At 31.6% G+C, this 240,561-nt stretch overlaps 6 protein-coding genes across 19 annotated transcripts; 4 read left to right on the forward strand and 2 right to left on the reverse strand.

The window, feature by feature from the left end:
• Nucleotides 1–9,484: 9,484 nt before the first annotated feature.
• Nucleotides 9,485–24,219, forward strand: LOC132754699 (uncharacterized; the record flags this gene model as incomplete). The annotated part of the gene is given in 10 exon segments (XM_060745364.1): nucleotides 9,485–9,547; nucleotides 11,562–11,820; nucleotides 12,194–12,253; nucleotides 13,006–13,120; nucleotides 13,581–13,664; nucleotides 14,289–14,396; nucleotides 19,110–19,323; nucleotides 19,873–20,018; nucleotides 21,138–21,281; nucleotides 21,689–24,219. Coding segments are annotated over 10 exon segments (1,367 nt in total), but the record flags the coding sequence as incomplete, so codon positions are not given.
• Nucleotides 24,220–26,977: 2,758 nt separating this feature from the next.
• On the reverse strand, nucleotides 26,978–105,096 carry LOC132754700 (acetyl-CoA carboxylase-like). 8 transcript variants are annotated; one of them, XM_060745365.1, is made up of 50 exons: nucleotides 105,048–105,096; nucleotides 91,926–92,172; nucleotides 90,718–90,735; nucleotides 82,484–82,610; nucleotides 80,604–80,742; nucleotides 79,893–80,002; nucleotides 79,429–79,510; nucleotides 78,669–78,845; nucleotides 77,823–77,965; nucleotides 76,449–76,658; nucleotides 75,838–76,011; nucleotides 75,207–75,368; nucleotides 73,574–73,737; nucleotides 72,796–73,050; nucleotides 72,173–72,254; nucleotides 71,481–71,692; nucleotides 70,666–70,794; nucleotides 69,879–69,969; nucleotides 69,326–69,541; nucleotides 68,606–68,826; nucleotides 68,129–68,217; nucleotides 67,392–67,516; nucleotides 66,321–66,548; nucleotides 64,847–64,936; nucleotides 64,342–64,460; nucleotides 62,683–62,853; nucleotides 61,855–61,972; nucleotides 59,730–59,858; nucleotides 59,385–59,441; nucleotides 59,098–59,139; nucleotides 57,370–57,507; nucleotides 55,794–55,964; nucleotides 55,240–55,311; nucleotides 54,694–54,785; nucleotides 49,516–49,621; nucleotides 48,989–49,144; nucleotides 48,346–48,507; nucleotides 47,841–47,972; nucleotides 46,457–46,594; nucleotides 45,814–46,032; nucleotides 45,128–45,238; nucleotides 42,681–42,824; nucleotides 35,756–35,973; nucleotides 34,789–34,885; nucleotides 34,182–34,317; nucleotides 33,696–33,873; nucleotides 32,980–33,247; nucleotides 31,890–32,060; nucleotides 30,853–30,986; nucleotides 26,978–30,252 (listed from the first exon to the last, which is right to left on the reverse strand). In XM_060745365.1, the coding sequence occupies exons 1-50, from the start codon at nucleotides 105,079–105,081 to the stop codon at nucleotides 30,138–30,140; spliced, it is 7,119 nt and encodes a 2,372-aa protein (XP_060601348.1). In that variant the 5' UTR covers nucleotides 105,082–105,096; the 3' UTR covers nucleotides 26,978–30,137. The 8 variants fall into 8 exon arrangements, with proteins under 8 accessions (XP_060601348.1, XP_060601350.1, XP_060601351.1 ...); XM_060745367.1 differs by lacking the exon at nucleotides 105,048–105,096 and adding an exon at nucleotides 99,011–99,167; XM_060745368.1 differs by lacking the exon at nucleotides 105,048–105,096 and adding an exon at nucleotides 92,876–92,980.
• LOC132754702 (toll-like receptor 7) lies at nucleotides 38,780–42,668 on the forward strand. The gene has a single exon (XM_060745374.1). The coding sequence runs from the start codon at nucleotides 39,625–39,627 to the stop codon at nucleotides 42,433–42,435; it is 2,811 nt and encodes a 936-aa protein (XP_060601357.1). The 5' UTR covers nucleotides 38,780–39,624; the 3' UTR covers nucleotides 42,436–42,668.
• LOC132754703 (spermatogenesis-associated serine-rich protein 1-like) lies at nucleotides 87,718–133,799 on the forward strand. 7 transcript variants are annotated; one of them, XM_060745376.1, is made up of 9 exons: nucleotides 87,718–87,859; nucleotides 107,892–108,039; nucleotides 117,990–118,102; nucleotides 119,202–119,234; nucleotides 125,503–125,652; nucleotides 126,238–126,361; nucleotides 128,638–128,712; nucleotides 130,474–130,542; nucleotides 132,805–133,799. In XM_060745376.1, the coding sequence occupies exons 1-9, from the start codon at nucleotides 87,844–87,846 to the stop codon at nucleotides 132,926–132,928; spliced, it is 852 nt and encodes a 283-aa protein (XP_060601359.1). In that variant the 5' UTR covers nucleotides 87,718–87,843; the 3' UTR covers nucleotides 132,929–133,799. The 7 variants fall into 7 exon arrangements, with proteins under 7 accessions (XP_060601359.1, XP_060601358.1, XP_060601361.1 ...); XM_060745375.1 differs by lacking the exon at nucleotides 87,718–87,859 and adding an exon at nucleotides 99,293–99,453; XM_060745378.1 differs by lacking the exons at nucleotides 87,718–87,859; nucleotides 128,638–128,712 and adding exons at nucleotides 99,293–99,453; nucleotides 129,209–129,223.
• Nucleotides 133,800–137,396: 3,597 nt separating this feature from the next.
• Nucleotides 137,397–209,460, reverse strand: LOC132754704 (synaptotagmin-12-like). Its single transcript, XM_060745383.1, has 8 exons — nucleotides 209,289–209,460; nucleotides 208,651–208,804; nucleotides 208,238–208,373; nucleotides 146,737–146,866; nucleotides 146,053–146,265; nucleotides 143,948–144,068; nucleotides 142,609–142,742; nucleotides 137,397–139,362 (listed from the first exon to the last, which is right to left on the reverse strand). Exons 1-8 carry the CDS (start codon nucleotides 209,454–209,456, stop codon nucleotides 139,192–139,194), a joined length of 1,227 nt encoding a protein of 408 aa, XP_060601366.1. The 5' UTR covers nucleotides 209,457–209,460; the 3' UTR covers nucleotides 137,397–139,191.
• LOC132754705 (uncharacterized) lies at nucleotides 139,385–142,519 on the forward strand. Its single transcript, XM_060745384.1, has 2 exons — nucleotides 139,385–140,223; nucleotides 140,905–142,519. The coding sequence occupies exons 1-2, from the start codon at nucleotides 140,166–140,168 to the stop codon at nucleotides 141,750–141,752; spliced, it is 906 nt and encodes a 301-aa protein (XP_060601367.1). The 5' UTR covers nucleotides 139,385–140,165; the 3' UTR covers nucleotides 141,753–142,519.
• Nucleotides 209,461–240,561: the final 31,101 nt, after the last annotated feature.

Raw genomic sequence — 240,561 nt, forward strand, 5'->3', positions numbered from 1 at the left:
TCGAAAAAGGGGCATAATTCTGTCAAAATGCTTAATAGAGTTACCTCCTGCTGTCTACAGGTTGGGGTCATGATGTTGAACAAGTGTGCAAAGTTTCAAAGCCATATGTCTATGGACTTTGAAAATATTTGAACTATTACAAAAACTTTAATGTAAATTCTAAGTCGAAAAAAGGGGCATAATTCTGTCAAAATGCTTGATAGAGTTACCTCCTCCTGTCTACAGGTTGGGGTCATGATGGTGAACAAGTGTGCAAAGTTTCAAAGCCATATGTCAATGGACTTTGAAAATATTTGAACTATTACAAAAACTTTAACGTAAATTCTAAGTCGAAAAAGGGGCATAATTCTGTCAAAATACTTGATAGAGTTACCTCCTCCTGTCTACAGGTTGGGGTCATGATGGTGAACAGGTGTGCAAAGTTTCAAAGCCATATGTCAATGGACTTTGAAAATATTTGAACTATTACAAAAACTTTAACGTAAATTCTAAGTCGAAAAAGGGGCATAATTCTGTCAAAATACTTGATAGAGTTACCTCCTGCTGTCTACAGGTTGGGGTCATGATGGTGAACAAGTGTGCAAAGTTTCAAAGCCATATGTCAATGGACTTTGAAAATATTTGAACTATTACAAAAACTTTAACGTAAATTCTAAGTCGAAAAAGGGGCATAATTCTGTCAAAATGCTTGATAGAGTTACCTCCTCCTGTCTACAGGTTGGGGTCATGATGGTGAACAAGTGTGCAAAGTTTCAAAGCCATATGTCAATGGACTTTGAAAATATTTGAACTATTACAAAAACTTTAACATAAGTGGTTACGCCGACGCCGACGCCGACGCCGACGCTCGGGTGACTGCAATAGCTCTACTTATTCTTATCGAATAGTCGAGCTAAAAACCGCGGGCGCATCACGTAGCCTGGCCAGAATCACATTTTATAACAACAACCATCAACAATAACTTCTACTCAACACATTACTAACTACAGGGGGTACAGGGATAACGTACATAAAGATTTTTTTATAAATCGCGAGTATATCAAAAAAAAAACGCGGGCGCATCACGTAGCCTGGCCAGATTCACATTTTATAACAAGCATTAACAATAACTTCAACTCAACACATAACTAAGTACTTGAATAACATATATAAAGATTTTTTATAAATCGTGAGTATATCAAAAAACCGCGGGCGCATCACGTAGCCTGGCCAGAATCACATTTTACAACAAGAACTTCTACTCAACACATTTCTAACTAAAGGGATAACATACATAAAGATTTTTTATAAATCGTGAGTATATAAAAAAAACAAACGCGGGCGCATCACGTAGCCTGGCCAGAATCACATTTTATAACAACAACCATCAACAATAACTTCAACTCTACACATTACTAACTACAGGGATAACATACATAAAGATTTTTTATAAATCACGAGTATATAAAAAACCGCGGGCACATCACGTAGTCTGGCCAGAATCACATTTTATAACAACCACCATCAACAATAACTTCAACTCAACACATAACCAACTACAGGGGGTACAGGGATAACTTACATAAAGATTTTTTATAAATCGCGAGTATATCAACAAAACCGCGGGCGCATCACGTAGTCTGACCAAAACAAAACCATCAACGTTAACTTCAACTCAACGCATAACTAACTGCAGGGGGTACAAGGATAATTTACATAAAGACTTTTTTTATAAATCGCGAGTATATCAACAAAACCGCGGGCGCATCACGTAGTCTGGCCAAATCACATTTTATAACAACAACCATCAACAATAACTTCAACTCAACACATCACTTACTACAGGGGGTACAGGGATAACTTACATAAAGATTTTTTTTATAAATCGCGAGTATATCAACAAAACCGCGGGCGCATCACGTAGTCTGACCAAAAACAACCATCAACGTTAACTTCAACTCAACACATAACTAACTGCAGGGGGTACAAGGATAATTTACATAAAGACTTTTTTTTATAAATCGCGAGTATATCAACAAAACCGCGGGCGCATCACGTAGTCTGGCCAAATCACATTTTACAACAACAACCATCAACAATAACTTCAACTCAACACATCACTTACTACAGGGGGTACAGGGATAACTTACATAAAGATTTTTTTATAAATCGCTAGTATATCAACAATACCGCGGGCGCATCACGTAGTCTGGCCAAATCTCATTTTATAACAACAACCATCAACAGTAACTTTAACTCAATACATCACTTACTACGGGGGGTACAGGGATAACTTACATAAAGATTTTTTTATAAATCGTGAGTATATCAACAAAACCGCGGGCGCTTCACGTAGTCTGACCAAATCGCATTTTATAACAACCACCATCAACAATAACTTCAACTCAACACATAACTAACTGCAAGGGGTACAAGGATAATTTACATAAAGACTTTTTTTATAAATCGCGAGTATATCAACAAAACCGCGGGCGCATCACGTAGTCTGGCCAAATCACATTTTACAACAACAACCATCAACAATAACTTCAACTCAACACATCACTTACTACAGGGGGTACAGGGATAACTTACATAAAGATTTTTTTTATAAATCGCGAGTATATCAACAAAACCGCGGACGCATCAAGTAGTCTGACCAAATCACATTTTATTACAGAACCATCAACAATAACTTCAACTCAACACATTACTAACTACAGGGGGTACAGGGATAACTTACATAAAGATTTTTTTTTATAAATCGCGAGTATATCAACAAAACCGCGGGCGCATCACGTAGTCTGACCAAATCTCATTTTATAACAACAACCATCAACAGTAACTTTAACTCAATACATCACTTACTACAGGGGGTACAGGGATAACTTACATAAAGATTTTTTTATAAATCGAGAGTATATCAAAAAACCGCGGGCGCATCACGTAGCCTGGCCAGAATCTCAATTTATAACAACAACCATCAACAATAACTTCAACTCAACACATAACTAACTGCAGGGGGTACAAGGATAATTTACATAAAGACTTTTTTTATAAATCGCGAGTATATCAACAAAACCGCGGGTGCATCACGTAGTCTGGCCAAATCACATTTTACAACAACAACCATCAACAATAACTTCAACTCAACACATCACTTACTACAGGGGGTACAGGGATAACTTACATAAAGATTTATTTTATAAATCGCGAGTATATCAACAAAACCGCGGGCGCATCACGTAGCCTGACCAAATCACATTTTATTACAACAACCATCAACAATAACTTCAACTCAACACATCACTTACTACAGGGGGTACAGGGATAACTTACATAAAGATTTTTTTATAAATCGCGAGTATATCAACAAAACCGCGGGCGCGTCACGTAGTCTGACCAAATCTCATTTTATAACAACAACCATCAACAGTAACTTTAACTCAATACATCACTTACTACAGGGGGTACAGGGATAACTTACATAAAGATTCTTTTTATAAATCGAGAGTATATCAACAAAACCGCGGGCGCATCACGTAGTCTGGCCAAATCACATTTTATTACAACAACCATCAACAATAACTTCAACTCAACACATAACTAACTGCAGGGGGTACATGGATAATTTACATTAAGACTTTTTTTTATAAATCGCGAGTATATCAACAAAACCGCGGGCGCATCACGTAGTCTGGCCAAATCACATTTTACAACAACAACCATCAACAATAACTTCAACTCAACACATCACTTACTACATGGGGTACAGGGATAACTACATAAAGATTTTTTTTTATAAATCGCGAATATATCAACAAAACCGCGGGCGCATCACGTAGTCTGACCAAATCTCATTTTATAACAACAACCATCAACAGTAACTTTAACTCAATACATCACTTACTACAGGGGGTACAGGGATAACTTACATAAAGATTTTTTTTATAAATCGCGAGTATATCAACAAAACCGCGGGCGCATCACGTAGTCTGGCCAAATCACATTTTATTACAACAACCATCAACAATAACTTCAACTCAACACATAACTAACTGCAGGGGGTACAAGGATAATTTACATAAAGACTTTTTTTATAAATCGCGAGTATATCAACAAAACCGCGGGCGCATCACGTAGTCTGGCCAAATCACATTTTACAACAACAACCATCAACAATAACTTCAAGTCAACACATCACTTACTACTGGGGGTACAGGGATAACTTACATAAAGATTTATTTTATAAATCGCGAGTATATCAACAAAACCGCGGGCGCATCACGTAGTCTGACCAAATCACATTTTATTATAACAACCATCAACAATAACTTCAACTCAACACATCACTGATACTAAAGGGGGTACAGGGATAACTTACATAAAGATATTTTATAAATCGCGAGTATATCAACAAAACCGCGGTCGCATCACGTAGTCTGGCCAAATCACATTTTATAAGAACCATCAACAATAACTTCAACTCAACTCATAACTAACTACAGGGATAACATACATATTTAAATATATTTTATAAAGCGCGAGTACATAAAAAATAGCATACATCAAGAACAATATAAACGATCAAATACAAAAGTTGTAAAATATCATCACACTTACTCTATTCACAAAGAACGTCTACTCGCGCGAGTTTCCCACCAAAAATGACCTGTTAGCTCAAATGATCACATGGTCTGTAATCTGTGAAGCGGGAAAATTCGGCATATTCCGCCGTGCTTCTCAAATCTGACCTTTTCATTATTGAAATATTGTTCGAGACATTTGAATATTCAATGACATTTTATCGGCAATCATCGGAATCCGGCATAACGGTATCGATTCAAATATGATCGAGAATGGGAAATCTTAATTTATAAGTACACAGGGGTGGCAGGATAAAGCCATATACGAAAACGCACCAACAGGAAAAACATTTGAAAGATAATATATGGCCTGTTAGAGTAGTGGTTAAGGTCCTTGTTTCGCATGTTTCAAATCCCACAACGGGTGAAACTTTTATTAGGCCTTTGAATTAAATTATTGTATTTTTGTTTTACTTTTTAATGTATTTATTTTTTTATATTTATAATTTATTAATAATCATTATTTTATATATTTTTCCATGTATTTCATTTACGAGAATGATATAGCTTATAATGTATGGTGGCTGATTTGGAACACTTTGCGCGTTGCGTTGTCGACACACAACCTATATCGTTATCGCCTTTTCGTCGCACTGACGTCTTGTCGCTTGGCTTATAAGCCAATCCTTTGATTTGAGCGACATCGCGACAACACGCCACACGACAACGCGGCGTTTGGCGTGCTTCGCTAGCTACAAGACAGCGCACAAAAACGTTCCAAATCAGCCACCATAGAAATCAACTTTATTTCTCAACGGGAATGATTTGGAGTGCGGGTAACTGATGCCTGCACTCCAGTTAACTTACTGTGCAAATCTTTTGTAGAACATGGTCAAAGGAAATGCTCTTTATGTAATCAAACTGATATTGCCGATGAATTCCACTATATGTTAAAATGCCCTTTCTTCTGTTTTAGTAGGAGAAGCCTAATTCCAAGTAAATATTTCAATCGACCGAACACACTAAAATTCAAAGAACTGATGCAGTCAATGTGGCGCCGTTAAATGTCGCAACGCCGCTAAATGTCGCACTTGCCGCTAAATGTCGCACCATTGCCGCTAAATATCGCAAAATCATTTGCCGTTAAATGTCGCAATGTTAACGTTAAATGTCGCACGAATTTCCCTTACCGTTAAATGTCGCAACACTACCGTTAAATGTCGCAAGATTGAACTCAAGTTTTATTGTTGTATCAAATTAATTAAATCTGCCTACTCAAGACGAATTTTGTCTGTTTGAAAGCGAGTGAATTTATTATATATGGAACTGCGTTTCAATTTTGGCGACGATAATACTCATCTTGTTAATAATGTATATTGTTTTGCGTTAGATTTTAGCTGAACTTATGCAAGTAAATATTGATAATTATACAATTGTATACTTTTTGTATGAAACTGCAAAATTGGCATTGTTCTGTAAATAGTTTTGTATAATCATGTCTGTAAAATTGGCAGAAGAGATAGCCTAACGGTCTGGCTGCCTGAGGTGGCAGTTTGATGGCCTTGTTGACTGAGGAGGCAAATTGTCTCGCAGTCGAAAGAGGAAGCCTAAATAGGAGTTTGCCTAACGCCCTGGAAGCCTAACGTTGGCAGCCTAGTATCATGAGGAGACCGCCTAACATCTATACATCCTATCGATGTCAGCTTTGCAACCTTAAGTTGGCAATCTAACAGCCTAAAGTCGGCAGCCTAGTAGCTTAAAGTTAGTGACTTATATTATAAATATGGAAACAATTTAAAATACAGTAAAATCACTACGAAAGGTCTTGCAAAAGCACATACAAATGCATGATTATGGAAAAAACGCCTTTACCTTAAGGGCGCTGAACTTTGCAGTCTAATAACCTAAAGCTGGCAGTCTAGGAGCCTGGCAGCCTAAAATTGGTGCCATGTTATAAAAAATGGAACGATCAAAATAATAAAATGGCATGTTGGATTTTTCCTAAAATCTACTCGTACAAATGGCTTCATAATTTACACATTTATTAATCAATACAATATACTTGATCCTGGCAAGTTACATAATTATTGGATAAATTTTTATCAAATTATTGCCATTTTCAGCAGTTTGATAATGAATATCGTGAACCTAAACCTGATTTTTTCTTTAAACGTCCTTTAAAATGTATACTCAGTCTAACTGACTAAAAAGAAATAATTTCCGTAGAATACTGTAGAATTTAAGATATTGTGTCCGTCTATGGCGTTGTACACATAATACCCGTAACAGTTGCCAATGATACGCAACGACGTCATGTTCCAAAACGGACTTTGATGGTAAACATTGAGGTCATGTGTACAAAAGATGGCTAAAACTATTGGAAAAAAAATCAACGGAATCTAGTCTGAAATGTGGTCAACTTTTTACTTGCCAATTTTTAAGACGCTTCTCGAAAGTTCGCAAAGTAATAAGTCAGTGATTGGTATGGTGGCTGATTTGTGCCATTCGGGTTTTCGCCCCGCGACACCGCCAAGCGAAAAGTCGTGAAGTAACAAGTTAAAACGGCGGGATCGCATGACGAAAACACGCTAATTAGCGAGGGCGAGGGGCGAAGTTTAATAAATAAAACTTCGCCCCGAGGGGGCGCGGGACGAGACTTTATAAATAAAACGGCGGGGGCGCGGAGCGAAAACACGCTTATTAGCGCCACCGCTAATTCGCATGTTTTCGCTCCACGCCCCCCCGCGATTTAAACTTGTTAATTATCGACTTTTCGCTTGGCAGGATCGCAGGACGAAAAAACGCTAATTAGCGGGGGCGCGCGGCGAAGTTTTATTTATTAAACTTTGTCCCGCGCCCTCGCTAATTAGCGTGTTTTCGCTCCGCGTCCCCGCCATTTTAACTTGTTAATTTTCGACTTTTCGCTTTGCGGGGTCGCGGGGCGAAAACACGAATGGCACAAATCAGCCACCATAGATTGGTGATAAAAGTCAGTTATGAAAGTTGTGTTGCAGATGTTGTTTATGTAAAAAATTGGTGCTTGTTGTGTTGCCGATGATACCGTTTATTTAAGTCATTAACAGAAGTTGTGTTGCAGATAGCGAACATTTAATCATTTATGTAAGTTCTGTTGAAAAAATATTGTTTACAAAGCTTTTTTGAAGCTATTGAATACTTAAGTCATTGATGAATATTGTGCCGCAAATTTTGTTTACTTAAGTCATCGAAGGAAGTTGTGTTGCAGATATTTTACTTGAGTTTCAAATTAATGTTGTTTTGCAGTTATTTTTCTTAAGTCACTGATGAATATTGTTTTGCAGATATTTTACTTAAGTAACTGATAAATGTTGTTTTGCAGGTATTTTACTTAGATCTATGTCACTGATTATTGTTGGGTTACATATGTTGTTTTGTTTAGTCATTAAAAATGTTGTGTTGCAGATCATATTTGTAGTGAAAGTCATTAAAAAGTACATGTAGATCTACTGAGAACTCACTGAAACAAATTGAAATAAAAAAAAGAAATAACATAAAATACCATATGCAATCTGATATACGGTCTCTGTTTCTAACATTCTGTGGTTGTCTTTATTTCACATATTTTATGTTAAACTGAAATATTATATATTTGTAAAAGTATGTGCATGCTTTATAAGTATACTCTGTTATTATGGTTATAAATCTTTTTTTATCAAAGGAACAAAAATTGAACTTTTGAAATAACATATCAAATGTCTAACGATTTTAAAAAGTCGGAAAAAAGGGAAATCACTCGAAAACAATAAAAACATTTGTCTCATAACTTCAGCAGTATTCAATTCCAACAATATATCAGAGAGCTACTGATTTTATACATTCACGACCTCCCATTGAATTTACAGAGAAGTCAAAAGCGGTCAAAATACCTCTCGTTACATATATTTTCATTTGAAAATGTAACGCTGTCATACCTACTTAGATAAATGAAGCACCATGAGCACACTTGCAGCATCATGCGCACACTTGCAGCACCATGCGCACACTTGCAGCACCAGACAAATAGAATGAAAAATGTCGCGCTACACTTATTTACTCTTTGACTGATCAATACTATATACCCGAAGTTGTTGGTAGTCATAACAAATTAATATAATTTCAAATTGTACCAATGGCTTTTAGATCTATAAAAATATGTAAAATGAAACATTTTTATCAACTTAATTGTATGCTGTTTTCGCCATATATAGATCTAAGCCTATTAGTTTGCACTTTACTCTCTCGAAGAAAATTCTCTTAAGCTGAGGAAATACTGCAAGTTCCAACAGTAGCCAGATCGATCTACGGTTTTGATTTCTACAGAAATTTTAAATAGATCTAAGCCTATTAGTTTGCACTTTACTCTCTCGAAGAAAATTCTCTTAAGCTGAGGAAATAAACACACATACTGCAACAGTAGCCAGATCGATCTACGGTTTTGATTTCTACAGAAATTTTAAAAATCACCATAGATCTAGATCTAAACTGGGACAGACCTGGGACATACGGTAAGATATATCCCAGGACAGACGATAACTTCTGTCCTAGATCTAGATCTAGATCTACCTTGATTATTCCAAATTTTCGCGCACAATAAAAGCACCGGAAGTCGCACACCTGATTGAAGCGAAGCATCAATGTGCTAAAGATGTGCGTTGGGTAGGCGTGAGATAAGGATACGGCTTTTCTTAAGCACATGGTAATTTTAAATTTTAAGCAAATCCCGCGCTTTTTTGGTGCGATTTGCGCATGCGTAATTGAACTTCCTCTTAATAAACATTCGTACACATACGTTTTCGTCGCAGTGATGGATGTTGGAACCTTGAACTGTTCTTTCGTCAGCGAAGATAAGGTTGTTTGCAATGGAACAACGTATAGTCTACCAGAAACTGAAAGCAAATTAAATATTCACGATAAATCGTTTTGGATATATCTAGCTATTTACGTTGCTCTTGTGCTTGCAGCAGGTTCGTCCTCAAAATTTGTCGTATTGATACAGCAAAATAATTTTGATATTCCAACATTTAACACAGTTAAACGAGATTTCGAAGTTTGTTTAACTAATTATTGCAATACTGTATTGAACATTCTTCTCAGGGATAAAGAATAATTTTTGTCTGAGATTTAATGAAATTGGAACATGTAAATTTTATTAGTATCTAATTTCTCTTGCATTGATTGATATTAATTAATATCAACAGTCTGGCCACTATTAAATAGTTACATAATATGAAATTAGGCAAAGCCTATGAACGGGGAAGTCGTTAAAAAAATCCTTTCATTCTTTCCGTTTTAAAGGTGTCATACGATATTACATACACCGCTTCCGTTTTCACTCGGAACACTCGACGATTATTACTAATCCGAAAAGTTGAGATTTGTTCCGTTATCGGAATACCCCGCCTATTATCATTGACATACATTGTAAATGGCGGCGCCCGACTAGAACTGACACTGAAAATTTCATTGATAGGTATAGAATTCTATATATATTTTAATTGTTTTTTATTTGATTTCTTTTAAATATTCACATGAACTGAAGTCTATAGCCGGGCAAGCCAAAGCCCAGTCCCGCTTCGCAGGCCCGGTCTTTGACTTCCCCGTATTAGTACAGGCAACTGGATTCAGCCCATTTGACCAGTTCAGAGCAAGACTTTGTGCTGTCAGATCATGGCTTGCACTGTTACCTATTCAGTCACTCACTCACGGTGCATGTTTTGAAATTTTCCCTTAAAAATGGTGAATGGTTTGAAAGTTAGTATGGTCACAAATTAAGTTTGAACTTTAAACAAGCAGTAATTCAATTGCCACACCTCCAGATTTGTAAATGACAAAAAGGTATCTTGATATGAAACTTGTATTTGACAATGATTTTTGTTTTCAATTTTCAAAACAACATGTGGCTTCCTGAAGGGGAAAATATAGCAGGATAAAACAGAAATAGGGGCAAACCAGAATTCAAAATCCAAAAATTGAGAATAGAATTTACCTGCACATTTCATAAAATTTTCAATTTCAATTCAATTTAACATGCATGGTACCTAGCTGAAGCTATCTTTAGGACAACTTTCGGTCTTTCAGTGAATTAAATTTATCAACAAGCTTATACAAGTCTGCTGTTGTTAAAATATGGTTCTGGTGAAGAATGTTCACAGTGGCATTATAGGGAAAATATACCTATTTTAAGCTAAGGGGAAACAGCCTTTATTTGGGTGTTAAATATAGAGAGAAAAAAAAAATGTTTGACTTGAGTGGATCAGAATCTCAATGTGTGATACATCAGATCCAATACTCAATGAGAGTACTTTCAAATGACCTTATTTTAATTTATACTGTAGTAACTTTGTACTAAAGTGTTCCATAATGCCATTGCCAGCCCCATCATTTTGGATCACGCTTGTATACAATACATATTATTTTCTTTCTGTAACATGGTATTAAATGGACTCCACTGAGGTTTTTTGACATGATGGGACTGAAAATATTTTTTTCCAGATAACTGTACCATTTGATGTAGGTATAGACCACAAATCTTTGTGCAAACTTTCAGATCATTCAGGCACTTCGTTTTTCCATAATAATTATTCAAATTGTAAAGAAATGACCCAAAATGAAAAGCGTTTAAACCCTTTTCACTTAAATTAGGCTAAGAAAAGCATTAAACTACGATTTTCGATTTATTTTGAAGTATATTTCTTAACTAACTTTGCATATATTTCTGTTTAAAGCGCCCCAGTTTATTTATGTAAGAAATTCTAATGTTATGTTTTTAGGCTTTTAAACCTCAGTGGTGTCCCTTTAATACATGTGATTCTGTTGAAGGTTTGATAAAACCGAAACCGGTAGAAAATAAATGGCATTGATGTGTTGTATTTCTCCATTTTCCTCTTATTTTGATGTAGTACATGAGTTAAATAAAGTAAAATATCTACTTATATATTTGATGTCTGTATAGTATACATGTATAATCATCTAATACAGGGCTGATGTCTGGTTTGACAATGGGACTTCTTTCACTGGACATGATGACATTGAAAGTACTTAAAGATGGCGGAACACCTAGTGAGAAAAAACATGCTCAAAGGATTATTCCAATTGTTAAACGGCACCATTTATTGTTGGTTACCTTGTTGCTAGGCAATGCAGCAGCTGTGGAAGCCATGCCAATATTTCTGGACCGAATATCTGACCCAGTGACAGCCATCCTGGTCTCTGTTACAGCAGTTCTAATTTTTGGGGAGTAGGTATATTGTTTGATTTGTGACCAATGATTTCTTTAAACTGTAATGTTCTATTAATGTAGTGTGTAACAAATGTAAAATCCTATTTATGGTGATAACTTGTTCTTCAGGTTCTGTTCGACATATAAAACCTCTACAGTTAAATGTTTTACCTTTCTTATGAGTAAGGCTTACTGTACATATTTAAACTTTTTATGAACATATTTTTAGAAAATGCTACAATACAGTGGTTGTTTTTTCAGAGCAATACAACTTTCGTTGTTCAGTACATTTTACTTCTACAGTTTAAGGTTTTGTTACTTTGCCTTTTGACAGTTTTTTTATGAGTATTAATTAGAAAAAGCTAACATTTTGTTATCTTTTTTTTTCCAGAGTGATACCACAGGCAATTTGTACAAGATTTGGTTTGGCCATAGGATCATCTCTAGCACCGTAAGTCTTTACTCCTATGCAGGTTTTTTTGTGTGTATTTTTTTTTTACAAAAGTTAAAATCCTTAAGCTTTTTGAAGCCAAAATGATAGGAAAGTGATATTTAAAATATTTAAGTTGAATATAGTTGAATTTAAGGTTTCATAAAAAATCAAGATGGAAGTTAAAATGAAATTTAATCTAAAACATGGTCAACCCTTGATTTACTGAGCAAGTGATAAAGTTTTTTTAAGGGCAATTTTAGACTGGTAGATGTACATTTTCACGATGCTTGAACTAAAAGTGATTAGCATGTGTCACCAGTATAGAGGCAGACCAGCTAGCACATCTGTGCCATTAACCAGGCTCTTAACTGTTGGTTGCTCATTTGAGCCGTGCCATGACAAAACCAACATAATGGGTTTTGCCACCAGCATGGATCCAGACGAGTCTGCGCATCCACGCAGTCTGATCAGGATCCATGCTGTGAGCTATCAGTTCCTCTACTTGTTATAGGGTTTGTAAGCGAACAGCATGGATCCTGATCAGACTGCGCGGATGCGCAGGCTGGTCTGGATCCATGCTGGTCGCAAACCCATTATGTTGTTTTTGTCGTGACGTGGCTCATTTTTTTTTTGTATTTGATATTGTACATGTAATCCCATTAAGTGGACTGTTCCAAATTTAAAACAGGGCAAGTTCATTACAAAAATTCAGCAGGTTCAAGCTTTATATAAAGTTAGATTATAAACATTTGTGTATATCTTAATTTCAGATTGGTATATTTATTAATGGGTCTATTTTTCGTGATTGCCTGGCCATTGTCAAAGCTTCTAGACTGTATGCTGGGTAAAGACCATGATACTTTCTACAGAAGAGCTCAACTCAAGGTATAAACATCTCACTTAAAATATTACTATCATTATATAAACTTGACCATCTAGCTGATACATTACTTATAGTGTGGTCTCACCATGTATCTCTCTTTTTAATTACAGTGTACAAAGTACTAAGGGAAGTAATAAGAATAGCTTTTTGATACTAATTATAGATTAGCTAAATGTTTACTAGATGCACCATTTTTCTAAAATGACACTACTTTATGAAGTATTTACATTAAGATAGAGCTAGAATTTTTATGATAATCAAGTTTGTTACGTAAAGAAGTAAATAGATATCTTTACATTCAATGCATCCAGAGAAAGTAATGTTGATGACTTGCAAATCTAGTATATATGTTTTATGTGTTGATTGTATGTAAAGTGGATGTGTTTGTTTTATGTGTGTTGGTTGAATGTAAAGTGGATTTGTATGTTTTATGTGTATATGTAATGTTATTATATATTTAAGGTATTGGTTGACCTACACGGGGATCCAGGTGAACATTTAGCACACCCAGAGTCTCTGTCCAAAGATGAAGTTATGATAATTAAGGTGAGATAGTAAAATATTAGCATATCAATATCTTGTTATATCTTCTATTTTTATAGGCTGCTACAATTAGCTCTCTATTGTCATATAATTCTGTTTGGTTGTTTGGTTTTACGACACACCAACACAGTATAGGTCATATGGACCAAAACAGAAAATATTTTGGCTTACTTAAGGTGTTACAAACTTCAAAGCAACACTAAGGTTTAAAACCACCTCACCTGCTGGAGCTAAAAGATTCATAGATTCCAGTTATTGGAATCCATTTACTCACCTTTTATGATCATGCAGGAATATACATTGGCTGCAATTCTAATGCCTCAACCATTAAAGGCAACCCCTCTGCTACAAGGGGCCTATTGCCATACAAGTTTACTGTATTGTAACCACTTAAACTCTATTTATTCAAATGTATCGAAAAAATGTAGCCATTGATATATAAACATAAAATTTATCAAAATAATGTAGCATTGATAATATTAACACAAAGTGTATAACTATATATTGTAGCATTGATTTATAAACACATTGAATATCAAAATCATGTTGTTAATCATTCTTCAAGTAGTCATTGTTGACATACTAGATATTTCAAAGATTATGTTTAGTATTTTTGTTAATTAAAAGGGGGCACTGGACATGAAGAGTAAAACAGCAAAAGATGCGATGGTACCCATTGATTGTGTTTACATGTTGGATATCAATAGAAACCTTGATAATGAGACAATGTCTGAGGTGAGATTATTATAGTTTTATTAAGTGACTAGATTATCTTCATCTTATACTCTTGATGTACTTCTATTTTTCCGAAGGTTGGCTGTAGTACTCTTATTCAAAATATTGATTTTTATGCCCCCACAAAGTGGGAGCATATAGCGTTGCACTTGTCCGTCCGTCTGTCCTTCCGTCCGTCCGTCCATCCGTATGTCCGTCCGTACGTCTGTCCGTCTGTATGTCCCGAAATCTTGTGAACGCAACTCCTCTTAAACCGGATGGCAGATTTTGCTTAAACTTACAGGGATGAACAACCTTAATGTGTAGATGGTTGTAAAGGAAGGAATTTTCGCTGCGACCAAATTTAACAGAATTATGGCCCTTTGTTGATTTTTTCAGTATATACTATGTAAAAATTTTGTGAACGCAACTCCTCTTAAACCGGATGGCAGATTTTGCTTAAACTTACAGGGATGAACAACCTTAATGTGTAGATGGTTGTAAAGGAAGGAATTTTCGCTGCGACCAAATTTAACAGAATTATGGCCCTTTGTTGATTTTTTCACTATATACTATGTAAAAATTTTGTGAACGCAACTCCTCTTAAACCGGATGGCAGATTTTGCTTAAACTTCCAGGGAAGAACAACCTTAATGTGTAGATGGTAGTAAAGGAAGGAATTTTTTGCTGCGACCAAATTTAACAGAATTATGGCCCTTTGTTGATTTTTTCACTATGTACCATATAGAAATTTTGTGAACACAACTCCTCTTAAACCGGATGGCAGATTTTGCTTAAACTTCCAGGGATGAACAACCTTAATGTGTAGATGGTAGTAAAGGAAGAAATTTTTACTGCGACCAAATTTAACAGAATTATGGCCCTTTGTTGATTTTTTTCACTATATACTATGTAGAAATTTTGTGAACGCAACTCCTCTTTAACCGGATGGCAGATTTTGCTTAAACTTCCAGGGATGAACAACCTTAATGTGTAGACAGTTTTAAAGGAAGGAATTTTTGCCCTAACCAAACTTTACAGAATTATGGCCCTTTGTTATCCCCCGCCGATGGAATCAGGAGGGGGATATAGTTTTGGCGTTGTCCGTCCGTCTGTCTGTCTGAGCCAACATTTGATTATTATGAGCTTCATTCCGTAGTTAAATAAAGAACATAAACTCATAAAATTGAAATTAAGAGCTATTTTTTTGCTTTTATGAGCTTATTTTGCTTATGGACGTTGGTCCAGGTGGTGTTTATGAGCTCATTTGCCCCATAAACATCAAATTTTGGTACGTCCGTCCATCCGTCCGTACGAATTTCGTTTCCGGAGTAGTTCTCTGCAACTACTGGCTGGAATTCAACAAAACTTTATGGGAATCATCAATATCAAGAGGAGATGCGCATATCGTCGGCTTGTTCCGGTCCGACCCTTTAACTCAGAGTTATGGCCCTTGATTAGTGATGTAGTATGCATATAGAGTAAAAATGGTTTCCGGAGTAGTTCTCTGCAACTACTGGCTGGATTTCAACGAAACTTTATGGGAATCATCAATATCAAGAGGAGATGCGCATATCGTTGGCTTGTTCCGGTCAGTTACTTTAACTCAGAGTTATGGCACTTGATTAGTTATGTAGTATGCATATAGAGTAAAAATCAATCGTTTCCACACTACTTCTCTGCAACTACTGGCTGGAATTCAACGAAACTTTATGGGAATCATCAATATCAAGAGGAGATGGGCATATCGTTGGCTTGTTCCGGTCAGACACTTTAACTCAGAGTTATGGCCCTTGATTAGTTATGCAGTATGCATATGGAGTAAAAATCATTTCTGCGCTACTTCTCTGCAACTACTGGCTGGAATTCAATGAAACTTTATGGGAACCTTCAATACCAAGAGGAGATGCGCATATCGTCGGCTTGTTCCGGTCAGACACTTTAACTCAGAGTTATGGCCCTTGATTAGTTATGCAATATGCATATGGAGTAAAAATCATTTCTGGAGTAGTTCTCTGCAACTACTGGCTGGAATTCAACGAAACTTTATGGGAATCATCAATATCAAGAGGAGATGCGCATATGGTCGGCTTGTTCCGGTCAGACCCTTTAACTCAGAGTTATGGCCCTTGATTTGTTATGTAGTATGCATATAGAGTAAAAATCGTTTCTGCACTACTTCTCTGCAACTACTGGCTGGAATTCAACGAAACTTTATGGGAACCTTCAATACCAAGAGGAGATGCGCATATCGTCGGCTTGTTCCGGTCAGACACTTTAACTCAGAGTTATGGCCCTTGATTAGTTATGCAGTATCCATATAGAAAAATATTTGTTTCCTCGCTACTTCTCTGCTACTACTGGCTGGAATTCAATGAAACTTTATGGGATACTAAGAGGAGATATGCATATAGTCGCCTTGTTCCAGTGAGATACTTATAACTCAGATTTATGGCTCTTGATTAGTTATGTTTCTCATTGGCATTTCCAGATTTTACTATTTAACACAAAGTTATGGCTCTGTTATTGCCCTGAATATTTATCAAGTTCAAAGAATATTACTGTTTATGCCATGATTAATATATAAATAAAGCCTTATGTCTTCAGTTGTTGTGTTAATAATAACCAGTACTCGGCGGGGGATATAAATTCAACAAATTTGCTTGTTGATTTTTAGTTTTCAACTTGTGGCACATGTAGTCTAAAAAATATTTGACCTAGAGTCATAAGATTGACAGAACAGTGGCGTGTGGGGGCATCAGTGTCCTATGGACACAATTCTAGTTTTTTCAGAAAAACACTTCAATATTTATTTGACTGGTATAAAAATTTGTAAACTGGTTTGTCTACCAGTATTTGTTTGTCTGTGTCTCTTTCAAATGCTCTTTTGTGCATAATTTCAAGCATAAACCTGCACATGAGTAGAACTACCAAACTTCTGTAAGCTGAATGGTTACCTTCCGCATATGAAAGATTAAAAAAGTCTCTGACACTGACATTTTCCCACAGCAGTGAAGGGCAAGTGATTTGAAGTCAGCAATCTTAACCACTGTGCCGCACCTGGAGTCTTTCTCCACCATTGAAGCTAATATTACTTCTACAGTATCAGTGTGACTTAAGGTGTCAAGTGGCAGCTACAAGAAGTTGCCCTGTACTTCAGTGTTGTTATATTTTTCTGGTCCATCGGGATCATTGATTCCAGCACTTACAAGTGTACCAGTCAAGATGATGCTAGGGGGCGTGAGGGATGTTGCACTTATTCATTAATTCTTCATGTACAGACTCAATCAAACTGAGTTTGCAATTTTCATGCTATTTGTTAATGCTTCCTTAGGTGCACCCTTCCAGATTTCTTTTTAAACCCTACAAATCATACAATTAAAGTAAAATGTACTTGACTAGGCCAAAAAAAATCTTATCATTTTGCCTGTAGTAGCTTTTTTTATTTCATTAAGATAAATCCTTGTGTTGTTTTTTTGTATTATTTAAGATTTATTTGTTGCAGTTTGAAGGAATTAATTCATGAAAAGAGTTATTTTCCTCAATTAGTGGCTGATTCAATTAAAAATGAGAGAAAATATATCTGTATTCTTCCTAGAACTTTTGATTCATTTCATTCTTCAAGTATGACATGTTTTAATTATAACTTTTACATATGTTGCATCTGTTTTAACTTGCACAAAATTTAATATTTAATAAATTATAAGAGTGTCTTGAAGAAAATTACCTAGAGTTTTATATTACTCAGAGTTTTGAAATATTAACTTTATCTCTGATATTAAATTCTGCAGATTGACTGAAACATAATATTTTTAATTCATATTAGAATGCTAAAGGCAGTTTTTATATAGTTAAGAGAAATAAACATGATATTTTGTGATGATTTATGAATATTATGCAAAAACAAAAATTGTCACGAAATATGTGAAAGTGGAAATATTTGTGAGGCAAATTAAATTTTAATGTCAACAAGTTAACTTCTATTTCTTAAAGGAATGTTCTGATGCTCTATGGTTGAAGTCTTTTTATTTGTTCTTTGTTTCATTTGAAAGATAATTAAATTTAATTATACCAGTCCAAATCCCTTGCATCTGATTGATTGATTTTGGTAGCGTATTTGAAGTTAACCAATGAGTGACCTTGATTGTAGACTGGTTGTCAATTTGCCATGTATGAATTTAAACCTGTGTTGGGGAAACAATTTTGATCATTTGAAAGTTTATAAAAGTAAAATAAACTGCTGTTGTTATTGATGTTGGTATCATTATCATTAATTTTATGATATGAATGTTTTGTATTTACTGCCAAAGCGTCTTTTTTGTCTTCGAAAATTAAAGAATACATAATAAATATATAAAAAAATATATAAAAACATAGATTGTTGAATATTTTCTTGTTTGATACTCAAGGACTTGATAAATATAAACATAGTTTAGATGTTTGAAGATTTGTGTGAGTATCACTTTTAAGCAGTAAGAAACCAGGTTGCAAGAGATAGGGATCTTCAGATGTTCAGATGAACATTACATTGTACTTTCAGCTTAGATTAGCCATGCACAAAACTCCTAGTTAGGGCAACTGCCACTCACATGCTTTATGTTCATTTATGTTGTAGAATTTATGAGTCTAAAATTTGAAAGGTTACATATGTTGTTCTAGAAAATATACATAAGGTTTTAATAGATGCTTGTTATAGAACTCTTATTCATGTAGTTTTTAACATTTTATTTATAGATTCTTGAGCAGTCCCACTCTAGGATACCTGTATATGATGGTAGTCGAGACAATATTGTGGGTCTACTGCTGGTGAAAACACTTATTAAATTAGACCCAGATGATGCCACGCCCATCAGGTCACTTGTAGAGAATGGAAATGCAAGACAAGTATTACATACTAGCATGGATAAACCATTGTTTGATCTTCTAAATGAATTCCAGGAAGGCAGAGGTATGATTTGTTTTAGTTATTATTACACTGAATTTTGTGATAATCATATTTGATAGCACAACATTTTTATGCTAAATCCTAAAGGCTGGGTTTGGGGGAATCATTGTGGTAAATATGATTAATTGATGTTACCGGAAACTCAACAAATGTGGGGTTTTCCCATCTTATCCAGAGGTACATAGTTTGTTATAGATTTACATTAAACTACTGTTTACAAAAGAGTGATCAACATGTTGCACTTTTTATGAATTTATTTACCTAGTTGTAACTGATAAAGTTCGATTGAAATTTACAAAGTATCTCTGTTCGTGAAAATATTTAAAAAGAAAACTATTGATGAGTACATGAACTGTTTTAATAGAATTTGAAGAAAACAATAATCAGAGATGTGTTTCCCTGCTCATTTTGTGTAATGAATCTGTCCTGTTTTATATATACAATAATCCTTATGTTGTTTTTAAGCCATCATTTAAAGATCAGACTTGCTGATATTTAGTGTTGATTCAAGATTTTTAGTGTTTTGATTTTGAAGCTTATATTTATATAAAGGTCATCTAGCTGTGGTGCATCAGTATAGAGGACATGAAGTGTCATCAGAGAGACAGTCTAGTGTCCTAGATGATGACCCCCACACACCATTACTTCAAAATAATAGGCTAGAAGATGATGATACTCTATTGGATATAAGACCACAGGTAGATAATTTCTGGATATAACACTACAGGTAGATAATTTCTGGATATAACACTACAGGTAGATAATTTCTGGATATAAGAGCACAGGTAGATAATTTCTGGATATAAGACCACATGTAGATAATTCTGTATATAAGATAACATGTAGATAATTTCTGGATATAAGATCACATATAGATAATTTCTGGATATAAAATCACATGTTGATAATTTCTGAATATAAGATCACATGTAGATAATTTCTGGATATAAGACCACATGTAGATAATTTATGGATATAAGAGCACATGTAGATAATTTCTGGATATAAGATCACATGTAGATAATTTCTGAATATAAGACCACAGGTAGATTATTTCTGGATATAAGACCACATGTAGATAATTTCTGGATATAAGACCACATGTAGATAATTCTGGATATAAGATCACATGTAGATAATTTCTGGATATAAGATCACATGTAGATAATTTCTGGATATAAGATCACATGTTGATAATTTCTGGATATAAGACCACATGTAGATAATTTCTGGATATAAGATCACATGTAGATAATTTCTGGATATAAGAGCACATGTAGATAATTTCTGGATATAAGAGCACAGGTAGATAATTTCTGGATATAAGACAACAGTTAAATAATTTCTGGATATAAGAGCACAGGTTGATAATTTCTCGATGTAAGAGCACAGGTAGATAATTTCTGGATGTATGACCAGATGTAGATAATTTCTGGATATAAGATCACATGTAGATAATTTCTTGATATAAGACCACAAGAAGAAAAATTCTGGATATAAGACCACATATAGATAATTTCTTTGTATAAGACCACAAGAAGATTTTTTTGGATAAAAGACAACAGGTAGATAATTTTTGGATAAAAGACCACAGGTAGATAATTTCTGGATATAAGATGACAAGTAGATAATTTCTTGGTTTAAAGACCACAGGTAGATAATCTTCTAAACTTTCTGGTTCATGATCTACTATCCAGCATGAGATGTTTAACCAATATACATTAATTTTCAGTAGATTTTTTTTTCTGTTTAAAGTTTCATGAAGTATATACGTGTATTATTATATTTTAAATTGCTGACATATAATAATGTTACAGACTGTGGGTATAATAACACTGGAAGATGTGCTAGAAGAATTAATACAGGAAGAGATCATTGATGAGACGGATGTCTTTGTGGACATTAAACGTCAGATACAGGTGGCGCGTGCAAAGGCAGCTCGAGGTGACACAGTTCCTAAGGTTAGACTTACTTGTGCCTACGGTGAATAATGTTACAGGTCATATGTTAGAGTTTTAGATACAGTGCCACCAGGGTTTAACATAACACTGTTATGAATCATTGAACTAATTTTTCATACTTAACTTTTAGAGGTTTGCACACACTTCATTTGAGATGTGTGAAGTTAAATGGTTTGCTTCAAGTACATGTACATGTGTATATTGCTTACTTATGATAATCATAATACATTTAGTTTAAAGATTAAGAAGGTGTTTCTATAAGCTTCTAGCTTTCTACACAAGCAAATAAACCAAATTCTTTTTAATGAAATTGATATTATTAATGTAAGAATGTTGTATAAACTTTTTTTTTCATTTTACTGAACTTAAAATTATCTTATCGGTTAACTTTATTTTACCTTTCACAGCAGAGAACAACAAAGTTTAGACGGAGTGCCTCCCACCCCCCAGTGAGTAGACAGGCACAGGGTGTGGCACCTGTCCCGGACCTGGTCACCATTAACAAGAGTACTGATGATCAATTTGGGCTTCTTGTTGACACAGATACGGACAACCTACTTCAACATGAAGTGCTGACATGATTATAACATGGCCATATCGTTACCTAAGTGCAGTAATGGGTTAAGTCCTTCTAAATTTGATAGGAGTTAACTAGTTATTGCACTAAGGTGACGAAATGTCTTAAATCTGTACTGAAATCCAGCCTACTGCACTAGATTTTTGTATCAATAGAATGTCTGTAGTAAGACCATTATATTAACATTGAAGCATTGAGACATCTTCGAACGTAGTGTGACTAATTACACTAGTTTGTTATTTTTGGACATACTGCCACTGCTCAGGGTATCAGCTTTACTTGTATCCCTTGTGCTGGGGATTATTCAACACATGTACAGTTATTATTGAAAATTAAAAAAAAGTGTTAAATTTAAATGAATTATATGCCTTTGAACAGAAATTTTACATTTAAAAGCAATATCAACAGTGAATACAAATTGGTGCATATGTAATTTCACTGATGTTTCGAATATAGGTAACTAGACTTGTGAAGCAAACTTTTGAGCAATATTTACTAGAGCTTTAGCTTTGTTGCTTATTTTAAGACATACTGATCTCTGCTTATCAACTTCTATATTCTGCTATTGTTTCCTTTATTTAATCAAGAAACTAAATGTTTTATACAATAAAAGTTTTTGTACAAGTTTGTTATTTTACAGGACAGCGATTTTAAAGTGTATTTAGTTGATAATGATAAATAATGTGAAAAATTGTTAAATTTAAGATAGAATGTATAATGATAATTTGTAAAATTGATAACTGATGAAATGCTTGATATATATAGACAATCATTAAAAACAGCAGTTACTTTTTATAACCTTTATGAATCACATTACATGTTATAACCAGTAGTATATAAATAATACATAGGTTTGTGAGTAACAGTAAAAATGTTATCTTTTGAAAATACTGTTACACGAGGCGTTAGCTGATATATGATATATATATATATGTATAAATCATTTGGGTGGTACAAGTTACTCAGTATGAATCATTAGGATATATATGTGGTAAAAGTTACCCAGTATGAATCATTAGGATATATATGTAGTACAAGATACCCGATATGAATCATTAGGATATATGTATGTGGTACAAGTTAACCTTTATGAATCATAAGGGTATATAAGTTGTACAAGTTACCTTGTATGAATCATTAGGATATATAAGAGGTGTAGTTCCCTTGTATAAATCATTAGGATATATAAGTGGTACAAGTTACCCTGTATGAATCATTAGGATCTAAAAGTGATATAAGCTAACCCTGCATGAATCATTACCATATGTAAGTGGCAAAAGTTCCCCGGTATGAATCATTGGGTTAAATAAGTGGTACAAATTGCCCTGTATGAATCATTAATAATTATAATTGTCATTAAGGATTATTTTTTATCTGGTCATTCTAATTTCATCTCTTATAAAATGAGTTCATAGTAACTGTCTTTGCATCTTTAAGTGACAGCCATAGATCAACAGGTTTTTTAGTAAATGAAGAATTTATCATTCGAAAAATTTGTTTGTCTCTCTCACATACAATATTGAGTTCAGTCAAGTAAAATCTTTATTCATTTTTGTTCATCACGATGAAATTGAATTGGCAACTACTGTAGAAAAAATATTTTCTTGAAATTTGTATTCTGAAACTGCCATATTGTTTATAACATATTCACATAAACCAATACAAACATGTATATTTATATTTGTCAGCTCTCATGTTTACCATTTATTCTGTTAAGGGACTTAATTATTAGAATAAAACAGCAATATGTTCATTTGTATTATGTGACTTGCGCACAAAGTGTTTATTTATCTATTTTCTTATCTTATTATGTAATTAATTTATTTTGACATTTTCAAATGTCTACAGTACATATTGATGATAATGTAACATTTAGAGTCATTTATATTTTTGATATATGTTTATATTCTTAGAAAATTGTATGCATATACATTTTGTTCTTAATGAGTAACTTATCAAGAAAACCGATTGAAATGTGTTCTTTTAACAAATTACTGCAATGTTATGATACATGTATATGGAGTTATCCGTTTTGGAATTGAACATCATTCTGTTGTAAATTTGACTTTATTTAATATTTATTTATACATGTACTAAAATTTATCATTATTTTTGGTGCCAGGCATACATTCTATGACAAGGTTTTTGGAAAAATTATCTTCAGTTTTTTTATTTGTACATTTCTTACTAAATTAAATTATTATAATACACATATTATGTACAAGTTTGTGCGATCTTAGACATTTTATAGTCTGTTTTTGTAAACAGGTGCTTGTTGCTCCATTTTCTGTATTCTTTTTCTGATTTCATCTATTAGACTGTGATATCTCATATTTAAATTTATGCTTGTTAAATATATATCTTCATCTATCTACATTTGCTGTGCATTAACATATGATCATTATATGAATGCTTTATGAAGACATTAAAACTAGATTTAAAATTTGGAGTTGTAGTTTATATAATGTTTTGCAACTTTTCCCTTCTATTTTTAACTATTACCTCACAATACCAAAATTGAGCCGTGTCATGGCAAAACCAACATAATGGCTTTGCGACCAGCATGGATCCAGACCAGCCTGTAATAGAGTTTGTAAGCTAACAGCATGGATCCTGATCAGACTGCGGGGATGCGCAGGCTGGTCTGGATCCATGCTGGTCGCAAACACATTATGTTGGTTTTGTTGTGACGCGGCTCAAATGAAGTTATCTATGGTTAAGTTCAATCCAGAAGAACAGTGACTGAGTGGTTAGGGTGTCACTACCAAAGAATTGTGGGTTTTGAGCCGTACATTGGTCATGTCCATGTTACCCTCTCTTACTAACATGTTTAGTTTGTAAAAGAAAGATGCAAATGCATCAGAAAAGAACTTGCTATCACTGTGTTTCAAACTTTGTTTTAAACGAAAGTAACAACATGCCAATTGGCAATTGCCTGATGCTGTGTTTCTTTAATAAAGGTTTATCCGCCTGTTAAAGCACAACAAGTAGCTTTCACTATAAAGTACATAACCTGGACATGTCACCAGTCAGGTCCTTATCCCTTAGATTTAAGGTTAAAGATTGAAGTAATGAGCCATGTGCTTCTCAATGATGTTCATGTACCAAGGGCAATGAGTGAGATAGCCTGATACAGTTGTCTAAGGTTGTATTCAAAGTTGTGTAGGTATGCACTCAACTGTAACTCGCAGGTCTCTTGCGGCTTTTTTGTGGCTTGAGCTTTACGCTTTATATTGTCATCCAAACTATAGTTATGGCTATTCTACAATGAAATTAGGCAAATGGTTTCATGACGTTCAGCTCTAAGAATGGTGCTTTTTATGAAAATTTGCAGCTATATACAGATAGAAGAAATCGCTGATCCAAAAGTCCATCATGCCATAAGGGCCTCCCTTGGACATTTTTCCTCGGCTAGAGCTTTGTGCCCTCTGGGACATACAAACACTTTGTCTCGTGCCATAACATGTCCATAAAAATGAACCTTCAAACTGGCTAATTCTTAAAGGAATCAGATAAATGATTTACAGCCTCCGTGGTCGAGAGGTTATGGTCGATTACTACTGATCCAGTTACCTCTCTGGCATGGGTTCGATCCCCGGGAGATGCTTTGGTAGTTTAGCACGGAGGAAGGTAGTCTAGTACTGGTGTAACTCTCCAGGAACGATGGTTAGGAAACTACCCGCCTATATGACTGAAATACTGTTGGGAAAAGGCGTAAAATGAAACAAACAAACAAGATGAATGATTTTGTAACAGTGGGCTTGAGAAAATAGTGCTTTTTACGAAAATTCGAAAAACTATTTTAAACAGAAAAACCATTCTAAAAATCAACCATGCCAAAGTTATGAGTCTTGGGTATTGAGCAAAGAATTTTCAATGTTCACAAAAGAGCCTTATTTCATTCATGCAAAGAGGTACAGGCCTTTGGCAGTGACCTCCAATCATAATACCCCAACACATGTGCATCATTAAATTTAAGTTTTGAAGATTGATGTTGCAAGCAAACCTTTAACAATTTTCTAAGTTCACAAAGGGTCAATATTTTATCAAAATCCATGCCAAGAGTTATGGGCCTTGGATAGTGACCACCATTTATGATCCATAAAGCATATTCTTAGTTTCAAGTGAAAACCTTTAGTAGTTTTGAAAAGTGACGTTCACAAGGCTCATAATGCAGTCAAAATGGGCATTACACTGCAACCTCTAATTTTGATCCTTAAGTTCAAGTGAACACTGTCAGTAGTTTTGAATATTGATGTTGCATGTAAAAAAGTTAACAAAGGGCCACAATTCAGTCAAAATCTCTGTCAGTTATTTGCCTTGGATAGGGGCCTCCAATTATGATCACAGACATGCAAAACTTTAACAAATAATTTTTGTAAGCTCCTAACGGTCTATAATTCTCTCAAATTTCATGCTATGGTTACCTGATCTTGGATGATGTCAAATTATGATAGGTAAGCAAGATTGCCCCCACTATTCTTCTTAAAGTTGAGCTCAAAATTAAGTATTCAATAAACCTATAATTGGAAATGAGAAATGTGGTCAATCTGTATTATTTCAGGCCTGAAACCATTTGTAAATGTTTTGTCTATCATTTCTGTTTTAGACGAGTCTGGCCGCATGGTTGACTTCAAACCACTTGGCCGTCACCCTGTGATTTCGAATCCTGCCAGGAAATTTGGATTCTTTCAGGTGAAGAAGCTATCCTGCTAGCTTAAGTAATGTTGATGGGTTTACTTGGTTGCACGTTTGTACCTAAAATATCGCAAGGAGGGACACCTGATGTCTTCCTCCACCAGTAAAGCTGGAAAGTCCCCATATGACCATTACAGTTGTGATGTGACGTAAAACCCAACAAAAATATAAAATAAGGAGTAAATATAACAAGAACAAGTTTTGATTAACTTCTTTTAATTGCCTTCATGCTTTATCTGAACACAATATCTTTACATGTATTATAATCTACAAAAATAATATACTAAAATGTAAAAGTACAAAATTAATAGACAAATATATATATATTAATATACTTGATGTAAACAATGAAATGTCTATTAATTAAATATCACAATGAAAGCTAATATACTAACAAATGATGACATTTTTGCTTCTGTAAAAAAAACGAAAAAAAAAAAAAAGACAAATAATTGAATATTCAAATATCTATTATTTTGATGCTAAATTAGTATAATAATTTAAATCCTATGTTACCAGTATTTATTACATGTATAAAGTCAGTATATGAAATAAAGGTATAAGTGTGCACAGAAGTTTGAACATGTAAAACAATATCTAAATTATTTTTGTTTCATCAGGTGGTTAGTAACCAGTTGTGGGTAAGTACAAATTTGATCTCATCAAGGTGACCTTGAACTTGCTAATATGAGAAATTAATTTTTCATTTAACAACTATGATGACACAAGTTTTCTATTCCAATATGTTGTATTGCTTAAAATGATTGTGTAAAATTATTTTCCACAAGTCTGCAAGGTTGAGTGGGAAAACAACTTTATACAGTCAACAAAAGCCATCAAATCTATCAGAATTACACACGAGTTAATTCTTTCCTTATCAATGCACTTTTTGATAAAATTTGTACAGGAGATCTGAATAAAACTGGAAAGAAAAGATTTTCCTATGAATTGATATGTTGTAATGAATATAAATTCAATATACATTCGAGATATAGTAACTCCAGCAATGCATAGTGTAAAATATGGAAAATTCATTACAGATGCATGGACATATACATATATTTTAGTAACTGAAAATGACAGGGTTTTTTTTTCATCATAATAAATATACATAATTCATATTCAATACTGATTGATAGAAAGTGAACAAGTGATAATTAACAATCATCATCAAGGTAATCATTACAAAAGAAGAAAATAAATAATTCATAACATATCAATAATTACAAATGAACCATGTAATAACAAAAAACAAAGTTGAGCCAATCAAATATCACAACAAAATATTGTAACGAATATATATAATGCTAGGGTTTCAAGCTAAAGTGTCATTTACTAAATGAATATAAAAAAAGGAGAAAAAAGGGGGTACAATTAATTATATTGTATCATGTAAAATTAAGATTAATAAAAAAAATACAGTAATGATAAAAATTGATCCCTCAAAATACAGGTAGTTAGGCAATAAAAAAAAATATTTCAAATTTCAAACCTACTACCTCCTTCAAACCAAATCATAATTATATGAAATTACTGTTTTGAATAAATTTATATAGTTTTAGACAATAGTCTCAAATATATTAAAAAATATTTAGATACCAATTTAGAAGCATTTTTTTGTAGGACCATTGTTAATGATAGTCCATTACTTAATTATTTCTGAAGCCAGTGCTACAGAAATTATACCAGGTGATTATATCAAAATGATGATACAGGTATGTCAAATGTATGTAACAGAAAAAAAATGATCCAGAAACAAAGCCCTGAGAGCTGAATGATGGACTTCACATGTATACTGTATGAAATGTGTAATTAACATTAGAACTTCACATAAATGAAGGTCTTTTGGTCTACAACACTTAAGCCAGTAAAAATACCTAAACTAACCTACAAGACAAAGGCATTCCTAATGCGATCTCACAGTCTGGACAAATTAACTAATTAACAATATAACATATTGTACCCCTATTCAAAATAATGTGTTAATACGCAGAATATCTTTTGTAACATTCTGAACCCAAACACAAATACTTTGTAATGTATTTTAGACATCAAATTAATGACTATGCATTTGATCATCTCTCTTCCCTCTCTTTTACCTACCCCCCTCCCACCACCTTCTATAGTTACATAAATCTAAAATCATGACAATTACCTGAAGCTACAATCCGATTACAGTATTTATGATTATATAAATAACAGACTAGCTAAAGTTACAACCATCGCTTAAATCTAACAAATATTTAATCACTGAAAGAAATTCAATAATTTTTTCTAAGCAACAAAAAAAATCAATTTTTACTTCAGATTATTATTATAAGATAAAGGCTGATCTATCAGTATTACATTAACAACAAAATTGGCATATATTATAACAATAAATACTTACAAAATTCTATAATGTAATGTAATGTAATAATTTTTTTCGTCAAAAGCACTCATTTTTTTCATCAAAAGCACTGAAACTTTTTTCAGCACTATTGCATTATTTTGGCAATAAATATTATGCAGTGACTGACTACCCTGATAGTACATTGCTCAACATGGCAGCTTTTTTCTTAAAAACAATAAAAAAAATTGTTATAGAAGTAAATCATGGTAATGGAATATGGTCTTAACATGTTAAAACTATGATTTGTTATAGTTAACAGTGGTCATTTTTTTTTCTAAATGTGTGCTTTACTGTTTGGTTTTAATAACACAGATACTGTCAATGTCACATATTGCTATCATTGACAATGATGCTAATGTATTTTGCAAATAAAGACACCTACATGCATCAATACACATTATTTCAGGCATAAGTGTGCACATTCATTTAATCAATAATCTTCCTTTAGTAAGTTGGAAAGCTCCCTCAATTAAACAACTTGGCTAAATTTGAACCCAAAGAGCTAAATTTGAACCCAAAGTAACAAAATGTAAGTGAAGTCAGATCCATGACGTTCACCACCATGGTCAACCAATAAATACATGTTTGTTGGTTAGTGATTTAAACATTAAACAAAGTAAAACTGACTACAGTACAGAAAACACAAAACATGTCCAGGTTACGGAAACAATAAATTTGTTCATATATCTTTATTAAACAAGAGTATATAAAATATTTCATAGCAAACACTGTGATCAGACATGCAGACATGATACACTTTTTCCCCCTTAATCAATTCTTAATTTAAACAAATACCCAAATCTTATAATATTTGGCACTGATTTGAGACATAGTAACAAATTATGGATAGCCCCCCTTACATGATTCTTCTAAGTAAATTTAACCACCTACTTAAACATATTCTGAATAAACAATCATTCTACTAGCACTTTAGGTATCACACATTTCACATGTACTCTTCTAGTGATTTAATAAATGCTTTGATCTTTTTGTATATTTAACAATCTGTCATACGAGTCACATGATCAGCTTTAAAAGAGCACATGACCAATACACATGTCAATTGATAAATTTCTGTTGCTTTTTTCTCCCATCATCGCATAATTTCAAGTCACTCATGTAAAATCTCACAATCTATTCAGTTAAAGTCATGTGACCACTTTAAGTGTGTCACATGTCACTATTGTCACTATGATTCCATACTTGCTAGAATTCTAGACACCTCTGACCTCTGTCCTGGGGTCATATGTTGTGTTATATGTACTATAGAATCCATGGCAACATCGGGATTATTTTCTATCAACCTGAAAATTTAATGAAATTTAATGAAAAGTATATTAAAAATCATTATTATTTTTATAAAATGAAAGACTCTCCCTTATATATATTCAGTCTATTTAACCTACATATACGTGTATCAATATGCATAGAACATAAATCTAGTTTACTTAATATTCACTCATAGTTTCAAAGATATAAAGTATTATAAAGGGCCAGTGTTGAACCCAAATCTTTCTACATGTACAACCCAATTTAATACTTGCTCCAATGCATATCATAGTAAGGTTCTCAATCACATGAGCACACAAAGAAATAAAACCATATAACAAGCATATTTTATAAACCAAACATTAGTAACTTTTCTCTAGTATTAGTACAGTTATTTGTACAATATGTTCTTTACTTTTCAGCCAGTTTATTTACATACATACACGTAGCTATACTTTATTATGAATTTCAAACAGTCCATTATTTATAAAATCTCATTATTAACGATCTTTATTTCAATAGCAAACAGTATTAAGTAACATCAGACTGTGTGGTTGAACAAACTGGCTTGATTTAATGCTGATGGCAGAGGTAAACCAATATTTACAGCAACAACACAGAAAAAGAACACCTACCCTCTGACTTGATTGAGAACATGTTCCCTCTTTAAACATCTTAGATTTTCAGAAATAAGACTTTTACTATTGTTTTCATCTAATTGTTCCGACAACCATTCTACCACAACCTTGTCTTCTTCCCATTGGTATGACTGAAAAATAAATAACATTTTTACTAATTCTTTGTTATCGTGGGAGACAACAATTGTATTTTTATGTCAGTTTTTGATTTGTAACTATGGTTCAACCTCAGTTTAACAATAGACAGTGTTCAGTAAAAACATCAGCTAGCAGTTCCCCAGTAAGTGCTCCATATCTTTGCATTAGTTTTATTCTGTCCTGGACAATGATGGTTGTCATTTCTATATAAATTATTACAACTAAATATTTTTTTTCACCTTTACCATGTCTTAAATGGACTTGTCCACAATCAATTTGGACAAAACCATTGATCATTTAGGAAAAATTTCAAAAAAATCTACTAAATGAATAGCCAACAGTGTAGACCATTATCTGACGGTTTATTTTGGGTTGCACTAGTTGCATGGGTAGATTCACTTGCCATCAGCATGCTAAAAAGAAAACCATGTGCAGCACCCAGGAATCAACCTGCTGTTCACAAACCTAATGATGTCTGTAAAGAGCTAACTGAACAGGTAACTTGATTATGTACAAGTAATTGTAAGTAAAAAGCTTTGTTACTTCTCACAGTGACTGTACATATAATCTGGAGTCAAAGTAACATCTGAGTGGCAACATGGCTGACGTAAGACTAGTAATCTATGGATTACTGGCCACTTGGGTTCAAACCCCCATCAGGGACAAGTTGCTGTTTCTGTGAGCAAAAAACTTTGCACTCATGTTACTTTGTACTGGTTGGTTACAGGAACAGATTCAGTGTGTGAGTGTTGCAGTAAGCTAATAGCTTCTTACACAATAAAACTTAAATAAGTGTAAACTTAAGTAACATCAGATTTGAGAGTGTTTCAATAAGCTTATAGCTTCCAACACAATCAAACTACAATAAATAAGTATAACATAAAGTAACATCTTACATTTACAGTTCCTTTCTCCTCAGCAAACCATCTACTCATCATTGAACCAATCTCTCTGTCAGTTTTGTTTTCTGTTAATTGTCGTATTTTCTTCTTTAGATCTTCCTCTAGTAATCTGCGTCTAATTCTCCAGTAGAAAAATTCCCTGCTTTTCTTCCATTCTAGAACACCCTATTAAAGCAAATACTTGCAATAAATTACAGAAATATCCTATATTGTATCAATTATAATTAATTCAGACAGCTGTTATGTGTTAATTGAACAGTGATAGATAGAAATATATCACACAGAAACATAGCTTTTACAGACATTTATTTATGTCATCAATTTTTATGATATGTTTCAATATCCTTCAAATTACCATCAATTTAGTAAGAGTTAACCATTGCTGTATTTTTTTCAAAGTACTACAGTCTAGCCTTTAGTTGATAAACAGAGGATATTAAAATTTGAGCCATGTCACAACAAAACCAACATAATGGGTTTGCGACCAGCATGGATCCAGACCAGCCTGCGCATCCTCGCAGTCTGATCAGGATCCATGCTGTTCGCTATCAGTTTCTCTACTTGTTATAGGGTTTGTAAGCGAACAGCATGGATCCTGATCAGACTGCGCGGATGCGCAGGCTGGTCTGGATCCATGCTGGTCGCAAACCCATTATGTTGGTTTTGTCGTGACGCGGCTCAAATGAGTGTAGATTCAATTATACTGAATTTATTGAACAAGTTCAATGAAATTTTATTCTTCAAGGCTCTGGTGAGCATAATATATCTTTATTCGAGTTCAAAAAATTTAGTAATAAAACCTACATGAATATAATATTCTATTTATTACATACCCAAAATATAGACTGTTTAAAGTGAAAAAAAAATCAATTATCATTGATGTTCCTATAGTGTTACACTACCTTTTAGCAGGTTTTTATGCTATGTTTGTATAGTGCAATTGCTGTCAAGTCAAAATATAATGCATGGCCGTGCAATACCATTTTTATGTTGTCGCAAAAGCGGCATTGTATGTGATAAAACATCATATAATACATGTACTTTCTCATCATTCATAATCATATCAGAAATCATTCAGACTTACTGAGATCACTTCTACAGCTTCCATACGACCTGGCGTATCGTGAAGGTCAGCAAAATGAACTGCCACCTGGTGATACATTGGCAGCAATAAATCTTCACGTTTTTTCAGTTCCTCCGCAAGTTTTTTACTCTCTTCTGCCGTGATCGTAGGGTTCGCCATTTTCTCCACCAGTTGACGACATTTTTGATCTACACGCCACATGGTTTTCTGTTGATCTCTCTTACGATATTTAATCTCTACAGTTCCCTCTGGCTCTAATACACCTCCCCTATAAAACATTAGCAAACCAAATATATATAACATATGACAGTATTTATCTTCAAAATTTGACTATCTGCTACCACATAGTTTTTTACCAAAAGTCTGGTATAGAAGGGTATGCATTATAATCAATTTTACAATAATTTAGTTAGAATTTATGTTTTTTTATTGGAGTTGGCAATATATGTAAAAATTTCAGGTTCTTGGTATGTAATTAATACTGTCCTACAAACAAACTGTTTTATGAAATTTGACATGTACCAGAAGGCTTATCCAAGCATGTTGTAATTAAATTGCTAGCCCAAAGAAATATACATGTCTTTGGGGACATGAAGCATTTAAATTTTCCTTATATAAGCCAGAGAATGAATATAACTGAAAATGATGTAAATTAACCATAATTTTTTTTTGTACATCAATGTAACCAAAAGCAAATTGAGAAAACTCACTATTACCTGCTAAGTTGGTCTGCAAACATTTCCATATGACTTGGATTTATAGTTGGATCAACAACAACCCATGCTCCGCCCCTAAGTTCAGCGTATGGTGGTATATAGATCATGATTGGTTGTTTATATTCACATAGGGCGTCAACAATATACGCCCCAAACTTCAATACTTGGTCATACATGTCTACAATCAAATTAAAAGACCAATTTATTCACATAAACTTTTATATCTATACAGTATATTATATGATTAACATGTCAGTCATGTAATGAATGATACCTGAACATTTCAAATTAAACTCATATCCCACTCAAATCATGTAATGAAATTGTCTTGCTCATCCATCTTGTGTTTTTGGGCTTCCAATATCAAAATTTAGCCTATGCAAATATAGTCTTAAGTTGGATTACAAGAATTCATAGCAATTAAACACGGATTTTCATTTTTATTCACTCTGTTATAACTTGTTATATAACCGATGGCTTATATACCTTTCATTCCGCCAGAGAAACCTCTCCAGTTAGCAAAGATCATAAGTGGAAGCTCTTCTTTATTGAAGTCCATTATAGCCTGGGCTGTCTTAAAGGCGGAGTCAGGGAACCATACCTGACCTGCTTGTTGAATAAGCTTAAAGATATAAAATACTTACAGTTAAATATATTGTACCTGTATATTTTTCTTTTCTTATTGATATTTAAATATCATTTTATATATATCTAATTGGCATACCTTGTTGATGATGCATCAAATAAACATATTAAAAGCAGCAGGACTTCAAAATGAATGTAGACTACTAAATATAACATGCTCAATCAGAACCATTCCGACACATTTTTTATTCCATACTGAATGTTTTTTAGGTGCAATTCCAAGTATCAGATACCTGACATTACAAATTTCAAGAAACAATTTTCAATGAATTTACCTTTTTTTATTCTTTCTGAATTTGTATTGGTGCCTTGTTTCAAAGTAATATTGCAGATAACCAGGGAAGGGAAGTAAAAACAAACTTTACATTGTATTGTTGGTTGTGTCCCTTTAGCAACCAATATTAAACAGAGATTCTGATAAATATGAGAAATGTATTACTAGACTTACCTTGGCTTCAGAATCAAAATTAGCGGGATCTGCAGGTATAGAAACTTCTACAGTTCTTGTTTCCACGGATACTACTCCCAAAGGTACACCACCTAGCCTGAAATAACACCATATATAAAGTCCGTAAATAGTTTCTACAAACCTACATTATTTTTTGCAAACATCTTTACAGCCCTACATTTAATACGCGCTATCTTGTAAAATTAACAGCACAGAAATGTCTATGACAATTTCATTAAAGTATGAGTTTAAAATGCATATTGCCATGTTCCAAAGAAAATTTTCAATCTTTTATATCTGAAGCTATATTTGCTATCATTAAACATTACTAGCTATTTCTAGAAGAGAAAAATATCCTAATCTACTTGCCAGCTTCATTACCTTACAATTATTGTTTCTTGTTGTTAGATTTTACATTACACTGACAATATAAATGTGAAATGATGACATTTTAGCTGTACTGAAGTAGCAAGAACTCCAGTACACCTCCTTATGTATTATTTCAGAAACTAACAGTAACCCTGGAGGACCCGTCAACCTTCTGAAAGGTAGCAAGATAGCTCTCCTGCATATCTCTGTTGAGATTCAATGGCTAGCAGTGAATGGCAGAAGTTTTGAAGTCAGCAACCTCAATCACTTAGTCATGGAGGACCCTTCAAATAATGAATATTAGAGGCGGCATGGCCAAGTGGTTAACCCATCAGACTAGTAGCCTAATGATCTCTAGCCGCATGGGATCAACCCCCTCAAGGGCAAGTCATTGTTTTCTTGAGCAAGAAACTTTACACTCATTGCTCAGTACTACAGTTGGTAGTTGGTTCAGGAACGGATCGAAAGTGTAAAAGCTTATAGCTTCCTACACAATCAAACTAAAATAAATTCTGTATAAAAACCATATAATTATTATAGAGTTTCTAGCAACTAAAATGCTGAGCAAAGGTAAGAAATCACTGAATTATTCACAAACCTAGCCCTTCCAACTACTACAGTCTGTGCCCATGGTTGTAAAATTTCATTAAAGGAATCCTTGTCGAAGAAACCGGTCTGCCATTCTGATTTGTTGTCTGGGTTTGGTCGACCTGCAAGCATCCAGCGGGGATCATATGGTGTCTTTGAAGGAACAAAGTCTATACTTCTACCAATCGGATCATTGACAGGCAACACTGGTAGTGGTCCCCCATGAACCTACAAAAAAATAAATATCATTTATTAATACATTCAGTAATTTTATATACCTGTTTAAGCTGGATGAACAAAAATGATCATAACTATTTTATAATTTCTCTTTGTTGTAATGCTGGAAATTATGACGTAAAACCCAACCCCATAAAAGGACCACTGATATTTTGTAAGCTGGTTTGATAGGCTGCTCTTGTGAAAGAATCCAAAGTCCTTGGTTGGATTCAAACCCAAAGAGGTGAGGGGCAGTGGTCTGAAGTGAATGACCATAACAACTAGGCCATGAACACCCCTAACTATCCTTCTGTATGCTAGTTCAATAACTTCCAATAATATTATAATTCACTGTCCATTACAAACTTAAAAGGGGAGGGCAAGTCAAGAACAGTAACTCTTGCATGACTTAAATAACATACAATGAAGTATGAAAACTAATTAAGTTTTTTTTAGCATACCAAGGTAGTAACACAGCTTCAGTCTCATTGTATGTTAGATTTCTTTTTATGTCATAATCTTAGCCTGATAACACAATAAGGCTAAACTTTCTACAAACAAAACTTGAATATATATATTTCCTAACTTTCATCAATTTCTTTTTAGAAGTTTTTAAGGAAGATAATTTTTTTTTATGAGATTGTTCTATTTTTATCATATGATTCAGACATTAGGTATTACATCATATGTCAACAGATTTGCTGTTTCCCTTATCTTCATGACAACCCATCCTGTCTCATGAAATTTAATCTAAGCCAAACAAACAGGCAAATTTTAATCTAAATGTTATGTAATGGGATAGGCATTGAAAAATTAAACTTTGTAGATTTGAAATAGAAGATAGAAATACAGTCAAATTTTTATTAAGCAACTGTGCAAGGGAAGCACATAAAATGGTTGCTTATTTATAAATTAACAGTCTCTTAAGACAAAGTCATAGCCTGAGAAAAATGTCCAAATTTATTTATAATATCTTTCCTTTGAAAAGTAGTTTTTCAATTCCATTTTTGTAAATGTATATCTATATCTCTTTGATCATCTCAAAAGGTACTAAAATTAAAACAAAAATGATCTTGTAATATTTATTGACAAAACAGTTTTGATCCATTTTTGGCCTCATTCTATACTGGTGTATTTATTGACAAAGCAGCTAGATTTTTTTTTGCCTCATATTATTGTCTTAGTACTTAAAAAATTATGTAACCAAAAGTTTAGAATACTATAAACCTTAATGAATTAATAAATATCAACTTATGTCAGGGTATTATTTAATAAACTCAAGTCACTCTCGGCTTCTTTAGAGAGTTTTTATAATACCTATTAATTTTTAATTAAACAACAATGAAGCTTACACAAATCTTCCATACATAACATATAAAAATACAGTAAACATTTGAACAAGAGCCATGTCAACATGGCCATCCCCCGCCGAATGTGTTTGCTCATTGGAAGAATGTATATGTAGTAGAGCGGAATAATTCCATTTTAAGAGGTCTTTTGGTAATGAAAACTGATGGCTATAGTGATTACAGATTTTAAACCTATGTGAATACTGATGGCTGAAAATAACAAAGGGCAATTACTGAAAAATAATGCAGGGTAGGTTATCATTCTTGTGTGCTGCATCCCTCCTCAGTAAAATCTATCCACCTATGAAGTTTCAAGTTGATACCTCAAATACTTTTTGAGAAAAAAATTGAATTGAAAAAATTAAGTATGAAAAGAACAAAGGGCAATAACTCAAAAATTATAAAAGGTAGAGTTATCATTCTTGTGCACTGCACACCTCCTGAGTGAGATCTATGCACCTATGAAGTTTCATGTTAATATCTCATAGGCTTTTGGAGTTATGCTCTGGACAAAAATCAATTTTGAAAAATAACAAAGGGCAATAACTCAAAAATTATGAAAGGTAGAGTTATCATTCTTGTGCACTGCACACCTCCTGAGTGAGATCTATGCACCTATGAAGTTTCATGTTAATATCTCATAGGCTTTTGGAGTTATGCTCTGGACAAAAATCAATTTTGAAAAATAACAAAGGGCAATAACTCAAAAATCATGCAAGGTAGAGTTATCATTCTTGTGCACTGCACTCCTCCTCAATGAGGTCTATCCACCTATGAAGTTTCAAGTTGATAACTCAAATACTTTTAGAGATATGCTCCGGACAAAAATGTCGGACGGAAGGACGGACGGAAGGACGGAAGGTCGGACGGACGGAGACTATTTCTATATCCTCCGCCGAAATTTTTCGGCGGGGGATAAAAATATATTGTAGCAGAACAGAACAGAACGGATAATGTAGCATCAGAGTAATAAGCTGATTTCCTTGGTAATTGATGATTAGTTTTTATAACTTATTCCAATTCAAAAGACATCCAAGTAATTTTTTTTTAGTACATACATTCTCATGATGAGGTATCAAAACTTTTATATAACTAGTATCCTCATAAAATGAAGAAGCAAGTTTTTAGAATGAAGATTTGAGATAATCGTAGTGTATTTTAAGCCCCACAAGGTGATCATACCCTACTTACACCTTACAGTTTCACCTTCATCCTGGTACCTAATACTGATAACAACTTGTTTCATTCATACATTAACAAAATATCAACATACGGGTACAACAGTACAACGTCAAGTGTGATAGTTTTACTTGATTACAGTAATTACCTGAGAAAAAAACTACACATTAAATAAAACTTTGTGGATAAAAAAAAAAAATTTTTTTTTTTTTGTGAAATAGATAAAATTCAAGTTATATATGAACACACTTGAAAATTATGGTTACTATTAAATATCTATAGTGATAGACACGAGTCAAATCAATAAAGGTAGAAAGTAAAAAAGAAAGTTAAGAAGTAAAAAGAATGGAATATTAAAATTGAAAAAGTATGTGAATAAAATAAAAACTGAGGAATAAAAAAAATATGTACTGATTATAACAGAACTTTATGAATAGAAGGAAAAGAAAATCCAGAAAGCTTTTAACTGGAAATTAAATAAATAAATTGAAAAGTGTTTAAGACTTAAATGAAAAAAAAACAACTGAAAATGAAGTAGAAAATATATTGAAATGGAAATTAAAGTTTATATTCAATTGTTTATATTGTCAGTATTAATGTATTTGACACATGGATTAGACAGTCACCATTACAAATGTAATCTGTTTGATTTACAGGATGATTATAAACATATCAATGTGTCTAACCCATTACAGAGGGAAATTCAGCTAGTAATACCAGACAAGAGGGAATGCTGGGTAAACATGCTCGACATGTACAACAAATATATCATCACATTGAAGGTCAAACTGTTACTAAAAGAAAACACTAGGGTACTGATTTTAGTAAAATTATCTTGTGTGTTCCCGATCATCCTCCATTTCCAAGATTTCAATGTCTCAGATAATTATAGCAAAGGACTGGATCTATATCTGCAATTTCACAAGTGTTCTTTATTCATAAAGGAGGTCGATGTTTTTCTTACTATTGGAAGGATAATTTTGTTAGATTTTATAAGAAGTTCTATGATAACAGAGCTTGGAACAGAATGTAAGTTTGCCTCTGACTTACAGGAGATCAATCTACAGGTAACTTGTGATGACACTATTACACTAGACTTATCATTCTGGGAGCATGCACCGAGACATTTCCCGAGATGGCTGTACTTAAAATTATAGGTTGTGATAATAGATATCAAAGTATAAACGCAAGCAGTGTGCGAGAAAAATTTCCTAGGCTTGTTAATCTTGTCTTAAACTTTGTACAAATTGATCAACCAATTTATTTTCCATGGTATAACATGTATAAAGCTACACAATCTCGCAATAGAAACTGGGAAGATATTCTAAAAGCAAGTTTTGATTCGTATGATGACATATATTTCTACAACTTCTTTCCAGAAAACTCTTTTATATTAATCAACTGTAGGCTAGAAATTGGCTCTTTATTCCTGGAAGGCTTCATTTTTACCCTGGGACTAACAGAGATGGGTCTAACTGTAATTCAGCCCAACTTTCTGCAAAACGTAACCTTAAAACAAACTTTAAATCTGTCTAAAAATAGATTAGAAATGATTCCTGCCAGCCTGCTAGTAAATCAACATATGTTACAGGTACTGTATCTTCAGCAAAATGAGATAACATCAATATCAAAATCTATGTTCTCTGGGCTCAAGAGTGTTACATACATCAATTTATCTGGTAACAAAATTAAAGAAATAGTAGGAACTCCTTTTTCTACACTGAAACATCTTAAATACATTCTTTTGCAAAATAACTCATTAGTGGACATACCTTCTGATATGTTCCATGATCAGACCAATTCATTAAAAATATTAGAATTAAATTTAAACCCTGGAATAACAGAAATCCCTGTTTGGCCAATTTATGCTACAAATCTTAAAGCAATGGATTTAAAGGATTGCAACATTACTGGGATGAGTATAATACGACTTCTAGATCGTTTACAGGAGCTCGATATCAAAGAAAAACTTGTTGATGCTGCAATAGACACACCGGATTTACCTTTAGGTAGCAGTACAGCAATTTATCTAAACTACAATAAGATCGAGACCATTCCAACAAATAAAATGTCAACTACGCGACTGATGAAACTGAAGAATTTTTTAAAAAATTTTGCAATAAATTTTAGTGGTAATCCATTTACATGTAATTGTGACACCTCCGTGATTGAACAAATAGTTCAAGGTTTTGATGACACTGATTCGCTACTTCTCGACAACATGGATGGCTGGATTTGTCAAAAGCCCTCGGAATTTCGAGGACGATATATGTGGACAATCAAAAACCATGAGAAATATTGTCCTATAAATAATCCATTCTGTCCGGACTTATGCTCATGTTTTAAAAGATATCGTCAAGAAACAATAATTATAGATTGTCGTGACACTGTTTTAGAACAGATGCCTACACACCTGCCAAGCTCTCAACTTGAATTGTGGTTTCCAAATTCAAATATCTCAGAAATCGGTTTATTACCCTACCTAGAAAATATAACTGTTTTAAATTTAGAAAACAACAAACTGCAAGTCATCTGGCCTTCCATCTTGAACAAATTTAAGGGTCTGAAGATTTTGAAACTTAGGTCAAATCATCTTGTATCTCTTCCATTTCAAGTAAGATCACTAACTCTATCCAAATTGACATTATCAGAAAATCTATATGTGTGTGACTGCACAAACAGCTGGATGAAGGCTTGGATACTACAGGATGAAGGCAGTATTCTCGACTGGGCAAATATTAAATGTCTCGATATAAACAGCAACTTAAAACAGCTTATTGCAGTTCCTGACTCAGAATTTATCTGCAAGGGGGACAACTCTTTCAGTGTTATAGAACATGTCTTTCTACCATCTATTATAACAGGATCAATTTTGTTTGTTTTTGTAACTGTGTTATTATTAGTTTATTTCCAAAGATTTAACCTTAAGGTTCAACTGTTCATTCATTTCAATATTCATCCATTCGACAACAAGATAGACAAAGAAGAATGTCATGTTTACAATGCTGTTTTAATATACACACAAAGTGACCTTGAACTCAAGGTCAAAATAGAAAACCACCTTTCACACAGAGGTTATAAAGTTGCTGACATGTATAAAGATTCCATAGTAGGATATACCTATATTGAAAATATTGAGCAGTTAATACGAAAATCTAATAAAATTCTTCTTCTCATATCAACAGATAATGTGCACCATGACATCATTCAAGCATCTTGGAATATAGGCTATGATAAAATAATGTCTACAGCTCTGACAAGAATGATTATCGTAGCTGATAAAGCTATTAAAAAAGAACCAAACACAGACATTAACTTGTTGCATTTTCTTAACAGTCGTAACTTCATAGACAGAAAAACTAAACTGCTACCTCAAAAGGTGGAATATCTGATGGCAAAGACTAAAGCTGGCATATGTGTACCACCACATATTGAAATGAATCACCGTTGCTATAGTAACAGATTAGACAACAGTGACACACATTCTGATAAAGTAATTATTTCATATCCAGACAAACATCATTGTTATGTGCAAAATGAAATTATTCCTTTCCTGTCAGAACACTATGTACCAGTAAAACTATTAGACATGGAGTTTACGCCGGGGGCTGACATTCGTGACGAGCTTCCCACCATTCTAGAGACATCCTGTCATCTGATTTTCATTTTATCGAGCGAAACTCTCGATGATGAAGTTCAAATGTATATTTTGTCACAAGCTTTAACTAGGACACAACTGGAGAATCACAATTTTCTGATTGTTTGTACATCAGGACCGATTCATTTGGAACATTTGTCAAATGACTTGTTGAGATACATAGAAAACTATGTAACGATAAGTGTGAATGACTTGAGATTTAAAGAACGTATTTTACAGTCTATTTGTATTATCAATGATAGGGTCAGTGTTGATGAAGATCAAGTTGAAAATGATCCACTTTTGTAAAGTATATAATAATATTATTGTATACACATGTACACTTTATACTGCAAATCACTCATTTTTGTGAGCTTATAGCATGTTACTTCCAACTTCTTCTCATGAAGTAAAGGTGTACAAAACTAATCCACTGCCTACTGAACTAATTGGCCGTATTTCCAAGGTTCTTAAAACTAATACACTTTATATACCAATCACTTTGTGAACTTCCAGTTCAATTGAGAAATGTAATATTTTAAAATGTAACTTACTGCAGGGACATAGGCCAATGTCTCTAGCACTTTACAGATGCCACCAAAATCATCCGGGGCAGTACAGTGTGATACACCATTATTGTGCATGATTTGTATACCTCCCAGCTGATTGTTACTTGTATACACCTCACGTCCCAACACCTGAAATAATCATACATTGTTACTTGTATACACCTCACGTCCCAACACCTGAAATAATCATACATTGTTACTTGTATACACCTCACGTCCCAACACCTGAAATATCATACATTGTTACTTGTATATACCTCACGTCCCAACACCTGAAATAATCATACATTGTTACTTGTATATACCTCACGTCCCAACACCTGAAATAATCATACATTGTATCCATCAAACCATGTCTCTTACTGAATAATTCAATTGTACAATTACATAATTATACACAATATAATAAATATTATACTTATCAATACACAATAAAAGAATGGTTGGATCAAATGAAATGAAAAACAGGTGTTGATATTCATTTTTTTTTTTTGCTATCAGGGGTTAAGATTAATAAATAGGTAAATGGCTACAGTTTCATGTAAAGTATTCACAAATAATATTTCATTTAGTCAGCTTAATAAATCTCCCCTAAAAATTTACAATACCTTTAACCCTTATAATAAAATTGACACACTTTTAATTAATTTTTACTGATTTCTGCTGTGTTTTGTCATGCATTCTCATTCAAAACATCATCATATTATTATATCACAATATTTAAGTATAAACATAACTTTGCAAATTTTCTGTAACATTGTCATTTTTTATCACAAAAATGTGCAAATGTTATTGTGCCTGTAGCATTCATGTTCATTTTATCTATGGTTGTATTTTTTGCTGAAATATTCTTTCATTTTTATATATACTGTTCACACTCAGTCAAATAAACTTTGTTAGAATATCATTGCATGTAATTTGTCACCAATCTACTGAAAAGCATGTATACCCGTACATAGTGTATATACCATGTCTTTTACCTGATCTTTTGATTATGTTTATATTTTAGCATGCAATGATTTAATGTCTGTATGTTTACTTATTGTATTTAAAATACTGTTCTTGCCATTGTAAAATAGACAAATTTGCTGGTTGTTAATTAAAACTAAAACTGACAGCAAATACTCTGTTCTAAAAGGTTAAAACATTCCATATATTGTTTCCTAATGCTAGGCACTTGCTCCTGCTTTCTTAAAGGCCCATTTAGCCTAAAAATGGTAATATTTTCATTTTTCAAAAGCTTTTCTTTTTTGATGCCCAGTTACAGCTCCCAAAATGTTACTCATTGGCCATATACCCGAGCCGTCTTTATATTCCTTTTCATTTAATGCAGTTATAATGATTTAGAATATTGTATTGAAATCAAAACACCGCTTTTAAGCAACTAAAACGTTCTAAATCCATAATTACAACATTATAAAATACATATTTTCCCTTTCTATAGAAAGAAACAAGAGGGCCATGATGGCCCTGAAAATCGCTCACCTGTATATAGGCCCCTGGGCCAAGGCCAATTTTAAACCAGGGGCTTTTTATTTGAACAAACATGGTAGACACCCATTAGAAGATGTTTCATGATGAATATATAAGCTCTTGCTCTTTGGGGTTTTTATAAGAAGATTTTTAAGTTTTTACTATATACATATAGGGAAAAACAATGACCCCCTCCCCCAATAGGAGGGGCCAATTTCGATCCCAGGGCTTTTATTTGAACAAACTTGGCAGACACTCACTAGAAGATATTTCATGCTTTGTATCTAAACTCTAGCTCTTTGGGTTTTTTTATAAAAAGATTTTTTAAATTTTTACTATACACATATAAGGAAATTCAATGACCCCCGGGACAGTGCCCATTTTAACCTAAGGGCCTTATTTGAACAAACTTGGTAAATGCCCATTAGAAGATGTTTCATGCTAAATATCTTAGCTCTAGCTCTTTGGGATTTTTAAAAGAAGATTTTTCAAAGTTTTTACTATATACATAAAGAGAAAAACAATGACCCCTGGGGCAAGGCTAATTTTTACCCCAGGCCTTTTATTTGAACAAACTTGGTAGACACCCACTAGAAGAAGTTTCATGGTTAATATCTAAGCTCTAGCTATTTTGTTTTTTTTAAAGGGGATTTTTTATGTTTTTACTATATATAAATAAGGAAAATCAATGACCTCGGGGGCCGGCCAATTTTGACCCCAGGGTATTTATTTGAACAAACTTGGTAGACACTGACTAGATGATGAATTAAATTCTTTGAACAATTTGGATGAAATTGGCTTAGCTGTCATTTAAAGTAAAAGTTTACGGACGGACACCGGACGTAAAGCGATCACAAAAGCTAACCATGTCACTTTGTGACAGGTGAGCTAAAATATATTGATTTCCCGCGCATAATGTGCCTTTAAATAAAAAGACAACACACAAGAGACATATTTACCTTGTTAAGAGCACCAGCTCCTGTGAGGATGATATGGGAGTTTTCCACCTGAACAATTCTCTGACCAAGTCTGACGAGATATGCTCCTATACCTATAGCTCTACAGGTTACCTGTATAACAAAAAATTAATAATTAAAAATACAAAAACAAAACCAGCAATCTATAGTCTGCTTAGTTACGAGCTCATTTTCTTCTCATTTTTAACTTGAATACCTAAAGAGAGTAACAGTAACATTTAAAAAGAATAATAAGATTTGAAAAGAATAAGTGGACTTCTGGCTACTCTAAAACTATAAATCTCATTCATTTTAATATCTAAGTGTAGGTTTTAATAAAGCAACATTTTATAGCAACATCATCTCAACTTGTGTTATAATTCATTGAGTTAATCCGAGTATGTGGAGTGTGATCTTGATCTATACTGCAAAATCATAATTATTCATTGGACACTAATTTTCATGGATAGGTCAATCTATGAATTTAAGATCCAATGAAATTTCATTTTGTCTGCTGTTAAATTATTTTGCATCACATTATTTACATTTTATCCTTTGGCATTTACATTTTATCCTTTGGCAAACATAAACAGTACATGAATTTAAGAAGGCATGAAAATGGCATTTATGATAAACTTTTAATCACTTTTGGTTTAGAAGGTAAAGGGTTAAAATCTTAGAAAACCAACCAGATTAATAGTGACAATATCTTTATAGGCTTTAGATGATTCTCCAGCTATCATTCCTGAACCACGAAGATTCTCTACCCCAAGTCCTTCCTCCTTGCCGATAATATCTGTGATCTTATAACGTGACTCGCCCTGATCCTCAATTAAGGTCGCCCGCACTGAGTTAGATGCCGATACTTTCTTAAAGTCATCAGGTCTCAGGTACAAATACTTAAATCCCTAAAATATACAACAATTTCTTTTGGTTTAAACATATTTATTTAAGCTTGATTGCAAAACAAGTTCTTGCAACTTATATAAATCACTTCTGAGTCCACTTCCTGGAACCAACCAGTACTGGTGTCATATGAAGAAATATGATCGTGACCTGATAAGGGCTCGAAGCCATGATACCAGGGTTGAGAAGCAGACACCTTAAGACCCGGAACAAAATGTCTTAAACAATAAAAGTATGTCATATGCAAATATTTCTAACAAGTTCATATTTCAATCTGGACAAAAACATTCATCTTTTTTTAGAATGAAATTTCAAAATATATACCACTCTACCACTGCCCTTCTCATTAATTTTATTGTTAGAAAACTTAGCTATCTTCTTGAATTATATTACATGTGTTATATAGCACAGGTGAGCTTACAATACCTTATCTGGATCTTTTGGATCTTGCCAGGCCACTCTAAATAAATGCTTCACTTCCTCTGCCAGTCCAATCCTTGCTCCACTGTTGGCCGAGATATACACACGAGGTAAACCTTTAGCTCTTGCCAGCTCCGATACTTTCTGGAAATAATAAATTATCAAGTACCTTTAACATATAATAACCCTATAGCATGTTCATACTCACTGCTAATTAAATTAAAACTTGTTTCTCACATTACTTATTTCATTTATTTAAAAAGTTGCTATTAATTTTTCAATACATTGCTTCAGAATTTTTACTTTAACATGACTTTATATAATTATTTGAAACAGAAATTATAGTATCTATATTTTTATTTAAATAAAACCCTGGAATTTCTGTATGCAAGCTGGATAATTTCCTTACAGGAAACAAACATGACTCTAGCCCACAGTGGTATGGGACAAGTGGTTTGAAGTTTGCCCCAATATAAATCAGGTATCAAACTTCATACAATCTACTCCACTTATAACGAGATCGGTTTTAACGAGATACCGCTTACAACGTACATTCTACTGTGTCCCGGCCTTTTTCCTCCTATTTTCCTTTCATTTTTTATCGTTTATAACGAGATCGGTTTTAGCGAGATATCGGTTACAACGTACATAATTTAGCCGTCCCATGCGTATTTTTCAGAATTTTAACGAGGTCACTTCGTTTGCACTTCGTCTGCATCAGTTTGTCACCTTGAGAAAAACAATGATGACCAATAATAAAGGTCAATTAAAGAAGAAATTATTGACGCGGGACGAGATAATTGGTCGAGCAATCAGCAATCAAATGTGTCAGCCTTGTTTTGTCAGCGCTCCGGGCTAAATTGTCATAACTGAGTGATTAGCACAAAGGAAGCGGCTAATTTCTTGCGGTGTTATTCGGTGTTCGTGAGAAATGCACTGTGTGACTTTTGAAAACGAATTTTAAAATGTACATATTAATAAAAAAAACACACGCGGTTAGACGTAGGTTGTGTTTTCTTGTTTTGTTTAATTTCTATGATAGCTAGATATATTTATATACATGTATATTTAAATAAAACAAAAACTTCTGATTGCAAAGAGTTACCTCCCATTATATACTCTTCAAAAAGGATGCACGCGAAAGCGAAAGTAGAAATAAATGATGCTCGACGGTGTCGGATTTCTCAATTTGTTCTGTCCCGGTTATAACGAGACCCGGTTATAACGAGGAATCATCCGAAGTCCCAACGATCTCGTTGTATCCGGAGTGCACTGTATTTAAAGGACAGCTATACCAGTGTACTAGACAAATACATGGTACTGTGAGAGAGATGGGTACATCTGTCTTGTATTAAAAAATAAAGTAAAAATATTTTATAAGAACAATTACCTTAAACAGTAAGTCTTCAAGGAAGCCAAACGATCCTATTCTAAATGTGATGTCATTAGCGATCACTATGATGCCTCGTCCTTTTGGGAATTCTGGTGATTTTAACGTCATATGCCAGGCAACCATTCCAATCTGAAAATTAACAAAAGATTAATACCAATTTTGAATTTTTTTAAAACTGACAAATGTATTTATTTATAAACATAAACACCAACAATTTGACATTTTATCATTTCTAAGCTCCCAGAAATTTGTCGGTGGAGAATAAAGTTGTTCTCCTTGTATCCTCTTTAGTTTTTCCTTAAATGAGCCGCAACAAGTAGAGAAACTGATAGCGAACACCATGGATCCTGATCAGACTGCGCAGATACGCAGGCTGGTCTGGATCCTTGCTGGTCGCAAACCCATTATGTTGGTTTTGTCATGAAGCGGCTCAAATACTCTTGTTGGTTCTTATATTGTTTTAGTTGTAAAAATAATGTCAGGAAAAGAAATCCTAATTTACCTCATTTTCACCTGGCAGTCTATTTTGTTCATGTATGTGACCATCTCTACCACTTTTATCTACAGCAAGGACAATTTCCTTGTATGTTATACAATCTTCTGGTATCACATCTTCTGTTAAACCATACTGATCTGCATACGCCTTCCATAACTTCTTCAATGCCTGATAGAGAATAAATTATTTCAAAATTTCAGTCATCAATTTTCATAAATTTTATTTCTGAGGGTAAGGAAAAACAGAAGGCCAAAACTGATTAGAAGAAAAAACAAACAGGGAAGAAGGACAAACAAAATTTCATCCAAAGAAATTATATAGATTCTGGAGGCCTTCAATTATCATATAAAATGTTTTGACCTTCATCTCTTTGCTAGGAAACTACTTCGTTTTGTTGTTTTTCAAGTCATACCAACAATGAGTGCAGTTTTTCTGGGCTGAGGAAGACCTCAGGTGCCCCTTCATACACTGTTTAAGGCATAAGCAGGCAACTGAATATAAACTTCAATTAGCTAGCTGAATAGCTTCCTTACAATGAAAGAGTCCAAAAATCCCTGCAGTGATTAAAGCAATGTGGCCATGCATGTCACATACAGAAATTATAATTCAAAATTTTAAAACACAATTTTGTTAATGAACACAACTATACCTGTTTGAACATTTCTGGAAAGTCATACACATAGGTAGTACCATTGGACTGAGCTTGGTAACGTTTCAGCTGTAGATGATCTTTTGTAACATAAGCAGACGACACTAGAAGTCCGTCTGCTGGTCCCTTCTTAGAACCATAAGCTTGCAACATGATCTATGGTGGAAACATTTTACAGTAAGTTAGTCTTGGAAACAGTTTATTAAACACTGTATTTGTTTTTTTTTATGAAAAATAAAGTACTTTAAGATGCTGGATACAAAAGTGAAATTTCATGAAACACTTTGTCAGCTTTCATTTATTAAAAGGAAATAAATTCATAATTTTTTTTATGTATCAAATATATTTGACAGTTGAGGTTCTCAAATGAAAATAATGATATCTTTTAGTTACTCAATTTAATATTTTCAACTAAAATGTTCAAGGACAGGTTTGCCTATTTCTTAGGTGACATAGGTAAGTCACCACTGCTGCTTGGATACATAGAATTAAAATAAGGCTATTTATAGAATGTACAATGAACTTACAAGGCCAGTTCTTGGATCTGTGACCTCTCTGTAAAGGTTAATACTGAGGTAGTAACCACTCTCATTGGTCAGGTATAGACGTATTGGGAAACTCTGACCTCCAACCCTAAAACACAGAAAAACAATGAAGGAAATGATATAAATCTTATTTTGTATGTAACAGAAATCAACTAATTTAATGTCTTGAAATAAGCTAAAGGTAAAATTGTTGAAACAAGATACTACATGTAGTTGGAAGTTTTTGCTCTCACAGCATATCCTATGTTTGTTGAGGTACATATGGGAGATCGTTTTGGCGAATGTGTGGCCTCGTTAAATAAAGCCTTTTTTATTATTATTACTATTATTATGGCCTTAGGTTTAAATACCTGCCTCAGTTTTCTTATCATTAAAGCTTAAGCCTGTGTAAATACATAACTAAACATTTTCCAGGAGGACAAGGCCTGTTCAATGACAGTAAAGATTTTAATGTAGAATTTAATAAAAAAGAAAGCATTTAATGAAGACCATTATAGAAGAAGCATTAAAAATTTATCTTTCTTTAACTACTATATAATGCATATAGCCAGAATCTCATCAATAAAAGTTCTCCACTAATATATACATAATATAAATAATAATATAAATTATAATATATAAATTCAGCAAAATGGTATAATTTCCTTACACACCCATTAAATACTATTGTTGCTGACTAGCCAATACCCAAATCAATTTGAGCATCAAATCACATCACATCACAGAATGTAAGTAAAAACTTCACTTCTACACTAGCATTAACATCCTTGTTCTATCACTAGCCAAAAATTGTTACTTTTTTACATATGACATTTTATCTTTATTAAATGAATAATTGAAATTTAACATTAGACTTTGGTGTTCATACACCCAAGCTAGACCTTGGTGTCCATACAAACCATTTATAACTATTAAAACAAACATTTTTACTCTATATTTTCCTTTTTTCTATTCCTGTTGTTACACGGTGACCCACTACATTAGCACACAATAGTTAATTAATACATGTATTGAAAAATGTTATTTAATGCTTAGCCTGCTAGTGGCAACAAATTCTATCCATATGACCAGTGCAGAAATAGAACAGCCGACACATCCATGCCACAGCACTGTTTACATTCACTCAGTAAAATTTTTGAAATATATCCTAAATATGATATATGTTTTTATCCAAATTGAAATATGTACAAGTCCATTTAACATACCATATTTATAGCATGGTAAGTGTTAATTTTTATACTTATTTATTATATTACATGTATAATCACACATAGTATGTACTACATAAAATGTCAGCAAACTACATGTCATAGGTAAACATGTTTAGCATTCATTGTCACAGCAAAAAATACACAATCATTTATGTTATAATCACATTAATTAAAAACAAGAACCGGTTGAACCGGGTGATGCTCCCCGAGAAGGTTCTGGACACAGGAAAGTGTAAAAAAAATGAACAAAGGGCAATAATTCCAAAATTAGACCAGGCTTTGTTTAGGTTCTTTAAGCATTGCAGTTCTATCCAATTATATCTAGCTACCTACAAAGTTTCATGTTGATATCTCTAATAGTTTTAAAGTAATGTCCAGGACAAAAGTCAAAAAGAAAAAATAAACAAAGGGCAATTACTTCAAAATAAGGCAAGGCAGAGTAATGATTCTTAAGCACTGCACTTCCACCCAATGAGACCTATCTATCTACAAAGTTTCATGTTGATATCTCTTATAATTTTAGAGTAATGTCCCAGACAAAGTTCAAAGTGTCAAAATGAACAAAGGGCAATAACTCCAAAAGTAGGCAAGACAGTGTTACAGTTCTTGTGCACTGCAAACTTACTCAATGAGATCTATCTACCTACAAAGTTTCATGTTGATATCTCTTATACATTAAGAGTTATGTCCCGGACAAGTTCAAAGTGTAAAAATAAACAAAGGGGGATAATTCAAAAATTAGGCAAGGCAGAGTTAAGGTTCTTGTTCACTGCACACCTACTCAATGAGATCTATCTACCTTCAAAGTTTCATGTTGATACCTCTTATACTTTTAGAGTTATGTCCCAGACAAATTTCAAAGTGTAAAATAAACAAAGGGGGATAATTCAAAAATTAGGCAAGGCAGAGTTACGGTTCTTGTGCACTGCACACCTACTCAATGAGATCTATCTACCTACAAAGTTTCATGTTGATATCTCTTATACATTAAGAGTTATGTCCCAGACAAATTTCAAAGTGTAAAATAAACAAAGGGGGGTAATTCAAAAATTAGGCAAGGCAGAGTTACGGTTCTTGCTCACTGCACACCTACTCAATGAGATCTATCTAACTACAAAGTTTCATGTTGATACCTCTTATACTTTTCGAGTTATGTCCCAGACAAATTTCAAAGTGTAAAATAAACAAAGGGGGATAATTCAAAAATTAGGCAAGGCAGAGTTACGGTTCTTGTGCACTGCACACCTACTCAATGAGATCTATCTACCTACAAAGTTTCATGTTGATACCTCTTATACTTTTAGAGTTATGTCCCAGACAAAGTTCAAAGTGTAAAATAAACAAAGGGGGATAATTCAATAATTAGACAAGGCAGAGTTACGGTTCTTGTGCACTGCACTTTTACTCAATGAGATCTATCTACCTACAAAGTTTCATGTTGATATCTCTTATACATTAAGAGTTATGTCCCGGACAAATTTCAAAGTGTAAAATAAACAAAGGGGGGTAATTCAAAAATTAGGCAAGGCAGAGTTACGGTTCTTTCTACTCAATGAGATCTATCTACCTACAAAGTTTCATGTTGATACCTCTTATACTTTTAGAGTTATGTCCCGGACAAAGTTCAAAGTGTAAAATAAACAAAGGGGGATAATTCAAAAATTAGGCAAGGCAGAGTTACGGTTCTTGTGCACTGCACTTCTACTCAATGAGATCTATCTACCCACAAAGTTTCATGTTGATACCTCTTATACTGTTAGAGTTATGTCCCGGACAAAGTTCAAAGTGTAAAAATAAACAAAGGGGAATAATTCAAAAATTAGGCAAGGCAGAGTTACGGTTCTTGTGCACTGCACACCTACTCAATGAGATCTATCTACCTACAAAGTTTCATGTTGATACCTCTTGTTGTTTCAAAGTTATGTCCCGGACAAGAAAAGGGGACGGACGGACGGACGGAAAGACGGACGGACGGACGGACAAGGCGGCGACTATATGCTCCCCCGAAATTTTTTCGGGGAGCATAAAAATGTAGCTTATTAAACAAGAACCGGTTGAACCCGTTCATGCTCCCCAAGTAGGTTTTGGACACAGAAAAGTATAGCTCTTGAAGTGCCAGAGTTATGTCCCTGACAAAAAGTCAAGTGTTAAAACTATTAGATTACCAAACTTCTCCCAGACTAATATTACTTAATTTTCTTTCACATGGAACTTTACTATGGTCTCATATATTGATGCTTGATATCTTTAATGCATAAAACTGTGGTTAACTTCTATACTTGTAAATTGCTGTATATAACATAACATTAATTTCCATAACATTTACTTGTAATAAAAAAATAGCTGAAAGGTTACAAATTGAAACCAAAAGTAACCAAGGATGGCAGCAAATAAATTGATGTACAAATAACTATTCAACCTTTACTACCTGAATACTTTGGTACGAAAAATAAATTTAGGTTTTGCAATCCTAAAAACAGTTTAAAAAAATATGGGAATTATATCCGAGTATGTGTTATAACACATGATGTAATAGCCCACAGTTGACTGCAACACTGATTTCAATATCTATTACAATCTGAGTCTATAAATTATGAATATGTGCCGAATCAGAGAGGAGGTCGTCATGACCCCTTCTGGTAAAAAATCCTAAAACTTTTTAATATTAAAGTACAAAGGAAAATTGTACTTAAATTCAAAACTGCAGGTTATATTTGAATAACTACTTTTTTATGAATAAATATAAGTAACTATTGACAAATTAAAGAACATTTTGATGACTTAAGCATATGCAATTCTTTTTTCTTTAATAGTCCAAAGTCCAGGTTAGCCTTTCTTTATGTAAACAATCAAAAATGAAACAATTCATTTTAAGCTGCGATTCTTTTTTCTTAAAATCTACTTTTATGAAAGTCATACCCAATGCATATAAATTAATGAATTAAATTTATTGATCATCTGTAAATTACAGACTGTTTGTGAAGCAGACAAAAACCAAGACCTTTTAAATAGTAAATTTAGTTCAATAAGTAACATCAGTGTTACATTCAACCCATTAAATCATAATCAAACATTTGATACAATTTTAAATAAGCTTTATTACCCATCCTTGCTCCTATATTCTAACGGATTTCTGAAAATTTTGCAACATGTCTGGTGAGATGTGACATCATTGAACATAAATATATTTGCTTTGTTGAATTTTTTTGTTAAGTTAACACTCAAACTTTAACTTTAATGGTGTCTGTTACAGACAAGAACAAGAGTTTAATGATTTTTGAAAATACATCTTTAAACATTTTTCACAAAATATAATTGTCACAAATGCTCAGTCTCATAAATTCATTATAGTGAGAATTTACAATAAAATCCTCCCCAATCCATGAAGACCAAATGGCCAATACTCACTTTCTTTTTTTTTTTTATCTGACCTTTGACCTCTAAATGTGACCTTTAACCTTGGCCACAGGGACTGAATTTTATGCTCATAAGGTTGAACATTTGTGCTAGGATATATACAGTCCCTCATTGCATGTGCAAGTTTTAAGAAATTTATTCCAAGTGTGACCTTGCCTTTGACCTACAGACCTGTGTTCAACACTCTCGTTTCAACACTTGTGTTGAGTAATACTAGAATCTCTATATACATGCAGAGGATATGCTCTGGACAAAATTTTCATATTCAAGCATCTCTGTTGACCTTAACCTTGCATTTATTGAACTTAAATTATGCTGGCAATACTTAGTATTATGATTATGAACATTTATGATATAAAACCTAAATTCAAGACACATTTTTTTAAATCAGACTTTTGATCTCTATGTGTGTTTATATTTTGTCCTGGAGCATTATTTAGGTATTCTTATCTTAACTGGAATAGGTTTTTGATGCAATTTTTTACTAACACTAACAATAAAATGTAAGGGAGATAACAAGACGGACACATACCTGATAGAGAATTTCAGTTCAGCTCCTAGAACTCGCAATTTTAGCAGACGTAGGCCGTACCTCATCACCATGTTGTGAACAGTCTCCTCAAGCTAGGAAGAAAAATTATAATTATTGTATCTACAACCACAATATTTTTCCTACTTATTTAGTGAAAATGAATTTGACCCACTTTGAAATCAAATAAGCTTGATCTCAAAAATACAAATCTCTAGACATAGTATGCCACTGTGAAATTATAAGATTGTTTACTTGTTTTATGTTTTAGCATGATATAAGTAGAGGTATTTCATCAACCCAATGATAATTATTCTCTCATTGCTGATTCAAAGATTGTGTGGGATAATGCTGTCACTTGCAGAGAAATGGATAATTACTGACCAGTTATTTAAGAAAAAAAACTATTATGTCCAGAGAGGGTTGAGATAGATATGACCAAAAATGTGTTGAAATCAGAATAAAATCCAAGCAAATGAACAAATATTAAGTTCGTTTCTTTTTGAAAATTTGTTGACCCATAAACAGGCATTCAGTCTTATAACATACCTTTCCAGGTTCAGCCAGTGTTAGTGTGGGTACAAAGTTCAGGAAAATATGGTTGCAATCAGTCTTAGAAGCCTGAAAGTAAAATAAATATTGAATTTGGCATACCGTCAACTTAATGAAGCTATCAACATAACATCAATAGTGTTAGCAACTAGGTTCAGCAATGAATAATCTTGAAGTTAGTATCAAAGTATGTTCATTCATACCATAAATAGACACATGTAACAGTTAATATATTTTTCTAATTTTGACTTTTTTTCAGGGTTGTCTGCTAATTTATAAATTTTCATTGTTTTTTTCTAGATGGGAAAATAAATTTCATATCTGTGCTATATTTCATGGTCATTTATTATTGACAAAAATAATTTATAAAGAACAAATGAATAAATGAATGAATGAATGAATGAATGAATGAATGAATGAATGAATGAATGAATGAATGAATGAATGAATGAATGAATGTATAAACAAACATTCAATGCAAATCTCAGGTGTAAAAATTTTACTTTGATAATCAAGCAAAATATTATTACTAAAACAGTATAACCTCTTACCATTGGGTGACTAAATGCAACTTCTAGTGAGTCCATAGCTTCAAGAAGAGTTTTCTCCCCTTCATTATGCAGATATTCAAATGATGCTTCCTTGGTGACCAGGTCAGAGTGACGAATTATACATCGTACAAATAGACGGTAGTCTGATACTTCCTTTCCCTTTGCTACTTGCTGTAAAATAGAAATACATGTAAAACAGGTCACAGTGGTTTTTCTTATATATTGATTTGCTGATTCATTCAGCTAATTCAAAATTAAATTTAAAATCATTAAAAACAAATTCAATATACCACATATTTTGCTGATAGGAAAAAAAAGTAATGATATATGAAACCCACTTAACAACTAAATACAACATCTTTGTCCTTTACTTCAACAAACCAGTTTTATCTACACAATATTACAAGTTTCATCTTTAAGACAGAATTCTTATTTAGAAGAATCGTTAATAAGAAAGTTTTTAAATCCATCAATATCAAAGCAAAATCCTGACACATGACATAATCATACATGTGACAAATGAAATGGGCCAAATCTGGATTTTCAGCTGGATTTTGAGGCTCAAAACTGGATTTTTTTATCGACTTGAATTTCAAAGCGTGTTTGGCACATTTGTTTCAAAGAATCTATATTACACTCAAAATCATTAAATGGTTATACTTTTTATGATTTTTTGTGGATCAATATTAATTTATTTCACCAAAAAATAAATGAATAGATAAATAAATAAGTGTAGTCATACAGGCTATTTCAAAACAGTCACATTTTCACATTTCATTATTTTCAGTTTGAAGAATTATATCTGTCTTTTCAGTCATTCAATAATTGTCTACAAGCTATTTGAAAACGTACAACAACTATTCATGAACATAAGACTCTGACAGTTAAATAACGTAACATAAGTAGAAGACTCAAAATAAATACAAGAATCGTTCCGTTAATTAAATCCACATTTTTGCCTGGATGATTGTGTAATTCCTAAACAAAACAAAAAAATTACCCACTCACTAAAAATAGGTTAATTAGACATCTCGAACAGGTTTTTGAATGATCCACTTTAAATGATTCTGCTCACCTTTTATCTTTATCAGCGCGGCACTAATCAAAGAAAATCAAAGGTTGAGCCGAATTCATACATGTAAATTTACAGTAGTTTTGATGACGTAGCGTGTAATACCTACTGCCAAATTACAAAAGAGGTCAATTGATTGACACACGACATGTGATAAGTTAAACATGTGAGAATAACTTTGGGTATAGGATTGTTTATTACGTCACCTTGCTGTCAATTAGTGACTCAACATTTAATGCGCTATAATTTAGGATATGGACAGATAACAATCAATGCCCGCAGGCACGGTTTAGATTTTAGATACAGGTGCTGTGTTTGATTTTTTTTTTTTTTTTTTTTCTAAATATCGGGAATTCAAGCTGTAATATCGGGAATCGGGATCAGTGTTGAAATATGGGATTTTTTTAAATCCCGCCGGGATGTCACATGTATGCATAATTTTCACTGAACAAAAACATAATATCCCACAATTCAAGTTTCACAGATATACAATAAATGACTTACCTTTGCTTTACCGAGGTACACATGCATTCTATAATTAGCGGTTGGGATAGTCTCTAAATCAAAGTTCCTCATTCTGTTAATCTCTAACTGGAAAGCAAGACCTGGTTCTAGATGTCTGTAAATACGGTCCTCGTTAAACTGTAAAATACATCACAATAGACATGATAGATAAAATAGTATACAAATGAAAATAACACTATCACAGTAAAAATAACACTATCACAGTAAATATAATTATTAACAAAAAAATTTCTTGTATGTAGAACAACTATTAAAAACAAATCATATCGCCCAAGAGGTGGTGGGTTTTTATTGCAATTTACTGCATTACCAAAAGAAACATTGCCATTATAAAGTTTACTGTTTGTAGCTCTTTCAAACCCATTTCTTAAGTTAAACAGACCGGGCAAAAGTATAAAAATTCAAGATGGCCACCAAAAATGACAAAATACCATTTTTTTCTTGACTTTTTACTTTAAAACTTTGTACTATATAGTTTTAATTGCAAACTATCAGATTAATATTTTTACTGGTGGCATATGCACATCGTTTTGCATCTAGCATTAACTCTTCAAATTATCAATGTTAATTATCTACAAACAACAACATTTTGATATTTGAGTAACTGTGTGTTTTATTTGTACAGTGGAGCCTTGCTAATCCGAACCCTTCTAATCCGGAATCCTTTCTTATCCGAACGAAGTGTCCGGTCCCGATTTTATTCGTTCTATTTTCAATAGTAAAAAACCTTTCGGATCCGGAACCTGTCTACTCCGAATTCCGGACGATTTTTTCAATTTTTGTTCTTATTTTACTCTAAAATGTACCTCTCGGATCCGAACAGATTTTGCCAAATGTCACACCTTCATTCAAAATAACAAATAATCGCACATCTTGCAGGTGTAAACATACACCAAACTGATGTGTTATTTCACTTGATTGGGTGAAACGTATGATCTGCGAAGGTGTGAAAAATACACTTAGATTGCCTTCATATCTTCTATAATTGCTTAATTGATAGTTTTTCGCCACCTTCAATAAAATTTTTGATATAATGCAATAAAAATATCTTTGAATCCTTTGTAATGGATTCAATGATACGTGATTAAGCAATGAAAATTAATAGAAACTGTCAGTGAATTCGGATAGTCGCTGAATCGGATAAGAGTAAACAACAATTCACAAATGCTGGTACGAATATTTAATTATGTCTCCGCCTCATGTTTTACATCGTAGGTTAACTGACCCTTGAGGACATAATATTTTTTTGCTTATTTATTTATTTTCATTTCTTTATTTTTGTATTCACATGTATTAGAATGAACGATAAGAGACTGCAAAAATAAAATATCTAAATTGCAATTTCAAATGCATTCCCGTTTTCTTTCCCTAAACTATTTTGCAAATACATGTAACATGAAAAAACATGTAAAAGAACCTTCTAATTCGGAAACCTTTCTAATCCGGAAACCTTTCTAATCCGAACTTTTCTTCTGGTCCGGACGAGTTCGGATTAGACAGGTTCCACTGTATCACAAAAGCTTAGCTCATTCTGAATACAACTAGAAATGTGCTATGATAGGACACAAATGCCCCAACATTCCCCCTTTTAGATAGCCTGAGTGTGGGACAGACAAACAAGAACAAATATAAATGTCCCTCATTTCCCAAGTGAGAGGAAGAAGCATAAAATAATGAATCAAGTATACATAACAAAGGAATACAAACCTTAAACTTGGCTCTGAATGTGAAATACTTTGGCAATATTTTCTGCAAGAAAGAACATAACACTTAATTATAGATGAATAAAGAATACAGAAATTTTATAAAAACTTTAAGCTTGACAATGATGTTTTAAATGACTTTTTGTTCTATGTGCTTAAATATACATAAACATTGTACGTCTATTTTATTGACTTATTTTATACTATAAGAACATATATCACTTTTTAACATATACATATATTTGTTTGTTCAGTAATTGTAACATTGAATAAATAAGCCTAGAGACTTACCTTTCTTAAAACAACAAAAGTTATTCTTCTAATGCCTCTCTCAGCCATTGTATGATTCTGAAATAGAAAACTGATATCAGAAATTTTTCAACTTTCATCTGACAACAAATATACTAATAAAATTCTATCAAAATTCTGTCAATCTAAATACTATCCCTTTCTTTAGTAACAAACAATTTTGTTTTAGTAACAGGCAAATCAAGTGACTATCTGAAGAATTCATGCTTCAATCATACAAATTATCAAATTCTTTAAGTGAGCAAAGCCACTTGTATTCTTGGAAAAACAGAGATAGTAATTATTATAAACTTTGTTTATAGATTATATATACAAAGTCTGACATACCTTTTCCTTACAGAAAGCAGAAAACTGAGCGGACAAAGTTTCATCATCAGTTGTAACAGTGGTTTGTATGGCAATATTTATAATATGGATAGGTTCATTATCTGCCCCAGCATCTGATACAGTCACACTCTGTAAACATATGATACCTAGTTAATATATACCTTAATCACATATATACAGGGCTCGCGCTGGCAGGAGCCAATGAGCAAATTGGCTACAAAATTATTAAATTGGCTCAAGAAAATCATGATTGGCTCCAACTAACGAAAAGTATAACTTTTGGAATATCCAATCTAAATTAAGCATTTGCTATTTTAAGAATGGAAAAGTACACATTTGGTTTTCCATTTACAACTTCCGCTTTACCGCTTCTTATCACAAAACACTGCGACACAGTCTGCTTTTTGTGGGGTCATTGACTGGTCTATATTTGTTACTTCCCTTCCAAATAAAATATCGTTATAAACAGTAACACAGTCTAATACACTGACCCTCATGGTATGTTTACATGTTTATCAGCTGATAAATTATGACACTAATTGGTGTGAATTGTTGAATGAGCACTGGATAATTGGTCTTTATATTCGATATGAAACAATAACTAGCGGCATCTTAAAATTATCGCCAATCATATCAACAGCTTGGTTATGAAATGGACGCCTTTACGGTAAGTTTGCAATCATATAATTTTATTGTGGTTGATAAAAAGATCAAAGGAATTATAGAATAGAAGTTGTTTTTTTTTAAATTGCAAATTAAATATGACCTAATAATGGCTCCAAAAAAGTATAAATTTGACAAAGAGTATATTTGACAATTAGTATTCCTGAAAAAAAAATTGACCTTACTTTGTACATAACCTCTATGATGATGGAGCATTCATTTACAAATGGCATACATGGCTGTGAAATGTTTATGGAAAATTCAAGAAGCATACAACACATTTTTAGGAAACTTATGCTAATTACTTTACTCTTATAATGAATATTTGGCTTTTTTCCTGAATTATGTTTAGTTTAGACCTTTTCAATATTCTTTTCTTCATTAATACATGTAATTATTCTTCTTACTCTCAAATGTTTCTGTTTTTATAATTTCAGATACAGATAGTCCTCAAACCAAATCTTTGGCATTAACCAAGCAAGCTGAAACAGCACATTGGAATGTGGTTCTGATGTCACTGTCATGCCACTAACTTAGATTTTATGAAAACATTGCTGACCAAATTAGCCTGGAAAATGTTTTTCTTATAGCTACTGAGCTGCAAGCTTTTATGATCAGTTTTAAAGTGATTAAAATGTAGCTACCAAAATAAAGTTGGATATACATGTAGTTTATGTTTTTTTTCTCTAAATATCTCATGCCTTTTAAAGGTGTTCCATATATGAACTAATGCTATAAATTAGTCTGACAACTGAATTCTGGTTATTTGACAGTACCATTGCCTTCTTGAAAATAAAATACAGGCACGCAATTTTTGCCGCGAAAAATTGGCTCAAAGAAAAAATCTGCCAGTGCTAGCCCTGTATATAACATATATATTAGTAAAATCTGTCACATTCAATAATTTCTGACACAAGCTGACAAACGAATTGAAACATTGATGTTCCATAAGCTAGCTCCCTAGTTTCCTTACAACAAATAATCTATGCCTTGAATTGGTGAGGGACAAATAATTAAGCATATTATATTTCTATAATGCTCATGTAGAACTAGCTTTACACAGCAATTTACATTTTTGTATTAACATCATTATGTCTTATTCGATTATCCTAAGAATTTTAATTTATTACACAAAACTTCATACTTGACTGTCTTCTAAATTAACTGAGGGAGGACACTGAAAATTAAGAATTATTTACTTGAATTTACAAGGACAATTCAATTAACCTACAAAACTAAATCAAAATAGAAATATTTTCATTTACCATTTGTCATTTACAAGCATTTCCAGCCTTTATCAATGATCAACATCGCTTTAACTTAAGGAACAGTTCTCTCAAAGTATTTATAATGGCAGCATTGAAACTTGTTTGCAGAACAAGTTACGACAATTTGACACTGAAATTTTTTTTCACAATCTTTCCTTATACAGAGTATTAATGTAACTTTAAGATTTACTAACCTGTACGGATATGGTGTCCTCCTTGCCCGGTTCAAACCCAAAACCGTCCTCAATATCTATCGGACTGTCAGGTAAATCTTCCTCCATTACAAACACATCCATTATAGAATCAAAATACCTGGAGTTAACACAGAGCTAATATCATTGTATATGTAGCTTAATATTGTACAATCTAAAATAACCTCTTTTTAATAATTTTTACATAATCTCCATTTTAATGTAAGTTGACCCTATTTGTATCCAGTATACTACTGAAAGTTATAAATGAAGTAATATACACAAAATTAATGCACTATATTAATAAGCAAACTGAGGTTAAGTATCATCTAGTAACAAGAATATTTTTCATCTTATTTACACCTTCTTTTTAGATATATCCTTTTGCTGACTAGATATTGTAAACTTCCAATGTATTTTCGTAGAACAATTCTCCAATAGGAATTTACTACTGAAGAAGCATCTTTAATTTTTCATTTCATGTATAGAAATCCTACCCTTTTATGGAACAAAAATAAACAAAACTGAGACAGAAAGACAGGAAGCAAATACTTGGTACTATGATAATGAGTGATACAGGTATAACCACCTCATATACAGTGAAAAGTTTTAACTCTATTATATATCATTAGATAAAATAGAGAAAATATGAATCCCTAAAGAAAGCCCAACATGTCAATTTTGAAAATTTTGCAGGCTCGGTTTCATTGAGCCTCTTCATGGACGGTTCTGGAAAATGCAAGTTATCGTCCACGCCCCCTAGCACCGACTTGTGCAGAATTCAACATAAAATGGTAAAGTTATGAATTTAGAAACATCCGCAAATCATACTTTGTAAATTCATCAAAAGATGAGAAGGCGGCCATCACTCCCATCCTCGAGGCTACCGGAGGTTCGTCAAGTTGATCAATATGATTATCATCATAATTCTCCACGCTGCTCTCCGAACTATCTATACTTGCCATACTGTGATTCCTCGAGTCAAAACGTGTCACCATCATTCTATAACATTAAAATACAAGGTGAGTTTGCTTTGCCTCTCAAATACATAACATCAACTTAGTGCAGTATCAGGTTAACATCCATATAATTTGCTAGGAGTTAACCTATTATTGCACTAAGATGACAATATAACAATTAACATGCAAAAATATCCCTAAATGTTAAGGTGACCTATTTATCCAATGGGCAGGGATTTCTTCTTTGTATTGTTATTTCTATCTATATGTATGTAAACACTTCACTATAATAAATAATTTACTATTCTTGATTTTTATAGAAAGTTTACCTGATTAATTGCAAAGATTTAACTCAGACTGATATATTTATCAATCTATGTCATTGTCCAAACTACAATGCAGTTGATATGCTTAAGAACAAACTGGGCATGTGCACTATGTCCATACAGAGACATCAAATCATTGATCATTCAGTCAGGGATGCAATATGGAATAATAGTGCATTTATTATAAGAGATTTAAACAAGAGCACCCCTAGGTGGAGCATTATATGCCCAAAAGTGGTTGTTGTTTTTTTAGTAAGGATGAAGCATTTGTAAGACGTCAAATGGGAATAAAATAAAGTATTACCTCTTTCAAATAGCAATCCTCCTATGAAGTTTGAATATTGTGGGCTAAATGGAACTTAAGTTATGCTCTTGAAACTGTTTTCAGTTTTTAGGTAATAGTGACCTTGAATTTTGACCTTGGGACCCCAAAATCAATAGGGGTGTTCTACCCAATATGGACACTCATCCTATGAAGTTTGAATATTGTGGGCCAAATGGAACTCAAGTTATGCTCTAGAAACTGTTTTCAGTTTTAAGGTAATAGTGACAACCTTGTGACCCCAAAATCAATAGGGGTCTTCTACCCAATATGGACAATCATCCTATGAAGTTTGAATATTGTGGGCCAAATGGAACTTAAGTTATGCTGCGGAAACCAAATTGCTAACGGACGGACGGACGGACAGACAGACATTCTAACAGGAGAGTAATAATGAGGCTACTTTATTGTTCTCTCTATTGTTCTTTTTAGCCACACAAAAGAAAATAGCCACATAAAAGCATTATGGAATGAATGACATCAAAGAGAAAGAAAAGTTACCTATTGTCCCTCTAGCCACATAATTACTGTCCTGTGAGTGCGGACAGACAGACAGACACAAGGGGGTATAACATAATATGCCCCAAATTCTTTCGGGCATATAAAAATAGTTCATATAATAAACTGACTATAGTAGCTGCTATCAACAATGGTTATATGACAACCGGTGAAGAAAAAACATTTGGAAAACTTTCAGTCAATTCAAAATCCTGTTTTGAAAATTGTACATTTGGAAATGGTTATCACTGATATCAAGTAAAAATGACATAGCTGGCTTTCAAAACTGTTAAATCAATTTGATATACAGAACAATTATATTATAAAAAAGGTTTATATTTCATATATAGTTATCAGAGAGTTTTTATGTCATAACTAGACAAACCTGTTAGGATGAGATCTAGGTAGAACAAATCTGAATTCCACAACACATACACCCTCATGTAGATGTCTATGTACTAGACAATTCAACTCATACGCTATATAAGCCCTCCTGATGTATACCTGTCCAAATAAAATACAACTATTGTAAAAAAAAAATAATAATGAAAAAAATAATAACATGAATACATATAACCATGATATATTTAAAGATTCTAAAGTTTATATCATGTTATATTTATTAACAGAACCGGTGTTAAATAGCCAATAAGCACAGCAAAATCATGAGGAGTGTTAGAATTTACAATATCAATGATTTTCTTGCTAAAGTGATGTCTTGAAGTCATTTTTTTATTTCTATCATTTCTAATCAAATTCATACTTTCTGTTGCTAACAAAATTCAAAATATTTATTCATTTCAAGTGAAATTAAATCTTTTCATTTCTAATCAAGTCCAACCATTTTATATCTATCCAAATTCATTGTTTTTATTTATAACACAATTTACCTCTAAGGCTGCGACTCTGACTAAAGCATTGTTGTGAAAGAAGAATTCTTGTAATACATCATATATAGCTGACTCAGAATTGATCAATTTCTGAAAATATATAGAATAGTAATATATAGTTTGAAAGACAATAAAATTGAGTTAAGATCAAAAGTCAATTTTCAGTGATGTAATTCAGAATAATAGAACACTTATGCCATTTTCATTTTGGATCACTGATTCCAGCGCACTGAGTTTTGATTTAAGCTGTTCCATGATGGCATGAAGGAAGATGAATTATTCCATTAACCCTAATAATCATACTTTCAGGGCAAAATATATATTTGTATATAAAAATATTCACCTGCAGACTTTCAGGGCAGAATATATACAGGTATATAACGAAACTTTTACCTGCAGACTTTCTGGGCACAATATATACTGGTATATAACGAAACTTTTACCTGCAGACTTTCTTGGCAGAATATATACTGGTATATAATGAAACTTTTACCTGCAGACTTTCTGGGCAGAATATATACTGGTATATAACGAAACTTTTACCTGCAGACTTTCAGGGCAGAATATATACTGGTATATAACTAAACTTTTACCTGCAGACTTTCAGGGCAGAATATATACAGGTATATAACGAAACTTTTACCTGCAGACTTTCTGGGCAGAATATATACTTATAATATACTTATATTTATTGATAAATTACGTATGTTTTTCATTTTTTCCAGAGTTTTTTAACTTCTCCGTTGTTTTTCCTTGTCTCCAGCACGAAAACCGTATTAGTGAAGATGTTTTCTGTTGTGCATTTTTCCATTTGAAATAAACAAACTACATCTAATTGTTACGATTAATTTAATTGCTGATCAAGTTCAAGGTCAATTCAATGCAGTCTAAATGTCAACAAGCGAAGCATATACACCATCTCAGTAGGGGCGGAGCGGTGCATTGTTTATCCGATATTATTGGATAATACACGTCACGGGTATACTTAACTTCATTTGCATACGCAAATACGGTTTGGGAAATAGAATTTTTCACACGTTTATTTGTTGTGTTTTGATTGTTGACACTTGTGACATTACGAGGTGGCGTTCTCTAAAAACACAACAGTATAACTAAACTTTTACCTGCAGACTTTCAGGGCAGAATATATACAGGTATATAATGAAACTTTTACCTGCAGACTTTCTGGGCAGAATATATACTGGTATATAACGAAACTTTTACCTGCAGACTTTCTGGGCAGAATATATACTGGTATATAATGAAACATTTACCTGCAGACTTTCTAGGCAGAATATATACTGGTATATAACGAAACTTTTACCTGCAGACTTTCAGGGCAGAATATATACTGGTATATAACGAAACATTTACCTGCAGACTTTCAGGGCAGAATATATACTGGTATATAATGAAACTTTTACCTGCAGACTTTCAGGGCAGAATATATACCGGTATATAATGAAACATTTACCTGCAGACTTTCAGGGCAGAAATCATGGCCGTACATATCTACAGCTGACAAGAAGATATTCTCCATTTGATTATGTCGGAGCTCATATGGTGGTTGATGGGCAGCTATCAGTATCTGACGAGCTTTCAGGGCAACTTTAGCATTCAGGGTACGGTTTAAGTTTGTTAGCTCTGTCAGGATACACGTGAGATCATCTGTTAGGTTCATATCCTTGCCACATAACTGTTCCTGTAAGAAATATTTCCTTTAAATTATTAACTGAAATATCTAAGTACGTCTGCAACTATGACAGAACATTTTCATTTCAAATGGAGAGAAGTTAGAAACAAAATTTTACCAAGAATTCAATCATCACATGTATGAAAATATATATTATTTAGTGACAATGTCTTTTTCTATTTTACATAATAACCTTATGCAGAATAACAATTTAACTATTATTTATTGGTACTAAATAATATTTACTTGTTGATAAAGACCATACAATACATTATACATAGAACTAATGAGGAAATGCTCTTGCTTTAGATCAGATCAACTGCATAAAATATAAGATCCTTTAACACTCTTGAGAAAGCTGTCTCAACACTTGAGACTTATGTTTCCGAGACTGACCAGGCCAGCCAGCAAATTTTCACTTTCTGAAATAACTATACTGTTGGCTGTTACACTGATGATATCTGATAGTTCCAACTCAAAATTAGGAATATATATATTTTTTTAGTTTGTTTTAATGTCATACCAACAAAAAAAAGGTCATATGGCGACTTTCCAGCTTTACTGGTGGAGGAAGACCTCAGGTGCCCTTCTGTACATTATTTCAGGCACTAACAGGAACCCGAGTAGAACCACCAACATTCCGTAAGCAAGCTGGATAGATTTCTTACGTGAAGAATCCAAAGACCCTGGCACAGTTTGAACCTACAGTGGTGAGAGGCAAGTGGTTTAAAGTCAACAACTTTTATTTTTTACATAAATTATACAAGGCAAAAGATTTAAACATCTCTTACAAACATAACAATGCCTCACCTTTTTCAAAACCTCATTCATATTGAATATAGAACAACTTACAATCAGCATTATAATGACATTGTTTTTCTTGGCAACAGCGAGACTAGAGAATATATTGCCAGTAACCACACCTATATCATCCTTATTTCTCTCTATCAGCTGGGCTATACATTTATCATAGCTGCCTGAAATTATATATAAACATTAGTTAATGTCAAGTTTAAAAAAATGTTTACTTTTACATGGCTTTAAGTTTACTTCAAAAATACATGGAAAATATTTACAATACAAATGGTTTTAGAATTTAAAGGGACTCCACTTGACAACATCAGACTGGAATTTCATATCTGAGATTTGTGTACAATTTGATAAAATTCCAGACCAATAGCTTGTGTACAAAAGAAATCAGATCATTCATTCACTTCATTTTGCCAAAACAATCATCAAAACAATCATGTTAATAGTGGAAAATGACCCAGAACGAAAACTCAAATTAGGCTAAGAATTGTACCAAAAATGTAAATTTCTACTTTTATTGAGAGTATATTTTTTTATTACCTTATACTTATTTTTCAATTTAACACACCCAAGCCAGCCTATGTAAAATATTTCAAATCTTAAAGCTTTAGGCTTTTGGACCCAAGCTGAGTTCCTTTCAGCCACAAAAAAAAAAGAAATGTCCTATAAGGTTCCTATATTCTACTTTTATTCACTCATCGGACAGAAAGTGTGACACACAGATATGGGCAAATCTACATCTATCTATATGCCCTCCCACCAACAGATAAAGAACTGACCATTCTGGAACTGTATTTCCACTTTAAGATACTGCCTCAGTAAATCTTGTATGACTGTTTTCATGTGACCTCTAACACCATTCCTGTAACTGTAACAACAATACTTATATCAGTGATCTTGTTCACCATATATGACCTTTAATTTCAAGAGATCTTTCAACAATATTAACATTTTTATAATAATGTGACAACATTCTAGCTTTACAGTGATATTTGCTCTCATACTTAGGTTCAGGAATTTCATTACAGCCACATATTTCTTTCACACGAGTGTTTAATTTAAAAAAAAAATATTTATGATATAGAAATCTCCATGTAGAAATTGCATCAAATATGTCTCTACATTATCAGCATTGTGCATTATTTATTACAAAGTTTAAAAAAAACTTAATGATTAAAAAAAACATAGATACTGTATAAATACAGCACATCTTATGAAGATATACATCATTCCCAGAATATTACAAGTAAATTTACCTCTGCACAAGTTCTACAATTCCCTGAGTATTCATAAAGAAGACATCTCTTTCAGCCCGACGTGTCAGTGTCGCAGCATGACCATCTATTACATTGGCAATTTGTTGACTTGGAAACTGACTCAATACTGACGTCAAGTTACTAGCATAGGATGACAGTAACTTTCTTATAGCTTTTTCAACTCTTGATGGAATACGTCCCGAAGTCACCGCTATCATTTCCTATACATATAAAGACATTTTCTTTTTGAGAAATTTTTAAAATGTACAATAAAAGCAAAGCAAATTGATACTTTTATCAACACAGTCTTCAGGGGAAGTGAATTAACCATTCCTTTTAATTCATGAAAATTTACTTATTTTACCACATTGGTAAATAATTTAAGATCAATATTCTCAAATCTAAAATTACTAGCACTTATTTGCTTAATTTCATTTTGAAAATAAGTGGCTATGCTTTGTATACTTTTACCTTGCACCAATAAGGAAAAGGTCATATGTTAACTTTCAAGGTAAATGTATATGGATGTGGATGTTAGGCGCCCTTGCAGAATTATTTTGTGTTTGTGCCTTGTTCAAGGAACACATTTGAGAAGAACCATGATACTTTAAAGCTAGCTTACTCACAAAACTGAATTCAACATCCTTGTTGGAATTCCAATAAACAAACAGTGAATAGAAACACTGCATTCAGATATAGCTACAACAAAGTAACTTTTACCTGTAGTTCCAGCAAGGGTAGAGATGGATCTTTGAGACATTTGATCAGACTTTCTACAACAGTTTTCAGTTTCTCTGTGAAGTATGGCTCTGGTAACACATATCCTGCTAGTATATTCTCCAACTCATCAAGATTCCTCTTGTAAATCTGATGAAGCTTCATACCATGTGCTGGTGGATTCTCAGAACTTGGTAATTTGTTTGTACATGGTTTTGCCTATATATTGAAAAAAATCCATTTTATTTTTTATATATTTTATATTTATATTTTATATTTTTCAAAACATGAGTGTCAAGAATTTAAAGCAAGATTTACTATGTTAAGAAATATTTTGTGATTCTAGTTAACATTGTTATGCAAACTTTTTGGAAAAGGTAAACAAAATTACTCACAAATGAAAAAAAAAAAATCTTCTGGATTTCTTTCCTCTTCTATTTTCAGTAATCATGTTAAAGAAACTTTAATTTGTGATATATGTATTCAAATGTCAATTTGTGAACAAACTCATCATTTTGACACATATTGCCTTTAAAAAAAAGAATGTATTTTTTACCTGTACAACTCTGGTGGGATCGTCTAATACCAGGTTAGCCACAATGGTTCCTGAATCTAGAACCGCACCAGGCCTCTTCAAATAGTGAACACTGAAATGACAAGTTTGTTTGTTTGTTTCATTTTACGCCTTTTCCCAACAGTATTTCAGTCATATAGGCGGGTAGTTTCCTAACCATCGTTCCTGGAGAGTTACACCAGTACTAGACTACCTTCCTTCGCACTAAACTACCAAAGCATCTCCAGGGGATCGAACCCATGCCAGAGAGGTGGATAAGAAGTCATCGACTCCAACCCCTCGACCACAAGGCGGTTTAGTGTAAGTATCAAGGCTATTGTGAATTCAAATTTTAGCTAAATTTTAGTTTATGCAACATATGTATGCAGCATGTCTAATTGTCTAAAGCAAGCATTTTACTGTCCGCTGATCAATTTTATAATTTTGATATCCCTCAAACACAAAAGACAGTTAAAAAATACAGGACAAATAATTCAAATTATATATTGAAGGAAATATTCAATTAAAATAATAAGTAGCAATTCAAGAATATTGAATCTCTTCTGACAGGATTTCTTTTTTGAAAGAATTTAATTAACCAATTGTTTTAATGTTTTCAAATTTTGATAACTTAAAAGAGAAATACAAAATATGTACCCTGGACTCTGGAATTTCTTTCCAACCACATTAATATTCTTACAAACACTAGAAATTCATTTACCTATAGAATCAAGATTAAGATTTATTTAATATTTTTGTTTGTAAAATTTACAGGGAACAGTATACTAACCAGCCATTTTCTGTGACACGTAATTCCATCACCATCTTCATCACTTCTATCTCAGCATACACATCTCCACTAAACACATGTCCTCCATCCTCTACTACATAATTGATCAACTTACCAGCTGATGGTGACCTAATAAATACATGATATTATACATATTAGATACATGTTGTTTGTCTTTTGTTTATCTCACATCTGAATATTACTTTGCATGGCTTTACTCAACATTAAACTCTTAAAAATCCTATGATAATTTCTGATCTTCACAGGCAGTGATGAGGCATCAGGTGTCCTTCTTTGTATTGCCTCATATAGAAAAATGAACCTTGGTAAAGCCAGCCATCAAACTTTTTGTAATCAAAATTAAGATGAAATGCCACCTCACAAAAATGTATAACTCTTTTTATATAACTCAGTATGAAATTAGGCAGGCAAAGTAAAGTAACTATGGGGTTATATTTTTTTTTCTAGAAAGATGATGACATCAGTCAGCCAGGCTTCTGTTAGTGAAAGTTTGCGAGTCATTTACTCCTTTATTACATTTTGACTTCCAGAATAAAATGCTTTTCCTTCTTTACCTATGTAAAGTGATTTCCATTGTCAGACATTTTGCAGTCTCTGATTTCCAAAGTTTGTAACTTAATGGAAGCCCTGCAGTTATATTAAAACTTTGTTTTACAATTCATTTCAATAGTGTAGCTAATATCCAAAAATGGTTTGTACAACAGTTTTCATCGCCTACTTCAGATGTTCAGTACAAATGTATATCAATTATGATAATGATTGCATACTGTTAAAAAAAAATCCACAAGACATACCTCAACACTGTTGGATCATTCTCTTTCTGTAGAACACAAGTCTGATTATCTATGGTAATTCTGTATGTGCTCACTTGCTCCTTCATGTATGTTGTATAACTTGATCCATCTATAGACAATAACAAACCCCCATCACTTAATCTGTGTGCCTCTAACTCCAGGGTGGAATCATTCATTGATAGGAAATATCTTATTGGTCCAGTTTTCACAACCTGTTGAAATATGAAACTTAAAACATTCAAAAATTACAAACAGTAATATTATAGAACATATTTAAGGACCGATAAACTGATCAGTTTGTAAAATCACAAGATCTCTCAATACATGCTTTGATATTTATTTTTTTCTTGTTTGTTCTTATGGTGTTTCTTGACATTTAAAAAAAACAATATGGTTGAACATACATTTTATCTACTTTTATGGTGGATAATGGACACCCTTCTTCCCCAGAATTTGTCTTTGCTTGTAAAAATACTACCATTTTTTTCAATTTCAGGACAATTAATGGAAAAAGGCATTATAACTTAGCAACAAAGACTTTTCGAAATATCAAGATTTTCTTTACCTGACAATCTCATATTTTAATAACTACTATTTTAGCAGAAATATGTAAGCAAATAAGTTTTACATAGCCTTATTTCTAAAAGGTCAATGAATTTAAGTGTGTTAATTGGTAAAACAAAACAACTTACCTCTAGAGAGAATTTGACTCCTTCATATATAAACTCAACTTCAACAATATTCTTCAAAGAATTGGCAGGCAGAATTTGTCCCCTATAAAAAACAAAGACAAAACCTTTGATTTTGGGTGTAAAACACATATATCATCTAAGTGGAAACATTTTCAAAAGCTGATACTAAATTTAATAGTATTTGACTGCTTTACAATGAAATTTTTCATTACCAAACAGCAGTGCTATCATAATAATTTATATATTGATATACAACTGAAAAGTGGCATTTAAAACAAATTCAGACATCCAAAACATTTTCAGAGTCACTTGTCCTGCAGGACAAGTAGCTTCTTAATCCAATGTTTAGGCAACATTTTTCTACTCCTCCTGCTTCGAGTTCTCTTAAATTCTACGCGTAATTACGAGACAAGTGGAATTCTTGATCTCTGAAATTCTTACTTCTTAGTCAACATACAGAGAAAAAGCAAGCAGCTCTACCTTACAATTCTTCTACTTGGCTATTCCTGTAGATAATAAACAAATAACAAATACAATATAAGATAAACAAATAACAAATACAATATAAGAAAAAAAAAACAACTCCTGCTGAGAGATAGCAAGTAAAAGAACTTATTATTTACCTATTAAGAGAAGCCTGGAAGTCATGGAAACCAGACTGTATCATGTGATCAGCGATATGTAGAGCACCACACATCACTCCTAACATCATGTCCGGTTTCTCCGCTTGTACCCGGTCTGCTATCAACTTATCTAACCAGCTTGTTGTTATCTTGTTTGACTGGAATTCCTCAGTCTCCAGTAGTTTTGTTAGATACTCTACAGTTGTACGGAAATCTCCTCGAATTGATAACTCTTTCAGGGCAATTACCATATTTCTGAAAAAGTAAGTAATATAATGTATGAAGAAAAAAAACTTTAAAAAAAAACACAACAAAAACAAACAAAACATAAATTGCACTGCATGACTGTGATCTTAGGCTATCTCTTAAACTTACATAGTCATTGTATGCTCTGAAGTCACATTTCTTTTTAAATAACACCAGCAACAAATTTTTTCTGTAAATATGACGCTTTTACTAAATCTGTCTGTTTTGACATAAGAAAGAAAGAAACAACATATATTTAAAACTCTTGTAGATCAAAACTAATATTAACCATAAATTTTAGCCTAATAAATTTCAATCCTATAAAGAACAAACCAAAATAAACCATATATTTAAATCCAAGCAAGAAAATAACAAAATGAACTATATATCAAAATACTATCGCAAACAAACCAATAAAGTTTTGAGGCAGCTCTCAGAACCTAATTTTTATGTTAAATAACATATTTCAATGCTATATTCATCAAACTGACATAGTAACGCATTGATCACATATTAATTATAACAATCTTACTCTCGGGCATCTTCACGGTCCTCGCCCCAGGAGAAACAATGACCAAACTGCGAGTCAGCAAACTCATGTAGTCCTCCAGATGCTGCCACACTGAAATATCCCCATACATTCTTACTACTACGGAAGTTCAACTCCTGAACTGTACCAGAACTTGGTTTGAATCCCTGTCAAAGTATATGTATCAATTAAATTGTCTATAAACTCAACTCAAGAAAACATAAATCATTTTACAATTAAGATAAAGCTGTAAGTATCAGATATCAATGTACATGTATTTAACATTAATATAGGGTTAACGCACGTTTTTCTGTGTTATAACATCAGAGTCCCGGTGGGGGGGGCTTAACAGTTCCGAGGGACTCTCAGTTTAAAAAACCCCCAAAAAAACTCTTGGCAATTAAAATTTTAAAAAGAAATTTAGTATAGTTTAACAAAAAAACAAAATTAAAATTCTGGTGCGGTATTTTAATTTATTTTTACGTATCTTCATTTTTTCGGGGCCCAACTTAAAACCAAAACCGAACAAATTTTTTTAAAATTTTAAATTTTTACAAACTGGCCTTTGGAGATTTAAACCCAAAAAAAAAACCGTTTAATTAAAATTACTAACCTTAAACCCAAGAAAAAAATAATGACCCTCAGAAATTCTTAATGATTTCAAAAAAGAAAAAACCTTAAGAAAATCAGAATCTTTTTTTTCTTTTTAAAAAAGTTTTAACAAAATTCAAACTAAAAATGAAATTAATTTTTTTCTAAAGAAATTTAAAGAAGATTTTTAAAATAAACATAAAATAAAAATTTTTTAAATTAAAATTTTGGAAAATGACCCGAGTTTTTAAGAAAAAACGATGTTTTTTAAAAAAAACAAGGGTTTTCTTGTAAATTTGTTAAATTTAAACTTGGGGCCCCTTTCTTGAAATTAAAAAAAGATTGCACCGATTTTTCTATGCTTTTTTTTCCGATAAGGTACTTTAAATATCAACTGTAACTCAAATCATATAAAATTTTCAAATTTTAACAAAAGGGCATTTGCCCCGCCCCTTTGGGGAAACAAGGCCCAAATCGGTCAAAAATTTTTGTGTTTTTTTTTACTGGGCCCCCTGTATGTAAACGAATTGGTTTTAACCAACTAAAAAAACGGGGAAGAGTTAAACAACAAGTTTTTCCATTAAACATGGGCAAAAAAAGGAAAAATAAGCCGATTTTATGCTATAAAAGGTGAAATAGAACTATTCAAAGCTACTTAACCTACTGTTTTATCTTGTAAACAATACATCCCGTAAGCACTTGTACAGTTTTGATATTATTAATTAACATATTGTTGCTGCTAAAACGCACAGATATGTATAGCATTTATCTAAACTTGATTTAGCTTCCTGGAACAAAACAGTGCTGCTTTCATGTGAGGAAACATGGCCTTGACACAAGCAGGGCTCCAACCCAAGATTCCTTGGCTGTAAGGCAGACACCTTAACCACTACTACACAGCATAGGTTCAAGACTGAATTCTCATAACGCTTTACTGTTTGAAGTCAAAATTATAAAATATAGAATAGTTATGAGGTAAATTGTTTAGCACATTTCTTGTCTTTAATAATGTAAACTATTTCACAATGTCAATATTACTATTCACCTCATCAGGATTTTCACTGGTGATTCTAGCTGCTATAACATGACCTTTAGGTTGTGGTTGTAACTTAGGTTTATCAAAGTCAATGAGAGAACCACCTGCTGCACTCTCACAATACAGGCATCGGATATCCTTCATACAGTATAGGGGTAAACCCATAGCTATCTGAAAATACATATACAACAAATTCATTTTCCCTCTGAATATCAAATTTCAATAATATTACTTGTCTTTTTGTTCATGTAATCAAGTATCATGTACTTCTAAATAGCAACAATGTTAAATTGATCATTTAATCTTAAACTTTATTTCAACCAAACTATCAGAATTTCAATATAAAACATGTAAAATCTGACTACAATATAAGATACATGTATATTTTTTTTAAAACTCTTTTTTAAAACTACACACACTATATTTTTAAATCTCACATGCTATGTTTTGGTCAATTCCTCATGTACTATTAATTTACATGTCAATCAATCAACCAACACAATCAATCAATCAATCAACCAATAACTGTTTCATTTGATTTCCTATCTATTCCTTCAACCTTTACCTTAAAAAATCTCTTTACAAATAAATTTGAATGACACACAAAGCAACAAGAATTGTTGTAAAATGAGATCGTTACCTGTAACTGTAGAGCAGGTAGGTTGACATCTGCCACCATTTCTGTACACGGATGTTCCACCTGTAGTCTGGGGTTTAACTCGAGGAAGTAGAATGTTCCATCATCAGCATTATAGAGATATTCTACTGTTCCAGCACTGATATAACCCACCATCTTAGCTAGTTTTACTGCTGCCTGAAATAATGTGTCATGTGAAACATCAGCAAAGAGACTTTCTAATAGAAAACCTGCATTGTATGTTTTCTATCATTTAATAAGAGTTAATCAAAAATTATAAGCACATTGTGACTTAAGCCATTAGAATTATGTCAATTTTTTAAAAATAATAGTGTTCCTGAGAAAATTTTTAGTCAAACATTGTGCAAAACAGAGCAACCTGTCAATGATGTTGAAAATCAGACTCTTGGAGAAAATACAAAAATTGTTGTTGTTTTTGCAGAGTGTTTAATCCATTAAATTCAATATTTTTCAGCATGATATCTTCAATAAAGGTATTCCAAAAATATATTCCAAGCCAATAAACATTAGATTTGATTAATTGTCAATATAGGCATCTCATCTTGAAAATCTAAAGAAATCTTTAAAACTAACCAAGAACACTATATATATACCTCCTCCATTTTTCTAAATGTTTCAGATGAGGCTATAGACGTGGGAGCTTCTTCAATAATTTTCTGATGACGTCTCTGTATAGAACAATCACGTCCAAACAATGAGATAGCGTTACCATAGCAATCTGCTATCAGCTGTACCTCCAAGTGACGAGCTGCCTGCGCCATCTTCATTACAAACACCGGTGAACCAGGTACCTCTGTTTGAACCTGTAATATTTAGTGACAAAATTATAATTCTGTCTACATTCCTCCAATTTAAACAAGTTGCAGTTTGTTACCAAACAGTTACCTAACTTACCTTCAGCAAATGTTTTTATCGATATCGGTAATAAATATGATTGTTTGTTGACAACTATCAAGGTTTTACCATGAAAAGCTGTCATTCTGTTCATTTTCAAGCTCATTTCCAGACAAAATTAAGCACTTTTTGAGAAATTTACCCCCCTTTAACCCTTTTTTTAATTTTAACATTTTAAAAAACCCTTTTTAAGAACATTTTAATTTAAAGAAAATTTTTTTATCCTTAACAAGTTTTGTATTTCTTTTCTTTTAAAAATTTTAATTTTTTTTTATTAATTTTCATTGTTTGGAAACACAGGCGCTTAAAAATCATGGTTTCCCCGTTACAAAAGCACAATCTGAACTTAACCATGCTTATTTTTCATGCACTCAAAACTGGCACTTTTTCCTAAAATATTAAAAACATCGTTGCGACAAACATTTGGGTTTTAAAAAGGGAAAAATGACTTTATAAACAAATTAAAAGGTATAAAATTTGCCCGCATTTCAAATTTTATTTAAAATTTAAATGCTAAGGCAAAATACCTTTTCTTTTCCCAGTATATAAACAGACAGAAAACACTTTAATTTTAACAGACCTTATAAGTTAAAATACTCCTTCAAATAATTAAAGGGGCTCATACTGAGCTTTTTCCATAAAGGGACAGGAAATAATTTTTTGAGAGAAATGTTCCATTTGTTGCAGGTCTAGACCAATAAATTATGCAGGTCTAGACCAATAAATTAAGTGCAAAATTTCAGACCAACTGCTCACTCCATTTTTCCAAAATAATTATTCTAAATGCAGAAAATGACCCAAAAACAGAAGTGTTGCAACACTTTTCACTCAAATTGGGCTAAAATTAGAACAAAATAGGACTTTCAACTTGTTTCCGAGTATATTTCATAATTGTTGTTTGCACATCTTCATGCTGATATTTTTAAGTATTTCGAATATATATTTTTACGTTTTAGGATCTCTGTGGAGTTTCTTTAAATAATGAATACAAGAGGCAGATCAAAGATCAAAACAGGACCTATTTATTATCATACAAATGTAGAGGGTGATGGAGTGTTAAACAGCACTCTCACCTGTCTGAAAAGGTTAGGGAACTCTGTAGCATTTGTAGCTTTCCTTATACCTTTACCACCTCCGCCCTCCGAGGCCTTGATCATCACAGGATACCCTATCTCATTAGCTACTCTAATACCATCATCAACATCAAATACACAACCTAAATATAGGAAAAACCATCAATTAAACACTAACATTTATCAGTGAAATATATTTATTATCACTCACTGTACAATCTCATTTAAATCATATCCTAACAGTTGCTCCACTACCCTTCGCTAAGAGTAACAGAGCAAAAATGATGATCTTATTTAATGAAATTGCTTATTGTATATCCAGAGATCGAAAATTCCACTTGACCACTAGTAATTACGAGTAGAATTTAAGAGAACACAATGCAGGACAAGTAGAAAAATGTTGCCTGCACATTGGATTTATAAGCTACTCGTCATGTAGAATGAAAGACTCTGAAAATAATTCTCATACATGTGAACTCTCCGACTTTAAGCGGGAGACTCTCTCTTTCTGCAACCATATTTTCAAAGATTTTTCATAAAATAAGGGGTATTTTCACAAGTTGTATGAATTTTCAATGCCTGATATCTTGGTATTTCCTTTTATCAAAATGCATACCGGTAATAGTCACAGGTGACACTTTCTTCAAAAGCAAAAGTCAAACATATACTACCATGTAAGAGATATGTACGATTTCATTCTTCCATGTAACATAAAATGCATTTCAGTACTTAATATATCTTTTATTAAGTCTTAGTGAACTCAAAATGTCATAAAAAATGTGCTTTCACTGTAAGAATGATTCTTAAGACTATATGTGTATAAACAGTGCATCTTAACTGCCTTACCTTTCTTATAGATATCTTGTGGGACGGTAAATTGTTTGCCTCTAGCCTGCTCTCCCTCTGACCACTGAATCTCTAAACCTGAACCACTCCATGGCAATGTGGGTACCCCAGCTGTCTGGGCAAGTATTGATGATGCGATCTTATCACCCAAAGCCCACATAGCTCCCTCTGGTGGGCCTAAATTAAGGAAAAAATATTATTGCTTGATGTGTTGTTTGGTTTATACAGAATTTATTTCAGTTTGATTCTGTAGGAAGCTATAAGCTTATAGACACACTTTCGAATCCGTTCCTGGAACCAACCAGTTTTTAGCAATAAGTGTAAAGTTTCTTGTTAAAGGAAACAAAATATTGCCCCTGACAGGGTTTGAACTCATGTGGACAGCACTTATTAGTAGTATTAGTCATACAAGTATGACGTGTTAACCACTGGACCATGCTGCCACTTGGTGTGTAGCTGTGATCAAGGTAAGACAAGCTGCTTTACTGAACATTCACATTATCATTAAACAGTAGATAATGAAAAATAAGTTTTCCCATTAATATACAAATGGCAAAGGAAAAATTTTTATAATATTTTTCTATATCTATGTTGTTCAATTTTCTATCAGCCAATATATTAAATCTTTTATAAGACCTCTAATCTTACTGGTATTTAAGATCTAAATGTTGGAAAGATAAAAATTTGTATCAAAGCTACCTTTCAGACTGCATATTAATTATATGCCAATGATGTACATGTACAATGTTTAGCAACCTACCTATAAACACAATACCATTTTTGTGTAGAAGTTCTGGAAGTTTTGGGTTCTCAGAGGCATGTCCCCATCCAGCCCATACAGCCTGAAACAAATTACATGTATACAATTCTTAACACAGTATATTGTTACTAGAAAAAAATATGCACAACTTTTATGCCTAACTTTACAAAATGTAAGTCATAATTGCCATATGATAAGCAGGTTACGAATTTAAACATGCATGTACAAGATCAGCTCCTCCCATATTGAAGCTGTCCAATCACGGTTGGCTTTTCTGTTATATACTAGAAATGATTTTTTTTTCATCTATAAAGAGACATTATATTTGGAACATCAAGTGTTTTGTCCCTTAAATATTAGCTATATGAATTTTTTTAAATTTATTATTCAGTACAATACTGAAGTAAAATAATATTTCAATACTCTATATACACTCACTTTAACACACTAAAATTGTGACCTACCTGAACTTGTGTTCTTTTAGCAATGTCAAGAATAAGTTCAACATTAGCATAGTTGTTATTGTTAGTCCCACCAGGTACAGGTACATATTGATCTGCCATCCTGATGTACTCTTAAACAAAAATAATTATTTATGCATTTTAAACACAACATTTTTAACACTAAACAGTCTGTTTTTGTATTAAATACAGAACACTAGACTAAAGATAAAAGGAAAAGTTTTAACCCAAGGCAAAGTTAGTAAATGTGAGAGAAGAAAATGCCTCGCTATAACAAACATTTTTTTGCTTCTGATTTTGTTAAGCTCATAGCCATTCAATATTTTTTTATTCAAAAATTGAGTTGTCCTTACTAATATGTTTCATGTATTATATCAGTAAAGCTGTTATCATGATAAGATATTTAAGACAAAGCCTGTCATGTAAGGCTTTTCTGCTAGTAAGACAGCAGCCAAAGATAGGCTGCTATTCTAAAACATAGAGCAGAAAATTTCATGCACACTTTGACAAAACGTAACATCAAAACTTTTATTTCCTTATCACAAAATGGCAATCTATATTTTTCCCATAAATGAAATACCAAAAATCCACTCTCCTCTATTTACCCACACCACTACTGCCTTAATTTGGGCTTTGGTTCATTTCCGGAACTTGCATATCATGTATAATACATATCATTCTGGATATATAGAATTACGCAAATTATTCTCATACCTGCATTTGCTTTAAGATCTTCCGGTGTAACCATGACAACAAATCTGATGGCCCTCTCTGACCGGAACATCTCGTATGCCCATCTTCTCACTGATCTGATACATTTTACAGCCGCAATACCATTATTCGCTATCAAAACCTGTCAATAAAAATACACAAAATTAATAACTCACATTTTTTTAATGATATAAAATCAGGTACATAATCTAGATGAAGCATCATAAGCAAGCAAAGGTTACATCAACACAGCTTTAAGGGATTATCAACTTCTTCAATAAATTTAAATGAAGTAACAGAATGTAAATGGCTTTTTCTCTAAACAATTAGCACATTTTTTCTTCTTCTTTTCTTCCTTTTTAAATCTTTAATGAACAAAACAGAACATATCTTTATTAACTCAAGTTACATAAGAAACACAGTGGTATATCTTTGTAAATTAATACATAATATGTTTACATATCCCGGTAGATCTACAATATTATTTTAGGTTTTCATAAAGGGGAAAACTTGAGAGATGGAAAAAGCTTGATGCTTGTTTCAACTTCAATGACAACATTGGACCAAAATGTGCAGTATTGCTTGTGCCAGTTTCATTTAAAGTTAAACTATGAACAGATCTTTGTTAGATTTTAAATAAAACATAGAAATATATGAATAAAGTTTAACTTTTTAGCCTACTTATTCTGCAATCTTTGCTTCACTGGTTTGTACAGTGATGAATTAAAACCTGTCCATTTTTAAAGCTTGAGGGGACATCAGATTCAAAGTAATATAAATATTATACTAGCAGACAGCAGAAAATAAAGCTGGGAGATACCATAAGGTTATGTAGGTTGGTCAGGCTCAGTACTGCCAAGTTAGGGCATATTCAAGTTATTGTTACAACTAGCAATCAAATGGTTTATCTATAATCTACTGACTTTATGTTACGTCACGAACTGTGTAAGGGTACATTATCAATTTAAAGGGATATCAGGATAAAAATGAGCCGCGTCACAACAAAACCAACATACTGCGTTTGTGCAGTCTGATCAGGATCCATGCTGTTCGCTTACAAACCCTATAACAAGTAGAGAAACTGATAGCGAACAGCATGGATCCTGATCAGACTGCGCCGATGCGCAGGCTGGTCTGGATCCATGCTGGTCGCAAACCCATTATGTTGGTTTTGTCGTGACGCGGCTCAAATTAAAAGTTAAACAACCATCAATATCTGGCCTGGTCAGACTGCATGGATGTGCACATTGGCCTGGCTCTATACTGGTGGCAAAGGCTAATCATCTTTTGGTTCCAGAAGTTCAGACAATAAGTTTTTAATTGAATTTTCATCTACAGTCTTTCTTTAAAGTGCAGTTTTATTAATGATTTGATTTCTGGTAGTTACTTAAAAGTTTATGGGAAAATCTACTTCAAATTTAATAAGGAAAAAATCTGGAGACAATTTGATCCCTCAGAAGCATTCATCACAACAAAATTACAATGAAAAGACAAAAAAACATACCAATATTATCATAGCATGAATATAAATGATTAAGCTATGCATAAAAACAATCATGTTTCAATTCATATATAACATGTATAAAAACATTATAGTACAAGTAAGTCTATTACAATACCATTTCTATAAATAGAACAGTATCATAAACTAGATAATAACCTTTGTATTGTAAAGATCAATATTGTAATATATATAATATGCTTTATCGTGTGCCACTTTTTGTCACTGTAATAATATCTTTGCACTTAAAAGTAAATACAAAGAAAAATGTCATAAATTCTAGCATTTTCCCACACCATCGTCATAATAAAACCATCCTATCATTTAAATAAATAAGCAATATACATGTATACCTCAAATATATAATATTACAAAATTGTACCTTTTTAATGACAGTACTTTTACTACCACCATATGTCTGCACCAACTCCTCGGGCGTGGCCACACAGAATTCTTTCGGTATTGACTGTCTCTTCCCACGAATATCAAAACTACCCGACATTGAATGTCTGATGTAAAATAAAAAAAATAAAAATGTAAGACTTTAAATAATGTTTATGATAAAATGTACATATCAGTTAGTAATTTTATGTCCTGTTTGTCATGAACATAAGATTAGTTAAAACCTTGACCCCTATGTTCAGTTTTCATGCTCTGTAGATGATGATTTAAGTAGAACACTGACCTGACCATTGGAATTCCTTGTATAAATACAGATTACAGAATATGTTAGTTCCTCATGGTATTGTAAACTATTGTGAACAACATTGTCTATTGTATTGTAAACTATTGTGAACTATATCGTATTGTAAATTATTGTGAACTATGTCATACTATAAACTATTGTGAACTATATCGTATTGTCAACTATTGTGAACTGTATTTTATTATAAATTATTGTGAACTATATTGTTTTGTAATCTTATGTGAACTATATTGTATTGTAAATTATTATGATCTATATTGTATTATAATCTATTGTGAACTACATCATATTGTAAACTACTGTGAACTATATTGTATTTTACACTATTGTGAACTATATCATATTGTAATTTATTGTGAACTATATCGTATTGTAAAATATTGTGAACTGTACTATATTGTAAATTATTGTGAACTATATTGTTTTATAATTTATTGTGAACTATATCATATTGTAAACTATTGTGAACTATATTGTTTTGCAAACTATTGTGAACTATATCGTACTGTAACTATTGTGAACTTTATCCTACTGTAAACTACTGCAAATTGTTTAATTATTGTGAACTACAGTCGAACTTCGTTCGCTCGAACTCGGAGGGCCTGTGCAAATTTGTTCGAAAGATCGGTAGTTCGAGCCAACCGAGGTCGAACTATTATTACGTTGATCATATGCCTAAAGGTTTATATCATACATTGGTCGAATGATAAATACGTAAATATAATTGTTTGTTAGTACATTTGTTCGTCGAATATGTTACATTTAGAATTATTATCCCAGTGTTTTCAATTAAGTATTAACTGTATGTTGTGTTAATCTATATTCATGCATCTTGTAATTGGTTGAGTTCGATTGGGCAATCAGACCAAACTTGTTGAACAATGTTCAAAATATATTTATATGTTTATAATGGGATTTTTTTTAATTTTAAAAAATAAATTAATGAAATATTTAAGAAAAAGTTTTACAGCACCATTTATTTGTAGTCATTTACTTAAATAAACACACGTACAAGTATCATTCTATTAATACATAACACTATTACAATTCATGTTACATGAACTACGGTTGTAATTAAAGCCGTCCGGATAAACGTCATTCTTTATCGACTTTTGCATATTTCACTTATTTCACAAGTTCCTTCCTTCTTATTGTTACCATAAATGGCAAATAAACAATATTATTGTAACAAACAATTCGGTTACAACACCTCTTATTTTTTATCAATTAACCTTAATTGCCTTTGTCATAATCACAAGGTGTTAAAAAGATGTGTCGCCGACTGTCATTTATTTAGGACATGTCGACTTGTCTTTTTGTGTTCGACCAAAAAGGTGTGATTTTCACTATATATATCTGCCGAAGGGACCAGAGATCAGGTTCGAGAGTTCGAGCAAAGAGGTTCGAGCGATCTGAGGTAGAACAATATATATTATATAGGAATTTTGCCGGGACTTGGCGATGAGTTCGAGCAAGGGAGGTATTTGAGCGATCCGAGTTCGAGTGAACGAAGTTTAACTGTATATAGTATTGTAAACTAATGTGAACTATATCCTATTGTCAACTTATGTAAACTATAACTATCTTTTTATCTAGTATTGAAACTTAGAAATATATTGTAGCATCCATTGAAAAGTAAATATCATTAATAAAGGAATGATACAAAGAGTATTGTCATAGATTTTGTAGGTGTCCAAATTTTAATACTATACATTATGTATTTATATATAATTTCCAAATTAAGATCATACTTAAAACATTATTATACATGTACAGTAAAATTTAAGAACAAAAATAAAAGAAATTTCTTTTAATATCTGTCATTGAACAAAACTAGAACTGCCACTATCATGGCGTGAATACCCCCGCATACCACTTTGTCAGAATCAACAGTGGCCATTTAGAACTCAAGGACAACCTCCCTGCCAAATCTTAGGTTACTAAGCCAGTGCATTGCTAAGTTATGTATTCTACATGCTTCAAATGTGAAAATGTCAAAATCAATACACTCTGGACAGGCATTCTGAAGCAATTGAGGGGAAAAGCTTTATTTTGACAAGGTCCCTGTGACCTTGACCTTTGACCCAGTGACCTCAAAATCAATACGGATCATTTACTAATCATGACTAACCTCCATGCCAAATATGAAGACTGTGGGTCATAGGAACCTTAAGTTATTGGGCGGACAAGCTTTTTGAAGTCAAGGCACCTGTGACCTTGACCTTTGACCTCAAAATCAATAGGGGTCATCTACTAATCATGACTAACCTCCATGCCAAATATGAAGACTGTGGGTCAAAGGAATCTTAAGTTATTGGGCGGACAAGCTTTTTGAAGTCAAGGCCTCTGTGGCCTTGACCTTTGACCTGGTGACCTCAAAATCGATAGGGGTCATCTTCTAATCACGACTAACCTCCATGCCAAATATGAAGACTGTGGGTCATAGGAATCTTAAGTTATTGGGCGGACAAGCTTTTTGAAGTCAAGGCCCCTGTGACCTTGACCTTTGACCCCAAAATCAATAGGGGTCATCTACTCATCACGACTAACCTCCATGCCAAATATGAAGACTGTGGGTCATAGGAATCTTAAGTTATTGGGCGGAAAAGCTTTTTGATGTCAAGGCCCCTGTGACCTTGACCTTTAACCTGGTGACCTCAAAATAAGTAGGGGTCATCTACTTATCATGACTAACCACCATGCCAAATATAGAGACTGTGGGTCAAAGTAATCTTAAGTTGTTGGACGGACAAGGTTTAATTTAGTCAAGGCGCCTATGACATTGGCCTTTGATCCAGTGACCTTAAAATCAATAGGGTTCATCTACTAATCATGACTAACTTCCATGCCAAATATGAAGAATGAGGGTGAAAGGAATCTTAAGTTATTGGGCGGACAACTTTTTTGAAGTCAAATCCCTGTGACCTTGACCTTTGACCCAGTGACCTCAAAATCAATAGGGATCATTTACCAATCATGACTAACCTCCATGCCAAATATGAAGACTGTGGGTCAAAGGAATCTTAAGTTATTGGGCGGATAAGCTTTTTGAAGTCAAGGCCCCTGTGACCTTGACCTTTGACCTGGTGACCAATCAATAGGGGTCATCTACTTATCATGACTAACCTCCATGCCAAATATGAAGACTGTGGGTCAAAGGAATCTTAAGTTATTGGGCGGACAAGCTTTTTGAAGTCAAGGCCCCTGTGACCTTGACCTTTGACCTGGTGACCTCAAAATCAATGGGGGTCATCTACTAATCACGACTAACCTCCATGCCAAATATGAAGACTGTGGGTCAAAGGAATCTTTAGTTATTGGGCGGACAAGAAAAAACCGCCGGACGGCCAGACGGCCGGACGGACAATCTGATTCCAGTATACCCCCCTTACAACTTTGTTGTGCGGGGGTATAAAAAAGTGAAATTTATTTAAAATTGCATCATATTTAAATATTTATATCAATGGTTACCTGAGAAGTTAACAAAAAACAACTAGGATAGGTTTATTTCATTCATAGATCTGTATACAGTACAGTGAAAGATAATTCAAACTTTATCAAAAGGAAAACATTAAGTTTTTTTGCACATTCATGATTCAAATATGGTGAGTACAGAATCTTGTTAGGGCCACCTTAAATTTTGGTGACACATAATAGTTATCACATTTTCAGTGGGGGCAGACAGACCCACATTATTATAGTAGCAATTTAAACTGATGTCTTTGTTTTAATACTGTAATTATTATCTTGGTTTCTTTTTAAAACACATGTTTTTTTTTTTTAATTTTTGCATTTATTTCAGCAGACTACATTTATATCATCACGTGTACACCATAAACATTGCATATATAGAATTTAATCTAAATATTAAGAACAATTTAAGCAAAATGGTAACTAGAGTATATATAAAATAATTTGTTTGAAATTAATAGCATTTTTCAATGAAAATAAAATGGTAAAGAGCAAAAAAAATAAGAATTTAGCTAAAATACAAAAAAAATATAAATCAAAGAAAAAAATAAACTTACTCATTATCCATTTAGTAAAATTTAATCATTAAAACATTTATTGATCAAATTGATTCATTCCAATTCACTTTAAATTATTATTTTATATCATGAAAACATATTTAGTATTTTTTTATTTTAAAATTACAGTCATGACACGCAAGAGCAAGGTGATGTGTAAAATCTAAATGATTTCTTTTTTTTCTTGTTATCTAATGTTGTTAAGAAATTATCTAGAATAACTGTAGTAGTATGGTCAATTACTTCCTGGTTTAATTGGTTTAAATGCCACTTCAACCTGCAATACTTACATCGGAAATCAGCATTTTAATAAGGAAATGCATTTAAACCAAAAATATGTATACATGGACAGTAAACTGCTGAATTTGAGTATTTTCAATATAAAATTGTGTTTGTTAGGTAAAGATTTACAACATAAATTCAGCAAGGTTATAGCTGATAGTCAGTAGCTTATTTTTTCTATACATATAAATTTACCAGTGTATGCATTTTTCCCAACATCTTTCTTCAACAGTTTAATTATATACACAAAAATATATCAAGAGGCCTAGCAGATATTTCGCTAACACACACACTAGGAAAAAATATTGTTAACCTATCCAAAGTAAAAAAAAAGAACATAATTATCATGAAATCTTTGAAAAGTAGCCAATTCTATCTAAAGCAAATGCAGTATCAAAAATTAAAAAACATACATTTTCCCATCCATGTTCATGTGCTATCCACTCCATAAAATACACTGTGAGCAAGGTTTAAATGAAATTTTACACCGATTTATATTTTTCCTATGTATACACAATAACATATATGTGCTGGGCATCATCTATATAACTAAACAAGTCAAGCATTGATTTATAAATACGGTAGTTACAGCACTTTACAGTAGCCTAGAGTAAAAGCTGATGAGTGAAATGGATGCCTTAAAATAGAAAATTGTATTTGTGTCCTGGATAATTTACAGAAAACTTAGCCTTGGATCTTGATGTATAAACTGTACTGTAAACTCATATGATAAGAGGTAACGGTATGTATGTTAAATATTTCACTACGGAAATACTTTAATATAATTTGTTAATCAAGGGAGACAACTTAATGGTATGAAATGACATAAAGTCATGCATTTATCATCTTTTCTTCATGCATTGCAGTATAACAAGGGAGACAACTGATTGGTAAACAAGATAAAATTATATTATACATGCATTTGTTATCTACCCTGATTATTAAATATGTAAGCTGATTATAATAGAATCATGCAACGGCGATGACAGTTAAATCCAATCTGATCATACTAAATTGACCTACCCTTAATAGTGGAAAATGTGCTTCTTGCAAACTATGTATACTTTCTTGAACATGATTTCATTCCCATATAAATAACACCTGATGCTATGGTACTTTACATGAAATGGCACAAAAGTCTCATTGTCATTAGATGCCGCTTGCAAGCGGCGTCTAGTAGATATGCATTTGTCCATACAGCAATGGGGAAAATTTTAGACTTGATTTTGTGTATTTTTTTTCCACAAAATCACAGTTTTTAAAATTTTCTAATACAAATAGCTTTTTATGATGTACAACATGTCACAGCTGAGCTTTAAGGGATTAGAATAAACGTTTAACTGAAGTGATAGTGCCATGTTTGAATATCATATTCTTTTTATCATTATCTAATTTTATCTACATAATAAATATTGTGCCAATGTCAGCTAGTCTATTGTCGATCGTTCTAAAGAGAGGTGATAACTGAGGCAGTGTCACTTACTTCATTTGCTTCGCCTCTGTTGAAGTTTGGCTCCGCCTTAAATTGTCATATTAAATTTGATATTATGCTCCATATGCTAGCATTTAGTCTTCATTGATGGGGTAGAAGGACAACTTTGATCAATATCACTTGTCAAATCATTAAATTACAAGCCTACAAGCCTAAACCACTATCAGAGGCAGTTCTCACTGTACAACAAACCGGTTACGCTACGGCCTGTAAGGAGAGATCACTGCAGAACAGTTTGTCTTCAAAATCATTCGACATTATTGTCTTGAATTTCTTTTAAGTATACCAATCATTTCAATTTTATTTGTTATCCAATTTATTTTGATTCGACAAGACGTTTCAATCTTTGTCGCAACAGACAAACATTTAAGAATTTCAGACCTGGGATTATTTTGTGAATTTAGGATTAGGTTCTACTTTTTCACAAAAATATGCAACTTAATTATTAAACAACAAGCACATACCAATAACATGGAGAAAAAATTGATTTGTGCTTCGGATATTCAAGTGTAACAGAGAACAATTTTCAATGCTGATTGACTGTTCACATCATTTGGCGGCATCTGTGATGTGCAGCATCAACATTTAACTTGTATCATTCTGATGTTTTAAAATTTGATAATTACACCATATCTATCAAAATGTTGAACTCTGTTTAAGTTGATACTGGGAGACATGGACAGTTGAATGTTTTTATCACTATAGTCCATGAACAAGTTTAATCAAAATTAGACCGAGTCTGCAACATTTTCAATTTTACTGTGTTGGGTGTCTTCTAAGGTTTCCACTTTTTCAATATGTTGCCAAAAATAAGTATTAAATATACTATTTTTTATGCAAAGTAATAGTTATGTATCTTCTTAACAAGTTTGACTTTAATTGTCCGGTGTACAGGAAATAAAATGTAAAACTCAATAGCATTGACAACATCAATGGCAGACTTTGCAAAAATTATTTTCACACAAACAAAGCTAAAAAATGATATGCATCAGTAGAAATAAGTAAAATAAACATAAGAATTCCAATACTAAAAACAACCTTTTTTAATATCCAAGATGTATCTCTTAAACTCAAAAGAAAGAGATTGAAAAAAAAATGAAGAAAATATTTCTGTTCAATAAAAAATGCATTTCAAGCTATCATTTTCGCTGATATAGCCTCTCTTTGTTATCTGTCAAGGTCATCTTTAGTGCTCTGATTTAAATGTCATTTCTCTACTGTATATACTTAAGCATCAGTCAATTGTTACCAGCAACCCTAACACCCTGTGGCAGTGCCAGGAACAGTGGGCGAAACAAAAGAGTCCAATTTACCTAAGTCTGTTTGTCTTGCACTGAGCAGGGTGGACATAGAGCTTTAATTTTTGCACCAAATCAATAGAATTATGTCAAACACATTGTTTGTTGAAATTTAATGGGTATTCTACCATTTGACTATGACAATTAACAAGATTCTGATGATGAAAAAAGTCAAATTCCCCTCTTATCATTGGAGTTTGGGCAGGGGGTGGGGGGGAGCTTGGGATACATTTGACTGTTGCATTTATATCTATAGTCTATAATATAAGTTTATTTCAAAGTGATATTATTATTATCATAATTTAAATCATGAAGCCAATTTGATTCCCTTATCCATTTAATATTCTTCAGCTGAAATCATGTAACAAAAATTTCAACAATGTTTTTATAAACTGTGATACTAGCATTAAACCTACAAAACAACCTAAACCCCATGAAAGTTGATTGGTGTAATTGAGCAATTAACCTGAGTGTACCTTTAGACGTGCATCCAAACAAAATTTTGCCATCGACTTTTTCATCAAATATTTAAAACTTTGAAAACCTTAAATTGGTGAATGTATTAAGAAAGTATTCACAATAAAATATAGTGTGACCCAACAAAAAACACAAAAAAACAACATTTTGTTTATTTCAAATTAAATTACACATAATGACAATACACTATAGCCATGCCTTATCAAGCTTGTAAAAAAAGCAGCAAACAGTAAATGAAAAAGCTATTTTACTTGAAACAAACACAATCTGCTTAGCATCATAATATAATCATACACAACTCTGACCTACAAATAAACAAGGGCCATAACTCACCTGTGTCCAGATATATTCCTTTGAGGAAAGCAAATGAAAAATGTTTTCAGACAAAATTTAATACTTTTTAAGAGCAAGTAAAATCCATTATAGCTAAATCTGCATTTTATAAAAATTTTGAGTCTTCATTATTTGTATAATTTTTCTTGAACTCTTAATTTGTAACTTCATTAATTCTTTATGTCAAATTTTAGGATTTGACCCATGTACATGTACATATATAACTGAAACAATAAAACTAATATCATAATATATAAACATGTATTTTGCAACCACATCAAACTGCCAATTTTTTTTTTACATTTAAAAATTTCTCACACCAAAAAATAAATAAATAAATAAAAAAAATATAATATATTAACAGATGTATATGTTTTCAGATAAAGTCAAAATAAGTATATTGCAGACATGTATGGATTATTGGGCAACATGCAAATTTCGCACAAGAAGCAGTAATTGGTACATGAAATACATATACAAAATTTAAGCTCCAGCCTCTAAAAGGCTGATAAAGGTTTGTAACATTGATTCATTAGCTCACAAATATTTAATGTACCATAAGCATTCATCTGTAAAGCTGTCCAATATGTCATATTATAAATATAAAGTTTGGATCTAGTTGAAGAAATAGGGAGAAAAAAATCCCAAACAGTAACATAATCTGTTTAACAAGAAGTATTATATTATATTGAGGAAAGGAAAGAAAAAAATATGTGCATGTATTTTGGTGAAGCTTAAATACATAAAAGAATGAAAAGTGCAAACTAATATTATAATTCATAATGTATTTCAAGATTTGAAATAACTTGGCTGGAAAAAGCATCAATTTTTTTTTCATCCATTTAATTTCTATTGACAACAAATAACTTTATTTTTACTTTTAGAAGCATTCAAGCTTGCAATAATCTCTTCATTAAATTTTACAAGACACAAAATTTAATGTTCTTCTTTAATCAATTATGTGCCTTCATAAATATAAATTTTACATTATCTCCCTTTACAAAAGTATTTTATTATCTCCCTTTACATAAGGCATTTTAAAGTTCATACAAAATTTATTGACATACAAGTCATGTACTAAGTTTCAAACCATCTTACTATCAGATGTTTCAGAATTCAACCATCAAAGCTAATAAGTGGTGCTTTTTTTAAAAAATGAAATTGCTACTACTTTTAAACTAACAGAGTGACTTAAAAGTTTCATTTACCTTAACATTGTTCTTGGGCTCATAGATAACTCTGCTCCTGGTTGTAGCTGGACATTTCTGGTGGGTGATGTTACATTTATTGAGATGGGTGTGGTCTTACTCGGTACAGGGATAGCAGCACTGGCTGCAGGGGTCTTCCCCAGGGAGCTGGAACTCCCCTTCTTGTATTCACCTTCCTCTGAGATAGAATCATCATCACCAAGTACAAACTTTACGTCTTTCTTACCCGACATTTCGTCAAGAAAATCTGTAAAATAATGAATAAATAAAAATACCAAAATATGATTTGATGCATGACAAACGGCTGTCACAAACATTTACTTAAATATAAAGTACATGACTTATATTTATCATTTCACAAACATGTTTCAAACTTTCATAATTTGAGTAAAAAAGGTTTTAACCCATGACCTGTTAGCTGGAACCAACAGTGATTAACCTTTGCCACCACTGTAAGAGCCAGGCCAGCTTGCAGATTTTGTGCAGTCTGACCAGGCTCTACAATGTTAACTACCTACATTAAAGTTTCATCATGATGACCACAAAATTGATAATGGACAGTCCCTATTATGACAGCTGGTCAATCCATTTAAAAAATTCAGCAGGTAAAGGGTTAAAACGAGAAATCCTCCAAATTGAAAGTTACAAAATTCCTCTTTGAAATAGTTATATGTGATGAAATGCATTTTTATATTTAGTTAAATTAAAGTAGAAAGTTTTAAGCATTGTTTTAAAATTCCTCTTTGAAATAAGACACCCTCATGCCAAAAGCTAAGATGTCAGATATTTGAAGTAACCCTTGTCACTCAATCTACATTATATGTCAAAACAACTCAATCCGAAGTCTAACTCTAAGTTAACACCTTAATCCAAAGAACCTTTAAACAAGAAAGAAACATAGAAAGTTTTCCAACAAAAAATAATTAAATCTAGTTATTTTATGACCATACCTTCATATGTTAATTCCTACTGTATGTATATTTTGAAGTTTTTACAAATTGAGACTTTGGGTATGCTACAAAATATCACAACAATATCATGACCTGACATTGACCTTACAATACCACTATCAGTTATATAACAACCCTAGATTTAGTGTAAGATTTTTCCTATCAGTTTATGAGTTTAATAAAGTAGGTTAAATCATGGTAACTTATTTTTAAAGTTTTTTTAAGACTCAAAAATTAATTTTGATTATATAACATGCTTTTACAATGACCACTGTGCAAATTAATTGAGAGAATCTGATGATTTTTAAAGTTAATCTTGTCAGTTACACTAACTACATGTACCAAAAAAGCATAAAAATCTTTTCTTTTTTTGCAAACTTGATCAGTACTTTTAAGGTGTTTTATTTTTCTGTTAAGATCTAGCAAAGGACTACCCCTTAACTAGTAAGGCTTTAATACCAAAACACTGACTAAATGCTCTTAGAATGATGTCTTTGGTATGAAAATAACTTGAATGGTCTACTTTTTGGTGGTCAGACAATCAATGTCATGGTCACAATTAAGTGCTTAAAATACAAACACTTTTGCTATACAGCCTTGATTTACTGACTAGTGGCTTTCGTATTTGATGGATAGATACCTTTTATGTTGTTTTCTTTAACTTTGGCTTTAGTTAGAGGTCATATGGGCAAGGTCATTAGTGCTTAAAATAGATTGCTAAATAGATCAGTGTTTTTTTTCTTTATATTACTACTACCCTAAAACGGTACTATTCCCAATAGAAATAGACATTAAAATTCCCAATTTCCAATTTTTAAATTCCCAAAATGGCTGTTCAAAATGCCCACAACGCCAAGTGATTTTTCTAAAATCATTTAAATCCAACATATTCATATAAATCACCACTCAATAGTTCTATCTGGACAGTAGAAGCTGTTAGCTATCTTTATTCATGATGACTAATCTTATTTGTAGCTGAAAAAATGCATTAAAAAAATTCCCAATTTAAGTCAAAATAACGCATTTTTTCCCAATCAGTCTGGTACCGGCACTATTCCCAAAGTAGAGGAAAAAAACGCTGTAGATGCTTACACAGCCTTTATCTATTGACAAATGTTTTCCATATTTGGTACAGACTTATTATTCGTTACAGTTGTCAAGGTCAGTGATACTGAAAATATATTGTTACATTTCATCAGAGACATAATACAGAGGGATAAGAAGCTTTTAAATAGCTTTTTCCTGTCTAGACCCACAATGCGCGAGATTCATTGGCCCTTTAAGTTGGTTGATTTCCGCCATCTTGTTTTACAGAACAGAAGTGTTTACATTTTTTTCATTACCAATAATAATTTACATCGCCCTAATCTTTAAGCTTTTAAATATTTTTTTTATTCTTTTTTTCTTAATTTGTTCACAGCAACACGTAAAATCAAATGCAATACTTTTTCTTGATTTTTAAAAGAGATATTTTTTTTTTAAATTTTAAATCTGCTAATTATTCATCAACATCTGTAAAAATGAGAATTGAATCACAGCAAGTAAACTATAGTTTCAATACACTGGACCAAGTAGTCTTCCTACAGTCATGTGATTCAAATAAACATCACTCTTTTTTCTTTAAGGGAATATAGTTAATTATATGTCATCAGAAAGATGATAATACATACATTTCATAGGTTATAAGATAATTGATGCAAGTTTATTCTGGTGTACTAAAGTGGCGATGAGTGATTGGTAAATGAAATTGGTCACTATATAGCACTAGATTCTTTATGGTATGGCTGGTGAATTATAAAAAAAAAATTCCCAAAGATATTTTGACAATGAAAATGATTAAAAAAAAACAATTGTATGTCAGCAGTGATTTTTCATCTTTTATAACATAGCCCTATAAAAGGCCCTCTTCCCAAACGGAATTTTCTTTAAAATCATGCAGTTTTCCCAAAAATCTGAACTTCACCAGCCTTTGTACTCCCCAAATTAGCAATTCTAGTGAAATTTTTTCCCAAAATCAAGAGGCTAAGGCCTCTTTCCAATTAAGTGAGAAAAACCAATGGACATGTATTTCACTCATTAATAAATTTGTAAAATCATCTGCATTCCTATAATGGCAACTAAGCTATCATATTGATGCATAGTCAATGTGTTACCCCTGGACCACAGGGAAGTTATAAAAAACATCCTTACTTTATTTTTCTGAAAGTGTAAAAAACAAATGTTCACCACCATTTAGGTGGCATTTAATTCTAGATCACAATAATCTGAAGCTTTACGGAAATAGCTGAGCAATTTTCCTTGATCAAAATGATATTCAGCCACGTAATTTGTAATTGTGTATTTATTGACAATTCTATAAGCCAAAGATTCTTTTGAATTTTTGAATGTGTTACAATTTGTTGGATGCTTGTAACACAATAAAAATATCTCTTCCTTTCACATTGCTAGTTTTAAGCTGTTTTGAAAACTACTTTTTGTTGTTAGGATTGTCGGGAAGCGCTGTTCCAGATATTGAATGTCTGCATTGTATTTCCTGATCTGTGATCAGATAAAACAAAAATGCAAGTACTGTAATACTATGATGGTGAGTCAAAATCTTCAAATTATTAGCTTTAGATAACAAACTTCCAGCAGTTAAAACTTGCTACAAAATTCAAGATATATAAACAAACAGTATGTCAGTATATGGGATTATAACTTATTTTAATTAACTGTGTAAAAACAAAAATAATTGACTGTATAAAAACAAATTAAGAAAAATCAGTGTTGCATCTAGGCCACGCGATTTGCGCATATATTTTGCCGATCGCGCATTTTAAAGAAGTCATCTTCTTCTTCTTCTCATTCAGCGCTACAATCTCAGGCCGCCCACATCGATGAAGGTTGCAGTCTTCTGCAGTTCCTCCATTGCGCCGTGTAGTTTCGTTTGTATCCCGGTCTCCACTGGCCACACCGCTCTTCTCTGTTGTTCCAGGAGAGGACATTGTTGTAGGAGATGTTCAGCTGTTTGGTTGTCACGTCCACAGGAGCACTTGGGAGAGGCAGCTAGTTTTATTTTGTACATATGTGCGTTCAGCCTGTTATGACCTGTGCGGAGCCTAAAGATAGTTACTTGCTCCTTCCTGTCCAGGTAGTGGTAGTCATCCTTGTTTGACTGGCACCTCATTGCTGCTTTGATTGTTGTTGTCTTCTCCTTGTAGCTGATGTGGTTCATGGGCTGATCACCTTCCGATCCTAGCTTTCTGTCCCTTCTACCATTGGTATGTTGGATGTAGATGCCAGCTCCCCAATCTTTTATAGCTGCTGTAGCTGAGCCATCTGTATAGATATGAGTCCATGACTCTTGGGGGTACTCATCAGCTATCATTGCGAGTGTGAGTGCTTTTTTGGTGACATCATCTTTGGTACTTGAATGGAGTAGTGGCACAGTCATATTAATATGGGTGTTGGACAGTTCTTGAATCCATAGGGTTGGCAGGTCCGATTTATCAAGTGGTATAATAGATGGACCAAGTTTTTCAGCATAAGTTCTAGTCAGTTTCTTGGCCTCGTGTACAAAGCTATCTCTGCGCAGACGATTCTTTGTCAGCCCTTGTAACTTTTGTGTCATTCGGTGTTCTGGCAGGAACTCATATTTGCTGGCTTGTACAAGTGTTTTGGCATCTCTTCTATGACTGAGTGGTGGCATTGTGGTAAGGTTCTTCATAGCCTTGATTGGAGTGGATTCTATTGCTCCTGTTTTTACACGTAATAATTGGTTTTGGACCTTGTCGAGCACATTCTAGTCTGTCTTTGACATAGTTATCCAAGCTGAGGATCCATATTCTAGATGGGGCCTAATTATGCCTTGGTATACTGTCTTTAGTATTTCCTCATTTGCTCCCCAGTTGGTGCCTGCCAGTTTCCGGAGTATAGCTAGCTTTTTCCGGGCCTTGGTTTCAGCATGTACTACATGCTATCAATCTATTTCGCTCATCGGCCATACTGGTTAAGTAAAGCGTTTTACAGATTGATTCCAATTTTTTGAACGGAAAAATATATTCGAACACACTGACGGTGCATGGGCAATTATTTCGTTGAAAAAATATTCCGTTAGAAACATCTGGACTCATTTAAACGCTTGCATTTGAATTAGCTGAACACACTGACAGTGCATGGGCAATTATTTCGCTGAAAAAATATTCCGTTAAAAACTTCTGGACTCATTTAAACCCTTGCAATTGAATTAGCCAATCAGATTTCGCGCACCGTATGGCGGCCATTTGTATATTGGCTGTAAAATGAGAGGATTTAATCATGACTTTTCGGATGTGACCAGGGCCAAAACACCTTTTTTGGGGAAGGGGCCTTAGCCTTTTACTTGGGGAAAATAAGCGCGATTTTCGCATATTTGGGGGAAAATTGGGCTGTTTCATAATCGTCAAGAAAGGGATATATAACATTAATATGGAAAAATAATTAAACAACATAGACTCTCTTATAACTAAAAAAAAACAATTTTATTCATTGATTCTTGCTTTATAATAACATTTCCCTATTCTTTCTTGATTTAAACTCATCCACCAGAGCGTTCTCTGATCTCTCGGACTCCGTTTTATCAACAATGACAACATCATCAACAGCACAGACACTTGGGGTTTGGAGCTCAAAACGCCTTTAAAATCCAAATAAAATGCATATTTGTCTATCCCAGCACATGTACTGATCATATATATAAAAAAAACTTAATATAAGCCGTTTTGAAAAAAAAATCATATTTCAACATCTATTTTGAGCTCCAAACCCCTAGTGTCTGTGATCAACAGTGGTTGAAGAAGTACACTTCTCTATCTCAATGACTTTAGATCTATTGGTATCTGAAGGTGTATCTGATACTTTACTTGATTCACTTACGTTTTTCTTTTGAAAAAAAGCCGTGATATTTTTGGAATTTTTGGAATCGGACAATTGAATTTTTTTGTGTAATGTGTCCAGTTATGCGACATTTTGAACTTTGCCGTAAAGCGCCGGTATACAAAAACATATATGTTGTAAAAATTTAGTTACAGTAATGAAAACGATTTAAGTACTCGAAATTATTAGTTAAACTTCGTACAATAACTTACCTATGTAGCGGTAAAATAACCGTAAATATCTTTTTACATCTAAAGATAGATTTTCGGTTTTTTACTAGAGCTAAGGTCATCTATTTTTAGCTTTTGAAAAAGTACAGCGTCATGTTTCGCGAGACAATGAAATGTTAACAACTATTATGCATACCCCTCTAGGGTATAATACAGTATATTGCGTCATGCCTAGCGAGTCAATGAAATTCTATACGATCAATGTTCACACCCCTCTAAGCGGATATTAATAGGTCACGGTTTATTTTTACATATGGGGATTTCATGTTTTCAACGCTGTTCGGAAGAAAAATCGAAGAAATCTTGAATATTTTCCTTTTTTCTGTAAATTCAGTTCTTAATTCTGCAGGGGATTTTCAAGCGATTGGGGAATTTTTAGGACCAAATTGGGGAAAAAAAGAGGCTAGTTTGGTTGGGGAAGTAGCCGATATTCGGCGTCTTTAAAGAAGGGTTTTTTGGCCCTGGTGACAGTTTAATTATTTTGTTAAAAGGTATTTATTTTTTAGTTTTGTTCATAAATAGGTCAAAATTAATGTAAATACACGCTGTTTTAATTGTTTAAATGCATTAGATCTAAATCTATGTCTAATGTCAATTTTTTTGTTACACGATTTTGCAAAGATCTGTTAAGACCTAACGTAACATGGAAAATGAAAAATGTAAAATATCAGATTAATGAATGATAAATATGAAATAGGTTACGTATAGGTCTTATAATTAGGACTAACCTGTAGGTCGATTCTGGGCTCTGATGATAATGTTTCACCCGGTGAATTTTAAGCGTAACAGAACAACATTTAAATATAGGAAGGCAAGTTCAACAATGTCATGAACAAAGGTATGTATGTTTGATATTGACGTGAGAAAATAAGTGCCTATAAGAAGATAAAATAATGATAAACTAATAAATAATTTGTCACGAAAACCCATTACATTACGTACATTTTGTATTAACTTTCATAAAATAAACTATGAAAAATTAAAAGATATGTTGCAATTAGTAAAAAATTACCTGTCCAATTTAAGAACTTGCGGTTAACTAGAGATGCACACTCCTGTTACTTGTATTTCGCTTTAAAACACGCATGACATTTCGGCGTCGTACGACGGTGGCGTGATAAACATAAAATCTGGACTGGACTCACTTAATTAGTATAACAGTCAATACTAATTTTGTTCTATTCTTTGTAAGCTTCTGAGTGACAGAGATTTGTTTACGTACTAAATCTTTATGCCAGTCTAAAGCGGACCGTCTAAAGCACCTGCTAGACTGCTCCGAATTTATGATATGATATGCTATCGGTAATGTAGGAACTTTTAAACGCAGTCTACAGTGTTACCAAGCACGCTAAAAAAGAAAAAAAACAGGAAGTTGTAACTTTCTTTTATTAATTAGATGGGTATATGCAAAGATGCTGCATGTGACAACAGAAATAGGAAAACCAGGGAAACAAGGTTCGTCTTTATGGACATAATTTTATGTGCCGTGATCTTGGTGATGGCTAACATACACTGTATGAATACAGAGTTTAAAATCAGTTTTCTTGATGATGCTGGACATGCATGTTCAGATGTTTGTATTTCATTTTGAATAGGCTATTCATTTTTTTGTAATCTTGAGACTTCTTCAAAAGCAGGGTCTTTCATCTATGGGATCACCATCAACTCAGACATCTTTCTTTCCAAAATCTACACTAGTTCAGAACGTACTTATATTTCATCAAGTCTGACTCATTTTTTTATTGATAGATCTATAAATTTAAATTAGTGTCAAATTTCTGATTGGAATGATGAAACCTTTACCTTATTATAATGGATTTGTCCCAATGTAATGCATATTTCACTGTTAGGAAACACGTTATATGTTATTTGCAAACTAATCAAATTGGCCCCAAGTCATATCGGCCCCAAGTCAAATCGGCCCCAAAATTAGTCAAATCGGCCTCAAAGTTAGTCAAATTGGCCACACAACAATTTTTAAAAAGTCAAATCGGCCCCAAAACTAGTCAAATCGGCCCCAAAACTAGTCTAATCGGCCTCAAAACTAGTCGAATCGGCCCTAAAGTTATTTTTGTGAAACATCCTATTTTGGTTAAAATAAGGTTATAATTAACTGAACATTTCAAGGTTATTAACTGAAAATTGCGCTTTAACTTAAATGCACCATTTAAAAAATTCATTACAAAATTGAAACATTTTTGATGCTATGATTGTTGATTGATTTCTATATTTCTACGTGTCTTTAATCAATTCAGTCATTGTCTCAAATGATCATGCATTGAATTCGGCCTTTTTAACATACAATTTTGTGTGAAGTGAATTTAATCAGGTATATGTAAAAAAAGGTTGATTTTTTAGCAACAATCAAAAGTGTATTTTACTATTTACTGTTAGTTACTCGATCAGTGATCTTTTGTGCATTGATTATTTTCCTTTAATTTTGGAGATTATTTACGTTGATGGACTTGATTGTAAAAAATTGTTATTTGTTCTTTTTAATAACTTTATTAAATTAATAAATTGTGAAAAGTGTTGGTTATTGAAAATGACTGATAATTGTATAGACTGTGGAAGTGTTGTGCGGAAACGGCAGGAGGCAGTCACTTGTGATGCTTGTGAAGTTGTGACAGATGGCAACATAAAAAGTGTAATACCTATGAGTTACTTTAATTGACAAACTTATCAGGAGTACAAATATTGCCGTTTTATGTGAAAATATATCATCATGACTAACAACTATAAATACTTAAAAATAATGGTGAATTAATTGCCATAGCAAAATAAGTAAAAAATAAAATTTTATTTTATTTCTAAATTCAACTTTTTAAAAGAGTAGTTTTTAATTTAAATTATAGTTTATTGATAAAAAATAAATAGAGATGCAATGCTACTGGATTAACGAATGCGTGATGCAATTAACGGTAATGTTTAAATTAGCTGTTTATTAGTTACACGTGTGAAAAACCTCAATAGCCTCATACAGTTACATTTATCATGTTTCATATGTTTATAGTACATTGAAGATACATGTCAAACGTTATACTCAGACAATAAATTTGATCATTATATGTTTTGTTCTTTTTTTCTTTGTAATCCATGATTTCTCATTTGGTATTCCCATCCACACAATTGTTGTTTTTTTATCATCAGAATTTTATCAATATGCATGCAGAATTTAGAAAAAAAGAAAATGAAAAATGAATAAAGAAAATTAAAAAAATGGGGCCGATCTGACTTGAGACCGATTTCACTTGAGGCCGATTTGACTATTTTGGGGCCGATTTGACTTGGGGCCGATCTGACTTGGGGCCGATTTGACTGTAAAAGTTAAAACTGTTATTTGGGTTTGTAGTGATATATGTGGATATATTTCCTGCCAAGATTAAATATATCACCCGAGCCGTATTATTTTAATACTTAAAATTGTATGATTGTTTATTATTTATTTTTATTTATTATGCAGGTAGATATTTAAGTGATTTGCAAATTATTTCAATTTTGTATGTAACTATTTTAGAAACTTCCTTAGTTTGCTAGTATATATTGTAGTTTCTTGTCACATATGATTCTCTAATACAAGACCTCAGCAGTGTCTTAACTTGCATTAATGGAAATGTATTACAAAATGTCAAAACAAGGTATTTGAAAAGACAATTCTTTGAATTTCTTTCTCCTTTCCATTGCAATGTACATGCATTTCTAGACATGCTATACAAAGGATTTAAAAATGTGCATAATCAATAATTATAAATTACACGTATGTATAGGATATCGACCGAGTACGAGGTCTTTCTGTTTAGGAAAGACCTGGTCACGAATTTCATGTGACAGCGAGAGCGCGTAGCGCTCGAGGTGTTTCATGAAATTCGTGACCAGGTCTTTCCTAAACAGAAAGATCGATGTACGAGGCCGATATCCAACTTACACACCGTAAAACTATATTGGCTTGAGCAATGGCTGATTCGGAACATTTGATGTAATGCACAAATATTATTTTTATCACAACGCATATACAGGTAAGCTTTTAAACTTTTCAACGTTCTGCTTAAATACAATATATATTATATTTTGCATTTAACTTTGCTTTTCCCTATAATAATAATCAAAAAAGCTAAATGTGCAATTTGTCAATAATAAAGTGAATAGGTCTGTATTCGAAAGTATGTTGAAGTATGAATAATTATTTTGATAGAATTTCGTATCAGACAATGCAGATTCTAGGACATTTGTCCCCGGACAGTTGCCCCCCGGACGTTTGCCTTCTTTTTTGCTGTTGTGACTTGTCACTTGTCATCTCGTGTATAGATTTTTGTATGTCAATGGAAACATAATAGTTCATTTATTTATGGGTGCTATTTTGACTTTCACAAATTTGCACGAAATTTTGTGTATTTAAGCACAATGAAATTTCGACAATAGGCGATGAATTTTGGTAGCTATCAATTCAACAATAAAATATTTTAACATTTTTAAAACAGGGAAGAGGGGCAAATGTCCGTCCCTTCCAAAGATATGAGGGGCAAATAACCGCCACTGGAAAAAGGGGGCAAACTTCCGAGGGGGCAATTGTCCGAAGGGCAATGTCCAGATACCCAACAGACCACGAAAGACTTACATATGTATATTGTTGGCAAGTGTAATATACATGAACCGAAACTATATTTTGAATATCAGATTATAAAGTGTTCTAGAATAAAATATGATCGTTCATCATAAATTTTATACTAAATCACTTATAACTTAATTAACATTTTAAAATCGTAATAATTATGCTGTGATTACTGCTATATAGTTTCATAGATATGAACTTGAAACGTCCATTTTGTTATATTGTGAACTTAGTGATAGAAGAACCACTTAGATTACTATTTCTTTCAAAAATGACGCGATTAAATAAATGTTAAATTTGTCCTAACTTTATATGATATCCATTATTTTTATTCAAAGATTTGATATAGGGATGCAGGAATAATTGCTTAGTGCATTCAGTAAACATTATCTTGTTTAAAAGATGTATCTGGATTTTGTAAGACAGGAACATTATGACACTCATTTACATTTTATTTCAATTTTTAATTTTTGATTGCATTTCATGTTTGTTTTCTTTGTCTGCGCTTTGGCAGGTCATTTTTTTCACATGTATTTCATGACCGGGTCTTTCTGACTAGAACAGACCTGTGCACGTGCAAAAGATAGACCTCATAACAGACTTTCTTTTGTTTAAGCAGGTCTATCCAAATAATATAGACCTGTCACAAACAATAGAGGAGGTGTGTAATTACACATAATTCTTTGTGAGATGTTGCCTTAAGATTTTAAAATATACAGCAAATATTGATTACATTCACTTGACCCTCATCATGTTGAATGAGGAGATCAATTAAACAACATAATTATATACTGCTCAATTAAGTTGTCACATCATGTGATAAAACTCTGAAATAAATATTCATTATTGTCAAAGGGACTTCACTGAAGTTTTTTTTACATGATGGGACTTGAAATACGTATTTAAAATTTTGTATTAATTTGATGTACATGTAGGTGAGGACCATGAAACTGTCATTTGCTCAATCCATTTTTTTCCAGGAAATTAAAAAATTTTAAAATGAAATGCATTTGAACACATGTAACTCAAAATGGGCTAAGAATTGCACAAAAAAAAATATCATTTTTCACTTTTATTCTGAGAATCTTCTTTTTTAATCTTTTATAATTATGATTTTCCAATTTAGTGTCCTAATTGATCTATTTTAAATTTTGTATTTTTAGGTATTTGGATCTCAGGGTCAGCTCCTATAAACTTGATATGAATTTAAGGTGAAGCTTGATCCATGATCATTAAATAATCATTCTGTTAACAGTTATAATGCTCAAGGCTACATCTATAGTTGCAGCAATAATTCATCCAACATTTACTCCCACAAGGTTTAAATTTCATAAGATTGCCTAAATAAATGTTATCCGGAACTCGGAAAATGTAGGTATAAACAAGCTTCATGGTGCACTACCCGTCACAATACATTATAGTCAACCTGTTGTGTTTATTTTTGAAGCTGACGTAACTTGTACCTACAGATTAGCTGGGAAAAACCCAAATATTCTTAAAGGGTTTCCACTGAGGTTTAAAGGCCTAAAAACATAACATTTGAATTTCTTACATAAATGAGCTGGGGCACTTTAAACAGAAATATATGCAAAGATAGTTAAGAAATGTACTTTGAAATAAATTGAAAATCGTTTTTTTATGCACTTCCTAGCCCAATTTGAGTGAAAAGCATTTAAACGCTTTTCATTTTGGGTCATTTTTTTTATAATTTGAATAATTATTCTCAAATAGGAAATGCGCAAATAATCTAAAATTTTGCACCTAAACCTACATCAAATGGTACATTTATCTGGAAAAAATATTTTCCGTCCCATAATGGCATTATGTCAAAAAACCTCAGTGGAGTCCCTTTAATTTCAGAGTTTAAGTCTATTGAGTAGATCATAAATCACCATACATGTTACAATATATAGGGTGCAGAGGTGTTCATTGGGTCAAAGATGAAGTTAAATTACATTCTTATTTTATTGAATGATTGTGCTTTTTGATAAGCATGCTAAATTATTCGAGGGTCACTAGACCCAAGGTCAAGTCAACCAGGTGACCTTGAAATAAAAAGCTTTCTTTGACGTTTAACTGACATTCTTTACTAACTTCATTGGGCCTTCAACTTCATAGTACAATTTTGTTCTGTTGCAGAATTTTATGAATTGAACATGTATCAGAACCGAGCTTTGTTTAAACCCACACTCTGCTGGAGCTAAAAGAGATTTATCCTTGTCACCAGTATTGTGTCTGCACATCTGATGTGGCTTTGTACTGTTGGTGATTGACTTAAAATGTTCATCTTGAAATCCTTTCCGAAAACTAACATTTGAAAAGGCAAGAATCTAAATCTAAACTAAGTAAAAAGTACACAAGAACTTAAATAAATGAATAAAGATCATGATATAGCTAAGATTATAGAATATAGTACTGGATATAAACAAATTATACAAACCTGACATAAAGAAGCAGCCATTTCTGAAGGCCATTTTGTTTTAATTTGGTACCAATAAATCCAAAACGTGTTTTTTCCCCCACTTAAGCTAACTTTATATTGAAACTGTCTGAGTACAACTGTAACATACATGTGACAGGTGAGACAAATAATACTGACATACTAATACTTAGGTAACAAATTAGGTTATATGTAAAGTACATTCTGCTCCATACAGATCAAATAATTAGTCTCATTTAACATACAATGTATATCCCTGAAGTTATCATGTCTCAATTTTACAGTTTAATCCAGTTAAAATATTTCTGTATCTCTTTTGCATGGAAATCACTTTTAAATTCGGCATAGTTATTACATAAATTTGCATAATTGTATAACATTATTATCATCATAAATTAGTTTAAAAATTAATTAAGTATGGCAGCTAAATATAATCATGTGACTTTAATTTTAAGTGTCTGTCTTTGATAGGTAATTAATGTGAAGGCAAAATGAATACAAATTTTTGCTTTTGTCTACATAAATGAATTAGATCTTTTTTTAAAAAAAGTGCAGTAGTGTCATCATTTTGTTATTCTAAAGTTTTGTTATACAAGAATTATTTCAGAATATATCAAATAATTGATTTTTAAAATAGTTCTTGGATATATGAACAAAAAATAAAATAAATTATGGGTAGAATTCTATACATTATAATTATTTAAAATAGAAATTTCTTGAAAAAGAAAATTTATTTTGATGTCACATTAACATAACAGGAACAGTTGTGCTATCCTATTCACTGGAATGTCACCTTAGCAGTTTTGTTAAATGTCTTTGAGATCATAACAGATGGTCACTGTCAAGAATTATGAATATCATGGCCTCGTTATTTAATGTTAGCATTTTATTCACAATTTCATTATAAAATTATGCTAAAAAAGAAGGTTAGTTGTTTGTATAAACACTTTAGTTACAACAGGACATAGACGGGCTAAAAAACTTTCCTTGGCCTATTGTTGACAATATATCTGACAAAAAGCTGTCATATTTGACAGTCTCGACAAGTCACATGTAACTGATTGGCACGTGTATAATGTATTTATGATGGTGTATAGTAGAGTTATATCATCATAGCTGATTCAGACATTTACTTTATGTAAAACTTTAGTGATTTTGTACTCTTATAGTAACCAGCTTATTCTTTGATGTACAATAAGGTTCAAATTAAAGGTCAAATTCTTTCCCTGTATTGATTTATAGAATATATATTTTAAATAAGGTCTTTTTTAAAAGGGACATTTTGTACATAAATGAATATATCTGACAAGAGTTGCATGTTTTATCATATTAACCTATGAATTATCTTTCTCTTTGTTTATCAATTTTTATAATCTAATTATAATTTATTAATAATATTAATTATCATGATTTTTTTTCAGTTGTTTTATATTTAGAACATTTAGCTTGTCATCATGAAATACAAATACAAATTACTAAAAGGTTATTTTCATTTAAATCATCACATAATATCAAGGGAATCTAAGGATATAAGGAAACTGTATACTTTAGGGTTAGTTTAGAGTTTTCATTTATTATTTAATTTTACCCATGAAATATGGTGCTATATCAGTCAAATATATTTCATATTTTTCAAAGATAAATATGAAATATAAATATGAAAGTGGGCGGAGTCAAAACTCATATTTATTTTAACGGACTTCTTTCGACATTCTGTTTGAAAAATCTGAAAATACAAACAATTTTTTGTTGAATTTTGTTTTGAAAACTATCTAGAATGACAGAAAATGGTCTAACTAAGAAAATAAATCCGAACGCCAATATCTTTAATTCAGTCATTAACGCTGTACAGACGTTTAAAGAGTTGTTTATGTGACGTCACAATGTAGCGCTAAATATCGCGCGCAAAACAAGACAATAATTATATTACTGCGCGCTGTACAATTGCAGTTGCGTAGCAAGCAGGGAGATTCGTAACATTTTTGTTTTGATAATGAAATTAAATAAAAAGGTTATTTTTTCGTTTTTTCGTGAAATATGGTATATATTTTCACTCAACATGATAAAATGCCACATATTTTCACTCGCCGTCCCGGCTCGTGAAAATATATGGCATTTTATCATGTTTCGTGAAAATATATTCCATATTTCACTCAAACGAAAAAATATCCTCTTAATATTTGTTTGTGCTATGGTTACCGCATGTAGCTAGCAATATCTCCAAATAGTCATTACTGTGCTTTGACATAGGAGTATACAAAGTTTTCTGGCATTTACTGTAAATTTTATATTATTTTCAAAATCTGAAGAGAAAGTGATTGTTAAAAGTACTGATGTGCTCAGTTGTAGTATTTGTTAATTTCATCTAATTTTTGTTTAGTAAACTTTATATAACGTCATTATGACGTCATAACGTCACGACGTCATAAATTTCCTTAGCAACATCAGTATTGGAATAATCTAGGTACTTTGTTGATTGTGATCATATATTAAGGTGAAATATATTTATTTGGTGTTGGCATTAGCATTAGTCAGGTGTTGGATTTAACTTAACAGTTTTGTCAATTTAATGGGACATAACATTTGTTAGCAAAATGCTAATTGTTTTTAATAGTTACCTCCCCTGTCACTGACTGTAAATGAATTGTTTTTTGGCCAAGGTTACTGTCATTTAAAATTCTGTGATTTGATGAAGATAAAGAAAACTTTAAATGAAAAACATATATTATATGATTATGATATAAAATAATGTTGATTTTATTTATTTACATATGTTTTCTCCATATTTATTTACATAAATTTTCTCCATATTTATTTACGTAAGTTATGCCCTTTATATTACAGAGCGTGAGAAACGCCACTTTCCGTACTTACAGAATCAGCCAACTTCACCTACATATAAGCCAAGAGGACGTAGATATTTACCACATGGATATGGCATGTATGATGAGTGGAAGCCTCATCCCCAGGGGATTCAACCTGAATATACAGAGTAAGTTATTATTTATTACCCCTCATCCCCAGGGGATTCAACCTGAATATACAGAGTAAGTTTTTATTTAACCCCTCATCCCCAGGGGATTCAACCTGAATATACAGAGTAAGTTTTTATTTAACCCCTCATCCCCAGGGGATTCAACCTGAATATACAGAGTAAGTTTTTATTTAACCCCTCATCCCCAGGGGATTCAACCTGAATATACAGAGTAAGTTTTTATTTAACCCTCATCCCCAGGGGATTCAACCTGAATATACAGAGTAAGTTTTTATTTAACCCCTCATCCCCAGGGGATTCAACCTGAATATACAGAGTAAGTTTTTATTTAACCCCTCATCCCCAGGGGATTCAACCTAATATACAGAGTAAGTTTTTATTTAACCCCTCATCCCCAGGGGATTCAACCTGAATATACAGAGTAAGTTATATATTAACTCTCATCCCCAGGGGATTCAACCTGAATATACAGAGTAAGTTATTATTTAACCCCTCATCCCCAGGGGATTCAACCTGAATATACAGAGTAAGTTATTATTTAACCTCTCATCCCCAGGGGATTCAACCTGAATATACAGAGTAAGTTATTATTTAACCCCTCATCCCCAGGGAATTCAACCTGAATATACTGTTCAGAGTAAGTTTTTATTTAACCCCTCATCCCCAGGGAATTCAACCTGAATATTCAGTTTAACCTCTACCTCCCAAATGTAAATAATATGTGAAATTGAATTGTTCTGATTTGAGATTTAAATGTCCATTAATCATACTGTAATGAAGAAAGCAGCAATAAAGATGGATCTTGAAAATGATACAGCGACCATTATGGGGACGGAGGTAGCACTGAACTTAACAACATCAGGCCATTACTGCATTCTAATAGATAAAACAGTGAAAGTTCCAGTGGAAAAGGTGTATGCAATTGTCCTTGACAATTTGAACACACAAGAGAGGCGCAAAACTCTTGTGAAACTGCACCTACAATTTGCTCATCCTCCAAAGAAAAGATTGGCGTCATGACTTTTGAAGTACCCTGGAATAGGGAAAGCAGAGTATGAAGCAGATCTTGACCAGATTGTAAACGGATGTGAACTTTGTAAACTTTATGCCAAGACTCCTTCAAGGCCAGTGATAGGTATGCCAATGGCATCCAGGTTCAACGAAAAGGTTGCAATGGACCTAAAACAATGGAATGGGCGCTGGATATTACACATCATAGACATGTGGTCAAGATACACTTTGTCCGCTTTTGTAGACAGAAAGAAGCCATGTAATATCATAGATGCTTTAATGAAAGAATGGGTTGGGCGATTTGGAGTGATGGGATTTTTGTTGACAGACAACGGAGGGGAGCTCAATTCGGATGAGGTAAGGGAAATTACTTCCATACTAAACATTCAGCTATGTACAACTGCAGCTGACAGTCCATTTCAAAATGGATTGTGTGAAAGAGTGCATGCAATTACTGATATGATGCTGACCAAGGTCCATGCAGATTATGAAAAGGTAAATTTGCAGACACTTCTATCATGGGCAAATATGGTGGGGAATTCTTTGCAAATGTGGAATGGTTACAGCAGCTATCAACTTGTCTTTGGCCAGAACCTCAACATTCCAAACATCATGAGCGAAAATTTGCCAGCTTTACAAGGAACGACTAGCAGTGAAGCTTTTGCAAAGCATTTAAATGTTCTGCATGCAACTCGAAGGGCTTTTATACAGTCTGAAGCTGATGAAAGAGTAAGAAGAGCACTCAGAAATAAGGTAAGAGCTTCAGAGCAAGTGTTTGAACATGGAGACCGTGTTTTTTATAAGAGAGAGGGTCGAGAATGCTGGCTTGGACCAGGCAAGGTAGTTTTTCAAGATGGGAAAATAGTGTTTGTGCGACACAGAGCAGGTTTTGTGCGTGTATCTCCAAATAGACTACAAAAAGTTAACAATTTGTGGGATAGAGAAGACCATGATCAAAGTTCAGATGCAGACGGAGGGGCCAAGGTTCAGCAAGAATTGACAAACACAGATGATCAACAAATGATTTCTTAAGAACTACCTGCAAGAAGTTCTGATTATAATTTACAAACAAGGCTAGAAGAGATACCAATTGTCGGGTCTGACAGAGATAGACAGACACAAGATAGAAAGTTCCTGAAACCCAATGATAATATTCAGTATAAAACACAAGACACTGATGTTTGGATCCATGCAAAAGTTCTTGGAAGGGCAGGAAAGGCAACAGGGAAGAACAAACACTGGTATAATGTTATGGAAGACATCAGTAAAGAGAAGAAGAGTATCAATCTGGATCAAGTCGACTGGGAACTGTTGAATGACAATGTGAACCTAGTGTTGGAGAACTGTAAAGTTAACAATAATGTCTCAGAGGCAAAACTTTCCGAATTACAGAAATTGAAAGAATTCGGTACATGCGTAGAAGTCAAAGATTGTGGCCAAAATACATTATCAACAAGGTGGGTCATAACAAAAAATGAACAGACAAAAGCCTGTCTTGTTGTAAGAGGCTTTGAAGAAGAATTCCAAATGAAAAGTGACAGTCCAACAGTGGGAAAAGGAACTATGAGAATGTTTTTTGCTTTTGCATCTATTAACAATTGGATTGTCAAGTCCACTGACATTAAGTCTGCATTTTTACAAGGTCAAGAGATAAAGAGGGATGTGTACATTTAAAGCCCCCAAAGGAGTGTGAAAAGGCTGAAGGAGTTGTCTGGAAGTTATGTCATGTGCAAGACAGTTTTATCTCAGTGTAAAGGAAGAATTGCTGAGACTTGGATGTCAAATGTCTAAAAATGGATCCTGTAATGTTCTTTTTGCATACAAATGGACAGTTGAGCGGTGTAATATGTTGCCATGTTGATGATTTTCTACATGCTGGAAATGAATGCCTTGAGAGAATTATTATGAGTCTGCGGAAAAGATTTGTAGCTGGAAAATTAGAGGAAGGCAATTTTGATTATATTGGAATCAGAGTCATGCAACAGTCCAGTGAAATTTTGCTAGACCAATCCCGGTATGTAGGAAATATAAATACTGTATAAGTACTTATTTTGGCGGGGGTTTATATTTGGCTATATTGGCGGTCAGGGTCAGTAGCGCCAATTCAAACACCGCCAATTTAAAGCACCGCCATTTTAGATCATCGCCATTATTCTTTGAAAGGTAGACAACTCATGGTAAAATAGCTTTGGTTTGTCCGAGTAATCTCCCTTGATTATTTGTAATAAAAAAATAAACATTACAAGTAAGCTGAAAAGAATTTGTTTATTTTTAAGTCTTGGTACGAAACTCATTTAATTATATATCTATATACTGTTTTTATTACGAAGATGATCACACGACGAGAAACAAATCTAAATGTCATTTATTATCGAATTTAAGTAAACTAGTATTTGTTTTGTTTTCACTGTTATGTTTCATAATTTGAAATAAAACTAATGATAACTGTAATTATATAGCAATCAGTTGTGGTGACCGTGAACAATTTTTCACGCTTTAAAGACTGCAGGATAATAGGGCATACCTTTCTCTTCCATGGTCCAGTTACCACACGGTACCATATTTACACCTGTCTGATCCCAGTTAATTATAAGAATTAGCACGATGTAAAGATAAAGGTGACCAAGCATAGGTATACCGTATGCAGTAAAATAAACGAGGACAGTCAACTACTGCGTGACCGGTGTTATTTTTATTTATTTTTTTTATTCTTTATTTGTAATCGCCAATACATGACCCCATATTTATGCCAACAAGTGTTTTAATTTGGCGGTCTAAAAGCGTTTGCGCCAATTTATGACCCCGCCAATTCAAAACACTTTAAAAAACGCCAACATTTGACACTGCAGATATAATGCGCTATACAGTACACATAATTTAGATACCTAGAGGGTGCAACAGAAAGAAGACATTCTTACAGATGAAGAACAATCCACCTATAGACAAATTATTGGCCAGATCAACTGGGCTGTACAAGGAAGTAGACCAGACATGGCTTTTGAACTCATTGACCTGAGTACCTAGCTAAATCAGGCAACTGTAGGTGATTTGTGCAGGGCAGTCAAAACAGTCAACAGATTGAAAGATGTGAGATCTATGATTACATTTCCCAGACTTAGCAAAAATGTCAGTGACTGGAGGATTGTGGTATTTACAGATGCTTCTCTGTGTAACATCAGCAGCGGGACTGGAAGTACTGCCGCTTTTGTTGTGTGGTTAGCCGACAGTCAGGGAAAATGTTGCCCACTTGCATGGCATACTAACAAGATCAAACGGGTCGTTCGCTCAACAATTGCTGCTGAGGCGCTAAGTCTACAAGATGGTCTTGAATGTGGCTATTACTATAGACAGATGCTAGAGGATATTATGAAGCTTCAAAATAACACCATACCAATAATTGCTTATGTTGACAACAAAAGTGTCATTGATGCTATACATTCCACCAAGTTAGTTGATGACAAGCGCCTGCGGGTTGACATAGCCGCCACCAATGAATTTTTGTCCAGGAATGAAGTAAAGGATGTACGATGGTGTCCGGGTAAATACCACCTAGTAGACTGCATAACCAAACGAGGAGCTTCTGGTTACAATCTGCTGGAAGTATTTCATGGAGGGCAATTTTCAGAAGAGTTTACATAGACTGTAATCATATTAATTTAATTATACCCCCGCACAACAAAGTTGTAAGGGGGGTATACTGGAATCAGCTTGTCCGTCCGGCTGTCCGTCCGTCCGGCCGTCCGTCCGTCGGTTTTTTCTTGTCCGCCCAATAACTTAAGATTCCTTTGACCCTTAGTCTTCATATTTGGCATGGAGGTTAGTCATGATTAGTAGATGACCCCTATTGATTTTGAGGTCACTGGGTCAAAGGTCAAGGTCAAAGGGGCCTTGACTTCAAAAAGCTTGTCCATCAAATCACTTAAAATTCCTTTGACCCACAGTCTGTATATTTGGCATGGTGGTTAGTCATGATTAATATATGACCCCTATTGATTTTGAGGTCACTGGGTCAAAGGTCAAGGTCACAAGGGCCTTGAATTCAAAAAGCCTGTCCGCCTAATAACTTCAATTTCCTTTGACCAACAGTTTTCATATTTGATATTTAAATTAGTCATGATAAGTTGATGATCTCTATTGATTTTGAGGTCATTGGGTCAAAGGTCAAGGTCACAGGGGCCTTGACTTGAAAAAGCTTGTTCCCCCCAATAACTTAAGATTCCTTTGACCCACAGTCTTCATATTTGGCATGGAGATTAATCATGATTAGTAGATGACCCCTATTGATTTTGAGGTCACCAGGTCAAAGGTCAAGGTCACAGGGGCCTTGACTTCAAAAAGGTTGTCTGCCCAATAACTTAAGATTCCTTTGACCCACAGTTTTCATATTTGGCATGGAAATTAGTCATGATAAGTTGATGATCTCTATTGATTTTGAGGTCATTGGGTCAAAGGTCAAGGTCACAGGGGCCTTGACTTGAAAAAGCTTGTCCCCCCAATAACTTAAGATTCCTTTGACCCACAGTTTTCATATATTTGACATGGAGGTTAGTCATGATTAGTAGATGACCCCTATTGATTTTGAGGTCACCAGGTCAAAGGTCAAGGTCACAGGGACTTTGACTTCAAAAAGTTTATCTGCCCAATAACTTTAGATTCCTTTGACCCACAGTCTTCATATTTGGCATGGATGTTGATCATGATTAGTAGATGACCCCTTTTGATTTTGAGGTCACTGGATCAAAGGTCAAGGTCATGGGGACTTTGACTTCAAAAAGTTTGTCCACCCATTAACTTAAGATTCCTTTGACCCACAGTCTTCATATTTGGCATGGATGTTGATCATGACTATAAGGTGAACCCTATTGATTTTGAGGTCACTGGGTCAAAGGTCAAGGTCACAGGGACCTTGACAAAAAAAAGAAGCTTTTCTTCTCAATTGCTAAAGAATGTCCTGTCCGCAATGTATTGATTTTGACATTTTCACATTTGAAGCATGTAGAATACATAACTTAGCAATGCTCTGGCTTAGTAACCTCAGATTTGGCAGGGAGGTTGTCCTTGAGCTCTAAATGGCCACTGTTGATTCTGACAAAGTGGTATGCGGGGGTATTCACGCCATGATAGTGGCAGTTCTAGTTTCTGTAATCATATTAATTTATTTTATTAACTTCAACTCAAAAAGAAAAGAAAATATAATGAATGTTAATTGTATGTTCTACAACTCTTGTTTAAGGTAGAACATGGGTAATGGGCACCATAAAGAACTGTGAAATTGACAACATAGGACAGTTATTATTATTTTTTTTTTTTTTTTGAACCACGTTTAAGGCCTGTTTATTTAAGAAAAAATAATACAATACAAGAATACAAACCATGATAACTTTAGTATTTTCATTGATATGTAGATAATTAAAAATAAATTTATTTTGTTATGTTTTTAGTTAGAATATATAAGACATTTTAAAAAGTTAAGAGGTTCATTCATTTATACAATTATACAAGAAAAGGGGCAAAAGGTTGAAAAGTAAATAAAAAGTAAAAAGTAAATAAACTGCTTTAGTAGCATTTTTTCTGCATGTACATAGGACAGTTATATGTCTGTATGCAAAATTTAAATAAAATTTACCGTGTGGTTTATGAGTTATGGATATATTTTTGCCATTAGAAGGGCTTATTTTCAGAAATGAGGAAACTCTAAATAATCTGTAATATCATCATTATAAAAAAATGTTTTTTTATTGCCCATTGTTAAGAAACAAAAAATAACATTCAGGTAACAAATTACACAAGCAAAATGTTTGTTTCTAAACAAAATGTTCTAAATATGTATAAAAATGTTACCCTACCCCACCCACTTTAAACACTAATTTTACCATTTCCCTATCTAAAATGCCTTATTCAAAATATTCCTAAAATTTACCATAATGAGGGGCTGTTTTCAAAGTTTGCCTAAATTTTCTTAAAGGTATATTGGTTGATCATGCGAAATATTAAATACTTTTACCGTGTAGTTTTTATTAGCTCACCAGTCTGTCACAAAGTGACAGGGTGAGCTTTTGTGATCGCTTTTCGTCCGTCGTCCGTCCGGCGTCCGTCCGTCCGTAAACTTTTACTTTAAATGACATCTCCTCATAAACCACCAAGCCAATTTCATCCAAACTTCACAGGAAAGTTCCTTTGGTGGTCACCTTTAAAAATTGTTCAAAGAATTTAATTCCATGCAGAACTCTGGTTGCCATGGCAACCGAAAGAAAAAACTTTAAATATCTTCTTTTAAAAAACCCTAAGAGCTAGAGCTTAGATATTTGGCATGAAACATCTTCTAATAAGTGTCTACAAAGTTTGTTCAAATAAAAGCCCTAGGGTCAAAATTGGCCCCGCCCCAGGGGGTCTTTGATTTTCCCTATATGCATATAGTAAAAACTTAAAAAATCTTCTTTTAAAGAACCCAAAGAGCTAGAGCTAAGATATTTAGCATGAAACATGTTCTAATAAGTGTCTACCAAGTTTGTTCAAAAAAAGCCCTAGGGTCAAAATTGGCCCCGCCCCAGGGGGTCTTTGATTTTCCCTATATGCATATAGTAAAAACTTAAAAAATCTTCTTTTAAAGAGCCCAAAGAGCTAGAGCTAAGAAATTTAGCATGAAACATGTTCTAATGAGTGTCTACCAAGTTTGTTCAAATAAAAGCCCTTGGGTCAAAATTGGCCCCGCCCCAGGGGGTCTTTGATTTTCCCTATATGCATATAGTAAAAACTTAAAAAATCTTCTTTTAAAGAACTCAAAGAGCTAGAGCTAAGATATTTAGCATGAAACATGTTCTAATGGGTGTCTACCAAGTTTGTTCAAATAAAAGCCCTGGGGTCAAAATTGGCCCCGCCCCGGGGGTCATTGATTTTCCTTATATGTGTATAGCAAAAACTAAAAAAAATCTTCTTTGAAAAAACCCAAATAGCTGGAGTTTAGATATTAAGCATGAAACATCTTCTAGTGAGTGTCTACAAAGTTTGTTCAAATAAAAGCCCTGGGGTCAAAATTGGCCTGTCCCGGGTGTCATTGATTTTCCTTATAATTATGTGTATAGTAAAAACTTAAAAATCTTCTTTGAAAAACCCAAATAGCTAGAGTTTAGATATTAAGCATGAAACATCTTCTAGTAAGTGTCTACAAAGTTTGTTCAAATAAAAGCCCTGGGGTCACAACTGGCCCGGCCCCAGGGGTGTCATTGTTTTTAACTATATGTGTATAGTAAAAACTTAAAAAATCTTCTTTTAAAAAACCCAATGAGCTAGCGCTTAAATGTTTAGCATGAAACATCTTCTTATGGGTGTCTACCAAGTTTGTTCAAATAAAAGCCCTTGGATTAAAATTGGCCCTGCCGGGTAGGGTAGAGAGGGGGAGGGGTAGATCGTTGTTTTTCATTATATGTGTGTAGTGAAAACTTAACATCACAAAACATCTTCTAATAGGTGTCTTCCAAGCCCTGAGGGTTTAAACTGGCCCCGTTCCGGGTGCCTTTATACAGGTGAGCGACCTCAGGGCCATCATGGCCCTCTTGTTTGATTAAACTTTGAAAATGTCTGGTATCATATTTACTATAAATTTTGGCATTATTTAGCAAATAATTATATAATTTAAATCAATCCCTTTTTTCTTTCATAAGGGATCAGAGAGATACATAAATAATGTTAAAAAGAAAAAAAAGAAAGAAAAAAAAGTTGCCTCTTCTGGGGTTTGAACCCACGCCCCTTAATTTCAATGTAGTTTGCAAGCAATTCTAGCCTATTTGAATACTCTTCAAAGTGGAGGTAATGCATTATCCATGGTCTACCTTAAGTTAGAATACTCTTCTTTTAGAAACAACTTTAAGTGACGTCATGACGTCATGTTCTTGCTTAGCGACGTCATGAGTATTATGTTCTGTTAAATGATTATTGTGCAGTCATAATATAGAGAATAATAGGTTGGTGCCGTGGATGGAGAAAGTTTATCTGGCGAGGCGGAGGAATTTATTGGGTGAGCCGAAGGCTGTCACCGTTTTTTTTAAAGAATTTTATTAGGCAAAGTACCTTTAATAACACTATCGGAAATGTTTCTATATAAATAAAGAAGGCCCGAAGCGTGCATTATTCTACAACAATGCACTGGCCGTTCTTATTATCTCCCTGTGTATTTTCACATTGAGGGCGCCATTTTGTTTGAAAAATGTGAGAAATAAAAACAATTTTTTGTCGAATTTTGTTGTGAAAACTATCTAGAATGAAAGAAAATGGTCTAACTAAGAAAATGAATTCGAACACCAATGTCTTTTATTCAGTCGTTAACGGTGTACAGACGTTTAAAGTATTGTTTACGTGACGTCACAATGTAGCGCCAAAGAGCACGTGCAAAACAATCAAATCAAGTACGCTATTTTAATGTCGCAAACGAGTTAAGTTTTACATTTATTTCACTTTTAATAATTTTTATTTTGCTTGAAAAATTATAGAGTGAAATAGAATAAACAAACAAAGTTTTATCGTTTCCAAAATTCGTTATTCTACACACAGAAGATTAAACGACAGTTTTTTTTTCATACCACTGGAACGGCCTGTAAAGAACGTTTCTATTGGAAACTCTGAGGCGAAAACAAATTTAACCACAAAAAATAAAGTCCAACATTATAATAATAATTATATTTTTTCTTGAAAAGTAGTCCGGCAAACATGCATACCACGTGATCAAGTGCCGTAGATCAGTAAAAATATACGGCACCTTGTTATCGGGCCGAAATTGATACAAGTGACAGAATAAAAAGTGTAAACTATGCAATGGTGTTGGCGCATTATATCTGGTGTAGGTGTTAACAAATCTCGTACTGTTTTTTTTTGTAATTAAATGAAGATTCTTTTGCTTTCTTTGGTTATTATGTATTTGACAATGTTAAGTTTTTTTCTAGGAATGGACCAGACTGGAAATCACGATTGAAGTACATTCCCCACCCAGAGTCAAATAAGTATCCTGCCATGGAAATCTTTGAAAATAATTGGAAAGCAATGAGGCCCTTCCCATGTAAGTATAAAATTAATCCCCCATATATTGGTTACTACATATTGTTATTTGCATACTTATTTAGTAAGTCATTATTTTCTTCATAATTTTATTTGCATACAATTTTAGAGTCAATATTTTCCTTTTATATCATTTTTTACATTATTATTTTAAATTACTGCATGTTTTTTGAAGTATTTATATACAATTCATTTTCAGCTTTTAGCCTTTGGTACTTACAACCTCATATCATGTCATCATGAAATTTTCTTATTTCTTTCATGCATAAACATTATTTATTAAAAAACAAAAATGTTTTGGTTTTATTCTATATTTAAAGGATATTTGTTATAGAAATTATCAAACCTTACATTTTTTTTTTGTCATAGTGAGAAAATGCATATTTATGCATCTTGTATTACTGACAGGAAGTGGCCTTTCAAGGTATAAAATGGTGGCCAGGGGCTCACTGTAGAATAATTAGATAATACAATACTGACTAGTGTTCACATGATTGTGTTTTATATGTTTTAATGTTTGAAAATAATAACTGTTTAAAAAAAAGAAAAAAGGTTTTGGCAATAATTTTTGTGGAAAAAGGTGTTTTTACATAATTTTAATTTTTTGACAATGAAAAGAAAACTCACTTATACATGTATAATAAACTTCAAATTCTTTCAATATATGCAAATTCAGCATGGCATCATATTTAGGACAAATTACCTTTATAGGGAAAGCATTGGATTAGTAACCCAAGGGTCACTGGTTTGAACCTCGGGCAAGGCAGTTTCTCACTGAAAACTGATCTTTATGGTTTTATGGTCATTATTTTCTGGTGGCTGATTCAAAAATCTTTTGGGATTTGTGCTCAGTCATTTGTGGAGAAATTGGTCATTTCTGAGGAGTTATCCAGAAAGCTGTTGGGACGGATGAGCCGCAGAATTTGTGTTAAATCAGCATAAAAACCAATAAAGAGGGGGAATTGGGAGATTGAGACCATATTCCAAACAAATTACAGTCATACAATTTTTTTCTTTCCTTCTCATCAGTCTGAGTATTTCTCATTTTCTTTATACATCATTTTCTTTATACATCATTTTCTTAATTCATGAAATAAAAGGTGGACCATCAAGGATGTACCAGGTTCTAAGTGGTATGTTCTTTATGTTTTATGCCACTCTTTGAATTCAGCTTTAAATATGCTTATAAAAGGTATTATTTATGTAAAAAAATATTTAAATACCATCAGAAATTTTTTAATTTTTTTAGTTGAGATATGTGTTTTTGTTAAGAGTCTGAGTAAGGAATATCTGGAAAAGCTAAATAGGAAAGAATATCTGTTGAAAATATTTCATTTCATGATTTATAGTAAATTCTTAAAGAAATAAAATTAGTCCTAGGTCTGTATAGAGGGCTTAATTCTATATATGATTATGAAACTGAATTTTCTAGTGTTTGTGCATTATTGCTGGAAAATATACAAAATATTTGGTCTTGTTCAAAGATTGGCATTTACAAAATGTGCTTGGTAAATGTTTTCATTGAATCATTTTTATATGTCTGAAAGTAAGTTTGGTAGTAATATTCATGGCATTGTGCTTGTACGTCTTTCTGTTCATCTGTCCTTGAGTCACATCAATGTCTGCTCAATTACTTAATATTTTGATAACAATTTAGTTTGCTGTCATCATAATTAAAATTTTCCTGGCCAGTAGATGAAACCTAATGATTTTGAGGTCAAAGGTCAAGGATGCAGTGACACTCATAAAAAGTGCTTTTCCTCTCAACAACTTTGGAATGAATAGCCTAGCTTTTGTGAAAAATAAGTACAGTAAGTAGAAGTAATCTATTGATTTTTCGGTAATTTGGTCAAAGGTCAAGGTCACACAAGTGTAGTTGATAGCCTTGTCTGCTCTATAACTTGAGAAGAAATAAGCTTAGGTTTGTAAAATTTGGTCTGGACATTGTCAATGGGCAGTAGGTCAATGACCACTATTGATTTTGAGGTAATGACCTCAGTCACAGGTTATAATCACATTTAGTTAATAATATTCTATGTCACTCACTAACATGAAAATAAATAAGCCTAGGTTTGTGTGAAACTTGGTAGGGACATAGCCCATGGCAAATTGATGGGCCCTTTTATTTTGACAATATAAAGTCTATTGTCAAGGTCACAATGGTACTTTAGTAAAATCCTTTACTGATCAATAACTTGTTATGGTTGATTTCTTTTATTTTTCAATGGAGTCTAAACACATTTTACTTTATACATTTTTCTGCATCGTACATCAGGCCTATAAATTACTCTTGTTGTTAGTCCTAAATTTTTGGTTTTACTTAATATAATACATTACAGGAACTTTTATAGTGTGCATACTATGGTTTTAACACTGTGTAATAATTTAATGTCTTTAATTAATTAATGTCATTTGGTGTTGTTTTTGTTCTTTTGGCAAATTTATTTAATGTGACTTGTATTTGTTTAACCAAAGTTTGTTTACGGGGTAAAGAAATTATTAACATAATTTATAAGTTAATTAAATACTGTCTTTTCTTGTAGTCTTTTTTTGGGGGCACAAGATAATAGGCTCCAATTCCAATGGCATGAAGTATGCTTTAACCAAATTGTAAGGTCAAGGACAAACCAAAGTTACATAAAATCTTAATTTTATTCTCAAAGGTTGACATTCTCTAATTTTTAAAATTCAAAAGTATATTTTCACTTTATATTATCACTGTCCAATGTCCATAACTCCTCCATGGATTTTAACAGAATTATGGCCCTTTTTAAACTTTGAAAATTCTACATTATCCAGGCTCTTGTTTTCCTATCAAGAACTGAGAATAGTCAAACATGCTGTCCTATCAATAGCTCTTGTTAAATTGCTTCAATTTTAGTTATCAACAGTATATACTTCAGTCATTCTGACATTAGATGTGTATCATCATCACTGACATGTGGGATGGAACTATTGTGACATGTTTGTGCCATTCCATGAAATGAGGGACATGGTCCCCAAGTAAAATAATGCTTGTGCCCTAAAGACAAGATATTAAAATGATGAAAAATAAATAACTCATCTGCTGACTGTAGTTCATCAAACTATCCATTAATTGTTTTCTGTCTAAAAGTCGTGTAGATTCTAAATCCTGCAATATTCATTATCAATAATTGATATAATAGATAGATTTACTCATTGTTTTGAAATCTGAAAATGTATTTCTATCCACAGGTATATGTTTAGGTTAGTAAAAACAAAACAAAGTGGTCAGCTGTTGACTGAACTATATATTTATGTCTCCCCCACCTCGGGGGGAGACATATTGTTTTTGCCCTGTCCGTCCGTCAGTCCGTCCGTCAGTCCGTCCGTCCGTCAGTCCGTCCGTCCGTCCGTCCATTCTTCGTTTCCGGACGATAACTAGAGTTCCTTTTGACCTACAGCTCTCAAACTTCATAGGATGAATGGTCTTATTGAGCAGATGATCCCTATTGTTTTTGGGGTCAGTAGTTCAAAGGTCAAGGTCACAGTGACCGTTGGTCAATTTCTCGTTTCCGGATGATAACTAGAGTTCCTTTTGACCTACAGCCCTCAAACTTCATAGGATGATTGGTCTTATAGAGCTGATGATCCCTATTGTTTTTGGGGTCAGTAGGTCAAAGGTCAAGGTAACACTGACCGTTGGTCAATTTCTCGTTTCCGGATGATAACTAGAGTTCCTTTAGACCTACAGACCTCAAACTTCATAGGATGATTGGTCTTATTGAGCAGATGATCCCTATTGTTTTTGGGGTCAGTAGGTCAAAGGTCAAGGTAACACTGACCGTTGGTCAATTTCTCGTTTCCGGATGATAACTAGAGTTCCTTTAGACCTACAGACCTCAAACTTCATAGGATGATTGGTCTTATTGAGCAGATGATCCCTATTGTTTTTGGGGTCAGTAGTTCAAAGGTCAAGGTCACAGTGACCGTTGGTCAATTTCTCGTTTCCGGATGATAACTAGAGTTCCTTTTGACCTACAGCCCTCAAACTTCATAGGATGATTGGTCTTATAGAGCAGATGATCCCTATTGTTTTTGGGGTCAGTAGGTCAAAGGTCAAGGTCACAGTGACCGTTGGTCAATTTCTCATTTCCGGATGATAACTAGAGTTCCTTTTGACCTACAACCCTCAAACTTCATAGGATGATTGGTCTTATTAATCAAATGATCCCTATTGTTTTAATGGTCAGTAGGTCAAAGGTCAAGGTCACAGCGACCGTTGGTTAATTTCTCCTTTCCGGATGATAACTAGAGTTCCTTTAGACCTACAACCCTCAAACTTCATAGGATGATTGGTCTTATTGAGCAGATGATCCCTCTTGTTTATGGGGTCAGTAGGTCAAAGGTTAAGGTCACAGTGACCATTGGTCATTTTCTCATTTCCGGATGATAACTAGAGTTCTTATCAGTGAGGACATTTAACTATTATTGATATATCAGTGATATATCAGTTGTCTGGTTTTATATACTCTGTTCTTTTATCTCCATTTCCATTCCTGTTTCCATTCACAGTTATTCTCAGCAGTGGGGGAGACATGCGCTTTTTTACAAAAGCATCCTCTAGTTAAAAATTAAATTTTTATATTTGGTTCCTTTCCATAATATGAAGTAGAATGAATTATATAGTGAAGTTTTTATTCAGTCATTTGCTGATTGCTACAAAAAAGAGAGAGGCTCAGCCATAGATGCATGCCAATAAAACTCCTCAGTAGTTGAAAGAATAGTTTATATCTGAGAAAAAACATTTCAGACAATGATGCTATGTCCAGTATGTAAATTTATCGAAGAAATGAAAATATTGAACAACAGTAGTATTATTCAATTTGAATTAAAGGTTTTTTCAGTTTCCTTCAATGTATTTATAGTCATATTTGTATTAACCCTTACCCCGCTAGAATGAAAAGTGATTGATTTTGATACACTAAGTATAGTTGAAGCAGTAGAAAAATATCGTTTTTCTCCAGTTCTTACATTTTTCATTCATGCTCAAATAAAAATTGGTGTGAACAGATGAATTAGACAGTTTAATGTGAATTTCAGTTGATATTAGCATTTAATCATTTAAGCACCCTGTCTGATATATACCGGAATACGTTATTTTAGTGTGGTGCACCAACACTTTTTTAGTCTCACTTAAAGTGATTATTCTTTACATCATGCACATCCGTGTAGTCTAGCCAACCTCTATATTGTTGGCTGAACAGCCTCAAATTTTCATCTTGATATCCCCAAAATTGATAATAGACATTCTTTAAATATAACTAAATAATTTCATATAAGAAATTCAGTAGCTTGAAAGGGAGCTGTTTGCATTGTTCATGTTGTTTTTTAAAAGAAGCCAGGTAATTTTGAACAATTTGTGTCGTTTATTAAAAGTGATGTAATAAGAACTTATCAATTGGTTTATTAAAAGGTAGATAAGTAGAAATGTTCATGTTAATTCTTAAAGTGTGCGTGTGTGGATGGGGGGAGGGGTGTGTGAAAAGAGTGATAATTATAATTTTGATTATATCTATTAAAAGGAATTTAAATTGATTAAATATGCTCCTGTTAATTGTAACTTAAAAAGCATTTAGTTCAGCCTTTATATAATAATCTTTTAATGCTTAAAATAGATTCTCTTAATTGTATTTTACATTTTACACCTTTTGTAAATTTAGTGCAGTCACGTTGAATGCAAGTTATTGAGAGTGATTGTATTTACAAAGTGAAAACTCTATGTATAGGAGGATATAATAATACGTAATTATCACTACATGAATACTATATACTATCATGAAAAAAATATATATTAGGTTTTTTTGTATAGCTGACAGCATTTTGTAATCTGATATGTTAGAATGTCAAATAAAGATAAGACGTATTGTCTCAAAGGTTGGTTAATTTAAACAAGGTCTTTTTGTCTGACTAGTTGGAGACCACGGGGTCAGTTTAAGATACCATTGTCAGACTATTGTAAGACTTTATTTGTCAGGTATTCAAACCTGTCGGAATCAGTGTACAAGTTTTATTTGTATACTAGGTATGCATGAATTAGAATAGACCTGAAGTTTGAAATATTTTAGAAAACTTTGTTTATACAGACTTTGCATGCATAATTTAGTTGAAATACAGCATTTATAATAGCAGGAAAATATATCTGTTTATTTATTGTGTTGGTGTGTATGTAGTCAAAACCATATATTAACATTAGTGATAAATGAAAGGAATAAGTAGATAAATAGCTATACAATATCTTATAGCTATATAAAATCTATCAGAAAATATTCATGTGCAATCAAATAATTACATTTTTGTATTACAGAAGATTTAATATTAAGGAATATAATTTGTATAGTGTGCTTTATACTATAGGCTGCTGCAAAACTTTGTGATGATATAAATGAAGTGATCTTTGATATGGATTTTGAGGAAAATGTTAAAAAAAATTGAAGAAAAAACTTATTCCTTTTATTTTGAAAAATGTGATTTTGTTGTCAATAACAGCAAAATAAAAATGGACATTATTTTGGACAGGCTTTTTATAAAAAAGAAAAAAAAATTATGGAAAATCTGTTTAAAATGATAATTTATATACACAGTTTTACTTACTAAAGTAATTTGTCAGTGCTCTATTCTCAACATTAAGGGATTTTTAAAATTGATTTTGAAACTTTTCATAGTCAAACATGCATGTTGTTTTGGCCTTAACTAAAATTATGTTGAGTTGATTTATATTATATCTTTCTTGATACTAGAAATTTTCAGCCATGGTAAAATATCTATGTGAAATCTATATAACTTGTGGTAATAATTTTTTTATGAGCTTCACATTACAACATATTTTGTACATTGCTTTACACTAAACAAACACTTTCCTCAATTCATATATTAGAGGGTTAATGCACCTTTTTTCTCAGTGAATTAATATTTGCAGAAGCAGAAGTAAGCCTGAGCCCACAGGGCAAAGGATTTAGTAATTTGGAGGGCTTCTGCACATGTAATTACACAAAAAAGTTGCATTAACATTCTTGCAGTCTTGCATAAAAAAATACATCAAAGCAGTAATTCTGCTTTTTGTAATCTGTATCTCACCCTGAGTCATGCTATATTAAAAAAAACAACAGCAATGGCACAATTGGTAGAGAGAATCTATCCAATATTGCATGTTTTCTTTTCTGTATACCCACATGCACAGTTTTTATGCAAGAATAAAAATTAATGCACAACCATGCTTCATCATCTTATATTTTCATAACTATAATTTATTCATTTTAATATTTTATCACATTATAGCACCTTTATGATCTTAATAATTGTAAGCAACATCAATTAAAGAAGTTTAAATCTAAAAATTGAAATATTGCAAAACAATAATTTATTGACTTGTATTACTAGATACCTATATGAAGACAGAAAGGGAGTGGTTATTGGACCCCGGCTTGTCAAACAGAGGTATGAAGTGCAGTTTTAACGGTGAGCACATGGCTACACGGACATCTCAAGATGAGATAACTCACACAATGTTGTTTGGTAGAGGAAGAACAGGTAAATATAGCGATCTTCAGTATTTTTATACTACTGTAACATAAAATTAAATAAATCATATTATATAGGTTTTACAGGCATTTTTATTTTATTTACCTTAAATACTTTTGATGACAGACATAAAGACAATTGGTCAGTTTTCTCTCAATACTGATTGAGAATTTATCATGTGGGGTTAGCAGAAATGTTAAACTTATGTGGTTTAAATAATAGTACATTATAATGAATAATAGTATATATCACTAAGGGTAAAATGATTTAGTAAAGAAAGGGTTTGCCTCTCAACCACGGGATAATAGGATTGAGCCTTATCAGGGTCACAACCAAGTTGTCTTATATGACACAAGAATAATGGATTCAGGAAGCAGACTCATATATTGCTCAAATTTGATATGCTCAAGGTTTTATCTTTATTAAACTAAAATGCACAATATGTCATGTAAAAACTGAAATAGCATGGTGACAGACTTTATGGATTATTAACTGACTATACTTTTATAGACCCATATGTCTTTAACTGCTACAGCTAGTGATGACGTGAGAGTTAATATTTAATTAATTAATTGATTATTTTATTCAATTAAGTTAATTGGATAGACAAGAGGAATGGTATTGGGGAAAGTTCTCCTGGAGATAAACCTTATAAAACACCAGAGTATTCAAACAAATTTCACAAACTTGGATCATCATTGCCCGTCATAGACTTTGGGTAAGTGTTTCACAAATGTCAAAATTTTGAAAAAAAATTTACGGTTTGCATTTATCTAAAATTTATATCCATTTGTAATGCGTACAAATATTTTTTACTTAAGATGTTAGGTTATTTATGGTTATATTTAATAATAGTTTTATAGTTTTACAGAATTTTATAAATTGTAGTGTTATGGTGAGCGGTGGCTTAGTGGTAAAGGTGTTTCCCTCTCAAGCGGGGATCATAGGTTTGAGCCCCTACTGGGGTCACAACCATGTTTTTCCTCATATTACACCAGTACTGGTTACAATGATTAGATCCACTGTAAACAAATTTAAAAATGATTCAAATTAGCTTCAACCTTTATCATAATTCCAGCCTAAATACAAATAAATAGATTTTCATAATTTTTTATAAGATTAATTATATTTGAATGGTTCCTAAGGTGATGTTTTTGCTGGTTAACTTTTTACCAAGACATTGTGATTTTTTTTTTTATGAATTAAAACTGTTTATTGAAGTTTTATATATTAAGAATGTAAGATTTTAACATAAAAATGTTTGTAGTCCTTTAGTAAAATTCTTAATAAATAATGCTATTAGGCTAGGTAACCTACAAAGGTTTTTATTGACCTATTGTCCACAAATATTAATGTACGGACATTTTCGTACAGTTCTGTAAATTGTTTATTTCTTTGGCTAAAATAACCTAGTTCTGTCATTATCAAACAATTATATGTCATAAAATTAATGCTTTAATTGTTCAAAAACATTTTAATAAATGGAAAGACATTTTATTATATGCAATGCTTCATTAGGTTTGAAAAATAAATACAATACCTTTGCTTTATGCTAGCTATTTATCAGATGTAAAATTATTCAAAACAAACCCAAATTCCAGTTTTGTAGTACATAATATATAGTTAGAGAATAGGACTTTTTCAGATAAAATTTGTGAAATTTTTAAAACAAGGAATGTTTAACTAATTTGGTAAAAAAATGTCAGGGAATGAGTGGTTTAAAGTTAAAAATACAAGAATGTTATATAGATGTTCAAGGTAGATTATGTCTTTATATTTTTTAAAAATATTCTATGTTTAGAGTGAAAAATATCAAATATACCTCATTAAGATAACAGATTGTGGTTAGGTCAGTTGATAAAATTAATGTAGCTATCTTTAATAGTAAATGATTGTATGTGATGTAAGTATTTCATAATTTACGTTTTCATTTGTGAATACTTGAGGCTATAGGTTGAAAAGTGGCTAGGATGTCTGCCGTTCAAACCGGGGATCATGGGTTCGAGCCCTACAGTTGTCATCATCACATTTTCTTTTATGAAACTAGTACTCGTTATTAATCCAGGAAGTGAACTTGAAAGTAGTTAAAGCGCCTATGGATTTTGTCACAATATGTTTAAAATGAATTATGTAAAAGTTATAAATGTTAATTAATGTAAATGTATATTACAATAGAAATTACATAACCGCTAGTTTAACAGAAGCATTCTTTTAAAGTTTGAATTCATTAAAGAATTTTTTTTTTATCTGATTTTAATTATTAAAGATGACTAAACAATAACCAAGATGACTGTAAGTATTTTATATCAAACATGTTACTCAAGTTTTAGAATTATTTATTTTTACCTGTGAAAAATGTTGAAAGTTATGTATTCACATTTTGTACAGTTTGTATATTTTGCATGATGTGTAGTTGAAATTTGAAGAAATGTATACAGTTTTAGTTTATTTCATTTAAAAGAAAATGTTATCTTTACCCTTAGCATGCTGGTACTGATTGGCCTCATCCACAAGTATGGAGCCAGGCCGAACGTCCATGCCTTATGACCAGGCTCTATACTGTTGGTAGCTTTAATTTTGTATTTTGATGTTAAAGTAGGGCAGATCCAGTACATCAAGTCAACAGGTTGTGGATTAATAATGATTGATATGGGTACATGTTAGCTCTGAAGGAAGAACTTTTTTATGAATGTTTGATGGACTGTCATAGTTTAACTTTTTTTTTTTTTTGGTATGAAAATGTATTGATGAACTTCAAATATCTGTGTAAATTTTAAACATTCAATGGCTTATACAACTCAGTGGTATTAAAAATCTTAATCAAAGAATAAAACATTATTATACAATACATAACTCATATTACTTTGTAATTTTGCTTTGTGTAATTTTCTTATAGTTACAAGTTTTTTTAGACTATGAAGTAATAATAAGCTTTTCTTAAATTTTTTGTCAGACTTAAAATTAATTCATCAAACAACTTTGTTTCAATTAAAGATTTATAAGGCCACCTATTGTTAGACGGAACGAGGAAGAGTGTCCTAAACTCCTGGACACTCCAGTTATCTTAAGGTAGCACAATGCATGTGGCATGCTAAATGCACGGAGCTGCATGGCAATATGTAAACATATAATTGCTTTCAAACTGATATATGTATATAATTTGTGAAGAAATGTAAGCAACTTCCTCACAATTGCGCAACTTTTATAAATGCATGGCATTTAAAAAAGCTGAATTTTTGCATGGCTTTTAAATAAATCGGAAATCTAAATAATTTATTCCAACATTAATAATCTGACTTTTGCTGATTGAGATGTTTGCATGTTTTAATATTTGCATATTAGACACTTTTATTTATTTTATCTTCAATATTTGCTCTTTATTACAGTAATATTTGTCATGTCATAACATTGTAACCGAGCATTACTGAATTATATCTTAAATTATAAGAAGTTTTTGAAGTTAAAATTTAAAGTATTTTAATAAAATGACAATTATTAACATCTGTGGAGAGCATGACTGTAATGATTTTATAGTTATTAACAAATGTAAACAATTTTCCTTCAGTTATGTACCAGAAGAGTATGTAATTTATGAGTTATTCCCCTTGGTTTTATGTTTATTTTAAATTGAGTGACGCAATATATGTATAACAGTTTAGTATATTTTAACTTACATTGTTAACAGACATCTAGCACAGTTGTTTTACATTTATAGTGTAGTACTACTTTATTATGAAACAAAACAACAACAAAAAACAACAGATTAATTCTACTAAATCTTAATTCCCCAGATACGGTTGTTACTTCTGAGAACTTGCATTAAATTTTCAGTCGCATGAGTTCTGATTCTGTAAGATACATTAACCTGGGTTCTATGAAAATTTGTACATACCGTAGTTTGCAGTAAAGGGATTACTTTAATAATTAAAAGTAGCACTTAGTACCTCCAATTTCAGTACTATTTTGTAGGCAATTTACCTTTACCAATTACCAATATACCAGTTTCCCTTATTACATATTACATTTAAATATCCATATAATAAATCCAAATAGAAACTTTACACATGGAAATTTTAGAGTTAACTATTTTATGTTATATTTTATTATATTTTATACATGTTTATTATTAATTTGAAAGAAGTCTTATCTATCTAGAATTTGATTGGTTACATATGATAAATGTATCAACCAATTGCAACATTGCTTGTTTATTCAGAACATAAGAAATTAATTTTATTGAAATTGACCATTTGCAACATTGGCCATTATAAAACTCAACTTTGACCCTTAATAGATGGATTTAGTTGAATATCACAGATCTATCTTTTAAAGTAACAGAATATTGTTGTACATGTATTAACAAACCAGTCTTTCTACTTTCCCGATGCATCACAAGTAATGAGAATTTTGTTTGTGTTTGTCTTTTCCAGTTTGTTTGTTGCTTGTTAATACATTTATATATACATGATATATAACCAGATATTTTACTTTGGTGTTGTTTTGTTAACATCGATTGTAATACTATTATATTTGAGCCACACCATGATAAAACCAACATACTGCGTTTTCGACCAGCATGGATCGAGATCCGCGCAGTCTGATCAGGATCCATGCTGTTAGCTATCAGTATCTCTACTTGTAATAGGGTTTGTAAGTTACTTGTAATAGGGTTTGTAAGCGAACAGCATAGATCCAGATCAGACTGCGTGGATGCTGGTCACAAATGCACAATGTTGGTTTTGTCATGGCACGGCTCATTTGGATTACCTTTGTTGTTATGTTGATGTGATCTAACCAGTGAGTGTTGTTTTTTTGTGTGTGATCTTGCAGCGCTAACAGTCCATGGAAGAAAGGTCCAGACACGTTTGTACCTTTACAGCCGTTACCATCTGAACCAAGGTAAAAATAGTTAATGTAGGGTTTCAAAGTCTTTAAAAATAAGTATTTGGATATTGCAGTTAAATTTGAGAAATAGAATGTTAGCTTTCAGTGATAGAAGATAGTCTTAATTTGGAGGTGATCTTTTATTGTTGGTGGTATTTCAGAAAATTTTTATTGTGATTTTGTTACCATTCTGGCATTTAAAAAAATCTTAATTCTTCATTTTTGTAAAGGTTTTTAGGAAGTTGTGGGGTGGGATGGAGTTTGCAGTCAAGCATTAAAGGGCTGATTTTTTATTCTTGTGCATTTGTCGCTTTTCTTAAGACATATAAGATTATAAAAGTACAGAGTTGCAAAAGAAATTTGCCAGGCAAATACATGTTAAACAATTTACAATAAATAATTTAGGTGTTGTTATAAGATTTGAAAACCATATCAGAATTAAATAAATACTTCTTTCACAATGGTAGAAAAATAGGGAAGTCATTATGATAGTTGTTTTATGTGACAGTATAAGAATAACAACAAAATGCACATATCATTAGCTTGATTTTTGACACAAAGATGACATGATTTATAGTTTGTTAATTAATTGTGTCATTTGATAAATGTACTAGTATTTTTACCTAAGGTTTTATTTTTTACAGTACATAAGTACCTTTACACAGTTTGCTAGGTCAACTGTCCAGTCTCATATTAATCATGGATATTATATAAGTGTTAAACATACCATAATTGAGCAGTGTCACGACAAAACCAACATAATGGGTTTGCGACCAGCATGGATCCAGACCAGCCTGCGCATCAGCGCAGTCTGATCAGGATCCATGCTGTTCGCTATCAGTTTCTCTACTTGATATAGGGTTTGTAAGCGAACAGCATGGATCCTGATCAGAATGCATGGATGCGCAGGCTGGTCTGGATCCATGCTGGTCGCAAACCCATTATGTTGGTTTTGTTGTGACGCGGCTCATATATTTGTCACAGTAAATACTGTAGACATTAGATGTAAGTAGGACATTTGGTTATATAAAGAAATACATTACACCTTGATTTGGCTATATAACCTTGATTGATGACAATCAGACATGTGTTTCTGAATAATTTTTATTGTTTATGTACAAGGCCTTTTATAATACAGAACATTTACGTAACATTGTTTTCATTGGATAATCTATGATGTTGCATAAACTACATAGAGGATATTTGTTTAGTTCAGTGTAAGATCGGAATATATTTCACCGAGTGAGCACCAAAAGGTATATTTCACGAGTGGCGCAGCCACGAGTGAAATATGAACTGTTGGTGTTCACAAGGTGAAATATATTTCGATCTTACACTAAACTAAACAAATTTTCTTTTTATTACATGCAAAGAAACGTTTTAAAAAGACACTAAACCTAATATTGAATGAAAAGCGCGCCGAATTATAATACAACGTGACGTCATTTACGACGTCACGTCATTAAGTTGGTACCCAGTTCTGTGCACGCTGGTATTTCACTGAAACAACGTGAGGGGCTTAAATTCAAAACAGTGAAATTATCAAAGTGGTAATTTCACTGTTTCAAACAGTGAAATTACCAGTTTTATATCACTGATATATTTCTATAAACCACCGAAAAGCATGTAATAAAAATGTATATACATGGCTTCTGGGAAATTATAAAGTACTTTTATGTTTTCCTCTAAAAAATGAAGTTTGCTATATTATAAATTTGTTAAAAGATTCTTGACAGGTTATATGGCCATATATATATGGTTATTTGCGATTGCCGTATGACTTAGGTTATTATATAAACATCTGTTTATATAGGGCAATTATGACTTGTCCAAAATGTTTTTAACCTAATAATAATTAATGGGACTCTCCATGATAAGAGAAGAACAAAAGAGATTTTTTTAAGTTTTACTTTTTACTTTTAATTACTTGTGCTTTTTATCTCAAAATATATATATTGCAAAGTTTTCAAAGTATAATGAATGTTAATTACTGATACTGCTTTTATCAATATAATTATCAGTAAATGCTTTATTATAATTCATTGTTAGCATTGATACGATTTAGATACAAGAATTAAAACTGTTTCACTACTTGAAAGCTCAAACATATTAAACATTACATACACAAAAAGCATTTAATAAATTGTTTGTTTTAAGGATGAAAATTGCAAATTACAAAAGAAGAAAGTAAAAGTTTTGAAAGAACAAAGTGAATTATGAAGTTGTAACATACTTCAAGATTTACCTAGTGATATAATTTCAATGATTATTTTTCAGAGAGCCGTTTAGAGTGAAGGCACGTCGTGAAGAAAAAGAGCTGGAGAAGAAGACAGTTAGAGCTTTAGATGAATGGAGACCTGCAACGCCATTAAAACCCGAGAGAGTTGATGAGAAAAAATAAATCATCACAAGTTATAATTGTTACATATAGAAACCTGGGGCACTTATAGAACATTAAACTGCTGCAAGAAGAAACAAGAATAAAGGAACTAAGTATTAAGTTGAAAATGCTACAAATATAGTATATATAATCTGAAACTTACTATCCGAAACTTCAGGGTCAGTTTTGGCCAATACATACATTTGAACATTTTTCGATGTTTTCTTCAAAAAAGGGAGATTTTAGAATTTGCAAAAAACAAAGAAGAAAGTTATGATATCAAAAAGAGGAAGATTTCTTTAATTTGTGTAAATACCTCTTATTTTAAAAATATTGTTGCAGAAAGTGGGAGTCTCCCGCTAAAAGTGGGAGAGTTCACATGTATGCCAATAATTAATAAAATATGATGAGGTTTTATGATATGTGACCTGAAACATCATTTTGTTAGGTACTTCTTTCTGGTAGTTTTGTCATCTTTGGATTCAGAAATTTGTATTAAAAAGAAAATGTCATGTTGACAATTATCATCATACTTATAAACTTTATCTAATATTGATAATAGCTTTTATTTGAATAGAATCATTGGAAAGCTAGTTACTTAAGATTTGTTATTTTCATTTTTAAGAAAAGACAAAGTGATTTCATGTATGTCACACAATTCTTTCTTCACTTAAGTGTTTTTATTTCTGGTGCTTTTGTGAAAAGGGTATTGCCTACTAAGTATTTTAACCCCTTCCTATTTACTTATTGTAATTTGAATATACTAGATGTTTCTGGTCATATTCTGTGATGATATAAATGATGTGTTTTTGTATTTGATTTAATTTTATGACCTTTAAAAGGACTAATTGTTTGTTAAAAGTTCATATAATGTATGTTTTGTTAAAGTCTATAGAATAATTGAATTGATAGTTAATCTGTTGAATTTAACACTAGGTAAATCTAGAGGTTAATGAAGATTTGTGATACTTAGATTTAATTGTTGATACATCTTTATATTTAATAAGTGAATGAACAGTGTGTGCTCTTAACTGAAACATAAAAAAGTAACTTGATTGGACAGGCTAAATTGATTTGACACCAAGTTAAGAGTATTGACATCATGCAAGCCAAAAGTATTGAAACCATTGACGCCATTTGAAATGTATTAACTGACTTAAAGTAAAAGTTCTATGCCATGTCAAAAGTATTGTCATTTACAAGTCAAAATATACATGTATAATAGAATTTGCCTGTGTTTCAAGTATAGAGGTATACCATAATGGATGTCAATACAAAAAAAAACATGCACTATACAGTTGAACATTATCATTCTTATATTTTAATGTTTCATTTTCAATTCACAATACTTCAGTTATTCAAAATCAGTATGGAAAGAAAAGCCCAAACATTTTTGGAACATTAGAAACATAATAATACATATATGTATTAATGTATTCCTATACACGTTTTGTCCACATCTTTGTTCTTATAGTGTTAAAACTGCCATCATAATGCCTATATCTGTGATAATGTATTTCTAAATTTAGTGATTGGTGATACAAACATGTTTTTATGTTATCATATTTTTTTACTGATAATGTTTTAACTGTTCTGTAGATTATGTATTGAATGAGCAATTAAAGTTTATGGATGATTTGATTCTTTTGTGACAATTGAATTCTAACAGTAAGTTTTCTTTCAAATATTTACTTCATATGAACTATTGTTTTTTATAAGAGTTTATATGAACTACTGTTTATTATAGTTTATATGAACTATCTTATGTTAATTCTTAAGATTTATATTTTATTAATGTGCTCTGCCTCTGGGAAGATGGTAAATGGGACTGGAATGATTATTGTTTAATTTAGAATGTTGCCCCGTCACATGGTTTATCAACTTTATGCTAAATTTAAATGACAGAATTTTCTCTAGTTTAAAAACTAATTTTATGTTTCCCCAGAAAGTAACAACTAGTTTCAAGAAAGATTTTACCTCAGACACGATTTATTATTACTAGTTGGCACCTTGTCACATGACTTTTATAATAATTAACCTGCAAAAATATGCATATTTATTTATAAGGTTATATTTTAATAAATAAATGTATTTTAATAGAAGTGTTAATTCTATTTATAGATGTTATGTTAACTTTAGTAACAATGTGATACATACAGTATTATTGTAAAACTTTGCCTTATATGTACAGAGATTTTTGTTATTTTAATATTTATAAATTCATTGTTACTTAGTTAAGAGCATTATACATTATTTACATATCATATATCAGTTTTTTATATACATGTGATAGTCTACTCTTTAATTTCTTTGCTCAAGTAATAAAAAAAGCTTGTTTTCCCGAAAAGTCTGTGTTTTTATAATCAATTCACAAAAGGTTTATATAATCAACAGTCAAATGCTTTTTGCATCGGTATGCAAGTCTTCAAAAGATTGTTGCACCTCTGCCACCAGTATAGATTCATGCCAGCTTGTATATTTACCTCTATCGTGGTGGTGTTAGTAGCTTTCACTCTCGATCACGGCAGTAAGCCACATTGAATTTACCAGAGGACAGTTCAGTCCAGACAGGCTGTCCAGCAGTTTCACCACTACTAGTTGCCTCCACTTTCGCAAGGAACTGAAACTTTTGTACATGACAGAGCAGAGGTACAGTGCGAATGACCGTAGAAAAGATTTCATGATCAATCGCAACGAAAGTGACATGCATTGTCTGGGAATCGAACTCGGGGTCGCTCGAGTCACAGTCCAACGCTCTACCTATCGAGCTAACAGGACGGTCTTAGGCAGACTATCGGTATATCCATGGCTATTCTATTTTAGTATTTTTCGACAGAAATCCTTTAAAACGTCTAATCACGGATTTATATTATGTAATATAAATCCGTGGTCTAATGCACTGCGCATAATTTGAAGCAGACGAGTCTGCAGTAGTGCATGGGTTAATTCAGTAATTAACAGGAGCCAAATTCATAAACATGTATAAGCTTTAGTATATATAGTACTTCAATGGTAACTGCGTCGGTGGTCTTACTGATGTGCCGATTGTGCCTTTCTCAATACTAAAGCTTGAAAGTCGACAATTGGCCATTTTAGTATCGGTGTGGCTTAAAAGCCCATAAAAAAGCAACAAACAAAATGACTCGGGGGAGGGGGGGGGGGGTCTTCATAATATACCCATGTATATTGTTGCAGTCACAACTGAAAAGTTCAACATTGAAAGAAACGTGCACACGTCTTCAACAACTTAACTTATAGACGCGACGTCAACAGCATTTCCTGTAAATTGTGTTTAAGTCACTCAATGGTTTCGATACACTATAATATAGATTGCATAGGGATTTTTCGAAGGTCAATGTGAAATACCCGTTTTGTATAATCTATTTTTATATTATTTTAAAGGAAACAAAGTTATATTTAAACTGTTTGTATGTGATTGAAAAAAAAAAACATTTCAAAAATCGTGACAGAAAATTACGATTTTCCAATACACTGGATGGTATTCTGACTTAAGTTCAGATCGTCTTATGTTAACCTATTTATAGCATTATTTAGAAGCTGATTTTAATCAAATTAACTGGGTGGCATATGCGCGAAGGCATCGTTAATTGTAATAATAATTGTTAGGAAATACTCAATTTTTTTATTACTTGTGCGTATTAGATAAGAGGAACATTTTTTTGCTAAAGCCCTCTCCATATATATGACCACAATAATATCGGGGACAAAGTGATTGTATTTTTTATTGCCTTTTGTAGTGTATATTTGGCGATGTGTAGCTTGTGGCTGAGCGGTTAAGGTCGTCCAATTCAAACAACATGCTTCTAACCGCTGTGGGTCCGAATGCCGCGATGGACTTTAAAATCTTTTATAAGAGGAAGCCATCCGGCTATCATAGGAACGACAGTGGTTCTACACACAGGTGCACCCGCCAGAGATAATGCACAGAGCGACAGCAGACGTCTTTCTTCACCAATAACGCGGGAAAGTCGCCATAATTTTTATGACACCATTATAGTGTAGCTGTGACTTTAAAATCTTTACACTCCTTAAAAATGAAATTCTGTTATAAATATTGGTATGTAGACCCACAGAAAAATATAAGGGTAGACAGAGCTTTGTATATTGGCTCGTAGGATGCATGTGGGAATTAGACAGGTGCAACGGGTGTAAAATATAATATGTACCAAGTGTGCAGGATTTAAAAGTGAAATAAAACAAAATAATACCACTTCAAATACTTTTATTTGCCAGTTAAGCAAATACATATTTACACATATTTCTCGAAAGTTGTATTAGAATTAAACGTGTAAAATGATTAAAGAACTTGTCATAGTCCGTTTTGATATAACCTTATTAAAATATAGGGGTGTTCAAAAATAATTTACAAAGGGTACATGTTCACTGTGTATAGATATTATTAGTCTTTTCTTCATTAACGAACATTTAATAAAGCAAAAATAATATTTCTGTCTTAAGAAAAAAAAAATGAGCTTGTTGAGTATGAAAACAGACTTCAAAATTATATAAAACGAAATAAAATTGTTGTCAAGGCCATACTATACGTACAACAAGTACCTATAATGGCATGTCAAGAGTAAAATGAAAATTCCGCGCATCACGTGGATATCTATCTATGTGTATGAGTAATCGGGTTTTAGTAAGCTTGTTGCCCATCAAAAATTTAGCACAATTTTAAAATTATTCTTAGAATTGACATTGTTCAGTCATGCGAGTTCTTAACTGGCAGAAGAAATGTTATATGTCTAATTGAAAACATTCTGGTATTAACCCATTTTTATATATGTTAATAGCTCTGTTTCTTTTATTTTTTTTTCAAATTTTATCTTAAAATTACTTTAACAAAAATAAATACATAAATAGTAAAAAGAAAATAGAAGACACAATCGCAGAAGTTTAGATTTGTTAACGTACGTGGCCTTTGTTCTTTATTAAGAGCAAAGAAATACAGAAAAGTAAAGTCTATGAGCTAAGAGTTTGGATGTTTATCTATCGGACCATTATTTTTATATCTGTATCGATGCATTAAACATATTAAAGTGTGACTGGTTCAAATGCTCTATATGTTAATTCAGTATACACCAGCTTCAATTATTCTCCCGAAAACCCCATTTAAACTCAATGTCCTGTCCTCTTTGCTTTTTGTCCATCAAGATACCTATCATGCTTTTATCAAACTTATCAAATTATCAAATCTTGTGTTGATAGCGTTTTCTAACGTGTTTAAGATTCCAAGTTCTTTTTCTGACGTGTTTAAGATTCCAAGTTCTTTTTCTAACGTGTTTAAGATTCCAAGTTCTTTATCTAACGTGTTTAAGATTCCAATTTCTTGAAACATACAATCTTATAAAGAAAGTCTTTTACCATATATCACAAATGCTTATGTTTTTGAAGTGCTGTGTTATTTTAACATACACGGACACCAAACAATTTATAAATATATGTATATATATTACAAGACAAAACGATTAACAAACAAAATGAAAGATAAAATATGAAAAATCAACAAATCACTGCACATGTACATAGACATTCTTTTACGTTTTAAACTTTTTATACTATGTTATGTTGTTCAACTTAAACACATTATAAGCTCTTGAAAGCTGGAAATCTGTGCAATGAAATAATGTATATACAAAACATACCCATAGTTCATTAAAAAAAAACTTCATACACTTAGCATGTGTGTTTACAATCGTCGCATTTTTTGCTATCTTTGTATCTATTAAAACATAAATGTAATGCTTCAAACAAAGGAAACCACCCATTTGGTGTTTATAAAAGCAAGCAGCACATCTTAGCTACCATAGGGCGGTGTATATAACGTGACATCTTTCTCACTGATATCAATATTTGTTCAATACAATAAAATAAAATGAAATGAAGTCAATAACGGAATTACATTCATCAAAACCGATAAAAAAATTAATTAAAAAATTCACTTCGAGTGTCTTTCTTAAACAAGTTTCCGATCAAAGTTTTTGGCAGTATAAAAAATTGCAAAAAACGACAATAGATATGTCTCGAAAACAGAGAGCTATTTATATTAAATGGCTGATTATGTATATCGCGACCATATGTTTAAATTAATCATAATTCAAAAATTAATACCAAGCAGTAGATCTGACTCACATTACACAGTGATTACATATTTTTTCAATTCATCATAAACAAATAAAAGACAACACAACTAAATGATATGTCATTTATAAAGTTAAAAAAACCAATGTGTACATGAATGAAATGTATATAACATTACTGCATTATTTTCTTAAATAATGCCACATAGCTACAGGTTTTCGTAACGACGTCATCATTTGATTCCAATGAGACAGTTCCGTACCGGAAGTGTTAGCACCCACGATCACGTGACCCAAAGATGGCGTCCGATTGTCCGGAAGTAGTTCAGCTACTGTAATCCGCAGTTGAACCGTCTGAAATACCAAATAATTTTTACATTTAACATTGTTCTGATTAAATTCTGTAACAAAATCTATATATATCTAGTTGTAACGGCAAAGGCAAAAAAAACGAACTTGTTCTTTCTCATTTCGACTGTGATATGCATGACCAATGATATTGTATGTATGGACTATCTGCAAGTCCACGATAAAGTCATGTGACCAGTCAGTTACAATGATTATTATAGATTATTACACTCACCGGGTTAAGAATCCTTTGAGGTTTTAAGACAAATATAAAACTGACAATTAGAGAAACAGTTAATGTATGACAGTAAAAGTACATCATAAACGGGACTTGACTTTTATTTTCTACAAATAAGGAACGTGATATTTTTTTAGATGTCCTAAATACAATGTATTGGGAATTCTCTAATTCTATGTTCAATAATCTTTGCATTTCTTGTGCTTTTCTTTTTGTAGTTTTGCTGTTCTGTCACCCCAGCTTTGAAATGTTTATTTATCGTTTAAATAATTCTTTACATCTATAAGGCTACTAAATTGACAGATTTTTGTTTCACATAAAACAGTCATGACACGTGTGAATTAGCTTTACCTAACTCATTAAAATGTTGTTATGTGACCAGTTGAAAAGTGCAAGCGCACCACATCCAGGCTAGTGAATACAGCAATTTATCACAACTTTGACGTTTGCATTGTCACCTTTATGATATAATAATATAAAATACGCGACAACATATGCATAAATATTATATTTTTTTTTATTAGCAATCCAAGGAAAAGAACCTACGTGTGTTATTTCGCAGTAAGCAGCAATGATGGTGTCCTTAAAAGTATTAGTTGGATTAACTATAATAGCATTTTGTAGAGAAGGTATATTTGAAATAATGAATTTATCATGATTTTTTATAGCTTTTTATACAAAAGGTATATATTCAAAATGATAAATGTATAATTATTTATAGCATTTTGTAGAAAATGTATATATTTAAATAATACATTTATCCGGAATTTTATAACATTTTGCAGAGATCTAAATGTATGCAAAATAGATAGTTCATCATATATATCTTTAAAATAATGAAATTATCATGAATTGTTATAGCATTTTGAAAAAATTCAAAGGTATATATGCAAAATAACGAATTCATTTAAAATTTATACAGCTTTTTGCATTTTTGAAAGGCTCTAAAGGTATGTATTCAAAATAAAGAATTTATCATGAATTTTTACAGCAATTTGCAGAGAAGGAAAACTAATTTTGATTTTTGTTTTTAATCTTAATAGCATTGTGCGAAGAAGGTATAAATTGATACATTGATTAATAAAAGTATGGTAAATTTAAATTGCATTGCACAAGAAAGATATACATAAAAAAAAACTAATAAAATAAAGTCATGTTCAAGAGACAGCCATTATGTAATGTTAATAAGAGACAAAAAAATTGAAAACAAATACTTAGTGTTTTTAAATATCACAATATAAGAGGAGGGTATTAAGTGAAATATAATTAAAGGAGTTATTATGAACGTTTTTTATTTACGATTCTTCCAGCACAATGTCAAATGCAAGGTATGATGAGGATGATGAATTCGATCCCGACTATGGTCAATGGCATGCGTGAAAATCAGGCCAAAGCGGCATTGGCGCCAATAGTAAAGTACGTAGTTGGAAATACAGCAACGCCCAGTCCAGAGATGGTCAACTTTGCCGTTATCGCGGGAAGCGCCCCAGTGACACAGACCGAGAAAAACGCTTATTTAGACATGATGAAAAAGGTTGCTAGACGCACTCCAGAGGTGATCATGCAATTCCTAAAACTTGAAAAGAATGGTTCATACGTATTGGATGAATTCGGACTAGATGCTCATATTACAAAACGGGCAATGCAATTTTCGATAGCAAGCGAGGCAAAGAAAAATCGAAAAAATAAAGAAAAAGAAAAGGAAAGGACACAAGAGCTTGAACGAATTCGAATGATGCAAGACCATGAACTAAGTTTATTGCAAGCACTTGGTCATGGCAATAACGCCGCTGATACAGTCCAAGGTCAAAACACTTTAAATACATTTACAGTTCAAGACCCTTTTGTTATAGCGTCAACACCCTCTCCATTTGATGCAGGGTTATTCGGATATGATATTTACGGTGGTGGTCCTGTGACAGACTTCTTCGCTCCTAGCCATCCAGTTCATGTAGACGCTCCTGCTCAGCATACTCCTGTATCAAACGCTGCCCAACCGGAATTTATTTCATTATTGGATATTTTGAGGAATTCCAACAACAATAATAATCAAGGAAGTAGAAGCAACTTTACTGTATCCAACCAAATGTCGCCAACGCCGACTGTAGGTCAAAACATGATGATGAATGGTGGTATGGACTTCGGATTTGGTTTCTAACGTGTCAAAAACATTGTGATTTAAATGTTTCAAAGTTTCAAAGTTTATTTCAATCAGAACCATTAGACTTAAAAGCCCATGAGAAATACATATTCAAAACTTAATGACGAACAATTTATACATTTAACAATAATTTCATTTTAACAATAATCTTGCAAACATAATTTACTTTGGAGAAGGTTTTTTCAGACTTATTCACCTTAGCCAATTGTGACATTTTTCGAACTAAATTTCAGTTTACCTCTTTCCAGTTTTAAAGTCAACCTTTTAACGAAACGAAACATAAAGGTGACTGACAGGAGTGAACATAATATTAAGATAACCTACATGACCTATTGTGCTACATATGAACAATACACATTAATATCTATTATATAAATACAGCACAATAAAGTGATATGTATTCTTTAAATTAAAGCTTAACATGGTTAACAATCTAAATAAATATTTGGAAAAAACATATGCCTTATTTCAAATACCCTATAATATTTCTTTACGTTTTTTAAAAGATGTGTGTATGAAAGTTCTAAGCATTCTTACTATCATCTGGTTTTAGTTATTCATCTAGTATATAAATTTGTACATAAATTATTTGGTCTTCGCCAATATTTTGATAATAATATTTATGTCTTGAAAATGTATTGAATAACATATAACTGTATCGTACATTGTTACATGTTTACCGATTTCCTTTTACATAAAGATTAAATGTGACATCATATAAAGTGTATATATGGTACACCAGATCATTACTCTTTGATTAATCTGTGTTATATTATTGGTTTTTAAAAGTATCAGATTATACCGGAAATGCTGATTGCTAAAATTGCCGGAAGTGATGACTATTAAAACTTACCGGAAGTGCCGATGCCGGAACAGAGAAAATCATGGCTTCATTAAATATCGGACTCTGTTCACCGCGCTTGACTGTCGTTTTCTTCTTGTTTACTTTCTTGCCGTTTTGCAATAAGTAAACTTTGACAAAAGGATCTGAAAAAAAGTGAAACACATATTATAAAAACAGAATGAAATACATGTTATGAAACAAAGATCATTTAGACCATAAAACGCGTACATATTTTCATCAGTCTATGTTAATGTCGTCGCGTATATGAATGAGTACAAAAAAAAAATACAAATGATAAACAGACAACAAAAACAATTTTATAAGATGATTATATACTAGTATTTTAGTATCTTGTTATGTTTTTAAATTAATACAGTTTTTCTTGCGATCTAAAATAGCATTTTCTATTAATATATCAACCTATCAACCATTGGTTTTGCATCAAAGTTTTGAAAATGTTAGCAAAATGTTATATTTGACCTAAAATATTGAATAAAGAGCTGATACTCTGTTGCATAACTTAGTTCTAGTGGAATGCATTTTTTCACGGCGTCTCAACGCCGTGAGTGTAGTTTTCGGTAGCATGGGCAAAAGTCACGTGACAAGTTTGTTGTACACAATACCTATCCGAATATGGAGTAACTATTTTCCACTAGGGTTGCACCATATGCGATCAGATCGAAAAAAGAATACATTGTTTAGTACAACTAAAATACAAACGGTTATCATATCTTGTCATAAAAAAACTAAGGTAATAATAAGAATAAAATTATAACCTTTCAGTCCCTTAGTTAAATACTAGCTTCAGTTACCCTTAACGGTTATTGAATTTTCTAACGGGTTTTTCGCTAAAAACTGACCATACCCATTTAAACGGACAAACGTGACACACCCACTAAATGGCTAGGCAACATCATAAACAGTTTAAGCTTTTATGGAGATTTTAAAAGAAAAAAAGCGTTTAAAAGGTAATTAATTTTGTTGGACTTCTTAACCAGGGTTCTTGAGTTCTAAACAATGGTACTCATATCTAACGTTTTTACACTGTTATCTCATATAGTTGTTTAAAGATTGTGTGTTATAAAGAAACAGCTATAACACCATAAATCTAACTTAAACCTCCGACTACATAAAATGTCTAACACACATGTGTAAGCCCAAACACAATTGTCATTTGAATTTGATTTTATTTGTAAATTACAGACAGGCAAATAATGGATCTTTGCATAACGATATACATTTGGAATCAAGTGTTTTCTCTTTTCTTCTTTATTTGCTAAGACCATTTTATTTTCTAAGAAAAAATAGATTAAAAAACAGAAAGAAAGAAAGAAAGAAAGGATCATACCCCCTGTGTCTTTAGCATCAGACCAGCGCAGGTTGCGAGCTTTTACTATGACAATAGTTAGGCGTTCTGCTGTAGGAAGATAACTCAATGAGAACATTATATCACCGAACTCTGTTGGCTTCTGAAAACGAAAAAATGATAAGATTTAGATAATATATATATGTATGAATATATTGTACGGATGTTGTATAAAAACATGTATAGATATTTGCCAACGCTTATATGTTTGTTTTAAATAAATAAACCTTCGTTGATAATAATAATAATAATAATAATAATAATAATAATAATAATAATAATAATAATAATAATAATACTAGTTATAATAATAATGATAATAATAATAATAATAATAATAATAATAATAATAATAATAATAATAACAATAATAATAATAATAATAATAATACTAGTAATAATAATAATAATAATAATAATAATAATAATAATTATAATAATAAAATAATAATAAAATAATAATTAAATAATAATAATAGCAAAAATAATAATAATAATTTAATAATAAAAAAAATAATAATAAATAATTAAAAAGAAAAAAAATAACGTGAAATATACGTCAGAGTAAAAATCGCTATGAAGACAAATTGACATTATTTGTTAACTAGGAATAGAAGTATATTATCGTGTAAAAAGAGAAGACAAACACGACTTGTGAGAGGCAAACAGATGTTATGTCATTCACAGAAATACACGTAACAGATACATCACGCGGATGGGACCATGAGGTTAGGGCCAGCTGTTTTTCTTATTAAAAAAATTAACGACTTATTTTGTTTTAAAACTAAAAACAAATCTATGCCTTATCTAAATCGGATAGAAATTTCTAGATAATAGGCCTATTTCGTTCGTTTGTAATATTTTTAAAATAGTCAAGTTTTGACATCATCAAAACCTTTGCAAGCAAGCTGACAACGTGAAGTCTATTTCTAGCAATAAAGGAGCAGCGTCACGACAAAACCAACATAATGGGTTTGCGACCAGCATGGATCCAGACCAGCCTGCACATCTGCGCAGTCTGATTAGGATCCATGCTGTTCTTTTTCAGATTTCACTTGTTATACGGTTTGTAAGCGAACAGCATGGATCCTTATCAAATTGCGCGGATGCAAAGGCTGGTCTGGATCCATGCTGGTCGCAAACCCACTATGTTGGTTTTAGTCGTGAGGCTGCTCAAATGATGACGTAACCTGATTAGATAGAAGTATTTGTTTGTACAGAAACACGATGCACTTTTGATAGATTAGATAGATTAGGAAATCAATATTTACAAATTATTTATTGAAAGACATGTTACTTTCGTTGCCAGTTATCATGCCATGTTATCTTAAACAAGTTTGACAGGTTAAGTGTTTTCTAAATGAACCAGACAAATCCAGTCAAACTGAAACATGTGTTGCATTTTTAGAAATTGTATTTCAATATTTTGTTTTAGCTCTATATGGGAAAAATGTTAAGATAAGACAGATTACATACATGTATGTCTTAAAACACTCGCGCGAAAGTATATGTTATCATTGCCTTAATGTACCATATGTAGGCGGGATGTTTTTTCTTAGTGAATTGTTTGTTAATTTTTTGCCCTTTTTGCCATTAGCGCCTGTTTTGGATCTCGTAATAATGTACAATTGAGCTACTGAATTCAGCAAATGCATTCGGCAAACTTCGGAATTTTCCGATTCTATATTTATATGCATTTGATAAGCGGCTATTTAACAAATTTAAATATCTTTCTTTCTTTTATAACATTATAACAAACTGAAAATGGAGGAAAATGCACGCCACACGCTTGTGATGATAATATTACCCAAACCAAGGAAGTGTCTCGTGCTTAAATTACAACTCCCCGAAATGCTGTTACATTATATAAATGTTAATTTGCGTCAGCTTTATCTAACGTCAACTACAGAAATTTCTAAGATTTATGCTAAAGATTATAGTTAAAGTCATCTTTAACGACATCCATCTATATCTTTAAGATGCTAGCTACGTCATCTATCTCTTTAAGAATTAAGCTTACGCCATCTTTATCTTGAAAGATTTAAGCTTTAAGTTACGTCATCTTAATTTCTAAAATGTTTGCATACGTCGTCTATATCTCGAAGATTAAGCCACATTTTGATAGGGTTCCTGAGATCGACGTCACCTATACGAAGTTCTGATTCTCCTATTACTTTATGACGTTGATATTTGTCTATGGCAAACAGCTGAAATTGAAGCGTCTTTTCCTCCAAAATTTCAGGGTTAAAGTTGAACAAGAAACGCTCTTTGTAAATAGGATCCGTCGTGTTACGTTGAATCTGAAATGAATTACATCTTCAATGATTAACATTATTAACAGCTGACTGTTTAAGTATTAGCAAGTCATTTCCTTGAAATCGAAACTAAAGAACTTGAATTCTCATAGTTTCGTAAGACAAACGAGGGCGATAGCATACAACAATCACTGCTGTCACACTGACGTAATTAAACTGAACTTGCATCATAGGAGTGTCCATTTTAAACGTGATGGACGATTTTTAAGATTTCAAATTTTCATTCATTGACGTCGAGAATTTTTAAAATAAATCGAATTCTTAAAATAAATCAAAATAAACACGAATCGATGTTTAATTGAGAGACAATATCAACAGACAATCTGGTATACATTATCTGTATCTACAAGTTACTATTTTCTTTTTTCTATTCTTGACCAATCACATTGCAAGACACTTCATCAAAAGACTTTTGCCAACATATACAGATCTTTCTTAAAAGAACACTGTTTTTACCTTTGTTTGAAATTTGGAATCTGAATCTGGAAGTATCATTCCTCTAATGTATGTATCTAAAGTTCCTGTATACTGATTGGCTGTCAAATCACGAGCTTGTATAATGCTGACCACAAGTTCCGAAACCTCCCTGAAACAACAACAACAAAAACAACATTATATACAGAAACAATCATTGTCCGTTCGTCTGAAGAAAGTTACCGAAATACCTCACAAGAGATGGTGCCCAAATGTACTGTGCAAATTACAGTAATAAAATATCCCTGGAACATAATTACTATATTTTCCAGTAAGTTCTCCTGACGAAGTTCAAAAGGTCGGTTGTTTGCTCTTGGTAAAATACAATAAAACATGCCATTATACGTAATGCATTTTTATTAATGTTATAATAATATATGTTTTTACACATAAAAATGTGCCTTCATGATTAAAAACATCTAAAAAAGTAAATATAAAAGTTATATGTTATCTTGCCGTATTATTCCTTGAAGCAAATTAAATTCTCCTGAAAATTCAGCAAAGTTCATCGTTTATGCTTGCTTTAAAGACCTGATTATGTATTGAACAATGGTGCAAACAGCATATATTTTATCATATACAGCATCGAAACGAAATAAAGATACACAAACAAATACTAAAGTATATAATAAGCCAAATTTTAAATTTTATATTAATCTTTCATGAATCTTTACATACGAAAATCGTGAAAATTACATCGGTACTGACAAAATCACAAGTGCGTTTATAAATTTTAACTTTTGATAAATATCTGATTGTATTTGAATACAATGACTCATTTTAGGTTAGGCCTAACATACGTTATCAAAGTTTTTTATTCATGCTTTTTTAAAATATATTTCTTCGTTAATAGCTTCTGTATTTTTCCTAGTTTACTGACAATAAAACTCTTAAATTGCTTTCTCATTTTCATCATATATTATATTAGAAATCTCTTAAAATAGTTCCGATGGATGCACATGACATTTGAATGATACTAAATTCATTCGGAATGTTTGAGAGGATCTAAAAAAACATATTTTATTACCAAGTGCAGGTATGTCATGAAAATTGATCAATACAAAACAATGACAAATCAATATAATCAAATATAATTTCCTGGCAAATAATTGCAGGCAATTTACTAAAAGACGGCACGTCAACAACATCTTTACTCTCCAAAACAACACTAAATAACATGTTTTAACCGTCTAGAGGTCTATCTGTAATATAGATAATAGAGGTATAACGTGAGTAAGCAGCAAAGCAATGGCTTATGTCAGTGTGTTAATGTCTCCGGTCACAAAAGTAATTTTCAGACCAAAATAGACCAAGCAGGAGCGAGAGATTCATTAAACTTGCAAGCTTGTGGAAAATAAATGATTAGAATAAGTTCTACATAGTGCCAAGATTGATGAAACTAAAATCTGATATGATAGAGTGACTTGTAATAAATAAATTTATGTCGTGATTTATTTCCTTCCAGACAAGGAATCCACAAAACAACGTTGTCAACTACACGAAGAATACCAATGTAAAAGGAAAGTGAGTGATGTTAAATTTCCGATCCTTAAAAATAGTTCAGCACCACATTATTTCTGTGTTTGTGGTATTTTTAGTTTTCACTTTTTGGCATTTTTCTAGATGGGTCGTTCCAATATTCCTACTTGAATAATGTTGAATTACCCTTAGAATATGTTGCCTGCTTTTTAAATTTGTCTTTTGACGTCTTATCTGTGATGTGCAGGCTTCATAACCTCTGATTCCCCTTTAAAATTCCACTTAATATCTTATTTGGGGACCATACGCCGCTCTTCATGGAATGTCACGATAGTGTCACATTGAAGGTTTCATGATTACCGCTGTATTAAAACATCTGCCGATGTTTCTAAATTCCAAATTTTACTATAATTACATGTTTGATGTTTTAATGTGAATACTGCTAGTAGTTTATATTATCGATGATAGAGACATTTTTAAAATGTTCTGGTTAAATATACAATTACGTTGATTTTGGACATCATCAATGAAATACAAGGAAAGACCAAAATCTTGACCAATTCTTTTACCATCTAGTAAATCTTCATATATTGATAGTATATGTATTAAGTTTGTTCTTTTGCTTATTGTTCTACTGACGTCTAGTTCTTCTTCCATCAATAAGAAGCATTTTGTTTATAGAAAAAGTAGTTTTTCAGCGAGATTACAGAAAGTCAGAATATGAACGCCATTGAGTCATTATTGCGTTTTTCTTTGACATATAATTAACTTATCGATTGGAACAAATTTTAATCTTTGGCTTACGCACATTGAACACATTTATAAGATTTAAGAATTGCTGATATCTGTTTAATAACCTATCAATAATTTATTTACTGACTGACTGACATAATACCCACACAATACAACACCGCTTGACATTTAGAGATAATTTATAAGATATCTCCTTAAGCAAAACTAGTAATTTAATAAGATTAGGTCGTATAGAAGATTATTGAGCTAAGAAGTTCAATTTTGATGAAAACATTCCACGCTATTATTGAATGTTATCCAAATGTTATATGAAACAAATGAAACATATATCAAAACAGTAAAATTTGGAAAAAAGTGTTTGAATTAATATGCATATATTTGAACACATATAAAATGGTTTGGCTTTATTTGAAACTATAACAAATCTTATACAGGTCACTTGATATATTACTTCTCACTTGCATGTGAATTTCTTTATATATGTTTCATTCAATTTGACAAAATATCCGTAGATAAATCAAACTGAAACCTATATATTTCGACAGATTTTTGTTATACTAGGTCAATGTCTGCGGGACTTATTTTAACTTTAGTGCTGAAATGTTCCGAGGAATTTCTTATTGCTGTCCAGCTATTAATCTATAAGCTGACAAGTATACAATGGCAACCAGAAAATATATTACTTGACATACAGAACTACATTATAAAAAAAAACGATTCTACATACCGAAAGAAGAAAACATATTATGACAAGAACATTGACCTATATTACATTAGAATTTATAGTGGTAATTAAAGTGTCACCTAAAATTTTCATATGTTTACCAGCTTTTATAATTGTCTGCTAAAAGTTCCGTTGAATCAGGTATAAATGTTTTAAAGACAAGGACATATTCCAGTATCATGGCAATACGTGTAGGTGTTGTTTATAGACCAAATAATAATGGAAAATAACCATTTACTTCTTATTTAAAACGGTATTTTAATAATGAATTTTTCAAGGCCATTTCTCAAACAATTTTGTTTATAAGCTTCTGAATTAAAAGAAAAATAAATCTAAATTGATGGAAGATGACGGTATATACCAACAGTTGCTTTATTATGTAATATGAGCTTGGTTTAAACAATATTTATTTCTTCATCAATATTTACAGGCAAAATTACAATATATAAATTGCATTCAGGATTGAGTAGAAAGCTTAAAGCTTATATGAAACTCTCTCCTGTAAAAGATATTAGCAATTTATTTCATTAAGAACATGATATAGTTTTTGTAATAACAGTTTATTGTATCTGCATTTAATTCCTTCCGTATATTTACAAGAAGATAATAAATACCTACCACGTATGACGTAATTTGTAAAGGAGCTGAACATGTCAAGTGTATAAGATGCAATGCCTATATCAAAATTTAAATCATGATTCGATATGGGAGAAAGGGAGATAAATAGACAGAAAAAAAAAGAGGAGGTCAGAATGGAAGCACAAAAAGGAGAGCTTGCAAAATGGTATGGTCATGATGTGAGATTACGTGATCCTACAATGAATTTCCTGTTGTTGTTTTTTTTTCTATTCAAACACGATTATGTAACTTCAAAAAATGAGTATTCGTTATCTCACTTTACACAACTTTAAGAGATCTTTGACCTCAAAGGAAATCATGAATTTCAAAAACGTTCATCCGTTCTTTATAACATTTAAAACAAACATCTCTTTTAGTAGGATTTCGTTTTTCATTATTTTGAAGAAGAATTATACAAAACAAAGCAAAGAAAAAAACTAAACTACGCAATAGAAGTGAAATGGGTATTTTTCATGCATAGAAAATATTTATTATAAATTGAATTCAGAAAACATAAAGATATATATTTAATATAATGCATGACGTCACGATGCTATATTTGCATTTTCTATTTTCATTTCTATTTAAGTTAACTTTCTCGGTAAGAAAATATTGAAACGAGATAAAATATAACACATTATTTGGAAATATTAAACCTCAGTAAGGTATATGACATCAAGTTTCTCATATTACCATTAAAGTAATTAACATTTGATTTAGATATCACCTGTTAGAGAATAAGTCTCTAAAAAATAACTTCTGTACTGCTACATGTATTACATTTCAAATGTTCTGTCATTAAACGGAATTAAATATTAAATTCTATAACTGATATAATAAAACCAAATGCAAAAATTCCTTTAATACCTTTCAATATCACTTCATTCTGATCAAATATACCAACCATATGTACAGATTGTTGACTCTGGCAACTGATGGTCATGCTGCTTTAATTGCAAACGATAAATGTTGCTGGAAATGTTAAGAAGTACATTTCCAATCACTGAGAACAAGAGACTGATGTTTGTGTCCCGTGAAATTGTTTGCTATTTTGTTGCTTCCCTACGTCTGAGTGGTTTGTTATATTAAGTAAATTGACGGATTATCTTGGGAAATAATTATACGATTTCTGAATATTTTTTACTAATAGGCACACGAACGAGATGATTCTTGAATAATATATGAATACATGTGCATATCTTTAAATTGATCATGTTTCAGAATGCTTATAAAAATTTCGATGTTTTTATTGTTTACAAGTATTAATATATAATTTATAATGCCGAAAGAAACACGCCAGTTAAAATGATGATGTTTATTGTGAAAAAATTCAGACTCTATAACAAAAGAAATTAATATTGGAACTATTTGTCATCAAATTATTGATCGCTCAAGAGCATAAAAAATAATAGATAATGAAAATTTCTTCATATTAAATATTTCAGGATCAATTTTGACACGTTAGATTGTGTTACTCTGTGCATTATTTACTTTCTTTGTTTACCGTCTTACCTCTTAAATAATAAAACTTGAATGCATTCGCGTGGTGTTTGAAAAAATGATAGTTTTAATCATAAATAACATTTCTCAGAGAATTCATCAACAAATTAATGCACGAATACAGTTAATTAAGCAAAATAGGGATGCACAATAGGAAAAGAATTCCCATTTATCATGTTTTTATCTGCTGAAATCAGATAATTAAATGAAAGACGTTGTATCAACGGCCCAATTACTCTATAGTTGGTATTAAAATGTTGACTTTAACTGTCTCGAGATCTTAGAGTAATAGTGATATAACGTGATGAATATACATAATGGCGTTTGTCAAGGAAGGTGTAACCGTCTCTGGTCGTACAATAATCTGATATAACTTAAAATAATAGAAACAAATCAGAAATGCACATCTCAGACAAAATAAGTGTTATGTTTAAAATGGCTGTAGTGCTGAAAACACGTAAAAAAACACAAAGCAATATGTGATCAAAGTCTCAGAGAAAAAAATCTCTGTATATCAATCTGGTTCACGATCTTAATTAGGAAAGAAGATTTAAAATGTTATATAAAAATAGCAACGTAAAATGTTATGGGATTTCTATTATTATCTGAAGAATATGCTTAATGACATGGCTTCAAATTGATTAAATAAGTTTTGTCTTTAGAGGCAGACAAAAAATTCTCCCAGAGACTTATCATTTTAATTGCTTTTTTTAGATGATTTAAAATTATTTTGTTCAAAACTGAAATTCCGTAAACTCCCAACTTTGTCACTTAGATATTAGTAACTGTAAAAGGTGATTTAAAAGCAAAGTACAGGCTAATGGGACTCACATTTTCAAATTTTCCCCAATTTACAACTGAAATTATCATGCAGGCAAACTTCTCCGTGTTACTTAAAAACTTAAAACTACTCTTAGTTTAAACATAGTTTATTTCTAACAAATTCACAATATATATACAGACAATAATGTACACAATACAAACATGATATGTTGAAAAAGGATTGGTTCCGAAAGCTGAGCTTATAAAGGCTTTCTCCTTATAGATTTACAATGCATAAAATACGGTATGACAGTATATGTGACTTGCTTGAAATATATCTGATTTTACATTGTTTTTAAGAAGTTAAAGTCAAAATTGTTTCTAACATTTAGTTATAATATAAAGCAAAACTATATACAAAAATAAGAAATGAGAATACAAGACTGCATCATTTTGTTATATAAATTTAAAGAGAAATAACGTAAATTAAGATAGAATTAAGATAGAAAGAAATGATGGAAGAAACTTTAAGCAAAATAGAAAAGAAGAAGAAATAAATGAAATATGGATCATTCGGATAGTTCGACGATTTAAATGGGAAGTATTTAGTGATTTGAGCTGATGTGAATATGCTTAAGAGAATCTCCTGCTTTCTCGGATGTATGTATGAACGGCTTCAAACAGTCTTCTGTTTGCATCATCACTAATGTTTGGGTCTCCATTTAATAACTTTTGGAGAGTTGCTGAATAAATAGTAGATATAGTGTTAAGAAAAGAGGCCCTGCTGTCAGCATAGCGTTGACATTCAAAGAAAAAGTGGTAATTACTTTCCACTATGCCACACTGACAAAAAGGAGATGGAGAAATATTTTTCTTAAATAGATGCTGGTTTAGAGAACTACATTCAGTACGAAGTCGAGCATGATAGATCTGCCATTTTCTATCGCCTTCATAGAAATAAATCGGACAACTAGAGCTGCTTCGTCTCAAATGGGATTTGAATGCAGACAGTGAACGTAAATTTTGTACTTCAGTTGGAAGGGCGTTCCATTTATTCAGAGCAGTTGGAAGAAAAGCATTTTGATAAAGAGTTGTTCGTGTTCGAATAGTCTGAATATTTGTAGCATTGCGTAGATCGTACCTTAAATTTTCGCCTACAGTAGGTGGAAGTAAAGAACACAAGTAATCTGGTGTTAAGCCATTTTTCATGGGGTACTCCAGCCTTTTCTATCGACCAGTCTGATTGGACCCCAGGTAGGATAACCTACTCTTGAAGATACAAATCAGTCAATAAGAGCTCTATAATGTATGCTTAAACAATAATTTGTAAGAGTATATAAAATGTATATGTCGATCCTTACGTATCATTCTTGTCGAAACAAATTACTGACAAGACAGAAGAAAAACAAAAGCGGAAGACCAATGAAAGGTCATTTCTCGTACTCAGAAAATAAAGTTCTATTTCAGGGGAAACCTCGTTTAATTAACTTAAAGGATACATTTGGTCAGATGTTAAATAAAGCTTGTTTGTTATGCAACCATGTTTGTCAGAATTTTTAATGAAATAAAACAAAATATTATAATGCTATATCTGACGAAATATTTCATAACAATTAAAAAAAAAGTAAAAATAAATTGTTTTTACCTTAAAAGATTAGTTACATAAAATTTCTATGTTAATTTAAATACACGAATGTTGTTCTTAATCAGAATAAAATGTTCTTGGATAAAATATTATTCTTCTTTTTTGCAGGTTCTTCGATGTTTCAAAAAGTTCCAACTCGCTTTCAAAAAGAAAGAAAAAATAATTAACCGAGAAATGTTTTCATTCTAGTTATTCTGTAATCATCTTAATCAAACTTATATATGAAAATTAATTGTATAATCCTTAGACAGCAAATATATAATTTTATACACTTTAATAAGAATTTATAAAACATTTGAAGTTTACAAATGGCGAATGAGCAACAGGTTATTTAATAATCGAATGTTCGAATGGCAGATAATTGGTCTAAAATAAAATCACCGAATAATCGACGAAAAAAACAACAACAACAAACTACAACATAAAATGCATGATTAATATGATCATGTCACATACCTTTCTATGCTTCTTTTTATTAGCTAAAACCCTATCTTTTTTCAACATCAGCGTGGTCATAGACATTTAGAAAAATCAATTTGGAATCGATAATAAAAGATTATCTTTATGAAAATTGCAAACGCTTGCAGTATTCAAATCTTTAACACTGAAAACTTTGGAATTTGATTTCGAACAGATAAAAAAATAATAAGAAGGAGATGAAGTACAGTGAAATTTTATATAAATGCCAAACATTTCTTTTGACTACGAAGGAAAGCTTTGAGCAAAATCTGTCACCAGTATGTGTTGATTTCCACCTAAACCTGGGGCAAATATTATATCAGAAGCAACAATGTCAAATATTGAAATGTTTTTGTAGTCACATCTTACATAATTAATGTGCGTGGCTAACCCAGTTTAAAATGAATTATTTCTCTATTAGACATATCAATCATAGACCAAATTGAACAGATTTCGTATGCTTCTAATATCTGCATGAAACATTTTAACTGAGAGCTTAATCAATTTAAGGAATTGCTAAATGGTGTCTAGCTAAAAAATGAAATATGGATTGACCGAAACAATCCAGTTGTTTTTTTTAAAATCTCCAGCGAAACTAGAAAACATTTTGAAGACAAAAGTAAATAAATATTAACGCCAAGAAGCTTGCGCACTTTAAATAAAAACACATCAGGAAGTGTCATTCTCCTGAAGCGTTTTTTATCATGCCATGAACACCTTATTTTAAGAAGAAAGTTAACGTTTCTTGGAAGTGGTGGTTAAATAAATCTATTTCAAGTCTTGATATCGTATTTTGTGCATATTAAATATTTCATTACCTCAATATAAAAACAGAAACCGTTTAAAACTTCAAGAACATTATAACAATCTTCCACAGACACATAAAGAAAAAAATTTAATCATAGTACAGTCGCAACTTTAATACAGAATAAACACATAAAATGACGAAAGCTGCGAAGCACGTACGATTAGGCACCACATCAAATTGTAAAGACATATGATACAAAGTTGAAATCTTTTGCAATGCCTGATCAAATCGGTTGTAGTTTTGAACAAACGACAATACAAAGGTACACATGAACGGATTTCTTGGACTCTCTAAGAGGATACTAAAGTCAATGTTTGAAATATGTTTTGATATCCTTCCAAAATTGTAACCATATTATCAACGTACCAGTCTTAGAATTAATCATAAAGTTTCATAATTCACTGATGCAACTGGAAATTTGATTGTTGACTGCATCTTTGCTTAAGTGTAATTGTGTAATTCTTGTTCAGTTTAATGATGGAATATTCTTGTTCTACAAGTTAATTGTATGTGCCTTAGTATCTGATCCACAGCTTTATTGTCAGAAAACGGAAGACCTATAAAAGACTACAGCAATTAAACATGAATACGTAATTAACTTTGGTAACAAGAACTTGTAAGACATGATGATTCAATATCAATTCCTATACTGTACTTAAGCTGCTGTGGTGCTTTAAAGCCGAGCTTTTCTTAAATAAAATGATTCTTTGTAAGGATTAGAACTTTGGCCAAAGACTGTCACTGAATGTGTTGATTTCCACCTAAACCTGGGACAAATATTATATCAGAAGCAACAATATCAAATATTGAAATGTTTTTGAAGTCACATCTTACATAATTAATGTGCGCGGCTAACCTAGTTTAAAATTTATTATTTCTCTATTAGACATATCTATCAGCGACCAAATTGAACAGATTTCGTACATTACTTATATCCGCATGAATTGTTTTAACTGAGAGCTTAATCAATTTAAGGAACGGTGTCCAGCTAAAAAATGAAATATGGATTGACCGAAACAATCCAGTTGTTTTTGAAATAAAAATCTCCGGCGAAAATAGAAATCATTATGAAGACAAAAGTAAAGAAATATTTACGCCAAGAAGCTCGCGCATTTCAAATAAAAACACAACAGGAAGTGTCATTCTCCTGAAGCGTTTTTATCATGCCATGAACACCTTATTTTAAGAAGAAAGTTAACGTTTCTTGGACGAGGTGGTTAAATAAATCTATTTCAAGTCTTGATATCGTATTTTGTGCATATTAAATATTGTATTACCTCAATATAAAAACAGAAACCGTTTAAAACTTCAAGAACATTATACCAATCTTCCACAGACACCTAAAGAAAAAAATTTAATCATAGTACAGTCGCAACTTTAATACAGAATAAACACATAAACTGACGATAGCTGGGAAGCACGTACGAACAGGCACCACATCAAATTGTAAAGACATATGATACAAAGTTGAAATCTTTTGCAATTCCTGATCAAATCGGTAGTCGTTTTAAACAAATGACAAGATATAGGTGCACATGAACGGATTTCTTGGACTTTCTAAGAGGATACTAAAGTCGATGTTTGAAATATTTTTGTTATTTTTTCGAAAAGGTTACCATGTCATCAAGTTACCAGTCTTAGTCTTTATCTTTGATAATTCACTGATGCAACTGGAAATTTCTTTGTTGACTGCGTCTTTGCTTAAGTGTAATTGTGTAATTCATGTTCAGTTTAATGATGGAATATTCTTGTTCTACAAGTTAATTGTATGTGCCTTAGTATCTGATCCACAGATTTATTGTCAGAAAACGGAAGACCTATAAAAAACTTCAGCAATTAAACAAGAATACGTAATTAACTTTGGTAACAAGAACTTGTACGACACGATGATTCAATATCAATTCCTACAACGTACTTAAGCTGCTGTGATGCTTCAAAGCAGAGTTTTTCTTAAATAAAATGATTAATTTGAATACATTTGTATAGAAAAATAACATTATTTTTAATTATTTACATACATTGGCATCAATAACAAAGACTTTTAAACGGATGGAAAATTTCTGAGCATTGCTTTCAAACTTTATGGGACAGAGAACTAGACTGGCGAACGAGACATTATCAAGAAGTCAATTGTTTTCTGAATAGGGCTACACAAAAGGTTGTTACACGTTAACTGCTTTTTGTGGATATAAATTAAATGAGCATGTTATGAGCCAAATCTACAGAATAAAGCACTGAAATTTCCTTCATGTGACACTTAAAATATAAAAGAGTTGTACGGAAACGAAACGTAATAATATTCAGGATTCAGAAAATCAAGGAACACATGCGCTGCAATCATTTTATTTCGTTCTATTTTTAATCTACAGATTTCATATAAATATAGCTATGCGAAGCATAGCGATTCTCAACAATGTTGTCCTGTCAATATAGTTAATTTATTTAGTCCAATAATACTTCATTAATTACATCAAATATGTCTGCCGTTACTGTCTTCACTAAAATGGCGACAACGTTAACGTGGCGTGAGAGATTTGAGCACCAATCTTCATTCTTCATTTAATCAGCAATCGAAGGACAAAGGTTGAAAAATTGATAGTTATATCAGAAAAGTAACCACTAAAAAGGTTCTAAATCGATCTTGTATTACTGTTTTTACAGGGGTCTAATATATTCTACAATGTATAAGGATAGGCAACAGTTTCCTGGCATTAGTGACATGATATCAAACTACCAATGTCTCTTGATTTAAATAACTATAAATGATGGTCATGTATTCTACCAAGCTACTGTATATGACCGGAAACCAAAAGCATACAATATCGGTAAGTAAATTGCTGACAGACAGAAAGCAAGAAGTTTAACGCGCAAGTACCTGATACCGACTTAACGACATGCAATAACACATTACACACCTGGTCGGAATTGTAATTAATCAATTCCTGATATTTTAGGTATTTTGAGTTATTTTTCTATGCTCACATACAGAAACAAGTATAAACATACTTACTGGATGAACAGATGAAATTAGTTTGTTTTCAATCTTAATTTGTATTCATAAATTGAAAAAAAAACAAACAATTGAATAAATTCAATTACTATTATTCTAAGTAGGTGAATATCGGTTAACCCATTACATAGAGGATATTTATTTGTTTGTGTGTTAGATGAAATTTTATTTCATCGAGTGGGCTTTAAAAACAGTATTTTCACGAGTGGCGTAGCCACGAGTGAGAATACTGTTTTTAAAGTTCACGAGATGAAATAAAATTACATCTTACACAACAAACAAACAAATTTTCTTTTTATTTTATGCTTAAAAACAAGTTATAAACGAAATTTCCATAATATTAACGTTAATATTAAAATCTGGTTTCCCCATTGAGAGCCTCATTTAGTCGGAATTTCTCATTAAATACAAGAAGTCTTGAGCTGAAAAATAAAATAAGTTCGGCAATCAACGTTAAATGACGGTGATATTATTCATTTTATTAAAAAAATATGAATGTTCGCTTGTTTTAATAATAAAAATAAACAATTCATGTAGGAGAAAAAGTCAAACCATCCATCCAAATTTCTGCTACTGCGAATTTATATTAGACCTGGCTTTGTTAAATGTAAGCGGAAGCCATTTTTTAAAGTTGTGTATTTCACGGGAGGAAAATAATTGTGTTTGATTCAGAGGAATATCATTTGGATTTGTTAGCCATACACCTTAAAGTTTTTAAAAGAAAGAAAACTTATTTGAGGATTGTAACAGACAAAAAAAAGTGTTGACAGATGTGAAAACATTCAAAAATGCAGATAGGAAAATGGAAAACTTGGAAGCTGGCTCAGGAACGCTGGGTAGTTTACTTATTCTACGAGCAGATGGCTGCCATTGCTTTCAAATTTTTCATAAAGCATACGACAGTTATTGCTCGTAGGAGCAAATGTCATCAAGAGCAGTTTTGCATGTGGAAGGAATGTATTTTTCAGACTGTAAAAAATGAAACAAAAAAAATTTAGAGACGAAATTTGGAATTTGAATGAATAGAAGTAAGTTTTCTTCTTCTTACTACTTTTGACTTTTAAGTTATTTATCATTTTCAGCTTCCGACATTGTCAGAATTGTCAGCAAAAATAAAATTGAGGTACCACATGGGGAAAATCTTAAAAAAGTAGTTTCGTCATTGAAAAGTGTGAAATTATATTTTGATAATTTTAACAAATATAATTTTCACGAATAAATCAGTAATCCACTGAAAAGCATAAAATAAATTCATTTATCCATTTTCTCTTACATGGTAAAAAGCAGAACAGTAAGAGGTTATCATAAAGGAACATGTCCAGGACTTGAAATAAAAATTTATATGATTTTTTTTGTGCACTAAATGTTCCTAGCATTTTCATACCTACAAGATATATTGGAAGAATATATTACTAAAGGAATTGAATACGAGTACATAAAGTCCTTTTTGAACTCTGTTTAAGTCGATGCTCATTCAAACTGGGCCTGCAATACGAGTATTTACAATTTTACCAGTTGAGACGCTCTTTATGGGACCCTTTTTTATTCATTTTGCGCATGTTCGTGGTTCATCCATTGGGCATGAGGATATTTTAATACACCTATAATTATGACAAAAGAAGCCATCTATATTTAGCTGTACATCTTGCCAAGCTGCTACTATTTATATACTGTAGATCAATACATTTACGTAACACATAAAACAATGCAAAGATAAAACTTTCTCAACTAATAGGATTACATCATTTATTTCTTTAATAAATGGATTATTTGATTTTTTTTCTCAAAATTTAAAAGTTGATTTTGAAAAGCAATAAAAGAATTACACTAGAATAACTGTCGCAATACCAACGCTTAAATATGCAAACCATATAACATGTAAAAATCTTTATAATTAATAAAAAGCACCGACCTTCATTACATTTATGTTAGTAATAAAATGTTACATGATGTTTTCACATCTTTACCACCTAGCATTAATGTTTTGATAAAGTTATTGTTTAAGGTATAGATTTTATTAAAAGATGAACATATATCTCAGTATCTCAAAACATCAAATTGACTGTCATGTCAGTTCATGCGATTGTTGTTTATACCCCAATTAGGAATGAACCAATATCACTTACTTCTTAATTAGAACGTTATGCGTTGTGCCTCACGAACTATTGTTTCTACAGGCAAATTAATTGACATTTTATAGAAGCATCTGAATGAAAAGAATTATTATAGATCTTAGTTGATAGACTGAAGTACACGTATATAGATTACCCAAAAAAACGTTTGCTGTGCCATGTAACAAACTATTGTAAAATTGAAATAATATAAGATTACGTAATTTCTACAATAAATTTCCTAGTAGTGTTTTTTATAATTAAAACATGATTATGCAACTCAGAATATCAGATTATATTTCACGCTAAACGACTTAACGAGATCTTTCATAAAACAAGTAATTCGATCTTGAATACTTCATTTAAGACCTCAAAGGAAATCACGAATTGATATAAAGTTCATCCTATCTTTATTGCATTTAGAACAAGAATCTTTTTATAAGAGGTTTGTCTTTCGGTATTTGCAAGAAGAACTTTAGAATACAAAGTTAATAAAAAACTAAACTACGCAATACAATTGAAATGTTCTTTTTTCATACATATAAATAATATGGATTGAATTAAATAAATATAAATGAGATGACATGAAAAATGTACGCTTCATACTCAGCGTGACGTCACGATGTTATTTTTTACATTTTCTATTAGCTTGAAAATAAATTATAGAAAACCAAGAAAATAAAAAACTAAACTACGCAATATTGAAATGTTTATTTATTCATAATATATGATATACTAATAAAAAAAGTGGACAAAAGGTTATTTGTTTCGTATCCCTAAAGCTGTTGTCACGATGGTATTTTTACAGTTTTTTTTTATTTTCTCATGGCAATATCAGGTTAAGTAAAATACCAAACCTAATAATGGTAAATGATATTGTTACGAAATCATTTCTACTTTTGTGAAAAGCTTTGTTTATTCACTTTTTTCGCTTAAAAGTCAACCATTTCTCTATGCTGGTACAATGAACAAGTCAAGTCCAAGTGAAAGCAGGATTATATTTATTGCAGTAAATCAAAATAATGCATCATTTTATTTTCTATCAACAGTCAAAACCAAAGTAAAATTCTTAACAACTTCAACAAATACATTTCTTCAATTACTAACTAACTCAACTCAACCAACTCCAACTCACTCCAAAACTCCTCAAAAACTCCAAAAACTCAAAAACTAACTCAGCTAGAAAAGTTCCCAGCTTATATACCCTTCTGTTTGCGCAGCTAGGGTGGTGTGCAAAAGTAGACTGTTGCGCGACCTCTTATTGCGCGACCTCTCCAGTTTTGCACACAACTCATTGCGCGACCTGAATGTTGCGCGACCTTTTAAAATGCTGACAATGCCTTAACAATGTTCAAAATGGCCTGCAACTGGTTCAGGTATACAGACTGTTGTACAATACAAACATGAGTACAAAAATACATAATAGTTATATAAATTTACATGTTTGAACACTCAATAGGATAATAATTATCTGTCCAATAATGCATCTTAATAGTGCAAAATATACTTGCAGTAATAAAGATATATGTACTATATATGGCTTATAAGACCAATACACTTACTACTGATTGACATTTCTATAAACTTATAATACTGACTGATAATTCATTAAACAACAGAAATATAATCTCTCCAGCTTTACAACATACAGCTCAACATTTGAACCAAGTAACCTGTACATAGATAAAGCTGTGAGTAAGGAATCCCATTCATAAAATCTGATATGACCAAATTATGCTTTGTTAACAACAATTGAGATGCTGAAGGGCTAAAAATAACTTAAACCTTGTACTTTTAGACTGCGCGACCTCTTATTGCGCGACCTCTCCATATTTGGAACTAGCATGCCTGGGAAAGCTGATTCTGCGCGACCTTTCCTATTGCGCGACCTTAAGTGTCGCGCGACCTTTGTCTGCGCGACCTTTCCAAATTTGGAATGAGGTATGCTCATAATCTAAAAATAACTGAGCTGTGCCAATATTCTGGACTGTTAATGACTCAATTGTTTTACAACAAAAATGAGTAAAAGTTAACATAAACATTTTAACCAGCTTAGAAATATTGTCCAGATTTACCATCCTAAAAGAATACTCTTCTAGTAAAAGATTAGTTTCAAATTTCATAACACTCTCCCACCTTTGGACTTTGCTTACTCCGGAAGCAAAACCAATTAATTTACATATGTTAAGTTTTTAAATTTGAAGCAAACCTTGAAAACTCTTGTTAAGTGAAATTGAAATAAAAATAAAAGAATAATATTGGTACTAAACAATACATGTGAAAAACTACTAAGCGTTATATGATATTATGCAGATTAAACATAAGCAAAACTAAACAAATTAACAAATAAGCATTATGGATTTTTATGAAATATAAAACATAAGTATTCTACTGTTCAATTAGATAAAATCCCATAACAGTTTTCCCTGTCTCTTCAATTTAATTCACAATCTCCAACACACTTTTGTTAAGTTCAGTAAGACATTTTAGAAAGTCACTCATTGCTTGTTTTTTTTCTGTTTGAATATGTCTGATTTCTTTTTGTATGTGTGAAGTTAAAGTTCTTTGATAGTCTTGAATGCTAGCTGCACTATTTAATTTTTAAAGAATTCAAACAATATAATTACAGTTTAAAATGGAACCAAAGCACATTTGCAAATACTTCGGTGGGCTGTCATTACCCACCCAAACCTGTGATGCAAAATTCTAGGTTTGACATTCTACTTTAGGTTATCATAACAAAGCCTGTCTGGATGTCTCCTGCATCTTTCTCCTCTCCGGGGACTGACCTCCTTATTGTTATTTATTGGTGTAAATAAAGTGGTGTTCTTTTTTAATGTTTTAGTTGTTGTAAGCTGTTTTTGCAGGCCTACAACCCATTGTGGTATAGTTGTACACTGATATTTCTTAAGCCTGTCATGATGGACAATTTTTGGTTTTGATTTTGAGGATCCTGTTATTTCAAATAACAAGTCACTGATTTTTCTCGTTATTACAAATGGTCCCTTCCAAACTTCAGCCTTTAACTTAGGACTTTTCCCGACAATTCTTGATGAATCAAGACAGTAAACAACATCCCCAACATTATAATTATTCATGGAAATTCTTGTATCATAGTCACGTTTTTGTCTTTGTGAAGATTTACTCAAATTCTCTCGAACAATACTGTATATCCTTGAAAATTTCTCATTTAAACCAACTACATAGTCAGTATAATTCTCAAAGTTTTCAGACTGACAAGAATGTCCTACTAGAAAATTTACTGGTAAGTTAAACTCTCTTCCAAACATTAACATGTTAGGTGTATATTGAGTACTTTCATGGACACTTGATCTGTAGGCACTAGTCATTATGGGCAAGTACAAATCCCAATTTGTTTGTTCTTTATTCACATAAGTAGTAATAAGGTTAAGCAATGACTGATTAAAGCGTTCCACCATACCATTAGAAGATGCTCTGTATGGTGTACATCTTGTTTGATTTATTTCTAGTAAACAACACATTTGTCTAAATAATTCAGACTGAAAATTCTTTCCTTGATCTGAATGTAAGTCCAGCGGTAATCCAAATCTACAGAAATACTCGAACACTATCTTATTTGCAACTGTTTCAGCACGTTGGTCCGGTATAGCGTAACATTCAACATATTTCGTAAAATTGTCCATAACGACTAAAATGTACCTATTTTTGCTCTCTGAAATGGGAAACGGACCCAAAATATCTGTTGAAACTCTGTCCATAGGAAATCCAACATAATATTCCTGTAATGGTGCCTTAGCTTTCTTATTTGGTTTCTTTCTGGCTCCACAGAAAGCACATTGTTTAATCCATAGTTTCACAGAAGATGACATTTTATACCAGTAAAAGTTCATTTTTATTTTTGCCAGTGTTTTCTTGACCCCTAAATGTCCAGATAGAATAGCATTATGTGAAGCTTTAATAACTTGATTACGTAAAAGTGATGGTAACACAAGTTGATCATAACTGGTAACATTATCTGTTTGAATAAACTTCCTAAACAAAATTCCATCTTTAAGATACAACTGAGACCACTGCAACCATAAACTTCTTGTCGCTGGGCTTTCAGCGGCAACTTTGTCACGTGGCGGTCTAATATCAGAACTAGACAGCCAAAATAAGATTTTGCCTATATCACTGTCTTCTTTCTGCATTTTTATAAGTTCACTTGTGGTATACGAACCTACCCAATTTGAGAACTTATACACTTTTTCAGAAGAAATGTCACCATTTGGGTACAGACCTGCATGTGATGTCTGTGCCATATCCTTCTCTTTGGTGGCATCACTTAAATCAATGTTATCCTCAGCACCAGACTTTGGCGCACGTTTCTCCTCCGTTGCCCTAAGTCTTCTCACAGAAACAAATTTCTCACAACCATGAAATTTCTGTTCAATTTGCCTGAGAAACGCTCCCAGATACAACGCAAAAACAAACAGAAAATTCAGCACTGATGCAGAACAGTCCCTAACTAAGTCGGCAGGAACACCTTTTCCTCTGACTCGCTTGACTTTCTTAGACACCAGTGGAACCACATCATCAAAATCTGCAAGTTCCGACCACTGTTCATGCTTTTTCACACATTCTTTACAACCTCCACACGGAAGCTCACTTAGAATAGAGTGACCACTATAACAAGTACACGAACAAGGGTCACACGGAATCCTCGACAAAAAGTCAGCATTTGCATGCTTAGTTCCCTTGCGATGCTCTAGCTTAAAGTCATATTGTGATAGCACTTCAAGCCATCTAGCCATCTGATTTTCTGGTTCTTTGAAGGACATAATCCATCTTAATGAAGAATGATCACTTCTCACTAAGAACGAACGTCCTAACAAATACTGTTTAAACATAGTAACAAATGTAACAACTGCCAACAGTTCCCGACGTGTTACACAATAGCGTCTTTGAGCCTTATTCAAGCTTTTGCTCGCATATGCTATTGGCTTCTCGATACACTGTCCAAGTTTTTCACTAAACTGCATTTGTGACAAAACTCCTCCTATACCGAAATTCGACGCATCGCAATCAAGTATGAATAATCCATCATCTTGAGGGTATGCCATGACTTCATCACCAGTCAATGCACTGCGTAAATCATCGAAACTTTTCTGACATTCATCAGACCATTCGAATGGTTGTCCGGCCTCCAACAACCTATTTAATGGCCTAGCTCTTGTGGAAAAATCACGAATATATATCCTGTAGTATGAACAAAAACCAAGAAAGGATCGCAGAGTTGTTAAATCGTACGGCCTTTCCCAATTTGCAATACAACTAACTTTAGACTTTTGAGGGCTTATTCCCTCCTTACTAACTACATGTCCTAAGAATGACACTTCAGTTTTTAACAGAAAACATTTGCTTGGCTTCAGTTTCATTCCACACTCACACAAACGTGTTAAAACTGAATCAAGCCTATCTAAATGTTCTTCAAATGTGCGGCCAAAAATAATCAAATCATCAAGGTATATCAGCAAAATTTCCCACTGAAGACCTCTCATTACTAATTCCATACATCGTTGGAAGGTTGACGGTGCATTACATAATCCGAACGGCATTACCAAATATTCAAATAAACCGAATTTTGTAGTGAAGGCTGTCTTTGGGCGATCAGCCTCATCAACTTCAATCTGATAATAGGCTGACAAAATATCCAAGCACGAAAAATATGATGATCCCCCTAAACTTTCCAAACAATCACTAATATTAGGTAAGGGGTATGCATCTTTTTCTGTTACGTTGTTAAGCTGACGATAATCCACACAAGGTCGTGTTGTTCCATCACGTTTCCTGACATATACTAATGGTGACGCCCAAGGAGAATTACTTTCCTGAATAACATTGGCCGCTAACTGATCTTTAATTATTTTCTCTTCTTCATTTGCAAAAGCTTTTGGTGGGCGCCTAGGGCGTTGCTTAATAGGCTTTGCTGCCCCAGTATTGATGTTGTGCTTTATTACAGATGTACGACCGAAATCATTTGGTGACTTTGCAAACACATTTGAATGCTTAATCAAAAGATTCTTAAGTTTCACTCTTTGATCATAATTAAGATTTTTCACTGAATTTTCATAAAGCTCATTTAAATGAGATGGAAGCTTTGAGTCACACTTTTCATTAACAAAACACTCATTTTTCTCACAAAAACTAACTTTTTCAGCATTCTCAATATATCCAAGAGTAGTATTAGCTTCAATTTTTACATTTTCATTGCTAATATTCATTAAACGAATTGGAACACAACCATTTTTAGAATGAGGGTTGACCAGCGTATGGCCAACAATTAAGCTATTTTCACTATCATCACCTTTTTTTAATGGCGTAACAATTCCAAACTCGGTATCAATTTTGCCGCCAGAACAACTTCCTTCTATTATCACTTCACTATTTGCTGGTACAATGACTGACTTTGAACTTTTGACACGCATCACTTTGAAAACTGAAGATTCCATCAACGTAGGATACTTCTTTCCATTTAGACGCAAACCATTTTCTGAACTTAACACAAAATTATTTTCTTGTAGAAAATCAAGACCTAAAAGACCATCTTCTTGAATTGGTGCAATAAACACATTGAACTTAAATATATCCTTATGAATTTTAAAACTCATCACAGTTTTACCTAAAATAGGGAGATACCCTTCATTTGCAACTTCAAGCTTAAAATTTGGATCAATTTTCTCCAATGATGGACGAATATCAGAAGGCACACTATGATAGATATTAGAAGAAACAATAGTAACAACTGCTCCAGTATCTACTACTAAATTTGCACTGATATCACCAAATTTCACAGGTAATAACAAAGATAATCCATTGCAGGTATCATTAAAATGAATTTTTATCACTTTTTCACTATGATTTTGGACTAACGCAAGGCCGTCTGCCTTAGTCCCACCTAGTTTTCCGCTTTATTTTTATCACTCTGCTGACTCGTGCAATCACGTGCATAATGACCTAAATTATGACACTTATAACACTCAACAGTAGATAAATCCCTTCTTTTGAATTTTTCTGGCTGCATATCTTGCTTTTTAATGACAGACAGAATCTCATCAAATTTTTTATCTATTTCTTTCTTGAAAGACAAAAACTGCTCTTGAGAAACATTGTTGTTCCCTTGACGAACCATTCGAACTTTGGTGTTTGCCTTAGTTTCATCCTTCAAACTATAGTACGTCTCCAGAATCTCACGTGCATTTTCGATACTGGTCGGATCCTTCATCCCTATAGCCAGAGCCATCTGGGAGTCACCCAGACCTCTAATAAAATGCCGTAAACAAATTGTACCAATAGTATGATCATCTGCAGTTGGGTAGCCCTTTCGAACCAGACGCTTTATATCTGCAACATACTCCACGAGTTTTTCCCTTGAGTGAAGCTTGACATTTTCGAGCTCCATCAGATAAGAGGCAGTAGAACGTCTTTCTACAAATCTTGCTGCTAGACATTGCTCAAGCTGTGTGTAAGATTGTTGAGTTTCAGGACTGACCTGGTTGAATACAAACTCTGCTGCATCATCCCTCAGACTATTCAGCAAGCGAAATGCCCTCTCTTTATCACTCCATTGGCATGTTTCAGCCAACACAGCAAATTGACGTATGAATGCAGTGTATGATGTTTTACCATCAAAAAGAACCTGATTTGGTAGTGGAACATTATAATCCCGAGAATTTCTTTGGTTACTTTCTCGTAATGCAATGTTCTGCAGGCGACTAAGTTCAACATCTCTTGATTGTAAAATATTTTGTAATTCATCAATTTCATTTGTCAATACTTGGATTTGTCTGTCTCTATTCATCTGAGTTGTATGATATAGACTGTTCAAATTTTCCTTATCTCTTCGAAATTGTTCATTTTCACTTTCTATAATTTCTTGTAATCCAACTTTTTCAGTTTGTAAAATTTTGACAGTTTCATTTAATTTCTCAATATTTGCCAATGCATCAGTTAAATTAGCTTGTAAATCATCATTTTCATCAATTTTTCTGGAAAGTTGTTGACGTAAATCCATTGTAAGTTCTGAATTTTCAAGACGTGATGCTGATGCAGATCTAGCAGATTTCTTAGGTCCCATATTACTGACTTTCTTCTAAAACCTGAGTGTCATCGTCTAACATAGAAGCACGTAATTTTGCATTATATGATTTTAATTCACTGATTTCATTATTTTTCTTTTCTAAAATTTCATTCACTTTGTTACAAAAATCACTAAATGCACTTGTTAGATTTTCACTATGACAAACTAGTTCTTTGGAGACATTTCCTATTTCTAAACAGCACAAAGAAACAGTCTGACGCAATGATTCTAATTCCTTTTCCATTTTTTTGTAAGTCCAATACACTCAAAAGTAGAAAAAATCAAAGTCTTTATCCCTATGCTGAAGCATGTTAAAGTCCTTATCCCGACGCTGCCACCAGTGTTACGAAATCATTTCTACTTTTGTGAAAAGCTTTGTTTATTCACTTTTTTCGCTTAAAAGTCAACCATTTCTCTATGCTGGTACAATGAACAAGTCAAGTCCAAGTGGAAGCAGGATTATATTTATTGCAGTAAATCAAAATAATGCATCATTTTATTTTCTATCAACAGTCAAAACCAAAGTAAAATTCTTAACAACTTCAACAAATACATTTCTTCAATTACTAACTAACTCAACTCAACCAACTCCAACTCACTCCAAAACTCCTCAAAAACTCCAAAACTCAAAAACTAACTCAGCTAGAAAAGTTCCCAGCTTATATACCCTTCTGTTTGCGCAGCTAGGGTGGTGTGCAAAAGTAGACTGTTGCGCGACCTCTTATTGCGCGACCTCTCCAGTTTTGCACACAACTCATTGCGCGACCTGAATGTTGCGCGACCTTTTAAAATGCTGACAATGCCTTAACAATGTTCAAAATGGCCTGCAACTGGTTCAGGTATACAGACTGTTGTACAATACAAACATTAGTACAAAAATACATAATAGTTATATAAATTTACATGTTTGAACACTCAATAGGATAATAATTATCTGTCCAATAATGCATCTTAATAGTGCAAAATATACTTGCAGTAATAAAGATATATGTACTATATATGGCTTATAAGACCAATACACTTACTACTGATTGACATTTCTATAAACTTATAATACTGACTGATAATTCATTAAACAACAGAAATATAATCTCTCCAGCTTTACAACATACAGCTCAACATTTGAACCAAGTAACCTGTACATAGATAAAGCTGTGAGTAAGGAATCCCATTCATAAAATCTGATATGACCAAATTATGCTTTGTTAACAACAATTGAGATGCTGAAGGGCTAAAAATAACTTAAACCTTGTACTTTTAGACTGCGCGACCTCTTATTGCGCGACCTCTCCATATTTGGAACTAGCATGCCTGGGAAAGCTGATTCTGCGCGACCTTTCCTATTGCGCGACCTTAAGTGTCGCGCGACCTTTGTCTGCGCGACCTTTCCAAATTTGGAATGAGGTATGCTCATAATCTAAAAATAACTGAGCTGTGCCAATATTCTGGACTGTTAATGACTCAATTGTTTTACAACAAAAATGAGTAAAAGTTAACATAAACATTTTAACCAGCTTAGAAATATTGTCCAGATTTACCATCCTAAAAGAATACTCTTCTAGTAAAAGATTAGTTTCAAATTTCATAACAATATCATATGTGCTCATATGAGCCTTTCATTATTTAACATTTGATTGAAATAACACATATAAGAGGATGTAACTCTAGAAAAAAACTTTCGTATAGGTCTTTTCAATGCACATGTTTTGTTATTTAACGAAAATAGATATTAAAGTAAATTAATGATGTTATCGTATCAAATACCTACTCACTTATCCCTTTAATAAATTACAATAACACCTACATTTAAGACAGGTAACAGTTTTTGTCGTACATTCTTATTTCTATATATTTGAGGGAAATTTTTTATATCATTTTGTAAAACACATTTTGTCAAAAAAGGAATGTGGAAAGAGGTAATGAAATTTCCATATTTGATTGCTATGGAAGAGTATTAAAAGTTATAGAAGCAATGTGCTTGCCCCAATTCAAATATCTAAAAAAAAAAATAATTCTTATTTTATATCTATTTTTATGTGTTTTTTTTTTTAAGTTTTAGATATCTTGAATAAGGTTTTAGTCAATTGGCTGAAATCAATACATTATGTAAACAGTTTATTGTTATTTTGTTATCAGAATATATGTCTTGAAACATAATAAACACTTACATTGTAAGTAAAAGCTGCATTTTTTCATATATATTCTTTACCCCTACCCCAACTTTTTTTGGCTCAATTTGTGGGAAGGGGTATTCACATAAAAATGCTTATAATTTGAAAACTTGATGGTAAATGTTTTTGAAAAGTTGCAATTGAATAAGTTAAATAGAGTACTTTGATAAAATATTAAGCTTGATCAGGTTTCTAAATATACCCATTACAGGTTTCTTACCTTAAGAATAATGTACCATAAAGCACATCAAATGTGCAATTTCTGTCAATCTCATGTTATCCTCAAATTGCTTTGTTAATGTTGTTGGAAATGTTAAGAAGTACTTTTACAGTCACTGAAGCAAGATCTAAGATGTTTGTGTCACAAGAACTTGTTTGCTATTCTGTTGCTTCCCTATGTCTGAGTGGTTTTAGTAAATTGACGGATTATCTTGGGAAATAATTATACGATTTCTGAATATTTTTGACTGATAAGTACACGAACGAGATGATTCTTGAATAAAATATGAATACATGCATATCTTTAAATTGATCATGCTTCCGTATGCTTATAAAATGTTCGATGTTTTTATTGTTTACAAGTATTAATATAAAATTTATAATGACGAAAGAAACACGCCAATTAAAATAATAATGTTTATAGTGAGGAAAAATTCAGACACCACAACAAAAGAAATTAACATTGGAACTATTTGTCATCAAATCATTAATCGCTCAAGAACATAAAGAAAAATAGGTAATGAAAATTTCTTCGTATACATTAAATATTATAAGATCAATTTGGACACGTTAGATTGTGTTACGCTGTGCATTATTTATTTTCTTTGTTAACCGTCTTACCTATTAAATAATAAAAATGGAATGCATTCGCGTGGTGTTTGAAAAATTGATTGTTTTAATCATAAATGACATTTCTCAGAAAATTCATCAGCAAATTAATGCACGAATACAGTTAATTAAGCAAAATAGAGATGCACAATAGGGAAAGAATTCCCATTTATCATGTTTTTATCTGCTGAAATCATAGAATTAAATGAAAGACGTTGCATCAACGGCCCAATTACTCTATAGTTGGTACTAAAATGTTGACTTTAACTGTCGCGATATCTTTGAGTAATAGCTATATAACGTGACGAATATACATAATGGCCTTTGTCAAGGAAGGTGTAAGCGTCTCTGGTTGTACAGTAATCTGATATAACTTAAAATAATAGAAAAAAATCAGAAATGCACATCTCAGACAAAATAAGTGTTATGTTTAAAATGGCTGTAGTGCTGAAAACACGTACAAAAACACAAAGCAATATGTGATCAAAGTCTAAGAGAAAAAAATCTCTGTATATCAATCTGGTTCACGATCTTAATTAGGAAAGAAGATTTAAAATGTTATATAAAAATAGCAACGTAAAATGTTATGGGATTTCTATTATTCTGAAGAATATGCTTAATGACATGGCTTCAAATTGATTAAATAAGTTTTGTCTTTAGAGGCAGACAAAAAATTCTCCCAGAGACTTATCATTTTAATTGCTTTTTTTAGATGACTTAAAATTATTTTGTTCAAAACTGAAATTCCGTGAACTCCCAACTTTGTCACTTAGATATTAGTAACTGTAAAAGGTGATTTAAAAGCAAACTACAGGCTAATGGGACTCACATTTTCAAATTTTCCCCAATTTACAACTGAAATTATCATGCAGGCAAACTTCTCCGTGTTACTTAAAAACTTAAAACTACTCTTAGTTTAAACATAGTTTATTTCTAACAAATTCACAATATATATACAGACAATAATGTACACAATACAAACATGATATGTTGAAAAAGGATTGGGTCCGAAAGCTGAGCTTATAAAGGCCTTCTCCTTATAGATTTACAATGCATAAAATACGGTATGACAGTATATGTGACTTGCTTGAAATATATCTGATTTTACATTGTTTTTAAGAAGTTAAAGTCAAAATTGTTTCTAACATTTAGTTATAATATAAAGCAAAAATATATACAAAAAAAGGAATGAGAATACAAGACTGCATCATTTTGTTATATAAAATTAAAGAGAAATAACGTAAATTAAGATAGAAAGAAATGAAGGAAGAAACTTTCAGCAAAATAGAAAAGAAGAAGAAATAACTGAAATGTGGATCATTCGGATAGTTCGACGATTTAAATGGGAAGTATTTAGTGATTTGAGCTGATGTGAATATGCTTAAGAGAATCTCCTGCTTTCTCGGATGTATGTATGAACGGCTTCAAACAGTCTTCTGTTTGCATCATCACTAATGTTTGGGTCTCCATTTATTAACTTTTGGAGAGTTGCTGAACAAATAGTAGATATAGTGTTAAGAAAAGAGGCCCTGCTGTCAGCATAGCGTTGACATTCAAAGAAAAAGTGGTAATTACTTTCCACTATGCCACACTGACAAAGAGGAATGGAGAAATATTTTTCTTAAATAGATGCTGGTTTAGAGAACTACATTCAGTACGAAGTCGAGCATGATAGATCTGCCATTTTCTATCGCCTTCATAGAAAAAAATCGGACAACTAGAGCTGCTTCGTCTCAAATGGGATTTGAATGCAAACAGTGAACGTAAATTTTGTACTTCAGTTGGAAGGGCGTTCCATTTATTCAGAGCAGTTGGAAGAAAAGCATTTTGATAAAGAGTTGTTCGTGTTCGAATAGTCTGAATATTTGTAGCATTGCGTAGATCGTACCTTAAATTTTCGCCTACAGTAGGTGGAAGTAAAGAACACAAGTAATCTGGTGTTAAGCCATTTTTCATGGGGTACTCCAGCCTTTACTATCGACCAGTCTGATTGGACCCCAGGTAGGATAACCTACTCTTGAAGATACAAATCAGTCAATAAGAGCTGTATAATGTATGCTTAAACAATAATTTGTAAGAGTATATAAAAATGTATATGCCGATCCTTACGTATCATTCTTGTCGAAACAAATTACTGACAAGACAGAAGAAAAACAAAAGCGGAAGACCAATGAAAGGTCATTTCTCGTACTCAGGAAATAAAGTTCTATTTCAGGGGAAACCTCGTTTAATTAACTTAAAGGATACATTAGGTCAGATATTAAATAAAGCTTGTTTGTTATGCAACCATGTTTGTCAGAGTTTTTAATGAAATAAAACAAAATATTATAATGCTATATCTGACGAAATATTTCATAACAATTAAAAAACAGTAAAATTAAATTGTTTTTACCTTAAAAGATTAGTAACATAAAATTTCTATGTTAATTTAAATACACGAATGTTGTTCTTAATCAGAATAAAATGTTCTTGGACAAAATATTATTCTTCTTTTTTGCAGGTTCTTCGATGTTTCAAAAAGTTCCAACTCGCTTTCAAAAAGAAAGAAAAAATAATTAACCGAGAAATGTTTTCATTCTAGTTATTCTGTAATCATCTTAATCAAACTTATATATGAAAATTAATTGTATAATCCTTAGACAGCAAATATATAATTTTATACACTTTAATAAGAAATTATAAAACATTTGAAGTTTACAAATGGCGAATGAGCAACAGGTTATTTAATAATCGAATGTTCGAATGGCAGATATTTGGTCTAAAATAAAATCACCGAATAATCGACGAAAAAAAACACAACAAAACTACAACATAAAATGCATGATTAATATGATCATGTCACATACCTTTCTATGCTTATTTTATTAGCTAAAACCCTATCTTTTTTCAACCTCAGCGAGGTCATAGACATTTAGAAAAATCAATTTGGAATCGATAATAAAAGATTATCTTTATGAAAATTGCAAACGCTTGCAGTATTCAAATCTTTAACACTGAAAACTTTGGAATTTGATTTCGAACAGATAAAAAAATAATAAGAAGGAGATGAAGTACAGGGAAATTTTATATAAATGCCAAACATTTCTTTTGACTACGAAGGAAAGCTTTGAGCAAAATCTGTCACCAGTATGTGTTGATTTCCACCTAAACCTGGGACAAATATTATATCAGAAGCAACAATGTAAAATATTGAAATGTTTTTGAAGTCACATCTTACATAATTAATGTGCGTGGCTAACCCAGTTTAAAATGAATTATTTCTCTATTAGACATATCAATCATCGACCAAATTGAACAGATTTCGTATGCTTCTAATATCTGCATGAAATATTTTAACTGAGAGCTTAATCAATTTAAGGAATTGCTAAATGGTGTCTAGCTAAAAAATGAAATATGGATTGACCGAAACAATCCAGTTTTTTTTTAAATCTCCGGCGAAACTAGAAAACATTTTGAAGACAAAAGTAAATAAATATTTACGCCAAGAAGCTTGCGCACTTTAAATAAAAAACACATCAGGAAGTGTCATTCTCTTGATACGTTTTCATGATGCCACGAACACCTTATTTTAAGAAGAAAGTTAACGTTTCTTGGACGAGGTGGTTAAATAAATCTGTTTCAAGCCTTGATATCGTATTTTGTTCATATTAAATATTTCATTACCTCAATATAAAACAGAAACCGTTTAAAACTTCAAGAACATTATACCAATCTTCCACAGACACCTAAAGAAAAAAATTTAATCATTGTACAGTCGCAACTTTAATACAGAATAAACACAAAACTGACGAAAGCTGGGAAGCACGTACGAACAGGCACCACACCAGATTGTAAAGACATATGATACAAAGTTGAAATTTTTTTCAATGCCTGATCAAATCGGTAGTAGTTTTGAACAAACGACAATACGAAGGTACACATGAACGGATTTCTTGGACTTTCTAAGAGGATACTAAAGTCAATGTTTGAAATATGTTTTGATATCCTTCCAAAATTGCAACCATATTATCAACGTACCAGTCTTAGAATTTATCTTTCATAATTCACTGATACAACTGGAAATTTGTTTGTTGCTTAAGTGTAATTGTGTAATTCGTGTTCAGTTTAATGATGGAATATTCTTGTTCTACAAGTTAATTGTAGGTTCTCTAATATCTGATCCACAGCTTTATTGTCAGAAAACGGAAGACCTATAAAAAACTTCAGCAATGAAACATGAATACGTAATTAACCAAGGTAACAAGAACTTGTAAGACATGATGATTCAATATCAATTCCTATACTGTACTTAAGCTGCTGTGGTGCTTCAAAGCAGAGCTTTTCTAAAATAAAATGATTCATTTCTTTGTAAGGATTAGAATACTTGTGTGTAGAAAAATAACATATTATTTACATAAATTGGCATCTATAACAAAGACTTTTAATTGGATGGAAAATTTCTGAGCATTGCTTTCAAACTTTATGGGACAGAGAACTAGACTGGCGAACGACATATAATCAAGAAAGTCAATTTTATTCTAAATAGGGGTAAAATTTAACATTTTCATTGCTTTTGTATGGATACAAATTAAATGAGCATGTAATAAACCAAATTTACAGAATAGATCACCGAAGTTTCTTTCAAGTGAAAGAGTTGCATGAAAATGTAATGACAGAAGACATAAATGGCTATTTTCATATTGGTTATTGCCTTTGGCTTCATTTGTGGTCTTCAACTTAACTTAAATAATTTCTATTGAATGGATGAACGATATGTCCAATCTATTTAACTGTCCAAGTACCTGCTACCAACTAATCGAGATGAAAGGATTAAATGCTTATCAACAAATCACAAACTTGGTTTGAATTTTGATGATTTGATTAATTATTTTAGGTATTTTGAGATATTTTACATGCTCTTTTACAAGAACAAGTATAAGAAATACTTACTGGATAAAGAGATAAAAATTAGTTTGTTTTGTTTATTGTTTCAAATCCATTGAATTATGTAGTAGAATATTGATTACTTTTACTGCATTCGTTTATCCATTTCATCTTACATGCTAAAAAGCAGAAACGTAAGAGATTACTAAAATAGGAACATGTCCAGGACTTTATATGATCTTTTTTCCTTGACTAAACTTTCCTCGCATTTTCATACCAAAAGTACGAATGACAAGTTATATTGGAAGCATATATTACTAAAAGAATGAATATTTATGGTGAATGCTAAATACCCGTTTGGTAAAACGGATATGTTGAATACTGCTTAGGACGGCGCTAGAGGGGGCGGGGCATGGACGGTAGTTCTTCTATAAACATGCTCATTCAAATTTTGCCTGCAAGTTTAACAATTTTACTAGTTTGGACGTTCTTTATCGAATCCTTTTGTCTCTATTTTGCGCAATTTCATGGATCATTCTCGGGCATGAGGATATTTTAATTTATCGTTAATTATGACAAAAGAAGCCACCTATATTTAGCTGTACATCTTGCCAAGATGTATTCTATTTATATACTGTAGATCAATACATTTACGTCACACATAAAACAATGCAAAGATAAAAGCTTCTCAAGTAATAGGATTACATCATTTATTTCTTAAATGGATTATTTGATTTTTTTTCTCAAAATTTAAAAGTTGATTTTGAAAAGCAATAACAGAATTACACTAGAATAACTGTCGCGAAACCAACGCTTAAATATGCAAACCGTAAAACATGTATAAATCTTTATAATTAATAAAAAGCATCGACCCTCATTGCATTTATGTTGGTAATAAAATGGTACATGATGTTTTCACATCTTTACTACCTAGCATAATGTTTTGATAAAATTATTGTATAAAGTATAGTTATTATTAAAATACGAACATATATCTCAATATCTCAAAACATCAAATTGAATGTCATGCCAGTTCATGCGGTTGTTGTTTATATAAAACAGTATCACTTACTTCTTAATTAGAACGTTATGCGTTGTGCTTAACGAACTATTGTTTCTACAGGCAAATTTATTGACATTTTATAGAAGCATCTGCATGAAAAGAATTATTATAGATATAAGTTGATAGACGATGATAAGCAAATGAAGTTCATGTATATAGAATACCAAAAAAAAAAAAAAAAAAGGTTTGCTGTGCCAGGTAACAAATTATTGTAAAATTGCAATAATAAAAGATTACGTAATTTCTACAATAAATTTCCTGTTAGTGTTTTTTTTCCATTAAAACATGATTATGCAACTCAGAATTTCAGATTATATTTCACGTTAAACGACTTAAAGAGATCTTTAATAAAACAAGTATTTCGATCTTGATTACTAGTACTTTATTTAAGGTCTCAAAGGAAATCACGAATTAATATAAAGCTCATCCTATCTTTATTACATTTAGAACAAACATCTTTTTTATTAGGATTTCGTCTTTTGGTATTTTCAAGAAGAACTTTTGAAAACAAAGAAAATAAAAAAACTAAACTACGCAATACAATTGAAATGTTTTTCTTATGCATACAAATAATATGGATTGAATTAAATAAATATAAATGAGAGGACATGAAAAATGTTCGTTTCATATTCAGCGTAACGATAGGATGCTATTTTTACATTTTCTATTAGCTTGAAAAAGAATTATAGAAAACCAAGAAAAGAAAAAAAACTAAACTACGTTATAGAATTGAATTGTTTATTTATTTATATAACCTGATATTTACAAATAAAAAATTGGATATAAAGATATTTGTTTCGTATCCTGACTGGTGTTGTTGTCACGATGCTTTTTTACAGCATGGCAATATCAGGTTAAGAAAAAATATCAAACCTAATTATGATATATGATATCATATGTACTCATATTAGCATTTCATTATTTAACATTTGATTAAAATAACACATATAAGAGGACAAATGTTTTGTTATTTAACGAAATTAAATATTAAAGTAAAGCAATGATGGTATCATATCAAATATTAACTCACTTATCCCTTTAATACATTACTATAACACCTACATTTAAGAACTATTCACTAATTGATTTAAAAATAAAATACCATATAGCACATCAAATGTGCATTTACTGTCAATCTCATGTTATCCTTAAGTTGCTTTGTTAATGTTGTTGGAAATGTTAAGAAGTACTTTTCCAGTCACTGAGAACAAGAGACTGATCTAAGATGTTTGTGTCACGGGAACTTGTTTGCTATTCTGTTGCTTCCCTATGTCTGAGTGGTTTGTTATAAGTAAATTGACGGATTATCTTGGGAAATAATTGTACGATTTCTGAATATTTTTGGACTACTACGTACACGAACGTCAGACATACAAGATGATTGTTGAATAAAATACGAATACATGCATAACTTTATCAAGATTTAGGATGCTTATAAAGGTTCAATGTATCTATTGTTCACAAATATTTGTTTATCTAAAATGACAATAGAAATATTGTTACCAAATGTACAATATATACCATATAATGTAAAGATAAAGAAGATTTCTTACTGGTAATATTGACATGCCATATTAACTTAAAATTAAAACGATCATTTCTCCGCATGAATGTTTGAAGTTTAATTGTATCTCAATGGACATAGCAAAGCTTCAATGCATTCGCATGGTGTTTTATAAATTGATAGTGTTTATCATAATAAACATTACCTAGGAAATTCATAAAAAATGTGTTCACAAATACAGTTAATTAAGCAATATTAAACTACACAAAAAGAAACCAATCACTATCAATCACAATCATTATTTTCTCTGCTTAAATCAGATAACTAAACGAAAGACATTGCATCAACAGCATAATAACTAAACAGTTGGCGTTAAAATGTTGACATTAACTGTCTCGAGATCTTACTGTTATGCTTATAATAAATGGCGATATAACATAAGGATGGCCTATGTCAAGATGTAAGCGTCTCTGGCTGCATAAAAATCTGCTATAAGACAAGAAATGTACATAATAACTGGTAATTAAAGCATGGCTAGCTTTCGCTAAAACTATGAAGAGTAACGTATTTATATACATGTATATTATGAAAGTTTCAAGAACATTGTACATGTTCACAAATCTAGAACAGTAAAGCCAATACAAGTTCTTAAATAGGAAAGAAAATTTGTAAATGTGAGATCAAAAACGGCAAAGTAAAAAGTTAAAGGCTTACTTTTATTATCTGAAGGATATGTTTTATTATGGAATTACTTTATATTTCTAATAATAATACATTTGCCACAAGTGCTAACTTCAAGAGGCAGATAAAAACCACCAACTGACTTATGAATTTGAATGTCTTACTAGTCTGAGAGATATGATTTAAGATGTTTTTATTTTCTAAATTTAAATTCCAAAACCCCCTTTCTCTGTCACCAAGATATGTATTAATGAAAACGATGGTTTAACAAGTAAACTCTGCGGTATTACTTGATTGAACTATCTTTAATAATAGAAATAGCATATAGAAATTTATATGGCCAAACCTTACGTGACATTCTTTGTCGATATTACTGGCCAGACAGAAGAAAAACAAAAGCGGAAGACCAATGAAAGGTAATTTCCTGTACGCAGGAAATAAAGTTCTATTTCAGGGAAAACCTCGTTTTACTAAAGATTCTTTTAGTCAGATGTTAATAAGGCTTGTTTGATATATAACTATGTTTGTCAGCAGTTTTACGTTACACAAACATCAAATAAGTCAAAACATCAAATTTAGTTAATGAGATTGTTAAACAGGTTAAATAATCGAGCTTTCAGCTGATGCCTGAATATTAGTTGAAACATATAATTACTGAATAATCAAATATAGCATTGAATGCATAAATAAAATTATAATGTACACTTGCTTCCATTTCTTTTTCCGGTATGTTTGTCTTCCTCGTCCAGGTCAAGCACATTTTGAAAAATATATCAACTTGGATCAATAGGTAATTTGTGAACATTGCAGAGGAGAGTTTAGATTGTTTTGCCATATTCAATCAGTACTTGACACCATTGTTCTGAGCAAACATTTTCTGAAGTCATAAAATGGTGTTAAAGTTAAACTTTATTCGGGAAAGAAATTTGATTTAGTTTCACAGACAGTGATTAATCTCATTATATCAGGTAGAGAAAGTCAAAATGTTTTTAAAGTCACATCTCACGTATTTTTTGAGTGCGTGGTTTACCAAATTTAATGTTGCTTATTTTCTCTCTTGAAGATATATTAATTGACTTAATTGAACAGATTTCTTATATCATTATTCTCTGCATGGAATTTATGAACTGACAGCGAAATTATAACAAGGATTTTGCTAATGGACGCCCTGCTGATAGTCTATTAGCTGAATGACAAAATGATAACAAAATAAAACATAAGCTTGACCTATATAATCCATATATTATAATAAATCTCCGAATGAAAAGAAAACAGATGCCGATAAATTAGACAATTTTAACGTCAAGACGCGTGCGGTTTGAATAAAAAACAACAACAGGAAATGTCATTCTCCTGACAAGATATTTTATCATTCCTGAAAAATTTTGTGTTTTGAAAAATAAAGTTGACGTTTCGTTGCAGACAGTAAAATTAATTCACTGTAAGTCTTAAATACATTTTTTCTCAGATTAAATAATAAATTACCTCAGCATGAAAATAATTACTGTTTTAAAGGGACGCCACTTAGGTTTTTTTTATATAAAATATATTTATCCGATATTTGCGTAACATTTAATTCTGGGTATATTTCAACCTTATCACTTGCAGATTGTTTTCCATTTTAAGTACATTACTTGATCTATATTATACAAATTTATGTTTTTTTATATTTATTTAGACTTTTTAACCTCAGTGAATCTTCTTTAAAAGTCTATTCTTGTTCTACAGATGATATCTAAGGTATAGACAAATCTATGATTTAAGTATGGTATTTGAAACGGTACAAAGAACAGACATACAAAACTGGTGAAAGATGGGAAACAGAAAGGAAAGACACCAGAACTGTAAACGAATACAAAACAAAGCAAGATTCCAAAACAAAGCTAATTTTGCAAAACTTGACAGCATTTCCGAAAATGTTCCAGTGGTCATTTGGCGAAATTAGTCTTCCCGATTAAGGAGACATTCTGCTCATATTTTACTGTCAAGTAAATCTTTGTTTGAAAATGTATAAAATATATGAATATTTGTCCGCACATTTATTTATGTTATGAATATTTCATATACATGTATACTGTTCAAGCATTATAAAAACATAAAAGATGAAAAAAATCTGTAAAAATGTTTTTCTCCAAGATACGCATGTCATGGAACATTTTCACCCTCATGATGAATTGCGCATTTTCACGGATCATCGTTGGACATAAAGATATCCTATTACACCAATAATTATGGCGAAAGTAGCAATATATCTTACCAAGCCGAATCTTTAATTATATTTTGTGGATCAATACCTTTACATCAAGAGAAAAACAAGACAAAGTCGATACATTTTCAAATGATTTAAGACTACATTATTAATTTCTTAAATGGAATATTATTTCCATCATTTCAAAGTAGACATTCAAATGCAATATTAGAATAACACTAGAATAATTGTCGTGATATGAGCCGTGTCATGATGTTGGTTTTCGTTTCAGTTATTCGTTAATACATATCGTAAAATGATAATATAGGAAATAGCTACATTGGAGGTAAAATACCATCTGATATAACAATAATTAAAGTAAGGTAGGCTAAAATTGATTTAAATAATTTATTGATGACAATGATGACACAAGGGGATATGTCAATGCCGTCCATAGACAAGTTTAAAAAACACTCATTGATTCAAATATAATTAGGATTTTAAAACAATGTTCAAAGAACAGTTACTGTTTTAATTATTCGTAAAACGACAACGTTCATCCAAAACATTATTAAAGAAAGCTTATAGTGTGTAAAAATACATTTGAAATGAATAATAATAAAACAGATTTCCTTACACGAAGAAGTCTATAGATTCAAATGAAAGACCTGATTTACTAAGTTGTACATGTCGGTAGTTTTTAAATTTCGACTTTTCATTAAATGTTTCATATTTTGTATCGTATTGCACAACAAATTACATGCTTATTAAAAGAAATACCAGCAGCTATTTATAAGTATTGTTTATGTAATATCGTATATTCATTTATATTTTCAAAATAAAGATCTGTAAAAGAAATCAGTGCTCTTGGAATCTACTATCCACAAAATCCTGTCACAAAGGACATCATGACAGACGCCAAACTGGGACATAACATGATCAGGGCAAATAAAAATGTACAGCGAGAAAAACTAAAATTGAGAATAAGGGTTTATCGATGAACCTTATAAAAATAATAATATTTATAAAGTTTAAATGATGATTTGTAAAATCAGATTAGACAGGTGCGTCACAATTGAAGCGAACCAATTTGTGACTATCAGGCTTGTAAAATTACCGCTTCTACATAAAGCAAGCATGAATTACCGAGTGATCTTTTGCACACAGTTGTGAACAACCATTTTACTTTTCCTTTATTCAGTTTTGTTTTACATAAAGGTAGGACAAAACACTTACTATAGAATCCCTTTGTCTCGTGCTCCTATATAAATGACAATCAAATAAATTCCACATATTTAAGATAATTTTACTATATTTCAGGCTCCTTAATCTATCTTTAATTACTCGTTTTATAACTACAATTTTGGTTTTGTCTATTTTAAGAATTATAACCTTGAAATATTTACCTTTTTGCAGACAAAATCTCGTTACAGGAATTTCAGTTAATGTTAAATAGAATACAATTGTATTCTTATTCTTTATGATAGAAACATAAATGGTGTCTAATTCCTGAAACAGTTCTATTTTATGTAATGCTACACTTAACGAAAATTTATATATAGTTTGTTATGCAATATTTGACCATATAATTATACAAGGTACTTTATGTAAAAGGTTGAGACATGTTGTTTTCTCAAAAATTGATCAGCGTTTTATTTATCCGAAAGAAGCTGAGTATAAATGATTGAACTTTGTATCACCAATTCAAAGCGAAAAGAAAATTAAAATCAATGTCCATTTTTCACGGCCAGTGTGTTACACAATCTGAAATAAAACTCTTTTATAGCAATTCAATCAACTAACAACATATAAGACTTACATATGTATACCGCAATTAAAATGTCACCAAATTGCTTAAAAGTATTTTAATATTTTAATAATTAAATTATTATTTGATTTTCAACAAATGGTATACAAGTCTCGAAAAAAAAATTTCAGCCCCCACAAAAGTCCCTTTTAATATTAGAAAGCACAAGTTTAGCACATATTTTATCTCTAAAGCTTAAACAGTAGTTTTATGAGTAAATGTAATGAATACTGAACTAACATAACGCCTCAGAATTAAATGCATATTACATTCTTAGACAGGGCACACTTGTCGTTTATAATCTTGTAAATGTGAAATGTGGACCACCTTCAGAAAATATTAAAGAAATGTGAGATAAAGGTAGCAAAATGTAAACCAAATAGTATTTTGACTTTTATACAGAATACTAAATCACTTTTGTTGAAAATTAACTATATGCCAAACTCAACATTAGAAGAAGGAATGATGCTCAGTTATATGGTCAATGAGTAACATTTTGCAGAGTAAACAAGACTGCAAAAATAAAGAGCTTTTTAAAAAATCTAAATGTAATTCCAGCAAAATACAAAAACTGAAGGAAATTTTTCAAAATTAAGTTGCTTCAAACAAAGTATTTTGACATTTTATGAGAGTTTCGAATATACATTCCCTGTCCTACCATGTGGTTTCAGTATTGTCAAAAGATGACCATGATACTGTTTGAAAAAAATATCTTTACTTGTATTCTCCAATACTAAATAAGAGTTACAAAATAATTATATACTATAGTACCAGTACAATGAATATTTTCATTTAAGTAACAAAGCATTTGTTGGAGATTACAACAAATAATTTATAAAAACATTTCTAATCGTTAATGCATTCTCTTGTTGTTTTTTCCATTACAGCAACTTTATCAAATTGTTTGACTTCTTTAATGTCATTTGTGCAAAACGAATGACACGTTATCAAAAAACGCTCCTCGTCTTCTAGATTCCTGCTTCTCCGATCATTAAAAACATGTTTTTTCCTGAATAACAAGGATTTATTAAAAAAGGGTAACTTTCAAAGAAGTATCCGGCAAATGCTGTCTATTTAAACTTTTGTCGTTTTGTCTATCATTATTCGGTGACAAATGTTGGAATCAAAATTTCTTGCATAACGAGTTATCAAAAAAAAAAAAAAAAATCGACAAGCAAAGTATTATCTTAGTTACTATATTTCGAGTTAAGTCGTATATATAGTCATATGATACCGTAATGATTTGAAATGATATGTAGAATTCAAATTCTTGAAATATAATTCTTTATAAAGTTTTTGTTCAATGTATAGGATTATTATTAAGATGGCGTAAAAGTATTGTAAACCGAACAACATTAAATATTGATATTTTAAAACAGTTACAATTGGTTTTCAAAATAATTTTCATTATTAAGATGGATGGCCATTTTTGGTTTAATGCTTTACGACTGACGTGGAATATAAGCTTACCACCTGTGTTATTTCTATATTATTTTTAAAAGTTCTACATTTTAAGGCTTTAAAAACAACTATATTTTAAGTAATTAAAAGTTGTAGCATGAACATAGTTACTCGACAATCCACATTAAAATACTGCCATAAACTACCTCGATATCTACGAAAAATAGCAATATAACATGTGGACTATAAATACTGTCCTATATCAAGATGTAAGCGTCCCTGGTCGCACACAAAACTGCTTAAAACAACTCAAGAAGCAGTAAGTACTAACTAACCTCAGACAAAAAATTTGTATGTTAAGAATGGTGGCTAGAATTCGCTCTAACGAAGTAGGATAACACATAACAATATGGTAAAGAGATCCAGAGAACAATACAGACGTTAGTTTACAATATTTTATGGTAAGAGCATACATAAATGTACTAGTATATTGCGACCCTCACGTGACATTCTTTATCGATATTACTGGCCAGACAGAAGAAAAACAAAAGCGGAAGACCAATGAAAGGTAATTTCCTGTACACAGGAAATAAAGTTCTATTCAGGGAAAACCTCGTTTTATTAAAAATTCCTTTAGTCAGATGTTAATAAAGCTAGTTTGATACATAATTATGTTTATCAGCAGTTATACGTTACACATATACATTTATACACGAAATAAAACAAAATATCATTTTTTTACAAAGAAATTATAAAACTTCTGAATTTTAATAATTATTAAGGATACTCACGTTAAAAATGATCGTTTTAATGTCAGATTATCGGTCGAAAAATATTTTATATAACTGAATAATCAAATATAGCATGAAGTTCATAAATAAAATAATTATATAAAATAGGTTACAATGCTTTCTTTATATTAACCTCAGTGAGATTATAGACATTTTGACAAAATATTTTGATAAAAAATAATGCGTTTTGATATTTTTGTTCTATTCAACTTTCACCAAAAAGTACTAGACCCTCTTGTTTTTGTGCAAAGAAATTCTGAAAATTAGACAGCCTAGCTAGAAAGTTACTCTTTGTTATTTCTGTCCACCAAAACACTAGCGAAGAAGTTTGATTCAGTAAAGTAATTTTATTGGATTACCAGGAAAACAAGTCCAATATTTCAATGTATTTGAAGTCACATCTTACATAATAATCGTGCGTGCGTGGCTAACCCAGTTTAAAGTTGATTATTTTCTCTCTGTCAATGTCTGAATTGAACAGGTTTCTTACTTTATTAATATTTGCATGCAATATATGAACTGAAATCGTAATTTATTTCAAGGAATTGCTAATGGATATCCAGCTGATAGTCTATTAGCTGATTGACAAAATGAGAACTGACTTGATCTATATAACCCATTTATTTATGAATTAAAATATCCGGATAAATAAAAAAAAAAACAGATAAAAGTACAATTTAAATGTCAAGACGCACAGAATACAGCAGGAGATGTCATTCTCTTGATAAATTATTTTATCGTTCCTGAAAACGTTTTTTTTTTAGAAAAGTTAGAATAGGGAAAAAGCAGAAACGTATATATAAAGGCAGTGATTAAATGAATTAGTTTGTACAGTCATATTAGATATTGAACTGCCTAAACATAAAACTATTTCGAAAACTACTGTAACAGATAATGCTTACAATGAAGCTTAGTGAAGACTCAAAATGGGATTAAATGCCAACGACTTGAGCGGAATTGTTGCCTTTTTTATAATGGATTTTAAAGTCGATATTAGAAATTTGTTTTCTATATTCCCGAACATGTTACAATACCTTTAACGAAATAGACTTTGATTTAATCTTTGCTAAATGACTGATGCCACTGGAAACTTATTTATGTACCGTTCATTTGCATTGGCCTGTATATTTCGTGTTAAATTTAAAGATGGGATATTCTTGTTCTACAAGTTATTTGCATGTGCCTGAATATCTGATTCACAGATTTATTGTCAGAAAATGGAAGACCTATTAAAGGCTACAACAATAAAATCTGAATACATAATTAACTTCAGTAACATCAGACTGTATAAAATGATTAACCATTTTTAATTCCCTTACTGCACTAAGGCTGTAATGGTGCTAAAAACACAGTTTTTCTTAGTTAATTGTATGTGCCTGAATATCTGATTCACAGATTTATCGTCAGACACGGAAGACTTATAAAAGGCTACAACAATTAAACATAAATACGTAATTAACTTCAGTTTTAAAATGATTATACGCCTGAACAAGGTTGTAATGGTTATGGAAAGCAGAGTTTTTCTTAAATAATATACTTCATTTGTTTGTATAGAATAATAGGCATTTTATTGTACTGAAAGGTATTACTGTATGATTCAGGTGTTCAAAAGATACCAAAAGATACTTAAATGTATTAGGATATACAACTGTTTCTTGGGTTTTGGCGAATGATACTAAACTAACAATGTATTTTGAAGTCTAAAAATATCGGCCATTTAGTTCACCAAATTACTTGAATTGACCAAAATCCTAGTGCCTTATCCCATTATCTGATTATCTGTAAATGAATTGCTGACTGACAGAAAACACAACAAGTTTATAGCCCACGTACCTAATACAGACTCAATGACAAAAAGTATGGTGATGGACAAAACACCTTCTAAGTTTTACGTTTTACTTTCACAAATTCCCGATCATCCAGATATTTCGAATTCACATACAAGAAAAAGTACAAAAATAGTTTACTGGATAAAACGATGTAACTTAAAATTGTTTTAAATTGTTATTCCTTGGTTGTTTTAATTTTATCAATTCAATAAACCCATTGTTTTAATTCAATTTTTACTATGCGTTGTAGGTGAATATAGATAGCCATATTGCACTTATATCCATTCGACCATAGCAGATGAGAGAATAAAGATAAGTTTATGGTTTCCTAAAATAAAAGAACTCCTTAAATGTATACTTAAACATTTGTTCGTTTTACTCCATGCATGTTGTAATCTCATACTTTGGAATGGCAAGGTATATTTGAAGTGTACATGTATAATATTAAAAATATAAACACTTATTCGAATGCTAAATATCCGATTGGGAGGACTGATTTTGACAAATGAAGCTGTTTATCTTTGTTTGAAAATGTATTAAATACATTTAAATAATTTTTTAAATATACAAGCACATAAAACCACGAAAGATGAAAAGATATGTAAAGCTGTAATTTCCCATGGTATGCATCTACCATAGAACAGTTTGAACTCCTCACAAGGGATTGTGTATTTTGATGGATCAGTCTTGGACATAAAGATATCTAATTACGCCAATAGTTATAACAAAAGAATCATTTAATCTGTGTATATTTATAAGCTGTTTCATATTTATATTTTGTGATCAATACATTTACGTCATACAAAAAGCAATGTTTAGTTAATACATTCTCAGATGATAGGATTTCATGATTAATTTCCCAAAATAAATATTTGAAAATATCTCATTCTTAAAGGGGCTACACTGAGGTCTGACGGGTAATTTGGTGTCCAAAAAAATGTATACAAATTTCCCCACAAATCACAATATTATGACTAAAATAACAATAACTTACACTTTAACCAACCCTCTAACAACAATTATGCTAGAAAATGCATATTCACATTAGCTTTTGATGCAAAAATGAAAGTTGGTTTTCCCAGAAATGTACAGAGGTTACCCACAATTCATCGGGTATAACTAAAATACGCAACGGACATTTTTGGAACAACAGAGTAAACGGGGTTAAAAAAGTCTATTGATTTTTTCTCAACTCTCTAACCTATCATGTTTATATAACTTGAGTATAACGAAGAAAAACTGTATAAAAGATAATCAAGGTAGCAATTTCGTAGTCTTGAAAAATCAAACGCCAGCGAAGCGGTCATTTTCTAGACAAAACGGAAAGATATTATATACATGTACAATTATTTTCATTGACATTTCAGTTTCAATTTCAATATTCTAAGGCAAACATAATGCATCGGTGATATTTATACTAAAACGAGCACAGTGTAATCACACTAATAAAAGTATTTAACGCTATCTATAACGTATTTAAATCAAATACAGTTAATGACATGTCTCATTTGATTTGATTGTTTGTATTTGGGATAGAGTGGGGGTTACGTCACACAAAACTGTGTAGGTCATTTTTGCGACTCTTCAGTTTTACTGGTGGAGAAAGAACTCAGGTGCCCCCTTTGCAAAATTGTTTCTGGCACAAACGGGCATCTGTGTATGTAATGAGTGACGTTTCGTAGGCTATCTTGATAGGATCGTACATACACGTTCCACACACAATTACATCATATTCATACCATAGGCAAAATTAAATGCACGTTTCCTATTGTAACAATATGAAACCCCAGAAAAAAAACCTATGAACTAGCTTCTGAATGTGGCATTTCTATCGTTATTCCATAAAAGCACCCCCCAAAAAAAAAAAAGAATGAATACATCAATGGGCATGCTCTGGAGTGTTGGTATTTATTACCTGCACTCCAGTTACGCACTGTGCATGTATATGAATTCGATTTAACTCTGACACGTTTTCAACAAAAAAGTCTTCAAACTATGATACAATAAATGTTTATGATTCTATTAGAAACTTGTTTAGAATTTAATGATTTTTTGGTGAAAACGATATAGTTTACTTGTACTACAGATAAGATCAAAGTGCTGAAGGCACTGAAGAAAAAACGGATAAACTATCACATTTTCACTCCAGTTTCACAGGTAAATTAATTTTATATGTCGCGGTTTACATCTAAATATCAGCTAACCTTTGCTTTTTGAGACTTGTTTTTGAAAATAATCTAAACGAGTAAAATAAATCCTCTTTTATAGGCAAATAATTTAATAAGTAGCATCCCCGATTTCTCTTTCATAAATTGGCTTTATAATTAGCAAATTCTTTTCTATTCAAATATTAAGAACATTCTGTCAGTGACGTGTCCTCTACTTGAAATCTTCCTGGTGTGTTTTTTTCGGTAACAGGAAGAAAATGACAGTCTGTTCGTATCATTCGGTAACAGGAAGAAAATGACAGTCTGTTCATTTGATCTTGACTGTGAAAAATCATGTTTTGTGAACCAATTTATCCTGCCGATAAAGATTTTGCAAGCAATCTGGTGGTTTATGTTCTAGTGCTTACAGTTAATTTTTTAATTCCAAAGAACATTTCTTAGGAGACCTTTAACGTTTGATTACGGTATAATCACTATAATCGAAATACTTAGGAATTAATTTTAATTCCTTTTACTGTGAAATTTTTCGTTCACGTGTTTAAAATACTTAAGTAGCTCTAAAATTTTCAAAACGATATCCAGTATTTCCGAAACAATTTACAAAGGCTTTTAATACACAATCTTATGAATCTTAAAGTATTACGAGAACCACCCATTTAATCTCCAGAAATACATACGAAAAACAAGATAAATCAAAAGGCTGCAAGCTCTGTGGTATTTTCTGATCTTTGCAATATAAATCGCACTGTACAACTGTATTATTTTCCTGTATAAGTTTATTTTTATGTACTATAATCTTTCTTGCTTGGTACCAGAGTTTGAAACATTTTGCATGACTAGAGTTGCATCAAAAATCATTTATGTTCATTTTTATGACAGCCACACTTTATCCTTGCATATCGTGGCTATTTCCTTAACCCATTACTTCATATACACGCCTTTTAACGCCTCTTTCACCCACCCCTTTTTGTTGTCTCATAATGGTGAAAAAATGCATTATTTAGGCCCTTAACACTTGTTTTTGTTTGAGAAATGTTGTTAAAAAAATGACCACTTTTTCGGCGCGGCCCCCTAACCAAAAGATACATCAGGGGGTTGCCAGAAGGGGGATGTGCCCCCTTCTGTTTGGGGGGTTTGAAAGGGGGCGGAGTCCCCCTCATCGCCAAGAAAATTTTGGACTTGTGAGAGGCTATAAATGACCCCAGATTGATGATAAGGTAACGTGTAACCAACGCTGAAAAGCATTTGACTCTATCTCAATCCATTGAGAAGTTGCAGCACTTTGAAATCAATTATGATGGAAAAAATCAACGCAAAATAGTGATTTTTGGCAACTTTGAGATGTCCCCTCGTTGCCATGGTAACAGAAAATTTAAGCCTGAGCATGTTGTTGCAAGGGCAATGGTCCAGTCAACATTTATGCAAAGTTTGATTAGTGTTGAAGCAGTTTTTATAGTATTATAGCAATTTGAACTTGTAACGGGAGACTTTTCAATGAAAACAGCCATTTTTCACAAAATGCTCATGAAGTAATGGATTAACAAAGAAACTTTATAAAATTAATTGCCTTGAATTGGATTTGAACCCCAGACACACTAAACGAGCGCGTTACCCTTGCACCACGGAGAAGATATACGAACAATGCCTGAATAAAATCAAGTAATACTAAATTTAGATTTTTCACTGCATTTCGGGTTAATTTCGAGGTTTTTTGTTCAAGATAAACCTGTTCTTTAACATTGATGTAAATAATTTAACAAAAATATTCTCGCCAAAACAGTCCGACATGTATATATTCCACTACTCGACAGTCAGATTTATTTGTGAAATAAGCTCTCGACTCGCTTAAAATAGCATTTTCATTGATTAAAATGATATTCATCCGCGTAATTTGTGAATGTGCATTCATTGACAATTCTATAAGCCAAAGCTACTTTTTAAACTTTGAATGCGTTGTAATTTGTTGGATACTTATAACAAAATGAAAATATTTCTTTCTTTTAAATCGGTAGTTTTTCAGGTGTTTTAAGAACTGTTTGTTGTTAGATTTGTCGTGAAACCGCTGTGTCAGAGATTGAATGTTAGCTTTGTATTTCCTAATCTTCGATCAGAAATACAAAAAGGAATGGTAACATTCAATGAATACAACACCCACACGACCAAGCAAACAGGACCACAGCTAAATTATCAATGAAAACATTAATTTCAGGCTTTCAAGTGGTAAATAAAAAGAATAAACAACAAAAATGAAAAAACAGGAAGAAAGAAGAGACAAAAGTAGAGAAAAGTAAAGGTTTTCGTGCTATAAAGAAAGAAAAGCAGCGTTCTCTCCCTAACTTATTTATGCAATGAAATGCATCCGATCAATATCTAGCCATTGTAGTTTTTGAAACCAGTCACTCGTGTTTTCAAAATAGTCGGGAAATGAACCCGACTTTTTTATCAAAACATTTACAAAACTATTAACAATGAGTATGCCATGATAAACAGGCTATAAGGAGTAAAAACAATGGTTTATATATGCATTGCCCTTTACCGTCTAGGAGTTGGAAGTATTATAAAACATAGTTTAAGCAATGGTTGTTGTATGAGGTGAGGTTAATAATATCTTACTGAATTCTTAAAGTTACTTTTACTTACCTGCCCTTCACATTTTTCTTGCTGTATCATGATTTTGTTTGTTTCGTTTAATTTGAAAGAAAGTTAGGGTTTAAAAAACAACAACTATGTAATCAGTTTTAAGTTTATTTCACTAGTCACGGCAATAACCCTGCTGTGGAAGCTTGACTATGTCGGGGGCTGCGTCATGTGAACGTTGCCGTCGCCTTGATTGTCTTTATTCCAGTTTTCCTTTTTTACTCTTGTAACGCTCTCAATTTCTTTTCCACCGGGAAGCTTTCAATATATTGGTAACATTAAAGCACAGCTCAATTGACCCATCACTAGTACGGAGGCCTTCCAATAAGAAAAAAATTATCAGGATATCTGCTAAATCAATAATGATAATAATAATATTAATAGAGCCAGATTGTAACTCTTTTCCGACCTTCTTGATAATGTTTACCATGTGCATGAAACGGGTATCAATTACCTATAGTTTTGAATGTCTAGATCAAAACATAGTAATCTTTTCATCAACAAAGTTTACATCCAATGCGGATAAATATGCAAGTATGTATGTAAAATGATAAATATTAAATTTCAGATCTATCTAGCAAAGGAGATCGATTTTTTCTTAAAGAATTTTAATTATGTGCACTAGACATACATTAGAAATATTATCTAATAAAGTTGAAGCCTAAATGTCCTATAATGAGGCCGGATTCATTCTCTATTTAGCCAGTGCTTTCAGTGCTTTGATCAGAGTTAAAGAGAAAATTCTGGAATAACATTCTGTGTGTGCATGTGAATTTTTATGCTTACAATACTCAAATTCATGTTCGTTGTATAAAAGGTATTACGAAGTTTTTTTTTCCTGAACGGGTGTCAGATAAACCAAAGTGACCTTTGAAATAGGACCCATTACACTGATTGACAAAGTAAATTTTCTTAGCCTAGATATCATGATATTTTAACCATTACAAAGTTAATACATATATTTAATAATTACACGAAAGCTCTCAAATTAACATAGAATATTTGTAAAATTTGTGTATGTCAGTTTCGAACTCCGTACGTTTAGCTAAATTCATCATTGTAATGGAGAAAAAAACATGATTACAACAATGTAATGCTTTAAATATATTGAAAGTGCTTTTGAAAGATTTTTCTCACAAGAACATATGTGAACAACAAGAAATTTAACAAACAAACCCATTATTTGCTTTTAAATTTATGGATTGTTGGTATATTCCGGTTTCGCACTTTCGTTGCTGCCGATACACAAAAAATTCTCCGTTTCGCTTTTTAGTCATCCCGAGAATCATCACGTGACCGTTGTTTTTATTCAGATTTGCAAACTGAAAGGTGTTTAAACGCTTTTCCCACAAAATTGGAGAAAATATGTATTTCAAACGACTTGCCAATCCAAAGAACACATATCAATGTATCACTGATTCTGTTTGAATGTCCCTAACTCGCAGGTAACAAAAAAATATCGGTTCGTGAAATTTTACTTTTTTTTGTGACATTCGGCCGTACCTCAGTGGAGTACCTTTAAATAACACTTCAATAGTATCGAGAAGAAATCACCTTTTCGTTAATACATATGATAAAATAAATATAATAAGAAATAGCTACAATGGAGCCTTTGATACCATCTAATATTACAATTATTACAATAAGGCAGGCGAGAATAGATTTAACTTGTCTCTGGATAGCAATGATGACAAATGGGGATGAATATCATCAATGCCGTACATAAATAAGTTCAATAACACTCATACCAACACACATGATTAATGTAATTAAATAAAATATAGTTACTGTTTTAATTACTCGCAAACAACCACGTGAATCCAACATATTAATATAGAATGAAAAGGACAGTCTTTTCTGGGTATCAAATACATTTAAAATGAAAAATAATATGTTTTTGCTTGTCACAAATCTGCACATCTGGAATTAAATCAAATTGAATTACGTAGGTGTACATGTAGGCAGTATTTCTATTTCAAGTTTTCATTAAATGTGTTTTATGTTTTCTATCGTATTACACATTATGCTATATTTGAATTAAAAGACGTATCTGCAGCTATATATACGTTTGGTTTATGTAATATGTAATGAAACGAGTTAGTTACGAGGATATAACACTGGCTGGGGCGACATCAAGGGGTGTTTCTGCTAAAAAATGACGAGGCCGTTAGGCCGAGACAATTTTTTTTGCAGAAACATCCCGAGATGTCGCCCCAGCCAGTGTTATACCCCCATAACTAACGAGTTTCATATACTATAACTGTTTTATCGCAATGACATAACGTTTTCTTTTTTTGTAATAGAAACAAATAAATAAATCGTTAGCTACATTACAGTTATTTATAATAAGGCAGTTTTTTCAAGTTAGAGGCGGATTTTAAACTGTTACCAAGATTGATTCCAGATTAAAGGGATTTTTTTCAGTGGAAATAATTCATTCAGCGGATGTACCTTTTGATTAAATGAGAGTAAATTTCATTTCATTAATTATCTTTGTTAATATTTTTCATTGTATTTATATATTTATTTTAGTGATTCCATTTTTTTGCTACTGGAAATGGTCGTTACCACTGCCCCATTGGAGCCTCTATGAAAAAATCTGTATTGATATATACAAGGTGCGAAAAAAACTCAACCGATATATAACAGTCGAGTTTTTTTTTCCTATATGAATCAATGAAAAAAACTGTACTGTTATATATCAATACAGTTTTCAAATGCTCATTGAAGTGTACTGAGTATAATGAGTTAGTAAGAACAAAGGAAATGTTCCAAACCATGCGATAATGTATTATTAATGTATCTTTAATACGAAAATGAAGATTTATATGTAATTCGATAAGCAATATTTTACTATACAATTATTCAAGGTGCTTTATGTTAAAGATTGAGATATAATTCAATCTGTCTTTTATTACTCATTATAGAACTAAAATTTTGGTTTGGTCTATTTAAAAAATAGTTTTGTCTTAAACATTCCGCTTTTTTGCAGACAAGAAACATGAATTGTGTTTATTTACTGTTATATATTACGTAATGTACCATAAATAGAAATTTATGTATAGTTTTATATGCAATATTTTACTTTACAATTTGTTTCATTATTTGCGAGAGCGATTTATTTGATCAGGCTTTTTTTTCTCGAAAAAACATATGAACAGATGATTACAATTTACAACGTAATGATAATTTTAAAACCCTGTTGATTTTTTACGACTAGTGTGGCAGACAATTAGTAATAAAACGTTTGTTTGTAGCTATTCAATAAGTTAGCAAGACAAATTCCTTTCAGATTTATAGATAAAAATTTCGTCAAATTGCATAGTACAGGTAAATGTTTTTATTTATAATACTTTCGTAAAATTATAAAATGCAAGTTATCAATACAGCTCGTATTTGTTCAGCAATATGTATGAAGGAACGACCATTTAGTAAATATAATGATTACTTAACTCACATAACGCCTCAGAAATAAATTCATGTAAGGGCAAGGGCAAACTTGTGTTTTATAATTTGAATCATATATTTAGGACAAGATGCTAATCACTTGAAGAAAACATCACAGAATGTGAAATAATGTGTGACAGTGGTAGCAAAATGTAATCAAAATAGCATTTTGACTTCCGTACAAAATACTTAAATAACTTTAACTGCATATGAGGTATATGACCAATGAGTAACATTTTGTAAAGATAACAAGATACCAGAAATTGAAAAGCTTTTGCAAAAGAAAAAGGATAGGATATTTTAGGATAAATGTCCTGTAAATATCATTATCTTCATTGGTATTTATTGATCATACATATTGTGTAAATTCGGTTAAATCATAAAAAGAAACCCAAGCCTCCTTTCCTTTTTCGTCACTGAACGAGGATTGATACGAGTTCTTAGTCCGATGTACTTTTCAATTTAATCGCCCTCTACATAAATGCACTTTGCCCACCTGTGCTCCAACTTTTTTAACCCTTCAAAATAGAACTCTCTATTTTGGTCCTCCAAGAACTCATTGACCGCCTCCCTGACACCTTCATTGCTTCCAAAACGTCTACCAGGAAGCTTGGTTTTCAATTTTGGAAACAGGTAGAAGTCAGAGTGGCCAAGTCCGGAGAATGTGGGGGATGGGGAAGAATTTCAAAGCCTCAGTCAGTTGCAGCAGCCATCGCAACTTGGGATGTGTGAGCTGGCGCATTGTCGAGCAGGAGCAGAATGCCTCGAGTCAGTTTGCGCCTCCTTTTACGTGCCATTTCTTGACGTAGACGTCTCAATTCGTCTGCATAGTACTACCGTTTATGAAGATAGTCAATCATGATTATCCATTGACTATCCAAATAATTAAAAGCCATCACCTTCCCTGCTGATGGCACCCGCTTGAATTTCTTCGGAGGGGATTAGCCAGGGTGTTTCCACTGCATGCTCTATGTTTTTTTCGGATTCTGATGGACCCATGTTTCATCCTGAGTTATGATCCGGTTCGTGAAATGTCAAGCCGTCAAGCCTGGTCCGTTTGACTGGTCGTCAGTCAACTGTCTGGGGACCCATCTCGCGGATACCTTTGACATGCCATAGACATCTGTCAGAATTGCCTGAACTGAACCAAAGCTTACACACACTTCCCAAGCAATGCTTCTCAGGTGTCAACTTCTGCCGCACATGACCAGATCTTGCACATCTTTGGGAGTTCCATTGCTGGTGGCCTCTTTTGGCCGCCCAGGCCGCTCATCATCTCCAATGCTCTCCCTGCCCCTCTTAAATTCAGCAGCCCATTTTTTTCACAGTGTTATTGGAAGGGGACTCCTTCCAAAGTGTATCCATGAAGTCTTCATGGATTTTACAAGTACCATTACTTAGTACATTTTGTTGTGTAATGTAACAACGTTATTTGAGACAACATCAATATGGCGTCTAAGATTCATGCTCATTTGAGTCAATAATCCTCAAGAATAAAAGTCTTGCCCGTTTCTCATACCGTTTTATCAGATAATGTTATAAACTGCACGGAACATATACATTTTCTTGCAGTCTTTACATTAGCTTGACAAACAGAAAAATCTTTGTAAAGAAAAGATCCATTAGCATAACATCCATTGTTGGAGTTTAGAACAAACAATTTATAAAAAAAAACTTTCTAATCGTTAATGCCATCTCTTGTTTTTGTTTTCCATTAAAGCAACTTTATCAAATTGTTTGACTTCGTTAATGCCATTTGTGCAAAACGGATGACACATTATCAAAAAACCGCTCCTCGTTTTCTTGAATCTGCGATCAATAGAAACAAACATGTATTTCTGAATTACAAGGATATAATCGCAAAAAAGTAACTTTCAAAGGAAATAGTCTTTTTAAGAATTTGCCGCTTAGTCTATTGAATCATTGTCTTAATCCGGTCACAAAGTTAATATCAAAATTTTCTCTTTCGAAACGAGTTATTAAAATGAAATAAAATAAGCGACATGCAGAGAAAAAAAGTTCGTTAATGTATTTAATGTCAGTTGTATTAAATTATAGTCAATTATATTAATTATACAGATAGACCATATAATGATGTTCTATCCTAAGATTAATGACACCCAGAACTAATAAGTAATGGCTACTAAAAGTACAGACATGAAACATGTAACAATCAACGGAAATGGTACTTTTACTGTAATGATATGAAATACTATGTACGATGTATATAACCTGGAAATCTAACACTTTATAACGAGTTTTCAATGTACAGGATAATCATTTAAATTGCGGGAAAAAAAACCGATAGAAATTCAAATGTACACTTTGCAAAATACATCACACAAACTAAAAAAATACGATACTTTAAGTACTTATGAAGTGTATAGATACATATTGATAATTGTATTTTTTATTTAACAATGCAATATTAATTTTGAAAGATAACATAGCACAAAATTTTTTCTTCAAATTTCGCACTTCTAAATCAATCAAAGGAAGGTATTGATTGACATTATCAATTAAGTGTTAATTAAGCCTTACCTAATTAGGACTGAGTACTGATATTTCAAAACAGTAACAAATGGTTTACAAGGTAATTGTCATTATTAAGATGGATGACCATTGTTAGTTCAATACTTCACGACTGACGTAGAATATAAGCTTACCCTTTGTGCTATTTCTATATTCTTCAAATTGCCACATTATATATGGCGAATAGGTTTCAATAATCAAACTTTAAAAACTTGTATTTGGAGATAATAAAGTCATGGGTATAGGAAGTGCAGATAATACAGTCATATGATACTGTAATGATTTGAAATGATATGTAGAATTTAAATCCTGGAAATCTTATTCTTTATGAAGGTTTTTCAATGTAAAGGATTATTATTAAGATTGCGTAAAAGTATTGTAAACCGATAGAAAATCAATAATATTATTGTACAACTTTGCAAAATTATCAATACGGTTCTTTTAAATACTGTTAAAGATTGATATATGAATAATAATATTAAAAAATGCAATCTTAATTTTGAGCGATAACACAGAAACTTTCCTTTTACATTAACACTTTCCAATCGACCAAAATGAGGTACCGTAAATAAATAAAAACTATTATATTCACCTTTAATAAAGCCTTGCCGAATTAAGACTAAATATTAATATTTTAAAACAGTAACAAATGGTTTACAAAATAATTGTCATTATTAAGATAGATGGCCACATTTGGTTCAATACTTCACAACTGACGTGGAATATTAGCTTACCACCTGTGTTATTTCTATATTTTTTAAAAAAAGTTCTACATTTTAAGGCTTTTAAACAACTAAATTTAAGAAATTAAAAGATGTAGCATGAACATAGTTACTCGTAAATCCACATTAAAATACTGACATAAACTGCCTCGAGATGTACGAAAAATAGCAATATAACATGTGGACTATAAATACTGTCCTATATTAAGGTGTAAGCGTCCCTGGTCGCACAAAACAACTTATGAAGCAGAAACTACTAACCAACCTCAGACAAAAAATTACTATGATAAGAATGGTGGCTAGAATTCGCTGAAACACATAACAATATGGTAAAGAGATCTTGAGAACAATACAGACGTTAGTTTACAATATTTTATGGTAAGAGCATACATAAATGTATATTGCGACCCTTACGTGACATTCTTTGTCGATATTACTGGCCAGACAGAAGAAAAACAAAAGCGGAAGACCAATAAAAGGTAATTTCCTGTACTCAGGAAATAAAGTTCTATTTCAGGGAAAACCTCGTTTTATTAAAAATTCTTTAGTCAGATGTTAATAAAGCTAGTTTGATACATAATTATGTTTATCAGCAGTTTTACGTTACACATATACATATACACACGAAATAAAACAAAATATCATTTTTTTTACAAAGAAATTATAAAACTTCTGAATTTCAATACTGATTAAGGATAATCACGTTAAAAAAATGATCGATTTAATGTCAGATTATCGGTCGAAAAATATTTTATATTACTGAATAATCAAATATAGCATGAAGTTCATCAATAAAATTATTATATAAAATAGGTTACAAGACTTTCTTTATATTTACCTCAGTGAGGTTATAGACATTTTAACAAAACTATTTTGATAAAAAATAATGCGTTTTGATATTTTTGTTCTACTCAACTGTCACCAAAAAGTACTAGAACCTCTTGTTTTTGTGCAAAGAAATTCTGAAAATAAGACAGCCTAGCTAGGAAGCTTTTCGTTGTTATTTCTGTCCACCAAAACACTACCGAAGAAGTTTGATTCAGTAAAGTAATTTTATTGGTTTAACAGGAAAACAAGTCCAATATTTAAATGTTTTTGAAGTCACATCTTACATAATAATCGTACGTGCGTGGCTAACCCAGTTTAAAGTTGATTATTTTCTCTCTGTCAATGTCTGAATTGAACAGGTTTTTTACTTTATTAATATTTGCATGCAATATATGAACTGAAATCGTAATTTATTTTTTTCAAGGAATTGCTAATGGATATCCAGCTGATAGTCTATAAGCTGATTGACAAAATGAGAACTGACTTGACCTATATAATCCATTTATTTATGAATTATAATATCCGGATAAATAAAAAAAAACAGATAAAAGTACAATTTAAATGTCAAGACGCACAGAATACAGCAGAAGATGTCATTCCATTGATAAATTATTTTATCGTTCCTTAAAACGTTCTTTTTTTTTTTAGAAAAGTTAGAATAGGGAAAAAGCAGAAAGGCATATATAAAGGCAGTGATTAAATGAATTAGTCATATTGAACTGCCTAAACATGAAACTAATTCGAAAACTACTATAACAGATAATGCTTACAATGAAGCTTAGTGAAGACTCAGAATGGGATTAAATGCCAACGACTTGAGCGGAATTGTTGCCTTTTTTATAATGGATTTTAAAGTCGATATTAGAAATTTGATTTCTATATTTCCGAACATGTTACAATACCTTCAACGAAACAGACTCTGATTTCATCTTTCCTAAGTGACTGATGCCACTGGAAACTTATTTATGTACTGTTCATTTGCATTGGCCTGTATATTTCGTGTTAAATTTAAAGATGGGATATTCTTGTTCTACAAGTTATTTGCAGGTGCCTGAATATCTGATTCACAGATTTATTGTCAGAAAATGGAAGACCTATTAAAGGCTACAACAATAAAATCTGAATACATAATTAACTTCAGTAACATCAGACTGTATAAAATGATTAACCATTTTTAATTCCCTTACTGCACTAAGGCTGTAATGGTGCTACAAAACACAGTTTTTCTTAGTTAATTGTATGTGCCTGAATATCTGATTCACAGATTTATCGTCAGACACGGAAGACTTATAAAAGGCTACAACAATTAAACATAAATACGTAATTAACTTCAGTTTTAAAATGATTATACGCCTGAACAAGGTTGTAATGGTTATGGAAAGCAGAGTGTTTCTTAAATAATATACTTCATTTGTTTGTATAGAATAATAGGCATTTTATTGTACTGAAAGGTATTACTGTATGATTCAGGTGTTCAAAAGATACCAAAAGATACTTAAATGTATTAGGATATACAACTGTTTCTTTGGTTTTGGCGAATGATACTAAACTAACAATGTATTTTGAAGTCTAAAAATATCGGCCATTTAGTCCACCAAATTACTTGAATTGACCAAAATCCTAGTGCCTTATCCCATTATCTGATTATCTGTAAATGAATTGCTGACTGACAGAAAACACAACAAGTTTATAGCCCACGTACCTAATACAGACTCAATGACAAAAAGTATGGTGATGGACAAAACACCTTCAAAGTTTAACGTTTTACTTTCACAAATTCCCGATCATCCAGGTATTTCGAATTCACATACAAGAAAAAGTACAAAAATAGTTTACTGGATAAAACGATGTAACTAAAAATTGTTTTAAATTGTTATTCCTTGGTTGTTTTAATTTTATCAATTCAATAAACCCATTGTTTTAATTCAATTTTTACTATGCGTTGTAGGTGAATATAGATAGCCATATTGCACTTATATCCATTCGACCATAGCAGATAAGAGAATAAAGATACGTTTATGGTTTTCTAAAATAGGAGAACTCCTTAAATACTTAAACATCATATATTTTTGTTCGTTTTACTCCATGCATGTTGTTATCTCATACTTTGGAATGGCAAGGTATATTTGAAGTGTATAATATTAAAAATATAAACACTTATTACGAAATCAATGCTAACTTTCCGATCGGGAGGACTGATTTTGACAAATGAAGCTGTTTATCTTTGTTTGAAAATGTATTAAATACATTTAAATATTTTTTTAAATATACAAGCACATAAAACCACGAAATATGAAAAGATATGTAAAGCTGTAATTTCCCATGGTATGCATGTATCATAGAACATTTTGAACTCCTCACAGGGATTGTGTATTTTGATGGATCAGTCTTGGACATAAAGGTATCTAATTAAGCCAATAATTAAAACAAAATAATCCTTTAATCTGTGTATATTTATAAGCTGTCTCCTATTTATATTTTTTGATCAATCATTTACGTCATACAAAAAAGCAATATTAACTTTATACATTTTCAGATGATAGGATTACATGATTAATTTCCCAAAATAAATATTTGAAAATATCTCATACTTGAATAACGCTTCAATAGTATCGAGAAGAAATCACCTTTTCGTTAATACATATTATAAAATAAATATAATAAGAAATAGCTACAATGGAGCCTTTGATACCATCTAATATTACGATTATTACAATAAGGCAGGCGAAAAATAGATTAAACTTGTCTCTGGATAGCAATGATGACAATGGGGATGGGATGAATATCATCAATGCCGTACATAAATAAACAAATATTTAAAACTTTTTCATTAAGGCGGTTTAAATGTCAAGATATTAAAAATTAAAATTTTTTAAATTCATTAAACGGGCCAATAAATAGGTTTTCTAAATTCTTTTTAAAATTTTTCTTTATTATTTTATTATGATTCCATTTTTTTGTATGCGGAATTTGATTCCCATATTATTTGGGAAAAAAACTGGAAAAACAAGGTCCAAAAACCACCATTAAAAGCTTTTTTTCTAAGAATAAATAAAAAAGACTTTTTTCTAGTAAAGTTTATTATACTGGTTGGTTTTAAAAAAAAATTTTAAAATTTTGGGAAAATGTATTTATATGTATCTTAATAGAAAATGAAGATTTATATGTAATTCGATAAGCAATATTTTACTATACAATTATTCAAGGTGCTTTATGTTAAAGATTGAGATATAATTCAATCTGTCTTTTATTACTCATTATAGAACTAAAATTTTGGTTTTGTCTATTCAAAAAATCGTTTTGTCTTAAATATTCAGCTTTTTGCAGACAAGAAATATGAATTGTGTTTATTTACTGTTATATATTACGTAATGTACCATAAATAGAAATTTATGTATAGTTTGATATGCAATTTTTTACTATACAATTTGTTTCATTATTTGCGAGAACGATTTACTTGATCAGGCTTTTGTCTGAAAAAATTATGAACAGATGATTACAATTTACAACGAAATGATAATTTCAAAACCCTGTCGATTATTTTACGACTAGTGTGACAGACAATTAGTAATAAAACGTTTGTTTGTAGCAATTTAATCAGTTAGCAAGATAAATTACTTTCAGATTTATAGATTAATTCCGTCAAATTGCATAGAAATATTTTCATTCTTTTACCTTTTCCATGAAGAACTTTTTAAAAATATTCTGTAAGTTGAACAACTGTTGTTGAAGAAATATCACAGTATTGTAATCTAAAAAATTGTCTGTCATAAATATCAATAATATCTGTAGAAATAAGTCACAATTTTATGCTTATTACTCTTTTCATAAAGTTTTTATTAATAATACTTTCGTAAAGTTAAAATATTAGAAAGCAATTCAGCTCATATTTGAACTGCAATATGTACTTAATACAAAGCGTATACACGTGCAGTAGTTGTATGAGTAAATATAATGATAACTTAACTGACATAACGCCCCAAAAATATTTTCTTTCTTATAAAGGACAAACTTGTGTGTTAAAATGTTGAATTATGTATTTTGTATTTTGGACACGATGCAAATCACTTGAAGAAAATATCACAGAATGTGAAATAATGTGTTACAAAGGTAACAAAAGATAAATGACTTCAACACAAATTATCAAAATAGTAAATCACCTAAGTTATACACTTACTATTTCCCAAACCCAAATTAAAAAAATGGCTCAGGTATATTGCCAATGAGTAATATTTTGACTTTGGTGGAAAGGTCACAAGATACCAGAAATTGAAAAGCTTTTGCAACAGAAAAATGATAATTATGATCTTTAAGCCAAAATGATCTTTATATGTCATTATTCTCCCCGGTTTTTATTTAAATACGTTGCTTTGTAAAGTCGGCAAAATCTTACAAAAAAAACAAAAAACCCAAAGCCTCCTCTCCATTTTTTAACTATAGTACCAATATTTTGTAAATTTTGTCGTGTCATGTTACAGCGTTATTTGAGAAAATACCAATATGGCGTCTAGGATTCATGCTCATTAGAGTCAATAATCCTCAAGAATAAAGTCTTGCCCGTTTCTCGTGCCGTTTTATCAGATAATGTCATAAACTGCACGGAACATTTTCATTTTCTTGCAGTCTTTACATTAGCTTGACAAACAGAAAAATCTGCGGAAGGAAAAGATCCATTAGCATTTGTTTGAGTCTATAAAAACAATTAAAAAAATCTTTTTAATCGTTAATGTCATCTCTTGTTTTTTTTTCCATTAAAGCAACTTAATCAAATTGTTTGACTTCGTTAATGCCATTTGTGCAAAACGGATGACACATTATCAAAAAACCGCTCCTCGTTTTCTTGAATCTGCGATAAATGGAAACAAACATGTATTTCTGAATTACAAGGATATAATCGCAAAAAAGTAACTTTGAAAGGAAATAGTCTTTTTAGGAATTTGCCGCTTGATCTATTGAATCATTGTCTTAATCCGGTCACAAAGTTGATATAAAAATTCTCTCTTTCATAATGAGTTATTTAAATGAAAAAAAATAAGCGACATGCAGAGAAAAAAAGTTCGTTAATTTATTTAATGTCAGTCGTATCAAATTATGGTCAATTATATTAATTATACAGATAGACCATATACTGATGTTCTATCTTAAGATTTATGACACCCAGAACTACTAAGTAATGGCTACTAAAAGTACAGACATGAAACCTGTAACAACCAACGGAAATGGTATCTGTACTGTAATGATATGAAATGCTATGTATGATATATAACCTGGAAATCTAACACTTTATAACGAGTTTTCAATGTACAGGATTATCATTTAAATTGCATATTACTAAACCGATAGAAATTCAAATGTACAATTTGCAAAATACATCACACAAACTAAAAATATACGATACTTTAAAGTACTAATGAAGTGTATAGATATATACTGATAATGGTATTTTTTTATTTAAACAATGCAATATTAATTTTGAAAGATAACATAGCACAAAAACTTTTCTTCAAAATTCGCACTTCTTAATCAATCAAAGGAAGGTTTTGATTGACATTATCAATTAAGTGTTAATTAAGCCTTACCGAATAAGGACTGAGTACTGATATTTTAAAACAATAACAAATGGTTTAAAAGGTAATTGTCATTATTAAGATAGATGACCATTGTTAGTTTAATACTTCACGACTGACGTAGATATAAGCTTACCTTTTGTGCTATTTCTATATTCTTCAAATTTCCACATTCTATATGGCAAACAGATTTCAATAATCAAAGTTTAAGTACTTGTATTTGGAGATAATGAAATATATAGATATTTACAGTAAATATAACGCTTTAAGCTACTTTATCATCACATTTCTGCCAGTGGCAATAAGGGTACGGACTATTTTGCAAACCTGAAGAGATTTTATGGAATTTATGAGGTTTGCCAATGCCGTATGTTTGCACAAATTACTAATATTTGCTAACCTGACAAAATTTTGATCGTTTTAATTTTCATGTACATACTATGGACCTTAATGCTGAATTAACGAGTCTACAAAAAAGTAAAATGATAATACTGTGAAATAAAAGTATTTTTAATGTATTCATTAATTTTGAGCATCGCGTTGGATGCAAGTTCCAAAGTATAACATTAAAATCATTATTTTAATTGATGATTAAATGCTACATAAGTCAGTGCTAGCGTACCTTTCAATGTCTATCATATACAGCCTCAATAAAAATGAGCCTCTAATTTTCAATAATTTGTTTTTCTTTTCGTTTATTGCTTTAATCTTTCAATATCAGATTATTTGTTACTCACGCACACACAGAGCAATTATTTGATTATTTTACATCACTTTGATTCAGTTTGACAACCGTGAAAACACCAAACAGCCGTGATTATGGATAATTTCATATAAATGTAGCCGATAAATTAAAACATCTTAAAGGACAAAAAAGACGACCACCGTCAATGCCAAATTTGACACTTAATAGTCACTTTAAATTTGAAAATACTTATTTTCACAGTGCGAAACTGTTTTGTGATAAATATGAAGGCTCATCCAATAAACAAATCATTCACCATTCCTTAAATATGAAATAAATTACTCTGTGTAATTAAATTGAGATTCAGTTGCTTTGCATTTCTGTTTATAACAGTTATAAATGAAAGAACTTGATAAAATTAATTTGTAAGAGGTGAAAAGAACAAGTGTGTGGAACTGTGGATCTTGATAAACAATTATTTTAAATACTAATTTGTTCTTCAGCATTATATATGCCAAAAAAGCACGCGAAATGGATATTCATAATATTTTTTTTTATATTTCGTTATTCGCATGGAGCAAACAATTACAACTATAAGGGTCTTTACAAGTATTACATTTCACTTCAATTTGCAACTGGGTAAAAAATTAATAATTAACATTAATTTTATAGAACAGTTTGGAACATTCAACAAAGGAAGCCATGCTTTATCAAATTAATCCTTAGCCAGCCGGTGGTAACAAATTTTACCTATGCGACTAGTGCAAAATTATTACAATTTTCTATGCTAATATATTTTGCAAATTAAATTATATCCAATTTAACTAGTGATTAGATTCATATATGCACATCAAATATTTAAAAAAATTTTTAAAGGAAAAACCTTTTTCCCTTAAGAACCCCATTACTAATTAATTTGTAAAACAATCTTTCTGGGTTTTTCAAATTTTAAACTTCTTTAAAAAGAATTTAAAAAGCTTAAAAAATTATTGCATTCCATAGTTCCATTACTATTATATTGGATGGCAAAACAGCAAGTACTTAAGTGGACAGGTCTACAATGGGCACATCTTCCACTAGTATTTCAAATATTAATGAAAACAATATAAATGTATCATTTGGATAAATGTTGATAAAGTTATAAGTTATTTAGAATGACATATCTATCTGATTGATTATAATATTTTCCAACAACTTACATATATACTTCTTAAGTAGTTTGCTTATATACCTTATACTAAATACTACCAACGTAATTATTCATTGTAATACAGACCTTCAATTATAAACCAATTTACTTTAAGAAAAGTCACTGCGTATACAATCTATACTAGAAAGGTTGATTCCATATATGGCGCAGTAATTAAAGGAAAGAGATTATTTCTACAGTAAATAATGAGTCGCGTAAGTTTATCGGCGCATTTATTGTCCTTAGCCAATATTTATCGATAAGTAACGTCAATAAATAAAAACAGACAAAATTGATTTAGATACGCACTTCTATCCATTGTTTATATATTCTATCACTCTATTGAGACTGAAATGTTCTTGAAAATCTTTTTTCATCTTTAACTTAAGCTGCTGCTGTTCATAGATACAAAGATAATGAAAGGTGCAAATAATAAGAGATCAAAATAGGAAAGGTTATTTTGTGATATTTCTCCCTCCTTATCAAACTTGCATCGTGCAAGAAAAGTGCACTTTCCCGTAGCACATATGAACAACACACAAACCATATCTTTCTTTGACAAAAAAGAATTACAAAAGTTCTAATTACTCCTGCCTAGAAACAATTGCTTACCTGTCATATTCTAGAGCAAATTCTAGTTGACCTATTTTGGGCATATCAGGTAACATCTCTAACACGGAGGAATCCGAGGCTACACTATCACATGACTCAGCTCGGCGAATTCCGTGACTAAACTCCGCGTCTGATGCTGTAAAACATGAAATTTTCATTTTGCAATATTTTTCTTCTGAATCATCCACATTATTTGCAATATTTGAAGGATAAGACGATAAAAAACTTCCTGATGTTTTGTACAATTATGAATCATTCAAAGGTTTTACAACGTTTCATAGCAATGTCCTTATACGGGGTATATGATTTTTATACAGCTAATATGAAATCCATTATTGAAGAAGAAGTGTTACGCCATATCAAACAAAGTGTTATGCAATATCAAACAATTATTTAAAACATTCAAAATTTACCTAGAGAACCAGATACTGGACTACTTCTAGCACTTTCCTCTCTAGGAGGGGAATGACTTTCAACATCAACATATCTAGGTTCTGTCTGCATTGTGTCATATTCCACATACTTCCCTCCCCTGTCACCTGTTATCTCGGAAGACTCTGAACCAACCTGTAAAATACGTAAAAGCTTAAAAGTTTAAAATTTTATCAAAATTCCGCTTAATTGAAGATTTCTAAAATCCAGTGATTTCCTCTTATATATGTATGTTAACAACGTTAGGTTTTTAAATTTTAACCAAAAAATGGGGTAATCCTTTTAGTCGAAAAAAATTTGGTCCCGTTTTTTAAAATTAAAGGGGCCCAAAAATATTTATCCAATTAAGTTGAATGTGAAAAAGGGACTAAATAAAGTGGCGAGTATTAGTTTTGATGTTTTACGGAAATTTTACACTTTCATAGTAAATTTTAATTCATCAACAATATTAACAAAGTGTATTAAAGGTTGGTTTAATCCGTTTAAACTTAATTGGTTTTAACGGTTTAAAATAAAAATTTAAAATTTAATAACAATTTTAAAGAAAACTTGATTGAGTTTACTTCTGAAAAAAATATATTATAAAAAATGATGCGAGTAATGATTTTATTATACATACCATGTAACCATTGTATTGTTCATTCTTTGTTAACACCGCTTTTTCTTCACTGGAAGCAAAACACGATGCTAATCGATATATTCCGAATATGCGGATAAGTACAGCTAGAACAACAATGGCCACCACAATAAGGGCGATAACTAGCAGGGCAATACCGACATCACTCATCCTCCAACCTGCAATTATACATAATGACAAACATTTAATTATTTCCTACTTTGAATTAGTATTATCAGAATTGTATAAATGTATGATGTACGAGGATGATTAAAAACAAACCGGACTGGGGCTGTCAATTGAAACTTTTCATCCTACCACTTATTGTTGTATACTCAAAAATGCCTTGACATAACGTTTTCATAATACAATTAGAGTGCTTTTTTTCTGATCTATCTTTATTTTTAAATCTCAATGATATTATATTATCTAAATATAATTTTAAAGCTGAGGATTTAATATCGCTTACGACGGTGCTAGGGTGTATGAGAGATGTTTTTTTTTGTATGAGAGATGTTGCACTTTCCAATATGAGTCATGTAAGCAAAGTCTATGATTTGCAACTTTTGTTTTATTTGTTAACATTGCTCCCAATCCCCCATTCCATTTTTATAACCAAAGTATTTGGTAATTTTATATAGTGAAAATGAAATATGGTTAAAACACAAATATTTTTGAGTGTATGTATATTTGGATGTTTGTTTAAACTGGTTTAAGAAACTGTAAAAACAAATGTACATCATAAACAGCGTACATAATGTCCATAAAAAAGAAAAATGACCATTTGTTGAGCTGTACAAAATTGTACTTAATTTCTTAACGTTTGTCTCAAGATTTTTCTTTTTTTTTTTGACTTTCATTTTCATTCTACATTACATTAATCTCGCGATTATTATTATGACACCATATATGTATCATTTAGAAAATTAAATTACATATTCAGATATCCAGGGATGATTAATATGACCCCTTGTGTGAACTGTTTAGAAAATTTAATTACATCTTCAGATATCTAGAGATAATAAATATGAACCCCTTGTGTGAATAATTTAGAAAATGTAATTACATCGTCTGATAAAACATCTTTTCAAAAGTCTACACCAGATGTTGTTAGGTAAAGTATTGTAATTGAACACCTTAGAGAATACTTTGTTTTGTACTTTGTCACAACGTAACACCTATTTAGTCTATTCTTAACACTTTTTTTTACTTTTTTACAACAAACTGAATTATCTTGGTATCTTTATTGCCATCATATTACCAATATAATCTTTGCATATAAGCATTGCAAAATAGCAAACTTAACATTTTTTTATTATTAAGGTTGTTTGCAAGGTAATCATTGGGACAATTCGATTTAACTGTAAGTTAGTTAAGAAATAACGTATATAATAGCAAATTTAACAACTTTTATATATTAAGAATTGTTTGCAAGGTTTTAATTTTGGAACAGTTTGATAAAATTGTACATAAGTTCAGAAATTACCTAAACAAACATTGTAAAATAGCAAATTTAACAGCTTTTCTGTATAATTCAGGATCGTTTTCAAGATATTTATTTATCTATTGAAACAGTTTGATTTTGAACTGTAAATTAGTTTTTGCAACACAGAAGATATTATTAGCAAGTCGTTATAACTTATACTAATACGTTTCAAATATATCCTGTTGATTTATTACATTACTCTGAATCACCCACGACGGTAGTTTCATTCTATATCATTTGATGAACAACTTTGTGATAAAAAAAACAACAAAAATCCTTAATTATTAATCATGGAATTCTTGTGTGCAAATTTTCTGCTGTTAGCACCATATAAGTTTAAAAACATATTGCTTTATTTTCTATATTTGGATAACATATCTGTTAATACATATTTTCTTGTTTTAGACTTAGATTTTCATTTGTCTTGATGATGAATATTAATTACGGAATTAACAGGAACCATCCAGGAAGATTGCAATGCTATTTCATGAGCAGCCATCCTATTTTTAAAATTAATATTGTTCGATGATTAATGAGCTGCTAAAACTAGACAAAAAGACATGAAAGAAAAGCAATATAAATAAGATGAAGTTTTTGAATTCGATGAAAATTAATTTGGTTGAAAATTAGTATTATTGATATTTAACATATATGATATAACAGTATTACTTATGCAATTCATTATTTCTACAATCTCTCACATACATTCGAAAACCAAGTACCTAGACTATCATACATGTCTATATACATGTACATTTAACTTCGAAAAGCCGGTTCCAAAGTGCAAGAAGAAAAATAAATGAATAACTCAAACATTGTGATAATGTTAAATTGAATATATTGTACGGCACAACCAACTGCATTCAGCATTTAATCATTTAAATATTTCTTTTGAATCAATTGATACTATTATTATAGGAATTAATACTGATAGTAGTGATAATTCATTCTGAATTTTTAGTTTCTACAAAACCTAATTTAAAACAACGATGTCCATATATAAATGTACCATTGAACTCAAATACTTAAAGGTAAATTATTTGAAAAAGGATAAAGACCGAAAGCTATAGAGTTTATAGATATAATCATATATTCTTCTATATTAAGCTGGAAGATTATGTGTCCATTTATCATCCATTTGCACATTATAAGTAACCATTCTAAGTATTAAACGCCTCCGCATCGGCGCCAAAATATTCATCATAATTGATGAAATAGTACACGAACTTTCTAAAATAGAGCATATCTTTGGTCGTTGCTCAGGTGGTTATGTTGTTATATGAGATACAATTGTATCACGGCTACAAAGAAAGACAATAAAGATAACTATAAAGTTAGCTTACTTAACCTTTATCGTTGTGATATACGCATGATTATTCAAGAAAACGTGTTTCACTCATTTCCCTTGTGAATAAGTATGGCTGTTTTACGTCCATGTAGGCATTAAGCACAGCTGTGTCCTTTTGGTTTCATATCATAATTGAATAGGCTGTTTACATAATATCTAACGAAACGTGAGTCCAAGTAGTTGTTATCAAAGAATTTTTCAAATATGAGATCTAGACGTTCTATGTGACAATAATTTTATTATTTATGTTTGATTCTTTGTCAAAGTTTTACACTATGGTTTTAGATATTGGTTAAAAGCGATTAGTAAAAATGTTCCTAAAATGTCTTTTGTATTTCGTTTAAACAAACGAAGCAGTCAACCTGTCTGTTTTCAAGATTATGTGGAATGGTTTGGTTATATATGTATATTTTGATCAAAATTTTGGAAATGTGTAGCAAGTGTACTTTTCAGTAAGCCAATAAAAACCGTTCTGCTAACTCTCAGATCTGATCAAACAGAATATTTGGTGCCATCCTTAAGGATCTATGTATATCTAGTTCACCCTTGAGATAGGGGACTAGAAAATTCCGTTCTTAAGATGTGGTGATCTCTTTTTTAATATGAGATGATAACTGTAAACTTCAATAGACTATTGCAATGAACATGTTTGCGATATCTGACTAATACATGTTTTTTCTCTCCAAATGTCTGAATCTAGGTATCGTCATGTACCGTATGTAACAATGAAAATAGAGTTGAAGGCATGAAGATGATTATGTTATTTCTTGACTATCAAAGAGTTTAGTTTATGAAGTTAGTATACCGATTATCATTAATATCAAAAGCGCCTTTCGTCTTTTTAATATTTTGTAACTGAAATGCATTTAAATATTAATTAATTTAATTAATAGTCTTCTTATTCTGTAATGGAAAGTAAATGAAAAGAGCAGCAGTTTGCAAGTGTATTTTTGCACATTTATATAATATGGGGCAACGTCATTCGTTTCTCCCGCAATAAGATTGTCAATGTTTTAAATAACTTTTGTTTTAAATAACAAGTTTGACAATGCTGTACCATAAATGTGATAGAGACGGTTCAAATATTGGTAAAATGTCGCTGATGATGCATATAACGCGAAACCCTAAAAAGCTAATCTAAATGTCATCATTACTGAATTAAACATACAACCCCCTCTGGTGACAAACTCTATAACGTAAGGTTTCTATGGAAACCATTTCTAAGCCATTACATATTTTGTGCGTGTGGGAGAAAAAAGTCTGATTGAGATTAACGGTTATACTGCCGGCAGGATTTTGGAGAACGATCGTAAAATACTTTTGGTAGTTTTTCTTTGTTTTGCATAAGAAAGATAGGAATTTTTATCAAAACCAGTCAATAAAAAATGCCGTTGCACGTGAAGATTGAATTATTATACCAAATTTAACTTTGGGTTCTGCTTGAGTCGGTGATAGAGGGAGTTAAATATCTGAAAAACTGCTTTAAAAACAAAAAGCGTATTTACAAGCGTAAACCATAGAACATACAAAAGCCATATTTCTTCGTCTAGCCGTATAATTAAGCCAAGAAAACTTGGATTAGGTCAAAGAAGCAGTGCGAAGAGAAATTTGTTGGTTGTCAAATGATGAACAGCGGGAATATTTTGTATATTGTGGTATATTATTGGTATTGACACTCCTATATTGTTCATAAAATATATCACTATAACGAGTATAGTGTGAAATATTTTTAATATAATGGAACTCCTATATTGTCCATAATGTATATCTGACATATGCTTAGAATGGTGTTAAGTAAAAGCATTATCATTTAAGCAGTATTATTTGTTTTACCAACATATTAGAGAAGCATATGAGCGTCATATTTTGTCATATCTAAATTAATTTGCATAGTTACTTTATGTATGAATAATTAACAAATGTTCAAAAAAGTGTACATTGGTTTTTTCTTTGCAAGCTGTTTCCGTACAGAATTTTGATCGATGAAAGTTTGTTACAGAGAACATAGGGAAAACTCATTAGCTCTAAAGTACAGACTCAATCAAACATGTAATTTTGTCCCGAGGGATCATCCTTGTATCGTGTGACTGTACCTCAGTGTTGTTATATTATTCTGGTCATTAGGGATAATTGATTCCATCACTTTAAAGTGTTGAAAATTTAGTACCGTTTAAGCCGATGGTAGTGGGCATGAGAGATGTGGCTCTTTTCATTATCCTTTATGTACAGACTAAAGCAAACCGAGTCTGCAATGTTCAAGCTATTTTGTTGTAAAATATATTCAGTTTAAAGCCTCTTTTTGGGATTTTATATTCACAAATCTATGGATGACATACAAGATTAACTTGGTGCTGTAAGCTAAGAAGAAAATCTTAATCACTAATGTAATACAAGTTATGTAAGATCACGTTTCATTGATTTATTCCCAGCATCAGAAACTGTATTACAATCCCTCTAGATTACAATAACTGCTCTTATGGTGAATATTGGTGAGACAATAGTTGATAGTTTGTCAGTTTCAAAAGTAAATCGACAAAGCAATATTAGAATTGACACTCTATCGTAAGATAAGCATGCAATCTTCATGATGATCGTATATTGTTTCAGATTTTATTGTAATACTGGCGATATTTATTGAAGGCTTGGCTAAATTATTTTAATTTAGATCGTTTGAAAGTTGATTTCTGATTTATAAATTTCTCATTCTAAATACGTGTACACAGAAAAATGCAATTTTTAATAAATGTAAACGAAGATTTCAAAAAAATCAAATTCTAAATTGTTTATACAGCTTACAGCTATTTATAGCTGTAGAAAATTGTTTGCACTTGATTTATATTGTAATTGGAAAATAAAAGCCTTAATTACACACTTCTTTCTTTGAGGTTGCATTATTTTAATCTTATGAAATAATTATATGAAATCATTTTTGTCGACTTTGAGTGATTAATTAAAACATGGTACATGTAACAGTGAAGCATTATGTTTTTACAACATGAACAATATTTAATTTCAAGGAAAATTAATTGAAAACAAAACTATTTTTCAGACAATGTTTTGTTTACGCATTTTATATCACGTGACTTTAAATTATTATTTTTTAGTTACACTATAGGTCAAAATAAAATATAAAAAAAACAATTTCTATATTTTCTGCTAATGTTTTACATGTAAGACAAACTATCAAAGATGAAAGTGAAATGTGATTGAAAACTGGCAGTTTTTTTAAATTCGTTCAAGACTGTATCTGATTCTAATGCTCTCAAGAATTCAATTGCAATATTTGTGATTGCAGACATCTTCAAATAGATCTTTGAAAAGAACGATGGATGTTCCTTTGTGTACAAGTATACAATTTTCATGTAATTTTGCAGATATTGACGCTTCCGAGAGATCAGCATTTTCCAGATACTCATTTATTGGAGAGGCAACAATTCTATACAAGTCATTATGAAAAAGACACGGAGACAAGAAATTCATTTAAACGTCAGACAAGTTGCAGTTTAATCGTTAAGAAAATTCCTTATGCTTCATCGAGACTCCTAAAATAGAAGATATTAAATGAAAAAGTAAAATCAAATGGGTATACATATAACTGATTATGTAACAGATTTTGTAGGATTATCATTACTGAAGACCCAAAACAGTGGCTTATGAGTTCAGACTATTGCTTCTTAGATTTACTGAAGACCCAAATCTGTGTCTTATGATTTCAGGCTATTGCCACCTAGTCTGGCACTATAAACATATTTCGAAAATACTTTTTCTTGTTAACATACGATCTAAATTGAATAATTAATTAATTATTCATCAGATACCATACAATGGCATACTTTAAAGTAACTTTATCTCGATCACATTGAGTCCATTTTCAAATTTTGAACATATATTTAAAATGTCAGACAAAGGCGTGTTGTATGACTATTGATCTATATCAGGACATAATATTGAAATATGACAAAGATATGACAAAGATTGCTTGCACTGGCTTAAGATATCACCAGTTGCTTTCATTTGATTGATGCATCCTACAGATTCCATAAGTCTAGCTCCTATATTAAGCAGATCGTACTGAATTATTCATCATTTGAAAACATCCGTAGAGACACAAATTGAATTATTCTAGCATCAGCCTGCCTCCTCCTAATTTGAGAAAATATGCATACATCAAGTATTGAGAAAAGCACTTATTCAAACCATAATGGAAACAGATAGTTTGGCTGTTTCTCTGTCATATTAGTAGACTAGTTGCAATTGATAAGTAACGCAATGTTACCCGAAAGTTATAGACCAAAACTTACTCATCGTGTATATCTAGTAACGCCGGACTGTGAAATTAACGCACGATTCGTGCAAAAAGTAACGTAGAATTGTGCAATAAATGGCAGATATATGGCCGGATTTTCAACGCTGTAAGGTAACTGGACAATATATTCTTACTGACAAAGGACAAGGAATAGCCGTACATCGGCGTTACCTCATAAAAACGGCTTGAATCACATTTTATCAGCTTATTTTCAATTTTCCTATGTCATGGGAAGTTTAGTTAATGTCATTTGCCTACCAAAAATCGAAATCTTTAGGTATTATATGCATTGTTATACTAATATAAGTCGACAAAAAGCCAAAGTTACACTCAAAACGGTGGTCAAGCCATTAATGTTACGAATGATATATTATAGTAAGCAATTTCGTGGAAATAATCTTGATGAGGGATAAAGCATAATATCTTTGCAGCCGAATTCGGCTACTCCTTTTCCCAGTTTGGTTAAATAAAGAATATATTGACCAGTTTAATTACCGCGTTGGATATCCTGCCAGGTATCTGTCATCTATTGCACAATTCTGCGTTACTTTTTTGTGCACGAATTGTGCGTTATTTTCACATTCCAGCGTTACTGGATATACACTGTGACTTGAGTGTAATTATAATTCTTATCAATGAATACTAATTCCAATCGACGTATAATTACTATTACGTGTATCACATCAATAATAAATAAATGTTGTTACAACAAACGGCTTTTTAAAGAAATAGAATACTGATAAAGACATCTATTTTATGCCTGACTCATGTACAGTTAAACATCGATGCTAGTTACTCTAATGCAATTAAACCATTGTCAACACAGTATTTGACTTTTAATTTACTTTAACTTTGTTATAATATAAACGTTAGCTAAAAATCCGTAAAAAGCCCTTCTACGTAAGCCTTTTGCAATTTAACTTTTTCGTAACATGTAAGGTATAAAGGCACTGGTATGTAAAGAGTGCCTGGTATCAGGGCCATTTATCTCGTTCAAGAAAAGTTAAAAATGATCGTTTTCTACTTGTACAAAATTGTACTTAATTCTAAAACGTTTGTCTCCAGATCTTTTCTTATTGTGACTTTTATCTAGGGATTATTATAATGACCCCAGGTGTGTATCATTTAGAAAATTAAATTACAAATTCAGATATTCAGGGATATTTTATATGACCCATAGTGTGATTCATTTAGAAAATTTAATTTAATTACATCTTCAGATATCTAGAGATAATTAATCAGAACCCTTGTGTGAATCTCTCAGAAAATGTAATTATATTCAGATAAAACAGCGTTTCAAAAGTCTACACCAGACGTTGTTAGGTAACGTATTGTAATTGGACACCTTAGAGAATACTTTGTTTTGTATCTTGTCACAACGTTACAGCTTTGTAGTCTATTCTTTACATTTTTTAACATTTTTACAACAAACCGAATCATCTTGGTATTTTTATTGCCATCATATTACATATATAAATTTTGCATCAGAAACAACCTAATATTTATTCATTGCAAAATAGCTGATTTAAGCTCTATTAGCTCTATTTGTTTGCAAGGTATTTATTGGATTAGTTTGAATAAACTGTCATTAAGTTCAGTAATCACCTATATAAGCATTACAAAATAGCAAATTTAACACACTTTATATATTAAGAATTGTTTTCCAGGTATTTATCTATTGAAACATTTGGATTGAACTGTAAATTAGTTTGCAACATACAAGATATTATTAGCAAGTCGTTATAACTTAAACTAATACGTTTCAAATATAACCTGTTGATTTATTACATTATTCAGAATCACCCACGACGGTAGTTTCATTCTATATCATTTGATGAACAACTTTGTGATAAAAAACAACAAAAATAATCCTTAATTATTAATCATGGAATTCTTGTGTGCAAATTTTCTGCTGTTAGCACCATATAAGTTTAAAAACATATTGCTTTATATTCTATATTTGGATAGCATATCGGTTAATACATATTTTCTTGTTTTAGATTGTCTTGATGATGAATATTAATTACAGAATTTGCAGGAAATATCCAGGAAGATTGCAATGCTATTTCCTGAGCAGCCATCCTATTTTTAAAATTAATATCGTTCGATGATTAATGAGCTGCTAAAACTTGACAAAAAGACATAAAAGAAAAGCAATATAAATAAGATGAAGTTTTTGTATTTGATAAATGATGTTAAAAATTAGTATTATTGGTATTTAACATATATGATATAACAGTAATACTTATGCAATTAATTATTTACTACAATCTCTCTCATACATTCGAAAACAAAGTACCTAGACTAACTATCTACATCATTTTTAAGTCTATATACATGTACACTTAACTTCGAAAAGCCGGTTCCAAAGTGCAAGAAGAAAAATAAACTCAAACATTGTGATAATGTCAAATTGAAGATAATTATTGTAGGGCACAACGAACTGCATACAGCATTTAATCCTTAAATTCCTTGAATTTTTGAATAAATTGATACTGCTATTAGTAGAATTGATATTGATAGTAGTGATAACTCAGTATGAATTTTTAGTTTCAACAAAATCTAATTTAAAACAACGATTGCCATATATAAATGTATCATTGAACTGAAATACTAAAAGTACAATTATTTAAAAAAGGATAAGGACCGAAAGCTATAGAGTTAATAGATATATACTTCTATATTAAGCTGGAAGATTATGTGTCTATTTATCATCCATTTGCACATTACATTAAGTTACCATTCTAGGCATAACACGCATCCGCATCGGCGCCAAAATATTCATCATAATAGTACACGAACTTTCTAAAATAGAGCATATCCCAATGGTCGTAGCGCAGGTGGTAATGTAGTTATTTGAGATACCATGATACAATTATATCACGGATACAAAGAGAGACAATAAAGATGACTATAAAGTTAGCTTACTTAACCTTTATCATTGAGATATGTACATGATTATTCAAGAAAACGTGTTTCACTCATTTCCTTTGTGAATAAGTATGACTGTTTTATGTTCATGTAGGCATTAAGCACAGCTGTGTCTTTTTGGTTTCATATCAAAAATTGAATAGGCTGTTTCATCATATCTAATGAAACCTGAGTCCAATTGGTTGTAATTAAAGAATTTTCAAATACTTAACTCAAACTGAAATTTAGTTCTTTGAGACAAACATTGTATTATTTATATCTTATTATATGTCAAAGTAAATCGAACGTTTTCATCAAGTTTAAAGCGATTTATAAAAAATCTGTTTTGTTTTTCGTTTAAACATACGAAGCAGTCAACCTGTTTGTTTTCAAGATTTTGTGGGATGGGTTGGTTATAAATGTATATTTTGAACAAAATTATGTAAATGTGTAGCAAGCGCGCTTTTCAGTAAGCCAGTAAAAACACTTCTGCTGACTCTCTGTCCTGATCGAACAGAATATTCGGTGCCATCCATAAAGATCTATGTAAATCATTTTTCTCCTTTGAAAAATAGAAACTGGATAATTTCCTTCTTAAATTGTGTTTAAGTCATTTTAATATGAGATGATAACTGTAAACGTCAATAATCTATTACAATGAACATGTTTGCGTTATCTGGCTATTACATGCTTTTTTCCCTCTCCAAATGTCTGAATCTAAGTATTGTCATGTACCTTATATTACAATGGTCATAGAATTGAAGCAAGAAGATGATTATGTTATTTCTTGATTATCAAAGAGTTTAGTTTATGAAGTTAGTATACTCATTAATAACAAAAGCGCCTTTCGTCTTCTAAATTTTTTGTTACTGAAATGCATTTAAAGATTAATTAATGGTCTTCTTATTTTGTAATGGAGAGTAAATAAAATTAAAAGCAGCAGTTTGCTAGTGTATTTTTGCACAGTTATACGATATGGGGCAATGGCATTCATTTCTCCCGCAATATAATTGTCAATGGTTTAAACAATTTACACGTTTGACAATGCTGTACCAGAAACGTGAGACTGTAAAAATACTGGTAAAATGTCGCTGATGATGCATATAACGCGATACCCTAAAAAGCTAATCTAAATCTCATTATTACTGAATTAAACATACAACCCCCTCTGGTGACAAACTCTATAATGTAAGGTTTCTATGGAAACCATTTCGAAGCCATTACATATTTTGTGCGTGTGGGAGAAAAAAAGTCTGATTGAGATTAACGGTAATACTGCCGGCAGAATTTTGGAGGACGATCTTAAAATACTATTGGTCGTTTTTCTTTGTTTTACATACGATAGATAGGATTTTTTTTTTATTAAAACCAGTTAATAAAACTTGCCGTATCACGTGGAGATTGAATGATTATACCAACTTTAACTTTGAGGTCTACTTGAGTCGGTGATAGAGGACGTTGACAGTAACTTTAATGCAAATTATCAAAAAATATCAAAAGTACAATTTTTACATTTAACACGAATTAAACGGTATGCGTGAAATGCTACTGTCGCTGACTATAACATATATACATGTAGAAAGAAAATCAAAAGTAATGGAAAAAAGTACCAAATAATACCTTGTAACATATAGGTGAATCAAAAGTTAAAGGCATAATCTTTATTGACCTTTACATCTTGCTCAGTTCATATTTAGTACACTCAAAACTTTAAGAAAACTTTCATTTTCTTCACATTTTGGCCATTTAGATTAATAACAATATACTTTACATACTTTACTTTACATAATAAAAGCTATTAGTAAGTTCACAAAGTTTAGCGGGAAGTTATAAATCAATAAGTCGTTTTTGTAAGCATTTATTATAAAATATTGCATATAGTCGGAATAAATCGTCACCTAACAGTTCTATAACATAATTATATCAGCCAAAATATTTGAAAAACTGCTGAAAAGAACAAAAAGCGTATTTACAAGCGTAAACAATAGAACATACAAAAGCCATATTTCTTCGTTTAGCCGTAAAATTAAGCCAAGAAAACATGGATGAGGTCAAAGAAGCAGTGTGAAAAGAAATTTGTTGGTTGAAAAATGATGGACAGCGACTATATTTTATTGGTATTGACACTCCTAAGTTGTTCATAAAATTTTATCACTATAACGAGTATATTGTGAAATATTTTTAAAATAATGGACACTCGTATATTTTCCATAAAATATATCTGACATATGATTAGGATGGTATTAAGTAAAAGCATTATCATTTAAGCATTATCATTTGTTATACCAACATATTAGAGATGCATGTTAGCGTCGTATGTTCTCATATTTACTTACGTTTCTTGGGATAGTTACTTTATGTATAAATAATTAACAAATGTTCAAGAAAGTGTTTATGGTATTTTCTCTGCAAGCTGTTTTCCGTACAGAATTTTGATCGATGAAAGTTTGTTACAGAGAACATAGGGAAGACTCATTATCTCTAAAGTACAGACTCAATCAAACATGTAATTTTGTCCCGAGGGAGCATCCTTGTGTCGTGTGACTGTACCTCAGTGTTGTTATATTATTCTGGTCATTAGGGATAATTGATGAAAATTTAGTACCGCTTAAGCTGGTGGTAGATGGCATGAGAGATGTGGCACTTTTCATTATCCTTCATGTACAAACTAAAGCAAATCGAGTCTGCAATGTTCATGTTATTTTGTCGTAATTAATCTTAAATATTTAAAGTATTTTTTTTTTAATTTTTCTAACTATAACTTTATATTGAGATACTCATAATTAATATTTGAATGAAAGCTAAACAAGAATTAATTTACTGATACATTGGCAATCAGTTTAATCAGGATTATGTGATGGTGCGAGGTCAACGAACTCAATTTATGTGGTAAATCTATAAGGATATAAGGAATCATGTTTTAAATCTGATGTAGTTTCTGTCTTTTACTAAAAGTCGTAAAAAGAAACATTATAAAAAACTGTAAATGAAACGCAAAAACCTTAATTTTGATTTGAATTTGTATTCTTTTTATTGCAACTTTATAGAATAATGATCAAATATACAAAATCTACAAATTGTACTGTACAGAAAGAAATATTTCTTAATTATGCAAGTGATTCGGTGATAGTTGTACTATTAATTACATTTTTTCTTATTAAATTTTAAATGAAACAGAGGTATAATCAAAGCACAGAAGGCGATTAATTTGTTTGGGTCTCAGAATGTCAGAAAGGTGAAGGTTGTGAGATTATAAAACAATTTGTTTTAGTATAGTTCCACCAATGCTTTCCAGTGTTTTAATTATAGTAGATTGTCTATAAGACTAATTGCAACGCTGATATTCGATCAAATGTTTATTTGACTTAAACAATTTGAAAAAAAATGAGTTGCCGTAATTGGGATTTGAACTCCAGACCTCTCGCTTCCTAAGCGAGCGCGCAAACCCCTCGGCCACGGTGAATTTATATGGTAACGGCCTGAAGAAAACCATATTATTCCATTTAGGGTTTGTAACGACGCTAACTGTTGTTTAACACTTGTGTAGATAATCATGGCGCTTACTATAAGCATGTATATTTATAAAGAATAAAACAATATTAGAAATCTTCGACCATTCGTGAATTATTTTGCTTGAAAATTAATGCGCCTGTCATGTGACCATATTTACGCAGTGATCTCCCCTTAATTTTTCGGTCTAAGTGTTACATATAAAGGGAAGTAACCGCTTCAAAAAAGCGGACTACTTTCGGCACTTGCAATTAACAGCATTAGAGTCTGAAATTTCGAACCATTATTTGTTTGGTCTGACGACCCAAATAAATAAAAAACCTGTAGGAAATTACTTAAACACTTATTAATAGGAATAGTAATCTTTCAATGCAATGCAAATTACTTAAACACTTATTAATAGGAATAGTAATCTTTCAATGCAATGCAAATAGTTCTTATTATTAACTTTACATCTACGGGTTAATATTTAGAGAAAAACGATAAAAGTTTAACTTGTATATGTAACATTATATCATGGATGACATACAGGATTAACTTGGTGCTGTAAGCTCAGAAGAAAATCTTATACAAGTTATGTAAGATCACGTTTCATTGATTTATTCCCAGCTTCAGAAACTGTATTACAATCCCTCTAGATTACAATATCTGCTCTTATGGTGTATATTGGTGAGACAATCAGTTGATAGTTTGTCAGTTTCAAAAGTAAATCGACATAGCAATACTAGAATTGACACTCTATCGTAAGATATGCATGCAATCGTCATGATGATCGTATATTGTTTCAGATTTTATTGTAATACTGGCGATATTTATTGAAGGCTTGGCTAAATTATTTTAATTTAGATCGTTTGAAAGTTGATTTCTGATTTATAAATTTCTCATTCTAAATGCGTGTACACAGAAAAAAGCAATCTATAATAAATGTAAGCGAAGATTTCAAAATTCAAATTTAAAATACAGCTTACAGCTATTTATAGCTGTAGAAAATTGTTTGCACTGGATTTATATTGCAATTGGAAAATAAAAGCCTTAATTACACACTTCTTTCTTTGAGGTTGCATTATTTTAATGTTATGAACTATGTAATCATTTCTGTCGACTTTGAGTAATTAATTAAAACACGGTCACAGTGAAGCATTATGTTTTTACAACATGCACAATATTTAATTTCAAGGAAAATTAATTGAAACCAAAACTATTTTTCAGACAATGTTTTCTTTACGCATTTATATCACATGACTTTAAATTAATTTTTTGAGTTACACTATAGGTCAAAATAAAATAAAAAACAAAACAATTTCTGTATTTTCTTCTAATGTTTTACATGTCAGACAAACTATCAAAGATGAAAGTGAAGTGTGATTGAAACCTGGCAGTTTGTTTAAGTTCGTTCAAGACTGTATCTTATCCATAATTCTCTCGAGAATTCAATTGCAATATTTGTAATTGCAGACATCTTCAAATAGATCTTTGAAAAGAACGATGGATGTTCCTTTGCGTACAAGTATACAATTTTCATGTAACTTTGCAGATTTTGATGCTTCCGATGGATCACAATTTTCCACATATCCATTTATTGGAGATTCAACAATTCTATACAAGTCATTATGGAAAAGACACGTAGACAAGAAATTCATTAAAGCGTCAGACAAGTTGCCGTTTAATCGTTAAGAAAATTCTTTATGCTTCATCGAGAATCCTAGAATAGAAGAAATTAAATGAAAAAGTAAAATCAAATGGGAATACATGTAACTGTAACAGATTCTGTAACAGATTTTGTACGATTATCTTTACTGAAGACCCAAAACAGTGGCTTATGAGTTCAGACTATTGCTTCTTAGAATTACTGAAGACTCATGTGTCTTATGATTTCAGGCTATGGGCTATAAACATATTTTGAAAATACTTTTTTCTTGTTAACTTACGACATAAACTGATTAACTTAATTAATTATTCATTCAGATATCGCATAACAAGGCAATAATTAAAGTAACTTTAATCCCGATCACATTGAGTCCATTTTCAAATTTGAACATATATTTATAAATGTCAAAACAAAGGCGTGTTGTTAATGAATATTGAATCTATATCAGGACATAATATTGAAATATGACAAAGATAATGACAAAAATATGCTTGCACTGGCTTAAGATATCACCAGCTGCTTCATTTGATTGATCATCCTAACAGATTTCCCATAAGTATACGCTCTATACTTAAGCAATCGTACTGACATTATTCATCATTTGAAACATCCGTAGAGACACAAATTGAATTATTCTTAGCATCAGCCTGCCTCCTCCTAATTTGAGAAAATATGCATACATCAAGTATTGAAGAAAGCACTTATTCAAACCATAATTGAAACAGATAGTTTGGTTGTTTGTCTGTCATATTAGTAGACTAGTTGGAATTGATAAGTTACGTAATGTTACCCAAAAGTTATCGACCCAAACGTACGTGAGAGCAATTATAATTCTTGTCAATGAATGCTTATTACAGTCGAATATGTAACCCACATCAGCAATTAATAAAAATTGTTGATTTAAAAAGTTAAATGATGAATAAGGAAAAACTTAGACATCTGTTTTATACATGACTCGTGTACTTAAAAATATAGCATCGATACTAAATTACTCTGATGCAAATAAACCACTGACAACAATATCCGACTTTTTTACTTAATTTGACTTTGTTATAATATAAACGTAAAACCCTTCTATATAAGCCTAATTATAGAAAATGTATCGAGTACAATAAATAACATCAACAGTTTGAAGAAATGGTGGTTTTCAATTTAAAGCCACTTGATCTTACATTCTAACTGCAGGTATGCCAAACAATTTGCTGCTCAGTATTGAGAAATCATTTTAGATAGAAAGTTAACGTAATCATATATACATAAGCTTTCCAGAGGATAGTTTACAGTGAATTTTTATGGTTAGCTATAAATAGGTTATATTAGGGGAAACCATGCCGTATTACACGGGACCATCGATGTACGATTCTTATTAGCGTAAAGTTATAAATCATTCGTATTGTAAATGGGTTCATGCATAATGTATAGCTTTTACTACAGGAGTCGATATAAGAGTTATCTAACAAATCTAATTACAATATATCATATAGCAGACTTGTACTAAGATTACGCAAGAATAAGAGAGAGAAAAATGGCGTACTGACAAGAGATAAGATAAAAACTGTATTATCATGTTAAGTACAATAATGTCAAAAAGACACCAAACGATGAGATAAGAGCACTATATCCTCTCTTTAAGTACAGTAATGTGGTAAACGACATTTGGCCACAACAGCAAACGAAAAGAAAATTATAGGCAATTACATTTATATACGATCCTGTAACACATTTTTGTTCATAGGTTTTATTTCATAAATATGAAATGCTCATGATTAAGATTTGTCAATATTTGTAAGTTCCAATAAGCATTTATTTATAAAGATATTACCTGAATTTAACATTTCATGTAAATAAAGGGAGGTAATTAGAAATTTATTTTCTATAAATTCTAAGTCAAAATTTTCCAATAAGAAATGAATGCATAAAATTTATTGATTAAATATAATGTGCACAACTGTTTGCAGTACACATTTTACATATTCTTCGATGTTTTATTTGCATAATTATGTACATAATATAATTTTTTGCAAGTGTGGTATACACACAGTAACAATATCAATCAACAACATACAGGTCTTTAACCACGGACCTATAGATAACATTACTTTGGCTCAGTTCTGTAAACAGTAAAAAAAAACAAGTGTATAATGTCCGCTATTTTCAAATATCAGTTTACATAATCTGAATTCATATTGTACAAAGAACGCCACGTGTTAGCAACCTTTATTTATAACAGGGCACTTATTCACGTTTATGTGCATTACTCATAACATAAATCGTCATCATATCAAGTTCAAACGTGAAAGTTTTTTTGCAGAAACCTAATTTCCCAAAATGAGACTTATGTGTTTGTAACGTTATTCATAGTGTAAGTATTGTGGGTGTCCTAGATCACTTACGATATGTAAAATATCTACTTTATGTTTTTTCTGCATGAACAATGACATATAGAAAATGCTGTAAGTGATTAGAATTAATCAAAGTATTTTTAAAAGTTTTATATAAAATAATAGGCAGTATATTTTTTCATTTCAAAAATCCAAATAAAATGATTACTAGTCTGACTCATTTTACGTTTTTTTAGTCCTAGTAAATTGACAAAGTTGTAGCATGGAAACAAATATCCAATAAATTGTTAAATTTCAATCCTAGAAAACTAAATCGCTAAGATAACAATAACACATTTTTAAATAATTTCAAAATAGAGTAAAAGCAGTAGATTATATCATATTATAAATAATTCAAACTCAAGTGCCAATATATTTACATCACTTTTTCAATAAAAAAAAATTAATTAAGTTGAGCATCTTAGCCATTACAAATTGCCCACAACAATTTTGTAACACAATATGCAAATGTTTATACGAAATATAATTGCTTAAAATTGGTAATTTATTGTTTTGCAAAAACAAATTTTTAATTTGTTGCACAGTGATTTTTATTTGGAAATTATATCTCCGTTTTGCAAATATCAGAAAATATATTCCATTAAAGAAAGCAATTATGGGTTAATAGTTTTATATTTTTTGAAATGTCACAAGTAAGAAAATATTAACTTGAAGCTTGTGCATAGTTGTCTTTGTTGTTAAGTTTTTTAAATTCCAATTAAATTTCCAAAAATATCAGATTAGTGTAACAAGAATTTTAAAAAGACATTTTAAATGCCAAAATAAAGAATAATTATGATACGTTACGTAGAAAGAAGTCCAGTTTAGCTCAATAGCTAGGAGCGTTGGACCTGTGAATCGGGCGAGCCCGGGTTCTATTCCCGGACGGTGAGGTCACTTTCTTTCTACGATTGATTAGAAACCTTTACTACGGGTTATTGGCACTGTACTTCTGCTTTGGCATGTACAGAAGTTTCAGTTACTCGCGGAAATGTGGAAACTAGTACTGTAAACTACTTGACAGCCTGCTCAGGACGATGCGGGGGCTGTACTGTGCTCTGGTAAAATTCAATGTGGCTTTTCCTAGTTGATCCGGAGTGAATACTGCCTACAACTACCACCACGTTTCATGAAAATGAAAATGATAAAATTGGAATATGCGAAAGGCCGTTCAACCCAACACGGCAAAATCAAGCATGTTGCAGACTTTTTTTTATTAAAAGTTATTAACGGTAGTGGTAAGCGAGCTACGGTGCATCGGCGCTTGAACAGCCAAACTTTTATTCGAACAAAAACAAAACAAACTATAATTAAAGGTATAGATAAGTATACACGCAAAATGGGAAGTTTTCGGCAGGTAATGGAGTTTTATTCACTCTTTCGTAACATGTAAGGGGTAAAAGTGGCTGGTATGTAAAAGAGTGGCTGGTATCAGGGCGCATTTATCTCGTTCAAGTAAAGTGAAACTTTCATGATCATTCTTACTGTAATTTAAAAAAAATGTTATTGATATTACAAATATTATTAGTCTTTTTATACTTCGTTGTTTTATTTTTGGTCATTTGAAATCATTGGTTCAAATACTTCAATTTATCCTGAACCGGAGGTAGTGGGCTTGGTAAGAGATATTACACTTCCATCAAACTCAATAAAACCGAGTCTGGGTGCTTTAAATCTAAATTGTTTTATTTGCATTCTCCTTGAATTATTCTCCTTTCCCAGAATTCAAAACTACCAATTACTAAATATAATTTATAAACATTTTAGCTTTCTTAATTATAAAAAATGTATGAAGTATTGTAAAATAATCGTCATGTATAGGTTCGAGTTTTCTTAGAAAGGAGCAATTTGTTTAAATACAATTAAATAAATTGATTCATTCGCAAAAGAAAAAACAGCGATGTGCATAACATCATTTTGAAATGTTTTTCATTATATTTTTGAATTGAAGTTAAGATTTATATACAATAGACCAATGGAAAGAACTAAATTAACACATTTTCTTTTTTGAGAATGTACTTTAATGTTTATAAAATATGTACACATTCTGTCAAATTCGCTGTTGGTCCGGATATCACTATAGAAGTTTGTTAATGTATATCGTTTCCACAACTGTTCATTATATCTGATATGAGTATGAGAATTTTATTTCAGAATCCACTTAATAAAACAAAAATCCACAGGTCTATTAATTTTGTTCCTTCAATATAAATGTATCTGACAGGATATCGGAAACCCTTCTAACTAACGTGAACACCACAAAATTGCTGAGTTTAGAAAAAACAAATAGAGTAACTAATTAAAAAACGTGAACAGTGACTTCATTAGTTTAATTCTAGCGGTTTTGGGAAAATATTCCCAAGGAACAAATTAATTTGAAACATTCTATTCTTTCTATAGTCAATAGTTTGTTAATTTAATATCTTAAAAATGATTTTTAATAATAAAACAACTTCTAAACACAATAACTTCAGTTTCTGAATAAGAAAAAAAAAACGCAAAAAGTAAAAACCCAAAAAACAAACAATAAAAACAAAAAAAACAAATAACAACAAAAAAAAAAAACAATCAACAATAAACGAAATATCCCACACATAATAAATTTGTTTAAAGTCATTCAGGATATATATAATCATAAATCTCGTGAGAATGCCATTTACAACATTTATGTTGCAGAATATCTGTGCAATGGATCTTCGGAGAAAACGGTGTTCTAACTTTTTTGTAAAAATGAAAATAACAAAAGGCCACATATCTATGCAAAGCAAATGTGAACAAATAACATAAAGCTGAGTACAAAACATTCACTTAAAGGAAGTCATTGGTTACACCGTAAGCACGCATAAATAATAAAGTTTGGAGAAAAAAACTTTTTTGTTAATATTTTTAAATTTTTCTCGAGATCATAAAAACGGCCAATGATTAGAATGGAAAATAACAGTTTTGACTGTTTGTTTCTCTGAAGCATTGCATAAACTTAATGTTAAAGAAGTATTATATGGTGATTTCGGACTGCACTTCTATAACGCCTGATATCAAAAGCAGCATGCCTTCAGATTATATGCTTATTTCATTATACATTTTTGAAAATGTATTTAAAGTAAGTACTGTGAAGGGAACAAAGAAAAGTTATTTTACAACATTGCAACGGCACTTACAAATCCCACGTTAATAAACATCAAAACATTTTTGAATACGGTTTTGAATAATAATTTTTCGACAAATTTGACTCCGTACACACATTAATTATCAACAGTTATCATATTTAAAGTTTTTCTCAACTAGAACAAAATGTCGTTTACAAAATTCTGATCAAAAAGCTGCAAACATCCGATGAACCTTAATAATATTTAAGAAAATCACTGAGAAAAATGTACTAAAATTGTTTTGAAAAATGTAAAAGACTTAAGTTTCAAGTTATAAGTTAGTCGTTTTGGCGGCGATTAATGAACTGATTTACAAGAATATATTACCAATATTTCAATTGGCGTGTCTAACGGCATTTATGCCAAAACTAACATACATTTGAGCCATTAACGAGTACGAGTGCAATTTGAAGTTTGGCATTGTCGAAAATATATTATTCAAAACCGGTGTCAAAATAACAAAACAAACAATTAATGACTTGACTGTAAATCATATACCATAAAATATGGACACATATTTCTGCATTTAGGCACATCATCAGCTGATTTCACTTTGTCTGACGACTTACAGGTTCCATAAGTTCTAGTTTCCATATTAAGCATATGTTACTGAAATTATTGCATGATTTTATAACATCCAAAGAAGTCATAAATTGAAGTATACTAGCATCAGTCTGCATGGCTATAATCAAAGTATTGTAAGAAGCACTAATTCAAACTATTAGTGAAAACAGAATTATTTTGGCTGCCATCTTGTCATATTATGAGACTAGCTTCAACCGATAAAAAATGATGATCAATGTTTGCAACCCCAAAGGTTTCGACCTACATGTATATGATCGTACATATTATAGATATTTGTATTACTGATTGTCTATTTCACATTGAAAATAGATGTATCCTTTTCAGAAACCGACGTTTCATTTATAATCTGTTTATTTTTAACAGTTATTGTGGATATAACAAGTGACTACAAAACTTAGGAATGATTAAAACCTTAATCCGTTTGGGAGATAGTATTGGTTTTCATTAAGATGTATATGTTTTATGCATGACTCATATACATAAATAAAACACAGTTGTTCGAAAAGTATGTAAGCTTTGATTAAAACATTATTATTATTATACAATTATTGACTAGTGAGACATTGAATATGGTGTGATGTTCACCGGTTAATATCATTTTGACCTAGGCGATAGCGAGATCAATGGATCATTAGTCAATAATTGTTTTATTATATGATCAGCCTAAATGTAAACATAAAAAGTAGTGCAATATATTAAAAACAAGACAACACTGTACTTATTATTGCGGTGTAGCTTTTAGCAATTATTGTGGAGTAATCAGATTTTTTGAATCGGGAAATATGCCGTAAAGATTTAATGCATCAAATTTAAATAGTCTATGTTGTATGGTCATTGAATATGAATCTGATTCTACTTTAGACAGGAAAAATTCCAGTGATTACATGATACTGCAACTAGTTATTAATGCGCATGCGCATGCGTAAATCATATACTATACTAAGTGAATATTTTTAAAATCATATAATAATCTGTAATGATATCTCCGTCAACTGTCAGTAAACAGGATTTTATTTGATGAGTATCGAGCGTACTTTACACAAAGTAAACAGAATTAACAATTGAAGAGTTGATAAATGGTGTTTCTATGCAAGGCAATCGATCTGGCACGAGATACATGTAAAACATTTCTGAGTACAATAATGTCAAGGCTGATACAGTAATAATAGTGGATAGTCTCGTTAATTAGGATGGAAATGATACAGAAAACTATGGTAAAAATAAAAGAAATTGTTATCAAGGGAGAAACAATTCCACAGAACGGTAGTCTTCTAAACAGTTCCCCCAACAACACGCCATACTCAATCGACAAAACGATATCAGCGGAAAACACATGTGCCTCAACGTACATGTATCAGATTGGCAAATAGTTTTACATTAACCCGCATTTTGACATATATATTTGTATAATTATTCTGATAAGTAAGAAACTTAAATACAGTTTAATCTACAATTAGTTCCTATATTAGCCACTGCAACCAAAAACAAAGAATGTACGTGCACATTTGATAGAAGTCTCAAGGAGGGAGGGATTCTTAAGGCCAAGTTTGGTGATAACACTTTTGCTTATCTGTGAATGCAACACGTCAAAAAGAGTTGTGGTGATTTCCTACATCACATCCCGAAGGTCACAATTTTCAATAATGGTAGTGACTTTTTCTCCCTCGGGTGTGTTCAGTTTGACCCAACATTAATAAAAAATGTAGAGATTTGGGAGGAAAATAAACACGCCAAATATCTAATTGTTGGGCATTGTTGTCCCTCACACACAGGAGACTTTTCCATATCTTTCCTATATTAGTCTATGTAAGCAAAATGTCTCTAAGGCGGGATTCAAAGTGGACTCAGGGTCATGATTTATATATCATTTTAGAGAAACAACTAAATGATGCTAAAATAAGATGTTTTACTACTCACGTTCAGGCAACCTAAGCTGCCCCGCCAGAGACCAATTTGATCTTCCAGAGCATGATTTAAATCCATTGCGGATACCATTGGAATAACTCTAAGCATTATATTTTTATGAAATAGAAGTAATTCTGCATTCCTTTGATTACCACTTATGCCGGTTCTACAGTTCATGATGTGATGTTGGCAAACTTTTTCAAAGTTCAAGCAACTGTGCTTTAATTTTATACAATTTTGTCTTTTTTTGTACCTTGTGAGGGACCTTCCTTCCGAGATCTTAGATTCTCGTATTTTTGTTCAAAAGTACATTTAAGGTATTCAGAGTGTCTAAGTGATTATGACAAAGAACACTAAACCTTTTGTTATGTCTAGTATATCAAAAGTTCGTTGAATCGGGAAATGCAATTTAACTTGGGTGTTATTAATGATTATAAGTTATATCTCTTGGTTGTGTTGACGGCTTTTCTTTATCTCATAATTTATTTGTTATAACTCAGATAATTTTAAATAGATATGGTGTTAAATAGAAAAGTAGCTAAACTTTTGTGAAAAACGTCTCTTATAGAAAATAGGAAAGCATAAAGCACACAAAATGCCTTTACGGTGCCTCTTGGATTTCCTCTTTTTAGAACTTTGAACTGACAGTTATTTCACCAAGACAGCAGTATGTAAGTTAAGTTTTTTATAACAATGTTTCACAAAGACGTCAATGACAACTTCCCTGTATGCACATTTATTGGAATATATAATTTGAAATGGCAATTCCTGACTAATAACTGTTGCATTAACTGTCGTTAAAATGTCATATGTGAAATTTTCCATTTAACGCTTCGTTATTAATATGTTTGTTTCTTGTTTTTATATTCCGATAAATTGCTGGTAATTATGAGATTATCATAATTGTTTTTAAGCCTATTTAAGCAAACTTCAAAGAAGAGCTGCTTGTCTTTCTTCATGGAGATGAATGTGCAACATCAGATGCTTTAAGATTGTCATACAACGGGCAACATCAAACGTGTTGGAATGTCAGCCTAATACAGGGCAGTTGTTGTAAATACAACCTTGCATCTGCCTTAGCAGAAGCAAACGATTATTTTCTTTTTAAATCTAATCACATCTGCAGATGTGTTTGCAGTTTTCTTGAAAACTGCACTGTTAAACTTGCTTTCGGATATAATAAAGTGTGGTAGGAAGACAGACTATAAACATTGTTCAAGTAATAAAATTATATTAATTTCTTGAATTATCATACTGCTTATTTCAAAAATGTTGTTGATAAAACATAAATCCTTATAAATGGTTTCAGTGTTGCTATATTTTCTTGTCATTTGGGACAATTTCTTTCTTATTGAAATACCCAATAAAACCGAGCCTTCGATTTCAACATTTTGCTATGGATTTCCACATTTTTAAAACAATTGATTTTTTTCATAAACTTTTGTGTAGTTTTGTATGAAAAATGTGGATATGCTTTAAAATACAATTTCATAAAAATCAAAATGATTAAATAATTCACTCCACAAAAGCTTTCATGCTTGTTTCGAAATGTGTTCAGAAATTATAAGTTAATAAGGGTAAGACGTAAAAAGGTGCTTTAGAACAAAGACCATGATTAAACACTTCCTTTTTCAAAGTTATATGACAATAACAGTGCAAAATCACGAAACAAAAGGAAACAAGAAGATAATTCGATGTGAACAAAATAGTACTTAACTTGTATCTACTAAATCAAGAAATAAAATCAATAACACACCATTATTATGAATGAAATTTTATGTTCTAGTTATATTTGTAAAATGATATATTTGTCCGTAAATGTCCGTAAATTTGGAAAGTTGATAAAGGCAGAAATATTACGATAAATGTTTCCAGATAGTTTTGCCCTAACTCGTGCAGGAAAATATATTACTCTCATACAAAGCACCAAAGAAAACGATAATAATATAATTATTTTCTCGTGAATTAAAAGTGACAGCTACGAAGCCGTAAAACATAAAATTGACTGAAAGAAAACATTTCAAGTGAGGTCATATTACTTCAAATAAATTTATGTTGACTTCTCTAAAGTACAACTATGAGTAAGTGATGAGATGTGTTATGAGATAATGTAAAATGACACCCAATAACATAATGTACAACCAGTTTGATATTAATATAATATGGTACAATACGTGATATTATATGGTACAATACGAGGTGCAACAATATATTTTAAATGTTGCTCAAAATTTAATTCAAAGCTATCTGTTTCCATATTAGAATCTTTATGTACATCGTTAATGCTAGTTGATTGTCTTTTATTGTCAATGATATGTTCAATTACTTCGCATGTTATTGAACAAAAAGAGCTGCTTGTGAAATATTGCTACAATATAAATGTCTATTTGCAAAAAAAAAAACAACATATTTTCCAATATATTTCCCGACCGACCGTTCAAAGTGAGAGCTTGTTTTAATCATAGTGAAGTATAAGGTAATGCTATTTTTGTAGCTTTTATCAACATGCCAATATCACAAAAATGATCTAAAGCATTCAAATTTATCTGCATAATTTTGTTCAATTCACTTTATAAAATATATTTTGTTCTCGAATTAATTGATCTTTTCCATTTATGTTTGAGAGAGAAAAAAAACAACTGAAATTGTAACTTTTGTCATATGTATATCAATATGATGAGTATGTATCGAACAAAATCATAATAGAGGACAAAAATAATTTTGAGGAATAAAATCCCCGACTGTTATAACTGAACGTTTTTATTCAGAAGGTTACGAATAGTGTAACTGCACACTTCCATTTAAAGATACTAACAAAATAATTAACATGTAGTGTTAAATTTTTTTAATGTAAATGAATAGCAGTTGTATAATTCGATAATTTCAGAAGAAAGATATAATTATTTTTCAATTTCTCTAGCTTCTGCTCTAGCTTCCAGACGACAAATAATCTTGTTCAGAATATAATCTTCTCAGTCTAAATGTTCCTACTTTGTAGGGAACAAAGTTAGATCATCGTATATTCAACTACATTTCAGAAATGATATACACAAACTTAGAACTGTAGGAAAAATTATAAAAGGTCGAGCGATAACATAAGTGACAGTCATATTTTTCAGTCTCGAAATACTTCCATAATGTTTATGACAAGCAAACTAGACAAGCAGAATTGAATAGACACATATAAATCAATTTCCAAAGCATGTTGCCTAGTGTCAAAACAACTAACGATAAGAAGTATGAAAATTTGACACATGTTAATGCGCGTAATAATAATTGAAAATGACTTATCTCATATTTGTAACCACTTTGTTTCGTACAACTAGTTCAATGAAAGGTTATAATGAAAAATGAGTTTACGAATTAAAGTAACATACAATGGGAGTCCATTGCTAAACTAAAAAACCGGAACACATAAACCTTTTGTCCTTACGTTTTTCATGATTGTAGATGTTGGCGGAATATTTGTTAAAACAGAAATAGGAAATAAGGAAAGTTACTGTATTGACTTATATTCAGCCGTGGCATAGGAAAGAATCTTTATCTTATATGCACAATAACATGTAAAAGGTAATGACACGTTTTAGGTCTGCCAAAATTCTACAAATAATACTTTGCCACGAACAAAAACATGTTTCCTAAATAGTAATTATGGATAATTTTTTTGAGAAGGTTTCAGTAATGAACAAAAGGTTTGGCGTGAGAGTAATTCTGAAATTGAGGTACAGAAATAAGATAGAATTTACATTTACCGAACCTTATAAGAAGTATCGTTTGTACAATCAAATATGCCTTTGGATTTATTATTGTGAGGCGTTGTAGATAAGTCTTAAATTAACTTACGCAGATGTTTATCTGATTCAACCAAGAAAGAATTGGGACACCCAAAAGTGATGCTGTGAAAAAACGTACTGATTACTAAACTGTAGCCTATAAAGTTTCTGCTGTACTGTACTGTATGTTTCCAAAAGAACTACTTCAATTATGATGAATAGGTCGGTATTTAATAGTTATACTATATGTTTGTATTTTAAAAGATCTGAAGTGTAATAGGAATTTTTTAACTATAAATCAACCATAATATACTTTTAGCAACTGTGTAACCTTAAAGTTAAAATATTGTTCCTTTTGATAACTCAATTTTTTTCAGACGTCACAAGTTTTTTGGTTCCTTATTTCAAAATTTATTTATTCTGATCTGGGCGTAATAAAATTGCTTTAAATAAACTTTCATGTAATTAAATGGACCTTAGTGTTTCTATCAGCGTTGTTATACTATTTACGGTTCTTCGGGATCAATATTTATCAGTGCTGGTATTTATAAGTGATTACCGCTAAGCCAGTGCTGGGGGCGTAAGGGATTATTTACTTTTCATTATTTTTAAAAGAACTAAGTCGTTAACTATTTGCTCTGTTCTTTTTTCTTTTCTTTTTTTTGCTCTTTAAAGATATCCCATTTCCAGCGTTTTTACAATTTTACATATAATCAAGAATGTTTAAATATTTAGCACGCAGACAAATCATTCATAAGCAATTGTTTATAGATTTGTTTAATATATTTAAGATAAGGTTTAAGCCAGGGATATCTGCTAAGAGTGACAAATAAAGTGAATGGTTGAGTATAACGACTATTTTAATCAATGTCAGATTAAATGTTATTCTCGTATTTAATTATCAGAAATCATTGATTTCCTATATTCCTGCGCAAAACACCTTATGAACTATTATCATTTTATGATATCAATTGATACTCATACAAATGCAATTTATCACCTCTAATTTGAATAAAATTTGCATATACATTCCATCATACAACCAGGATGTTGCTTACATAATTGTAGTATCTGATTTTACAGAACATTTCTACTTATATGAATAAATCATTGGGATTTGCTTAATCTAAAAAATAGATATCGGGAACCTGTTAAATCTACAATATTAAGTGGTAGCAGCCCGGAATACTACACTTTAAAGACAGAAAAATGATTCATTATATTAATTGGGATTCTGTCTGAGATTATGTATATTTTTATATTGATGAAAACATACAAATAGTGTATTATCAAATACGAAATATAGTCTTAATTTATATATTTTTCACATTATCTTATTTTCAATAAAATATAAATTTAAAACATTTAGGGTGTTTTAATTGTAAAATTTATTCTGAAAAGTTTTTTCTTTCAAAACATTGCTTTTTTCAAAAACCCAAACTTTTTTTACACTTAAAATTTATGGCTTATGGCAAAACATATTTTAATTTGTAGGAAAAAAAAAATTTTAAAAAGGGAAAAATAAAAAAGCTTTTGCTGGGTTAAAAATCAAAAGGCTCGGGGTAAAATATTTCCGTTACAGTACTGGGTTTTAAAACCCATTGCCCCAAATTGTGGGGAAAGTCCCCCTTATTTTGATTTAATGAAAAATCTTAAAGAAATTTAAAAAAAGGGAAAACCCCAAAAAAAAAAAAGAAAAATTTTTTTTCAAAATTTTTCCAAACAACCCGTTTCCTTAAAATTAATTTTTTGATAAAAATTCACAATATAAATTATGTAACAGAAAGAAACATTAAAAAACAGGGGACGTTTTCAAATTTTTGTACGGGGGTTGGGGGTTGTTTTTAAAATTCTTTTTTTAACCCTTAAACCAAAAAAAAAAAAAAAAAAAAAAAACCAAAAAAAAAAAAAGATTTTAGCTGATTAGCAAGCCCAAAAGGGAACTAATTGTTTTTTTTTGGCATTTAAAAAATATTGAATGTTAAATATGGCTAATTAAAAGCACTTCTATTACGAAAAAATATGATAAATATGATTTTAAAGCAATAACATTTTTAATAGCTCTTATTCAAGATTTGATTTTTTTTTGAGTATTTCAAAAGTTTCCCCTAAAATATTTTTTTATGTTCTAAAAAATTTTCATTTTTTGGGAAAAATGTTGGGGGTAAAAAATTTTTTTTAAAAATAACTTGAAATTTACAAAAAAAATTTTGGGAAAATTTAAACCCCCAAAACGATGAAGTTGAAATTTTTAAATTAAAAAAGTATGTAAAAACTCCCGCAAAAACCCCGAAACATAACAAAATTTTTAATAAAAACCCAAACCCAAAGTTTTCCCTTTTCATACTAATGAAAGACTTTGGTTTACATAAATTTTTAAAATAATTTTAATTTTATAATATAAATATATATATAAATTTTTTTATGATTGCGTTTAAAGGGCTGAAAAAAATTTATCTTTTTCATTCAAAATTAGAAATGTAAACATTTCAAAACCCGAACATCAGGCAAAATTTCTTTGGGAAAAAGTTCTCGTATATTTAAAGCCCTTTTTAGTTTTTGTGAAACAGTATGTTTAGTTCTGCATCATTTTCATTTTTGTACTGAATTTTTTATTAGTGTTACTTTGTTACTTATTCGTGGAAACATTTCTACTCACGTTGTCATTACAACTGAAAACTCACGAGATTTTTTAAGTACATATATCCTTGCACGAATATAAATGAATTGCACTTTTTAGGAATTTCGAAGACATTATTCTTTACTAAGCTCACCGTGTTAGCCATAAAAACATTGTTGTTTTATCAAAAACAACAGAAAAGGTACATGAGCCATTTGTATAATAGCTGAAATCTAGTTTTCATTGATTTGCAAAAATTTACTTGAATTTCATTTCACAGAGATCTGTTTTTACTTGTCCGTTTTGAATAATTAACAAGACAATATTCATTACTGAAATGAATTACCAAACAACGATAGGGCTTTTGGAATGCTAAAAAAAACATTTTTCTTTGAAGTTTGGGGTAAATTAAATTTTTTCAATTCCCAGAAATTTTGTTTGGACACGTGGGCCCTTAAAATTTGGGGGGAAAAATTTTTTAGAAAATTTAAATTTTTTAAGTCAAATTTAAAAAAGAGCGCACAATGAGTTTATCCCCAAATACATTTTGAAAGTAAATAGGAAATTTGAAAACAGTTTAAATACATTTTTTTTTTTTAAAAAATTTTAAAATTTCGTTTTTTTTTTTTTTAATTAAATTAAAAAAAATTGCAAAATTTTAGCTGCAGATAATATCTTTAAATATTTTAAAATAAAGGGTTTCTTTTAAATATAAAAAAGTTCTTATAAATTTTGTTTTTTGATTTTAAAAATTATATATACGAGAAAAGTTTACGGCATGTCATATTTCTTTGTAAAAAAGGGGTAACTAACACTTTTAAAAAATTTACCCAAGATAGAGGGATGATAATGATTTTTTGGGGATAAACGTAACTCCCAAGGCCCAGCTAAACTTTGTAAACTAATCCCTAAAACTGAAAAAATTTAAAATGAAACTGAATTTATTTGTCTATAATTTTGTGTTTTTATTGGGGTTTTTTTGAGTGCGAAGTATTTGTGTCTGGTGTTTTTTTTTTTGTTAGTTTTTTTTCCCTTTGGAGTTTCTGGGGGGAAAATCTCCCTTTTTTTCATTCTTTTCAATGGAAAAAAATATTGTTTTTGTTGTGTTTTACTTGTTTTTGCGTTTTGTGAGGGGTTTTTTTTTGTTTAAAATTTATGAATATTTTGGTAAATGAATATGGATTTAATAAAAGCAGATGTATTTTTATTTTCAGTCACACAATGTTATATGTAAATATGAATGATTGTAATTATATGCTTTCGAAATATGAAATAAATATGACATTCATTAGCACTTAAAAGCAAACATCAAACTCAGAACTTTATGAATATAGCATTGATCGACAGCCCGAATGTACTGGAACAAGAAAAAAGAATCGATAACAAACGAGAATAAAAAAACCAAAGGGAAAAGGCCCAAAGTTCACAGGGCCTCCCCCCCCCCCCCCCCGCCCCGCCCAAACAGGGCACCCAGAAGCCATTTTATAGCCCAAAAGTTCTTGGGAAATTTTAAATTTCTAAATTTTAAAGGGGAAATTTGGGAAGTATTTTGTTAAATAAGTAAATCGTTTAAATTACATAGAAACAAACCCATACTCCTTTATTTCCGATAGAAATTTGGGGATAAAAAAATTGCATTCCCAGTATTCCCTTTCTAT

Source organism: Ruditapes philippinarum, unplaced genomic scaffold (genome assembly GCF_026571515.1).
Source record: "Ruditapes philippinarum isolate M1 unplaced genomic scaffold, ASM2657151v2 ctg804_1_1_1_1, whole genome shotgun sequence".
NCBI classification, from domain to species: domain Eukaryota; kingdom Metazoa; phylum Mollusca; class Bivalvia; order Venerida; family Veneridae; genus Ruditapes; species Ruditapes philippinarum.

What these genes read in the sequence shown, in the direction of transcription:
- LOC132754703 (XM_060745375.1), top strand. Translation starts at nt 99,411, where the DNA reads ATGCTGCATGTGACAACAGAAATAGGAAAACCAGGGAAACAAG. An exon ending in AGGAAAACCAGGGAAACAAG is followed by an intron (nt 99,454 to 107,891) that starts GTTCGTCTTTAT and finishes TTTATATTACAG; the next exon opens with AGCGTGAGAAACGCCACTTT. An exon ending in GACACTCCAGTTATCTTAAG is followed by an intron (nt 128,713 to 130,473) that starts GTAGCACAATGC and finishes GTGATCTTGCAG; the next exon opens with CGCTAACAGTCCATGGAAGA.
- LOC132754700 (XM_060745365.1), bottom strand. Translation starts at nt 105,081, where the DNA reads ATGGCCTTCAGAAATGGCTGCTTCTTTATGTCAG. An exon ending in CCAGTGAAAATCCTGATGAG is followed by an intron (nt 73,738 to 75,206) that starts GTGAATAGTAAT and finishes ATACTTTGACAG; the next exon opens with GGATTCAAACCAAGTTCTGG. An exon ending in TTGCATTTAGTCACCCAATG is followed by an intron (nt 55,312 to 55,793) that starts GTAAGAGGTTAT and finishes TTTTACTTTCAG; the next exon opens with GCTTCTAAGACTGATTGCAA.
- LOC132754702 (XM_060745374.1), top strand. Translation starts at nt 39,625, where the DNA reads ATGGCTGTACTTAAAATTATAGGTTGTGATAATAGATATCAAAGTATA.
- LOC132754705 (XM_060745384.1), top strand. Translation starts at nt 140,166, where the DNA reads ATGATGGTGTCCTTAAAAGTATTAGTTGGATTAACTATAATAGCATTT. An exon ending in AATAGCATTTTGTAGAGAAG is followed by an intron (nt 140,224 to 140,904) that starts GTATATTTGAAA and finishes CGATTCTTCCAG; the next exon opens with CACAATGTCAAATGCAAGGT.
- LOC132754704 (XM_060745383.1), bottom strand. Translation starts at nt 209,456, where the DNA reads ATGAGTGATGTCGGTATTGCCCTGCTAGTTATCGCCCTTATTGTGGTG. An exon ending in ATCTTCGAGATATAGACGAC is followed by an intron (nt 144,069 to 146,052) that starts GTATGCAAACAT and finishes TTTCGTTTTCAG; the next exon opens with AAGCCAACAGAGTTCGGTGA. An exon ending in TGATGCTAAAGACACAGGGG is followed by an intron (nt 142,743 to 143,947) that starts GTATGATCCTTT and finishes ACTTTTTTTCAG; the next exon opens with ATCCTTTTGTCAAAGTTTAC.